Raw genomic sequence first — 288,358 nt, 5'->3', positions numbered from 1 at the left:
TTTGATGCACAGATGTCTTTTAATGGGTGTACATGGATATGGTAATCACCCTGTCCCACACATTAACTCACACAATATCGTATTCTTTTTTGGTTTGTGTGTGCGCATTTTATCGCAGATGGGTTGTGTGCTGTAACTTTTTCTATTATTTTCAGAATGTACTACCAGATGGCTATACATATGAACAAAGGATTGAGTTAAAGTGGAAAGAAAATGAGTTCAATTTTTATGTCAAAGAGCTCAATAGCCAAGCCAGTATAGAAAGCTGGCTTACAAGATTCAAAAGCAATTTTCGTTGGAGGACTCGTTGCAAAAGACCCGCAACTAAGAAACTGATATTTCGTGTAAGTATTATTACCCATCAAACCAGAACACTAAGTGTGTTGTATATTTTACGCCTTACATAAAACCTTATTTTGTACTATGTCAATGATTTTTTATCCTTGGCTATTATGAGAGGTTTTTTCTTTCAAAAGCGCACCCCAAATACATTGAGGTTAAATCATTGCATTGGATAAATATACAAAATAGTAAGCTGTGCGATACACTCCTTATTATACAATGCGGAACAGGTTTTGCAATTATTGTCCTGTGTCTCAATTGCGAAAATGCTTTTCTTCCCAAAAGAAAGCTCCCAAGGTTCACCTAAAAGTGTATGGCAAAGCAATAGAGTTTTGGACACATGGGTATCTGTTCTGAGCTATTTTGGTTGCATGTTTTAGCTAAGAGCTGTCTGCCAACATCACACTGGGTACAAACGAAGAGCAGGAGCTAAAAGAACATACAAAAATGTAAAAGACACCAATTGCCCTGCCCATTGAACTTAAAACCCCTGGAATGGCAAGAGGTCATTCGCGAGTACGGAAATCCGGTCGACGCCATTATCAGTTAATGTTCAAGTTAATTTCATTGTGTTCAATGTGAGAAAGAAATCTAATTTTAGATTTAACAGCTATAGAAGGTCACGAATACACCGCTCAATCAAAGGAACAGACTACTGAGATTGCTACTAATAATTTATGTACGAGAGATAAGGGTGTAGGTGCACAGTGCTATTGCTATTCCATGAACTGCAAAAACCGCAAAAATGGACTTTTAAAGGAAAAGGCATGACATTTCACAAGTGAGTCACTTCTACTACTAGTTCTATTACTATTGCTCAAGTCTACGACTACTAATAGTTGTGCTATTACTAGTTAGTACTGCCACTAGTTAGTTCTACTACACTAGTCACTGGGTGAGTGAGAGTCGATCAGTGTCACTACTGAGTGTACGAGTTTGACTGTATTTTGTCGGTGACTAGATAAATTTATAAGCTAGTGAGTGAAATGTTCTTCCTTCAGAACGAAGGTTTTTTATTATTTAAATTTTGAATTTTTTTTATATTAATATTTTGGAACTACAGCCCATTAGGTTATTTCTAAATATTTATATTTGAAGGAAGTGTTTGTCGTGCTTATAATATTATTTATTGTTGTACCTGGATCTAGCTAGCAGTAAGGAGATAAGAGTAATAATACTATTGTTATTACTACTGTTGCTAACTAACTACTACAGTTTCATTTTAATTTTTAGATTTCCAAACAAAGCAACTGAGAACACTCGTTATTTACAATGGTATCGCAACCGCAGAAGAGTGAATAAGCCTGATCCTTGAGCACTTATCTGCAACGAACATTTCAATGGTCTATGTTTTGACAGCAGGTTAAAACGTTCGACTGAAGCCATTTAAAGGTAATATTTTTCAATGTTGAATGATACTTTTCAATGATTGAATTTAAAACCATATTGTCAAGCACAGTGCTGCAAGGTTGCTCAACTTAAAGTAGCTACATATATCTAAAAAAAATTTAGAAACCTCAAACAGCACCCAAAACAGTGACAGCTGCCACAGCAAGTGCCTATGAATATGTCTGCGGCTTAGCAGTTGTGCGATCTGTTCTCTGTGATTCTTCATCTTCGTTTCTGGGATTTAATGTCCAACGCATAAATTATGCTGTCCTTTTTATCAAATGTTAACTGTGTAAATGTTTTTTTCATTTCCTAGTTGTTGTAATAAAACTACATAACACTCCTGCAAATCATAAATTCCAAATTGATAGCAATAACTTTCAATTTAGAACACAAAACATCTTTTTGGAACAAAAAAATCGATTTAAATAAAAAGATCAAATAAAACAATAGAAATCGATTTTTTTGATTTAAAAAAAATCATAGATTTTTAACAACCCTGCCTACAACACAACAGGGTAAGACATGGTGAATCTTTTCATATCAAATAACGGTAATGTGAATTTTAGTTGCAAGTCAACCATTAAGCTTTATGCCTAAGATGGGTGTGAATGACTTCCAGTGAAAATTGCTACATTTTCATTTTACATAGCGATATGGTAGCATTTTGAGCTGTTTTATTTTCATTTATTTTATTAGTTGTATTGTTGTTTATTGAGGGTACTATGTTTATGTGAATAAGACATTCATTTTTGTTGATTTTATGTAATTGTTATAATTGATGCTTTCGTTTAGGGGGTTGGAATAATAATCCTACTGTTACTCAGTTTAAGGCTACCTTCGCAAACTTATCATCAAATGTGGTGCAGAATCAGATGCTAGTAAGACAGGTAATGTTACTGCTCAAAACGAGATTCTCATCATACAGGCTACTCCAGAAGTTGATCAGTTTGTGGAACTCAATGATTTCAGATGTCAAATTTCTGTTATAGGTAACAGTATAGTCTATATAGCTGGCTACATTGTGCAAAAGCTAACTAAAGTGCTGTCGTGACATTGGCCGTCAGTTGCTGGTTACGACTAAGTCAAATATCCAGTACCGACATCTCTATACTCTACTCAAGCTACAAAACAATGGAGGATTGGTGCGTCCATCAGACGATGTCATCAGGATCCTGCTAGTTGCAGATCAATACTTTCGTATTCATACAAAGCCAGATCCACTCCATTGTGTGGTGTATTTTATCAGTAGTGTAAGGTCTATTGATGTGTTATGCTTTGGGAAACACCTTACGGATATGGCAGATGGCATATCCAACCACTGCGTCATTGATAAAAAACCTTATTGAGTCGTTTTATGATCTCCGACAGCATCATTATGCTAAAATCCTACACTCAAACTGCAAGGCGCATCTTTGTGGCATACAATACTAAAGTAGTACTTTTTAAAGGCCAGTAACAATATAATCACTGTAATATTCATCTGCAGCTGTTGTTGTGCTGTTATTCCTAATCTAATTTAGTTCTAAGAAACTGATGCGCCTTGGCTCAATATCCACTTCTATACAAATCTCCTTTTACACAGTTTCTGTAACGTGTATGTATAAGTTTAATCATCTGATTACACTAATTCCTGCATTTCCTTGTTTGCATTATTTTGATTATTCTCTATTACAACGGTTTTTAATTTCCGTTTAGTTGTTGCAGTAGTTCATTCCATCTTTTACAGATACTGTATTATACATATCATACATTCATAAGCTATTATCACTTAAATCTTGAAAACAGTTTCTGTTTTGGCAGCATACCTATGTGTTGTTTTTATCGAAATACTTCATGTGCTAAGTTTTTCCATATGCATTTATGCATATGTAATATAAATTTTAATATAATGGAACAGTTGTTATTTGCCTGAATATATCATTTGCTGGGTTTATGCATTTGTAATACAACAGTTTGTATGAGTAACATGGTCCACGAAAATCTATTATACATCTACTTATCATTTGATATATCCTACTCCATATGTTATAAATAGGTTTTCTTCTGTCAGGGCACTCTAAACGTTGTGTTGGAGTAGCTTTCATTAACACCCAGCTGGAAAATAACTATTCAACATGTATATTTCTGTCATTTTTCACCGTTTGTTTACAAACGGAAATAGCATTCGATTAGCTTTCCAATATGGCGCACACGTTACGTATTATTATCAACGTAAAAGTCACGTGATTGCCATTCCAGGGGTTTTAAGTTCAATGGCCCTGCCTATATTAATATCAATTTAAGGAAGAGTGAATTCTTGTGAGTGTTCTAAAAGATTGGTACTTAAACAGATGGAGTTACTGGCATCAGCAGCTCCCTACGTTTGAAGTCTGAGTACTTGAACTATGCCGCCATTAATGTCATAGTGTCAGATACACACCAAGTTCAATCTCATTTTAACGCATAGAGAATTTATTTTTATTAAAATGAAATCAATTTAACCTGAATTCTCAGGGACAATGAAACGGTGGCAGATGTGAAACTCAAACCTGGGCACAACCATCAGACAGCCTCAGCTGCAGCTTACTCCAAGAACGCTGTGTCCAATGAGACAAGGGTGACACTGGAAAGACTTTTCCAATATGGACATTGTCCAATGTCGGCACTGGAACATCTAAAATTGGAGGCAAAAGAAAATATCATCAAGCTGGCTGACAGATCCATAATACTCTCACGAAAATATTGTACCAGGTATATTGTTTGATATATATATATATATATATATATCAATGTCAGAAAATCTCAAGTGCCCTGTTTCTCCAAATATGATGTTCAGTTTTCCACAATCATCCACTATCCAAACAATGTTTTGAGATACACTGCTTGTCAGTTAAAGTCAGTTATTAATATGCACTTTTAAATTTCTATGTCAACTGACTTCAAACAATTATCTTTAGAAAGATTATGCAGGAGTGGCGATGATTGTGTTTCTTATTAATATTATAACTTTCACGAATGTCGCTTCCTTCTTGGGACCAGCCAATGACCTGAACCCACTAGCTCACACTAATTGGTGTTTCTCGCTTACATACGTGAATTAAGTAGACTTAAAAAACTCTTGTTCTTGCTCCATCTATAACATCTGACTAACTTATCAATTAACTATCGGTATTAAATTGTTACTATGACAATCGACATAACTTGGTATACACTGACTGAAAAGTCATAAGTTCAATCAGATGATGAGGTGTAAGTTAACTGTGACATGTTTCAAGTTGAACACCGCCTGTAATACCCCTAACCCAACTCCCAACATGTGCCCATATTTTGGAGAGTCACACCTCTTGGGCCATGATTTTAACCACTCGAATTTTAACCTCCATAAGACAATAGAGGGGAGAATTTCATAGCTTTCTGCTCCAAGTATTTCATAAGTTCACACAAATTACACACAATGAGTAAAATTTCTTATTCTTAGGTTTGATTACCATGAGCTTGACAAAATAATTTTTGGAGTTACCAGTCATTTTAGCCAGCATTGTAATATTGCTCGAAATTAGAGTGTGCAATGCCATAATATAAACAATAATACCGAGGCATTTACATCCTTGATAATACCAATAAATAGTACAAACAAAGCTAGCTACATGTGCTGTGCATACTGTACTTCATTGTTTTGAACAGAGCCGTATTAGCTTCATGTGAAACTACCGTATACGACACTGGTTTCTATGACGTCATATTACGTGGGACAATTTTAGATGTTCCAGTGCCGACATTGGACAATGTCCATCTTGGAAAAGTCTTTCCAATGTCACCCTTGTTCCATTGGACACAGCATTCCTGGAGGCTTCTGTTTCATTGTTGTATATTTTATTTTGTCAATAAAGAGTTCATCATCACCATGATTTGAGAACCAACCAAAACCTACCGTGGATAGCGCATGCCAATCTAGCGATGGGCTTAGCTGTACTACTAAAAACCTGGCCTTTGATATCGGGATATCGGACAATCGCGCTTTTGTGCCTTCTGCCACGAGAGTTTTTTGACACCACTTTTGCCACTCGCGAGCATTACCCGTACAGTGCATTTCGGGAAGGTTTTGTCTGCGGCCGTTTGCGAAGTTTGAACAGCGCTCTTACGCACTGCGCAGAAAACTGTCCATGATAGTGGTTGTACGCTTTCGTACCGTTTCTGGCTGTGAGAACGCAACTCTGTTTTCACTGCATCTGTTAATCGACAACGATTTTACAATCACAGAACTATCTTTATTTAGCAGCTTTTTTTAGACTAAAAATTCAAGATTTTTTATAGTAAAATCCAATTTTATGATCAAACTTACCATACAGTTTCTATATGCTTGATTGTTCGAATTTAGCTTTTGGCGGACAAAAAAGCTTTCTTTGACCCATCCTTATCCGCTTCCGACTACGCAAGCTCAGTTTTGTTAGTCAACTTGCACGCAGAAAGAAGGCAACTCCCGTGGGGAGGAAGGGTGGGTCTGTAGTAACTGTATGGTAAGTATGATCATAAAATTGGATTTTACTACTAGAAATTCCACTGTCATACAGCCCACGACCAAAATGATATTGAAAAAAAGAAAGGGTACTGATGGTTGAGAAATGCAATATTAGCAGTCAAATAGGATAACTGCAATGGTAGCTGTAATGTACTGGGTGTGGGTGTTATTATATACAACAAATAGCCCTAATGAAAGGAAAAGATTATATGTTTATATCTCTTCTCCTGCAAAAAGAGAAATGCAATATTGGCCAATATTAGAAGTAAAATGCACTGATATTATTAGAATAACCAATATTATTAATATAGTAATAATATAAAACCAATGCACAATTTTGTTTACATTTCAAAACGTCATAGCTAGCAATATCACGAAGTTGTGATATTTATATAGATTTTTAGAAAATCTGTACTACCTAGTCATTGTTCTGTAGTCATCCAAACTTATAATTAATTATTGTAATAATCTCATAAGAACCGTTAAAAATATCATCGTCATTTCCTTTACTTATACTGCGTTGGACATCAGTTAGAATACGAAAGTATGTACTGTCATACTTCAACTTACGAGCTTAATGCGTTCAGAGACTGAGCTCGTATGTCAATTTACTCGCATGTTGGTGCAATTTATTTATATATAGAACAATTAAATATATATTAATTGGTTTTCATACTCTGAAACATGCAAATAAAACACTCAAAACAAGATATTGTAACCGAAAGAACATGTTGGTTATTGTCCTAACCTACCACAAATTTTTAAAAAGCAACAAATAAAAATAATGCAAGAAAATGTGATTAATTAAATTGTAAAATTAAATACATACAATAGCAGCTAACGCTAGCATTTGCCAGAGAGGGAGATATCCTAGGGAGTTATAGAGAGTTATCCTTCATTAAAACAGTTGACTTTGATAAATTTGGATTTTATCAAAGTCTTTAAAGACAAACTTAGAAGCAAACCTAAAAGCAAACTTTCATTTTTAACTTAACGTAATTAAAATTTCTACGGCGTTCATAGTTTCAAGTTTCTCGCTAGTTAGCTATTTTATTTCACATACTTCCATACAGTTACTATATGCTTAATTGTTCGAATTTAGCTTTTGGCGGACAAAAAAGCTTTCCTTGACCCATCCTTATCTGCTTCCGACTACGCAAGCTCAGTTTTTGTTCGTCAACTGAAGTTGGAGCACGCACTGTTACACAGAATTCTCTCTCTTCAGTTTCCAGCTTTAAATATGGCAGGTACGTATCATGTTTGTCCCTCCTTGAGAGGGACAGCATACCCCTTGCCTTCCTGTCAAGGGGTAGTCGATGGACGAGTTCTTTTATACTCCGAAATCGACATTCTCTTACCTTGACTTGACTCGGTTGATTTGCACCCGACCTAACCTTCGCCCTGTCCTTTCGGAAGGGGATACCCAGGTCGGAATCTCCTTGTCTCACCCTCTTTAGCTCGGAGCACACGTGTAAGCCTCCTCATGAGCTATCGGTGGGATATCTGTTATATCAGAAATACCTAACTGAAAGGTCTCTGTTTATAATGGGTTGTCAGGGCTCTCCTTGATCAAGTTTCCGTACCGTTGTGTCTTGAAACTTGAGAAGGGGGTTCGTTACTTTGTTGTTAACGAATATGTCAGATACCCCTTGCCTTCCTGTCAAGGGGTAGTCGATGGACGAGTTCTTTTATACTCCAAAATCGACATTCTCTTACCTTGACTTGACTCGGTTGATTTGCATCCGACCTAACCTTCGCCCTGTCCTTTCGGAAGGGGATACCCAGGTCGGAATCTCCTTGTCTCACCCTCTTTAGCTCGGAGCACACGCGTAAGCCTCCTTATGAGCTATCGGTGGGATATCTGTTATATCAGAAATACCTAACTGAAAGGTCTCTGTTTATAATGGGTTGTCAAGGCTCTCCTTGATCAAGTTTCCGTACCGTTGTGTCTTGAAACTTGAGAAGGGGGTTCGTTACTTTGTTGTTAACGAATATGTCAGGTCCTTCTCTTTGACAGACAATCAAGAAGCAGAAGACCAGCCTCAACCAGTGACCGTTGATGATGAAAATGAGACAGGGGAAGATGGCAAAGACATGTCCTTGAGGGAGCTGAAAAGGAACATCTTTGAAGTACTCCCGGATTCCATACTACCCCCTCCAGATCACAAAGTAAAGAGGTATGGTAGCTTCTATGTATATCTAGTTGATATTGGTTATATTCCATGTTGATGTCATGATAGATATAGTGGTTACATTGTCTTATAGATGTACATGATATATATCTAGTGAATAGATATTTATGAGTACATAATGACATTTTCTGTTCTCGTAGCAAGACTATCGCCGAACAGATGCTATCTCAAGACAGACCACAAGATGATGACGATACAGACTATAGTCTGCCCTTGTCTCAGGTCATGACTTCAGCCATAGAAGAGGTCTAACACCAGAAACAAGCCTTCACATCAAAATATCCCAGAATAAGAGGGTTCCATGTATCAAACTACCAAGTACAGGGGGACACTCTCAAATCGTCTTACAGCCGCACTGACGAGGACGCTGCTCTTCTGGGTAAGGCATCTAACAAAGCCCTCATTCCATGCAAATATATCGAGGAGATGGAGACCCTTACAAGGCAGTTGATGCTTGTTGCTAGCCATTCAGATTGGGTCCTTGGCAGCTCTGTTGCGCTTTTGCAACAGGGTGATACAGGTGCAGTCATCAGATCGATTGAGAGCTTATGTCTTGCACAATCCCATACTGCTGCTTTGCTTGCACGCTTACTTGCTAATTTGGTGCATGTCAGGCGAGATCAGTTGATCTCTACCTCTGCTCTTTCCTCTGCCACCAAGTCTTCTTTGCTAAAGCTTGCCATGCCGCTTAATTCACCACTATTTGAAGGGAAGTTGGCTGATTTGACCTCACAGGATGCATCGACAGCATCCAACAGAGCGTTGATATCAATAGTCAAGCAGCAAAAATGGTCACTACAACCAGCTCAACCAAAATCAGAGAAAGAAGGTGACACTGGTAAAAAGTATACTTTTCAAAGTAAAGGAAAGGCCCCACAGAAAGGCAAATCCTTTAAGATTCCCAAGAAGACCGTCGAAAAAAGTAGGCGGCTGTCTCACCAGTTACTGGCAGGTATGGAACAATCTGCCCAGTGCCTCTACTTGGCTAACAGATCTGTTAAAACACGATTTACGTTTAAACACAAAAGCCCCTTTAAATTATCCAGTACCACAAACACTCTCAGAAGACTTGGTATCGGAGCTAATGGTTTTAGAGTCCAAAGGTGCCGTAGAACCTGTCACAGGGGACCACGAGGGTTTCTACAGCCGAATATTCTCAGTACCGAAGATAAACGGGCAGTTGAGAATAATTATAGACTTATCCAGATTGAACAAGTGGCTCACTGCCCCCAAATTCAAGATGGACAACATACAAACTCCTCACCTACGGCAACGGGGTGTGACGCTGTTAACATACCTAGACGACTGGCTGATCTACAGCAAGTCAAGGGAGGTCTTACAGTCCCAGGTTTTGACCGCTACCAACCTGCTACAGGACCTGGGATTCCATATCAAATACGAGAAGAGCATGCTAAATCCCACACAAGTATGCACATTCCTAGGCTTCAATCTAGACCCCACAGACGCCTCTGCCTCAGGATGGGGAGATATAGTCTGCGAGGAAACAGCTCAAGGAAGGGGGGAGTCGAGAAAAGAAAATTCCACATAAACGTTCTCGAACTCCCGGCACTCTACAAGTGCCTTCAAACTTTTCAGAAGAGTTTGCTCGGAAAAGTGGTCTTGTGCCAGATAGACAACACAACAGTCGTAGCCTATGTAAAGAAACAAGGAGGGACCAGATCGCCACAGCTATGTACCCTAATCTGGGAAATCCTGCACTGGTGCGACGAGAGGAAGATCACACTGAAGGCATGCCATCTGCCTGGCAAACGGAATGTTATCGCAGACATGTTGAGTCGGGTGACTTCACCAACAGCGTGGTCTCTACACCCTCAGGTGGTCAAGATGATTTTCAAACAATGGGGCACTCCAATGGTGGATCTGTTTGCATCCAAGTTGAACAACAAGCTACCGATATACTTCAGCTCTATGAAGGACCTTCAGGCAGCAGGAGTGGATGGACTGAGTCAACCATGGGACAGACTGTGGGGTTACGCGTATCCTCCCATAAACTTGCTTCCCCTGGTGCTGAGGAAAATTCTCCATTCCCAAGATTGTCAGATCATAATTATAGCTCCAAACTGGCCCAGACAGAGTTGGTTCACAGGACTGTTAAGCCTACTGGCATCCAGACTGCTGGAACTTCCTACAATGGCGAAGCTCCTGAAACAGAACGGAGTATACCATCAGGGGACAGACAGACTGCAACTTCACGCCTGGATGCTGTCCAGCAGACAAGATGCAAGGAAGGCATTTCTCGAAAAGCAGCCTTTTATGCCACAAGATGCGTCAGGGAGTCTTCATCAGCCGTCTATGATGGGAAATGGAAAGTGTACTCTGATTGGTGTATTAGAGAGGAGAGAAATTGCTCGAGCCCACTATATATGATGTAACTGACTTCCTTATCTATCTCTTAGAGGAGAGAAAGCTGTCAGTGATTACAATTAAAGGCTACAAGGCTGCACTGGTCAATACTTTAGGTAGATCTTTCCCGACAGGGACCGAGGACATAATCAGGGAGATGCTGAAAGGCTTTGCCGCTTGCTCTCATAAAACCATCAGAAGGCAACTACCAAAGTGGGATCTCACGGTCATCCTCCACCACCTCTCTAAGTCAAACACAGATTTGAGGTAATTCTAGTTGTCTTACACTCACTAATCCTGCTCGCTTGCTGCTTTCTATCAGCATGTTACAACGCTTGTTGTACACACTACACACTGATACTGCTTGCTTGTTGCTTTCTATCAGCTTGTTACAGCTCTTGTATTAACTTGGTGCTTACACAACAAGTTATAACTTGTATTATTTTTCAGGTCGCTATCCCTGAAATGCGTGTTTCTTTTAGCCCTGAGCACTGGGAGGAGGAGATCAGAGATCCATGCCCTCACTAGAGAGTCCATCAACATCTCTGAAGATACCATCCAACTTGGAGTTAATCGCGGCTTTATGGCCATGACACAGAAGGCAAGCGATCCGGAACTGAAAATCCTCGTTAGAGCTAACCCAGGAAATCCAAACCTGTGTCCTTATCTGACATTACTAGAATATCTGACAGTTACTAATGATTTATGTGACAATAATGGTAATCTGTTTCTGTCTTACATCAGACCTCATAAACCCATCACTCAAGATTCTGTTTCAAGATGGATTTGTTGTGCTATTAGAGACTCTTATAAAGTTTTAGATATGTCTTCTCTACCAGAAACCAATGCCCATGAGGTTAGGGCTATAGCGGCCTCTATGTTCATTTCAGATGATAATAATGTTGATGACATTTTAGCCACTGGCCTATGGTCAAGCAAGTGGTCTTTTCTGGGACACTATAAAAGAGATATACCGTGGGACCTGTCCCAATTTAAGTCACTGGTGGTCGTTAATAAAGTGTTGAAGCTCTAATCTACACCCTTATCACTTTATACCCAAGACCCCTACCATGATGATTGGGTCCTTTGGTACATACTATCAGACACTCCACGAGTAGATAAATTCCTTGGGTGAGGAGTTTTCCCCTCCTATCACACCTTATGAAGAAAAGGGTTCGGGGTGATATCTTTTAGTATCCCCTCCTTTGACCCTTACATTTTAATCCGCTTAGTGAATTCCATACAAGACAACTCCTGCCCAGCCACCTGTGTCTGTGGGATTCTATTAAGCATATAGTAACTGTATGGAAGTATGTGAAATAAAATTCAAGATTTTTTATAGTAAAATCCAATTTTATGATCATACTTACCATACACCTACTATAGACCCACCCTTCCTCCCCACGGGAGTTGCCTTCTCTCTGCGTGCAAGTTGACTCACAAAACTGAGCTTGCGTAGTCGGAAGCGGATAAGGATAGGTCAAGGAAAGCTTTTTTGTCCGCCAAAAGCTAAATTCGAACAATTAAGCATATAGTAACTGTATGGTAAGTACATAGATATATATACCTAGATTGGCCAATAATAGCTAGCCCCATTGGTGGCCTTGTCAGACTTAAATGCCATGACGCAACGTAATCATATTGTACCTTACGCTTGACTGACCGCAAGATTCATCATTAGTTTACAATGGCTGAAGCTGAGAAGGGTGTGTCAGCTGCTACTAAAGTGAGTTTTTTACTACTTTTAATATCAAAGATAGGCTTGGAACTCCTAAATATCAGCTGTAAGGCTTTATAGTAAAAACTAGAACAGTTTTCATACCATTAGTGGACATATTTTCCCCATATTTGACACTTTGAAAAAATTATTGAAGACAATCAAATCATAGACATAGATATATATACCTAGATTGGCCAATAATAGCTAGCCCCATTGGTGGCCTTGTCAGACTTAAATGCCGTGATGCAACGTAATCATATTGTACCTTACGCTTGACTGACCGCAAGATTCATCATTAGTTTACAATGGCTGAAGCTGAGAAGGGTGTGTCAGCTGCTACTAAAGTGAGTTTTTTACTACTTTTAATATCAAAGATAGGCTTGGAACTCCTAAATATCAGCTGTAAGGCTTTATAGTAAAAACTAGAACAGTTTTCATACCATTAGTGGACATATTTTCCCATAGATATAGTAAACCCTAGATATGCGAATAATCAAAACAAGTGAGGCCTATAATTAGCATGACGCAACGTCATGGTGATGTGCAAAGCGCATCAGCTGATCTATTAACTCCTATTGACTTAGCACTAAAAACTGCTCAATTTTTCCTTAGTTTGTGCATCTGAGACTGCATATTTTATTGAAAATATGTAAAACTTATATGCGGTAATACTTCAACTTATGAGTGCCCTAACGTACAAGAAACTTGAGGTACGAGCCAGCTTTTAAGCAAGTTTTAGCACTAAAATACGAGCCATGTTTGAGATATGAGCACATGAAACAGTTGCCAAGTATGTCGGAGGTGTCTTATGAGAACAGCATCACTCTGTATTTTTCAACTGCTCAGATTATACTTTGCTACCATGTTTTTGTGCGCGATTTTCAGTGCAGAATTATGTGAATTAAAAGTACCGTGCGTAGACCGAAAGTTTGCCAGTAAAAGGATAGATAATGCAAAGAAAAAGCGAATGATAACAATTGATATTAAATGGAAAATTATTGAAAAATATGCAAAAGATGTATGCGTGATTGAGCTTGCTCAACAATATGACAGAAATACATCCACAATTATCAAACACAAGGATTATAGTCAAGGCATTTAGTCTGCAAAAGGACTAACCATAGTTTCTAAACGATGCAGCGATCTTCACGACCACTGTTGGAGAGACTGCTCAGGTTTTGGATAAAAGACAAACAATTGGCCGGTGACTGCGTAACTGAAACGATGCTACGTAAAATGGCCGGTGCTATCTATCAAGACTATAAAAAATAGACATTCGGACAAGTTGGCTAGTGGTCATGCATTAACCCTTGGTGACAACACCTGTGTTCATCCTGATCGCAACACGTTGAAAGGGCGACAAAGGCAAACGTCCTTAGATAGGTTTCTCTTAAAACGGCCGGCTGGTCGTGAGAGCGAAACAAAAGAAAAATTAGCTAACCAGCGAGAAACTTAAAACTATGAACGCTGAAGAAACTTTAATTACGTTAAGTTAAAGATTAAAGTTTGCTTTTAGGTTTGCTTTTAAGTTTGTCTTTTAAGACTTGGATAAAATCTAAATTTATCAAAGTCAACTGTTGTAATGAAGGATAACTTATCTCTCCCTCTCTGGCAAATGCTAGCGTTAGCCGCTATTGTATGTATTTAATTTTACATTTTAATTAATCACATTTCCTTGCATTGTTTTTATTTGTTGCTTTTTGAAAGCATGTGGTAAGTTAGAACAATAACCAACATGTTCTTTCTGTTACAATATATTGTTTTGAGTGTTTTATTTGCATTTTCAGAGTATGAAAACCTATCAATATATATTTAATTGTTCTATATATAAATAAATTGCACCAACATGCGAGTAAATTGACATACGAGCTCAGTCTCATAACGCATTAAGCTCGTAAGTCGAAGTATGACTGTAATGACTTTGGATGAGAAAGGCAACAACCTTACACACATGGTAATGAATAATACCAATGATTTAGAAGCTTCTATAAAATTGATAATACAAAGAGTGACCAAATAGAAATTAAACTAATAACAAACTAATGAATCAAATGAGGTTTAGAAGCAGTTAAGCTGGACCACTGTATTAAACACCCATTAGACATGACTGAAAATAACTAGACGAGATAGTTTTTGTCTAAGGTTGGTTGAACTAGATTCCTGCTTTGAAGCGGCATAGTGTTTTCTGATTTTAGTATAGCGATTTACTATAGTTTTGAGTAGACTGTTGGCATGCACTGTACATGTGAAACCTTGATGGAGGTTAGGCTATGTAATAAGACATATATGCTACTGTCTGTGATGTTACTTGTTTAAAAGCTCTCTGTGTGATACCATAGCTCTCCATGTGTGAACGTAGGCACTTTTCTGCAGTGATTCATGTTCGGCCTATCAATCTGGTCACCAATCCTCCTCTGTTTTTAACTGAGATTAGGGTTATGTCATCACTATTTCTACTTCCCACTACTTCGACATCGGTCAAGAACTTGATACGCTCATCACATTTGAGTTAGAAAAAAATCCTCATCACCGAACTCCTCATCTTCACCTTCCTCAGCTTTTGTCTCTTCTTTCTTTTTCTTTCTAGCCAGAGAATGTAGCAGGAGTTGGCCAGTTTTTTCAGCCCTGCTCACATCCAGATCAATACAGTTAACATTGGGACTTGGTGTGATATCTGCTTTTATGAACAGTGCTCGAAGTGCAGATCTAAAGCACTGCACATCCGGGTTATTGTTATAGCCACCCTTAGATTGTATTGTGGAAAACAGGATCTCAATGTGATCCTGGTTGATCTTAAAGGTTAGGAAGTAGTTGATGTAAGGGTAGTTGCTGAAAAGATATTGAGCAATGTCATGTACAGATTTGGCTGCTGACTCAAAACCAATGACGAAATGATGATGATTTTCTTATTATTTTCCACTAGCAGCTTTCAGCTTGGTGTCTTTAATCTGCATAGATAGCTTATGATATTGTTGAGAATTTCTTGTTTTGAGTTGAAGTTCTGTTTTGTTATGGGCAATTCAGGATATACCTGGGGTGTTGTGGTCTCTTCTGATGACATTTCACTAAGAATTTGGTCTTATTGTTATGTTTATGACTTAAAAACTAGCATGCCAGGCGTGCTTCCACTACTAAACATTGCTCAATTGAAGGCTTTGATGCTGTGATGCACATCACTACGACGTAACGTCGTGAAAACAACAGCCAATTATAGGCCTCACTTTTGCTCCATTGTATTGATAGCTATTCGCCAATCTAGGGTTTACTATATCTATGTATTTTCCCCATATTTGACACTTTGAAAAAATTATTGAAGACAATCAAATCAGCAGACATCATTGTTTGTCAAGTTACTATCAACTTCAACTTGTTTGATTCATTAACTGATTGACTCTCTCTTGGAAGGTTTCCTTAACTTTGCCCAAGGAGCTGCTTGTGTAATACTGCTATTTTGTGATGCTTGAGTCATTAATTTGGATACCATCTTGCTATAAATCACTAAGTCAGAATGGAATTCATATTCATTGCTATTTTGGCAGCGATCTCACCATTATTCATCAAGCTCACAGTCATCTGAGAGGACTAGTAAGAATTGCTGCGTTGCTTTTGGATGTTCCAATTATCCAAGAAAATGCCCAGAGAAAAGCTTCCACAGGTAGGACAATATAACAAACATTCACCCTGCTAATCGTTGGGAGAATTCATGAACATACTACATGAGCATGGCTTGGAGCATGGTTATCTTTGGCTATAATCAGGCTTAAAAGTTTCCATTATTTGACAAGGTTAATGCTACACTTCTCAAAGGCAAAAAGTCAATAATCCAATGAGCAAAAAACACCACTAATTGTATGTATCTTTTATTACTTGTTAAGTTTTGCTACTGCTGCTGATCGCAAGGATGCCTAGATTAAAGCAGTGATACGAGAACAGTGGACCCCAAGTAAATCTTCTGTACTTTGTTCAGACCACTTCACTAGTGAAAGCTACCAAGTATCACCTGGTATTGGGAAAAAAGCTAGATTGAAGGCCAATACCATACCAACATTAGAGTTTGTCTTTTAAGACATTGATAAAATTCAAATTTATCAAAGACAACTGTTGTAATGAAGGATAACTTATATCTCCCTCTCTCGCAAATGCTAGCATTAGCTGCTATTGTATGTATTTAATTTTACATTTTAAATAATCACATTTTCTTGTATTATTTTTTGATTGTTGCTTTTTGAAAGCATGTGGTAAATTATGACAATAACCAACATCTTCTTTCTGTTACAATATCTTGTTTTGAGTGTTTTATTTGCATTTTTAGAGTATGGAAACCAAGCAATATATATTTAATTGTTCGATATATAAATAAATTGCACCAACATGCAAGTATATTAACATACAAGCTCAGTCTCGGAACGCATTAAGCTCGTAAGTTGAAGTATGACTGTATAAGTTTTTAGCTTTTAAGAGCTTGTAATCACCTTCTCATATATTTCACACCTACAACACAACAGAGTAAGGCATGGTGAATCTTATAATACCAAATAACTGTAATGTGAATTTTGTTGCAAGTCAACCTTTAACTTGCTTATGCATATTGTACAAATAACTTGGTATTGTCCTTTCGTGACTGGCTTCTTAGTGGTGGCAATTAGTGCTAGCCTGGCAAAGTTTTTCATCAATCCAGCGCTACTAAGCAACACTCTTGTCGCTTTCTCGCTGTGGTTGCAAACCTCAATCACCACAGGCGAAGACAAAGTCAAACCACCCTGATTCTTAACTGTAATTAGGGAATTCGTTGCTTGGTTTACATCAACGTTGGTAACATCCACGATGCTAGTGATACAATCATTACACTTCAGCTTTGGTGACCTAGCCAGCTGTAAAATCATCATTCTGTCTCATTTTTGACTTCAGACATACTTGCATACTCATCATATTTAGTCATGTTTAGTTCAGCATATTAGTCTATTTACCTAGCCAAGGTCTGGCTCTTTGAGTGGGTGGGCTATTTCCCCTCCCCTCTCCATTCTCCTTCTCTCTTTTCCCCTTCTAACTTATTCTTTGGAGAAGGGGAAAAGAGAGAATGGGGATAAGAGAGGGTTGCAAATAAAGCCATGATGGCTCATGATTTGTGTGCAACAATTCATAGCTTTTATAGTTTTAATCTATGGTGGTTATCAGATATTATCACAGAATTGCTTTAGTTTACTGGATTATGTATACAAGAAGGTTTTTATGTGAAAATAAATGTAATTTTGTTACCTTCTTCCCATTAGATTCATTGTAAACAGCAGTGCAGTCAAGCGTGAGGTACAATACAGTGACGTTGCGTCGTGCTATTTTGGTCTGACAGGCTTTTTCCCTATTGGCCAATCTAGGTATATATATCTATGGGTAAGTATGATCATAAAATTGGATTTTACTATAAAAAATCTTGAATTTTTTCCTGTGTTTCGCTTTCACGACTAGCCGGCCGTTTTACGATAAGCCTATCTAAGGACGTTTGCCTTTGTCGCCCATTCAACATGTTGCAATTAGGACGAACACATCTGTCGTCACAAACGGTTAATGTACGACCACTAGCCAACTTGTCCGAATGTTTATAGTTTTGATAAATAGTACTGGCCTTTTCACATAGCTTCGTTTAGTTACGCTGTCACCGGCCAATTGTTGATCTTTTATCCAATGCCTGAGCAGTCTCTCCATCAGCGGTCGAGAAGATCGCTGAGCCGTTTAGAAACTATAGTTAGTCCTTTTGCGAACTAAATAAATGCCCTGAATATAATCCTTCTGTTTGATAATTGTGGATGTATTTCTGTCATATTGCTGAGCTAGCTCAATCACGCATACACATTTCGCATATTTTTTCAATAATTGTCCGTTTGATAATTGTTATCATTTGCTTTTTCATTGCATTTCATCTTTCATTTTACTGGCAAACTTTCGGTCTACGCACAGTACTTTTAATTCATATAATTCTGCACTGAAAATCGCGCACAAAAAACATGGTACAAAAGTATAACCTGAGCAGTTGAAAACTACAGAGTGATGATGTTCTCATAAAACACCTCCGGCATACTTGGCAACTGACTCACGTGCTCGTATCTCAAACATGGCTCGTATGTTAGTGCTAAAACTTGCTTAAAAGCTGGCTCGTATCTCAAGTTTCTCGTACGTTGGAGCACTCGTAAGTTGAAGTATTACTGTACTCAAATGTGTCAGCAAATGAAATTGAAAATGAAAAAATTGAAATCGGCAAGAATGAAACGATTTCTGTACTCCTATGTTAATCGCCGAAACCTTCGTTAATTCGACAATGCTATAGACTGGTGAAAAGTGCACGTTTCTTTTCGTGAAATGCGCAATACTTTATCGTTCTATTCTCTGTCCCTCGGCGTTTCATTTTCCGGTCTTAACTTTTATTAAACCAAGCTTTTCAAGCGTTTTGTGACGATTTTCGTCCTTATAAATCTGTCTATTTATGTGTAATCCGATCAGATGGGTTAATTTTAGGAATTTGCGGTAACCTTTCAAAGGCTTGGTAACATCTTTAAATAAGTTTATATGCGTTTTGTATCATTATTATACTTAAACGACTTTACTGAAAAATAGTTAAATTTGTTGATAGGATTTCGTTGCAAGGGTTTGGTGACGGCCGTTAACGGATAATTTTTCGAGAGTTGTGTGCACATATGCATTTATCATAAATCTCCCAATCAATTGCTTCACTCTTGTTTGGTCGTGGGATAAAAAAGCTTGAATTTTATTTCACATACTTCCATACAGTTACTATATGCTTAATAGAATCCCACAGACACAGGTGGCTGGGCAGGAGTTGTTTTGTACAGAATTCACTTAGCGGATTAAATGCAAGGGTCAATGGAGGGGATAATAAAGGATATCACCCCAAACCCTTTTCTCCATAAGGTGTGATAGGAGGGGAAAACTCCTCATCCAAGGAAGCTATCTACTCGTGGAGTGTCTGATAGTATGCACCAAAGGACCCAATCATCATGGTAGGGGTCTTGGGTTTAAAGTGATAAAGGTGTAGATTAGAACTTCAACACTTTATTAATGACCACCAGTGACTTAAATTGGGACAGGTCCCACGGTATATCTCTTTTATAGTGTCCCAAAAAGGACCGCTTGCTTGACCATAGGCCAGTGGCTTAAATGTCATCAACATTATTATCATTTGAAATGAACATATAGGCCGCTATAGCCCTAACCTCATGGATATTGGTTTCTGGTGGAGAAGCCATATCTAAAACTTTATAAGAGTCTCTAATAGCACAACAAATCCATCTTGACACAGAATCTTGAGTGATGGGTTTATGAAGACTGATGTAAGACAGAAACAGATTACCATTATTGTTACATAAATCATTAGTAACTGTCAGATATTCTAGTAATGTCAGATAAGGACACAGGTCTGAATTTCCTGGGCTAGTTTTCACAAGGATTTTTAGTTCCAGGTTGCTTGTCTTCTGTGTCTTGGCCATAAAGCCGCGATTAACTCCGAGTTGGATGGTATCTTCAGAGATATTGATAGACTCTTTAGTGAGGGCGTGGATCTCTGATCTCCTCCTCCCAGTGCTCAGGGCTAAAAGAAACACACATTTCAGAGATAGCGACCTGAAAAATAATACAACAAGTTATAACTTGTTGTGTCAGCACCAAGTTAGTACAAGAGTTGTAACAAGCTGATAGAAAGCAACAAACAAGCAGGATTAGTGCGTAGTGTGTACAACAAGCGTTATAACATGCTGATAGAAAGAAACAAGCAAGCAGGATTAGTGAGTAAGGCAACTATAATTACCTCAAATCTATGCTTGGCTTAGAGAGGTGGTGGAGGATGACCGTAAGATCCCACTTTGGTAGTTTTCTTCTGATGGTCTTATGAGAGCAAGCGGCTAAGCCTTTCAGCATCTCCCTGATTATGTCCTCGGTCCCTGTCGGGAAAGATATACCTAGAGTATTGACCGGTGCCGCTTTGTAGCCTTTAATTGTACTCACTGACAGTTTTCTCTTCTCTAGCAGATAGATAAGGAAATCAGTTACGTCATTGATAGTGGGCACGAGCAAATTTCTTTCTTCTCTAATACACCAATCAGAGTACACCTTCCATTTTTCATCATAGACTGCTGATGGGGACTCCCTGACACATCTTGTGACATAAAAGGCTGCTTTTCAAGAAATGTCTTCCTTGCATCTTGTTTGCTGGACAGTATCCTGGCGTGAAGTTGCAGTCTGTCTGTACCCTGATGGTATACTCCGTTTTGTTTCAGGAGCTTTGCCATTGTAGGAAGTTCCAGCAGTCTGGCTGCCAGTAGGCTTAACAGTCCTGTGAACCAACTCCGTCTGGGCCAGTTTGGAGCTATAATTATGATCTGACAATCTTGGGAATGGAGAATTTTCCTCAATACCAGGGAAGCAAGTTTATGGGAGGATATGCGTAACCCCACAGTTTGTCCCATGGTTGACTCAGTCCGTCCACTCCTGCTGCCTGATGGTCCGTCATAGAGCTGAAGTATATCGGTAGCTTGTTGTTCAACTTGGTCGCAAACAGATTCACCATTGGAGTGCCCCAATGTTTGAAAATCATCTTGACCACCTGAGGGTGTCGCGACCACTCTGTTGGTGAAGTCACCCAACTCAACATGTCTGCGATGACATTCCGTTTGCCGGGCAGATGGCATGTCTTCAGTGTAATCTTCTTCTCGTCGCGCCAGTGCATGATTTCCCAGATTAAGGTGCATAGCTGCGGCGATCTGGTTCCTCCTCCTTGTTTCTTTACATAGGCTACGACTGTTGTGTTGTCTATCTGGCACAAGACCACTTTTCCGAGCAAACTTTTCTGAAAAGTTTGAAGGCACTTGTAGAGTGCCAAGAGTTTGAGAACATTTATGTTGAGTTTTCTTTCCTCGACTCCCCATCTTTCTTGAGCTGGTTCCTCGCCGACTATACCTCCCCATTCTGAAGCAGAGGCGTCTGATTGTATCAAGCTATCCTCTTAAGGTGGATTCATTTGAGTGCCTAGCTGAAGGTTTTCTGTGGTCCACCAGGCTAGGTGCTCTTTCATGTAGTTGGTTATAGGCACAGAATCTTGTAGGTGGTCTTTGGACATTCTCCAGTGACTCAGTAGGTGGAACTGTAGTGGCCTCATTTGAAGCCTTGCTCTCCATGATGTCGTAGCACAGAAGTTCATCAGGCCAAGCAGCGCTTAGAAACTTTGAGCAGTTATTTCCCCCTTCTTTGCTATCGCCCAACACATGGTAGTCAGTCTTAGGATATTCTCCTGAGTTGGGTGAGCTAATCCTCTTTTGGTGTCTAGATTGAAGCCTAGGAATATGCATACTTGTGTGAGATTTAGCATGCTTTTCTTGTAATTGATATGGAATCCTAGGTCTTGTAGCAAGTTGGTAGCGGCCAAAACCTGGGATTGTAAGACCTCCCTTGACTTGCTGTAGATCAACCAGTCGTCTAGGTATGTCACCAGGTCATAGGTTATGTTATTGTCGTAGGTGAGTCGCTACTTTTGAGATGACCTTCATGAAGGTGTGAGGGCTTATATATAACCCGAATGGTAGAACTTTGAACTGCATTGGTCGTTTGTTCATCATAAACCGTAAAAACTTCTTATTGTTTGTGTGAATGGGTATATGGAAAAAGGCATCAGTGAGGTCCAGCTTTACTATCCACATCGATTTGTCTAGAGCAGCTAGTACTGTTTGTATGTGGTCCATTTTGAATTTGGGTGCAGTGAGCCACTTTTTCAGTCTGGATAAGTCTATAATTATTCTCAACTGCCCGTTTGTCTTTGATACTGAGAATATTTGGCTGTAGAAACCTTGATCCAGGAGAGCCCCAACAACCCATTATAAACAGAGACCTTTCAGTTAGGTATTTCTGATATAACAGATATCCTACCGATAGCTCATAAGGAGGCTTAAGCACATGCTCCAAGCTAAAGAAGGTGAAACAAGGAGATTCCAACCTAGGTATTCCCCTTCCTAAAGGACAGAGCAAAGGCTAGGTCGGGTGCAAATCAACTGAGTCAAGTCAAGGTAAGAGAATGTCAATTTCGGAGTATAAAAGAACTCATCCATCGACTACTCCTTGACAGGAAGGCAAGGGGTATGCTGTCCCTCTTGAGGAGGGGCAAGCATGATGCGTACCTGCCATTTTCAGAGCTGGAAACTAAAGAGAGAGAATTCTCTGAAACAGTGCGTGCTCTAACTTCAGTTGACAAACAAAAACTGAGCTTGCGTAGTCGGAAGCGGATAAGGATGGATCAAAGAAAGCTTTTTTTATTCGCCAAAAGCTAAATTTGAACAATTAAACATATAGTAACTGTATGGAAGTATGTGAAATAAAAAGGGACTTTTAATTAAAGAAAAAGAGATCATAGTAGCAAACAATGAATGTAAAACTTTCCTGACAAGTCTGAAATTTGTATCTGGTAATATGTATAAAACGAGCAACTTATATCGATGGCCACCTTTGTTGCACCATGTGCATTCTAGCAACAACTAGCCTAAGTACTTATTGATAAATATCTGTTCCAAAAATTCAAATGTTTATGCTAAATAATTATCTATGCTAAATTCTGACCATTTCAATATTTCAAAATGTTGAAAATTAAAAAAATAAATTGTTCAGAATTTAGCCTACACAATAATTTAAAAACATAATTTTACAACTGTTTTATTTAAATATTTGAAATATGGACAAAAAAGGGATACATTTAATATATAATTTATGGCTATGGACTAAATGCACAGTGGGTAACCATGTTGTAAATTAGAGTTTCAGCATTCTCATAAAAGAGGTATATAAGCAAAAAACGTAAGCTTATGATTATATAAAATTTGCTGGTATTATTATATTGTTGAATAGCTCGGATAACTGTCTGCTTCAGTTGATTGAGCATATATACATGTAGGTGTCGGCAGGCCCGTATTCCCTAGGACGGCTGAGCCGCCCCAACTTTTTGGGAATTTTTCACGGCTAAGTACAGTCAAACTCGGATAACTCTCTCTCGGATAAAATGTAATATTTCATCTCAAACACAAGGTTAACTCGGACGGATTTGTTTGGTCAGTTCCAACGCAATGATAAATTGTTTCAGATAACTGGACCTCAACATCATTTATTCGAAAAGTTATTTGCCCGACAGCCATGGACACGGTTTTTATCATGTAGAATATTACTTCATTCTAAGCCATAGAGACAAACATCAACTTTCAGTTGTTCTTAGGCGTCATTATTATCATCATCAGCAGCAAAATATTCTTGTTAACAACTTTTATAAAGGTTTGCAAAAGATCAAGTTTTACCAAACACCCGCTTCGCCATGTTCTATCGAAAGCGTAAAAGCCTCCGAATGAACTTAAAATAAAATCCGCAAAATTGATCTATGTTAAAACGCTCAAAAGAAAAAATGTTTTTTTTTAGCGTTTTAACTGCGGTCAAGTTTTGCCTGTTTTAATTTAAAACATCTCATCAGTCACATTCCCTAAAACAAAACAGTTCTCAAAAAATAGAAAAATCTTGATACTTTCCGATAAATTTTTTTTAAACTTTACATGAGAGGCCCAGCTGAGGCCCTACATGAGATAAACCTGTTGGGGGCTTACACCGCCCCCCTCCACACCCCTAGGTGTTCATAACTAGTCGCCTAACATTAGCCGCCCCAACTTGCAACCAGTGAATACAGGCCTGAGTTTCGGTGGCTGGTCTCGAAACCGAGCCTCATGGAGAATTTGTTGGATCTTTAATAACGCGGTCAAGGCTGATTGTTTGTTAGGAATTTGTCGAAGCTGCTCAGCAATCATCTTGCCAGCATAATCAAACTAGTCTAATTTGGCTTGCCTATTTTCCTGCACTTTAATCATGTTGTCTGTGATCGTTTTTAGAGCTTTATCTCTAATTTTGTCAGGCTCTGACCTCTTGCGCTTGAGTGACCGGGATGCCTGGACTGAAGTTTCAGGTTTGGGTGCACTTTCATCATTTAATTCCTCGAGGGTGGGAGATGTGGCAATTGTTACAACTAATACCGATGAATAGTTAGAGCTGACCTCTCCATGTCAGTTTGACTGGCTGAGTCGGTGAGTGCTAAAAAAAGATGACAAATAGGAGTTATTTGTAGATTTGTCAAACAGTAGCATGGGTATTGTTAAATGTACCATGTACAATTTGTAAAATTCTGTAAATGAACTACGTACCTTCACTAGGCATCTCAATACTGGAATCAGTCTGATTGACATGCACCGTCGCGGAAAGGAACATTAAGCTAGTGTAATATGGCCAAGATGGTCGATACGCATCTTTAGCCCTTGCACCTGACCTCTGGGAACTGAGCACTTTTTTGTATTCCTTCAGTCGGTATGTGAGCAGGCCTTGGTATTTGGCTTTGACAATTTGAACTAAAATAAGACAAAAACATAAAATAAAGAATTTACAAATTAAATCTTTGTGTAGGTAAAAGTGGGTGATCTGTAAGAAACTATCAAAATTGATGAAAGTAGTTTGCAGTTTGGTGAGGGCTCAAATAAAAGCGACTATTAATAATTTTTTGTAATAAATAAATTATTAACATTAACAATGTTTAATTACTAAATGTTTACTACTATTGCTAGATCAGCTGTTTGCACTACAACATTACGCTGCTCACTAGTGCTAGTCCTACTAACCTGTACTGTTTAGCGACTTGGCTAGATCCACATACTGTCCTTGAGCCCGTAAAAAATGGTCCTGATGCATATGGTTCCACATATAAAATCGTCGTTGCAACTTTGCAATTAGCTGCTCAGTAGTCATGGATTTTAATTCTACTTTTAACTGATCTTTAGATGAAACGGAATACACAGCCATTTTTTATGCTTACATTTTTCGTGCAATTGCGAATTTTTTGCAACATTGCGAGATGTGAATGGTCAATCTCTTGTTGCACTCCGAGAAAGACGGCCGTCAAAATCGGACAAACATAGTATGCAGCATTTCATCGATCTTGTGTCGGTAATAGAGACAAGGCTGTTTTTACAGCCGATTTGTTTTTTTACAGCGGGCCAAATTTATCAGAGCTGAAACAACTCCAACAAATCGGCCTGGCGTAAGCGCACCTTTAGAGGTATTTTTGCCTATGAGAACACAACTCTGTTTTTTGGCTGAATCTGTTAATCAACATCGCCCAGGTACAGCCACATGTGTTGACTATCTCATTGGTTTAGGAATCACGAAATGAGCAAAAAACATTAAATGATTCAACCACAGGTTTCCTTTAGCAGAATATCGCCGAAGCTGAAGCCGGGCCGTAGTCTACACACACAAAAAAACAACAAAGGTTTACGAAGTTATGAGCAAAAACAAAAGTGTTCACCCAAATATCTCACCAATTCGATGAGCCGCACACACAAAAATTAAACCAATCGACAGAGCCACCCATCATGTCAAAATATTCCAAGTTTCAAATCATGTCTTGCACAACTCACCGTATGGTGTCACAAAACTTATCCCAAAGTCCCTATTAATTTGAGACTGTCCAGTTGCTGTTTTAGAAATAGTCGCCGCTAGCCTAGCCTAACATCCTAATTTAACATCTCAGTAACTATCGGGGCATTGCTGAGTGCTCCCGAACTTTTTGATTCTCTCTTTTAGCAGTGCCGCGATAGTTAATGAGATGTTGAATCAGGATGTTATGTTAGGCTAGTGGCGACCATTTTTAAAACAGCAATCGGACAGTCTTAACTTAATAGGGACTTTAGGATAAGTTTTGAAAAACCATAAGGTGAGTTGTGCAAGACATGACTCGAAACTTGGAATATTTTGACATGATGGGTGGCTCTGTCGATTGGTTTAGTTTTTGTGTGTGCTGCTCATTGGATTGGTGAGATATTTAGGTAAATACTTTTGTTTTTGCTCATAACTACTTGGACCTTTGTTGTTTTTTTGTGTGTGTAGACTACGGACCGGCCTTAGCTTTGGCAATATCCCGCTAAAGGACACCTGTGGATTCAACTGAAGTTCACAGAATTGTCCAAGCTGTGCATTCACGCAGAAACGCTTTTAATTGGTTCAAAAACTACTAACGAGTGCGATTTCAGTGGCGTTTTCAATTGGTATAGTCTGAAACACACGATAAAAATACAAGCTTAGTTCAGCACAAACATACATGTACAATTCAACAGTTTAGATTGCGCTATCATTAGTTTTTTATTGTCTATAGATACCATGACTAGGAGTCGTTTCTTTTTCAATGATAACAACTTTTAGCAGCAAAAGTTTTGTTGTAGAAAATGAGGAAGTGAGAGAGGGAGAAAGAAAAAAGGGAGAGAGAGGGGGAGAGAATTGCCAGATTTAGCGCAATCAAGCCCGTTGCATCATAGTTACTATAGCGAGTTGCATTAGTGTTTTTCTTGCGTAGGGCATTATGTGTCTCGGACTGCATAAATTGTGAATACTGTTAGAATTGTGCTCGCTAATAATTGGTTCAGCCGATTAAAAACATTTCATCAACGATTGCAGAGTGCATGCAGCTCTAACAATTCTGTGAATTTTTGTTAAATAACTTTGTGTTCTTCGTTCCATTTGTGATTTGGGTCAAAAGCAACAAAGAAATTGGCATGAGTGGCCATGCCTGGTTTATGTACTGTATCTCTACTAAAGGTTGACATGCAACAAAATTCTAGTTAAAGTTATTTGGTATCAAAAGGTTCACCATGACTTACTCTATTGTGTTGTATGTTCAAAATATAAGGAAATTTTAACACAAGCTCTCAAAAGCTAAAAAACTAATAGTTAAAAAAACAGCCGTATTTTGGAATCCTTTTTTTTAATGATGTATTCAACTGGACATGGTTATTGTTTTACACGTGATGTTATCACGTGAAATGGAAGGCCAATAAAAGCCTCAATATAACACTTTTGGTAGCACTAATTTTATGATAAACACTTCGGTTTCTAGCGAAAAGCCCTTATCAAACATAAATGCTTGCTACATGTCAGTTTCATTTCAACTTGGTCTAATCACCTAGTCATAATCTGATCATATGACCCATACTTTCGCCAAATGGCGCGAACAAAATCTGTAGCATTTTTTGACTGTCACAAGTGACCAACAGGTGCCTTTTAGTTATCAGAAGATGATATGCACCTCCTCGAGCTAAGGTTAAAAAATTAAACTAATTTTTAGGCTATGATTTCAGATATCAGTACTCAAAGAGACAGAATTACAATGATAATGAAATAGACACATGAGGACAATAGACATGGTTTTATTGAATGCATGAAGTTTATTTGTGGAACTATTTCGACGAATGAGGTTGCATGAAAGTGTAAACAGAAGCCATCGTGTTCGACTATGTCCCGTTTGGGCCATTCTACCAAACGATTCCAATCTAGGGTTTTTTGTGATGGCTGTGATTAGCTGTTCGTTTTTCAGCTTTTAAGAGCTAGTAATCTCAATTCCACATATTTTGCACCTACAACACAGCAGAGTAAGACATGGTGACCTTTTGATACCAAATAACTGTAATGTGAATTTTGCTGCAAGTCAAACCTTTAACAACCGTCTACAGCGACACAAATTGCTTGGAAAATGATACCATTGTGAGGGTGTTTCGCCACCATAGACGTAATAAGAAAGATAGACCAATATAGACCGGCTTGATTTTGAACATGACTATTTTGGTATGAATGTAATTGTCAGTAAGCCCATTGGTATATTAACGTCATTGATTTTGGTTAGATAACATTGTATAGACGTATTGCCAAAAGCAGTTAGCATAATGAAGAACCGTCTAAACCACCGGAAATAGACACAATATTACAATGAGCACGACATCAGAGAATCATCAAAACGATGGGCAACAAATACCCATTTACAAGCGAATTAAAAACCTCCTGTAGAAGTAACCAATAAAGAAAAAACATCAATTGGCCTGCCAGAAAACCATCAAATGAAATTAGAGCGCTAGCAGACACAGCCATAACAAGTGGAGTTTGTCATCATTTCCAATCATTTTTTCCCATGATTTACTAAAGAAAAATCCAGTCAATTTCTAACTTTCTGCAACATAAAGAGCAGAACCTGCGTGCCAAAAACTCCTTTTGACAAGCTAACAGAGACATATATAAAAGAGACCAGTTTTAATGACAGCCTCTTTCTTTCTGCTTGCTGAGGCTCTCTCCTTTGCCTTTGAAGCCTTTCTTTCCTCTGCATGTGGAGCCTTTATCTTTGTTTCCTCAGCTTTTGGAGCCTCCCTCTTTTTCCCTCTTCCTGATGATGCTCTTTCTTCTGCTTTTAGAGCCTCTGCTTTTCCTCAGACGATGGAGGCTCCTACATCATCAGCTGAGCCTCTTCTACTTCACTATATCCACTGCCGAGCCTCTATATCAATTGACTGTCATGATTCTCTATTGACTGTTGAGACTCTCAGACGTACAGAACTGAGCAAAGAATATGGAGGACCGTTCTAGTAAGGGTGTAACTTTTATTGGCTATTTTAACCTTTCATCATTAGTATTATTGTTTAGAATTTTGTTAGCTGTGTATTTTAATTGCTTAACTTTTGAATAAAGAAGTATTTTTTCTGGTAAGTATCATTAATGCTTGCAATCGTGTAACACCTTTGCTAGAACCTGAAAAAGTAATAATCAATTCGGTTCCCACATGCTAAGCAAAAGTGCACAAGCGAAACATATTTTAGTCAAAATAAAATAAAACTACGAAGTAAATTCTACACTGATCTATGTGTGGATTCGAATGAGCTATGATAACATAAATTGTACTAAACACACGTTACATATAAACTGGTTTTCAGTGGAGCCTGTAAATCAGAATTTGTCTTAAGTCTTTCTAAGCGACTCCACAAACTGCTTAGATCTGACTAAATTCAATTCAAATATAATTAAACTTCTGGTAACAAATGTCAGATATTTTCTTGTAGATAGGGGTTCTTGCCATTATGAAGCCGGGCTCAATATGCAAACACTCTATCCTAATACCTGAATTCATTTTAGATTTTCTCTCACGAGTCGCGTCTCAAAGAATGGCTATTTTGTGTCTAAGAAAACTACGATCTCTGTGCAACACAGAAGCTGATCAGAACATTTTCAATCTGACCAGTATTGTGATAGCGTGTTATTCCAACAGTGCTATCCTAAGGGGGCTTATTTAGTAGCCCAATGTTGTATTGATTTGCTGCTGTAGTGATACGAGACGAGGTTCAATTTCACAAAGTCTATTTGCTATCAAGTCACACACAGGTGAAGCAAGTAGAAAAACTGACAATCCAACAAAGGATGGCATTTTATATAATAGTGCAAAGCTAAACTATTTTGACATGAGACAAACACAAGATACAAAAAGAAACAGAATAGTATTACAACACTAACTTTGTTTCAGACACACAGAGACAGAGGCAACAAGCAAGCAAAGATAAATGTCCTTTGTATAAATAGGTTTCGCTATTAGAGCTGACATGTTATGATGTCAAACCTCACATTGGCATCAAATGTATATCTAGTGTACATCAATGTCTGGCTTTGAATTCCAAGATGATACAGTTTCACCGACTAATGTTGTTTGTATATATAGATAAAATAAAGTTCGTTAGAATCAATGTAAGCTGGAGCAATTGTCATTTAGTTTTGACGTGGGAACGGAAGGATGCTGGTATGCTGAGGCAATAGCTTTAGGTAGAGAAGGTTAGAGCCATGATTGTCGTCGAGATATACTTACCTCACAGTATACTGCATCAGTCAGGCTAAAATTTGGTGCAATACCAAGTTTTTTTTGCTTCTCTATCATGTATGAAGATATGGCCATTGATATTGTTGGCACTACTGATTTATGTAGTAATTTTTATTGTAATTCTATTTGTGGACACTTGGAGTATTCTTGTAGTTTTGTGAGACTCGATAACAGAGAAATCCTTTTTGTAGTTAGAACATATTTGGCATCATATGATAAGGTATTTATAAACTTGTGATCAAGAGTCAACAGCTACACTGACATATGCAGTTAGGCACTGACATATGCGTTTTCAGCCACAAGCGATGTGCATCCCGTAGTCAATAACACACTTGAATTCTGAAACAACATTATGATGCATTTCAACCAAATTTATATATAAATGACAAATAGAGTTAACAATCATTATGATCGATGTATATTAAAGCTTCAATCTTGCAGATTAGCCCTGAGAGAGCTACGAGGCTGATATATTGGGATACCACCTCAGTAGAAATGACTTGGTGATCATTTGATGTAAAGATACACTTTATCTCACATAGATTCAATTATATTATCCCAATAAAAAGTCAATTTAATATCATTCTACCACATCTTTACTAAATGAATAAATAGAACAAAAATTTGATTATTCTTACTTTATAATCGTTACTCATATTAATGTCATTTGATTAGTATAATATGAGAGTCATGTTATAATCTTCCAGCACTGTGATGAGCTATCAATGGTTAATCTTAAACAGGCGCACGGAGTTGCCTTCCCATGTAGGTACGGCCAGTTCATCTCTTCCTCTAATACTTAATTGCCCTGAATTGTCTGGTAGATTATCATTACTAATCTCCTTCAGTCTCTCACCTGTAAACAGATACTCAGCTGATAAGAATATAATGTAAACATAACACCTTAGAGTTATAGAAAGTTATACATGTAAGAGACCTAATCATGGTCTACCATGATGAATGCTAGTATGTAGACATTGTATGCAATCTGTATACTCTGTAAGAAGCCAACCTTGAGGAGAGATGATGTAGGTGACTTTTCTTTCATAAGTAGAAACATAAATAAACCCATCAACATCTGAAGTGACTGCACGGGCTGCCTCCAGTTCTCCACAAGTCCAGATGGTAATCAGCTGGTCCTTCTCTATTTTACATTTAATCAGAGCATCATGAACCATGCTCAATACTAGTAGCTGTCCATCTGGTAAAAAGTGCACATCAGATGGTGACACAGTAGGAGACAGAAGCGTTGTACGCCTGGTGGAAAAATTGAAGAGTAGTAACTTCTCTTTAACTGGTTCAAAGGCAGCGATGTAGTCTTTACCAACAGCAATTACTGAAGCAGAATTATCTAAATAGTCAAAAGAAAACAACTTCTCTCTCTGGTTCATATCAGACAGACACTGGTAAACTGTTCTTTCTTTTCTACTCCAGCACAAGATATAAGTGTTGTTATTACAGACCTCAACGGATGTAGCTCTCAAAGAAATTGATGACTTGATAATCTCTGCAGAATCTCCATTCAGAACTCTGATCCCATCATAGCATCCTAAATAAAGTTCATTGCTTCCCTTATAAGCAGCTGAGTAACACCTGCTACTAGTGTTGTGTTCAGACATAAAAGTTAGTGTTGTGGGGGTTGCAACTAATTTTGATTCCTGGAATGGTTGCTTACCTGTAAAAATCAACAATAGTATGTAATGCAACACAGTTATAAATAAAAGCTCGCAAGTTTAATTCATTACACAAAGATATATAAATAAGGATGTGTAGATAGGTATACATAGGTACATATATGATTACATGTGTGTGTATACATGTGTGTATATATGTGTGCCTATAAGGTAAAACCTCAAATTGAACCCACCTCTATTTGACCGCTACTACGAGAGAAGGGTTGAAAAATATAGCGCCACCCTCTAGTTGAATGGCACCTCCATTTGACCGCTACTTTGACGATATTTGATCTTTATGAACCTATAATATCAAGGAATCAGTAGAAAAGTGTCCGCAAATTGTACTAACAATAAATCACTTATATCAATAACAATTAATTCTATCGTTGTCCAACTCCTGAGCTTTTTCGTTTTTTTTCTTCATGAAAACTTTGAAAGCAACGTCATAGAAATAATTACTAACAGTCTCAGGTTAATAGCAAACTTGTCTTGATACTTCAAAATACATGTAGTTATATACAAAAACGATTTGCATTTACAATTGTAGATGAACAACCAGTTTTAGGCTAAAGGTAGCGTTTTGCAAGCAAAACTTTTACACCTTGCATGTGTGCAAGTGATCAGTAGATCAGTGTATACAAACTGGTAACGGGGCATCTTAGGTTGGAACAACGGGCATACAACGCATGGGCAACAGACATACAAAGCACTTGCAACGCACAAACATTGTGGATACAACGCGCATACACTATCATCACAACGCACATACAATGGTCAATAGAAAATAAATAGAATGCTTTGTGTACTGTTTTAGACCTGTTTTATTAACAGACTATAAATATAAATAGAATATTGAATAATAATGTAATATTATTACTACTATTATCATTAATATTACACAATAATAATATTAACAATATTAATGTGTTAATATTGTCACGTTGTGGCACATGCGTTGGTAATTACTTGTGTTGATATTGTATCCACAATGTTTGTGCGTTGCAAGTGCCTTGTATGTTCATTGCGCATGCATTGTATGCGCGTTGTACCGACCTAAGATGCACCGTTACCCACAAAATTGTATTAATAATGAATATTATTGTTACATCAATAATAACCAATTTTCTCGTTTTCCAACTCCAAAAACTTTCACTTTTTTTTAAACTTTGAAAACAACACCATAGAAATAACCAATAACGGTCTCAGGCTAATAGTAGTTGCTTGTTTAAGACAGCCATCATACTCCAAAGAACATGTACTTAGGGTATATTAAAAATCGTTTAAATTTACGTTCGTAGATGAACTTTGAAAGCAACACCATGGAAATAATCAACATCTGTTTCAGGCTAATAGTAGTTCCTCGTTTAATACAGTTTTTCTACTTTGAAGTAGCCTAAATATATGAGAACCACTTTAAATTTACGATGGTAGATGAACTTTCAAAGCAATGCCATAGAAATAATTACTAACTGTCTCGGGCTAATAGTAGCTCTTTGTTTAATGTGGTCTTACTACTTTGATGAATGTGGAAAATCTTTTGCACATTACAATAGAATTTGTGCTACTACGTATGGCAGATAGTGTAGTAAATCGTCCAATGAATCCATCAATCTCGCATAGCCTAGTTGGTAAGATATATTTGTCTGGCAAATAGAAGATTTCGAGATCAAAGCTTCTGCGATACATATGCTCATTCCAATATTTGAATAGCTATAGCTGAACAACCCAAAGTACGCACAAACTTTGAGATTTATATAAATAGATAGATAGATGGATGGATAGATGGATGGATAAATAGATAGATAGATAGATAGATAGATAGGCAGATAGATAGATAGATAGATAGGCAGATAGATAGATCGATAGATAAATAGATAGATAGATAGATAGATAGATAGACATAGGTGTATAAATATATATAAATACACTGCAAGTCATCCAAAAATACAGAAGCACGAAACAGACCTGTAATGACGCAGAAAGAGAGAAACTTCAACCTGTAAAATATAAGTAGCTTTAACCTATTCTAACACCCTAGTATATTTTACTTATATATATACACATGCCACAGCCAGGACTGTTTCAGCTCAGAGCAGGCAAGGGAGACACATCCCATTACCAATGAGAGTTGACTTTCTATCATAAAATGACTAGGTTGTTTCACAGACTTTAAGAAAGTCAATGTGCTGGCACCAAAATGCTCTAATCGCAAAAGTGATGAGCTATGCACGAAGGCTAAAAGTGCCGCATATATATATATATATATATATATATATATATACTAGCTGTGCTACCCGGCATTGCCCGGGTAATAAAAAAGTTTTTGGATAGAAAATTGATTTGTATTTAACATATAACAACATTTTCCATTCTAACTTTCAAACTACATATCATGAAAGAAGTGTTTTGTGTAGTTGAAATAAATTAAGAGAGAAAATAAAAACAACTGTAAAGGTTTTCAAATTTTGTCAAACAACTGTAACTTTCAAACTTCATATCATGAGAAAAAGGTTTTGTGCAGAACAACTAAATTAAAAATAAATGAAACAACTGTATAGGTTTCCAAACAACTGTAAGTTTAAAATTTCATAACTTGAAAAAAGTGTTTTGTTGAAATAAATTAGAAGGAAAAATAAAAATGTAAAGGTGATTAAATGTAAATGTGAACTTATTAGAGAGTAATGGATAAATATAGTCTATTTCGATACAATTATAATCAAAAATTATTTGGTATACAATTATATGATTTCAGTTCGTTTCTGTGTTGGCATGCGCAAATTGGTATGCCAATTTTCGCATGCCAGTGTTGGCATGCGAAAATATCGTAGGCTATAGACGTACATAGAGTGATATAGAAACCCATAGTCATTATCTAATGCATTCACCTCCTGGTAAAAATCGTCATCATCATTAAAAATAGTACCAAAACAATATGTTAACCTTAGTAACTATAGGTACCTACGATGACTTTAGTGAATTTTGTAGTTATGATCTGCAAGATAATATAACATTACAATGTACTACGTGGGGAGTTTTTACCTTCGAGACAGACGTGTTACATAAACGCTGAATCTAAATTAAATGGATTTAGTTTACAAAACACATACTTGTAGGAAGCTTTAGTATGTATTTTAGTAAACTTCAAAATCATTGTTGATATCGTGGAGCGGAACAAATTTGCCCTAACGAAAAAAATACGAAGAAGCACCCTGTTGCATATACTTAGGTCTCAAAACATTTCTTAACAGGGGGACCGTAAAGCGTGGGCGCATTGCTAAAATAATAGCTATAGCTGGACAATCACAATGACAGATGAATACACGAATACACACACAAACTTTGAGAAATATATATATTATTTATACATCATATAGTGTAAATATAATATTATAATATAATAATGTATTATTTTATATAATATATTATTATATATTATATATTATTTTATATGATATATAAAATAAAATTTTTGATGGCTCGCTCGAACAGTAACCTTTTTGTACACATACTTCTATGTACCTACTCATTGTTTTTACTAATTCAACATATTCATGATTTATATTTTGTTTTCTCAGTTCCTATTAATTGTATCATTGTCAAATCATTTTTTATTGTACTCAGTATAGACAAACAGACTTTATGTAGTTATTACTTGCTAATTAATTCACATTTAAACACATTTACAGTTGCTTTTTATTTTTTCTCTCAAGCTATTTTGAACTGCACAAAACACTTTTTCCTGATACGACATTTATAAGTCACAATGATAAATGTTGTGTATGTTAAAGAAAAATTGATTTGTTTTTGTGCAAAAATTGTTTTATTACCCAGGCAATGCATGGCATTTAGTTTTAAGCTTTTCAGCTTTTTAAACATTGGTTTAAGACCATGATTCTACCCGGAAGTAGCTACTGTAAAACTCTAATTGAATGTCATGGCGTTCTATTTTTCAACCCTTTTTCTTTAGAGGCGGTCAATTTGGATGTGGCGTTAAAATAGAGGCTGGCATTATATTTTTGAATAGTTTGTCAGAATTTTGAAAAGATAAATTTAGCCCTTTTTCGGGCGAAGTAAATGTCGCCTATATTTTGACTTCTTTTTCCGGTGAAGCGATGTTAAACCTTTTGGATGCAATAAATCTGCTAACTTATCTCTAACTTGTCAAAGTTTTTAACAAAAACTTGCATTGAAAAGCCAAGAAATATCTCTACCAGTTGTGAGCTAGTTGCTTGCAATTAATCTGCAATGATATTATAGCCTTTTCCTTGCTTTCCAATTTATTAGTGCTTTCAATTTTTTTTGCTTCATTCTAAATTTGGAAGCAAATTTCTTTTTATATCTATATTTAACAATGTTCAATAAAAGCTCATTGCACTCATTGAGATGTTTGCTACAGTTTGCAGCCAAAACTAGCTTTTTATGTGCAACAAAAGAGGAGTTACGAGCATCAATCCATCGTAACCCGTGTTAAGATTATCGCAATGATGCTATCAAATAATATGCTATATATCAGCAAATTTAAAAGTTATATAATGATAATCGATCAAACGCTGCAAATATATATATATATATATATATATATGTAAATATTCATGAACAAGTGACATAAACGAACCATATGTATGTTACATGCAGAAACAAGAATTAAAATTTTTAAAACAAAAATATTTGCATCGTTTGCTCGGATAGCCGTATTCTGATTGCTGCTTCTGATGGAACAAACATCTTCTCATTGTTCAGTACCTTCCACAATGTTTCTGACATTAACTCTTCTTCTGCACTGCTGAACTAGTCAATATTAGCGTCCAAACAAATCTTTGGCAGAGCAAAACTTTTACGCGTTGCATTTAGCACAAACGCAACGCATAAAAGATTTGCTCGCTAAACGTAACCTTTGTACCATCATAAATGTAAGTCGTTTTTTATATACATGCACTCAAATTATCAGAACCGCATTAAACAAAGAACTACTATTATCCTGAGGCAGTTATTAATTATTTCTATGGTGTTGCTTTAAAAGTTTTAACGACAATAAAACGAAAAGCTTTAGAATTGGACGAGAGAATTAATCGTTACTGATGTAGACGATTAATTAATAATACGAGTTTGTGGACACTTCTCTACTGATCTGTTGATATTATGGGCTCGTAAAAATAAAATAATGTCAAAGTGGTAGTCAAATGGAGGTGGCGTTCAGTTAGAGAGTGGCGCTCTATTTTTCAACCCTCTCTCAGGGTGGCGGTTAATTGGAGGTGGCATTCAAATAGAGGTGGCATTCAATTAGAGGTTTTATGGTAAATGTACTCACTCGTGTGTATAAGGGCTGGAGTCCTTGTAAGTGGACAGTCAATCTTTACATCTGTGTTATTCACAAGCTCATCTGTCATCCGCTGCCTCTGCTCCACCTTCTCAGTCTCATGACTCTCTCTCAACCACTTCCTTACTTCTGTACATGACTCCTCTAGTTTATCTTTTTTAGCCATTAACTCTGTGTTGTATGACTCTACTTGATCTGTCAGTCCTCTCTGGTACTCGTAGATCTGCTCCTTTAGTTTCTCACTTTCCTCTCTGATCACTTCAATCTGAAACCAAATCATAATCTAGAAGATTCTGAACTTTGTTGCACTTGCGAAACCTTTTTTTGGAAGACGTTTATCACAGCCAATTGAGTTGGAATGGTTTTAAATATGAATATCACACAAACCACTAGCAGAGATGGGCACTCGAGTTTATATGCTCGAGCAAGCTTTAAAAATGCTATTGCACCAAATTTTAGTTGATTTTAACAGAAAGTATCGGTATTATTCTATCATTTGAGGTGTTGTTTGTTGTTTTGGGCAATCTCACTGTCAAGATATTTGAAGATTAAAATTGACAAAAATTGATCGCGATAAAAATGCTCAGAAAAAAAATGTGCCCAGACTTGCCCAATATGATGTATATAGTGAGACAGCACATCTCTATTTCCCGTATTCATATCAGCTATTGCGATAAAAGTCTAGTCCTACACAGCTCTACTGGTATATATTTTATTTTGTATTTGCTTATGATTGCTAGAATAAAATTTTTAATCTAGCTACAGATACATTATTATAAATGTCTCAAACACCTCAAGATAAGGATAATAAAAAATTTTTCATATTAGTTTCCTCAAAATGCTGTTTACACATCTGAGAACTGACTATAATGCTGCCAGTCTATCGCAATTAGGTCGTCGAGTTAACTTGTTTCATCACGGCTTTTGTATCAGCGAAGTTCGCAGTTGCTACCCACACCAGAAACTAGTTACTAGATAAAATAAGCAAGTCGCATCTTTCAAAAGAATATGTTCGAGTATATGGCAAAACCAACTGCATCCCTAAAAAAGTCATATATAGTCAGCATTATCTATTCATTATTAGTATCAATTTCTAGAAAGAAATTTACTGGTCACATTTGATTAGCTGATTCAAGTACAAAACAAACGGTTTTACGAGTTGACCAAAATTGTGAACGCAAAACAACGTCAATATCTTTGAAATCAGTTAAAGAGTTAATGGCTTTTTAAAACCACTGTGAATTTAAAATTTCATAGCTTTTAGCGACGTATATCTTTTATTAAAGTACAGTGGAACCTCGGTTCTCAAACATAATCTGTTACAAAGGTTGTTCGAGATCCTAAACAATTTTTCCTATTAGAATGAATGTAAGTAAATTTTAATCCATTCCAAGGCAAGAAAACAAGTTCGGTAAAGTATTTTACATTTCACACCATAAACTGTATTGTATACTGCATACTATAAATAAAAACGGGTGGATATAGATCGTGTTTAATTTTAATAAAAAGTTTTCTATTTAAGATGATGGAAAAAGTATACAAAAGTAGACATTTCGTATGTTTTGCTCTTAAAACATCATAAACATTAAAGGTTAAGATACAATGACAAAAATTGCAGAAATTGATAATGAAACAGCAAAAAAATGCAACAGATCAGTTACATCAAAAATCGTAGAAAAAAGAAAATATAAACAGCAATGGCTTGTTTACTTCACATCTTTGAAGGAGAATCCTCCTCCAAAACAATTTAGGGTAACTCGACTGGAGGGGTTATATCCCTAGCAAATATTTTTGTTAAAGGAGATGTCATCCCAGGTGGTTCCTCCCGTTTTGTAAAGAATTTATGAAGCGTAAATTGCTTCTCCGTTTGTTAACGAATGTTTCCATGCTGTTTCCGGAGCTGTTGCAATTTCAATGCGCATGCTCCGGTTTGCTCTGAATTTATGTTCGAGATCCGAGACGAACATATCTCAAAATCTTTGGTTGAAAACCGAGTTGGTTGAGAACTGAAGCATCCAAGAGCCGAGGTTCCACTGTATATAATCAGTAAACAAATCGCCAAATTTTAAGTTCAAGATAAACTATTGTCAATATTGTGGGGCCGAATAAATTAGCCCTAAAGACAAAAAACAAAGAAGCATCACATTGCATGTACTTAGATCCCAAAATATATCTAAACAGTGGCATCGTAACTCGTGGACGCAAGGCTAAAATAATTAGCACGCGCATGATGTATGCGGCATATGAAAACGTTTTTGGTCACTATGCCGTTCTAACTCAGTGGCAGAGCGCCCGGAGAAGAAACTTTTTGATGCGTTCATCGAATTTGTCATGAGTTCAAAACCATCAGGATGCTAAAATTCATTATCAAGATTTTAATACCTATAGCTGGAGGGACACACATACACATACTTTGAGAAATATATATATAGACTAGCTGTGCCTCCCGGCGATGCCCGAGTATTAAAAATCAGCTTATAAACAATGAGAAGTGATGAGAGTTGCCTACCACTTGCTCACCTACCACTATTAGCCTGGCACACTGCCAATGGAAAATTCCAGTAAGCTAGTTAACAAGCGCTAGGCTTATAATGACGCTAAGCCATGACGTTGTGTAAGCATTGTCCAGCTATGCTATTCTAATAATAGCTATAGCCGGAGGGACATACATACATATCCACATACATTGAGAAATATATATATAGAAGGTCATGATTATATTTATTGTTTTGTGTTTATGAATACTTGTCTTAACTCTTTTGCTATGACAAGCTTTTATAACGACTCGCCTTAGTATCTATGCAAAACATTAATCACGGATCACGAAGTTAACAGATTCACCCAAAACCTTGCCACCATAAATTTAGGTTATTGGGTTATTATTTTTCCAAAAACGAACCAGTTAGTTTTTTTCCTCTAATATCACAAAATCAAATCGAGGTTTCCAATTTTGTTATTTCCGTTAAAGAATAGCTGAAAAGAAAAATTTCAAGCAGCAACCTAAACGTATTTCTGTGAAATTCTTCAACAATGGACCTAAGATATTTCTTAGGTTTACTTTTGCAGCTGGTTTCTCTAAACTACATAAATACGAAACATTCCTGTTGTGAAATACATTGAATTTTGCGCATGATTTTAGTTGATTCTAAAAAACTTTAAATTAAAGTTCTATGACAGAAACTCTTGCTTTTACAGCAAAAATGCCGAGTGTATGTCAGCAACTAATTGTCAGCATGACTTAATTCCATCCGAACAAGCAATGCAATCTGTAGTGAAAGAGTTGATATTTGCTATACAAACAGTCAACGGGCTGAGCTAATGCGTAGTGTTAGGTTACTGATTGCGGTTTCTTGTTATTTGGATATATTGCTACAAATTGATTTTTGGTAAGAATTGATAAAAATTGATTTTGTCTATTTGGGTAAATTGAATTGAACAGATTCATTGAAGTTAAAATAGCTAAAGAATTGAGAATTGAATTGTGGCGTTTTTGCATCTAAACACCGAATGAAATCTATTTTTACATGATTTATGCTGCAAAAAATTGGAAATGTCATTGTTAATTTTTCGATGAGAATTGAATTGAGTCATTTTAAAGCCTTAAAAACACCTCTACAAATAAGACTGTTTGGTCACCTTTGTTCAATTACAATTTGATTTCTAATTACTCTACAAGTTTGTTATAAACATTAGTGTTGTTATATCTGGAACCAAATATTTCCAGTTAGACATAAAGGAAACAACAAGATAATTCAAGTCGCACCGCCATCGCAACTCTCATAGCAGATTTATTGGAAAAATATTCCCATGCTTAAAAGATTCACAGGCTCCAGAGATGAGATAATCACCATTACAAGTCAACTCCTAGGCCTTAACCCACCCATTCTACAATTACAACATTGAATGCTTGGCCTGCCCGAATGTTAGATAATCACCAAAGGCTTGTAATTAAATCCTAGATAAAAACCATGAATTAACTCCAAAAAGAATGCAATTTAAGATCTATGCCTAACTGAATTCCCTATTGACAAGACCTAACAGCACCCAGACGATAACAACTTGTCTCATGCGATCAAGCGAGATCCTCATTTGATACTGCCCTACATCAGACAATTATTTACAATTAGAGATTACATAATTATGATGAAATCTCTGCTGACGAAAGATGCCAGAAATTAACCAAGAACCCCCTAAAACCACAAGACTCACAGTCAAAGTCCTCAGACATATAGTTTCACTCTAGACACTAAGGCCAACACTTATTCAGTATAAAAGGAGGAATATTCACTCACACTTTTTACTCTTTTAATACAGCTTCATCCTAGCAGGGAGACGTGTCAACAGAATAAGCTGAAGAATTGATTAACAAGGAGAACAAGAGGGTGACTATATTTCAAGTCTCAGACGCTCACCTTTCTCTATGTTTATAATTTATAGTCTAAAGGTATAACTACTATTTCTGTTTCTTGTTCTGAAAATTAACATAAAGTCTTGGAAAAACCCCATAATATTCTTTACCTTTAGGAATTATCCTTTGGAATTGTGGTAGGCATTGCTCGCTGCTAGAAAGGTCAAACTTGAAGGTTGACTTGCAACAAAATTCATATCACAGTTATTTGGTATCAAAAAATTCGCCATGTCTTACTCTGCTGTGTTGTAGATGCAAAATATGTGGAAATGTGATTACAAGCTCTTAAAAACTCAAAAACAAACAATTAATCACAGCCATCACGAAAACGTCGTAGGTTGGAATCCTTCTCCAAAACGGCTCAAAAGGAAAATAGTTGAACATGATGGCTTCTGTTTACACTTTCATGCAACCTCATTCGTCAAAATGTTTCCACAAATATACTTCACGCATTCAATAAAATCATGTTCATTGTCCTTACGGGTCTATTTCATCATCATTGTAATGCTGCCACTTTCAGCATTGGTATCTCAAAACCTACCGTAAAAATTTGTTTAATTTCTTAACCTTAGCTCGAAGGAGTCCATATCATCCTCTGATAAACATGGTGAGCCTGCTGGTCACCTGTGATAATCGAAAAATGCTGCAGAAATTGTTCGCGCTATTTGGCAGAAAGTATGGGTCACATGTTGAGATTACAACGAGATGATTAGACCAAACTGAAGCGAAACTGTAAAGTAGCGAGCATCTATCTTTAATAAAGGCTTTCCGGTGAAACCCTAAGTGTTTGTCATAAACTAATGCTGCGAGACGCTTTATATTGAGCCTTTTATTGGCCTTTCATTTCACGGGATAACATCACGTGTCAAAACAATAACCACGTCAAGTTGAGGACATCGTCGAATTAAAGGGATTCCAAACTACGGCGTTTTCGTGATGGCTGCGATTAACTATTCGTTTTTTAGCTTTTAAGATTTTGTAATCACATTTCCACATATTTTGCACCTACAACACAGCAGAGTAAAATATGATGAACCTTTTGATACCAAATAGCTGTAATGTGAATTTTGTTGCAAGTCAACCTTTAAAGGTTTACTTGCAACAAAATTCACATTACGATTATTTGGTATCAAAAGATTCACCGTATCTTACTCTGCCGTGTGGTAGGTGCAAAATATGTGGAAATGTGATTACAAGCTCTTAAAAGCCCAAAAACAAACAGGTAATCGCAGCCATCACGAAAACGCCGTAGATTGGAATCCCTTTTCAGAACGGCTCAAATGGGACGTAGCTGAACAAGATGGCTTCTGTTTACACGTTCATGCAACCTCATTCGTCGAAATATTTTCACAAATATACTTCGCGCATTCAATAAAACCATGTCTATTGTGCTTACGCGTGTATTTCATCATCATTGTAATGCTGGCACTTTGAGCACTGATATCTTATAACTTACCGTGAAAAATCGTTTAATTTTTTAACCTTAGCTCAAAGGAGTACATATCATTGTCTGATAAACATGACGAGCCTGTTGGTCACCTGTGATAATCAAAAAATGCTGCAGAAATTAATCACGAAGTATGGGTCTCATGATCAGATTACGACTAGACGATTAGACCAAGCCGAAACAAAACTGTAAAGTAGCGACCATCTATATTTGATACGGGGTCTTTGGTAAAACCCGAAGTGTTTGTCATAAACTAGTGCTACGAGAAGTTTTATATTGAGCCTTTTATTGGCCTTTCAACTCACGTGATAAAATCACGTGTCAAAACAATAACCAAATCGTTTGAGTAGGTCAGAGAAATAAATTTATTCCAACCTACGACGTTTTCGTGATGGCGGCAATTAACTGTTTGTTTTTTAGCTTTTAAGAGCTTGTAATCACATTTCCACATATTTTGCACCTACAACGCAGCAGAGTAAGACATGGTGAATCGTTTGATACCGAATAACTGTAATGTGAATTTTGTTGCAAGTCAACCTTTAAGGTCTTAGTTACATCAATCAATAAGATAGATTGATTATAACAATCATTGATCAAAATTAAACCTTATCTAGGCGCTAATAGCATAAGCCACTTGAAGCGAGATTTCCTTAGACTTAGTGAGATCTCCGTAGATTTAAGCTTTCTCTACTACATACTCTCACTGATGATAGTTCACTTTGGTGCTAAAGATGATTTCTGTAACATTAGTTGAAGATGCATCATATCAAACTACCTGCTCATCACAGACTTTTTCTATCATCTGTATTCTTTTAGCACACTCAACCTCCTCCTCATCTAGAACTTTCCATATCTGTTTGCCAGTCTTACAAATCTCTGTTAACTTTTCACCAGCAGACTGGAGTAGGTTGTTGAAATGAGCAGTTATCTCCTCTTTTAAAGTGTACAGAGAACTGAATGTGTGATCAGTCACAGTATCTGGAAACAGAAGATTAAAGGTAAAACATTTTATAACCCAAGTTGACAGTTAATCAACTAACAAGAGTATGTCATATTAAACCATTAGATAAGTAGAGCATTGTATTTGAAGCTGCAAAAAGGGAAACAAGATTAACCTCTTAGTGATTGATACCTTAAAAATAACTGTAAGATTGTGGTTTCTTCAGACATGAAAAAATAAAAATTTCAATTCATGCCTACTGTTATGTTTAAGTCTACATATTGCTTCTAGATCAGTGCTGACTAAGTGATGCTCTATTTGATACTCTGATGAGTCAGGGAGTCTAATATGTCTGACCTGATTGTCTACCTAATTACCCAGAGTCTGTGTAGAGAACTCTTACTCTCTCATTTTTTGTATCTCATTACTAGTGATTATAAAAGTACAGAGCAGGTTTGACCATAGAACAGCAGCTGTAACACTATCAATACTGCTTTCCTATAAACTAGCGAACGAACTTGTAAGTAGTATGTTTTAGAGACTTGATTTGTTTTCCAATTTCCAATGCATCTGCCTTAACACAAACATTGTTTCAAGAATAACCACACTTGTTGTGTTGGAAAAATAAAGTTATATCTGAAAAACACCAAAAATGAAAGGAAAGCTCTCCTTTACCCAGCTAACCTAATATAACTAGCATCGGTATCTTGTTTGCAAGGAAGCCTTTTTAGAGCTACCTTTTCACAACTTCTTGCTATGAAAATCACTGTCTGTACAGTCAGTAATAATAAGCTGTGTTTCTATTCAATGTTCTATCTTGTTTTAGCAGTTTTAAAATAACAAATATAAGCACTCAAGGAAACTATCTTTACGCTGTCTCTGGTTTCTATATGAACGTAAGATTATTACCAGGTCATTCATTTAATATAGTTTAAAATACCACAATTTGCCAGTAAAAACAAATATATCTAAAATGCAGACAAAATATTAATTAAAGAAATTGTGCAAAAAATAAATTTATGTCTCGTATAATAATAATATATTTGTTTTGAGATATGGCAGCTAGTGAGTTGAAAAAAAGCATTCAGCAATAGTTACAAGCAAATGATAAACGATGCTTACTTTGACATCTCCCCTCATTTCTCTCACATCTAATACAGGCTGTGTGGTTGCATTTATCACAGACTTCTAACACATCTCCACCATGTTGCTTACATAAAACCTTTTTGTATGTCCCAGGATGCAACTGATATGTAGAGATTGATATGGTTTGATGCTGACTGCCAAAAAAGGAGCTATGAGCCTAAAAGTAATAAAATCATTATTGAAAAGGCTGATGTGTCTGACAAGAGTCGTTATTCAAATCAAACAATTGTTGCATTGTTGTTAAATAATTTGTGAAATGTTAGGTGTTTGTGTGCTACTACATGACTTGAAACACCAACAGCTACTTCTACTGTGACAGCTGCAACATATATGTAGACTAGATATTACCTAGCATGTGCAAGCCAATAGGGACTTGTCTATAAAACACTTAGATTCCAACAAGCAAATCTCTTCAAGCCACATTTTATACCGTTTGCATCTTTTTTAAATCAGCAAATTCACCTGCTCATGGGTGTCACACATCTTCCGGGCACATTCAATACAGTAACAAACAGCAACTTGTCCAGAACAGTTGTGACAGTCACAGACCAGTGATGCAGGTGATTTATCATCTTGAGTAGTCAGTTGTGCTGAGGGTAACTCATCAAATGTATTCATATTATACTCAGTTCTGAATCAGAATATGAAGATACAAGTTTTCTCAACTGGACTATCTCACCATACAGACAACATAAATATTAGTCACTTTCATCAGAGAGGTGCTAGGTATCAGTGATGGCTTTAGTCTTCCCTTATTTAAATTTACTAGTATTTGATGTATTTTTATGACAATGATCTTTCGGTTTTAAAATATATTATCCCTTCTGCCCTTCTCTTTTTAACGTTTTGTATGGTATGCAATGCATGGATGAGTTCAAATCTTGGGATTATATGCAACATCAAGGCTTTTAATAGAGCTTTTTTGTAACCAGGACTATGTAGTGAAGAGATCGCTGGGATAGTTAACATGATATAAAACACTATAGAAAGATAAGTCTATACACATATACTAGCAGAATCCCCGGCATTGCACGGGTATTCAAAATCAGATTATAAATAGTGAAAGGTAATGTAGTTGCCTGCCACCATTTGCCATTAGCCTGGCACATTGCAAATGGCTAATTTCAGTAAGCTAATAATGCTGAACTTACTAATAAGAGCCATGAGAGCAAGCATAAAATACGCCGTAACACAGAGCGTTATGCGTATTTTCACACACATAGCGACATATATTGCCCAATGAATCCATCAATCTCGCGCAGCTCAATGGTTTAGCATATGTTCTGGGGAATGGGAAGTTCCGAGACCAAATCTTCTGCAATATTGATTATTTCACACACAAACTTTGAGATTTCTATATAAATAAACCTCAGTGTTTGTTGTCCGGGTGTGCATTTATAGCGATCAAGTTTTAGGAACATAAAATCCTCTTGGCACCGGAAGTGAACTCTGAACCTCCAGCTCTCCAAAGAAGTGTATTACTCACTTTATGTTCAATTGGCAATGCTAAGTAAAAATTGGGCACATATTTATTCAGTGATTGCAATATGCTAGCAGCATAGCGTCGTAACGTCGTGACCCGCCGTGACGTCACGATGCGCCGTAACATCATGACGCGCCGCAACGTCATGACGCGCCGTAACAACATGACGCGTCATGACGAGCCGTAACGTCATGATGCGCCATAACGTCATGACGCGCCGTAATGTCATGACGCGCCGTAACGTCATGATGCGGCATAAGGCATGACGTGCCATAACGTCATGACACGCCGTAAAGTCATGATGCGTCGTAGCGTTATGAATCGATGTAACGTCATGACGCGCCGTGATGTCATGACTCGTTGTAATGCCAACAATCTGGCTTCACAGCCGTTATTATAAGTTACAATCTAAGTGACTCAAATTCATTGGGTAATTACTTTATTACCTGAGCAACTTGATTACGTGCAATGAACATTCATCTAGTTATATATAACAAACCAAAGTACAATAGTGATTGTACTTGTTAAAAACATAATGTTATTTAACACACGAACTTAAGAGGAGATTCAGTCATGCATATGATCAAAGAGGAGTTGTTATAAAATAAGTTGTTTATCCTACTCCATGTATGATTTTCATTTTACATTATATTTTACTTTGTTAGGACTTCAATGCTTCCAATCAATGGAAGCTACTTTAGGTCAGAAGACAACTATTCGCTTTGGTTTTCATCATGTGTTAGGAAATTTGTATCCTAAGAGAGATTTGCCTCATTTTTAATAAATTTAACAGCTTCAGACAACAAAAATAAATCAACTTGAAATAATTGGCTAATATAGCAATGATAAAAAATATGTTAACAGGTATCATGGTTTATGGTAACGGCTGTTAAAGGAGCTGCGGCTAGCTGATCAAATGCTTAGTAATTTTTGACATTATAATAAATTGAAATATTCTTTTAAACCAGTTAAAATAATATTTATATAAATTAGATAACAACCACTCATTTCTGTTCAATTTTTTATCATAAAACCAAAATAATATCTACAAAATGAGCAGTAATAAAGTAGAGTTAAATGAATCACGTTACACTTAGTTACACCAAGTTTTAGTTGATTCTGTCAGAAAGTATAGGTATTATTCTATCAGTTGCTATTGCTTTTGATGTTTGCGGTGGCCTGACTGCTAATCTGTTTCAAGATTAAAATCTACAAAACTTTATTGTTGTTAAAACACTCAAAAAAAAATCAGCTCAGACTTGCCCAAAAAGATGTATATAGTGAGACAGCCTGTCTCTATTTTTTGTATTCACATCGACTATTGTGATATCAGTCCAGTCCTACACGGCTCTATTGGCATATATTTTATTTTGTATTTGCTCAAGATTGCTAGAATAAAATTTTAAATCTAGATACAGATACATTATTATAAATGTCTCAAACGCCTCAAATAAGGTAATTAAAAATTTGTCATATTAGTTTCCTCTAAACGCTTACTAAACATCTGAGTACTGATTAAGATTCTGCCAGTCTACGGTAATTAGGTCATCAAGTTAACTTATTTCTATTGCTACCCACACCAGAAACTAGTTACTAGATAAAATAAGCATGCCACATTTTTTTAAAGAATATGTTCAAATATATGGGGGAACCAACTGCATCCCTAAAAAGTCATGTTTAGCCAACATTATCTAGTCATTAGTATCAATTTGTAAAAAGAAGTTTACCGGTCACATTTGATTAGTTGATTCAAGTTTTTGAGTTGACCAAAACCATGAGCGCAAAACGACATCAATTTCTTTGAAATCGACTAACCCAGCGATTCTGGCAAGGGGTTAATAAAACCATTCTTGCACGTGGTTGGTGGCGTGGACTCACTTGTTTTCACTTAGTAGTGTGGAGCATAAAATTTTTTGAGTAGCTCTTAATATTTAGTTCATTGGAATTGAGTCGAGCTATACAAAGGTACCTGTCAATACAGTTCTGATTACACTTCATAAACCCATCTATCAGACAACATTTTGGCACAGGTGACAACGGGGCTATGATGGATTCAATATGGTCTGCAAATCATGTTTTGCATTATCTTCAACATTATTATTTTATTATATCATTTTTACAAGCCAAAGAATTTTCATCTCAGCAAAAAGTTTTCATTAAAAACATCCATTCAAGTCTTGGCCATTCACGTAGTGTCAGCTCATTTAATAGGACAAATTACTCTACTGCAGTAAACTCAAACTCTGTATGTATCGTATCTGGATATTCCTCTTCAATTTTAGTCCTAAGATATGTAGCTCTAACTATGTTGTATACGCAGGTTGGTAGTGATCACAACTCTGCTTTTATAAGTCCTGGGTACGTCCAAGACATCAATGATCTGCAGGTGCATGATCTCCTCTGTCTTCACACACCATGCTGTACATCTCATCTTCCTGCAACCTTTCATATGGTTTCAGATACTCTGCATCTGGATATTTTGGTACAAACAAACTATTAAACTTTTATTATTTTTAGAAAACTTATTGAATGTCACTTGGAAGTGATATGACATCTAATAAAATTATCAGCAATAAAAATACAATTAGCAACAAAACCTATCATGGTAGTGGTGGTAGTTAAAAAAAGGTCACTCTCAATGAACTTGGTTTTATAAGGTCTGTAATCTCCTGCACTTCTGCAACACATTTGAGACCAGTCTGACAAACAGAATGCCACATATCACGGTTTGTCATGTCTCTCTTTCCCGTGTATGACAGTTTCCACACTGACACCACTGTTTCACCGGTGGTACCACATAAACATCCTGTAATCAATAAAACGAATGTAATAAATATATGCCATTCAGTGATATGTTGTTCTAACATGTATCTACTGAAAACTTTCTATTTGGGAGTTAGATTAAGAGTGTGAAATTACAAAATTAACAAGTGTTTAACAAAATCATAAGTTCGCCAAGCCAACAACTCGAAGCTTTGTTTCTTGGAGTTAATGATCAGCATTGATCAATCCATTTCCCTCACTTTCTACAAGTGAGAAATGAAAATAATTTTAATCATACATCTAATTTACTAGCTAACTCTGCCAAAGAAGATTTGAAGCAGATATTATAACGAGGTGAAACGATAAAAAAGTTATGAAACGATGATTGTTGATAGCAGATAGTTATTATTTTATCAAAATGTAAATGTATTCATGAGTAGTAAAATTATTATCTTTAGTTTAGTATATATATATATATATATATATATATATAAAAGACTCAAAGTTAAAGGTAGATTTACCTCCATTTTCCTATCTTCCTCTGCACCATAACGCTGCTGACGCCTATCAGCTCTGTTCTGTTGTTTGTCAATAAAACGTGTTGATGCCGTGTGCGCGATCTAGTAATTCAGTAAATTCTCTAACGACGAGAACTCTCGAGATCAGAGACAACGCGTTTTACTTGCGATAACATTTATTATGACCTATATAAAAGATTCATGCTAATGATTGGCTAAAGAAGAGGTCGTATATTTATTGCTCACGGAGTCTTTTAATATACGTTCACTATATATGTCACGAATAAAGCACCCGCTTGAATTTGAGCACTTCAAAAAATGGTCTCATTCAAACATTTATATCTCTAGACAGGGCTAGTCTACAAAGACAAAAATAACATCAAATTGTAGCTGATGTTTTAGCCTTATATTGGTCCTAATTTCAGTTCAATGACTCCAATGCTGCAATCACATCTTTAAGAATATGAGAGAATATTTTACTTACAGACATGATCTACATATAATATTGCTATGTTCTGAATTGTCTTCTTCCAAACATGTTTTACAAAAGACATGGTGACACGGGAGTTCTTTAGGGTCAGTCATAGAATTGAACTGTTGGTAACAATATCCACATCTGTAGTCCTCAGTTAATTGAAAGTCAGCCATTTTGTTGATGATTTGTACCTAACAAAGTACTCACATGTTAATGTTATACTAGCAGCATAACAATTAGACAGGGTGCGCCATTTGCCCTACATTATTGCACAACTAGCATAATTGCATACTGAAAATATAGCAACTAGGATCCCCTATTGTATGAAAATATTAGCCAAAACAGATTCCAGAAAGAAGCAGTGTATAAAACACTGAAGGTATATGTAACACTGCAATGAACCTGATACCTGGTACATCAAAGGACCAGCAGGAAAAGCGATCATCTTACACCCATCCCAAAGGGGATTAGAAACCTTCAGTGGAGGTAACCCATTAAAAGAAAGGAGTCAAGTGGCTTGCTAAAAAACCACCAAAAAAAATTATACTTCTACCAGACATGATCAAAATAACTGAAGTTAGTCATCGTTTTCCATGCCTTACTTAAGACAAGTCTACTTAATTACTAACCCTCTGCAACATAAAGAACAGAGCCTGAGTGCCTAAACACCTTCTCACAGGCTAACAGAGACATCTATAATGTGGGATATCATGTAAATATTTGAGGCTTTCTAGTGATTAGCCGGGAATGCAGAGGCTGGCTTTTATGGAATGGCTCAGCCTCTTTCCCGAGGGCCTGCTTAGGCGCTTTTCCCACTGCCCGCTGAAAAGCCTTTCTTTTTTGTCTGTAGAGTTTCTTTTTGCCTACTACTTGCTGAAGCTTTTTACCTGTAAACTGTTATTGTCATGACTCTTGTTCACCTGTCGAGACTCGAAGCCACACGGGACTGAGCAAACGAGTATGGACGACCGTTCGAGTAACATTGTAACATTCATTAGCTATTATATATTATAGCTATTACAATATTATTGTTTAAAATTTTGGTAGCAGTGTATTTCAATTGTTTGATTTATAAAATAACGAAGTAACTTTTACTGGTAAATATCAGTATTGCTTACAATAGCTTAACACTTTCATTCGTACCTTAACCAGTTATAATCAAATTAGTCAAAAGCGAAACTGATTGGACTTTCCAAACAGTCAAGCTCGAAATCCTAATTTTCCTCGAACGCCTACTAATGGCTTTCGTATATTATATTAACAAATACTAATTCAAGCCGATCAACTACATACATTTTTAAGTGGTCGTCCAAGATACGCAAACATTCAATAAGAAACATGCCGATGTGGCGTCCTTATTCCATAGACGTATTAAAAACTCTTAGCTCTATTAAGTAAACGCACTGCGCGGAAAACTGTCCACGACGATGTTTGTAAGCTTGTAAGCTTGTACTGCAAGTTGTAAGCTTTCGTAGCGTTTCTGGCTATGAGAACGCAACTCTGTTCTTACTGCATCTGTTAATCAACAACGAGTTGAAAATCACAGAGCTATCTCTACATAGCAGTTTTTTTGAGACTCGAATGAAAAGGAGAACGGATAATTGATTGTCGAACAATAATTTTGTAGCAGAGTGTAACCACCTAAAAAGTTTGGTTGCAATTATAGTTTTTTTAATAGAATGGTTAACTTTTCCTAACCATTCTTCAGGTAACAATTTTTATTTGTTTGTAGCTTTCTATGCCCACTTAAACAGGCTCACAACAAGGTACATGTTCAGGTCATAGTAGCAAAGAATGAAAGAAAATTTTTTTGACAAGTTTAAAATTTGTATCTGGTAATATGGATAGCATGAGCAGCTTGTACTAATGGCCATTTATGTGTATTCTAGATATGCCCAACTACTTATTGATAGTGTCACATGAAAAAAATAATAAATAATAATATGTAATAAATAAAATAATATAATATATTCAAATTATATAAATATATTTTTGTTGTTGATATAATGTATTTCTAAATTACTCGTAGTGTGGTGCAAAGCTACAGCTTTGTCACTGGAGAAAATTTAATAATTTTTATAAGTATTTATATAATGATTTAAAGTAAATGAAAGTTTCAAAATTTAATAAAATATAGCTTATAAATGCAATCGTGTTTTTGTGTGGTTCTATATAATGTTGTGGAAGGTAGCACTCCTGACTGATTTTCTCACGTAACAAATAATTTTTTCGAACTGGCAAAGTGGCTCTTCCTGCCAGGCAAAGAAATGTTCTCTATATCAATCAACTGTCAAATCAATTCTGCGAATTTGTGTATGATCTGTTACTGTATTTGCAATTCTGACACAAGTTGTTTTTTCCTGAATATTTTATACTTATCTGCCAGCTCAGTAGTTGTCTTGCCTCGCTTGGCACCAATGTATGTTCCTCTGTAGAATGAGTGTTAGCCACTGTTATTTTATCAGTATATAGCCTCTCTCGGGCGTCAATTTCAAATGCTGGTTGCAAACTCAAATATCGTTGTCATATCAATATTAGATTGGCCTATCTCAGGCTTCGATATAAAGTATATTTATCAATAACAAGCCTCACTTGGGCATAAAACGAATGAAGAAAATCGTTCAAATAGTTCATAATATAATAAATATATATCTCGTCATAATGAGCGAAAAAAAGAGTGTCCTCAGAAACGTACAAGTATTATCGTAGTATTCAGCAAAATGGCTTTATCTCCTCGAGGTAAAACAGTAGTAAAAGGGGTATACAATTTTACCCACTTGGCCTCCCTGGCCCGCTTTCTCTGGCCTGTCCTCTCTCTGGCCTGTCCTCTCTCTGGCCTGTCCTCTCTCTGGCCTATCTTCTCTCTCTAATCACTTTCAGAGGCTCCTTATATACAAGCTGTCTGAGAATAACAACTTTTAATTGGCTTCTAGTCAGCATTTTGCAAACTTTGTGCAATTGCTGATTAGGCATATCGCAACAGATCAGCTGTGGTAGAGCGTCTGAGCTCATCTTTCTGGGAAGCCCATGATGTTTGAAAAACTTAGCCAATTTTCTGAGTGTGGAATTTATAAATGTTTTTCTATCTCTTTTGTTTTTAGCTTTAAAAATCTAGAAAAATTCTGGAGTATGTATTTTGCTCCATTCTTTTCATTACTATAAATGTCATATTTTTAAAAAATTTATTTTAGTTGTGAAAATTATTAAAGTTTATTTTTTAGGGGCTCTGCTTGCTGGTAGAAGCCAGCTCCTTGGGAAATACCATGATTAAATGGAATCCCATGGAGACATAGTTGAAAGGACTGTTTTTCACGAGTTTGATGGTTTCTGAGGACTGCTTTGACATTGCCAGTGTATAATACAACAAAACGTAAAATATAACCCAAAACGTAAAATTTAAAACTAACAAAAAGTAAAAAAGCACAAAATACAAAGATTAAAGTGTAAGCTCAAGCCATGCAGTTATTGTTTATGTAAGATACTCAATTATTTGTTGTAGCTCGGGGATGTACGCATGGAGGCTCTCTTCTACTCTGTACAGGCTCTATATAGGATTTGATGGCTGCTCAGCTCTCACGTCTCTCTTTCCGATGTTTATGCAATATTTTGATGTGCTGTGTTGAATCTCAATAAGTATATAAATAAATGTATATATTACGGTGAGATACATTGATTTGCGGTTTTCCTGTCTAGTTAGCATCTGACATCCTTTGGGGTGGACTGTGTGTTGTGTTAAGATGAATAGGTCATAAAATTTCCTTTCTGCGTGTATTGTTGTTATCATAGATCATAGTAGTTTCTGGTTTCCCTGGCAAAATAGGTTCTCCTGTTTTCTTCCAGAACTGATATCTGACAATAGCCATCTGTTCAAAAAATTCAAATTTCTATATTAAGTGATTGTTTCTGCCAAACATTACTGCCAGCTTTTACTGTAACTTTTATCCAACCTCTCAGAAAATCTATGAAAGTGTAATCTCTACTGACATAAGTTACATGCTTTAAACGTTGTATGGACTTTTACGTTTGCCTTTTGTCGAGAGGTTGATGGCAAAGTATAGTGAGCGTGATCTGTGTGTTGATTTTCATTTGAGAGTTCTAGTAGCTTGGAGACAAGCACAGCTGAGCAAGAAGCTCACATTATTTAGAGGAACATATATACAGTACTTATTGGAGAAGAGTCCAGCAGATATTATTTCTGAGAATGCTCAAAGCAATTAAATAACTTTACTATATTTTCTTTTGTGTTTGAAGTTTATTCCAAAAACCAACTTGTTTGTTTGTTTTCTGAGCTCTCTATTATGATTGTTGATTTTTGCAATCTGTATAAGGCACTGCACCTAATACCGATTTCAGATAAAATTAAAAACATTCAAATCCTATGGTTTGGACACGTAAGACGAGGACCACCAGATCACCCCATTGCGGTAGCTTATAATTATACAGTAGAAGGTACAAGACCAACCGGGAGACCAAGGAAAAGATGGTTCCGATATGTTAATGAATACCTCATAGAGAAGGGAACAAACCTAGATGAAGTGGACAACCGGAGGCTGTTTGAAGATAAAGCAAAATGGTCCAAACTGACAATCTTTCCTGGCTGACAAGCAACCGCCTAACTAAAGTTTAGAGAGGAGGTGAGAAAAAGATTTTTATTTAAAAATTATAATAAAAATACATGTAATAATATTTTTGTGTACATGAATTTATCTTCATATGTATGCTCTAGATACTATTTGCTCGGTTTGAAACATGACCATTTATGTGCATTATAGCATATACTGTAATAACCTAGCTAATAACATCTATTGCATTATTCAAATGCAACAGATGGTACATACAACAGATGTTGTTTCTCACCTTCCTAGCCAACTTGCTCTCTTTGTGAGCTTTGAAAAAAAGCATATGTGTATTACTTTGGTTGTTATTTGATTTCTGTAGTTTTCTGATAAGCTCTCAAGTCATGTGTGCAAATGCCCAACAAGTTTTACATTGAAGCTTTTTGAATGTCAAAATAGATGACACCTAAAATATATTTGTATGTGGTGAAATGACATCGTGTTGCATGGAAATACTGCGAAAACAAGATACCAACAGGGAATGCAGCCAGACCACAGGATAAGCATATAATGCTTACAAGCAGCAAGACGCCTAAAAGATGTCAAAAGATCCAATAATTGAAAACGTCAAAAGAAAATTAGAAACTTCTGAATTGGAAGAAATCAGTCATGGAAACTGCATCAGCACCGCCTGTGGAAACCCCCAAAGGGAAGTCGAAACAATTAAACCTACCAACCACCATCATCCGAAAACCACCAGAGGAACATTAGAGACAAATCAAATGAGTGCACACATATAGATCTGCTAACCCTGTCAAACATGACCTAGATACCAGGAGTAAGTCACGAGCTCCACCCTACACGCCGACATCACGTGCACCAGCTGAAGACTTACGCAAACAATAGTTCTTCATATGCCTGACAGAAAGCACTGAACATTAACACTCAACCTACACCCACAGGCTAACCATCCCACATGCCAGACATCTATAAAAGAGAACAGCTCCAATGACTCAGCATCTCTCTCCCCATCTCTATCTCCGACTTTAGCTTGAGCTCTGGCTCTCTCTCTTCCCGAGGGCCTCCTTGGACGCTTTCCCATCTGTTTGCTGAGGAGCCTCTATCTTTCTTCTCTACCAATGGAGCCTTCTTCTCCTCCACCAGTTGAGCCTCCTCTACGCCACTATCACAACTGCCGACACTCTCTACCTATGACCTCTCACGACTCTCATTTGACTGTCGAAACTAACAGCTGTAAAGGACTGATCAACAAGCATAAACGACCGTTCGAGTAAGGATGTAACTTTCATTAGCTATTCTAATTGTTTTTTCATTCACATTATTGTTATAGAATTTTGTTAGTTGTGTATTTTAATTGTTTGACTTATAGAATAAAGAAGTAACTTGTACTGGTAAATATCAGCATTACTTACAATAGCTTAACACCTTCACTAATCTTGAACCAGTAATAATTAAATTAGTTCCCACATGCTAAGCAAAAGTACACAAACTAAACATAGTCAAAATAGAATAATATGACGAGCAAATTCAACACTGATGTTGTGTGTGGATGGGGATTAGTTATGCATAACATAATTTATCCATAACAACACATAACAATCTATACAGCACTAGTGAAAGTATTAGGATATTCTGATTGTATATACAAAATGGCAGTCATCCTTGCAATAACAATGTAATAATTTTCTAGGTTCTATTTTTTAGGGTAAAAAATACAGCTTTCAATAGAAATTCTCTTCTTTTGAAGAAAAACATACGTACTGAAAAACAACTTTTAATCAGGAGTTGTCTTTTTTTTAGAAAAAAACAACTTGAAAAACTATACATTCAACTACAAAGTTGTATGCACTTTTAATTTTTGGAGTTTTACTTGTGTAGTGGAAAGGTTCAATATTCATTAACGACAGAAATAGTCAAGATTTTTTGGAGTAGTTATTCGAATAGTAATTCGGAGTCAGACCTGCCAACCCAAGAGTGGGGCAATGCGTGAGATTTGGTTTTGGGGCAACTGATATATTAATGATAGTACGTATACATAAAGTTGTGGAAATTGGGGCAAAAATCTCACGCAATTTCATTTTTTTTTGGTGGCTGCGTGAGTCTCACGCCCAATGCGTGAGAGTTGGCAGGTATGTTTGGAGTAGTAATTTCAACTAATTTGCCATGAAGTTCTTATTATCAACGATGGTTCATATGAGTCATTAGCCAATACCTAGAGCCATGAATATCCGGGCGCGCGTTAATGCAGTTACGGTAGGTATCGCTTTAGGATATTATTGCGCTTTACGTCTATCGATTAACTCTATGGTAGCACTTATTCGTAGCCCAATAAAAGCTTATTGCTAAGCGTTATGGTACACACCGTAAAAAGTATGGAAGTTACCTTTATGGAAAAACGCTTTTGAGGCATAAACCGAAATTGTTTATTAGCAGGTAAAATAACAACATTATTTTTGTGCAGACATCAAACTATTAGTAGTATTTCGTCTAAACTATAACAACCGAAGCCTCTTCTTTTGAAGCCGTTTCCCAAAACTTCTTTACGGATAGATGTAAAAACGACTTCTTTTTGTTACAAGCAGTTGAAAACTTTTTCTAGTTTATTTTGACCATTATTACTCTGGTTATTTCATGGTCATTCTTTATCGTGCATTTCGTTAGTAGCTAGCTTTATCTACCATAGAACAGCGAGACGTTGAGCAGTAAATTGTACCCTATATGAGAAGAGAAATATTGAAACTATTTAAATACGAGAAGGATAAATATTGAAACTAATAACAGATGCAAGTTCTTTGTAGGCTAAAATGCTGAAAGTTTGCGAAAGTAATACTCTCAAATTTTTAGGTGTAACGAAAACATGCTACATGCACTTAAAAAGGCAGGTTTTAATGTTTTCTCTGCACGTTTTCACTCCAAACATATTTCAAGATATATTGGGATGATGCGTTGGGCAAGCAACATAATTTACCTATCTGGAATCATTAGATATAGTCATAAATTTGTTGGTGATTGATTGTAGCGCAAAAATGCATAACTTTGTTCAGCTACCAGTGCTTGTACATATATAATACTTTATTGGCAATAATTTCATGGTAGGCCTATATATTAAGCAGCTTTGTTGCTAGCTAAAAACTGGTTTTCAGTTGGTAGTTCATTGTATTAAGCTTAGATTCATCTGATCCAATACTAGCATTAAAAAGTAGTTAAGCTTTTTAGAATTATACATGTAGCGTTTATGTAGCAAAATATCCTTCCATGTACGATGTAAGTTTTTGTTTTCGATTTTGACCAACTATCACACATGATTTATTCAAGCTCTATGCAAACATTGCTGATCATAGAACTAGTCTGCGTTGTTTTGGCCTTAACAAAAGAATGCGGCGGTCAATGGAGAAAGGTGCTCTTGTGTCATAAAGGTATCTAGGCGAAGTGATAATTGCAGAATAATTTGTTCACTCGGAAGTATTCGCTTTGCTTGAGTTGTAAGTGTCTGATTTTTACAAGTAGATATTTCTGTATAGAAATGTTTGCATTTATCTGCTTTTTGTGTTATTAGTAGATTACATGTATTCAATCATTCAGCTCAGCTACTCTTGAGATCTTGCCCTATTATAGTTTAATCGATGGTGCTACAAACCATGATGAAATAACAGTTGTTCCATCTAGAAGCTTGCGATTGCAAACCAAGTTATTAATATCATTACTAATTTTGCATTTAGGTAACTTGAATGTTCAAGGATGCCAGACTCCTACTTGGCTCGCCCTGGAGGGCAGATAAATCCTCAACGCGCTTTGTCAGGTGATTTTCAAGTTTGCATTTATAGAGTGAATTCGTAATCAGTGCTTTTGCGGGTTACGCTGTTTTGTAGGATATAGAAAATCTCGTCACTTCTCTCTTTTATGGACTCAAATCAGGAGTTATGACCATCTTTATATCACTTGTCCTCAGAGCTGGAATATTTTATTCTTTAATGTTTGTTGTGTTATTTTTGAGCAAATAAGATGGCTGATGTTAACCTCCATAAAAGTGTTGAATTAGACGAAGAAAAGTTGAACTGTTATGTGTGAAGAGTGTAGACTGACTTGACTCGCTAGAAACTCTTTAGGTAGTGAAGTTAATATTGTTACTCGCTATCACATTTCTCTTACGCATGCATGCTGAAGGTTTTCCTAAGCATAATATGAATGAATATAACAAGAAAATCGCAACCTATGTGATGTGATGTCTCAACATTACAATTTTTTTATCGTCTGTTTTTTTATCAATCGGTGATAAACATGGGTGTTTTGGTACGGTTTTCCTTTAAATGTTTTCTATCTGCAAGCTTGGCTTGGTCATATTGTAATATTGTATTCTTATTTATCAATGTAGGGGTGCGGCACCTCACAGAGGAACTGATAAAAAACACAGTCAAAGACACCCCACTCAACTCTATTACAATCTTAAAACTTAACTTTTCAGAGCTTTCTGGTAAAAGAATAAAGGTGAGTTTCATCAAATTTTAGATCTCTTCTTCCAAATGAGTCGTTGGTCTGGTCGAATTTGGAATATCATGTAGCTGATGACATATTGGTTTGAAATGTGTCTTTTTATTTGTTTTCCTTTTTTAGTATATTTTGTTGTATTACACTGTTGTTATGAAACATTAAGCAAGCTATTGAGAAACGCGTGAAACCATAAATTATGTATAATATAATTTATAATGTAATATAATACCTAATAATAAATAATTACCTTAGCACAACATATCTTGTGAGCAACAGTATGATGAAATGTATTTTCACGAAATACCTTAAATCTATAGCGAGTGAGAAAGTTCGATGTTTTCCCCTCTGCAAATGCTTGCTGTATTCATATTCTGTGTTGCTCAATAGTTGGAGTTGTAAACTCAATCCCCATACTTGCTTCTCTCAAACAAGCTCTTTTCGTCTACCGTCATACCTTTACATACAACTGCTCCAACATGCGAGAACGTCGAGATTTCGACCTGACTTTCGAGCAAGTTTATTCCTTGAGATTCGAGTAATCTTTGACATACGAACCAGTTGTCAATGGCCGTTATATGGCCAAGTATATCAAGAGGCCGCTTTTAAGAACAGTGTCGCTCGGTCGTTCTCCTTGAATGGTTTTGAAAAAAAATTCTCAAAAGGTTGGCTAAAAGTTATAGTGAACGTGAGGCAAACGCAGCTAAGAAACAGATACTAAAAAAGCAAGATGACAAAATTAAAGTAACTTTAGTGAAGTATTAAAACTTTCTTCAAGCGTGTGTTTAGTAAGCTAAATTCATTCAAGTTAAATTCAAAGTTTTTATTACATAAGGTCACAAAAGTTCAGTGTACTGAACGTGTTGCTCTCAGATGGCCGTTATGTGCAACGTCGGTCTCGAAGGTAAAAACTTCATGAAGTAGTGTACATAGTGATGTTACATTTTATTGCAGATTATAACAACTAAATAGGTATTTGTTACTTTTTAGCGCATGTACTGAATTACAACAATTAAAAACATGTTTTTTCACTATAGATCTAGGTTGTGGCGTTATATCCTGCTGGGTGTTTTTTTCATAGTATGCTAACGTATTAATTTGTACTTACATGTTTTATAAAAGGAAATTGTGCCTTGAGACACTAGTAAATTGACGAGCTCACTCCTAGGAAGCATTAAACCATAACTGCCACGAACAACTTTTATCATATTTACTAGGTAAATCAGACATGCTGATTCCGATTTTGTAATCAAAATAAAGATTAGGCCACTAACTTTCAGAGTAATGAAGAACTTTTTATAGCGTTTTAATATCGGTCTCGAAAACAACACGATCGGCATAACAAGCTCCGCCCATAAATACTTGACGTAACCTAGCTTTTTAGGAACAGAAGTTTTTGTAGGGATGTTTAGACCGATTTAGAATAATAGAGATGGGTGTTTTAAAATCCATTAATATCTAAATTCAGCCTTAAAAATAATATCAGTCTTTTCTGAAAGGTAGATAAGCTATTTAGCATTGCATATTTAAAAAGCGCAATAACAACGCTAGCTCGTGATAAAACCGCGCTTTTTGAGCTCATTTTTCTCGGCGTCCAGCCCATTTAAACGTCATGTAACATGCTGCGAGCAATTTTAAATACTTTATATCCCTTTCATAAAAAACTGAAACTATTTTACAGGCTGGATTTAGATAATAATGAGTTTTAAGACACCCATCTCTATTATTCTAAATCGGACTAAACATTCCCAACTTCCATTTCTGAAAAAGCTAGGTTTCGTCACATATTTATGGGCGGAGCTTGTAATGCCGATTGTGTTGTTTTTGAAACGGATATTGAAACGCTTTAAAAAAGCCTAAATGACTTTGAAGGTTAGTGGACTAATCTTTATTTTGAGTACAAAATCGGAATCAGCGTGTCTGATTTACCTAGAAAATATGATAAAAGTTGTTCGTGACAGTTATGGTTTAAGCTCGTATGTCGAGGTGTGACTGTACAGTTGAACATTGACTTACGAACATGTTTGTCTTCCACCTAAAATCTTAGCAAATATGTATATGTTTTGCATTGTGCTTTTGTTCCTTCACCCTTCCTTCCTTTTGTTGCTTACACTAGCAGGCTAGCAGTCAGTTTGTCACTATATACTCCCTCACTTCCTTCCACAGGTTATAGAGAACCTTGAAAAACTCCATAGACTGCACACTCTCAATCTAGCAAACAACATCATAGAGAGGCTGGAGCGACTCGACGCTCTCACCAGACTTAAGGACCTCGATGTCTCACATAATCGCATCGTTAAGATAGAAGGTACCTTAACACGCAATACTCTTACTTTGTTATGAACTGCGGCTCATGCAGCCCTCTCCTATTTGATGCGACTATATGCAGAATGCATATCGTGTATGCCTCAACGCGTACACTTGTATTCCTTCATGGTACGAGGTTTAGTGGACCTAAGGCTACACAGTAACAGATCCTAAACTTGTGAAATGATCATATCTCAACTGAAGGAACCAAATTTTATAAAGAGCGGCTGCATGGATCAGAACCATTACAAAAAGATATTGAGTCCAGTGACTCAATTCAAGTTACAATCCGAGTCGTAATTCAATTGGTTGTGTGTGCTAAAACAAATACCGTAATTGTTAATAATATGCTGTTCAATCTTACGCGAGCTTTGGCTATGACCAGACGAACCGAATTGAACACAGCTGTAGGTTTCACTCGCAAGCTTTGATACTTTGGTTACTTCAGCTGCTTCATTTTCATCAAAGCTATCGACATGGAAGGCTTTGATTCGGTGTCCAGAGCTCATGACACGCGTACAAATGTCGCTTGTACAATATGGTCAAAGAGTGTAAACTTTTTTTCGCTTTGAAAGTTTTGATAGTCTTGGAGTTTTGTTCACAAACCCTTGCTGTGTGCTATTAGTTTAATCTGCATCCTAGATTAACAGTCCAGCAATTCGTTTACTCCGATTGAAGTTCTGTGATAGACCAGTAGCTTGATGGTCTTTTGAAACCCTGTTTGTAAGAAACAATTGTTAACATTATGTTATGCAGCTGTTATACAGCAGAGTCTTATACTTAGAAACACCAATTTTCATAGCATTTGTTTTCTTGTAAATTTATGACATTTATAAGCATGCTTGGTGGCCACTTGAAAACACTTCAACTAATCATGGCTTATTTCCAAAATCATTATTTCGATGGAACCTTTAAGATGAAATTGAGAATTTGTAATTTACAAATTTTTTGTTTATTATTAAGAGGATTGCCTTTTTATGAGCGGTAAGCCATACTTGTGTACAAAATATTACTGGATATTATGCGTGCTCAGTCAACTTATGCAATAAAAGGTAGAAAAAATTGAGTACTTAATCTTGGCTAAACAATTTTTTGTGAAAGCTTTGTCATTTTTCATGCAGCTCCTATTTTTCGCACTATTCGCTATAATAGTTGTGATAAGTGAATTACATAGAGATACTTTTATAGACACTGTTGTGTAGACTGCATTGTATAGACACTGTTGTGTAGACTGTATTGTATAGACACTGTTGTGTAGACTGTATTATATAGACACTTGTATAGACTGTATTGTATAGACACTGTTGTGTAGACTGTATTGTATAGACACTGTTGTATAGACTGTATTGTATAGACACTGTTGTATAGACTGTATTGTATAGACACTGTTGTGTAGACTCTATTGTAAAGACACTGTTGTGTAAACTGTATTGTATAGACACTGTTGTGTAGACTGTATTGTATAGACACTGTTGTGTAGACTGTATTGTATAGACACTGTTGTGTAAACTGTATTGTATAGACACTGTTGTGTAGAATGTATTGTATAGACACTGTTGTGTAGACTCTATTGTAAAGACACTGTTGTGTAAACTGTATTGTATAGACACTGTTGTGTAGACTGTATTGTATAGACACTGTTGTGTAGACTGTATTATATAGACACTTGTATAGACTGTATTGTATAGACACTGTTGTGTAGACTGTATTGTATAGACACTGTTGTATAGACTGTATTGTATAGACACTGTTGTATAGACTGTATTGTATAGACATTGTTGTGTTGACTGTATTGTATAGACACCATTGTGTAGACTGTATTGTCCCGTTTGTTTCCTCACAGGTCTGGAGAAACTTGTAAACTTGGTCTCACTCAATCTTGAAGGAAATCAGATAGATGCTATACCTAGTTGGTTCTCCAAACGACTAAAAGCTCTGCGCAACCTTAGACTAGCTTCAAACAATATTATGTCTGTGAGTCCATTCATTTGCTTGTATTTTGGCAGTTGTCTCCTTAGTCAGGACGTTGCATTTAATGTTTTGAAGACCAGACTAGTTCCATCGAAAGACTTTAGGTATTCTATAATTATCAACTATCCGTACAGATAATCGAAATCGTTGTTGCTATAAAAAGCATAGAAAACATTTTGCTGACCAATTGTGTGCCGTAGCGTTAACTATTATGGTCAACGTCAATATGGCGTTAGCTATTATGGTCAACGTCAATGTGGCGTTAGCTGTAGGTAGACAACTGTCAGTGTCAATATCCTTGTGAATAGTAAAAGAATGTTTCTTTATGTAGCTTCTAAATTATGCTACATTTCATTTAGCTTGTTGGATTGTTTGAAGCATGACCAAGGGTGTATTGTTCACCCACCCTCTTTTATCGTGTTTGCTTTTCTATGCAAGGAAGTTTTCTTCTCTATACGATAAGGGGTTTTTTTTCTATCCGGCAAGAGAGTTTTTTCCTCTATACGACAAGAGAGTTTTCTTCTCCATACGACAAGGGAGTTTTCGTCTCTACACGACAAGAGAGTTTTCTTCTCCGTATAAAAAGGGAGTTTTTGTCTCTACACTACATGGGAGTTTTGTACTTGATGTACTGTTACAGTTGCAAGAGATACGGAAGCTTAGAGGTCTCCCCAACCTGACATTTCTCACCATAGCTCATAATCCCTGCTGCGAGCTGCCCCACTATAGACTCTACATTATATTCCACCTGCGCACACTCGATGTGCTTGATGGCAAACGAATAACTGCCGAGGAGCGTGCTGAAGCAGCGCGGCGGTTTGACCAAGGTTAGTGCATAATAGTTCTGTTGGTTTGACCAAGGTTAGTGTATAGATCTGTTGGTTTGACCAAGGTTACTGTATAGTTCTGTTGGTTTGACCAAGGTTAGTGTATACTAGTTCTGTTGGTTTGACCAAGGTTAGTGTATAGTTCTGTTGGTTTTACCAAGGTTAGTGTATAGTTCTGCTGGTTTGACCAAGGTTAGTGTATAGTTCTGTTGGTTTGAGCAAAGTTAGTGCAGAGTTCTGTTTCAAACTCAGTGCAGCCCACATTCCTCAAACGTGGACCATCTTGTTAAGTTGAGTGAATAATATACATCAACGTATAAATAGTCAAACTGTTTAACTGTTACAACAGATCAAGCCCTTAGAATAGGCATGATGAAATGAACAAGGATTCCACCAGTTTATTTTCATTTCTGGTAAAGTATGTTATATTAGCAGTGTTGAACTCTCTTTACTAACACCTGTTTTCATGGTGGATTTGCTTTTCTAGCATTTTCTATTGTATGTACATGTAGGTGACTGATCAAGTGGCAGCTCTGGCTTTTTAGTCAATGCAATAGTAATTACAATATTATATCACTATTATGATGAATATTATATCACTATTATGATCGATATTATATCACTATTATGATCGATATTATATCACTATTATGATCGATATTATATCACTATTATGATCGATATCATATCACTATTATGATCGATATTATATCACTATTAGGATCGATATTATATCACTATTAGGATCGATATTATATCACTATTATGATCGATATCATATCACTATTATGATCGATATTATATCACTATTATGATCGATATTATATCACTATTATGATCGATATTATATCACTATTATGATCGATATTATATCACTATTATGATCGATATTATATCACTATTATGATCGATATTGTATCACTATTATGATCGATATTATATCACTATTATGATCGATATTATATCACTATTAGGATCGATATTATATCACTATTATGATCGATATCATATCACTATTATGATCGATATTATATCACTATTATGATCGATATTATATCACTATTATGATCGATATTGTATCACTATTATGATCGATATTATATCACTATTATGATCGATATTATATCACTATTATGATCGATATTATATCACTATTATGATCGATATTATATCACTATTATGATCGATATTATATCACTATTATGATCGATATTATATCACTATTATGATCGATATTATATCACTATTATGATCGATATTATATCACTATTATGATCGATATTATATCACTATTATGATCGATATTATATCACTATTATGATCGATATTATATCACTATTATGATCGATATTATATCACTATTATGATCGATATTATATCACTATTATGATCGATATTATATCACTATTATGATCGATATTATATCACTATTATGATCGATATTATATCACTATTATGATCGATATTATATCACTATTATGATCGATATTATATCACTATTATGATCGATATTATATCACTATTATGATCGATATTATATCACTATTATGATCGATATTATATCACTATTATGATCGATATTATATCACTATTATGATCGATATTATATCACTATTATGATCGATATTATATCACTATTATGATCGATATTATATCACTATTATGATCGATATTATATCACTATTATGATCGATATTATATCACTATTATGATCGATATTATATCACTATTATGATCGATATTATATCACTATTATGATCGATATTATATCACTATTATGATCGATATTATATCACTATTATGATCGATATTATATCACTATTATGATCGATATTATATCACTATTATGATCGATATTATATCACTATTATGATCGATATTATATCACTATTATGATCGATATTATATCACTATTATGATCGATATTATATCACTATTATGATCGATATTATATCACTATTATGATCGATATTATATCACTATTATGATCGATATTATATCACTATTATGATCGATATTATATCACTATTATGATCGATATTATATCACTATTATGATCGATATTATATCACTATTATGATCGATATTATATCACTATTATGATCGATATTATATCACTATTATGATCGATATTATATCACTATTATGATCGATATTATATCACTATTATGATCGATATTATATCACTATTATGATCGATATTATATCACTATTATGATCGATATTATATCACTATTATGATCGATATCATATCACTATATGATCGATATTATATCACTATTATGATCGATATTATATCACTATTATGATCGATATTATATCACTATTATGATCGATATTATTATCACTATTGCAGTAAGTAAAATGTCAGAAAAGTTCACTAATGGCTGAACTTTTTGTCTTTATTACACTTCTACTGAATGCCCGGCGTTACCCAGGTAATAAAAAAAATCTTTGCCAGAAAATTTATTTGTATTTAACATATAACAACAGCTACCATTCTAATTTTCAAATTTCATATCGTGGGAAAAGTGTTTTGTGCAGTTCAAATAAATTGAGAGAAAAAATAAAACAACTGTAAAGGTTTTAAAACTTATGAAACAACTGTAACTTTGAAATTTCGTATCATGAAAAAGTGTTTTGTTGGAATAAATTGAAAGAAAAAATAAAACTGTCGAGGTGTTCAAATTTAAACGAGAAATAATTAGCAAGTAATGGCTAAATAAACTCTGTTCTGCTATGATTACAATGAAAAATTATAATACAATTATATGATTTCAATTCATTTCAGTGTTGGCATGGTAAGACAAAAATATTGTATAGAGAGGTATAGAAACCCATAGTAATTATAAAATGCAAACACTCCCTGGTAAAAATCATCAAAATTTGATATACGTACTGTACATATTCAGAATTAGTAACAAAATAGTATGTTAACCTTAGTAACTACAGTTACCTACAGTAACTTTAGTGTATTCAGTGGTTATGATCTGCAATAAAATCTAACATTACAACATTATAACATTACATAGGAAGTTTTTACCATCAAAACAGGCGTACAACGTTGACGTTGAGTGGTGAATTTATCTTAAATGAATTTAGCTTACTAAACACGTACTTGAAGCTAAGTTTTACTATGTATTTCACTTTGGTATCTGCTAAAATTTTATCACTTATCTGTAGTTGGTTTCGTTTTCACTATCCTCAAGCTGATAACGCTGAACTGAGATAGCGAGCAACTTATATTTCTTTCAGGCGTTGATGGAGGGTTTCGGCCAATAGCATATTGATGTTTTTGTTATTTCGTCGTAATCAGTACACCAACCGCCGAATTTTCATTTCGAGGAAAATATTTGTTGACATCGGATAGCGGAAAACAAATCTGCCCTAGCATGGCTAAGATGAAAAAGCATCGTGCTTCATAAAGTAAAGCGAAAAAAATAATATAACAAGGGCATTGCAACCTGCAGGCGCACTGTATTAATTAATAATTTAACATGTGCAATCGCGAAAAGGGTATACAGTGTATAGTAAAAGCCATTGGAATGGTAAGAACTACATGTATATAGCTTTGTGGTTAGAAGCTTGTTTCATCATGTGTGGCTGCAATCTTCCTAAGTTCAAATCCAGTTTAGAACGTATTTGTTATTGCTAGAATTTCATCACTATAGCGAGACAGATGAATGACAAACTTTGATATTAATATATATATATATAGACTAAAATATTATTTCAAAACCGTACATGCGAAGTTTGATATTTTTAGCTGCCCTAAAAATATCAAACGGCTCTGATTTTTCAACTTTTATATACATACAGTACTAGCGAAATGCCCGGCATTGCACGAGTATTAAAAAACCGCTTATAAACAGTTGCAGGTAATGTAGTTGCCTGCCATTAGCCTGGCACATTGCCAATGGCTAACTTGAGTAAGCTTACTAATAAAAGCCGTGAGAGCAAGCATAAAATAATGTTGCACCATAACAGAGAGCGGTAACGTATTTTCACCTGCATAGCGATATATATCGCCCAATAAAGCCATCAATCTCGCGTAGCTTAATTGGTAAAGTATTTGCCTGGCGAATAGGAGATTCCGAGAGCAAATCTTTTTTGATACAGACTTTTCCTTCCAATATTTTAATGGCGATAGCTGGACAAACAGAAGTACACACACAAACTTGGAAATTTATATATATGCATGTATATAGATGTGCATGTGTATAACATTGCGTGCTCAAGCGCAGAATATTTGAACTATGTTTTGCATTGTATATTGCATAGGAAAGCTGGTACTGGAGCACTGCTTGTATAGTGATCTTATCATAGATGGTTGTGTCTGATTGTATATGGTATATGTTGAATCATTGCTCAGGAACAAGTCTTAGCTGGTCTGTCTCTTTGATAGCGTATTAATATTGTGGATTATAAACTATCATAATGGCTAGTAATTCACAGAGTTATTGAAATTTAATTGTAATCGTTTTGGAGATGGCAATTGAGAGGTCATGTACAGCGAATAATAATAGCTTTTATTAGAAACAAATCTACTCCTTGCGCTTATTAGTTTTCTTGTATTACGCTGTTTTATGAAGCTACTAATGAGGAGTGCAGCATATGACTTGCTTCCCTAACACTAGTAGTCATCTCCACCATAATCTCAACAGGAACGTTGTCACTTTTATTGCATATTCAACAAGAATGCTCTGGCTAGTGTACAGTAGTTTGAAGCAGTGCTGTGTACCATTCTAACTACCGTTTTAGAGGAAATAGAAGCACTACATTTGGAAGTAAACGAGATGCAGCAGAAGTTTGAGCACCTCCAGGATAATCATAACAGGTCCTTGCAAGAGCTTGAGCGATCCCAACGCAGTGACAGTCAGCTGGTTAAGGCGTCGCGTAGGAATCATTCGTTTCCTCACTCCTCAATACTCGTTTTGCTTAATTCATGATTTGATATTTGATTTCGGTAGTTTTATTATGTTCCATAGCCAGGATATGAATCTATCGGATCAATGCTTGCTCTATGCTTTTTATCTTCTCATATTTTGACTGATAGACCAGCTATCTGAGGATCTATAGTGCTGCTAGCAATTATTATGAGACCACCCAATAATTCAGGCCTCTGCTCATCTTGGCACCTTCGCCGGAGCGAAGGTGGAGCGAATGTTAATCCATTTAATTACCACATATTGAACATCATTGGATGTAGAAATTTCTCCTTATTTTAGCAAAATATAGCAAAAGTTTTTCTGTCACACTTTATAGCAGAGGTGATGAAATTAGTCTTATCATGTTGTACATGTATATGTATTAATGGTAATCCAGCTACTTTACACACATCAATGTCCCTTCCTGGGCCACCCATTATTTCAAGAGTTGTTAAAATTATGCTCCAATAGTATCACAATATTGATTAGTCAAGAATTCAATTGACAAGTAATTAGGCTATCTTTTTTAATTTTGTGAAGGCAGTTGTCATACTCATTTTTATGGAAAAAATTAATTGCCAATTGTTGCTTATTGAAACCTCACTCCATATTAATGCTTGTAAAATTCTGCATGTTATTGTATATATGGTTTGTGGTGGTTTCTAGCAAAATTGAGGCAGTAAATCATCACTACCAGCAAATGTCTCTTTAACTGTGGGTGGTCTCATAATTTCTGACAGGGCTATAGAGTCTCTGCCATGGATATAAGACTATTCAGTAGGAGTTGTGTTTCCTCACTATGTTTTTGAGTGACAATGTTTACTGTGGATACTAATATTCACCCTGTTTGTACCGTTAGTGCTGCTCGGATTCACTTCACTATAGCTGCTTATGACACTGATACTCCAATGGCATACGGCTGCTCTTGAGTGTAAAAACAAGCGCTTGCTATGGTAGAGTTTCTATGTGGGTTCTCATACTCGTAGGAGAGAGCGAGCGGAGGATACAAAATCTTGAACTCGAGCTGAGTGCCAAAAAGGATATTATCGACAGAAAGCAAGCGGAGCTTAGCAGAGCCAATCAGAAACACTATGAACTCGAGCAGGAGTTGGCCTTTTATAAGATTGATACTAAGTTTACCAGCCTTCACAAGAAACCTGACACTCCGTCGGGGGCTGTAAGTCCTAATCCACCCCTATATGTCAATAGTATTGCTTTAGCATTGCATTGTGGGTAGCTCACCGTTATAATTTGGTTCACTTATTTTTTAGGTAAATCCACAGTTATTCTGTGCTTCTTGGATGTGACGTCAAAAGTACCTTTTTCATTACACATTTACAAACTAAGAATTACTCAAATTTTTATAGATGCACTATTGACTACGACTTCTGCTTTACTTAAGTACTGCTGATGCACTACTTCTGCACTATTTTATGGCTACATATGCACTACTTGCCCTTACTACTGTACTACTTTACTGCTATATTGCACTATCTATGCACTACTTAACTGCAACAGATACACTGATTTATGGCTATCACTACATTGCTCCACCTTTATCTGTCTGCGGTACACTAGACGCTTCTATACCATAAAGCTTCTATAACATAAATTCCACTGAACGTAAAGAATTCACGTAAAGTTTTAGTTTTATACTACATGAAAACTTCCATTTAACGTAATGCGTCAAGTCGGTGCAAGTTCTCAAGTTCAATTTGAATAACGACAATCTTAGTTTGCGTTGCAAATGTCATTTTCTCTCTTACCACTATTGGGCGAGAAAACTATATATAGGGGTATCTCTATCATATATACATGTATATATATATATATATATATATATATATATATATATATATATATATATATATATATACACTAGTACCCTGGTGCACTAGTGTGCCGTCAGATTGTCGATGAAGCACAGAGAATAAGTAGCTGCACAATTATTGAGAAATACCCAAAGGTGGTCAATTGTTGGTGTTTGAGTGTTGGTCTAGCAAGCTGAATGTTGGAGTTGGGTTATGAGTTTGAATCTCATTGAAAGCAATCTTTTATCTTTGCTTTTACTGTAGTAACTACACATTTTTATTTTATTTAAGACATAAACAATATTTATTGTTTTCTATGTAGCATTGACTTTGCAATCTTGAAAAAAATAATCAAAAGCCGATTTAAAATGACATTGGAGTTGTGCGCTCCTCTCAACTTAATGGCAAATTACTGTAATCATGGACCCTACACCAAGTGAACTGAAAGTGATAAGAAACGAGGGAAAAGTTGTCAATACAAACCAATAATACTACAGTTATTGTACAGCCATTAAATTATAAGGTTAAGTTTTGATTTTTTTTATTTGAAGGGCCAAATGTTGAGCTTGGGAAGATTGTTGAACGGATTAGGCAATTTGCATTTATTTTACACTTCGTATAACGTAAAGTCTTTATAACCTAAATGTTCGTGGAGCGGATTATTCACGTTGTAGGAGCATCTACTGTAATTGCTTTGTTGGGTAATCTGGAATTTATTACAGTAATGCATGTTTAAAAAAATATGCATAACAATCAACCTGGAGCACTTTCATACCTTTGAGTGACAGGGAAGATCTGGATCACACCTACATGTAGTATAAAGAGTTTCATTTATTTACTGTTTGGTTGGCTGGAAATATTGGTTGCATCGAGGTCTTCCTCATCTTACCTTTATATTTTATGCGAGGACTGTTGTAATGATATCACAGCAGTAATGATACTCCCCTCATGTGAACACTCAAACCCCAGTAGCGTGCCAAACAAATAACATTCTTATCTTTGGAAGGATGATGGGGAGGATTTGATGGAAAGTCCGTATATCGGTAAATCGCAGCACGCGAAGGATAGACCTGAATGGCCACCTCATATGAGACATCCGGCCAATGCGAGAGTCCACAGACGGAGGCCTAGTGATACTTCTCCCGACTCGCTTCTTGATGCTGAGGTTAGCTTGTGGTTTTTCTATTGCGGAAAGCTAAAGCGTGTATTGTAGGGTATTACGTTGTCTTGATAAAAGGAAACCAGCCAGTTATTATGACTTGTAACAAGAGACCATAAACAGATACACAGAGGCCAACAGTATCTCTCTGTGTAGCAGAACTCTGACAGTTTTACTGGAAGAGTGAAGCGTGATATATGTTTGATTGAACGCACAAACTGAAGATTAATATTCACTGTATTTTTATGCTTTCAATGGGTTTGGAGTTGCCCACTGCAGACGAATTCACACCCTGTTGAATCAACGATTTGCACTATAGATCTTTCCCAGACTTGCGATGTATTCCTCAAAACATGTTAAAATAGATTCACTTTCAGGTCAAGGTCACTTCTCAGTTCATTCCTAGTAAACAAGTTGCACTAAAAAGTATATACTTCGTCATTCTTGTACGAGCAGCCCATCCTTGGAATGTAAATGTTAATGAAAAGATCAAAATTCAAACAAAAACAGTAGTGGGTAGCAGTAGAATGTTTTCATAGCAGAAACCTGCATAGTTGTAGGCTGAAATTTTTTTATTGTCACTGGAGAGAGCTTAGCCGAGTATTATCGATTAGAATCTACTAGTAGTGGTCATACTCTCACAGCAAAGGTCTTCGCACAAATTTAACTGCAGCGTGGAAAGATCTATTGCTTTGAATGGGTTCAGATTTTACAGTTTTTATGAATCGGAATGGAAGCAACTCTGAATCTGTTTAAAGCACGAAAACGCAGTGATTATTTAAACTATGCAAGTAGAAACCCTTCTGCAGGTAATAAACTCTAAAGACATTTGGCAAGCTTTTGACCCCCATTTCTGTTCAGTGTCACTTATAACAGCGATTTTCAAAAAGCCTGTTGATTTTGGTAGAGCAATAAACAGGACATGCAGTGGTCAAGGTTGGGTTGATATAATTCACTCAGTGTCAATCCCAAATTGGGCTGTTATCTCCAGTATAGTTGCTGGAGACTGCATTCCTCCAAGCTAAGAAAAATTGGTTTCATTTCTTTTAAATAGGGAGTTTGTTATACTGAAATAGAACTTGTTCTCGAGTTTATGTAGGTCATTGGAATAAGTCATCCTACGCTGACAGTCTATAGCATATATTGCCTAAGAGGATGCATTGGTATTTGTTTATCATGTCTTCATATAAAATTGCCATATCTTTGTATATGATCATCATATCTTGGTATATGATCATCATAGTTCGGTATATGATCATCATATCTCGGTATATGATCATCATATCTCGGTATATGATCATCATATCTTGGTATATGATCATCATAGCTCGGTATATGATCATCATATCTCGGTATATGATCATCATAGCTCGGTATATGATCATCATAGCTCGGTATATGATCATCATATCTCGGTATATGATCATCATAACTTGGTATATGATCATCATAACTTGGTATATGATCATCATAACTTGGTATATGATCATCATAGTTCGGTATATGATCATCATATCTCGGTATATGATCATCATATCTCGGTATATGATCATCATATCTCGGTATATGATCATCATAACTTGGTATATGATCATCATAACTTGGTATATGATCATCATAACTTGGTATATGATCATCATAGCTTGGTATATAATCATTATAACTTGGTATATGATCATCATATCGTGGTATATGATCATCGTAGCTTGGTATATGATCATCATAGCTTGGTATATGATCATCATATCTTGGTGTATGGTGATCATATCTTGGTGTATGGTGATCATATTTTGGTGTATGGTGATCATATTTTGGTGTATGGTGATCATATATTTGTGTATAATTACCTCTCCAACTGTATATTTACTAAATCTACAGCTAAACACTAAAAGGTTTTAAAATAATCTGTAATGCATTTTATACAGTCTTGATGCTAATGTCTTGTGGACATGTAAATATTTTAGCTATTTGGAGTATCAATACTGGTCACATATTTGGATAGTCTGTTCATCTGAACAGTAAACAGATATAAATTGTTACGAACATGCAGTATTAGCAATTGTATATGCGGTAAACAATTCAAGATTAACCCACCATTTAGCGGAGAGTGACACGCTTACATCATTAGACATTGGGTAGCCTTCATTGTCTGAGGAGATAACCCTTGTATATTTACACATGTCCACCTCGGAAGCTCTGAACTTGAAAATAGATCAGTGTCGAATAGTAAAAAGCATTATAAATTTAGACATTATACTGTGACTTGTAATGTATTATTATTATTATTTACTTCTTAACCTGCTAATATGAACTCTCAGGTTCATTTACCTTTAAGCTGTTGTCTGTAGTGTCAGGCAAATATATCATATAATGCTTCTCTTCCAACCTCTAGCTTGACCATCGGCTTAAAGAGGTTGAGGAGGCTGACAGAAAGCTGGCCTTGCTGAATGACCAACTTCGTCACACAGAGGAAAGGGTAGCGACTGCTGCCGAGCACCTGGTGCAGTTGTCAGAAATTGCCAACCGGTCTGCTGAGCCGTTGCCCGAGGATGAGAGGGCAGATTTAGAAGGAAAACTGGAGATAGTGCAGCAGACGGTGAGATTGTTTTATCTTTTATCATTTCTACATCAGCTACTATAGTCTCTCTAGCACATGCTTTTAAGAAAGCTATTTCACTCAGGTCCATTCTTATAGCAAAATATTTCTGTTAACCGATGATACAAAATATCCTTTTGAATGTATGTAGTCGCTAACATGAACTGAAGGTTTGTTGCAAAATTTATTACTATTTCATTTTGCAGATTAAAATTAAAAAAACATGTACTTTGTAAACTAAAAAGTTTTTATCTATTTAGCTCATGAGATTTTTGTTGGTTTTTTTGCAATTGTGAGGAGATTAGCTAATCTTGATTTCCATATGGGTGGGCTGATGTTGGCAGTGCGTATGAAACATAAGAACTACTTTTTATGTCATTGTAATTAGCTTTTCTTCAAGGTGCTAATGAGTCAGCTTTCCAGAATATTCTTGAAAATACAGAGTTTTGTCAAAGTCTAAGCATACTTCATGACAAACAACAGTGTTTTAATTCATAATATTTCATATGGATATGATGAGTGCACTAATGCAAGTTAAGTGTGAAAATATTTCACAAAAATACAGGAGTGCTTCGACTCTTGCATTGTGATGAACCCAAATGGCATAAATTAAAGGTGATTAACCAAGAATCAAATAACAAACTACCATCCCTTGATGAAGGTGTTCAGCAGTAATTGATGGAGGTGTTCAGCATCACTCAATGAAGGTGTTCAGCATCACTTGATGGATAGGTCTAGCATCACTTGATGCCGTTGATGGAGATGTTCAGCATCCTTTGATGAAGGTGTTCAGCATCACTTGATGAAGGTGTTCAGCATTAATTGATGAAGGTGTTCAGCATCACTTGATGGAGGTGTTCAGCATCACTTGATGAAGGTTTTCAGCATTAATTGATCAAGGTTTTCACCATCATTTATGTTTATCTCATTTCTTGTTTCCTACTGCATGACAGCATCACTCAATTTTGGGTCTAAGTTCAGTCTTTCAATATTTAACGGTTAACAGGCTGTTATGAACTGTAACTCACTCTCTGTTATGTTGACAATGGTTTAAAGAGGATGTGGCTTACCTTCTCTCAAAGCGCAGGCTGTAAAAGCTTATTGGCCATGAGTACATGCTTGCAGGTCATGGCAGTTCCAACATTTCTTTTTATTACCATGACCTTTGTGCTATCTTATCTGTTAGGTTGTGTTGGATTATAGCGTATTTGTTGTTCAAGTGGCTTATCTAAATCATATACGGTATATGATTTAGATAAGTCATCTGAACAAAAAATACGCTATATGTATAACGTATGTAATCTGTATATATAACATATATAATGTATATATATCAATAATATATATAACATATATAAATTATTTCTTGATATATTTACTTGGTGGCCAGTAGTGACCAAAGCATAAAGTATGTGAACACTCTGTATCTGTGATTGCCAATGCTTTAGTCTAATGAAAGCGTCATTCGTTACCTGTACCACTCCCCGCTTCACTAACCTTCTGACTATGTGGTTTGCCAGATTGACGAGCTTGAAAGCAACAGGGAGCAGCTCCTTGACAATCTCGACAAGAATGCTGCCGATGTGTCAGAGGCTGAGCAGCAGCTTGACGACCTTGACCGAAGTCTCGATTCTTCTGACCTTGAGGACTCAGAAAAAGTTAGTTGGAAAGTTTGCTTTGTACACCTTTCTCCTTCTTTCCTGCTAGTAGTGTAAGATCTTATGAGATGATATAAATGTTGTGTCTTGTGTACTAGCTATGCGATAACTTTGTATTGTACTTGTCATTAGAAAGTAGGAGTTGTGTGTCCTTACATCGTTTGGTACTTATGCGTATGCAGGAAGACGTAGAGGCTCTCCGCATCAAACTGGTATGTAGAAATGTCATGTCTGCCTTTATTTATACCCATAATCAAGCTTCACTTTATATAATCTGCTCTCTGCTCATCTCGTCTCTCAGCTAAACTATAGCTTTTCGTCATACGCCTGGTAACTGATGACAACAACACAACAACTGAATGTATGTTTTGTACTTTCATTCGAGTTAGGAAGGCAGTTCATTTGCAGCTTTTGGCAATGATTGGTGGAAAATTAATCTTTACAGCTACTTTTTCTTTGTTTCAGCTGTTCAAGGCTTAAATTTTCATTTGCAGCAACACACGCCAGGCTATAACACTGGTTTTACTTAGCCGTTCAAAATATCTCTATCATACGAATTGAAGAGATTGCAGTGCAGGAGAACTAGTCACATGACTAAGTAGAACCCGTTAGGCTGTACAAATCAACTACATTCATCATATCTCGTGCATTTAGTAGGTTTCGTCAATGCAATCTTTTTTAGTCATGTTTTATTTACATAAAGCATGTTTGACAGTAATCGGCACACAAGTATCTGTGTAACTTAATTTTAATTTGTAGTAATTTCTTCCTTTGATAATTTTAAACCAGCATGCTTGCTCATGAACTTGCTCATGAACGTAGCTCAGGGCAATGACAAATGTCAAGTGGTAATGTAATTGGTGGTTTAATTGCATAGCTCGTTGGTTAGCTAGAAATTGCTAGAAATTGCGGCTATTGGCAATGTTTTATTAATATGGTGCTATTTATGTAAGCTGGTTCTATGGAACCTAGTCTAAGAGAAACTAATGTTAGCAGGAATGAGTTCAGTGCCTGTTGGCTACGGAAGATTCCTCATTGGTTGATTGCCTTGTCAAGGACATTTGCTGTTTGAAATATTTTTATCCTCTCCATTTCTAGCCATGTTTCTATTTGTACAGTGCTTTGCAGAATTATGAGACCGCTCTTAATGCTTTCTAAAAACATAAAATTTATATTTTTATCACTGTTACAGCTTAAAATTTCCATTTAGTTTATGTAATATGCATATCAACAGACTCAGAATTCTGTGCTGAAGAGAATGGTATAAGGTGCAACTATGCACATTGTATACCAACCATATTGGTTGACGCAAATATTTTTGGCTAATCAACTTCTCACACTTTGTATTTTTCAAATGACATGTTGTTACCCATATCAACATTAACTTAAATGGTCGGTAAATTAATATTTTATTGTAATATCATAAACAATTGAATAAAATATGATAAAAAATTAATTACTATTTTAAATTTAATTAATCACACTCAGCTTTGATTAGATTTGTCTTACTTTAACACTTCAACTAATCATGGCTTATTTCCAAAATCATTATTTCGATGGAACCTTTAAGATGAAATTGAGAATTTGTACTATTATGTTTCTACCACTAATCTGTTAATTAGATTTAGTTAAATGTTTTAACAAAAAGTTATTAGATACCATTGTATAGAGCATAAAATTCTGCATTCATTGATATCTACATTGTTTTGACAATAGGGCAAGTTGGAGATTGGAAGCTCCTATAAAACTCTGCGAACAACTCAAAATCGGAGGTGTCTCATAATTTTGCTCAGCACTGTAGTATTATATCACTTATTATTTAATAATATGGTTTATTTTATAAGTATTTAAAGCTCATCAATTATATCAGTATTTTTATCATATATTTCAGTACTTTAGAGTCTTGGCTTTCGAATGAGCCTATATTCAATACACAAAAAATAATAGAACTATGAAAAACAGGGTGTCAAAAATATGTCCTGCAATAAAAAAAACACTTGGTTGTGGTTCCCTCAATGTGATGTCATAATTAGCATTTAGCCTTAGGTCGTCGATCCCTTTCGCCGCCATTGAGGCTGCGCTTTTCTGTGACAATCGGTGCTCTTAAACCCAGAGAGCGCTAATAATAAACTAGGATTCTAGATAATCAACAATGCCCGGGGATCGTGCTAACGCCTGACCAATACAAACACATGTTCTGGGTTAATAGAGTTCGAGTGATCGTTAGAGTTTGCTTTTTTCATCCTTTCGTTCATTTTAAACGTTTATAGTAATTATTATCACATTGTTTTATATGATGACATTGTTTGTCCAATACAGAAATGCAGTAGTAGTAGTATTATTATCTGAAGATTTCGTATCGCGTTCCAAGTTGCTTTCTAAATATGATTATGCTTCAATCAAGATACTGTTGTTGATAAAGGTAAAGAAATCACATCGAATAAATTCTGACCTGCAGTGGGGTGGCCCTAGCACTATATGTAAATTGCACTTTTGCAAGATCACGCAATGCCTGAAATTAATTAGCCTCAGTCGTGCCCCGCAACGTCACAATAAAAAGAAAGAGCTAGTGCATAATATCATTGAGAAAATATAGTATGGAGCTTGGAATCTGAGCTACTTATAGAAATAATATGTACATGAAGAGCTAATGACACTAATTCCTTTGTCATCATTGGTTCTCTGGAGTTGTCCTACCTTCGCATGCCGCGAGTGTCATCATCGTAGTTGATAAATAAGCGGTAAGACCACACAACACGTAATATGAAAATTATGACGTCATAATTTGCGAGCCTATACCATTGAAGATTTCTGTGGTAGAGCTCTTGGGAAATCCTATAAACACCAACCAATGTCTGTCTCACCATGTCAAACAATGGCTCATTTGAAAGCCAAGATATTGAAGAACCTGAATAAGCTGAAACAGTACTGATATAATTGATGAGCTCTAAGACTTAATCTCATTTCGGTCAAGCATGCTTAAATGTTTTAAAAAGAAAACATGCAAGATTTCTAGTTTCACTTCATGTTTGAAAATAGTCCCAATCATTAGTTTGTACTAAATACACTCATATGAGTGGTTGCATATGTAGCACTAGTATGTGTGAAGGGCAGTTTCCACATACCATCATGCATAAAGCCAACCGATAAAGGAAATTTAGTTTCGATATAAATCACAAAATGCCGAAGTTGACGTTTCATAAATTCTCAATTATCTCAAACCAAAGAAATGGCCATTTAGTGTACTCCTTGTTCACTTGTCCAAGTCTGGCATTTAGTGTACTCCTTGTACAAGTCTGGCATCCGTATTTTAACACTAGATTCTCCAATTTGAAATGTAAACACAAAGTACCTTGAGAATGCCAATTAATTCACAGGGAGTTTCAAGTCTCTGGAATAGAGTGACGCAATACTTTCTACAGCTTTGCTTGCTTCATCTTTTTGTTTATTAAGGCATATTTACTAGTAGTATACCTTCATTTAATTCATCTGTTAGCTCGAGTGCATCGGCTAATTTTGTAAGTCTGTAACAGGAAGCTTTACTCGTGGAGAAAGATGACAAAGAAGCTTTCTTGGCAAAGGCTAAGGACATGCGCGATGATCTTGAGCAAGCGCTCGAGGATCTTGAGCTAGTGCTTGAGCAGAAGAAATCTGAGGCTAGAGAGATCAATGAGCAGCTCTTTAGGCCTGGAGGTAAGCTTCTTGTTCTGTCAAGGCTCCTGAGAGTCAGTTCGCACTATAGTTACAGAACGTTTTGAGTAGTCTTTATAATGTATGAATTAATGAAATTCAAGGTCCTTTTCAGTGACCTGAAAATGTGTAGTAATACACCTTCAAGTTTGGTTGCTTCAAGCCTGTTGTTGTAGTCAAACCTTAGATTATTACAATTATACAGTCACTATAGCTATGCTGTAGACATTTTATTTAAGAAATGACTCATCACAGTCTACTATAGTACAGTAGACGCTTTCACAACATAAATACTCCGTTCCTGGAACATTCCGGAAACATTTGTGTTATAAAGATTTTACGTTATGCGATCAGTAAAATACATGTAAATAGCCTAATCCGTTCCAAGATATTTCTAAACTCACATCTTTAGCCCCGCAAGTAGGAAAAGATTGGACTTATTTTTTTACATTATTTTCAAACATTAAAAAATGAATCATGATTTAGCCTACATAATCATAAACATAATTTTACAGCTGTTTGGGTTACATTTATAAAATTGGGACAAATAAGAATGAAATTAGTAGAATGAATTAGTTGCGCTAACCGGCGTTGCTCGGGTATTAAAAATCAGCTTATAAACGATGAGGGGTAATGAGAGTTACCTGCCACTTGCTATTAGCCTGCCACATTGCCAATGGATAATTTGATTAAGCTTACTAATAAGAGCTACCACTTCCCAGGACGTTACACCATCACTTTGCGTTGTGACCAAGAGCAGTAGCCTATTTGCTCCCATATAGCAACATATATTGCCTAGCGAATATATCAAGCTTGTGTGGTTTAGTTAGGAAGGTGTCGGATTGGTGAGATCCAAGATTTTTGGAGGTACCGAGATCAAATCTTCTGCTTTGTGGATTCTTTATTCCAATATTTTATTAGCTATAGATTTTATTAGCTACAAATGGCTTGTGTCAAATTGAATGCTTCTAATGTAAAGTTTAAAAATTTATCAGAAAGTATAGACTTTTCTATCACTTGAGATTGGTTTGTTGTTTTAGGTGATGTGACTGCCAGGACGTTTTCCGATTAAAATTTGCAAAACTTGCTCGTTGTTGAAATGCTCAGAAGAAAAGACATCTTTTTCTTTAGAGCGTTTTAAGCAAGATCGATTTTACCCATTTTTCTTTAAGTTTATCCGAAGGTTACCTCGCTTTTCTTTGCCTTTAAATGACCATCGCTAAGTGGATGTTTGGTAAAATTTGATTTTTTGCAAACCTTTAGAAGAGTCATTAACGAAAATATTTTGCCGATGATGGGAATAACGCCACCTATGAACTACAAAAAGTTGATGTTTATTTCTATGGCTTGGAATAAAGTGATATTCTAAAGCGATAACAACCATCTCGGTAGCCGTTGGGCAAAAAACTGTTCAAGTTAACGGAGTTGATGTCGAGTGATTTAAAGCTATTTATCATTGCGTGGGAACGGACCAAACAAGTTCGTTTGAGTTAACCATGTGTTCGAGCTAAGCGAGGGCGAGTTATCCGAGTTTGACTGTTTATAGATTTATGGTTATTGACTAAATTCACAATGAGTAACAATGTTGGAAATGAGAATTTTAGTTTACCAATGATGAGGTTCAGTCTTTCACATACAACTGTACTTATGGTGTTTACGCTAACATACCTTCAAGATAACAAAGTAGTTTGAGGGTTGTTTTAGGCAGCTTTGCATAAGTTGTTGTTTTGTTAAATATGTATATCCCAATTTATTATCAGTAAATGTTCATAGGCGTTTCATTGCCCAATAAACTTGGACATTTTCTAGCTTTTGGAACCCGTTAATGGTTTTTCAGCCATTACTAGCAAAAATTGAAATTTGATTTGAAACTCGAGGTAAGTTACAGACAAACTTATGAAAGTTTACAGGAGTTTTTTGTGCGTTCAATCTTGGCAGGTTCATCATATTGCAGTCAAGGCTCACCTGAGTAAGGAGTTGGGCCCAATGTGTCAAATTGTATAATATTGTTAGTCTTACATTTGCATCCTCCAAATGTTTAACCATCTTATTAACTGGTTGATATATTTCTTAATACAATAAGGACACGAGACAGTCATTGACCTCTTATAACGCGACAGGAAGTTTAATCCATGCCTATTGCATTCCTTTAAGAGAATGAGTGAGTAACATGGTATAATGTTGTATTGTGTGGCAGCTGACACCTCGCAGCCTGAGATTGGTAATGTTGCTGAAGAAGTGAAGAACATTCTTACCTCTTTGAGACAAGGACAGAACTCTGCCGGAGACACGCAGGCACTGAGGGCACGTCTTAGTGAGCTGGAAAAGTTTGCCAGTGACAAGGATAAAGTTTGTGAACAATTGGAAAGATCTTTGCAGGTGGGCGATAGCCAGAGCTTGATTGGTGTGTTTGATTACAGTGTAGGAGTCTGGGTTTGATCGTGTCGGAGTAGACAGGCTTGCAAGTAAAATTATTGGTGGCTAGCGGTAGTTTTATAGCCAGTAGAGTGCTGCTGGCTATTTGTTCGGTTTGTTGATGGGATTTCATGCCGAGGTGTGGTCTGATCCTATTTTAAAGCCAATTCATTTGTCCATCACCCTCGGGGAGTTTTTATTTATTTATCTAGATAAAAAGAATTTTATTCATTTGAATTATATATATTTTATATTTCTCTGAATCACTATTCGTCATTAGTCATTACCAAAGTTGCTTATATCGTCACACAGCAGAGCTTGTGTTTGATCTTAACTCTTTCGCTTTCAAATTAATTTTTAGTGGGACATAAATATTCCAAATAATATTATAATAATATCCATAATATTTGACAAGGGTGCATATAAATTGTCACAACTTTTGAACCGCAAGATCTATAAAGAATATTTTGATACCAAATTAATGAGCATAAAACTTTACACCTGCTGATGCCATAAAAAGGCTACAAATGTGTTACAGAGTGAGCTCGGGCACTTTTCAGCCCTTTTCGCTACTATTGTGAGCGTGTTTTGAGTTATCAATATTATTATAGCTTACAGCAGTATTATTACTTTTAAAAATACAATAATCACTCACTGCAGTAGTACTATTGTTCACTAAATAATTGTCAGAAATAATCTTCTATTAGTGAAACCCTTATTGTTGTAAGGTGTCTGACATGGCTGATCATTGCGCAGAAAAAATCGCAATTAAAAATAAGATTTTTACAAAGCATAAGCAACCTCAGGGTAGGCTGTAAACATATGTCTATTGGTTCAACGCCTGCAGATGATTGTAACTTAAGATTTTAGATTAGATGTTTCTTTCACTCGAGTACAGACACGATAGGCTGTAAACATATGTCTATTGGTTCAACGTCTGCAGATGATTGTAACTTAAGATTTTAGATTAGATGTTTCTTTCACTCGAGTACAGACACAATAGGCTGTAAACATATGTCTATTGGTTCAACGCCTGCAGATGATTGTAACTTAAGATTTTAGATTAGATGTTTCTTTCACTCGGGTACAGACACGATAGGCTGTAAACATATGTCTATTGGTTCAACGCCTGCAGATGATTGTAACTTAAGATTTTAGATTAGATGTTTCTTTCACTCGAGTACAGACATGATAGGCTGTAAACATGTCTATTGGTTCAACGCCTGCAGATGATTGTAACTTAAGATTTTAGATTAGATGTTTCTTTCACTCGAGTACAGACACGATAGGTTGATTAATTAACTTCTCACTTATCAGCAAGGTTTCGTATAAGCTACTGAAGCCATACCGCACAGCACTTGGACACACGCAAATGCTGTGTCGAGCTGCGCTGCTCAATGTTACGTGGTACGCAAAGAGTTAAGATTTTTACATCCAAGTCATATTACGTAGATTCCCAAGTACGTTCATTGTTATTCCATAAGTATTTTGCTTACTAAAATCGTACAACCAAAAATATTTTCTCACTCAGCCACGTAGTTTTCCTTCTGTCACACTTGCTGTTGAATCACTGCAATCTGACAGTAAGTTATCAAACCAAAGATTCTTCCACAGTCCTCACTCCTTTTTGTAGGCTGAGAAGGAAGCGAATGCCCGGATTACAGAAGAGCTGGAGCATTCGATGCATCGGCCTGACAGTCCCACAAAGGTCGGTTAGAGGTCACCAATGGTGTTATTCGGTGAAAGGATTGATTGTTGATATCTGATAGGAGTATTTGATATTTATGCCTCTTACTTAGTGATGATTGGTGGGCTGATCCTCAAAGAATTAATTGGACCATGAAATCTGAACTAGAATAATAAAGATCACTTTGTTGTTTTAAAAACGCTCTCAAATAATATTACGCCAATTCAGAATGATTGGTATTTTTAAAATAAGGTTATTCAAAATGAATACGAAATCTATACCGTTTATATTGCAAATGTCATAGTGTAAGTTGATTTACATAAATGGCAAGGACAAATAGATTACCCTCGTCCTTGAACCCCCGTGTTTTTCCCTGATTTTTCTCAGTGTTTTCATTGATTGCTAGGAGGCTAGTGCTAGCATTCTGTAGTACTTCACATATTACCTCCAGTCCGCTTCAGCCTTAACTCTGCATACAGATTATGTGATGACAATGAAGAGAATAATTGCCATTAGATTAGCCATTTATCCTTAACTTATTGTTTGATCTGCCAGTTTATTTGACATGTAGTGGATTTACCAAGTTTACTGTATATACCCATTGGTTAAATCTCTCACTGTACCAGTGTCTTCTGCTTGGATCAGCGGATATACTACGAACAGGAGTGTCCAATGTAAATCTCATTTCAATTATACTGCACAGAATGAAATTTAATTGATGTTTACACTTTGAACATCAATTATATTACATTCTGTGTAATATAATTGATGTTTAAAGTGTAACAACTCATCTCTACGTGTAACTTGAAAAACTCATCTTTCCCATTCTAACTTTCAAACTAAATATCATGAAAGAAGTGTTTTGTGTGGAACATAAAAACAACTGTAAAGGTTTTAAAACTTTGTCAAACAACTTTTAAACTATTAGCCTGGCACATTGCTAATGGAAAATTCCAGTAAGCTAGTTAATTAGCGCTAGGCTTCTAAAGACGGTACGTCGAGACATTGCGTCAGCATTTTTGTCCAGCTGCAGTTATTTTAATAATAGCTATAGCCAGAATGCAGACAGACATACGACATACACACGGACATACTTTGAGAAATATATAGATAGATAGATTAACTGGCTCTATGTTTGTATGTTACATGAAACTGTATGAGAAACGTCCTGATAGTCTCCGTTACGCGTTTAGCTGTACTGTAATTCCACTCATCATTTCTTCCATATCTTCTCATGGGAGTTGTTACACCATCTTATCACCGGTTGTGTTGTACTTGTGATTTGGAGTTATCTCATTTGTTCAGGCGCAGCTGGAGGAAGATGTACGGAGGCTAGAGGAGCTCAAGGATAGACTCGAAGGAGAATTAGAGGAGCAACAGCGGGGCCACTCTCAAGATCCTGACTTAAAGCGACAGCTCAGCAAGCTCAAGGTCACTTCTTGCATATGTCTGGCTAGTTGAAAGTCTTAAGCTCGTATTTCTTAGGTTACTCGGTAGGGTAGCAGTGGTAGAAGATCTATTGTATCTCATAGAAGCCAAAACAAATTAAAGCTCTTGTTTTGGCCACGTGAACTGGTTTAGCATAGGCATTATTTGCTGTTTTATAATGCAGCTGGCCGCTTTAAAATATTTTACTGATTAGCTAAACATGGTGAGCTAAATTATTCTACCATAATTAAATATTTAAATTTTTCAGTTAACACGAACAAGTTTCTGATATAAGCCTTTATTTATCTTAGTGATAGCTTTGCTAAATTTTTTCATAGTCTGGTGAAAACTTTCGCGTTTAGATAGACACTTGACTTTATAACTTTGGGACATTTATTTTTTGAACAAATTATAACAGAAAATATCATGATATTATAAGTGTGTTGAACTGGATATTGTATCCTGCATTAAAAAAGGCATTCTAATGTTACATCATTCGAAGGTAGATAATTATAACAATTACTATTATCTTTTGATTTGCTAGCTATTGCATTGTTATACTTTATCGAGGTGGTTACACTTCAAATATTCTTTTTTTTCTCAGAAAATTCACTCTGGTGCACATAGCCACCGCTGTAGCTAGTCTTATCAGTAAACAGTTTTTATGTTACACGTTATCTTCCAAATTATTGAAATAAATCAATAAAAATGGGACAATAGCACAAACATTTATTCATATTGTCATCTAAATAGATTGTGGCTTGTTACAACCTTTAAACACTATTGCCTGCTTCTAGGCGTATGTTAGAGATAATCGGGGAAATTGCGTTTTCCATCGATTATTATTTTATAGACTATAATAGGATTGGAGCAAATCTAAATTGGCTCCATACAGTTCGTACATGGACTACAGTCAGTATTATTTCTACCTGTCGTGCAAAAGCTGTCAAGTTCAAATGATTGATGATAACCTCTTTATTGTTTAGAAACAAGGCTAAAATGACCGGTGTTGTCATGGTAACTGACCTCTGTAGCTCGTCGTCATGCTGTATATGAAGTATACAAACATTGCAGAGGGAAAATGAGCGGTTGAGGCATGATGGAGAGATGAATCGCTCCCTCAGAGACGCTGAAACAATGGCCAAGTTGGATGCTATGATTGAGAAGGCGCAATCGGGTCAGCCGGTCGGTGGAAACATGGCCGACCCCCTTGAGAGGCGACTCGCTGCACTCCAGAAAATGGGAGAACAAGACAGGAAACAGGTGGAGAAAGAGGCCAAGAAGCTAAAAGAAGATAACTCCAAACTGCAGCAGAAAATCATTAACTTGAGCTCGGCGCTGGCGGAGGAAACCAGATCAAAGGTAAATGCAGTTTGATGAGTAGAAAGGGTTGAACCTGGAGGTGCCGCAATCTCTGATGTCATAATGGTGGTACAGGCACCAGGAAGTCTAGGGTTTGGCTGCAGGTTTTCACTAAACACAAAGAGTGCAAACAAAACGATCTTGTTACTGTGTTCTGTTGGGTGATCAGGTGCTTTGCAATCATCTTGTAAGGTGTTTACTTTGTTACTTAATTTCATCACTCTAAATTATATCTATATTTTGTGCGTTTTTGTTTGTTGAAAGGCAGTTAACATGCTTAACTAGTATCTCTTCTGACTGTGTTTAACTCTCCATGAGTTGGTGTACTGCTGACTGCTTCTTCCTCTGCTCCTTCTATATTATTGCCTTATTCGGGACCCTTTACTTTTGGTTTAGTGCATTAATCTATAATTCTACTAGAGGCATGCTTTCTTGCATATCAATCAGATGTAGTACATAGCTAATAGTAGTTACTTTATCAAACAAGGCTTACCTAACTCTGTTAGTTATTTGATCCACTAGTTACGAGTTTATGAGTCTGCTCATTTTTTAAGCTTGGTTGATTGCGAGCAGACTTAATACACAATGATAGCACGCTATTAACTGCTAAACTTTTTTGTAAATGTACATGGGGAGACAACTCTATTTTTCATGGTTTCACACTCTGTACGATGAGCTTTCCAAATGTTCATATTTACTTTGAAGGACAACGCTTCATCAGGATCAGAGTCGGCTGCCCTTATTGACATGCTCAAGAGAGAGCTGGATGAGATCAGAGCTAATATGTCTGGAGAGGAAAACCTGAAGAGGCAGCTAGCCGAAGCCACCGATAGACTGAAAAAAGCACAGGCAGAGTTGGAGAGGTCCAAGCAGGCTTCCCGTGCGACAGACCAACCTAGGCTAAGTCCCAGTAAATTCAACAGGTGAGATACTCAAATTATGCAGTTGATTTCAGATTAAGTCATGATCCATCCAGTCTATTTTATCTAAGGTTGTGCAAGTTTAGTGGATTTTATAAAAGTTGTCTGCTCATGATTCAAGTTATCTAAATGAACTTGAAAACATCTATAATTGCTTATTCGTGTCATCACTATGATGATTTTTACCATGCTCGAAGAACTTAAATAATTATATGAACAATACACATGAATCTTTTTAATATGGTTTTATGGAGATTGTCTTACAACTTTGGTATAACAAATAATAAATGTTTTGTGTTATTTGCATTGCGAATTTTTTTCTCTTGCCCTTTTATCAGTTTCTATTGCGTATTCCCTTTCTATTTCCTCACCTGTTTTGCTAAATACTGAATAATCATTGTTGCTAGTCTACCAGCTGATCGGTGAAAAACACAAGTAACCAACTTCGGTGTTAGTACTTTGAAAATCACCTCTGAATCAAATATTTTCCATGTTAAATCCATGGCACCTAGCCAAGATAACGAGTAGCATGGAGACTTGGATCTGATTAAATATCTTGCAAACTGTAGCCATACAATCATACAATATCATATACATGCTTTGGTAATAAGAAAGTTGAAGTACATTATCTCAAGTTTTAGCCATGGCCAACCCAACAATCTCCTTTTCCTAGCTAAGATTCAGTGTTTGTGTAATAACTTGTTTTGTATATTTACACTACTGAGTGTTTGGTTAGGAGATACTAGGGTTCTCATCTATGATGATGAATTCTTACAGAGGGAATGAGACAACACAAGGTTGCCGCAATGTTGCTTTTGTATCTAATTGTAGCTTGATTGATTAAAGGTTCATACTACGATGTTGATATATTATTCACTACTGTAATATGTCTTGTCTACTAGGTACTCTGTGCCTCCTCAGTTTGACCTTGATGCCGGCCTTGATGACTCGTATGATGACAGTGAGTCAACTAGGGACACTGTCCGACGCATGCCTTCTTCCAGACACCCTGTCAGCAGTCGATATGACGAGCCAGAACGTCCTTCTCCTGTTCATGGTTCAGTCAGCCAAAACAGTGGCAGAGTGTATGTATCATAACATGTCCTTCCTTCCACATAGTATTTTCTCACAAGCTATTAGAGTCTGTGTTTGTGTCTGCGTGTCTGCTATCTTGGAAGTAAGTTGATGTTCACAAAGTGTTCACACTGTATGTCCTCATGGTTCATGAGGACATACAACCCATTGTATGTCCTCATGGTTCACGAGGACATACAACCCATTGTATGTCCTCATGGTTCACGAGGACATACAACCCATTGTATGTCCTCATGAACCATCTCTCTATACGTTAACACAACTACAGTCATCAGTTTGTAGTTGTGTTCATCTATAGAAATACTGTATCTCTATATCAGTTGGTACATGTTATCTACCTAATCCAATAGCATCAAAATATATCACGTGTTGCTTGGCTACCTTGCTTGGCTTAGCAATACTTGATGGATCTATTAATAGTGACGGTCTATACAATACATTTAGTCTCACAGTTTGTGCTAATCATTCCACCATTCGTTTAAAAGACAACTATGCCGGTCTTAAGAATACTTTTTATCTGGTGCCGACTTTGACCTTGGTTATGGTGTTCATAATGTACGAAAATTATCATGCATTTTTGTGTGACTAGTAAGCTCAAGTAGTGATTATAAATGTTGTTAGTGGAAGCACTAAAAGTTACTCAATTTTTTGTTTATTGCTTGTCGTTTGAAGGCTTTAAAAACTATGGTAACTGTGATAGAAATCAAGATTACTTTTTATAGAAGCTTAGTTTAGAAGGTTCTAGAAGTGGGTGACTCTCATTTAAGTATTCTCTTCTCTGCCACCTCTATTCCTATTATATCAAATTCTAAGTTTCATGATGGTGAATGGGAGGGGCTGTACGATGGTGAATGGTAGGGGATGTACGATGGTGAATGGGAGGGTGTGTACGATGGTGAATGGTAAGGGGTGTACGATGGTGAATGGGAGGGGGTGTACGATGGTGAATGGGAGGGGCTGTACGATGGTGAATGGTAGGGGATGTACGATGGTGAATGGGAGGTAGTGTACGATGGTGAATGGTAAGGGGTGTACGATGGTGAATGGGAGGGGATGTATGATGGTGAATGGGAGGGGCTGTACGATGGTGAATGGTAGGGGATGTACGATGGTGAATGGGAGGGGTGTACGATGATAAATGGTATGGGGTGTACAATGGTGAATGGGAGGGGGTGTACGTTGGTGAATGAGAGGGTGTGTACGATGGTGAATGGTAAGGAGTGTACGATGGTGAATGGGAGGGGGTGTACGATGGTGAATGGGAGGGGCTGTACGATGGTGAATGGGAGGGTGTGTAGGATGGTGAATGGTAAGGGGTGTACGATGGTGAATGAGAGGGGGTGTACGATGGTGAATGGGAGGGGCTGTACGATGGTGAATGGTAGGGGATGTATGATGGTGAATGGGAGGGTGTGTACGATGGTGAATGGTAGGGAGTGTAGGATGGTGAATGGTAAGGGGTGTACGATGGTGATTGGGAGGGGATGTACAATGGTGAATGGGAAGGGGTGTATGATGATGACTGGGAGGGGATGTACGTGTTGATATTACATTCTCGCACACATATTGTTTTATCGTGTATTAACATCATGTGTTAACATCAAGCCTTATCTTTGCATTTCATTGTCAGCTTCGTTAAGCGTCTGTAAAAGGAAAGATCAGTGCTGCCAGCAAATTGTCAAAAGGTTTTTCCAATTTGTTTATTTTATTAGCTTTAAAGTAATTACTGTTTGATTGTGAAAGATGCCTAGATATATGTTACAGGTCATATCATTTTCAATACAAATGAGGTCAGATCAGAAAATTGTTTTAGCTCTATGTAATAGAGAAATTTCTCAGCTTTTCAAAACTGTTTTCGGAATTAAAATCGAAGCAGTTTAACTTGCTTTTATCGAAGTTAGTGTTGGTCAAAGGGTCAACACAAAAGCTGAGAAATTAATCTTCAAAGATGATGGATTTGATTTCAAACAGTATTATTTGTTGATGTTTAGGAAGGTCATAGCAATCACACGCTACAAACGTTACATTTTCATGAATGTTGGGAATGACTTGGCTTTACAAAAGTGTAAGGCATATTGACAATTTTAACTTTAGCCTTTGTGCACTATGTGAAATGCTACGATCTGTCACACATGTACTTGTGATATCAAGCTAACAAAGAAAGACTCGTGTATGCGTAGAAAGATTTTTATGGCAATTCATTAGACAGTTTAGACTCCTTCCCAAGTTCTTTATATGGATATAAAAACATGGGCAAAACTTGATATGATTATAAGAGTAACAGTTCACGATTTATTGTTTGCGTCAATTATTTGTTTAGACATAAAATATGCAAGGCTGAAACCGGCCATTTCTTATTAAGCATTTGCTAAAGCAGCTTCATTTTTGTACATGATATCATATTTGGCTGATTTCCTCTCACGATTATCATGGAGAGATCCTTTTAGAAACATCCCTGCAGCAAACTAAACATCAGATGAAGTGCTCAAGTCAATAGAATGCTTTGAATGTTGAATGTGTAATAATGTTGCATGAAACATGACTGTGTCATATTATTAACCAATAAGTCTCAGCCCTCTTGTCTGGACGTGAAAAAGTTGGCATTGTTAATGCAATTACTAGATTGTCAAGGTATGTGACTAAACCTACCACAACATGTTTAGGTCCAAGCCTTGGGCTTTTATGCAAAGATTTCGTTGGGTTACCTGTCTGTGGCTTGGCTCCTTATAAACCTTCACATATTAGTGAAGCATCACATTAAAAATCTTTTGCCACAGTTCTGCAAGTATAGGCCTTTGTTTGTAGTTCTAGAGCGGATGAGAATCCTAGGGCGGCAGGTCCACCAAAACAGAATACGGGTCGCGTGCCACCCCACCCCGATGATGTAATGTCTATAGCATCCGAGGCTCCGGTGCCTTACGGTCATCCCAGTCATCCTGCTACTGACCGGTCAAGCTCTTATGCTGCCGGTATGTATGCTGCTGCAAGTAGGAAGTCATCTCATTGCTATGTTTCCATTGTGTGGATTTGGAATTGTGCAGACGTTTAGTTACCGCTGTAAGTGTTTCAGTGGAGGTTCACCTGTTGTGGATTAATGATAAGAAATTCTGTACTCATAGCGGCGCACTCCTGTCTCGCTTGATAGCGCTCTTTCAAAATAGGAATGACTGAAGTGTGGAAAATGTTAGAAATGTAATAGCTTGCGCGGCATTTTTTGCGCATCCCAAGTAAATCAGACACGCTGATTCCGATTTTATACTCAAAATAAAGATTGGTCCATTAACTCTCAAAGTCATGAAGGCTTTTTTTAAAGCGTTGCAATATCCGTCTCGGAAACAACACAATCGGCACAACAAGCTCCGCCCATAAATATGTGACGTACGCTAGCTTTTTAGGAACGAAAGTTAGGGATGTTTCGTCCGATTTAGAATGATAGAGATGGGTGTCGTAAAACCCATTTTCTAAATTCTGCCTGTAAAATAGTTTAGCAGTCTTTTCTGAAAAGTAGATAAGCTATTTAACACTGCATATTTAAAAATTAGCTCAAAAAAGCGCAATGACAACGCTAGTGTTTGGTAAAATTGTACTTTTTGAGCTCATTGTTCTCGGTGTTCAGCCTGTTAAACATCCTGTAACAAGCTAGGAGCAATTTTAAATAGCTTATCTACTTTTCATAAAAGACAGAAGATTTGAAGGCTGAATTTAGATAATAATCGGTTTTAAGACACCCAGTTCTATCATTCTAAATCAGACTAAACATTCCTAACTTTTGTTGCTAAAAAGCTAGCGTACGTCGCATATTTATGGGTGGAGCTGGTTGTGCCGATTGTGTTGTTTTCGAGACGGATATTGACACGCTTTAAAAAAAGCCTTCATGACTTTGAAAGTTAGTGGAGCAATCTTAATTTTGAAATCGGAATCAGCGTGTCTGATTTACCTAGCAAATACCATAAAAGTTTGTACGTTGCAGTTATGGCTTCAACTTCATTCTGCATGTGTAACTAAGTGATAGTACCTGTCAGTAGTTGCCGAAGTGAGGTCGCCTCACCTTTGACCTATTTCATAGCTTGCTCATGTGAAGTCCAACACATTTTGATGGCTTTTGTTTGTATGCGTAAAAACTCTCTTAAAAGGTGGCAAAAGTGGGAGAGGAGACAGAAAGCGAGGAGCCGCTAAAGGTTTGGGGACTGTGCCTGAAACATATGAGTCAGAGATAGAGAATCCTAGGCTACAGGCCCCCAAGCCGAATTCCCAAGCCCGTAGGTTGCAGGAGGAGCTGGCTAGGGCTGATGATGAAATCTCGAGGCTGCGACAGGTAAGACAGTGTATGAATTTACTACTGATATGTTGGAAAGAGCACAATGTACTCAAACATTGACTTGTGGCCAACTCTGCATAGAGATGTTTTGCCGTCAAAGATAAAAGTTGAGCAAATATTTGTCATGATATATTTATATATTAAATGTGCTACCCGGTGTTGCCCGGGTGAAAACACATTCTTTAGACAGGAAATTGATTTGCATTTAACATATAACAACATTTGCCATTCTAACTTTCAAACTACATATCATGAAAGAAGTGTTTTGTGTAGTTGACATGAATTGAAAAAAAAATAAAAACAACTGTAAAGCTTTTCAAACTTTGTCAAACAACTGTAACTAAGGGTTTTGTGCTGGACAACTAAATTAAAAATAAATAAAACAACTGTAAAGGTTTTCAAGCCACTGTAAATTTAAAGTTTTATAACTTTCAGTAACGTATATCTTTTAATAATGTGCAGTGGAACCTCGGTTCTCGAACATAATTCGTTCCAGAAGGTTGTTCGATATCCGAAACAATTTTGCCCATTGGAATGAATGTAAGTAAATTTTAATCCATTTCAAGGCGAGAAAACAACTTCGGTAAAGTATTTTACATTTCACACCATAAACTGTACTGTTTACTATAAATAAAAATGGGTAGATATAGATTGTGTTTACTTTTAATAAATTGTTTTCTATTTGTGATGATGGAAAAAGAAAACAAAAGTAAACATTTCGTATGCTTTGCTCTTAAAACATAAATATTAAAGGTTAAGATATTGTGACAAAAATTGCAGAAATTGATAATGAAACGGCAAAAAAATGCAACGGATCAATTACGTCAAACATTGTAGGAAAAAGAAAATATAAACAGCAATGGCACGTTCATTTCACATCTTTGAAGGGGAATCCTCCTTCAAAACAATTTAGGGTAACTCGACTGGAGGGTTATTTCTTTCGCAAATCTCTTTGTTGAAGGAGGCGTCATCCCAGATGGTTCCTCTCTTTTTGTGCAGAGTTTATGAAGCGTAAATTGCTTCTCCGTTTGTTAACGAATGTTTCCGGAGCTGTTCCAATTTCAATGCGCATGCGGTGGTTTGCGTTATGTTCGAAATCTGAGACGAACAAATCTTAAAATTTTTGGTTGAAATCCGAGTTGGTTGAGAACTGAAGCGTCCAAGAGCCGAGGTTCCACTGTATATAATCAGTAAACAAATCGCCAAATTTTAAGTTCAAGATAAATTATTGTCGATATCGTGGGGCCGAATAAATTAGCTCTAAAGACAAAAAACGAAGAAGCATATAATTGGGTCCCAAAATATTTCTGAACAGAGGCATCGTAACTCGTAGATGCAAGGCTAAAATAATTAGCACACGCATGACGTATGCGGCGTATGAAAACGTTTTTGGTCGCTATGCCGTTCTAGGTCAGTGGTAGCGCGTCCAGATAAGTGACTTGTCGATGTATTTGTGGTAATTGTCGCGAGTTCAAATCCATCAGAATGCCAAATTTCATCATCAATATTTTAATAGCTATAGCTGGAGGGACACACATATGTACACACACATACTTTGAGAAATATATAGGCTCTATAGATGAAATCAATCCTAATGCGCGACTTATCAAGGTTTTCCAAAGCTTTTCAATGTACACTGTTCTCCTTCACATAGTTTTTAGGGTGTTTATATAATATTGAACATCGCATCATTCCTTAATTTTATAGTTTAAAATCATGGATCCAAGGAGTGATTTGACAATAAAATACCATTGTATTTATTATTACAACATTTATTTAGTTTTTTACATACAATTTAAGTTTTGTATGCTATACATGTGCATGATGAGCTGAAGTATTTATCATTAAGTTTTTGTAACTCGGGGAATAAATTAACGAGATACTTAAAAAATCTTATTTCCCACATATGATGATCTCGATATATCAAAGTAATATTGGTAAAAATAAATTCGGTACGTCAGGTTAGACTATAGTAGAATGCGAAATCTTGAAGTGATGATAAGAAAACTTTCAGTATGGAATGCTTTATGAGCCCTTTAAAAATTTAGTATATTTAATATCATGTATAGGTGAAGATAAATAGATATAGATAGCTACAGACATGGATGTTGACATGCATATAGATACAGACATGGATGTAGACATGTGAGTGTATACCGTAAGTCCTCATGCTCAAGCCGCGTGGCTTGTCGTTGGGCGCGGCTTCTGGTTCAAGGTCATAGACCACGGCTAAAGGCCAAACTTTTAAAACCTACGTGGGGCTCAGTGCTTTTGCTCAACATTTACAACATTTACCATTATAACTTTTAAATAAAGGTGTTTATTTATTTCTGTGTGCTTTGTTTATTTCTGTGTAATTAATTCATCACAGATCCATACTGATCGAAATAGTCTTGTTGGTCTTGTGAGTTTAGGCTTTTTTTCTTCACGTATGAGCATACACTTTTCTTCTGGTGTGGTTCTTTGTAACGCTAGCTGCAGTGTTAAATGTGAAGCCATGAAAGATGTCAAATAAGCATGTCTAATAATCATGTGCCACATTTACTCCATAGATTAGCCAATTGGACAGTGTAGTGTATTACATAAGTGCCTGTCTGCAGAGCTGTAGGTTCTGAGTTCAAAAACAGTGTGCGGTGAATTTTTCATCCCTAAAACTTTATTGCTATAAATGGACACACAAGCAGACAAATATTGAGATATATATATATATACAGTGAAACATGGATAACTCTAACTTCACGGGACCGAGTGAAAGTGTTCGATTTATCAGAGCATCCAAGTTATTAGAGCACTGTCACGAGTGTGTGTGTTTATTAGTAGATATGTGTACATTACATACACAAACTATATATAAATCAAAAGCATAGATAGCTTGTTGCAAGTTAAAGGGCCTCTCATGTAAAGTTTTAAAAAATTGTATCAGAAAGTAAAGATATTTTTCTATCACTTGAGATTTGTTTGTTGTTTTAGGTGATGTGCCTGCCAGGACATTCTCAGGTTAAATTTGGCAAAACTTAATCGCGGTTGAAACGCTCAGAAAAAAGACATCTTTTTCTCCTGAGCATTTTAACCAAGATCAATTTTGTCGCTTTTATTTTAAGTTTATCTGAAGGTTACCTCGCCTTTACTTATTTACGAAGGGACATCACAAAACGGATGTTTGGCAAAATTTGATTTTTCGCAAACGTTTAGAAAAGTCATTAACGAAAATATTTGGCTGTTGATGGTAATAACGATGCCCAATAACTACTAAAGGCTGATTTTTATTGCTATGGCTTGGAATAAAGTGATATTCTAAAGTGATAACAATAGTCTCAGCAGCCGGTGAGCAAGAAACTGTTCGAGTTGATGATGTTAAGTTCGAGCTATCTAAAGCAATTAACCATGCGTTCGAGCTATCCGAGGGTGAGTTATCCGAGTTTGACTGCTTATATAGTGTCGGTCATTCAATTTTTTCAGGCTCTGGCCAAGCGAGATGATGCTTTGGATGAAACTCTTCAGCGAACAGATGCAGCGGAGGGAGTGATAGAACAGCAGCGAGATGAGGCTGACAGGCTGCGGCAGGAACTTGAGAGATATAAACAGGAAGTGAACAGACTCGCTGCTCTGCTAGCGAATCAGCCAAAGCTTGGGTATAAAAACGTTGCTTGTTGATTCTTTGTTATATTGCAGGTCTGTGGGGCCTGAAGATAGTACTAACAATGCTGTTTATAGGATGTTATGTAGTTAAACGGTATTATGGGTATTTTTGACATACTCAAGTGTAGATTATAAATTATGTACTAATTTTTTTCCATTTGAAGCGGTATGGATCGTACATCCTTAACCAATGCTCAGCCAACCGCGCCAAATGGGGGCTATCCTAACCCACCCATTAACCCTGCTCACTCTCAGCCCTATACACAAGATTATGGGCAGTTGTCATCCAGTTTTATACAAGGTCCGTCGTTCAAGCCAGGCCAGCCAACCACAAGTCCTGGAGTACCGGGAGTACTAGGAGCACCAGGCGTGCCTAACGCATCAGTGCCAGGGCAGATGTTTACCTCTACTCCACACAGAGGCTATCCAGCCTCTTCAAACGTTCAGCATAACGGTAAGAATGTGTAAGCTCTGCGTTTCTTACACCTTTTTTCTTCATTTCTGTACTCTGTAATGTCTTGGTAAGGATGCTCTCTCAATAAACTGTCTCTCAATGGTTATAAGATGTTTCGTTATAGACTAATAGGACCTGTCCACAGTGCCAACCATTCCATTACTTTGGCACTGGAACAATTTCTAGCTGACTGGTTTACTTTTTAATAACAAAAAATCTCTTTCTGCCATTGCTCGCTCTGTTATTCCGCTATGGCATGCTGGGCTGCCAGCTGTATCAGTGTAGGGAAAAAGCTAGATTATCAATTAAACATGTTGCTTTATTATTGTTACTCTATATTTTGTTCTCAAACTGAGTCAATATAATTGATGTTCACTTTTCTCTTATTTATCTCTGAAATGGAACTATTCTGTCATGTGGACATCTAAAACTTTCACTGTTTTGAATGTTTCCATTATATCGCTAGGTAGAAATGTAGCCTTTGATTTTCTACTAGTGCCATAATTATTATACTGATTGGTTGGTGTGATTATGAACAGATGGAGTAGTACAAGTATAATATAATTCAGTGACTGACAACAGAATAGACCTACCATTGTCGACTGCATTATAAATGGTCTTGAGGCTAAGACCTGCCATATGTCACAGTTGTAGAGCCTATGCTACAGCACACACTTCCTGTCAGTCAACTAGGTCAACCTACCAGTGCTGTCATGGTCCAGAATGCATCTAACCCCGTCCAAACGCAGACGGTGATAGGAGCTCCTGTCTACCAAGGAGGTATGGCTTAATTTCTTCTTTTTAATGGTGCCGTTATGTTCATAGCCCGTGATTATATTTTACCCATTCCCTCCAATGTGTAAACGGTACAGAAGACCCTTGTATCTTTTCAATTCCGCGTTACCTGCATTTGAAAGCTTGGAATCCAATAATTATTTGTGCATGAATAAGGAGATTTGAGCTATGTATCTATAGTCCATATCCATGGTATGTAAAGGGTCAGGTACACAGGCTATATGAACCTTCTACTGGTAATACGTGTACAGACGGTTCCCAACCTACGAACGAGTTACGTTCTGAATGATTGTTCGTAAGGTGAATTTGTTCGTAAGTTGCTTCAGTGCTATATTTTGTATTATAATTTATGTTTAAGGCCTATATAAGTATATTAAAGGTTTATATAAGTATGTTTAAGGCCTTTATAAGTAACCTGTATTGGTTTGTACTGAAAAAAATATTTAATAAAATGGAGATAATACTTTGGTGGACGCCGGGCCATGACACTGCATTTCTTATTCATTGTATATCTTGTCCTTTTTATTATATTGTTGTTTTAATCGTTATGCTATCACTTGTCGTTGTTGTCTTATTTTTTTGTATGTGTTGTCCGTTTATTATATCGTTGTTTCACTCGTTATGCTATTGTTATAGCTGATATACCGTCATAACACTATCACTTATCGTCACTTACATTGTTGTCATACCAACGCGCTAGCGGTCCTATTTATTCACCTTGTTAGCCGATGTTCTTACCGTTTGCCATTAGCCGGAACGGTTGATATTATTGTATATAAAGGAGTGCGCTCATTTAGTTGAGCAGAGCAGATAGCCGTACGCTCCTCGGCTAATGAAATTTCCTTCACTAATTAAAAGCTGAATGAAACTACACGCACTCTCTTCTCTTTATTTTTTTGTCTAGATCATGCCAAGTAAAGGCCGGCAAATCTCTTTACAATACGTACAGCAAAAATAAAAAAGTTCTTTGCGCACTGGAGATACGTTCACGCACCTATGCACTGCAACGAACTGGGCAGAGAAAGGTGGATGCTGGGTGGTGCTTCTGAGTAGTGCTTGCGCGCAGACCTGTTCGTATGTACCGTTGTTCGTAACTCGAATGTTCGTAAGTAGGGAACCGTCTGTAATACAGTACCAGTTGTGCGTGTGTCGGACCGACAGTGACAAAGCTGTCTATTGGAAAGGGCAAACAGAACACCCTTCCAAAACCAAGAACATTTGTAAAAACACTGGGCTATACCAGTGCTGCACCGAGGCAGTACCTAGAGGGTGGTGATGAGCAAACCCATCTATTGGCCAGCCACTGTAACAGGATGTAAATGCTAGCATGTCTCGACCTATTCTTGTTCAATGGGTACTATTTACTTCCTGTCGACAGTGTAAATTTGGTTCAGCGAAAGCCAGAGATCACTTAAACATTTGCATGCAGCTACATGTATATGGAATTAATAGCTTAATGTAACAACAGGTTCAAAGGTTGCTTACGCCATATTTCAACGTCTTGTATTTCAGGGTACTCTGTTCAAGAACAACAAATTATTTTTACAGTATATTTACATGCATCCTACCTTCACCCTTACCATTAGCTTTGTCCAAAGTATCTGCTATGTTCTCATTAGCCACTCTAATCTCTACTGGTGTCACCGGCGCACCCGCGAATCCTGCCACAGTCGCCTTGGTTGGTGCAGCACCCACTACAGCTGTCACAGTTGTTTCACCTTCCAAGACACTTCTGCTCAACACCTCTGCCACAGCTACAACCCCTGTTCGCAGTATTCTCAAAACATCTGAACGTAATGGGCTTGTCTGCACCGTCCCTGAACATCACAAATTGGTTAGAAATGCATTCAATTTCAAAGTAAAATGTTTTACATATACTATCATGTGTTTTGTCATGTTTTAAGATCTCATAAGAGTGTGACATTATTTTAGTAACTCTTTGCTCATTGAGTATGTATAGGGATCCTTTTGGCTTATGTTTGAAATAGAGAAGTTGAATTAGCTGCACTGCAGGAAGTTTTAATGCTGTTCACTAAAAATTAAGTTTGTTATTGCTAGCTCTCTCTGTACCCCGAGTTGTGTTATAAAACAGCTTTGTAAATATTTAGCAGCTCTAACTAGTAAATATTGCATAGATTTGCATGGTAACCTCAAGATATGTATGTGTTGTCTGTGGCTTGTTGTTAGTGTTTTATATGGATGTGAAATATCAGATTCAAACAGCTGAGCCATGAACGCAATCAGTAATTATCTGCCTTTTACACTAATATTGGTAGAGGTTGTATATGATACATTCATACTCACTTTATATGGGCATCATCTCTCCGAGTGATTCATGTAATTGTTTCTCCTTACTGTCATAGATGTACTTTGCATTAGATCCTTCTTTATTGCTGAGGTTATGTGAAGTAACCAATAAAGACTTTATACAATAATGGGTAACCTATGTAAGGCGTTTATAGTGTCAACTTCTAGTTTTGGTTCACATGGTGCCTGTATTAGTCAACTATCCATCCAAGATATTCCATCTTTAACATTGTGAACATTCTATTGGTGGAATATTCTATCATTTCTCTTTGCTAGCATTCGCATGGTTAAGGTTTTTTATTCTGACCTCCATCGATATCTGGTAATTCTTGTAATTGACTTACCTGTAACTAATCATGGATACACAAACATTCGTGCCAAACGACCCCATTTATAAGTTGTGGTCAAACACCGTTTTTGATAGTTGTTCTGTATCGCTTCTGCTTTACTGTCATACCTCGACATAGAGAAGTACCAAAACATACGAGAAATTTGAGATTTGAGAAAAATATCGAACAAGCTTTTGTTTTGCGTTACAAGACAAATTTGAGATATGAGCATACAAGGCAGTTCTCGATGAGGCCGATAGGTAGCCAAGTGTGCGAGAGGCCGCTTTTGAGAATAGCATCGCTTGGTCTTTCTTGCCACATCACTTTAAAGAAAACAATTTAAAACAGCCAGCTAAAAGTGACAGTAAAAGTGAGTCAAAAGTCAAAAAGCGCCTAACCGGAAGAAGATTATAATGAAACCGAAGACCAATTTAGAATTAAGTTTCCTGTATGATTAAAACTTATTTTTCAATGTGTGTTTGATAAGCTAAATTCATTTCAGTTCACTTTAAACTATGTTACTTATCTGCACAAAAGTGTAGCGAACCAAACGTGTTGCCGTCAAGTCTCTCTCACACCATTGTTAGCCACATTGAGCTCCATGCAGTACCATACATAAAAAGTTACATTTTATTGTAGACCATAACCACTAGATAGGTATGTGTTACTTTTTTCATAAGTAATGAATTAAAACGGAAACCTATTTTTCCATCGTAATATATATCTTTTAAATAGTTTTTTCTTTCAGAGGATCGGAACAGATTGAGTTGTATTTAGTTACTTTATATAGAAAATACTGTTTTGAAATTCGAGGAAAATTGACAGTTGAGTCCAGTCTCGGAATGCATTAAGCTCACATGTCATGGTATGTCTTTACTCTTTAATGCGATTGATGAATAGAGAAGCATTTGCTTCTGCGCTGTCGGCATAAGTGCCAACTATGATGCATATGATGCTGGGGTCATACGAGTCACATGGTTTATCCAGGAGGCAGGGGTAGGACAGGCCTACATGCAGAGCTGTTTTTGTCTTAAAATTGGATAATTTTATAAGTTGTAGATGGGAGACACCACTTGTCCCCATTGGATAAACTGACTGCCATACGCATGCTTCTACTCATTGTGATGAGGAACCCAACCTAAAGATTTATACAAATCACTATTTTTTATTGGCAATGTCATCAAAAGGTTGTATCAAAATGGCAAAGTAAAAAGTTCCAAATTTACAAGTAATGAAGCTTCATGATGCGTTTATAATAATAATTATAATGCGTTTCATAACGATGATCAGTTTTGTTTACACCACTTTGTCCCAGTAACTAGTAACCGAGTTCACTACCTTAGGTAGAAATTATCAATTAACCCAAAATCCTCATATAAAATAGTAAATATACATATTAAGCAGTCACCCTTTTGATTGTCCACAGGAAGATGAGCACTCCAGGCTAAGAGACAAGTACAGAGTCCTGAAATCTACATTGAAAAAGAATTCTTCTGAGTGGAGAGAAGAGAAGAAGTTGAGTGGAAATATAAAAGCAGCCACTGACCTCAAGCATGCTCTCAAGGTAAGTTTTGGCTACAGTGTTCTGTCATTCGGTAGGACGGCTCGTCATTCTTCGGTGTTCTATCATTTGGTAGGATGGCTCGTCATGCGTCGGTGTTCTGTCATTTGGTAGAACGGCTCATCATGCTTCGGTGTTCTGTCATTTGGTAGGACGGCTCGTCATGCTTCGGTGTTCTGTCATTTGGTAGGACGGCTTGTCATGCTTCGGTGTGTTGTCATTCGGTAGGACGACTTGTCATGCTTCGGTGTGCTGTCATTCGGTAGGACGACTTGTCATGCTTCGGTGTGCTGTCATTCGGTAGGACGACTCGTCATGCTTCGGTGTTCTGTCATTTGGTAGGACGGCTCGTCATGCTTCGGTGTGCTGTCATTCGGTAGGACGACTCGTCATGCTTCGGTGTTCTGTCATTTGGTAGGACGACTCATCATGCTTCGGTGTGCTGTCATTCGGTAGGACGACTTGTCATGCTTCGGTGTGTTGTCATTCGGTAGGACGACTCGTCATGCTTCGGTGTTCTGTCATTTGGTAGGACGGCTCGTCATGCTTCGGTGTGCTGTCATTCGGTAGGACGACTCGTCATGCTTCGGTGTTCTGTCATTTGGTAGGACGGCTTGTCATGCTTCGGTGTGCTGTCATTCGGTAGGACGGCTCGTCATGCTTCGGTGTGCTGTCATTCGGTAGGACGACTCGTCATGCTTCGGTGTTCTGTCATTTGGTAGGACGGCTTGTCATGCTTCGGTGTGCTGTCATTCGGTAGGACGACTCGTCATGCTTCGGTGTTCTGTCATTTGGTAGGACAGCTTGTCATGCTTCGGTGTGCTGTCATTCGGTAGGACGGCTCGTCATGCTTCGGTGTGCTGTCATTCGGTAGGACGACTCGTCATGCTTCGGTGTTCTGTCATTTGGTAGGACGACTCATCATGCTTCGGTGTGCTGTCATTCGGTAGGACGACTTGTCATGCTTCGGTGTGCTGTCATTCGGTAGGACGACTCGTCATGCTTCGGTGTTCTGTCATTTGGTAGGACGGCTCGTCATGCTTCGGTGTGCTGTCATTCGGTAGGACGGCTCGTCATGCTTCGGTGTTCTGTCATTTGGTAGGACGACTCGTCATGCTTCGGTGTGCTGTCATTCGGTAGGACGACTTGTCATGCTTCGGTGTTCTGTCATTCGGTAGGACGGCTCGTCATGCTTCGGTGTGCTGTCATTCGGTAGGACGACTCGTCATGCTTCGGTGTTCTGTCATTTGGTAGGACGGCTCGTCATGCTTCGGTGTGCTGTCATTCGGTAGGACGACTCGTCATGCTTCGGTGTTCTGTCATTTGGTAGGACGGCTTGTCATGCTTCGGTGTGCTGTCATTCGGTAGGACGGCTCGTCATGCTTCGGTGTGCTGTCATTTGGTAGGACGGCTCGTCATGCTTCGGTGTTCTGTCATTCGGTAGGATGGCTCATCATGCTTCGGTGTTCTGTCATTCGGTAGGACGACTCGTCATGCTTCGGTGTTCTGTCATTTGGTAGGACGGCTCATCCTGCTTTTATGTTCTGTCATTTAGTAGGACGACTTGTCATGCTTCGATGTTCTGTCATTTGGTAGGACGGCTCGTCATGCCTCGGTGTTCTGTCATTCGGTAGGACGGCTTGTGATGCTTCGGTGTTCTGTCATTCGGTAGGACAGCTTGTCATATCTCTACTCTGTCAGAATAGGAATACGATTGATGAATATTTAGTTTATTGTCAGTGGCACTGTCATGATTTAATAAACGGGTTCTGCGCGAGGGGTTAAAGGTTAGTATGTAAGAACATTCCTTGTTTGTCAAACAATCCTCATTTGTTCAGACTGTTACAGACTGAGTCATGTCTGGTCATTGAAAATTGAATGCTTTACATTACACAGCCTGTATTGTTTCACACACGTGCTATTAGGCTACAATGTGGTACAATATGCATATACAGTAAACACCAGAGAGTAAAATATGGTTATACCCACATTATGGTATAATATTTATAGCAGCAATAATAACAAATAAAAATTACAGTACAATACTCAAGTGCATGCATTGCTTGGGTCATCTGCCTTGAGAGCCATTATCGGTCAATGTTGTCAATCTTCGGACAGGCACGACTGCATCGGATAATTGTCCAGACCCAAATGTTGTCCAGACAATTGTATGTCCGCGGAAGTGAAGTTTAAGAAGCAGGGGTTTGACTGTAATGCTAATATTATAAATATAAGATTTGAAATTTTCATTTAATGAATCATCATCTTCTTTTTATTATTGATAGCAATGAATTTTAATATAAGTGCTAACCCTTCTGAATGGTTTAGAGCTTTACAAAATTGCTTTTTTTAACCTTGACATTTAGAGGATTTATAGTGCAGATGGCTGACAGTTGAATATCTATATGTATAAGTCTCAGTCCGTGTGTCGTATGCCCTTGTATATTCAGCTATAGTGATTAAACACTTGCAACGAAAAGTCTGCATTGTACTGGATTAAAACTTGAAACCACCAGTTCACAAAGCAACAATTTAACTCCATAAGCCATACAGGATACAATGGGTTCATCAGGCAGATAGTCATTACATAGATTAAAATTCGCATATTTGCTCTGTATTACACGCCATGTCGCTAGAGCTGGCTCTTATGGTTTTTATTAATAAGTTTAGTAATATACATGTATTTATTATCGTTCTCAATTAGCCAATGGCAACTACATTACATGCCACTGTTTATAAGCTGTTGTTTATTACCTGTGCAGTGTCGGACATTTATCTAGTACTTCCACTTCCATAAGAAGGCATTTGTACACGTTTGTATTTTTAGCCAAAAAGTCATATTTGTGGTCAAAAAACATCTTCTGTAGATTTTTTCTATTTTTGGACAACATAAGGATTCTTAAAATATGCAGTTTTCCTTTGTAAGTACCTTCACAGTACGTAGTAACCTTTGGGTTTCATGAAAATAAACTCTTGTTTGCTAAGCTTCCGTACAAAAAAGACTAATAGCATTCGTATTCATTTGAGAAACTATTGACTTTAAGGAGAGACAGGGAGAGTTGGAGAGTCTTGACTTGGCTATCAACATGCAGAGAGAACAACTCCACACACTGAAAAACAGTTGGAGGAACCAGAAGGAGAGGGCCGGCCACCGCATGGAGGAAGCTGAGGATGAGGAAAGACAATCTGAGTTAGAGCATTACATGCATGTGAGCTTGTTTAAATATGCTAGTCTAGTGCTTTCCGTAAAGTTCTGTCTTTAAAAAGGCCCGTATTTAATGCAACGACTTGGTGTATCTCCTGTATTATGTGTATTAAGTTGACACGCAAGCATAGATTGGTGAGAACTCAGTCCCTAGTCTCAGCTCTTATTTCCTATAGACTGAGCTAGAATGTCTGGAGGAGACGTTGTCCAAGCGTCGCGCAGAGCTGCGAGAAGCGGATAAGAGGCTAGTAGACTGCAGGAATAGTCTATCAATGGTTAAGGGGGAGGCAGAAGAGATGGTCTCGCAGTACGAGAATGTCAAGGACGGCCTAGAAAATGTTCAGACTGAACTCCAAGTTCTTGGTATGTTAGTCTAACCTGACTGACTCTTCTATATACCAGATGTGTGGAGGTATAACTAGGTGTAAAGATATGGATGTTGTCTTCATTCATCTACACCCAGTCTTGTGCAGCCATTTTATCAGGGAAATGTTATGTTGGCGAAGAACGATGTTGGGAGGTGAACCTGTTTAAGGCTGACTTGCTTGAGGATTTATATAAAGATTTTTGAACTGTGATATTCTTATAGTTTCTGTTTTGAATTGTGTTTTTTGTAACTGTTAAGGAGTTCAAACAGCTCTTTCAACTAGTACTTTGTATGTCACTTTATCGCTATAGAGACCAGGCAGATACATGTTTATTACTACGTAAAGTGATTCAACTATTTGTAGGAATTCTTATTCTTACTGGCCGAGTCATTGAAGTTAGGTCTTAATTCAATGTTAGTGAGTCACAGCCCCATAAAAACCTACAGCGAGGTTGAGAAATATGCTACATAATGTTTCACCAAACTTAGAACCTATGAGTGCCTTGAAAACACTATAAGAATTCACCCACTTTTTTTGTTATAAAAGTGTTTGTTGTTTGTGATGTTGAGCGTGATCATATCCGTGACTAGGAGTTGGTCTGTATATGTCTGTCTGCGTTGTGGCAGAGAACCACAAAGTGGAGAGGCAGGATGAGGTGGCACTTCTCATGGTTGAGACCAAGAAACTGGCAGCTGAAAAGGAAGAGCTTGAGACGCGGATGCGTCAAATTGACGAGGTGACAAAGGAGAGAGATGAACACTTCAATTCTTTAGTTCAGCGCATACAACAGTCCGATCAGGTTGGGCAGGGATGAGTAACCTTTTCTTTTGGGCTCGTCTAGTTGTTTTGTAAGCCTTTGAACTCAGGCTAGGCTCTGCTATAAACATATAAACTTGTACGAGGCTGTGCTGGAAATATTTCGCTTCAAGTCTGATTTTCAGGATGTACAGAAATCTTTGGCTAGACCGCTGAAACAGAGAAATACTGGCCTTTAGTCGTGGTAGTTTAGGTATAAGCATGCTATTACTTGCTATATTCACTGTACTGCCACTATCTTCGCTAAGTCAATCATGCGATTGTAACCGTTTGAACGCCCTAGTCATTTTCTATGGCAGCACTCACAATAGGCAGTCCTGTTTGGTCACAGGTTCTCACGGAGCTGCAGACTTCCATCAAGCAGCAGACGATCGATGCCGAGCAGAATCTGCATGAGATAAAAATGGAGGCAGAGCGTCACCTGGCATCTGTAAGGCAGAGTGAGAGTGATCTGAGCGAGCATTATGGGGACATCAGAGATATCAAGTCTGTGGTGGGTTGATGGTTGATTAGCCTTAGCTACGTGACAGCTCTGTTAAATATAATTATCTTTATCAGCAACCCTCTTTTGGCAGTTAATGTGACTGTCTATTCTGTAAACCTGAAGTGAATATATGTATTAGGAGTATGTAGTGACCGTTGAAACGAGTTTAGTTAATGAGACAGTTATAGTCAAATAGTTGGGCGAGAAGTCATTATCTCTGCTTTTTTAGCCACCCTATCAAAAATGGACTATGTAAAATCATTCATTACTCACACACTTTACTTTGACCTGTATATGAACTAGATGATCTATATATGAGCTAGATGACCTATATATGAGCTAGATGGAATGTAGTTATGCACCTAACTTTCACCTCGATAAGATACGGTTACCTTATCGATGTATGACCCGTTTAGTCTGTCTATTCAGCTGTCGGAAAGGGAGCAGCAACTGAGCTCCGTCAATACTAACCTTGGTAATGCCAGGCAAGAGTTGTCTTTGCTCCAAGGTCAATCCGAAGGGCAGAAGACAACTCTTGCCGGTATTGAAGCTGAAGTTAAGGCTGCTACTGAGCAGCTAAAGGTAATTAGCATTAGTTTTTAACAATGAGTTTGGATAACCAGGGTGTTTAAAACACAGGCTTTACAACACGTTTGACTGGAAAGGCTCGTACTGTCCTAGTTAGGTTTTTATGGTAAGAATTTTCTGGAAGGTTATCAGGTGAGACTTATTTAGAGTGAACTGGGTTCTTTGTTTGAAAGGACTTGAAGAGTGCAAAAGTGTTGAGTGACGCTATGCTTCTGCTTCCTCTCATCGCTGTCTACTGAGCCAGTCAGTCCACTACTAGTTAGTCATACAGTCCAATACTAGTTAGTCCTACAGTATACTACTAGTTAGTCATACAGTCCACTACTAGTTAGTCATACAGTGTACTACTGGTTAGTCATACAGTGCACTACTAGTTAGTCATACAGTGCACTACTAGTTAGTCATATGGTGCACTAATCGGTGTATCTCTTTTCACTGTCAAAATACTAAAATGGTCTTAAACTCTGCAAGTAATTACATATATATTAATAAAATAGTTGTTTGTGTAAAATTATGTAAAAAAAATCTAAACTTTATTTATTTACCGTCCTATAAACAATAAAAAACTCCATAAAAGTAGATTGTGATTGTAGCTAACAGACATGTGAACGGAGTTGTAGGTGTGGCAAGGCATAGGTGCATGATGGATGTAGTAATACATATATATGGCACAACTTGCACGCGCTTGAACTAACTGAAGTTTGAAAACTAACTTAGTTTGTACGTTTTTTGATATTTCTATTTTGTTTTACAACATATTTTCTATTTCTATCAGCTTCGTTATAAAGCATGAAATTTGAAAGTCTCAAAAACTTAGAATGTAGTATGTAGAAATATGCTTCTAGTATAGCGCTATGTTTTTGCCGAATCTTTTGGCTTGACAGTTAGAGGTTGTCCAGAGGCTAGAGGTTTGACTACAACTCTAGTCCATAGAACATAGTTAATGAATATGGTTGGTAGCTTTACTTGTAACACAGAGGTTGTATTTTCAGGCAGCTTCTGTATAGCACTGGTGCGCTTATCTCTCTGTGTTGCTTAGCTTATAGTCCAACACGCATTGGCATTGTCTCATCTCATCTTTTATGAAATCTTCTTTCTTTGGACAATGGCTGGAGCGCTCTAGTATTCAACTGAGAGGCATTGCAAAATGCTAGTACCTGCAACCACTACAAAGCACATATGCAGCGGAAAATTTGAGCCATGTCTATGGTCCTTTTCATTTATGCATTAATGTCTATTGCATTTTCTTGTATATCTCAGTGTACTTTTAAAGAACTCAATTTTTCAAGCGATCCAATGTTGAACTACCTTGAAGTGACTCCTTTTTGAGTTAATCAAATTGTTTTCCGGTGCTTTTTTGGGTTTCATTAAAAGCCGTACCTTGTCAACACAGCTGCAGGCGCTAATATCAAAATCTGTAAACAAGAAACTAATTTTCTGTTATTTACCTTGAATCTGTCATTGTGTCAATACTCTCAAGTTTGCCAAAGAACTACCACGATGTTGCTTTTGAGCGCTTTGGCCTTTAAAGTGGGCAGAACTTTACAGGCAACATTGTTTTCTCTACCTCTTCTATGCCTCTGCTACATGTAGGATCGGCGCACGGAATTGAGCTCTCTTAGCTCCATTGAAAGAGAAATGAAAGAGAGGCTTGAAGGTCGAAAAGATCTCCTTGATAAGGTCAAGGACAAAATTGACGATGAGAAGGAGACTTTACAAATGCTGACAATTGCAGTTGAGCAGAAAGAGTAAGTTGTATGCAGCTACATATAGACTCTGTTACCTTGCCTAGTTCGACCATTACCTCACGCCGTTTCTCGCTGCCTGTAGTAAGATGACTCCCAATTTTTAAGCTTTGGTATTTACAGTACATTGTGACGACTGTCTAGTATGCATGCCTGTAATGTACAGTAAATTGTGTAGAATACAATACGTTCATTCCTGTGTTAGAAATCATTTAATTTCTATTCATATGTTGTCTTTCAAAAGAAGTTGCAAGTTTCGTGATTGCTGATTGTCTGAAAATCTAATAAATCTAACTTGTGTTTAGCCTATTGAAGTTATTTGAACAGAAAACTCGAGTTGAAGTCTGGCCATTACTTTCTGGTTGAGGTAACCTCATGAAGGTATGGTAACATAACGGCTAGCAGTTACCGTGGCAACCCACTAGCTAGCTATGCTATTGGCTCACCTTCATTATCGTAACCTATCAGTTAGCCATGGGCTTGTGGTTCACCAGTTACCACATTAATCTAATGACTAGCCGAGCTATTAATCTAATGACTAGCCCTGATATTGGCTAGGAATATTTTAAGAAAAGTGAACTACTGCAGGGATCAGCTGTCAGTGCTCAAGAAATCGCTGACTGCTGCTCGAGGAGAGTCGGCAGAACTTCTTCGGGAGATATCGGAAAGGCGTTGTTTGCTAGAGTCATTGACGGCGGAGACGAATGTGGTAGAGAGGGAACTAGGAGAGCTGAGGGCCAAACACTCAGAGGGAAGACAACTTTTAGATAAGCTGGAGGTAGACTAGAACTGTTCTTTGAATTGTTATTATTTTTATGCTGAAGATGGAGCCCATAGCATAATTGTTAGCTTGTCACTCTGTTAATCAGTGTGTCTGTTAACATGCTGACAATTTGAAGGTTTTGAAACAAGCAAGGAATATTTCAGAGCAACAAGGTCGTGGCTGGTATCATGTATGGGTCAGTCAATTTCCGGTCAGAGATATCTAAACAATAACAACGTTTTATAATTAGGAAATTATAATTTTCTGTCTTATGTTACATTTATATGAGAGTTGTCTAAAATTTGGGTTTGTTATCGCTAGTTTTCACCGTACCCAGAGTTATGTGATTTACATGTGTAGCATGTAGCATCTTCAGCAGCTTTAACTAGTAAATATTGCATAGATTTGCATGGTAATCTCAAGATATGTATGAGTTGTCTGCGGGCTGTTGTTAGTGTTTTATATGGATGTGAAGTATCAGATTCAAACTGCTGAGTCATGAAAGCAAGCAGTAATTATCTAATTTTCACACAAATCTTTGTAGAGGTTGTATATGTATTTGATATATTCATACTCATTTTATGTGGGCATAATCTCTCCGAGTGATTCGTGTAATTGTTTCTCCTTTCTGTCATAGATGTACTTTTCATAGATCTTTCCTTATTCATTGTGGTAGATGTTCTCTAGAACGCTTTGTTGATGCAAAATAGAGCTCAAAATACCAATTGCCTTCTGTCATGTCTTTGGTAGTTTTATGCAAAGATTGCATGCTTTATATCAAGAAGGCCATCTTTTTATTCCTGTAGTCATCTGATCAGCTATGGTTTAAGCTCAGCACTGAAACTATGTGGCTATTCAATTACAATGTTTGTTTACTCTGGATTAAGCTTACTAGCTGTTTACTCTGGATTAAGCTTACTAGCTGTTTACTCTGGATTAAGCTTACTAGCTGTTTACTCTGGATTAAGCTTACTAGCTGTTTACTCTGGATTAAGCTTACTAGCTGTTTACTCTGGATTAAGCTTACTAGCTGTTTACTCTGGATTAAGCTTACTAGCTGTTTACTCTGGATTAAGCTTACTAGCTGTTTACTCTGGATTAAGCTTACTAGCTGTTTGCTCTGGATTAAGCTTACTAGCTGTTTACTCTGGATTAAGCTTACTAGCTGTTTACTCTGGATTAAGCTCACTAGCTGTTTTTAACACTTTTATTGCTAAAATAGATTTTACAAACCCGGAAATTTTAGCCTTCAAATCGGAATGACATATATCTGTGTGTTTATGTTATGCTCTCCGTTTTATATTTACACTAGACCCCATGTGCCACCTTTACTTCCGCTCTTCTTGGCTATGCTTCCCCTCTCTTTCCGATCTTTAGTTTGAGACAAACGCTGCCAGCTCAGTTCTTGAGAAACTGCAACATGAAAAGGACTCAGTCAATCGCGCTGTAAGGCAGAAAACTTCTGACATGGAGCAGCAAACTCAGAAACTTGAAAGCAACAAGGTCTTCATTTTTATAAGATTTTATGTTCCTGTCTATCCGTGTCTTATTCCTAGATGTTTCCATGTTTGCTAGATAGTGATTCAATTGTTCCTTCTTTTCTCGCTTCTCACCTTGTTGACAGTATTTGTTAATCCAATTTATATTAGTACTTCGCTGGCTCATGTCACATGCCAATTTACCTGGTGCGTAGGCTACATTGGCAGAGATGACCAACACGCAGCAGCAGGTGGCGGCGCAGGTGAGGGAGAAGAGTGCAGAATTTGAGCAACTGCAGGGAAAGATGCGACAACTCCAGGCTGAGGTGGATGACATCAAGTTTGACAGGGCCAACTCGGAGTCTCAGCTCGACACTGTCATGCAATCTCTCAAAGGTAAACAGGCGTTGATTTAGTATCTACTCTGTATAAACTTGTTTCATACGGTCGCGCTTGTTTTAAGAGTCAACACTTCTCACCTTCCAAAAACATCTGTAGTGTATATCTACTATAAACATAGTCATATAATATATTCATGACGATATTAAAAGTTAACAATGCGTTAGTTCCTAGCAGTTATTAAGCGTCCCAAAGGTTTCTATATTAAGTCCGAGTCCTTTTTTTAGATAATCATGCTACTAAAAAAGAGGTATTCTTCATCTAACAAAACAAACTGTTCTTTGATTTCTTACATCTCAATTTAAAAAGCGCTTCATTGGAAAATATCTTAAAAGAAGCTCAAAGGCTCCTGATTAACGCACATGTCAATATCCCTTTTTCTAATGCTTCGCTGGTGCCTCAAAGCTAATTGATGATTACAATTACATGTTATATTATAAACAGTAAAAACTGAACCAGTAAGCATTTGTTGACGCATGATTCTGTTACAATAATGGCAAAGTACAATTGTCTCTGTACAGTCAAATGGGTTCATACTCTTCATCCATCAGCACCATAAGTTGTCAAGCAGCATTATTCAGTAAAACAGACACACACAGTTTTTTGCTTGATGTTAAACATAAGCACTAGAAAGACTTCAAAGGCGTCAACAAAAGCATCCTAGCTGAACTTAGTAAATAAATTTGGTACTTAAATAATAACGACAGACAGACAACATGAATTGACTAAATTGATAATTAAGTCATGTATAGCATATTCCAACATTACTAAAAGACAACCAGTGTAACTACGTACATTAAAATACATTATAATAGCCAGGCTAGGAGGATGTTATTTCAACAACTGAAATGATGTTTTCTACCTGTAAACACACATACCAAGTTACTGGTGTTATGAAATTTCAGAAGCCACCAGTGGTCATGGCAATAACCCAAAATCAGCAAACTATTATCGGTGAATTGCTGTTACTTGATGAGAGTGCCCAGTCTAGTGGTCTGTCACAATATTCTCACTCATGTTTTGATGCTATAATTAGATCATACTCGAATGGTTCTCTCAGTATCGAGTTCTCTACTTAACCTACTCAAAACCATTTACTTATGTATATATTGATTATGCTAGTAAACTGCTGATATTATGTTGTCCAGTCAAACCCATTTGCTTACTTAAACTTGTTGCTACTTTGCTCGAAATAATCGCTAATGACCGTAATGTTGTTATGGGCGGAGTCACCGGTATGTTGTTATGGGCGGAGTCATCGGTGTGTTGTTATGGGCGGAGTCACCGGTATGTTGTTATGGGCGGAGTCATCGGTATGTTGTTATGGGCGGAGTCATCGGTGTGTTGTTATGGGCGGAGTCGCCGGTATGTTGTTATGGGTGGAGTTACCGGTCTTGTTATGGACAGAGTTACCTGTATGTTGTTATAGGTGGAGTTACCGCGATGTGTTTATGGGCGGAGTTACCTGTATGTTGTTATAGGTGGAGTTACCAGTATGTTGTTATGGGCGGAGTTACCGCTTTGTTGTTATGGGCGGAGTCACCGGTATGTTGTTATGGGTGAAGTCATCGGTGTGTTGTTATGGGCGGAGTCACCGGTATGTTGTTATGGGCGGAGTCATCGGTATGTTGTTATGGGCGTAGTCATCGGTGTGTTGTTGTGGGCGGAGTCACCGGTATGTTGTTATAGGCAGAGTCATCGGTATGTTGTTATGGGCGGAGTCGTCGGTATGTTGTTATGGGTGGAGTTACTGGTCTTGTTATGGACAGAGTTACCTGTATGTTGTTATAGGTGGAGTTACCGCTATGTGTTTATGGGCGGAGTTACCTGTATGTTGTTAAAGGTGGAGTTACCAGTATGTTGTTATGGGTGGAGTTACCGCTTTGTTGTTATGGGCGGAGTCACCGGTATGTTGTTATGGGTGGAGTCATCGGTGTGTTGTTATGGGCGGAGTCACCGGTATGTTGTTATGGGCGGAGTCATCGGTATGTTGTTATGAGCGTAGTCATCGGTGTGTTGTTATGGGCGGAGTCACCGGTATGTTGTTATAGGCAGAGTCATCGGTATTTTGTTATGGGCGGAGTCGTCGGTATGTTGTTATGGGTGGAGTTACCGGTCTTGTTATGGACAGAGTTACCTGTATGTTGTTATAGGTGGAGTTACCGCTATGTGTTTATGGGCGTAGTTACCTGTATGTTGTTATAGGTGGAGTTACCAGTATGTTGTTATGGGCGGAGTTACCGCTATGTTGTTATGGGCGGAGTTGCTTTTTGTAGAGCAAAAAGTCTTGGCAGCCAAACTAAAGAAGGTTCTTAAAGAAATGGATAGTAAGAAAAGGAGTCTGAGTGCGGTGAGTGTCGAGTCTCGGGGCAACTTAATATACTGTTAATTACCTGGTATTAGCTTGGAATAGAAGATTCCATGGACTCGCATCATGTTTTATATATTATTTAGATACTAATATGTATATTGTGTAATACTTATGCCTGGAATATTTTTAACCTGTAGGAGGTAGAGAATGCTGAACAGAAAAGTCGTGACATGGAACAACAACTACATCAGCTCAAATATGAGTATCAGCAGGTTAATAGTGGGTAGGTATCCTCTTCAGGGGTAAGGATGCAGGTTAGCAGGTTAATATTAGGTAGATGTTACCTTCAGTGATATGGTTGCACTTGAACAGGTTAACAAGGTATGTGTCACCTTCAGTGATATGGTTGCACTTGAATAGGTTAACAGTTCAAATGTAACCGTATCACTGAAGCTGCCTATTCGTGCAGGTGGTAGTGCGTCTGCTGCTAAGCTGAATATTGCGAGTTTGAATCGAGATGGCATGATGCAATCTTTTTTCCGACCTCCATTCGTGGGATTTTTGACAGACGGACAGACAAGCGTGGCTGTTATGATAGAAACTACTACTGAAGCCTGGCGTTGCACGGGCAATGAAAACAGCTTATAAACAGTGGCAGATAATGTAGTTGCCTTTGGCTAACTCGACTAATTAGCCAATGGTGAAATTAGTAAGTTGGCTAATTCGAGTAACTTAAGTTAGTAACTTAAGCTTGCTTATATTACTAAACTTAAGACGTTACGCATCATCTGATGTCGGTATGCATATTTTAACTGATGTAATAAGTATGCATATAATTATTCTTATGTATCACAAGTAGCCCGTGGGGCTTAGTGGGTTAGCTCTCCTGTCTCCAGAACAGGACGTGCCAAGTTCAAATCTCATGCAAAGCAGAGTTTTCGTTCCTGATACTTTATCACAATAACTAGACACTGACATACGGGTGACAGACAGACAAACACTGAGATTTATACATTTATAATACTATTGCCTTGTATTTTCGGTAACTGCCTTAGTTTTTTGCTGAAAATATAGTCGTTATTGTGTTGTCATACATAAAAAATGTAAATACAGAAACTATGCAGATGGCTGTCCTATTTCCTTTAGTTTGTGTAACTTACCTATGATTTTTTTGACAAGATACATTCTATGGACGCCAGGTTGAAGATGAGGTCTGACAACCTTCTTAGCAATGCTTTTAAGTTTATTTGAAGTTATACAAGGAACGAGTAGTCTCAGGCTTGTCTTGCTCTTCAAAAGCTGTTGTTATCTCATGTTATTTGCATCATGATACGAACTTTCTGTTTGGTCACTGTGTCATGTGACATACTTGATGACCTCATTATTAACTGTGTCATCTGTCCTACTTTATAGACTGCTAGAGGCAAAAGCAGAGCTGAATGAGCAGCAAATTGCAACAGACGAGTTGCGTCAGCATGCCTGCAGATTGAGTGAAGAGAGAGCAGAACGGCAACGTTCGCTCAAGGAACTGACTACACAATACGAGCGTGAAAGTCAGCAGCTCACTGATGTAGGTCACCAGTCATTGCTCAAAGCAGCCAGTTCTAATTGTGTGATTGGTTCTCCTCGTTACGTTTACCTGTGATCGGTTTGTTGATGACTGCTTACCCTCTCACTGCATGCATTACTTTATGGATGTTCTCAGGGCTCTGGTTACTAATCTGTGTTTACTTATGGTGCTCTATTGTTTTACTCTATGTAACTAATACTTCTATTCCTGCTCTAATTGGGTATCATATGGTCTTGCTTTAGCTTCATTCTTGCTCTGTTTATCCTTGGTATCGTATTTGATGATTTTGATTTCCATTGCAGATGACAGAGCGGGCGGAAAGAGAGCTGTCTCATATGAGGGATCAGCAGCAAGTTTGTCAAACTCGTGTCGCCGAGCTGACAAGGGAGTTGTCTCGTCTCATGTCAGAGATAAATAAAAGCAGAAAAGAGCATGGTGATGTGACAGAACTCAAGGCTAAGCTGCAACAGACAGGTTTTACGCTATTCCTTATTATTGATGATATTGAACAACCTTGTGGTTTCATCATAGATGTTTGTATGACGTTTCTTACTTATATGTAGATTAGTTTGTCATAGTTCTGACTTGGTAACCTCATTCTCTAGAGACTGAGTTGGAAGGGGAGAGAACTACAAATGCTGATCTGATGAAAAGACTGACAGAGTTCGCTCAGCGTCTTCAGACGAGAAATGACTCACTGACTAAAGTAAAGAAACAGTCAGAGTCTCACATTGATTCACTAGCCGGGGAACTGGCTCAAGCTAAAAAGGTTAGCTCTCTGTTCATAGAGTTGTCTCTAGAAATATACACATGCCATGGGCTGCTACTGCAAATAGATTCTTACGATTAACTCTGTAACTACTGCTACATGGACAGATCCTCAAGTAAGGTCAGAAGTTGTCTGATGATGTTATGTCACTTTATCATGTTGCGGTTTATGGCTGGCCAGTTAATATAGCCTTAGGTGCTAGTTTTTTGTGTGCAGTTTCCTATTGTGTTTGCGCTGCGTTGCAACAGGAAGCACCTCTCATTGGCTGATTGCTCAAATGAACTTGGGAGATCTTTAGTACAGTTGAAATTTCAAATGCAGACTTTACAGTCATGTTAGTCATTGATGAGACTGCCAGTCTAGCAAATAGCACTACTGTCTAGTGTGTGTATAAAGGAATGTATCATGTTTGTGCTCACCTTGTTGTCTACGAAGATGTGGGTATGAGTGGTGCTGTTATGATTGACCAGCTCAGCGAATGGCCAGCCTTATTGAATAAAATACTACTCGAAATGTTAGACTGTTGATATAATCCATAAATAACCCGGAGGTTAGTATATATTTTATTTACATGTAGTTAGTTAGCCAGCCAAACTTTTTGCACTGGATGACACAAGTCGCTTTAATCTGTAGGAGTGTCGGACGCTGAGAGAGAAGAGGGAGACAGACATTGAGGACCTTGAATGGATAGCCCAGCAGCATGCGCAGCGAGCTGATAGGCTAAATGTCGAGCTGGAGGCAGCACGACAGCAAGTTGAGACTTTGAAAAGGATTAATTCGGCTCTAGAGTCCAATGTTAACAAGGATGAGCAGTTCACAGAAACTATTGACCTTCTCAAGCAAGATATACAACAGGTGGGTGGAGCCTAATTATACTCCATATGTGGGTGTGGCTTCTCATATGAGATCTACAGCAGGTGGGTGGAGCCTAATTATAGTAGTATATATATGGGTGTGGCTTCTCAAGCGAGATATACAGCAGGTGGGTGGAACCTAATTATACTTCATATGTGGGTGTGGCTTCTTAATCGAGATATACAGCAGGTGGTATATATAGTCAATATATATATTATAGTCAGTATGTGGGTGTGACTCTTGTGTGCACAGTATATGAGCGTTACTTGTGAAGATTCTTCCCTTGCTTCTGGCAATTGTGTTCTTTTTCTAAGCTCATATGGTGTGCCTCGTAAGATGTCTCTTTATTGTCTCTCAGATTCTATATGTACAGGATGATTGCAGCCTCATATTCAGGAAATCTTTGATTCGGGGCTTCTGATACAAAGTTTTTTTTAATTTGATCGATATAGCAATAACCTTATTTGTAATCTGATATGAAATTAGCCGCAAAGGCATTAGCTGGTACTAACAGTAGTTCAGTTGTATTTCTTATCTGAAGGTACTTTTTTTCCTGCTTTAGAGATCGTTATTCTTTGATAGCGAGCATAAAGTCACTGGTGTTCATATATGGTATGGTTAGCTGGTTTAGAATATAAGTTAAAGTATCTCTGCTGGTATCACATAGCATGAGGATACAAGGGCTACCAGGAAATAGTCACCAGCGAATTCATCATTCAGCTATACTTTGTTGTCATCTGCTTTATTCACTATGGGATAGCTTCCTGTTGAACAAAACACTTAATGGACAGGCATTTTCTTCTGTATACACCAGTCTTTTTAATTCGCAATAATTATCGGTCAGTTTTTTGTTTTCTTTTTAATTGGATAGGAGGTGACACTGGGTATGGCGGAACTAGAGAAATCAAGAGCAGAAGCTGTTTCAGAGTTGGATGAGTTGAGAGCTCAAAAAGCATTCATTGCTAATGAGGTGATTTCCTTGAAGGAAAACCTTAGCAAGGTATGAATGAGATGTCAGCTAGCGACTGCTCACTGAGATGCCATAGCTAATATCAGGAGAGATGACCATACCACGCCTTTAATAATCTAACTTGATTCACGTCTCACCTTGTGCCCCGAATACAGTCATATTGGTTATCTAGTCTATTGGCTTATTCATCTTTGTAAACTAGTTTTAACATAAAAATGAACTTGTTAATATGGTGGGCAACAGCGTAATTTTTGGTAATAAAAACACTTTTGTAAGTAGAACATTTGTGCGTTATATGAGGTTTTTACTTGTCATGCCATAAAAAACGACATTTTTAAGTTTATCAAAAGAGTCATACAAAGAGGCTGGCACAAGTGGCTGGAGTTCTTTTAGTCTTTCAAGTAACTGGCGGATGTAGGCAGTTCTATTCATTTGAGCAATACTTAGTCGAACATAACAGATTGAGTTCTCATCAGTTTGTACACAGCTCAGTAAACCTTCATGAGCTGATTTGAAATCGTATGCTTGTATGTAAATATTTTAATGAGATCATTACTTTGCTGTGGAAAAGGTGCTTGGAATCTTTCTTGAAGTAGCAGCATCCTTCAATTACTATAACTGGACGTACTTTTAAATGTCCAGGTGCAGGCAAGGCAGCTGCACAGTGCAAGACCAGCTCGCTCTCCTTCTCCTCGCAAATCTTCCCTCAATGTTAGACGAAAACTAGATGCGGAACAAGAAGTGGTTAGGTGAGACTGAGTATGACATGATGTCACTGGAAGTGTGTGCGTTGTGCTGTGTGGTGGTGCCGTTGTGTGGTGTCCTTGGGCAATGTCGCTGTGTAGTGTAGTTGTGCAGTATAGTTGTACAGTGTAGTCGTGCAGTGCGGTAGCCTTACATAAGCAGTCTTACAAACACATGAGAAGGTAATAGACTCAGACACCTTGTTTTATGCCGACATTCTAATAATTTGAAATCTATAAAGTTGGCGAAGCATAATCTGGCATAAACTCAGTTTTTATTCGCAGTTTTTAACCACAGTATTATCCAGCTCAGCCAAGAACAAACTGGTCTTTTATAGAAGTCGTAGATTCCTAGTCAGATTGCGTCAGTTTATAAGAAAATCATTCGAGTTAGTTCCTGAGCTGTTTAGTTTCTATCTATAAATAGGCAGGAAAGTAGCGCTCATTTGCTGTATTGACAATATTTCAGAAATCTATTCATTTTATTGTTGTTCTCGTAATCTGTCTGAAAATAATAACACCTGTGAGAACGCTGCAGGTTGTGTTCTCACAGGTCTGTCAGAATGTAACCAATCGGTGAGTTTCGTTATAAAAGTTTCCCAGAAGAACTTGGATGCTTAGGACAGACAGACGATTTGTTTGATTGTAGTCAGGAGTGCGTTAGGGCAAGCGTGTTGAGTGGTGTTCATGTGAATACTAAACCATCTTTCATGTACATTTGTTGATTTTACATAAGTGGAAAAGTAGCATTTCAAGGATTCATTCCAGTGTATGACAATCTCAAAAGGTTTAAGCTGCTCTACATGTTAAATCAGGAGAGAATAATTGCCATATTTTTAGTTGAGTTGTCCTCTCTTTCATCATACATCAGTGCCCAGTATCTTTTCCTTGTCTTATTTGATGCGTTTTTATTAGAATATCTGTAATTCACAATTGCGTCTGTTTGATATCTCTAAGTATCGATTATGGCACACCACCGGTCACTTTTTAGGTAATTCATACTTGGCGTATATGTGATATATCTTCTAAATATAAATTTCAAAGTTTGTGTGCGTTTCGGTTTTTCCATCTATAGCTATTAAAATTTAGGAATGAAGTATTCGTCTCATGCTGGATTTGGTCTCGGAATTTTCTATTCGCCAGGCAAATATCTTACCGATTAAGCCACGCGAAATTGATGGATTCATTGGACGATGTATGTCGCTATGTGGGTGAAAATACGCATACTGCGCTACGTTTCGCGTCATTAAAGCTTGCTCTCACAGCTCTTATTACTGAGTGTACTAATTGGTTTACTAACTAGCTTACTCAAATTAGCCATTGGCAATGTGCCAGGCTAATGGCAAAGAACAGGCAACTACATTACCTGTCACTGTTTATAAGCTGATTTTTAACACCAGTGCAACGTCAGACATTGCGCTAGTATCTCTATAAAGTTGCATTAACTGTCAAGATTACTTCTTATGCTAATATTACATCTCAGTCTTACAGCTAGTCTTCTGCTACACAACAACCTTTACAGACTGTTATGTTACTGTACATGTAGTATCATCACCTCATACCTATTCACACACTATTTTACAGTCAACTTTACACTATTGCATAGCATACTATATATGTCATCCACATGAGCCCAGCTCTACAAGTACTAACGCAAACACGCTGTTGATGTAGGAGGAAGATGCATGATCAAATGCAGAGGCACCTCGATGCAATGGAAGGAATGAAGACACATAGCATGGGTATCCTGACAGACCTGCAGGATAGAGTCTCAAGTTTACAGGGAGTTCTCTCGGAGTCAACTTCATCTATTCATAATACTCCATCACCCCACCGGCCCGTAAGAGACTCTCGCCACATGCCTTAGTCCTAGGGCTATGTTAAAAGGTGTAAACCTACCCGCTATGTTAGCCTGAGTCAAACAAGCTTCTGAGGACCATTACACGCATTATTGGCTCTATAGGCTGCTTAGCAAATGAAAAATCAGGGATTTTTCTCTATGCAATATATCTGTTCCATTTAAACATGTCGTTTCCTGTGAGTTTTTACAGCATTCAAAGGTGAAGCTGACGTCTATAAGGAATTTCATCAGTAGATTAACCTACAGAGATAGCTTTAAGATAAAAATTTCAAGTATGTTCTGGTATTCACAAGCTGGATCATTTTATTTGCTTATTTATTCAGAATTTTGGAGGATTAGAAGTTACCTGCTCATTGTGAAATTTTGTGATACTCATACTAGATGTTTTGACTAGTGTAGTGTGAGTGCTTTTATTGAATCTGGTTGTTGAGTGATAATTTATGATGCGCTCTATTTATTTAATATATTTTTACTTGTTTTAGAATATATTACATTGTTGATTCTTGTGAATAAATTATTCATTTGATCTGTCGACTGTATGTATCGCACCGAGTAGATAATGTTTAATCCAAGAAGGCATGAGCAGGAAAAATATACTCTATTCATTTTAAGATGTACATGTCAAAAACGCTAATGTATATGTGTATCAACACTGAAAAATTTGGACGGATGATTGATAGAATGATAACATGTGAAACGGGTAAATAAATATACATCATCCAACAGCATTGCCATAAAATATATCTAAAAGTTGTGTCTGCTCACAAAAATCTGCATATAAAACTGGTTACTTCTTCTTGCCCTTAGATGTTGGCCTTGATCCAGACTTGCTGCTCTTTCTCTTAGGCTCAGTTTTGTCAGTGATACTCGTTGTAGAACTTTCCTCACCTGCTAGCCCACCCGCATTTGCCTCCTCACTAAAAATTGGACAGGTTTCACAGAATAGGACAGTAAACATGATATAACCGTGGCATAGGTTAATCAAATATTCGGGTGGAAGAAAGATAAAGAGTGATATCAGAGTGCTTCATCATCAGTACGCCTAATCTAAAGGATAGGTAGGAAAGAAAGCAAATGGCAAACTACGATGTCAACGAAGAAAGAGAATGAAGGAAAACAGAATTACTATAAAATAGAAAAGGAACAGACAATTCCCATAAAAGAAACAAAGTAGGCAGTTTTTATTTGAGAGCATCATTTAATTAAATTAAAACAAGCGTTAGCCCCACATAGCACTTATTTGTGAGGCTCTGCAGAAGAACTTGGTCTATTATTCAACTGCTTGTTAGTTATTATAAGCCAATATAGAGGTCTATGATGGATTGTATAGAAATGGGGAAACGCTCGATGAAACCAGCCTTATTATGGCTCATATTTATTACAGATGTAATTAGTAAGAGTGCTGTCGACAAGGTGTAGAATGTATGGACCTGGTGTTCTTGCTAAATTTGTAATAGTGACTACAATAAAAAACCTCATAAACAGCGTAAGCACTAGGGCTATTTCATCCAGCTAGTAGAGGATAAGTTGGGGCCATTTCACCAAGTCTGAACTTCTGACAAACAAAACTTAAAGTTTTTGTGGGAAGAAAGTTATCTTTCTCAACTGAAAAGAGATAAAAATATAACATAGCACGCATACTTATATACGTGTGAGCAAACTTGGCTACTCTATAACATATATATGCTAATATGTAGCTAGTTCTACTCTGTAAACTCATGAATCAAAATATAATCCTCTCTAGAGAGAATGAATGACAAAAGCGGTTTTAAGAAACATTGTTGGTGGGCTTGTGAGACAGCCCTAGCGAATTAAAGTGGATAGAAACACAGTCTATAATAACCGAGTTGAATTACCTCACTGGTGCTAGCCTGCAAAGACAAGAGGAATTACCATTTAGCGAATAAGTTACTCTACTACAGGTGGATTTAGTGCAACACATTCTTTAAAAATGGTGTTTTGTGCGCTCCATTTGATTTGCGTAGTTTTGTAAAGCATGGGAGAAAAATGTGAATGTACGCAAAGATTTTTTTCAATTTTACGGAGGTATATAAAGTCACTAACTTAAGGGATAGAAATATTGAAAAAAAGAAATCAAGTTTCTAGAGACGAACTGGAGACTAGAACAACTAAATTTGCTCCAGTCTCCAACCCCAGACTCTAACAAACAGACAAATTAAATGGGTTATGATACACAATAGAAGCGTGTCATCAAGTGAATAAAACCTCCAACCCGTGAGTTTAAAATGAAATTAACTGAAATTGTTCAAGCTTTTATTTAGAGTCAAAATGAAATGACATCCGATGCTCTTTGTGTTAAGTTTTGAGCAATTTAAAAATCAGTCGTAAATCACCGGCAGGAATACCTTACTTCTTCCTTAATCTCACCATGACAAAGACTGACCAACTGAGTATAAATTACACTCAACTGCGGTAAATCATTTAAGAAGACCTCATTGTAAGTTGTAAGAAAGATTTTTAGCCGGATTAGTGAATACTATGCTAGCATTACCTAGGCACTCTATCAGTCTCCATCATTGATCTAAGCTTTCTTGTTACATATATGCAAAAATTGTTTTCTTGATGTGAAACTCGCTGTCATATGCTATTTGAAGTATTGGCCTGTATAGAACACTTCCATCTAGTACTTAAATCAGCTACTACCCAGAGGTCTGACTAAAGTAAGAGAGATGTGGTTGAACCATAGAGTTACGCATTATAATTAGCACTCTTATGGCACATGATTCTATGGCAATATTCTTCAAAGAGTCATAAAAGTGTCTACTACATATGTAGTTTAACAGCATAGATTTAAACGATTTTCAATCATAACAAAATTGGCAAGTTGATTTTAAAACCAATTCAAGCAAAATCATCAGAAGTTTTACAAATGAGTTGAACTCTGATTCTGTTACTAGAATCACTCACTACTCTAAAGGTTTCATATATGTAGTTTTTTCAATTAGAGATTCAAAACTTGTCAAATTCCTGTGGAAGTTCAGAAAGGTATCCTACGTTTTTTAGAACAAACTGGAAATATGGAAAAGATTTGAGCCGTAGACGCCACTATGACATAAACAATCAATTCTGAAAACATTTACGTTATAAGGATTTTATGTTATATGAACAGTAAAATACATGCAAGTTGCCTAATCCATCCCAAGATCATCGCAAACTCACTCATTTAGTCCTTCAAAAATTAAAAAATAAACTTAATCTTTTTAATTTAATAATCGTACAGCAGATGTAGTATTGTTGATTCATGTCAACAAGTTTTCTCTTCTTATAACTTTCACTCGGTTTATGGTTCATGATTATGGTAAGTTTACTTTTGTTATTTAAATATAATTTGAGAACTTGCACCGACTTGACGCTCCACATCACATGGAATTTTTTGCCCAATGGGAAGTAAAAACTTTACAAATAACTTCGTTCCATTAAGTAGAATTTACGTAAAATGTTTATGATATAGGAGCATCTACTGTACATGTCTGTTTACGATATAGGAGCATCTACTGTACATGTCTGTTTGTGATATAGGAGTATCTACTGTCTGTTTATGGTATTGGAGCATCTACTGTACATGTCTGTTTATGATATAGGAGCATCTACTGTACATGTCTGTTTGTGATATAGGAGTATCTACTGTCTGTTTATGATATTGGAGCATCTACTGTACATGTCTGTTTATGATATAGGAGCATCTACTGTACATGTCTGTTTACGATATAGGAGCATCTACTGTACATGTCTGTTTGTGATATAGGAGTATCTACTGTCTGTTTATGATATTGGAGCATCTACTGTACATGTCTGTTTATGATATAGGAGCATCTACTGTACATGTCTGTTTGTGATATAGGAGTATCTACTGTCTGTTTATAATATTGGAGCATCTACTGTACATGTCTGTTTATGATATAGGAGCATCTACTGTACATTTCTGTTTGTGATATAGGAGTATCTACTGTCTGTTTATGATATTGGAGCATCTACTGTACATGTCTGTTTATGATATAGGAGCATCTAAGGTACATGTCTGTTTACGATATAAGATCATCTACTGTACATGCCTGTTTATGATATTGGAGCATCTACTGTACATGCCTGTTTATGATATCGGAGCATCTACTGTACATGTCTGTTTATGATATAGGAGCATCTACTGTACATGTCTGTTTATGATATAGGAGCATCTACTGTACATGTCTGTTTACGATATAAGAGCATCTACTGTACATGCCTGTTTATGATATTGGAGCATCTACTGTACATGTCTGTTTATGATATAGGAGCATCTACTGTACATGTTTGTTTATGATATTGGAGCATCTACTGTACATGCCTGTTTATGATATAGGAGCATCTACTGTACATGCCTGTTTATGATATTGGAGCATCTACTGTACATGTGTGTTTGAATATCTTTAGTACTACTACCTAAAGATTTCAAATTGAATTATAATAAACTATGGCAGAAGGTTACAAGCAACGTAAACAAGTTGCATACTTAGGCAACACAGGAGGGTTAGGTGTCTTGCTCGCTGGGCTTTGACCCTGGCTCCGCTGCTCCTCCATCTGCCTCTCCAAAGCTCTCAGCCTCTGAAGTGCTTCATCGAGTTCAGCTGACTTCCGAGCTTCACTCTCCTCGGCCTTTTGCGCTCTCTGCTCTGTTTCTCTAAATAAGGTACATATGGATGGTACAAATGTGGATGATTTACATTAAAGAGCTTTTCACAGACAGACAACTACTAATTGCACAAGTGTGATAAAAATATGCGGTTCAACATGAACTGATTACTGCATCCAAGTGATTCAAAAGTTAGGATTTACAGGCTAAAGAACTTTTTCACAGATCAGGCATTTTTGTAATTGTTTGTAAACAAACTGCTACATAACTGGCTTTCTAGCTAAAATTAGAAAGTCAGATATAACCTTTTAGCAATGCTTACAGCTGATGGATAAATCTGCCAACTTTGTTATTAACTAAATATTATAAAACTAAATATTATAATTATAATAACAATTATAATTATATAATACAATTATTTAGTTCTATTATATAATTTACAATAAATAAAATTTATACAATTTGTTATGTATTAAAATAAATTATTTGAATAAATTATATAATTTACAATAAATACAATTTATACAATTAAAATAATAATTATAACTATAATAACTAAATATTATGTGCTTTATACAAGTTTTCAGTTATATTGTGTATATAACAGTTTTATCTAGAACATGTCTGGCAGTCTATTCCTGTACAACCAAACAAGAAAGTTGAAACTCAACACAAAAGATAGCAAATATATACACTTTATAGAAACTTGGGAACCCAAAGCTTTGTTGATATTTGGCAAATTGTCAGAACCTCAACTATAAAAAGGTTATTTTTTGTATTTGTCACCATCTTATTGCCAACAGTAAAACATATAAACTTGTAGTAATTTAAAGAGAGTAAAATAGATTCAACCAATCAATAGCCATGAACCTCTAGGTTGGCACCTAATCAATTTGAGTTCAAATTCTTCATTAGTTTATATTTAATAACAGAAAATTCCTTGGTTAGCCAACAACCTCGTCATTCTATTACGCATACAAAACATTCTAGTATGACATTTTGTACAAGCTACATAAACATGCATATGTACATGTATGTATACACATACATGTATGTATATGTATGTACATGTATGTGTATACATACATATACTTGCATATATATGTATACACATACATGTGCATAAACCAATAACTGATGCTATGAATCATGCCACAATCGTCTTTATTTATTTGTATTTCACAGTTTCTTGCATCAATGTATACATTTTTATTTAATTCCTTGCTATTGGTCCTTCACATTATGATCAGCCAAAGAAATGGGTCAGAACTAAACAATTTACAAATAAAGTGACTTGATACTCCAGTAACTATTGATATACGCAAAAATTGAACTCACAGCAGCTGAACTTGTAGCTTTTGTACTGTCTTGAGAGCATCGTACGCTTTTTGAGAATCGACCGCCATCGGCTTTCCACTACTTGGTCGAGGTGGCGGCTACAAGAACAATAACAAGTGCCTGAGGGTCTGAGGGGATAAATAATGTTCAAGTTAGAGCTGTTTTCAATCACACTTTTATTTGTCTACAATCAATGTTTCCATTGTGTAGATGGTACAGATTTGGAAAAGTGCACATGTCGTTATACGATGGGATATCTTATCCAGCAATACTTCTTCTTTCCATGATTATCCTGACGCTACGCGCATATTAAGTTATTCTATCGGAGATAGCATTGTAAATGTCTCTCCACACTCTCTCGAGTGTTGGGCATTGTTTAAAAGTACAGACATACAAATGCGTACAGAACCCCAACGTATGAGAACATCGAGTTATGAGCAAAATTTTGAGCAAGTTACTGCTTTGAGATATGAGAAACTTTTGAGATACGAGCCTGCAAGACGGTTCTCGATGGCCATCAAATGGCCAAGTATTCGAGAGGCTGCTTTTGAGAACAGCATCGATTGGTCTTTCTCGTCACGTCAGTTTAAAAAAGGTTTCGATAAAGTCGGCTAAAAGTTATAGTGAAGCCATGCAAAAGCATCAAGCCAGAAACAGATAATAAAAAATTAAGATGGTGAGCAAATTAAAGTTAAGTTTAGTAAAAAATTAAACTTGACTTCAAGAGTGTTTAATGAGCTAAATTCATTTATGGCAAACTCAAAGTTTATGTTACGCGGTGTCACAAAAAGTCTATTGAAGTAAATGCATTGTTGTCAAGTTTCTCTCACATCGCTGTTAGCCATTACGTTTGTCTCGGAGGTAAGAACTCCATACAGTGCTGCTCATAGTAATGTTACATTTTATTCCTGATCATAACCACTAAATACACATTTATTACTTTGTGAGCATTGGTAGGGAATTACAACAATCAAAAACACTATTTTTCCATCGTAATATCCTGTTTGTAGGCGCTTTTCCCCATACTACGGAAACAGATTAATTTGTATTTAGATATATAACGTAGCAAATATTGCTTTGAGATACGAGAAAATAGGTGTTCAAGCACAGTCCCAAAATGCATTAAGCTCAATAGCCAATGTATTACTGTATAATTATTACTTGAAAGTTCTCTTCTGAGTTGCTTAAAGCAAAATAGGAAAGACTGAAGCGTGGAAGATGCTTAAAATAGAGCGTGTGAGGTGATGTCTTGCGCATCATTCGCGATTGCCGTTTCTATCTTTACAAGCATAAAACATTCAAAGAAATTTGCGAGTGACACAACTCGATTGATTCGCCATTTCTATTTTCGATGACTTGCGAATGACACAAACTTGCTGACTAACCGCCCCAAGGAATCATGGGAATTATGTACCCAGTAAAAGTTTGGTGTTTGTAAATAGACTCATTGATGGGCAAACTTTTTACTGTTAGTTGCCGGATACACTGTTATTGCCAAAGCTAAAAGGTTCATCTATGTTCCACAATTAAAAAGATTTAATTATAAAACCAAACTGTAGAATTTCACTATGAAACACCTGTTGTAAAGAAATTATTACAATATGAGTTATCCTACCATGTTTATGTTTTCATCAAGAGTAGACAACTCTTACATTTAATAAGTACATTATGTTCATGTCTTAGGATTAACATGCGTTTTTGGTTGAATACAAAATTAAAGAAAAACAATTTTATATCGCTCTCGTAATAATCCAAGCCATCCTCTCCTTCTGTGTAATACAACAACAGCTGCGACAATAGAATAAGAATTCCCCTACCTCATCAGGACTCGGCTCTGGAAGCAAAGCGGGTCTTGTGTTGTCGTCCCTTCCAATCACCTCTATTTGACTCAAGTTCTCTTCCTCTTTCAACACCGAAACAGGACGCACGCCTCCGCGTGACGGCGGCCGAGAACCAGTTGGTGAAGCAGCTGAAGAGTCAGGCCCGGAACCGGGCATAGGGGTTTGACCAGCGGAGGCAGTTCTGGCACTTTCCTGTAGTCAACCAGAAAACGTGGCTCACAGTGGCACTGTACCTTTGTGACAGCAACGTATACATCAAGGTAACTTTAAGGTTTACTGATTTGCTTTCAAGAATTTACATTTGGATGTCAAAAATTTACATTGAGTCTCATTATAATTCCATGTTGTTAAAGCTCATAAGCTGGTTGAGGATGTTCTACCCAATCACCATCAAGATTCTAAAAAATTCGCTGTTTTCTTCCATATAACGTGCTGCCTACCCCAGGTTAGTTGGTGTAATTTTGTGCTAACTGTTGTATGATCTAGCTAGCTTGAGAGCCTGGTCGTATACTGTGCAGGGGCTCAACTGATAAATAGTTCTCACAAGTTGCTTTGTGTGTGCTACAATTCTTATCAACAAACAAGTCAAATATATATAAATCTACACATGAATAAATCTATACACGTATAAATTGATATATAAATATAGAAATTTATATATAAATCTATAAATCTATATATAAATATTTATACACATATTTTTTATATATAGTTACATGTACGCATGGTAAGTATACTTGTATAGTATAATGTATACTTATACACCCATATACATCATCACATATCATTAGCCTTCACACATTGTAATGTAAGAAGGCACTTGAAGCCACTAAATTTTATTGCTATTAACAGTTCAAGTAGCTGCGAGGTTTATTGCAAAAACTTAGTGCGACCATTGAGCAACGTTTTTCATTACCGAGGCAGCATTCATTGGTTGAATAGAGAACAGGGTAAAAAAGATTCAACTAACTGGTTTAGGCTGGGAAGGAGGAATTGGGGACATAGTTGCTGCTAAAGGTGATGCCTTTTCTTTCTCGCCATCCTCAATAGTAGCCTCTCTACTCGGGTGGTCTATGACTAGAGTTTCTGGCTCTTCTGCTGGGACAATCTGCAATAAGATGTGAAGCTTAGTTAAATAATTTAAATAAAGTGAACGGATGAACTGAAACTGAGCAATCAACCAATTAGAACGTCTCTGTTAAAATCGGCCATATTGACATCAATGAAGGAATAGAGGTGAAATGCATCCAACACTGAGATAGTCATAAATTATGTTGACTCTTATACCCTCCTACCCTCGCAGTCCAGTGTGAGAGATCATCAGATGAGCTGCTAAAGCACAGGAAATAACTATACACACAATTATTACAAAATGCTGGAAGGCAGTTGATTGGTGCAGTTAGTAAAGTGTCAGTCTACCAAGCTGAATGTCATGAGTGTGAATCCTGTACAATGCAATCTTTTTTTTCAACATTCAACTGATGGCTTCGAACAGACGGACAAACACGTCTCTCATTATAGTAAAGATTATTAATCCATTCTTTGTTGGAAAAAGGTAATAAGCACTTTCCAGTGTTAATATTCTGTCAGGGAAAAATAGATGGAAGTGATTACAGTTTCTTTGCTATTCTGATGAGCTGCAGAAAGTGAAAAAGCTATGTTTAATTCACATTGCTTGGGTACTGCCAATGAAATAAAGAAGATTACCCGATTTTGAACATAACTTCAAAAAAGGGACACACTACCATTCTATACACTAACTAATATATATATACAAATCTCAGTGTTTGTCTGTTGGTCATTTATTATCCGTGTGCCCAGTTACAGCGGTGGAGTTATAGGAGCAAAATGTCTGGTTCGCACTGGATTTCAACTTGGAGCCTCCAGGTCTCCATACATGCGCGCTATCCCACTAAGCCTTATAGCTTACATACCATGGTGCACTTGTACACATAGTTATTACATCTGCCAATCATTAATGGCGATTGGTTAAAATATCTATGCTTCACGCTTGAACTAATTTACTAGAAGAAAAGTTTTACTAGAAAGAAACCTTCCAGACTTCCCTAAAATGCTGTAAATGTTACGTATATATAGCGTCAACTTCATTAAATTTACAGACTACACAAAAATATACAAGTACTTTTATTTAAAAGCTAGACAAAATAAATGTTAATTTTTTCGTGCGGAAAGCTATTTTATTACCCGGTATATGCTGGGCATTCCCCTAGTATTTACTATAATAAAGGCCGTGTCTGTCCGTCCGTGTGTCTGAAGCCATACATAAAGGTGGGGAAAAAAGATTCTTTCAACAGAAGTCGAACTCACAACTTTTAGGCCGGTAGACCAGTACTCCATCCCATGCGCAAATCAATTGCCTTCCAACACTTTGGAATAATTTCTTGGTCCACCTGATGATCTCACACGGCACTCAAGACTATCAGCTACTAGCATAAAATAAATTCTAGTAGCACTTTCAAGAGGAATAAGGCTCAATTCTAGGAGCACCTCGGCAAACGCGTCATAAGTGTCCATCAACTGGACACTTATCTTGTGAACTCAACGTAACACAGAAAGTAATATCAATTTTGGTAGCAGTTGAACGTGTTTACTATACCGTTATGTGAAACTGCAACTTTCCAGGAGTTGACTACAAGCCATAAACTAAAGCATGCAACTTGCTAATGTTAACATTTGACAGGCAACATTACAAAGGTTGTCCATCTACGTAGTATTTCCAATGGACAATAATAAGATTCCGTTATTTACACTCGAGTATGTTCCTCAATGCTCATCTAAAAACTGAAAACATGATGAAACTTACATTCATGGTTACAATTTTATCTGAATCTATACAAAGCAGCTTAGAAAGTCGGCAGTAGAAAATCAGCGGTCAATCAGGATTTCTCTATGCTGAAGTGGTTGCTGTGGCAAAGAACACTTGGGCCATTGAATATTTAGTTACAGAGCTCCCTCTGGTAAGAAATTGCAGACTGAACTTTTATTAATGTAAAGTAAACTAAATTAATGTTTGGTTAACGCAAAGTAAACAGTATTATTTTTTGATAATGCAAATAAAATGTATTATTTTTTGTTACTGCAATGTAAACTGTATTATTCTTGGCGAATTCGAAGTATACTACGTGTATATTATTATCGTTAATGACCTTTTGACCTGTAAAATCCGCAATAGCTCTCGTAAATTTGTCTAGAAACTTACCTTGGATGAAGCCACGGCATCTTTTTCAGGTTCTGCTGTATCAGGGAGATTGCTAGCTTCCTCATCCCCTGCTGTACTTGTAGGTGCTTCAGCTACATAATATTACAGCACCATACAAATACAAGCATAAACACTGGTGTATGATGTATAAGCTATAAGACTGGTTACAATCACGGGATAGGAGTGGTCACAGAGAACGTTCTAGAAGGAATTCTCAAATCCTGTTATAGCACACACCTACCTCTTACTCTCGCACCTGTAATAAGTACATGGTTTAGTCATTGTAAGTTATTTCTTTAAAAAAAATAAACAAATCAACGAAACCAAGAGGAAACCTTGAAAATACGCTAGTACTTCTAGCCATTACTAGTCTGTGTCTTTTAAAACATTCTAGATAATCTTACAGGATATGACAACAGCAATGAAGCAAGTGCTGTAATTTGGTAGTAGCGAGCCAAAGAAAAATTAATAACAGTTTTTTTGTCCTAATTTTTTCCCCTGATTCCTTATCTAACAAAATCGAGCTTGAACTAGCCTTAGGTCTCACAAAGACTCACACACGTACCCTACAGCTCAAATTTGGTAAACCAAAACAGAACCAGCAAGGCTCTGCAAATATCTAACTTGTGTTTACATTGTCCATGTGTTTGTTAAATCCTATCTTGCTGGCTAAAGGTAAAATGTACTGAAGTGAGTTATGATATCACGGTGAGTAACGACTAGAAATATTAAATACGAGAAGGAACACAGGCTAGAACAGTGAGCAACTGAAATTTGCGCGTAATAACCACAGCAATGAAAAGTACATAGAAGCTGATAAGGCACAGTCTATAAAAGTAAATGCAACATAAGGAGGTGGGGTAAACCAAACTAGCAATACGCATATTCACCGTGTTTTCTGCTCTCCATGTAGTCTAATACATGGGACGTAGCTACAATCACAGAGGATATATCAGACCTCGTAAGGTAATGTAATACATTCTTTATGAACTTTACTTTGCTATTTCAAAATTTTCGTGAACAAATATGTTTTAGCTAAAAAGTTTACTATGTTTCCAGTTCTTGAAATCTGCGTCTTCAAAAATCTGTTTGAGGATTCTGTTGTGAATACAAATATGTTGATGAGAAGATAACTTGACAAACAATCTAAGTGAGTTCCTATTTAGAATTTAACAGCAGCAACAATGTTAGCCAGAGCACCACTGACAAGCAATTTCCTTTATAAAAACAACAAAATACTGTTCAGAAATGGGTGAATTTAAGGCTTATAAAATCTCTGTAAGTTGAAACAATGAGGGAGTTGTCACCTTTTATAAATGAAAGCACAACTCCAAAACTGATCATAATTCGATGATTCAATTTATGGACTAATTATTAGCAAAAAATTGTGTTTTATAGCGCTTACCATTTATATATGCTTCTCTTCAAGGTTTTTACATAGTCCGTGTATGGAATCATATAAATACTAATAGATGTCCTAATACTAAACGCTAATAGGCTGCGGCACTTATTTAAATTAAAATAATTTAATTAGATTTAAAGTATTTAGGGAGAGATAATGTATGGCAAAATACTGTCATAGAAATAAAATGTAACTTATTAAAAAGTCTGGCAATCACTATGAAACTTGAATATTGCCAGCAATGCCTAGTTTGGAAGACCAGGCATGCAGAAATAGTTCTCTTGTGCTAAACTATTTAAAAAACAGAGCTAGCAGTAACTAAACATTTTACCAGGTTATACTAATGAGTCTTTGGTTTCCATTTCAGTGTTGATTAATTTTCCAAACTATTTTAACTGGTGTTTAAATGAGTCTGATAAGCAAGAAATGAAGTAATGTATATAGCTATATATATAGCTAAATATATACAGTATATATTTATATTCAGCTATATATGTGTATATATATTTGCAACAAAGCAGAGCAGTGAACATGAAATAGGAAAGCAGCGAGTGTACCAGTTTGAACAGGATGGTTAGAATGCCATGTTTGTGCTGACGCCGTAGATATTCTAGAAAGCCTGGCATCACTGTGAAATGGGTATCTATATTTCGAAAAAACTGCAAAATTACAAATAGCAGTACTTAGCATTTAAGTAACGGAATATAGATATCATAATGGAACTATAAAAAGCTTATTCCGTCTAATTGAAGACACTAAAAGCAGCAAATTTTTATTGTAGAGCCAGTATGCGCAGAGGCATGGATTATTTCTAATTATTGCATGAATTCTGTGCAAGACTATAATGAGGGAGTAGATGAAAAGTTCAATTATGAAAAAGAGTTGTTGAAAAAGTTCAATTATAAAAAAGATTGATTGAAAAAGTTGAATTATGAAAGGGATTGATTGAGGAGGTTGAACTATGAAAATGGAGTAGTTGAGAAAGCTCACAGGTCTTCCAATGGCAATAATCGCCATGACTCTTTAATGATATTACTATAATCAACTTCATGATGCAGGAAGAGAAACAGATGTGGTTCGAGCAATGCATGTGCATGTATGTGAAACCATTTCCTTTTCAAAACATATTATGGTGAGTGGAATCCATACACCATTTCAATCATGCACCCATTCCGGTTTTCTCAAAAATGATTCATTTAAACTCATAGCTTTACCTGCCTAATACTTTAATACACACAGCTTAGGCCACACAGATAGTCTAACCCTTAGACCACCCACATAGCTCAACTAGCCCACAGGTCACCCACGTAGCTAAACTAATCCAATGTGTTTTTAAAATTAGCAACCTTAACTGCGTTTATATTGAATTAGCATTAAATGTTGTGATTTGCCGACATACATGTAGTATGTAAGCGCATTTGGCTTTGTACTCAAATAACAAAACGGTTTTCCGATGTCCATTGTAGCGCTCACCTGGTTTTCTGGTAAGCGCTACTAGGTTTCTGGCCTACCTGGTATCATTACTACCAAAATCTTTGGTAGTAGTGAAAGCTACGACCAAAACCTAAATAATATTGAAAACTATAGAGCTACTATAATAAATTTAACACAGGCTACACACATAGCTCAACTAACAAAGGCCAGTACACAGCTAGAGACCAATTCAACTATAGCTGAGACCAATGGCCTACCAGTTCTTGCTTTTGAGAATTGTGACATATCAAACTTTATGTCAAGAGGCTTGTAATCTTTGGACTCATTGGTCAGCTCTGTGATGAGAATCAGTACAGCGTAAATCCAATGATACGCTTCGTACTACAAATAGAGTTATCGTCTCATTCCATTTATCATGAGTCAACGAGCAACTGTATTAAATAGTGAGCATTTCTCCGAAACAATTAAAACAGATACCAAAATATTTATAATTGATATAAAATGTAGATTCACCTTAAGTCCCTGTAAGTCATTGAGCTCTTTCTCTGCCAGATCATCGCCACTAGCAATACGATCTTGCGTCCTCAATCTCACGATGTCTTCACATGACCTACCATACAGGTTTAATGAAGCTATGCAATGTATATGTGTTAACCAACTTCAGTTAAATACGCTACTGATCAGGCTGTAGCTGAGTTCAGGCAATTGTACGTCAACTAGGGTGGACATCTTTCTCCTCCTTTATCTACATCTAGTTTTACAAAAAGGTAGCATCTACTACATAAATAATATAAAAAATCCTACTTTGCCTCTGCCTCAAATCTTAGTGCTTTGCTGATGAGTCATTCTTTAATATCAAGTTATCGCTCATTTTTTATGCAAGTTCGACATAAACAAAATTGTATTGCAGCAAAATAATGTTGGTTGCATTGAGTTAGTCTTGGTCCCGTTAAAGTCCTTTTGAAAATGTTGGCCGTGGTAGCAAGTGACACCATAGCTTGTTGATGAACAGTTCAGCTAGCAAGTGACACCGTAGCTTGTTGATGAACAGTTCAGCTAGCAAGTGACACCGTAGCTTGTTGATGAACAGTTCAGCTAGCAAGTGACACCATAGCTTGTTGATAAACTGTTCAGCTAGCAAGTGACACCGTAGCTTGTTGATGAACTGTTCAGCTAGCAAGTGACACCGTAGCTTGTTGATAAACTGTTCAGCTAGCAAGTGACACCGTAGCTTGTTGATGAACTGTTCAGCTAGCAAGTGACACCATAGCTTGTTGATGAACAGTTCAGCTAGCAAGTGACACCATAGCTTGTTGATAAACTGTTCAGCTAGCAAGTGACACCGTAGCTTGTTGATGAACTGTTCAGCTAGCAAGTGACACCATAGCTTGTTGATGAACTGTTCAGCTAGCAAGTGACACCGTAGCTTGTTGATGAACTGTTCAGCTAGCAAGTGACACCATAGCTTGTTGATGAACTGTTCAGCTAGCAAGTGACACCATAGCTTGTTGATGAACTGTTCAGCTAGCAAGTGACACCGTAGCTTGTTGATGAACTGTTCAGCTAGCAAGTGACACCGTAGCTTGTTGATGAACTGTTCAGCTAGCAAGTGACACCATAGCTTGTTGATAAACAGTTCAAATAATTTCATGTTTCAGAAATCAGTTGTTTTGGATAAAAATTAATTCGCGCTTTTTAAGCTTAGACAGGTATAATAACTCCAATTCAGTGGCACGCTATAATGTAAAATCAAAGTAGATTTGGGTAGAATTATTGGAATCGTCATCCTGATATTAACCACCCTGAATATTTTATTACGAGAGTTTTTCTCACAATATTTGTTGGATTAAATTTCCTTGTTAGACTTAACGTCCTAGTATTAATTAAAATGACCACCTTATCTGTGAACTTGTTCACTACTAATGAGCTATGATTATTGTTGCTTGAGGATTTAAATTTACACTTTAGGAGTTTTCCTCTCTTTGTAAGCACACACTGTCCTATTCACTGCCATTAATTAATTGAGTGCTGCTAAGAACAGCTTTTTATCCAATCAAAACTGACAATGCTTTTAATGTAAGAACATTTGGCTCACTTGTGAATAAGAAGAGAGAACGTGTCAAGTTGCTGAAAAAGAACCTCGGCTTGTTCTACCAAGTCTATGATTGGAGGAGAGTTAACCAGTGACTGCTCTATCGACTGCATAGAAGTTCCGGGTCGGTCTGGAGCAAGCCTCAGAAGAACATGCACCATCCATTTAACCATTTGGGTGTGCAGCTGTACTACCTATAAAATATGACAGCCCTGTCTGTCTAGTCCCAGTAGCTACTCTTCAAATGCATGCGAGTTATCTTATAGCGAAGAGGAACAGGAAACTGTTAGTGAAAGGAAAGATATAAAGCTGACCCTTAACTAACGGTATGCTATGACACATGCGAGAAGTGTCAAACATGTATGTACTACTTGTTAAATACACCAAATCATACATTGCCACTGCAAGGTATAGCAAACATGTTGATCACATTTGCAACGTGTCAAACATGTAGATATCACCGACAAAATATGTCAAAACTCACATAGAGCCGCTAAATATGCATGTATGTCATGTCTTATTTGCTTGAAATTTTAAATCCCTCCATTCTTTACAACACATACACCGACTTACGACAAACTGAGTTAATCCTGACGTAGAGTAGATAGTTAGAAGTTGTAAATCAGAAGTCGATTACTGAGTTCTGGATACTGAAGTGGTTGCTGTTGCAGAATACATTTAGACTCTAGAGTCTATTGATCCAGGGCTGCGCATGGTAAAGATAGAAACCATTTAAATGAGCAATCTTTATTTTTATTTTTGCTCATTGCTACTGCAAACTTTACTTAATTTTCTAATCCAAAGGTTTTTGTTTTATATTCAAACTCAAGTTACACAATTCAGTAGCTTTTCAGACAAAACTAGACTGCATAGTTGATTTTTGACAAGGAGATCAGTTTGGCATTCATTTCGCACCAATAATGGCCCGTTGGAGAGACAAATCTCAACCTGTTATTCAAAAAGCCAGCGGCTCTAGTACTACCGCGAATCATCATTTGATCCCACTTACCAACCACAAGAAAAGCCAGAGTTGAGGGTTGAACTGTGTTGGAGTGAACCAACAAACTTTAACGAAGCTTGAACATTCCGATGTTTACCTTAGGCAAATAAAAAATTTGAAAGTTAACCTAAGATATTTCAGACATCTCTGAAAATCTCAGACATCACTAAGAATCTCAGACATCTCTGAGAATCTCAGACATCTCTGAGAATCCCAGATTAATGTTTCAATGTGGACCAATACTTTACCTGTTCCACATATTTCGAATCTTCACTATCGATTGAGTTGTTTGTAGTAACACTCCACATGTGCGCTTTTCTCATCATCTCGTGAACATCAATTCTGCAAGCATCAAAAGAAAATATGAACTTTATTGAATGCTTCCATCCAGTATAAACTAATTAAAAAACAGCTTCAAATCAACTGATCCAAAGCAGCTTGGTTTGAACTCAATTTTTGTTAAATCAATTGTAATTTCAATAAACAAGTTAAGCCTGCTTTTAACAAACTTGACCTACTCAGTTAACTATGAAACTCTTAACAACCTTCAAATTATGATATGTTACTTAGTATAAAAAAAGCATACGGCTCTTGAATATTTCCTTTCTCTTTTTCATCTTCTGTAGTGACAGACCCAACGCTGTTCATACAATTGTCGAGTGTAATTGTCCAGTCATCAAGCTGCTCCATGAATGACATCCACTCTCTAAGAACATTCATAATGGGGTTAAAACTCAAGGATGATCATATTTTCAGTGACTTTATAAGCCAATGGCAGCAAAAGGATTATTAGAGAGAGAATAAGAAGAGAGCAAGGTATCAGCAGCAGACATTATATTGCAAAGCTCAGAGAGTAAACTAGTTAAAACTGTTATTCGTGTAACAGGTCTGTGCATCTACATATGCAATGCAGATGAATTTTCATCTAGCAGAAGTGCAACTAGGAGGCTGATCCTTTAACCTATCATCAAGACTGTTTTATAGCTGACCTACATTTTATACATTGAGAAGTTGAACCCTGAGGATGTTAGTAAGATATATCAGATAGAATGGGCAATAAGAGTTTAATTAAAGATAAAGACATATTTGTAATAGTAGCGTGAGTGTGAATGATTTAGTAAACTACTTGAAAAGGAAGTAATTATTTAAGTCATTTAAACTAATAAGAAAGCATAAGTGACTATTTATCAATGACCCCAAAAATCCCATCTGCAATGAATTCAGGCTGAAAAACTAACATCGGAAGTACATATATAAAAAAAGTAATTTCAAGAAGAAGTTTGTCTGAAAAAGCAAGTTATTCTCATCTCATATCTCTTTATCCTAAGCTAACAATGAGCGCAAAAAACTTCAATGAAAGCTAAGCCAAGCTTAGTGACCTTAGTTGAGCCTCCAAACCGCCTGCACTATGGCGACGTTCGAGATGGAACCCCTGGTGCTTTGATGGTACGTTGGGAGTTAAGTTTAATGGTTTGTCAATTTTTATTTGTCCTTCCTTTTGCCACCAAGTAGATATGTCCTTACCCGTAAGGACCCTCTGTTTACCTTCTTTAGTGTCCTTGAATTGAGTAGGCTTAGGACCTGGTGCAGAGGAAGTGCAGAATGATAAAGACGGATGTATGAGTACACTCCAGCTTAAAGATAGAAGATAGAATGAGAGAAAGAGGTGAGTGCAAAGAGTTACCAGTGAAGGAGAGAGGCTTAGGAGCGTTGCGGTCAGTTTGAACACGCGTGTCAGCAAATCTCACCCTTCTTTCATCTTCAATAGTAGAGTTTGCTGAGGATAATGAGAAGACGCTGGAAGAGTAGTGATGATGCATGACAGATAATATACTAGACTGAGATCTTATTAGTCAACAGTATATGTTAAAAATATAGACTTGGATGCGTTGAAATTCCTACTGTGTAAAAAGTATCTGTTATTGACCAAGGGTATGTGACTACACAAACCGGAAACTTGGATTTATATTCTATACCTCAATAGACAACAAAGTAGTTACTTGGTTGAGCAGAGAAAGATTCACCGAAGAGTCCAATTATAACATTTGTAGCGTTTCACAAGCATGTCTGTCATACAATTATAGCCTACATACAATTAATACTGATGAAGATCTCAGGGCACATTTTGCGATTATTTTTCATAAAAACACTGTTAATAAAGCCTTTACAATCCGCTACTTCTATATTACAGACCAATCTACATGTAATCATTACAGCCGCCTCCATAATTCCACAATTGTGAGCATGCAAGTCGATGCCTTACAGATACAGTTACACATATAGGTTATCTGAAAGCCCCTTTACTTTTTAGCTTTTTAATCAGGTTTGCACGCTTACAAAAGCGCTTTGAAGAAGAATTTTGTCAAATGTGGATAAATAAAAGATTGCTAATGGTCGCACTTGAAACATGAATTCAGAATACCACAATAACAACAAAAGTGAGTTTCAAGGCCAATTCAACATTTGACTAATAAAAGTTAAGAAAATCACGTGCATCTATCTGGCGTAACTGTGATTACAGCATGTTAATAAACTCATGAATATAATATATCATTTATATAATTCTATGTATGGTTGTTTTTAGAGTCTGGTCATCCACTCAACCTTCTATCTCACAACTAGCTAAACAATAGGACAGAATCGTATTGCAATAGTTTGCAGAGATACTCATTTCTCTCATCTCATATTATGTCATTAACTTTCTTTTTAAACATATTTCAAATCCATTTTATTATCAGAAATTCCTTGTAACAAAAACTATATTGAATGGGTTTGTTTAGATTTACATGTATTTGCCAGCTAAGCCCTCATTTCTCCAAACATTTTTCAGGATTTGGCATGGTAAAAGCTTAAACTGAAGGCATTAGTTTAGCTGAAGCACAGCTTTCGACAAGCATGACCTTGCAACAAAATAGCTAAAATCATAAGATAGTGCTAGAAACTAAAAACATTTAAAGCAGTAAGGTACGGCTACACGTAACGATTTTTTCGTTGATTCTGACCAGTTATTCGGCCAAATTTTACAGAATTGTCAGAGTTGTGCATGCACACCGAAATCGTCGACGAAATGGTTTTAAGTGGCTAAACAACTTATTAGCGAGCACAATTCTAGCAACATTCGCAATTTATATAGTCTGAGGCACATAACGCGACACGCAAGAAAAATACTAACGCAATTTGCCATAGTAAATACGGTGCAATCGACTTGATTGCTCTAAATATCGTAACTTTTTCTACGACATAGATTCTGCTGCTAAATAAAAATTGTTATTATTAAAAAATGAAACGAGTCGTAGCTATAGTGTCTGAACGATAAATAACCAACAATAGCGCAATCTAAGCAGTTGCATCGTATGTACTATGTTAAATTGCACTGATACTTTTATTGTGTGTCGTAATACGTTTCTTGGACTATAACAATTGTGAAAGCTGCTAAAATCGTGCTGGCTAATACTTTGTTTAGCCAATTAAAAGCATTTCGGTGTGCATGCACAGCTCTGACAATTCTGTGAATTTCGACCGAATAATTCGGTGTTTTTTGTTCATTTCGTGATTTCGGTCAGAACCAACAAAAGAATTGTTACGTGTGGCCGTACCTTTACTCTGCCGCTTTAATGAAGTGCGTTGGAAGGACAGTTTAGCGGATTAAAGCATAACTACCGACAAACCATTTCGTGGAGTCTTTGGATTTCCAGGTCGTATCAGAACACAGGTCCGATGTGTCTACTCCAAAACTACAGACACTGGAGATATCCAGAAAAAACATTTATTGTTCAATTTTGAATATCGAGTTTTTCAATAAAATTTATAGAAAATCTGCCTTCTCAGTTTTGCACAAAAATGCTTGGTATTATGTTGCAACATCTTCAATTGTAGTAAAATATTCAACCTAAAATATGCAATAAGTTATATAATCAGATTTTATAAGTTTTAATGTTGTTTTACTTATCATTGGTTAAGTTTAACATGTTAACCCTTTCGCAGGTGAGTTTTTGAGCCTATTTCAGCTCGTCTTGGGTGAATTAATTTTTCAAAAATATGAAAATTTTGAAACTTTATTGAAATGGTATTTTTTTGCTACACTATGGTTGTATGCTAGGTTTGTAACATATAACAAGGCATTGTACAAACAGTTTTACACCCTTTTCTGCCTATTTGAGCTATTTAAACTACCCTTACACATGTAAATTTTTAAGAAATTTGAAAAATTTGATTGTTGTTGCGATAATGTTATATTGTTGAATAATACATATTCTGTATTTATGTTACAAATAAAGCATTTTACAAGTAGAACCACACTTTGTAATGCATATTAGCACCTGTTTAGACTTAGTCCATAGCACATATCCATAGTCCATACAGTCTATTTGTGGTCTATAGTCCATATTGTCTAATTGTGATAAGTGACAACAGAAGCATCGTCATCACTAGACTCATCACTTATATCAAAATCCATTAGATTGACATCAGAAAAAATTTGAGTCATTGTCTGAGTCATCAACTATAGAATCTGCCAAAACAAACTGGGCCTTTCGAGTTGATCTAGCAGGTCGTTGGGAAGATGAAGCCATGATTATAAAATGTTTTTTGTGTTCTCAAAAGATCAATGCTTGGATCTCACTAAGTAAAAAAGCACAAAGAAAGGGCATCGACAACGATCGTAAAGCATAAAAATCATTTCGAGGGGAAAAAGGCTTAGTATCTTACGGAGTAAAAAAAACATATCGATATTGATAACGATCGCCCAAAACGAGTTGAAATGAAAAGATACATGTCTAAAATGTAGTTATTCAAGTTCTCACATGTGTTCTTTTACTTTAAAAGTATTTAATTTGATAGAAAAACGAACACAGACCAATAGCAAGTTCTTTTGTTCACATAAAAGCATAAAATTCGATTTGGGGGAAAAGGCTTAGTATCTTACTGAGTAAAAAAACTTGAAGGACGTTTAATAACGATCGCCCCAAAACAAGTTGAAATGAGAAGATACATGTCTAAATTGTAGTTATTCAAGTCGTCACATGTGTTCTTTTACTTTATAAAGTATTTAATTGAATAGAAAAATGAACACAGACTAGTAGTAAGTCTTAATACGTAGAGCGTACGATATCGACATTATGTCACACTACCCACTAGGATCGATATCGCAAAACGACATTAATGTCGCACCACCTGTAAAAGGGTTAAGTAGATATCTATAACTAATTAAGTTAATATGTTAAGTAGATATCTATAACTAATTAAGTTAATATGTTAAGTAGATATCTATAACTAATTAAGTTAATATGTTAAGTAGATATCTATAACTAATTAAGTTAATATGTTAAGTAGATATCTATAACTAATTAAGTTAATATGTTAAATAAATATCTGTAAAAAAGTTTTAACACTAAAAACCTGTGGCAGCAATTGTTGTCCTCAAAAGGCTCCAGGTTTCGTTACAACAGCATTGCGTTTCTGACATAAAAATTGAAAAGAATTATTGCTTGGAGAAAACAATAAAATATATTAACCTTATTATTGATATTATCAGCTTTCGCGAGCCCTGAAGCGCCGTCAAACACTTGAGCTAAATTTTATTCTTAAATAAACAACTCGTGTGCATTGTGCATGCAACTTGCTGAACGAGAACAACTTGATCTCGTGTTCTTTGAAATTCAAATCATTTGAGGCTCATAATGATTCCTCTTTTCATGAAATAGAACACAAGCTATCATGAAATGGAACACATGCTAGCACTACAAGTGAGGTGATGTGAACCATGAAGTGATGTAAATTCATTTTCTTTTCAAAAAAGGGTAATATCTACTTCTACAAAAAAAGAGACGGAATTAGCTGAGTTTCATATAATAAGTAGATAATCAGCAGCTCTGAAAGCTATGGGTATACTACAAGACCTTAACTGATGCTATACTAGGAGAAATATGAGAGGCAAGCCTATTCTCTCTTCTAAAGATGCTAGAAGTCTAAAGATTGTAGAAGTCTACAGATGCTAGAAGTCTAAATATGCTAGAAGTTTAAATATGCTAGAAGTCTAAATATGCTAGAAGTCTAAATATGCTAGAAGTCCAAATATGCTAGAAGTCTAAATATGCTAGAAGTCTAAATATGCTAGAAGTCTAAATATGCTAGAAGTCTAAATATGCTAGAAATTTAAATATGCTAGAAGTCTAAATATGCTAGAAGTCTAAATATGCTAAAAGTCTACAGATGCTAGAAGTCTAAAGAAGCTACAAGTCTAAAGATTGTAGAAGTCTACAGATGCTAGAAGTCTAAAGATGATACAAGTCTAAAGATTGTAGAAGTCTACAGATGCTAGAAGTCTAAAGATGATACAAGTCTAAAGATTGTAGAAGTCTACAGATGCTAGAAGTCTAAAGGTGATACAAGTCTAAAGATTGTAGAAGTCTACAGATGCTAGAAGTCTAAAGATGATACAAGTCTAAAGATTGTAGAAGTCTACAGATGCTAGAGGGTTAAATATGCTCGCAGTCTTAAGATGACCATAAATTAAAAAGCAGAAAGAATATGAGTTTGGTTAGCAGAAGAAATGGTTATGAAGGAAACGAATTTGTTATTCACAGCTGAACATTAGAGTAGGAAAGAAGATTCTAGAAGTAATAACCTGACTGTTGTATCCAACATCTCATCCCTGTAACCGTGCAATGCAAAGACATAAAGAGTGCACAGGAAATACATAGCAACAAATACATATGCATGCTGTTGACATAGATAATATTTACAAAATAGAATATAACGGAGTAATATTTGAATGAACACGTCTATAATAGATATATACAGAGATGGAACAGGAAGAATATGATGCAGACAACACAGAGTATGTAATAAAAACTGACAGCGCGGCGTCAAAGACAGCCTTCATGTACTTTAATACCTCGCAATTATCATACGCAAAAGTTATGCCAACACAGAAAAACATAAGGAGTGCTTTGGCTACTAACATAAATGGAGGTTGGCTTACTATGGCTGTAAACAATCTCTACCGCTGTATGTTACTGCATAACAATGTTATTATCACAAAACCAGGCTGCACCAGACAAAATTGCAAGCGATCTTACTAATTAGTAGATATAAAGTTTTAGGAACGCATAATATTATAGTAAAGCATAAACCCACTTTCTCCTTGGCATATTCACATGTTACACATTGTAAACTAATAATATGCTACATGTCCGCCATCACTGATAAATGATGTCATTAGACATTTGGATACCATGAGTACGCTGACCAACTTCGCAATCTAAATTAGGCGAAACATGAATGAATTGAACTAATTTGCTACAGTATGATAAGTATATACGTACTTCCTTCTACGATACACCAAACATAGAAGTAGAAGGCGAGATTGCAAGAATGCAAGACAAACGGATAAACCGACAGATGCAACATATAGACACAAGTGGATCTACTGCATGCGATAAACAATAGTGCCATAACTGGCAAATACAAACGTCTAGAAACATTAAGAAGAGAAGATGTGGCAATACCTTTCCAGCTCATCCAGGGAGCCCGTGTCAAACTCCAAAACGCTAAATATTGAGCACAGATTATAGTAAACACTAAAGTACAGTAAACAAACTACATTGGCTGACCATATTGTGATCGACAAGCCTTTTTGGTAAAAAACTTTTTTTTAGAGAAAACTACATATTTTATAAAAGATGGCCTGTCACTGATGTAAACAAATCAATCAAATATTCAAACAAAAAAATATAATCTATGCAAGATTGCGCAATATCAAGTTATAAAAAAAGAAAAAAAACACTTCAAATTTATATTTACTATTTGTGAGCAAAGAAAAAGTATACACTGTTTTCAAAAAGAAAAACGTGCAAGCTCATTAAATTGATGCTCTTTAAATAAAATGGGTTCATTAAATATTTTTATTTCAAACAGCTGTGTGATAATCTTAACATAGAAAAATGAATAAAATTTGACAAATGGTATTTGTGAACAGAATAATGAAGTTAAAATGTATTTCATGACACTTTTAATAAGAAACTGAGTGTTAATTTACTATTTGCAGAATGCTGCCATAACAAAGATCAGCCAGAGTGTCACTATGATTACTATAAACTGTGGTATGAGCTGAGACAGCAAGAAGTGAAAAAGAAACTCTGAATTAAAATCACCTCAGCTCACGAATTTGTTGACAGACAGCATCAATTTTAAGCCAATTCTTTTTTGGCGTGTAAAACAATTCCTAACATAGGATGCCCAAAACTTCTCAAAACAGCTTTTTAAAAAAATAAACAGTTGGTAGAAAGTAAAAATAAAGTTCATAAATATTAAAACAATTGTCGTATGTCGAAAATTTCTTTGGGTCTAAAGCTTACTATTTACTTATATTATACAGATGCTAGAAGTCTAAAGATGCTACAAGTCTAAAGATTGTAGAAGTCTACAGAAGTCTATATCTCATATTATATATCTCATATTATATATCTCATATTATATAGCTCATATTATATATCTCATATTATATATCTCATATTATATATCTCATATTATATATCTCATATTATATATCTCATATTATATATCTCATATTCTATATCTCATATTATATATCTCATATTATATATCTCATATTATATATCTCATAATATATATCTCATATCATGTATCTCATATCATGTATCTCATATCATATATCTCATATTATATACCTCATATTATATATCTCATATTATATATCTCATATTATATATCTCATATTATATATCTCATATTATATATCTCATATTATATATCTCATATTATATATCTCATATTATATATCTCATATTCTATATCTCATATTATATATCTCATATTATATATCTCGTATTATATATCTCGTAATTATATATCTCATAATTATATATCTCATATCATATATCTCATAATTATGTGCAAAAATATGGAGCCGCCGCATAGTAGTACACACACTTGAACTTCAGGACTCAATAAGCCTAATATAATCAACTTAAATATAACAAACTTATATATCATGTTGATCTTCAAAATATACTTTTTTCAGTGACCCTGTTGTATAGCCCGCGAGTTAAAACTTTAATCCTAAATACATGATACTTTCACTCACTGAGACATCAAAAAAGTTAATTGGTGGTAATTATTTCTCTCAAGCCATTGAAGTTACCTCAAATGTTTGATATTTCTACTTCTCTAGTAATATAAATTCAGCCATTTTTGATAGTTTAAGCATCTATTCCTCAAAACAGCATTTAGCAAAAATATTTACATGTAACAGTGATTAGCAGCGTAACAAACAGAGTATTGCTTTCAAAGACTAGGGATTAAGAAAAACAGATAAAGGAGATTTTAAGCGTTAAAATTAGACTAAGTTTTTGTATTCTTATCCTTTTAAAGACAAATTACAACTGGTTATATGTATTTCTGAAATATTAAATTATAGTAGGGGGTTCCATACATTTGCTCATGATTGTATGTTAGAAAATATGTATGTGGAGATAATCGTGTGCATAAGTTTCACTGTTCCATTGGTGAGAGTTTAATCACCAACAGTGTGCTGTTAAAATAATACATTTGTTTCTACAGGAATAAAAATCTCTAAGCTTGGAAATTGTAGAACCTAACCGAAGTGTCGATATTATAGGCTCATACGTTACCCGTCAAAGGAAGGTACAAGAAGGTGTAAACCAGAAACCAGAACCAAGATGAAGAAAGGTCCACTGACCTTTGAGGCAGGTTTTGCCCAGTATGAATGATTCCAGTGAGCTTGTTCTCCCATACCTCTAAGTTTGTGTTCAGCTGAATTATGTACTTGGCTATACCATTTTCACCGGTAACCCTGTTGCTGTACTGTTGGCACATGTCCCTGAGAGTCTGCAAATATCAAATTAACAAAGCTTTAGGATATCGGCAGCTGACTGTATATGTTCATTCAGCTAGTTTGGGGCAAGAGAAATATCAAAGAACAAAGGCTATTCAAATACTCAAACGATCAGACTTGAGATAGTAAACTATTTAGAAAACCTACTCAAGAAAATTATGTTTGTTTGTCATCCAACCTATATGTTAGGTTAATAGGGGTTAATTAGGTTAATCTACTGTACAGTTATACCTTGAAGGTACCATCTACTGTACAGTTATACCTTGAAGGTACCATCTACTGTACAGTTATACCTTGAATGTACCATCTACTGTACAGATATGCCTTGAAGGTACCAGCTACTGTACAGTTATACCTTGAAGGTATCATCTACTGTACAGTTATACCTTGAAGGTACCATCTACTGTACAGTTATACCTTGAAGGTATCATCTACTGTACAGTTATACCTTGAAGGTATCATCTACTGTACAGTTATACCTTGAAGGTATCATCTACTGTACAGTTATACCTTGAAGGTACCATCTACTGTACAGTTATACCTTGAAGGCACCATCTACTGTACAGTTATACCTTGAAGGTATCATCTACTGTACAGTTATACCTTGAAGGTACCATCTACTGTACAGTTATACCTTGAAGGTACCATCTACTGTACAGTTATACCTTGAGGTACCATCTACTGTACAGTTATACCTTGAAGGTATCATCTATTGTACAGTTATACCTTGAAGATTATGTTATATTTTCTGGCAAAAACTGTTCATCAAATCATAATACCAAAATACCTTAGACAATCAGATCAACAACCTAACACTGTTTGGTATAAAACTATAAAATATTAAATGGTATTAAATATAGTGACATCAACATCGGAGATAAACCATAACACAGGGTTAGTTGTCATATTATATCTATCTGCTTATGAAACTCTGATCTTCTTGTAATCTCACTTTATACAGCACTGAAGAAACAATGTAGGTAGTTATTAAAATCCTTCATAAAAGATTGCTGTGTATAGAACTTGAACTTGTAACATTTAGCTTGGGATACCAAAACTTTACCAATTGCGCTAACCCAGATTTCGCGCAACAACCATTACTATAACAACTGTTACTATAACAAGAGTGATGTTCCGTGACGTTAAAACTCTTGTACCTGAGAGAAGAGTTATAAGAGAAGGCTGTCAGAGCTCCATGTGTTGTCTACAGTTCATTTAATGTTAAAAAGCAGACCCACTTCATTCAATGCTGGATTACGTTGGCAATCTTAGAACTTTCTTTGTCAATATAAATGCACCACGATATATCTGATCAGAAACTCAAGAATGCGCCTTCCCATGCGTTATGTACAATGCTGTCAGTGAACATGTTCATAGGTTGTTGTCATGGAAGCAGTCTAGGAGTTTGTGTTGAAAATAAAGGAAATCTTGAGCAATGCTACTGCTATTGTGTACTAAATCTGCATGTCTCTCCCTGAACTACATGAAGATGCTTGCTAAGACAGACGTGTCAGTGTAAGAATAGTAGTGTATAGTAGTAAACATTTTAAGTATTACAGAGTAAATCAAGTTATGTAGGTCATCAAACCTTATTAAGTTTGATCATCACTCTGTAGTCATTAGGGTACTCATCCTGGCGCCGATGTCTATTGAAGACTTCCACTCCGCACTCGGTCCACCCTGATATCTCATGCTCTATGGAGGTCAGGGCATCATTATTTGTGAGCAATACGCTGCCGCTAAACTTGTCCAACTCTGTTTGCAGCAGCTGTGGCCAAATAAGGAAAGATTACATGCATGAGGGCATCAATAATCAGACAGCCATAGAAAAACCAAAAAACCATTAATAATGCATATCAATCAATAAACCACTAATAGTACATATCACTCAATAAACCACTAATAGTATATATCACTCAATAAACCACTAATAGTACATATCACTCAATAAACCACTAATAGTACATATCACTCAATAAACCACTAATAGTGCATATAACTCAATAAACCACTAATAGTACATATCACTCAATAAACCACTAATAGTATATATCACTTAATAAACCACTAATAGTACATATCACTCAATAAACCACTAATAGTATATATCACTTAATAAACCACTAATAGTATATATCACTCAATAAACCACTAATAGTACATATCACTCAATAAACCAAGTCATTTATGATCAATATGTGCTGCCAATTTGATAAAAATTTCAGTTAGTGAGAATAATTTTATCTACAGAATACTAGAATGTCAACTCTAACTATCACCTCATCACAGGTTGTGAAATTTGAGCACATATTGTACTCTATATTCGATTTAATTTCATGCATACGACTTTCAAAGTTTCTCAAAACACTGCAGGCTTGTAAATAAACTGAAGAGTTTGGGAGGAAGTAAAATAAAAATGTAAAGAATAGAAAAATATATGAATTAAAATAGTCTAAGCTTATTCTTGTCTAAGTGAGAGTGAGCTCTCTCATCTATGTACAGTGTACATCAACACTCCTGCCTGTGACACTACATGTTACCAAGGCTACACTTCCTTTTTGATATACTGTGAAACCTCTAATTGAACACCATGGCATTCTATTTTTTAACCCTTCATCTGTAGTGATGGTCAATTGGAGGTGGCGTTCAATTAAAGGTTTCAAAGTTTTTATGGTAATGTAACAACAAAGACTTTCTTTTTCTTATTTATTTGGTGATTGAGCTTTTTACATTTAGTGTTTTACATTGTACTTTTACTCAAGTTTTGGACAGTTAATAAAAGTAGCATGTTTTGATATAATGATAATGATTCTGCTATAAAACACAAATCTTTGAACAGATTTCCTTTATATGTACAGGTTTGACTGTAATATAGAAACCTGGAAAGCGTTGAAAGATTTTGTAACATGAAGCAGCAGATGAATATAAAATATAATCAGTTAATGAAGCTAAATAAGGAGAAACTCTCAAATAAAAGCTTATGAAGTGTACAATGAATGACAAGATAGAGAGAAAATATACCACCACTAATTTTCTTGTATTTTCATGCATTTCAGGACCAGTACGCTGATAGCTTTAAGATAAATAATCAATACAGGGAGACAATATCCATACACAGAGAGCGTGTGCTTCCGTATTTAAGGTACTCGTACAGTACTGTACATATAGGAGCATCAGTAGAGGAGTGCATGGCATTATTTACCACATATATTTATATCTATGATTTGACTGTATCAGCAGCAGCAGACAAATACGATACTAACAGATAAACATTTATGTCTTCTTAACTGTCTATAATATACAGTCTTGTGTAAAGATATAGAACCAGCCTACAATAATTTAGTATTTCAGAAATACATATAACCAGTTGTAATTTGTTTTTATATTAGATTTTGTATTCCTCTCTTTTTAATGCTCAGTATTTCTTCTGTTTTTCTTAAGCCTAGTCTTTAAAAGCAATACTTTGGCTGTTATGTCACTAAGCAGTGTTAAATGTTAATATTTTTACTAAAAGCTTTTTTGAAAAATGAATGCTTAAACTTTTAAAAATGACTAAATTTATACTGCTTGAGAAGTAGAAACGTCAAACATTTGAGAAAACTTCAATGGCTTGAGAGAAAAAATTAATACCAATTAATTTTTGCTGATGTTTCGTTAATATAGAGCAGATCTCATAGAGTTAGAGTCGTAAAAAATTATAAGTATTTAAATTTTAATTTACAGACAAACCAAACCCATCACAGAAAAAAGAAAGATTTTAAGATTAAAATGATATATAACTATGATATATTTAAGTTGATTATATGGGGCTTATTTAGTCCTAAAGTTTAAGTGTATAAAAATGATAGGGTGGCTCTATACATTGGCACATAACTGTATTACAATATAGTATATTATGCAAATGTAGAGTATATCCTACGAGCTCCAGGTAAGCATAATAAAATTAGTCTTACAAAAAAGATTAGCTGTGAATAATCACCAAGAGCAAACAACTTACAACCAACTAGTCTCGAATGGTTACAAGTTTACTTACTGATGACCATTCTTTTATATCCGAGTGAATCTCCTTGGCTTTCTCTGCGCTCGGACTTTTTACAAAGGCACCTTCTTTGCTTCTAAAATCCAATAACAACACTCATAAAATACTAACTTCGAATTAACATAAACTCTTCTAAAACTAACATCTATTTCACTAAGGATCCCTGTCTATCTCACAAAGATAGACTAGGATCTTTCTTAGTAACTGTTTGTGACATGAACTAAATCTGGTAAATGCTGAAACAGAGCAGCGTAATTTTATCATTAACATTTAAATATAGTTACAGAATCTCTAAAGATCACAGAGAAAAATCTTGCTCGGTGCACTGTAAATGGTCAATACTAAAGGTTGTGGGCGGACTATTTTTACAGGAACACTAAATAGTTACAATAAAACCGAAGTAGTGTTCAATCATCAGATTCATGGTCGGACATGTTTTATGACCTCACTTCATAACTTAAAAGCACCTCTCGTTATCCAAACCAGCATCAATAAACTGTAACATAACATGTAGCAACACTGCTAGAAAACTTATAATTGACGTCAGCAGAAGCACAGGGACACACCAACCACCGCAGACAAGAGAAGAACTCTAGAATATTTATACGAACATATCAGATACTGCCTCGCGTTATAAAGCACATCAAACTGATGAACAACTGTTTAAGTTGACTGCTACTAAATTATCACAATTTTAAAAGCGATAATAATGTGAACAATGATTTAAGATGGTGACAGTTGAAATCATGCTGCCTATATATATACATCGGAATCTAATTGTTCCAGAGAATCCTCAAAGAATTGGTGATTTGTTCAACAGAAAACACTGATATTTGGAGAATGGTTGTTTTGAAGAAACTGGACTGGCTAATAAACAGTACTTTTATAGCATACTATCTCCATGCATCAGTTACTGCTATCGGTGTCTCTGCTGAGTCTCACCACAGGCAATGATAATAAACTGATAATAATGAAATATGACATAGAGACGGAATAACAGTAGGCTCATGGATTGCAGGGGCCATCCTATAACTCATAAACTGAACTTACTTGTGGCGGCTTACAAATCTGAACAGAAGAAATAAGAGTCAATGTGGTAACCGTACTAACACAAACCATGTGAGCTTCAACAAGAGTCATGCGCTTGTAACTATTTTAAAGGGAGAAGATAACTCCTTGTGTAATTCGCATGGCTTACGGTTGTAAATTCTATTATTAAGCTACCGTGCAATAAGACCAGCATGCTTAACGTAAAACATGAAAAACAGAAAATTTATAATATCGGATAAAAAAGCATGTTACATAGTAAATAAAAATACGCTGTAGTTATTTTATTAGAGTGGCAGCACTCTTAGTAAGTTAAATCAGCCATCAGAGCATCTCACAATACAAACTTGGGTAGAATGGATGAACACAATTGTGACCGAATATACAAAAAGTTTATTCTAATATTAAAAGAATTTAGTAGTGAAAGGAGTATTTAGAAAAATACTACATGTACTATTACATTATTAAAAATACAATATATACTAACATATTATATAGTATATATAATAATATATATATGGCTTATATATATATAGTTATATATATAGAATAATTATTATAGTATATAGAATATATACTAACATATTATATAATATATATAATAATATATATGGCTTATATATACATATATATACATGTATATATATAAAATAATTAGTATGGTTAGTATATAGAATATATACTAACATACTATATACTAGAATAAATAGAATAGTATTATGGTATAGTTATTAATAGTTATTCTATATGCACTGCCTTTACGGCATTGAACACATTTTTAGTCAGAAGATTTCCACTAGATATATTAGTATATATACAGTATGTGTATATATACACACATATATATACATATATATATATATATATATCGGTATGTACTATCAGAATTCCTGGACTTGCACTGGTATTAAAAAACAGCTTATAAACAGTGCCAGGTTATGTAGTTACCTGCCACTTGCCATTAGCCTGGCACATTGCCAATGGCTAATTTGAATAAGCTAGTATCCGTATTGCTAAACTTACTAATAAGAGAAATGAGAGCAAGCTTTAGTGATGTTGCGCCGTAACGCAGAGCGCTACGCCTAATTTCACCCAGATAATGACTCATATCACCCAATGAATCCATCAATCTCACGTAGCTCGATGGGTTAGCATATCGCCTGGGGAACAGGAGGTTCTGAGATCAAATCCTCTGCGACACGGATTATTCATTCCAAGATTATAATAGCTATAGCTGGACAGACTGAACCAAAGATATTGAGAAGTTTATATATGCTTCATATGTATATATATTTATATACAGTGGTAATGCATATATTCTATTTTAATTTTTTTATATGATCATCTCATACACTTACTTTTAAAGTGTAAAAGATAATACACCACATACATTTTAGTGTTGTCTAATTTAAAAGGATGCTTGTTTGAAGCTTTGTAATCATATATGCAATAAAACCACAAACAAGATGATTACAATGTGATTATTTATTAAAAACTTTATTGGTAATGTGTGGTTTTGGGGCTCTTTTAAAAAATATCGTAACCAGTACATAATGGAAGGTTATAGTAGTAAGTTAGGTACATAAAAGTAAAGTATAGTAGCAGGTTATTTACAAGTGGGCTTTGGAATATTATAACATGCGACACTCATGTACATGTGTGCTACAGAATATTATTACATGCGACATTCATGTACATGTGTGCTACAGAATATTATAACATGCGACATTCATGTACATGTGTGCTACAGAATATTGTTACATGCGACATTCATGTACATGTGTGCTACAGAATATTGTTACATGTGACACTCATGTACAAGTGTGCTACAGAATATTGTTACATGCGACATTCATGTACATGTGTGCTACAGAATATTGTTACATGTGACACTCATGTACAAGTGTGCTACAGAATATTGTTACATGTGACACTCATGTACATGTGTGCTACAGAATATTATTACATGCGACATTCATGTACATGTGTGCTACAGAATATTATTACATGCGACATTCATGTACATGTGTGCTACAGAATATTATTACATGCGACATTCATGTACATGTGTGCTACAGAATATTATTACATGCGACATTCATGTACATGTGTGCTACAGAATATTATTACATGTGACACTCATGTACATGTGTGCTACAGAATATTGTTACATGCGACATTCATGTACATGTGTGCTACAGAATATTGTTACATGTGACACTCATGTACATGTGTGCTACAGAATATTGTTACATGTGACACTCATGTACAAGTGTGCTACAGAATATTGTTACATGTGACACTCATGTACATGTGTGCTACAGAATATTGTTACATGCGACATTCATGTACATGTGTGCTACAGAATATTGTTACATGTGACACTCATGTACAAGTGTGCTACAGAATATTGTTACATGTGACACTCATGTACATGTGTGCTACAGAATATTATTACATGCGACATTCATGTACATGTGTGCTACAGAATATTATTACATGCGACATTCATGTACATGTGTGCTACAGAATATTATTACATGCGACATTCATGTGCATGTGTGCTACAGAATATTATTACATGCGACATTCATGTACATGTGTGCTACAGAATATTATTACATGTGACACTCATGTACATGTGTGCTACAGAATATTGTTACATGTGACACTCATGTACAAGTGTGCTACAGAATATTGTTACATGTGACACTCATGTACATGTGTGCTACAGAATATTATAACAAGCGACACTCATGTACATGTGTGCTACAGAAGATTACTACATGTGACATTCATGTACATATGTGCTACACAATATTATTACATGTGACACTCATGTACATGTGTGCTACAGAATATTATAACAAGCGACACTCATGTACATGTGTGCTACAGAATATTATAACAAGCGACACTCATGTACATGTGTGCTACAGAATATTATAACAAGCGACACTCATGTACATGTGTGCTACAGAATATTATAACAAGCGACACTCATGTACATGTGTGCTACATAATATTTTTACATGTGAAACTCACAGACAGTTCTTTTTGAAGTCGTCGATCCATCGAAGGATGTGACCTTTGACAGCCTTGATCACATCTCGGACCTCATCTTCTATCTCCTTCACTCCGATGTGGAAGGTCTCCATAAGGTCCCGCCACTTTTCCATGTGCTCCTGAAGCCGTGTGAGCATCTCAGTGTCCTTATCACTCAGCAAGACAGTAAAGTGGTGGGCAAGCTTAGACCAGGCTTTCTCAGCTATGTATGCTCTGCGGGCAGTGACCATGTTGCCCTCTTCGACCACCTAATATACACAGAAGAGTACACAGTTTAATGTTTTTAAACACTCTGAGAGCAAGAAAAATTCTAATAAATGTCACATTTTTCTTCACAGATGACATCATGCAACTCCATATGATAGCATTTAGTATCATAGTTTGCAGTATATCATTACTATATAACGGAAATCTGTAGAAAACAGCATCAGGACATTTCGTACCATAGTATAATATGCCATGCCATCAAATAAAACATAGTATCTTTTTATGTTATATCATAACTCACTATATGATATCAAACTATACCATAGCTCACCTCCAAATACTATACCATTTTATGCCGTAGCATAACCTATAGTAGCAAGCCATTCTTTACCATAGCATGTTTTTTGATACCATACCATTTTATACCAAACCATATTATTTCATACCATAACATATTCCAAGATACCATACCTTACCATAGTACATCCACACTGTTCATCCATTCTACAGCATACCTCACCATATCATACCATAATACCTTATGACACCATAACAAAATATATCATAGCCTACCTCTGAATAGGTATTATATCATTCTATACCATAGCATAATTATTTCACCATATCATACCATAGCACAACCTACATATGGTATATCATTCTGCATTTTCCGATTCCACACATTTGTGTATCATACCATACTTGACTACATCATTCCATATATAGTATCCTCATTATACCATATAATACGTAGCATATTATACCATTGTTACACATCACCTTCCTATAGTATTTTACCCCATAGCACCCATGACCATATCATACAGTAAAATACAATAATTATGACATAATGTCACCACATGCACACACCTATGACATGATGTCACCACACGCGCCACACCTATGACATGATGTCACCACATGCACGCACCTATGACATAATGTCACCACATGCACACACCTATGACATGCTGTCACCACATGCACACACTTATGACATGATGTTACCACATGCACACACAAAACTTTCAGAGCTTCAAGTTGGCAAATATCAATGTAAAAGACTTCATCTAATTCTGAAGAAATGCTAAAAGCGCATATGAAAGTTGTGTACTTTTGAATTGAAGTGAATATGAAATGCAATATTAATAGACAACAGACCTTTATAGACAGGCTGTAGGTGGCGGTAGACCAGAGCTCCTTCTCTGCAGTAAGAACTGTGACTAACTTCTCAAGTCTCTGTCTCTGCAGCTCATAGAGGTCATGGTACTCACCCAGCAGGCTCGCATTTTTCTGTGATTCAATCAGGGCTGACCTCAACTACAATAAGCCATTGTGACAGATGATGACAGGTTACTGAAGAGTATCATCTATGCTCAGAGATACAAACAAGTATTTCACTTTCTGTTTAATATATTCAAATACGTCCAGACTGTTTTTATCTGTAATCAAGGTGAATTCAGAGAAGGAAGTTGCCATTTGTATTTAGATAATATCAACTCCAGCGTAAAGACAGCATTTTAGGAGAAAAAATTAGAATATAATAAGGGTGAGGTAAACTGTGCAAAGAAGGCATTTGTATGTTACTATACAGAGAGCCAAGAGAATGCAACAAAAATTGAGGAAACAATATGCTGAAGTTCAGGAGTTTTGATTATAGACACACATTGGTTTTTGTGAAACTGAGGCTATGCCCATATAGTTCTCACAGGTTGCTTAGTCTATTGGAACTTACGTCTTCTTGCGCTCTTTTGGCTTGCTCGGTTACAATTTTGTCGTGTTCTTTGACCTCAGTTAGCTCACTGTAAGATAGTGTCAACAATAAAAATATCATTTTAGCATCGTTATTTTCAACAGTCTGCACTCAAAATAGCATGCCATATCTCATAAAATGGATGTTTTCTCAAGCGTATTGAGTAAGTACTTACAATTCACAGGGAACAAAGGCTATAGAATAGTTTATGATAATCTAATATACTGAGTAGCATTCTTTCAAAACTTAGCATTAAAAATAAATTAATCTTTACTATAATAAGAGTCATGTCTGTCTGTCCAAAGTCACATTTATAAGTTAGGAAAAAGCACACGAATAAAACTCAAATATTCCGCCTAGCAGCCAGGCAGGCTATCATCTGCGCAACTCGACTGTCCTGCTGAATCTTGGAATAATTGTGCACATAACTACTACACTTGAAAACTTCTCATGGCACATGAGACTGCCAGTGTACTAGTAAGCAATAGAGTTTGCAGTGTGAACTACACTATAAGTCATATGCTGCCATGTTGTTTAAAAGCTGCCAACAGATTTAGCATCTTGTCAAATCACTAAAATGTATCGACAATTCCCCAGTCTGTGAACTCCACCTAACTTCGTACCAGGATCAAAGCACACAAAAAGGTTTTTGCAAACATCACTAACAGAGTGCACTATGTTATAGTAGATGCACCAATGTGACAGCGAGCCAATGCAGACATGCTATAGAAATTAAGAAATGATTATAACACAAGTCAACATAATAATAACAGATTTCTTCTGTTTATAGCAGGTATCTCTACACCGCCAGTACTACATGTAGCATGCTATAAAAGACATCGCCTTGCATTAGCTTGTCAGCGTAAACATCATATACCAGCATGCTGTAGTCAAGTTTCAATCTTTAGAAACAGTTGTCTTAATGCCAAACCAATTTTTCTAATTTATAACAGGTGCAAGCTCATAGGAGACGTCAGTGTTTGACAAAAATACCAAAATGCCATAATCGGTCGCTGATGTTATGCCGAATGCTTAAATTTCAGGGCAAATGGAAAAATGATATGACAGATGCCAGCAAGTCATAAAAGATCCTAGCATTTTACTGTAGATATTGACATCTCATGATTGTTGGTAGGTGCTTAATGACAGAAACATGACAGATGACATCATGTCATAAGAGATGTCAGAGTAGATAAAAGCATGCTATGACCAAAGCTAACACGTTATAGCAGGTGCTTCAACATTAGAGCAAGTGACACAGGAGACACCAGCATATAATATGGCATTTCTCAATAGATCAGCAAATTAAATGTTGACATATAAATGAAATAAATAGACACTTGAGAGTCTTTTACCTAGTTAGTGCTAGGATTTGAGCCTTAAATCTGAACATCTCTTCTGTGAGTCGTCTGTCAAGAGCTCGCTGTGCCATCACTTCATCATGTAACCTAGCAACACATTTCAAAACATATGCGATACAGGTCTGACCCAGTCTTAAAAGGATAGAGCCAAGCAGATGTAAATAAATCTCCATGAAACGTAGGGTTATATAGTCACAGGTTTACAGAGCCATAAATACTTACCCTCTAATTTGTCGAGGAACTTTACTCAAAAGATCTGAGTATTTTTGTCGAATATCAGCTAGGAGTTCTCCCCTCTCTGTGCATTCTATGGTTGATTGTCGTATCAGTTCATGGAAGATGATATTGTATATCTTCTGCTCCTTCTTGATCAACTCTATCAGGTTATGCATCTGAGATACAAAATCATGTTATTATTATTATAATATAACAATAATATCATTATAATATAGCCTAATAACGTTATATGACATTATTATAATATAACAACAATATCATTAAAATATCACAATAGCTAATTCTTGGCAGGAGTCAATCTTCAACCAGATAGTAACAGACAAGCAGTAAGTCTATATTCACCACATCTGTTTTCTGTTAACTTATTATTATCATGGTAATCGTGTAATATAAACATGGCTTGATAATTCAAATATAAATGTACTTTGTCCCATAATCTTTAGATAACTTGAAGTCAAGAAGGCCAACAACATTTTTATTATTTATTTTGAAAATATGGAAATGCTAGAAATTATCTAGCAGTGGCAATGGCTAGTTCATTTTGCATCTCGACAATGCAATGATTTGAGTAAGTCCATAAGAAATCATCAATTTAAAACAACTGGATTATAATGGTATGTATATTGCATGACAATTGTGAAAATTATACAATTACGAAAAAATTTTCAAAAATGAAGAAAAAGACAAGGAGGTTGAAAGGAGTAAAAGTCCTGACAGCGAAGACTGGCGTAAACAAAATATAACTTAATAGAAAAACTAGACTCTACAGAAGAACAAATTCAAAATAAAAAGTACAATTTATCTACATCACTAGCCCACCTACATAGAACACATTATACCTATATCCCCATATTCAACTCAGAACCCAGCAGTCGTAGTAAGTTAGACTTATACAAACAGATGAAATCAAGATGAAAATAGTTCAATATTTTTCATGCAGTCCTGATAGAAATGCAGTAAAGTGTATTTTTGACTGACCATAAGTGAAGTTTTTCTCAAACTATCATGTTTTGAGAAGGTAGAGAAAATAGATAGCAGCAACAATAATGCTATATTAGCAACAGTTTTTAATAGACATCTATACACTTTTAATAGCTAAAAATAGCTCACGAAGTATCCACACAAAAATATTTACAGACAAAATACTCTCATAGAGCTACCAAGGCAACAATATGAACGGCAAGGGTTAATTACTGAGTTTTATTCACTTAGCTAAGCTCTAGGTATGCCATTTCTCTGAGTAGGAAGTGTTCAGCTAGCTGAATTGTACAAGTTTACAACTAGTTGGACTCGTCAGCTAAAAGGCTTATCTAAAACTATTCAAATAGCATCGGTCAGACCTACTCATATAACTCTTGTCATGTACATACTAACCTGAGTGGGACCAACTGACTCCAAAGCTTCATCATTGACTCCAGATTTTTCCATCATCTCTTCCATAACTTCTTTCAACCTTATCACTTCGTAGCGACTTGTAGGTTTCCTGCAATATACATACAGCGAATGTCAGTTACATAAGCAAACACTATGTGCATCTGTGGTACATACAGACACTGGCTATAAACATTTATGAGTGACAGATGACACTTGCTATGCTTGTCAGTGACCAATGTAGACACTTGCTATGCTTGTCAGTGACATAGCGCTTACCATAGAGTTATCTCCCCCCTGAAGTGATAACTGTGCCTTCAACAACACGAGCGTTTCCGGTGCCAACAAGGAGCGTTTAGGCCACGCCCCTTTTTTGTACTAGTCAATCGTAGTGATTGACAGAACAATAACATCAGCCATGAGAATGATCATGAATTTCCACGGTTAAGATAGTAATTATTGCTCATATTAAAGAAATGATGATTATAGTTTATTACTCTAACATATGCTTATTATTTAAAGCAATTCAATACCTACATGCCTTGCAAAGGCACTGAATAGATAGTGTTAAGTGAGTTAATGCAATCAGTTACTCCAATGATATACAGCCCCCACACATGGGGGGCTGTATATCATTGGTTACTCATAAATAAGATAGATAGTCATACTGGGGTTGTATTAGATTGGTGTGACGGGAAGCTAATCGACTGCCATCAACTGAAAGTATTGACATTGTATGGTGATAGAGTGATTCATTGACACCACAGTCCATAAACAGCCCTTGCATGTAATATTAGATTTCGATACATATCAATCAAATACATAGACTAGCTTAAAGCAAAGATGTCCACTAGTTAGTGGACATCTTTGCTTGATGTAAGCAAACAAAAAGTTTGAAAGTGGCAAATGTTGTTATATGTTAGATAAAAATAAATTATACTAAATTATAAGTATTTGAAAATAAAAGAGACGTTTTTATTACTTTATTTATTAAATGATTTTTTATTGTAATCATAGCTAAACAGATTATATTTAGCCATTACTTGCTAATTATTTCACATTTACATTTAAACACATTTGCAGTTTCATTTTTCTTCCTAATTCATTTCAACAAAAAACTTCTTTCATGATATGAAATTTAAAAGTTGTAGCTGTTTGAAAAAGCTTGAAAACCTTTACAGTTGTTTTCTTTTTCCTTTTAATTCATTCGAACTGCTTAAAAATATTTTCTTATGATATGAAGTTTAAAAGTTAAAATGGAAAATGTTATATAAACATAAATTTTCTGCCCCAAGACTTTTTTATTACTCGGGCAACTCAGGTTGTACAGCTAGCTCATAGTTGATGGCAATCGATTAGCTTCCCATCACACCAATGCAATACAACCCCAGTATGACTATCTATCTTATCTATAAGTAACTGATTGCATTAACTCACATACTTAACACTATCTATTCAGTGCCTTTGCAAGTCATGTAGGTATCAGGATTACGCGTATGTCACAATTTCCATTTACATAATTCATTTCCATACTACTTCCATTTCCATAACATTTCCATAATTCATTTCCATATTATTTCCATTTCCATAATTCCTTTCCATTTCCATAAAATTTCCATAATTTATTTCCATATTAATTCCATTTCCATAACATTTCCATAATTCATTTCCATATTATTTCCATTTCCATAATTCATTTCCATATTATTTCCATTTCCATAACATTTCCCTACTTCATTTCCATAGTACTTCCATAACATTTCCATAATTCATTTTCATATTATTTCCATTTCCATAACATTTCCCTACTTCATTTCCATATTATTTCCATTTCCATAGCATTTCCAAAATTTACTTTCATATTATTTCCATTTCCATACCATTTCCATATTTCTAAAATAAAATTTCCATATCCATTCCCCTAAAATTATGGAAATATTTATGTTTATGGAAATGGATATGGAAAAGTAAACATTTCCATAATATGTTTAGCGATCCCTTGTAGGTATTGAATTGCTTTAAATAATAAGCATATATTAGAGTAATAAACTATAATCATCATTTCTTTAATATGAGCATTAATTACTATTTTAACTGGAAATTCATGATCCTTGTTTAACCCTTCTCATGGCTGATGTTATTGATCTAGTTGGCATCTAGTTGTTATCTCCTTGTTGGCACCGAAAACGCTCGTGTAGTTATCACTCTAGGGGGAGATAACTCTATGGCGCTTACTATGTGTGTCTGTGGCATGCATATGCAGACATCAGTTATAAACATATATCAGAGACACATGTAGACACCTGCTATGCCTTTCAGTGACATATCTAAACATTTGCTATGTGTATTTATGAAATATATAGACACATGCTCTGTATATCAGTGAAACCAGCAAACACTTGCAGCGCAGGTCAGTCAGATATCGAGAAACGCTTAAGCTTAGCGGATAACGTAGATATGCACATGCATGTCAGGTAATCAAGAGTGTTGATGAAAATTGTCTGACAACCTATAAAGACAAGGGTATTCAGTCATAAGGGGAGAACGAGCGATAGCAATACATTTTTAATATGCTTTTGTATGAAAACCGAACTCCAATATTCTATTTTTACTGAGACCGAGAGAAGAACACTGCAAGTTTAACAACTCACATGGATGGGAAGACTGTAAGATGTGCCTCATGGTCCTCAGGCTGTGTTGTGTAATCACTAAAAACACACCATAAATGAAAACCTATGTTTTCTCTTCCACACAGTCTGTATACAATAGATTTGACATGTGAGCTCATTGTAAGGGATACCCACCATATATTACTGCAATAATTTTAACCAGCTTGACTATAATAACCCCGAAATAAATATACCTGATGCTCTGATGTCTGTGGTTGAGTTTTAACAATTATATCTAGCAATTTCACACGGCTGGTCCCACTCCCCTCCCCCTACCAGAAACATTCATATTGCAATAGGGCTGCACAGCTCGTCTATAATTACGCCAGTTTTACAACTAACATTGTTTTTCTTATGAATTGTATCTACTTCCCTACAGCCCATGCACATTGCATTTACCATCAACGCTATTTATATGTATAGCTGTTAGTGTCAAGGTTAACTTGACCGCAAACCTTTATGATCTATACCTGAGTCTCTGTATATAAGTGTGAGTCACATTTCTTTGATGTTTTTAATAGTATGTGCATCCATTACTGTCAGAGACCCCACATGTAGTGCTCAATCACTATGTTTCCATGATGCGCAGTGCTTCGGAGTTGCGCTATCTCCGAATCATGGAAACGGCGTCTTCGCACTGAAATCACTGCGCACTGATCAGTGCGAAGCCAGTGAAAATTCGCAGCAAGGAAACGGCGACTGCGCAGTGGCTGCGCATAGCTCTCATGTCGTGGAGACGAATTCTTCGAGGGCCATAAACTAGTACAAAGGTTGTCCTGCTAATCTTGGTTTTTTCTATTCTTCCGATCTTCTTTCACCTAAATTTAATTATGGTCTGCATTCACGAGGATGATGAGGTGATTACTTTCCTGGACTTTGTTATCGAAGCCAACATTTTTCGAAAAATAGGTGGCAAGTCCTAAATTAACGTTTAAATAATATATTACTTAAAAATACTTGTTAAAAATATATTACTTTGTAAAAAGTGTGTTAAGGTTTGTAAAACCTTGTGAATGTGTATTGTAAATAAAAGTATAATGACGACAGAATCATAAAAAGACCGTTTATAATGTTCGGTATCCATGATCGATTCTATTTCTCCATCAGGCGATTCGATTTATACAATTTCTCTTCTCTGGCTAATTTGCTGAAAACCACTGCGCAGCATGGAAACGTAAAATCCCCTCGACTTTGGAGGGGGCTGCTTCGCAGTACTGCGCACCATGGAAACATAGTGAATGATTGCTAGTGTCAATTTAACCTGACTACCCAATAGCAGAAATTAGCTGAAATCTTTGTGCTACATGCATGTGTCAGTCAGACCTTTTGACACTTTGTGGATACAATACTACATTGCATCATACATGTCATCGACACAATCATACAAATCTATGCTAAAAATAACTTTGGCTTGGAATAGCTTAACAGAGCTCTAGCGACTGCTTGATAAGGGAACACAATAATAGATGACAGCGGAGTAAACATGCAACAAAGAACAGCTGTCTGAGCAGAAACAGCAGGCATAACAGGAGCAAAACTTGTGACTAGCTGACTGAGTCAGTTTGTCTGCTGTACTCACTCTTCATGATAGCGCAACTTCTTGGCACCTTTCTGTACTAGTACATTGTAGTACTTGTTAACACTAAAGAGGAGATATCAGCAAGCCGCTAAGTTTATATTTCAACTTAATATTGTATTAGATACAAAGTTAGTAAGAAACCTTAAACAGGAAGGAGATTGGAATGAGGGAGAAATATAGAGACTATTAGACATTGTTGTACCGCTCTTGCAATACACTGTGTTTCCATGGTCAAAAAGAATTTGGAGTTGTTTCCACTCTGAATCATAGAAACGGTAAAATCCGAATGCATCCAACACCATTTAGCTTCACTAAATTTGTGTGAGGGCATTCACTGTGACACATCGCAAATCTTGAAAAGATCTATGTAGTTCAACTATGAATTGTTGAAACTGTAAGGTGCGAATTTGTTGGCAGTGGGCAACTCCGAACCTATTTGAAGCATAGAAATACAATGGTTATAGGCCTTTAAAAAGGGAGCTAAGTAAAAACTCCAAAAAATTATTTACAAGTTAGTGAGTTGGATCACTTTTTATTTGAGGTGAAATTCTAGTTCATCTGAACAGTGTGACAACTCCGAATACTACCAATAGTGTAAAGTGGTGATACTGCCCACTCTGGAATGACACTTTATAAAGCAAAAATATCTTGGATGAGCGAACAATCACCCAACAATTCTGCCTGAAATTATAAGATGAAAATAAAACAATGGCTTTGTTCAGAAAATTATAAAACCTCACTTCAAATATCAAAAAATGATTGAAAAGAATTCTTACTGCTTATATAACTTTTTATTGCCATTAGTAGTCATCAACAAAATGATGTTTTTTGTTACATACCAAAACAAAAAGATGACAGAAATCAGGAATTATTGAGTGAATTGAATGAAAGCGTTTTAAAAGTTGGTAATCTAATAGTACTGAGGATGAGTTGGGATAGTGCATTGAAGGTTGTAACAGAAAGTTCATAAACTAAAACATACGATGGTGGATGTAGTATGTTGGTGTCAGGGAATACAAAACGATGTTTATCACATGTGGTAGGTTAAATACAAATGTATATAAATACCAAGATAAGCCTATTACTCAATAATTTATATGTAGTTTTGGCAGAGTTTAGTATAGTAAGATTTTTAGTGGTCTAACAAGATCGTACCATGCTGACTCTGCAAGAGATAAATACCAAATAGCTGAGCATTTACCACGCTGCCAGCCCGGCTGCTGTCAAAGTAAACAATGATGTACAGGAACTCTACCTGTCATAATACTCTAGTCCAAGCACCCCTTTGTTCTTGACAATGTGATACTCATCAGGCACGAGAGAGTCTGCCAGTTCTAAAGGTTTCTTCATAGGTGCTGCATCCCGTGGCATAGATGCATCCTTTTTTATTATCGGAGTAGGTTTTACTTCTTCTGGAGCCGGTACGTCATAAAGAAACGAAATGTCTCTATAGAACAAAAAATAAATGCTTTTTAATGGAATTTTTTTAAATGTTTCTAAAGAACCAATAAAGATAATCATGGTGCGGTAAAGAGATGTTTCCTTAGGACAAATATAATGTAAGGCGTGTCTTTATGAATCAAATGCAGAAAGTTTCTGTGAAACTTGGTAAAAAATAAACTAATAATGCAATGGTAAGTATGTGACATATGCGTCTGTTTTTCTTTAGATAAGAAGGATTATTAAAGCTATCAATCCATTTTCCAAGCTACAATAGTACATAGTGTTTCTATTTGAAATCAAGTTGTTCAAAGATGAGTGAAAACAGTTCTAGGTTAAGTTTTATCAATTTAATTTAAAGGTGAACTTACACAATTGAAGTGATGCAAATGAAAATAATATCAATATAAAGCTAAGACAACAATCTTCAATTTGATGTAATATTTGTAGATGTAGACCTACCCAGTTCAGATATATAATAGTTTGAGTGAGATCATTGCTTTGAACGCTCAGATTATAGCCTAAGTGCAATTATGATGTCTATAGTTGCATTTTGGCAAAGAGACTGACAGAATAGAGACGTGTAATGCTGCAGCTTGATAGCAATAGCCGATATCAACAACAAGAGAGACAGGCAGCTGCGCAACTAATGATGTCATTTTGACATGTATTTTTCTTCTGAGCGTTTGAATCGCGATCAAGTTTTGCCGATTTTAATCTTAAAACACCCTGGCAGGCAGATCACCTCAAACATCAAAAACAATCACAAATAATGAAAAATACTGATACTTTCTGATAAAATCTACTAAAACTTGGCGCAAGTTCATTTTTAAATAAAAGCTTTCGTGTTAGTAGGATAGACTAAGAGATAGAAAAGGCATGAGTGTTAGTAGGATAGACTAAGGGATAGAAAAGGCATGAGTGTTAGTAGGATAGACTAAGAGATAGAAAAGGCATGAGTGTTAGTAGGATAGACTAAGGGATAGAAAAGGCATGAGTGTTAGTAGGATAGACTAAGAGATAGAAAAGGCATGAGTGTTAGTAGGATAGACTAAGGGATAGAAAAGGCATGAGTGTTAGTAGGATAGACTAAGAGATAGAAAAGGCATGAGTGTTAGTAGGATAGACTAAGGGATAGAAAAGGCATGAGTGTTAGTAGGATAGACTAAGGGATAGAAAAGGCATGAGTGTTAGTAGGATAGACTAAGGGATAGAAAAGGCATGAGTGTTAGTAGGATAGACTAAGAGATAGAAAAGGCATGAGTGTTAGTAGGATAGACTAAGGGATAGAAAAGGCATGAGTGTTAGTAGGATAGACTAAGAGATAGAAAAGGCATGAGTGTTAGTAGGATAGACTAAGGGATAGAAAAGGCATGTGTTAGTAGGATAGACTAAGAGATAGAAAAGGCATGAGTGTTAGTAGGATAGACTAAGAGATAGAAAAGGCATGAGTGTTAGTAGGATAGACTAAGAGATAGAAAAGGCATGAGTGTTAGTAGGATAGACTAAGGGATAGAAAAGGCATGAGTGTTAGTAGGATAGACTAAGAGATAGAAAAGGCATGAGTGTTAGTAGGATAGACTAAGGGATAGAAAAGGCATGAGTGTTAGTAGGATAGACTAAGAGATAGAAAAGGCATGAGTGTTAGTAGGATAGACTAAGGGATAGAAAAGGCATGAGTGTTAGTAGGATAGACTAAGAGATAGAAAAGGCATGAGTGTTAGTAGGATAGACTAAGGGATAGAAAAGGCATGAGTGTTAGTAGGATAGACTAAGAGATAGAAAAGGCATGAGTGTTAGTAGGATAGACTAAGGGATAGAAAAGGCATGTGTTAGTAGGATAGACTAAGAGATAGAAAAGGCATGAGTGTTAGTAGGATAGACTAAGAGATAGAAAAGGCATGAGTGTTAGTAGGATAGACTAAGGGATAGAAAAGGCATGAGTGTTAGTAGGATAGACTAAGAGATAGAAAAGGCATGAGTGTTAGTAGGATAGACTAAGGGATAGAAAAGGCATGAGTGTTAGTAGGATAGACTAAGGGATAGAAAAGGCATGAGTGTTAGTAGGATAGACTAAGAGATAGAAAAGGCATGAGTGTTAGTAGGATAGACTAAGGGATAGAAAAGGCATGAGTGTTAGTAGGATAGACTAAGAGATAGAAAAGGCATGAGTGTTAGTAGGATAGACTAAGGGATAGAAAAGGCATGAGTGTTAGTAGGATAGACTAAGAGATAGAAAAGGCATGAGTGTTAGTAGGATAGACTAAGGGATAGAAAAGGCATGTGTTAGTAGGATAGACTAAGAGATAGAAAAGGCATGAGTGTTAGTAGGATAGACTAAGAGATAGAAAAGGCATGAGTGTTAGTAGGATAGACTAAGAGATAGAAAAGGCATGAGTGTTAGTAGGATAGAGTAAGAGATAGAAAAGGCATGAGTGTTATAGAACCCTAGCTACTATAAAGCTGTAGAAAATACCAGAACTATCCGGAAGTGAATAGCTTCTAGTTCACTCAACTAACTATAAATGTTATAGTTATTTGACTATGTTATAAATGAATGTGTTGCTTTTATTTAAACCAATAACTTTGGGCTATTAGCTGTAGAAATACTAATCTACTTAGGATGGTCTTGATGCAGCATTTGCAGTCAAGACTGGAAAAATCTGTGCGTGTTGCGCTGTTTTTTCTCTTTTTCCTTTAAGTTGCAGTGACGTTTTTTATTAATGTGAGCCACACCCTGCTCACTGCCAACTAGGCTCTGCACTTGGGGTGGCCAGGCTAATGTACACATAGCGCTGTCATTGATAATTTGTACGGTCATTTTTTCTCGATTATCTCGCCTGAAGAAAACATAAAGTTCAATGTAAAGAATTTGTTGTTTTCATTTTAGCCAATAATAACGAGTAAGGTACCGAAGTATGGTACTGCGTTCCGCAATACGTAGCGAAGCAGAAAAACGGATGTTTGTATGGAAAATGATAATATTACCTTCCAGCGCCACAGAAACAGACAGCCTGATCAGTCAAGTGCTTCAGCTTGTCTCTACGACTTTTGTGATTCCAGACATTTGCAGGTGGTTTTCTGCTGGCAGCCTTAACGAGATACAGAGACAGTTATCAAGTTCACGTACTCTCACACTCATGCTTTTGCTTGAATCTATCTGCAAACTCCTGAGCCTTACATTTTACGATAAGGACCTTGACCGAGTATAGAAACAAGGAAATTAGTTAACTTCAGTTTTAGTAATGGAAAAATGTAAAGGTAACAGAAACCAAAGGCCATTTTTGATCAAAGGCTACTTGCAAACTTAACTAGTTATTAGTATGCGTTATAATAGATAAAATTTTTATCTGTTTACTAAGTGCTTTTTTTTGCAAATTAAAGTAGTGGCTTCGTGACTGAGTGTACAAATGATCAACAGGTAGTCAAAAAATAGAAAATTGAGAATTGTCTTTGGCACTGTAACAATGAAAAAAAGAGCGAACAAGTCTTTATATATATTGAACAGCACAATTTCATTGTAATTTTTTTACCTTATGTGACTGCTATGTCAGAACCGATACAAGTTGTGTAATGAACATAGTTTCAACTTGTTACCGCAGGGTGTCATTAGGCAAAAACATATCTATGTGATTAAAGGACTTGACCTACACATTTTTACATTTTAAAAGTACTAGATATGTTGAAGCATACAGACTAGTAGCTGAAATTATCTCTTGTTTTAGTAATTATTCGATGTGTGATACTAAACACTAAACAGTCAAACTTTTCTTAGATTTAATATACATCATGAGTAACCTTCCAATCCTAAAAGTTTCGCAATAAGGTAGACAGTTATGGGAAATCCCTTCAGCTGAATGTACAGTGTCTATCTCTGACATCACTGTGACAGGTGTTACATCACTTTGACAAGTGTTACATCACTGTGACAGGTGTTACATCACTGTGACAGATGTTACACCAATGTGACTGGTGTTACATTGCTGTGCCATGTGTTACATCGCTGTGACAGATGTTACATCACTGTGACAGGTGTTACAACAATGTAACAGACGTTACATCACTGTGAAAGGTGTTACATCACTGTGACAGGTGTTACACCAATGTGACTGGTGTTACATCGCTGTGCCACGTGTTACATCGCTGTGACAGGTGTTACATCACTGTGACAAGTGTTACAACAATGTAACAGATGTTACATCACTGTGACAGGTGTTACAACAATGTAACAAATGTTACATCACTGTGACAGGTGTTACAACAATGTAACAGATGTTACATCACTGTGACAGGTGTTACAACAATGTAACAAATGTTACATCACTGTGACAGGTGTTACAACATTGTAACAGATGTTACATCGCTGTGACAGGTGTTACTTCACTGTGACAGGTGTTACAACAATGTAACAGATGTTACATCACTGTGACAGGTGTTACAACAATGTAACAGATGTTACATCACTGTGACAGGTGTTACAACAATGTAACAGATGTTACATCACTGTGACAGGTGTTACTACATTGTAACAGATGTTACATTGCTGTGACAGGTGTTACATCACTGTGACAGGTGTTACATCACTGTGACAGGTGTTACAACAATGTAACAGATGTTACATCACTGTGACAGGTGTTACAACAATGTAACAGATGTTACATCACTGTGACAGGTGTTACAACAATGTAACAGATGTTACATCACTGTGACAGGTGTTACAACAATGTAACAGATGTTACATCACTGTGACAGGTGTTACTACATTGTAACAGATGTTACATTGCTGTGACAGGTGTTACATCACTGTGACAGGTGTTACATCACTGTGACAGGTGTTACAACAATGTAACAGATGTTACATCACTGTGACAGGTGTTACAACATTGTAACAGATGTTACATCGCTGTGACAGGTGTTACAACAATGTAACAGATGTTACATCGCTGTGACAGGTGTTACATCGTCAGTTATTCATGTCTATGAACAGCAACAAATACTAAAAGCGGAATAAAGCTAGATACGAGCATAAAAATAAAGAAAAATGATAACAAATTGTTTCAAGAATGCAGCTAAACCTTTTTCTAGATCTATACATTCTATTCTATATATTTTTTACTCCAGTCTGCATGCTATGGGGAAGGAAACATATTGTCTTACAGTGCTGATCGCCAAGGCCTTTTCCCGTGTTGGAATGAGAGTTTTAGAGACAAGCTCAGAGGGTTGAGTCAAGGCCATCATGACCTCATCAGGCAGGAAGTCGTTGTGCGTATGAGCCACTTCCATCGCTGTCTTCGACTTCCGTATATCAGGTAAGGCTGTGAGATATAAAAGTGGGAACATTTGTTTATCTCCAGCACATTTATGAGTTTCATAAGTGTCTACTAGCAAAGTTGATAATCATACCAGCATATTTGCTTAGAACTAATCATGGTGAGGAGAGACTAATGAACAGAGATAATGTGAAACAAATGAACAAAGGCAAAGTGAAACTAATGAACAATGACGAAGTGAAGCTTATGAATGGAGGTAAAGTGAAACTAATGAATCAAGGTACGTATATGAAGCTAATGAACAAAGGTAAAGTGAAAGTGATGAGTGAAGGTAACGTGAAACTAATGAATGAAGGTAAAGTGAAACTAATAAACCAAGGAAAAACTAAACTAACACACGAAAATAAAGTAAAACTAATGAACAAACATAACGTGAAACTAGTGATTGAAGGTAAAATGAAACTAGTGAATCAAGTTAAAGTGAAACTAACGAATGATGGTAAAGTGAAACTAATAAACCAAGAAAAAAATAAACGAATACACAAAAGCAATGTGAAACTAATGCACAAACAAAATGTGAAACTAGTGATCGAGGGTAAAATGAAACTACCGAATCAAGTTAAAGTGAAACTAACAAATGAAAGTATAATAAGAAAAAAGATTTGGGCTGCACTGATCCCCCTCCATTTTTTAACGAAAGCAGACAATAAAAATGGCAACCAGAATAAACACCCAGACTTTGAAAAAGTGGTCAACACCCATAAATGAACATTGTAAATAGTGACTATTTATGTCAATTGCACTTTTATGCTATATCCAGAACATGACCCTATACGCTAGTAAAGCTGTGAAGCAGAATTTTCCGTGACGTTAACAGAAACAGATAAACTGGAAAACTTCTTTTGGAGTTCAGTTGGATTGTAAACTGGGATGAGGGAGAATGGAGATTTGAATCAGGTTAAACAAAAATTCAATTGCTTATTTCTGTAAACATCAACATACGGTACGATAGAACAAATGTTTCTAGTCATTTATTTATAAGTTTTTTTGTAGAAACTTTGTAGGCCTTCAATTCTTACTTGACTTGAAGCGCATGCGAAAGTAAATTTTGATTAGAATCAAACCAAATATATATATATGTAAAATATAATGTGTTACGCGAGTGCGGTATGCAAAAATTTAGAATTGAATTAATGTGGTATGAGCAATTTGCCAGCAATAGAATAATTCCAATAATATCATCACTATGAACAAATCCCAGTTTGTCACTGAGTGTCGGTTAGTTTGCGTACACGCTTTGCGTTTTCACATTTTTGACCAATTTTATCTAAACTTCATAACTCTATCTGGTCTCTGAGCCTCTTGAACACCCCCTGCAGACTGTATGATGTAAGCAAGGCTTACTGCTAGTTCTTTCAAGCGATACACACCGACACTACTACTCATAGCATTGGGACGTAACAACTCAAAACGTATTCACTATGTAAACATATCTTATAATAACTTTATGAATTCAGTTTTATTGCTCAGTTTTAATGAACTAGAAATTAAACCAAGATAACAGGCAACCAATAAAAAACAAACGCTTATCTATAGGAGATGAATTTAATCTTAACATAATGAGTGAGTGAGGGTTCATTCAAGAGAGGTTGGCACTTGTCGAGTTGACAGCACTAGCAGTTTTGTCACTCACAATCACCATCACAAATCACATTCACTACAGTAGATGTCATTCACTTCAGTAGATGTTATTCACTACAGTAGATGTCATTCACTACAGTAGATGTCATTCACTATAGCAGATGTCATTCACTACAGTAGATGTCATTCACTATGGTAGATGTTATTCCCTACAGTAGATGTTATTCACTATAGTAGATGTTATTCACTATAGTAGATGTCATTCACTAGAGTAGATGTTATTCACTACAGTAGATGTCATTCACTACAGTAGATGTCATTCACTAAAGTAGGTGTCTTCACTACAGTAGATGCTATTCACTATAGTAGATGTTATTCACTACAGTAGATGTCTTCACTACAGTAGATGTTATTCACTATAGTAGATGCCATTCACTATAGTAGATGTTATTCACTACAGTAGATGTTATTCACTATAGTAGATGTTATTCACTATAGTAGATGTCATTCACTATAGTAGATGTCATTCACTAGAGTAGATGTTATTCACTATAGTAGATGTTATTCACTATAGTAGATGTCATTCACTAGAGTGAAGGTCATTCACTACAGTTAATGTTATTCACTACAGTAAATACCATGCACTACAGTAAATGTCACTTACTACAGTAGACATTAGTTTCACTGTTTGCTGATTGCTCTTCTATGGACAACAGATAGTCATTAAACTGAAGAACTGCTCATGTTCAGCACACATCCAACAGTTCAACTCCACACCTAGTTTTAATTATCAGTAAGCTGTCACAGCTGCAGGACATACTGAAACTACCTATAGTCATTCTTCATATATTGATGTAAACTCGTGTTGGGAGTTCGATTTAAAAATCCTTTTTTAAACTGTGTTAAACAAATTCAGCATCCTTACTTTAATGATGTCAGAAACAAATGCTGACTCAACACTTGTATAAACAAATTCAGCATCCCTACTCCAATGATGTCAGAAACAAATGCTGACTCAACACTTGTATAAACAAATTCAGCATCCCTACTCCAATGATGTCAGAAACAAATGCTGACTCAACACTTGTATAAACAAATTCAGCATCCCTACTCCAATGATGTCAGAAACAAATGCTGACTCAACACTTGTATAAACAAATTCAGCATCCCTACTCCAATGATGTCAGAAACAAATGCTGACTCAACACTTGTATAAACAAATTCAGCATCCCTACTCCAATGATGTCAGAAACAAATGCTGACTCAACACTTGTATAAACAAATTCAGCATCCCTACTCCAATGATGTCAGAAACAAATGCTGACTCAACACTTGTATAAACAAATTCAGCATCCCTACTCCAATGATGTCAGAAACAAATGCTGACTCAACACTTGTATAAACAAATTCAGCATCCCTACTCCAATGATGTCAGAAACAAATGCTGACTCAACACTTGTATAAACAAATTCAGCATCCCTACTCCAATGATGTCAGAAACAAATGCTGACTCAACACTTGTATAAACAAATTCAGCATCCCTACTCCAATGATGTCAGAAACAAATGCTGACTCAACACTTGTATAAACAAATTCAGCATCCCTACTCCAATGATGTCAGAAACAAATGCTGACTCAACACTTGTACAAACAAATTCAGCATCCCTACTCCAATGTCAGAAACAAATGCTGACTCAACACTTGTATAAACAAATTCAGCATCCCTACTCCAATGATGTCAGAAACAAATGCTGACTCAACACTTGTATAAACAAATTGGGTAAACTTACGCGACCCCGATGATGTCAAAAATAAATGCTGATCCAACACTTGTATAGACAAATTTGGTGCACTTACGTTTTCTCTCCGAAGCTTTGTTTCTGTCAAGAGTTTTATCCAGCTGTACCAAAACATCCCCTGGAGGTTTTTTTGCAAGCTTCTCACCAGTCGCATGAGATGCTGGACTAGTGGTTGTAGCCATTTCGTAATCCTCCCTAAATATAAGAAGCAAGGTCACTACCTTTATATTAACAAGAGATTAACAGCTGTATATAACTTCCATCTGTAACTTGAGGTAACTATCGTAAAAAATAGCTAAACATTGTCTATCACTCGTCTCAAAACGATATCATTAATTTACTAATGATAATACCGTAAAACCTCTAATTGAATGCCACCTCTATTTGAACCCTACCTCTATTTGACAGCCACTATGAGAGATGGGTTGAAAAATACTTGAAAGCCATTTCCATTTGGACGCCACTTTGACAATCTTTGATCTTTATGAACCCATAATATCAAAGGATCAGTAAAAAACTGTCCGTAAAATTGTATTAATAATGAATCGTTTACATCAGTAACATTCAATTCCTTCGTTGTCACGCTAAAGCTTTTTAGCTTGTTTTTTAATAAAAATTTGAAAACAACACCATAGAAATAGTTAATAGCTGTGTCAAACTAATAATAATTCTTAGTTAAACGGGGTCTTGATACTTCGAAGTATGTGTATATAAAACGGTTTAAATTTGCAATGATGCAAGGTTACGTTTAGCGAGCAAAACCTTTATGCATTGCATTTGTGCTAAATGCAACAAGTAAAAGTTTCGTTCTGCCAAAAATAGATTTGAACGCTAATATCGACTAGTTATGCATTGCAGAAAAAGAATTGATGTCAAAAGACATTTAGAAGGTATTGGACAACCAGTGGATGTTCGTTCCATAGAAAGCAACAATCAGAACGCAGCTATCCAAGCAAATGATGCAAATATTTTTGTTTTAAAAACGGTATTTTTTGTTTCTGCATGCAATATAAGCATGGTTCGTTTATGTCATTTTTTCATAAATATAGATTAGTAGCATTTGATAGATTAGCATTATTTAGCTTATAAATTTGTAGATTTATAGCATATTATTTAATAGCATCCTTGCAGTTATCCTAACACGGCTTACAATGGATCAATGCTCATAACTCCTCTTCTATTGCACGTAAAAAGCTAGTTTTGGCTGCAAAGTGTAGCAAACATATTAACGAGTGCAATAAGTTTTTATGCAACATTGGTAAATAAAAATACAAAATAAAAATATGTCTTCAAATTTAGAATGAAATAAAAATTGAAATCTCTAATTAATTGCATAGCAGGACATAGGCTGCAATACCATCGTAGGTTAATTGCAAGCAATAGATATCAATTCATAGAAATATTTCTCAGTATCTCAATGCATATTTATTAAGAGATCATTGACGATTTGGAGGTAATTTAGCAGATTTATTGCATCCAAAAGGTTTAATATCGCAACACCAGAAAAAGAGGGCAAAATATAGGTGACATTCGTTACGCCCTTAAAAGGGCTATGTTGATCTTTTCGAAATTCTAAGAAACTGTTTGAAAAATACAACGCCAGCCTCTATTTGAACGCCTCTTTCAATTGATCGCCACTATAAACAAGGGCTGAAAAATAGAGTACCATGGCGTTGAATTAGAGGTTTTACAGTATACATTTTTGCATCATACAATCTTTAAATATGTTTAACAGAAAAAACAAGCAACATTTTTATTATCTATTTTGAAAGCATTTAATCGGTAAAAATCATCTAGTAGTTGCAACTGCTAAAGTTAACTTTGAATCTTGCAAAAACAATGCAACTATCTGTGTAAATCCATAAGAATTCATCAATTTCCAACAACCAAATTATAACAGTTTTGCATCACAATGTAAAAAATGATCAAACAGAAGAAAAAAATTTAGAACGAAGGAAAAAGACAAAGATTAAAAGGAGTAAACAGTCTTAATAGCAAAAGTCAGTGAAAACAAAAAATTGTTTGCCAAAAAAATCTGACACTACAGATAAAAAACTCGAAATGAGACCTACCATAACAGTTAAGCAGAACAAAATCATTTAAAACGTTCCTCAAACTTTTAGATGAATTGAAGTTCTCTAACGATCCAATGCTATTATGCATGTTTTTCAGCTCTGTGGTGATTTAGATGTTTCACTCAAGATTATGTCACAAAAAGTCATGCTACAGTTATCATATTGGACCTTTTAAAACTTGTTAAGTAAAAAATGATACTGAGAGGAAACACACAAATAAATTCACTTAATAATTATGATAAAATATTAATGATAGCGTTGCATAGAGATATTAGCAAAACCAGATATCAAAAGGGAGTAGCGCCTAAATTACAAGAAATATATGTACAATCAACCAAACTTATGGTACATTGAAGAAAACAATAATTAGAAAAGTATTGACATGCAGATGAAAAACTTTTAAGTAAAAATATTTCATCAGAAAAGGTGCAGAAAAATGCCAAAGAAGCTTAGAGGCAATGACACATACACAGTTCTGCTAACCTCTGTCAGACATGACCAAAATAACAGGAGTTAGTCATCGTTTTCAATCAGTACATTCCCGTGACATAATCAACACAAGTTTACTTAAATAAAACTCTCCACAACCTTTAACCGAACTTGAGTACCTAAACATTGTCTTACAGACTAACAGAGACATCTATAAGAGAACAGCTCCAATGACTCTGCCTCTTTCTAATTCATCTGCTGAGAAATTTTCAACTGCTTAGGCTCTTTCTAAATTAACTGTTAGGCCTAGCTATTTATAAATTGCCATTACTCTCATTTGACTGTCAAAACTTGTAGCCATACAAGAATGAGCGAAATACATGGTCAACCATTATATTTAACGGTTCGTGCAAGGGTGTTGCCTTCCTTGGCTATTTTCAATCTCTTGTTATTAGTATTATTGTTTTAAAATTTTGTTAGTGATGTATTTTAATTGTTGAATTTACAAAAATAAAGAAGTATATTTTACTAGAATATACCGGTAATGCTTGCAATGGCTAACATACGGTTTATAGTCCGAACCTCGACTGGTTTGAAACTCGACGAGTTTGTATATCGACAACAGTTGGTCCAATCTCGACAGCAGTTTTACTATTTTACCATCTACTATTTTCATAGTAAATGAGCGATTTATATGTAAAAGATTTATTTGCGCAAAAATATATTGTTATCCATTTGATGCAGCACTCCCCAGCTTATGTAGGCCTAACAATATTTTGCCCAACCTATATATAGAACGAATGCTAAAACAAGTAACAATCATAAATATGGTTGACTGTTATGCTAGCAAAATGTTTTATTTGAAGACTAAACTTCAAAGAATAGCTTTGGTTTTTATTTTTTGAAGTGAGGATAGAACTGCAAAAAGACATTTATTATTTGTTGAAGATTAAATTATTGTAAAACTGCATCAGCCTTTGTCGATGTTCGGACCAACCTCTGTCGAGATTGGGACTTGTCTAGGTTCGGACTTGTCGATGTTGGGACTGTTTCCCCTAACATACCCACTAATGTCCGAACTAGTAATAAACGAATTCGTTCACACAACTCAAGCAAAAGCGCACAAACTAAACATAATAAAAAGAAAATAAAATGAAAAAGCAAAGTCAGCATCGATGTCTGTGTGAATGTGTAATAAATATGAATAATATAATTTCTCACAACAGCATGTAAAACTCGAACGCATATATTGGAAGCGAATGAACAATCAACATTCAATAAACATATTGGGCAACCAAAATACATGTGTAACAGGAAAACCTGTAGACTTATTTAGTTCACGCATTCAATCAAAGTTACTTCAAAGCAATGTGTATTTTTAGTCAAAGTTATAATCTATTACTATAGAACAGTCATAGGCTAATATGTGAATAACCTGATATTACAGTGTCCTTTATGGTTAACGAACAACATGTTTTAGATAACCTGCACCTAGCACATACGAGTATATTCTAATAAATTACTGCTAATTAAGAGTAGATGTATAATGGCGGTTTGTAGGAAATAAAGTGTATAATTATAGAGCGGTTGTCTAATCGGCAGCCATTTTGTCTTGTTGCTCGGTAACACCCGGATATTCGGAATTGTAAAATATGCGTCATTTTGTTACGGCTACACTGTACCCCACTACACTTAAGAAGACAGTATTTTGATTAACCTGTTTTGTTATGAAAAGTTAAACCACATTGTTAGTAAAATATACATTAGAGTTGTTTGTATGGAAACTAGAATGCATGCTGTAAAACAATAAAGGCCAATAAACATTTAGATATTATTCAAAAGTAAATAAATTTTTATATAATAAGAACTGCGAACTTAGTTTATTATTCGAAATCGCGAGTCCCGTTGTTTACTTATGCGGAGGTCGAGCATAGTTATTTTTGTTCTGCATAATTAGTGGGATTCTGGTAGCTCCCCGTAAGTGAGAGGCTTGAGCTATAATCATAGTCTTCGTTGCCGCTTTTCGTAATATCGAAAATATTTTTTTAATAAAGCGCAAGTGATGCATCAAAATTAATCATTTATCGTAAACAGTGGGGCATAGCTGTGCTAAAAAAATTACTGTTTGTGATTTGTTAACGATTTATCAATGTTGTTGACAACAAACATGTTACATATATGACATGGAAGGTGAAGAAAGAGCTCAAATTCAAAGCATTCCTACTTCGACATCCATTGTGCATGTAAAACAGAAGTCAAGTTGGGACTGTGGTATTGCCTGTCTCCAGATGGTTCTACAGTAGGTATATCTAGCATGCCTACTGTTGAGCAACGAAAAAAGCTTTACCTGTTTGCTGGGTGTAGTGACGTTTATATATATCCTATATTGTGTGTAAATGTTGTTGCATGCTTCGCAAGAAAAACAAATTACTTAATAGAAAAGCGAAAAAGAGCTATCTCAATAAAAAATTATACAAGCCACTTTTAAATGGCAATTCTAAAGCATTCTACAGTTACCATCGCCAATGCAATAGTAACAGTTCAAATGTTATTCCTACCTTGAAGTATAATAGTCACACTATATCCACACCGAAAGCTAAAGCTGACTCTTTCAATACTTTTTTTGAATCAGTTTTTACAGTTGATGATGGAACCCCCATGTCATAGCTTCAATACTAAAAAGATCTCTGATAAAACATTAATTGACATTGATAGCTTAGGAGTCCTACAGTTGCTCAATAACTTGGACACCACCAAGTCCTGTGGACCTGACAATGTGACAGGCATCATGCTAAAAGCATTTGCTTCGGTGGTGTATAATAGCCTTTCTTCAATCTTTGCATACTCTCTGGCAATAGCAAAACTACCTTCGATTTGGAAACTTGGTAGAGTCCAACCTATACACAAAAAGGGAAACAAACAAATACCAAACAATTATAGACCTATTTCCCTCACTAGCATAGTGTGCAAGCTTTTAGAACACACAGTTTCCTCATATTTGCATAAGATTTTTAAGGAGAGTAGCATTTTTGTAGATAGTCAACATGGTTTTCGACCTCATAGGTCTTGCGAGACTCAATTAGCTCATACTGTTGGACACCTTTCACACCTATATGATCAAAAACAAACAACTGATGTTATAATATTAGACTTTTCTAAAGCATTTGACACCGTTAATCATCGAAAACTGATCTTTAAACTATCACATATTCGTATTAACAATGTCTTGCATTCCTGGATATCTGACTTTCTTAGCGATCGACATCAATTTGTTGAAATCGAGGGTCAGAGGTCTAACACAAAACTAGTCAGTTCAGGTGTGCCACAGGGCTCAGTTTTGGGCCCTTTGCTTTTTCTGGTATATATCAAGGATTTACCATCTTGTCTTCAATCACAGTGTCGTCTTTTTGCCGATGATGCAATACTGTACAACACGAGTGACAAATTAACGCTTTTAAAACAAGACCTTTCTGCATTAGAGGCTTGGCTTCTAAGTAGCAAATGAAATTTAATGTTGACAAGTGCACATTCTTACAAATTGGTAAAAACAGTAATAGCCACCCTGGATATACTTTCTGTGAACAAAGTCTAAATAAAGTGTCTTCTTTTCCTTATCTCGGATTACAACTACAAGCAGATCTAAAATGGAATGAACACATAGACAAAATAACAACTAAGTCTACACAGAAGTTGGCAATGATCAGAAGGGTGCTAAAATCTGCAGATACCCCTACAAAAAAGATTGCCTATTTTTCTTTAGTAAGGCCAACACTAGAACATGCCTCACAAATCTATGATCCCTATCAAAATAAACATGTCAAACAGCTTGAAAAGTTGCAAAATAAAGCACTACGATTTATTTTTAACATTAAAGGCCAGATAAGTTTTACAGAATTACGAGAAGATACAAGTGTTGAGTCCTTACAGGAGAGAAGAAGAGAGGGTAGGCATAAACTGTTTGTAAGATGTGCTGCCGAGGGCATAGAACCACCATTCAAATGCGAAAACATAGGATACAATACCCGCCAAAAATCAAACACTTATACTCCATATATAGGAACTAATGTATTCTATCAGTCCTTTTGGCCCCGTACACTAAGAGAGTTAAGATCCTGATAAGATGATGTAAAAATATATATATAAATAGATAAACACAATATAATTTTTTTAAAAACTCTTATTTTGAAACCACTTATTAGTGTAAACACACCGTGTTCCCACGCCCTTTACGCACCTGCTGTGCGGTCTAAGTGGGAAATATAATAATAATAATAATGCTTGTTGAATTACGCTCTTGTAAATAAAGGAGTTTTAGTCTCGACATATCAGTTGTTGTTCAGTTTGACCATTTTAATACAATTACTGTATCGTAACTAGTGATTGTACTTTTGACTTTGCTCAATTTCATTCTCTAACTATGTTTCTACACATAATTTTACTTTACTGTTCTTTATATGTTTATTGTTTTTTGTCTCTTGGTCAATTTGCTTTGAATGGCATTGACCAGTCATTAACAAGTTTATATATACTGTAAGACCTCTAATTGAACGTTATGGCGCTCTATTTTCAACCCTCCCTTTAATGGTCAATTGGAGGTGGCATTCAAATAAAGGCTGGTGTTGTATTGTTCAAATGGCTTGTCAGAATTTTGGGAAGATAAATTTAACCCTTTTCGGGTGAAGCAAATGTTGCCTATAGTTTTCCCTCTTTTTCCAGTGGAGCGATGTTAAACCTTCAGGATGCAATAAATCTGCTAACTCACCTCTAACTTGTCAAAAATCTTTAAATAAAATATGCATTGGGAAGCAGAGAAATATCTCTACTAGTTGTTATCTATTGCTTGCAATTATTCTGCGATGATATTATAGCCTGTGCCTTGCTTTGCAATTTGTTACAGCTTTCAATTTTTTATTTCATTCTGAACTGAAGGTATTTTATATCTAAATGTATACTAGTCAAATTCCCAGCGTTGCACAGGTATTAAAAAACAGCTTATAAACAGTAGTAAGTAATGTAGTTGCTTGCTGTTAGCCTAGCACATTGCCAAAAACTAATTTTAAATACTCTACTATTCGTATTGCTAACCTTACTAATTTTAACCATAAGAGAATGCTGTCTATCTTAACCAACAACGGCTCATATTGCCTCAGAATTTAATGCTATTTGCGTAGCTTATTTGGTAAAATCTTTGCCTGGTGAAAGGGAGGTTCCAGGATCAAATCCAGCATGAGGCGGATATTTCATTTCATCGTATTAATAGTTATGGCTGGACATGCCGTAGTACGGACAGACACAAACTTTGAGATTCACATGTATAGATTTAATAATCGTGAATAAAAGCTCATTCTACTCATTGATATGTTTGCTACAGTTTGCAGCCAGAATTAGCTTTTTATGTGCAATAGAAGAGGAGTTATGAGCATCGAACTAGTGTAAGCCGTGTTAAGATAACCGCAAGGATGCTATTAAATAATATGCTATAAATCTGCAAATTTGTAAGTTATACAATGATAATCGGTCAAATACTACAAATGTATATATATATATATATATATATATATTCATAAACAGATGAAATAAGTCAACCATACTTATATTACATGCAGAAACAAAAATTAAGGTTTTTGAAACAAGAATGTTTGCTCGGATTGTTGCGTTCTAATTGCTGTTTTCATTAGAACGAGCTTTTTCTGGTCGTCCAATACTTTCCACAATGTCTTTTGACCTCGATTCTTCTGCACTGCTGAACTAGTCAATATTAGCGTTCAAATATTTTTTGGCAGAGCAATACTCCTACACGTTGCATTTAGCTCAAATGCAATGCGTAAAAGTTTTGCTTGTTAAACCCAACCTTGACTCAAAAACTAGTTGCTCATCTACCATTGTAAATGTAAACCATACATGCACTTCAAAGTATCAAAACCGTGTTAAGCAAGGAATTACTATTAGCCTGAGACAGTTATTTATTATTTCTGTTTTCAAAGTTTCAGCGAAAAAGAAAACGAAAAGCTTTGGTGTGATGTAAGCGATTCATTATTCATACAATTGTGTGCACACTTTTCTACTGATCGATTGATATTATGGCTTGTAAAAGATCAAATAATGTCAAAGTGGCATCCAATTAAAAAGTGGTGCTTGATTTTTCAACCCTTTTCTCAAGGTGGTGATCAAATAGAGGTGGCGTTCAATTGGAGGTTGTGTTCAATTGGAGGTTATGTTCAATTAGAGGTTTCACGGTATATATTTATCTATTCTAGGTAATATATCACCTTCTAGAAGCACTGTATTGATATATTTATTATATGAAAAAATGTCATTGTTTCTGTATTGGTAAATGCTGTTTCTGTTGTCTAGACTCTTAGGAAAGGATGTGTCTTGCTTGGATCAGCTTGTGAAGGAGATGGATGCAGATCAGAGGTTAGTAAGCAAACATGTAATAAGGCTAGTCCACATTTGCAGGCATTTTATTTTACTCAATGTCGAATACTGAATGATCATATCGCCTGCAGTTCTTTATACAAGAGGTCATTGGAACAACACTTTTGTCTCGGCTGTTTCAATTATTGCTCAATGCCGATTGCTGCTAGATTTTTGACAATCAAGTGTTGTAAGCTTCGCCAGATGTTCACAAAATTTGTTGAAAGTTTGCTTTTACACAAAGACATGATGTTGTTAGTATTTTAGGTAGTACTGAGAATGTTTTGCTTTATCTTTGGTAGCATTTGGACTGTGGATCTGGCCTACCTCCTATCAAAATTCTCTGTACCCTCAACACTCTATAGTACTCACTTAGGAGTGCAGGAAGATTACACGTCTATTGTGAGTTGTCCTTTTCTTTAACTGGTATTGTAATATCACTTACTAACTACATATAGATTATAGTGTAGTATTTTAATATCACTTACTAACTACATATAGACTATAGTGTAGTATTATAATATCACTTACTAACTATAATTATATAGACTATACTTCAGTATTATAAAATCACTTACTAACTACATATAGACTATAGTGTAGTATTATAATATCGCTTACTAATTACATATAGACTATAGTGTAGTATAATAATATAACTTACCAACTATATATAGACTATAGTGTAGTATTATAATATCACTTACTAACTACATATAGAGTATAGTGTGGTATTATAATATCACTTACTAACTATTATAGACTGTAGTCTAGTATTATAACGTCACTTACTAACTACATATAGACGATAGTGTAGTATTATAATATCACTTACTCACTATAATTATATAGACTATACTTCAGTATTATAAAATCACTTACTAACTACATATAGACTATAGTGTCGTATTATAATATCGCTTACTAATTACATATAGACTATAGTGTAGTATAATAATATCACATACTAACTATATATAGACTATAGTGTAGTATTATAATATCACTTACTAACTATATATAGACTATAGTATAGTATTATAATATCACATACTAACTATATATAGTTCTTCTTTTGTCTCATCTGTTTCCTTGTTCGAATACTTTAATATTCAGTTGCGCCTTTAGCCCTTCTACAAAAGACGGTTCAATCAGGATAAAGTGAGAGTGGAGAGGTTGATGGGAGAGTGCAAGTCACATGGATATGAGTGTATACAAAGGTATTTTACAGAATACCTGGTTATCTCCTTTGGCTCGCCGACACAGTCATTAGATGTTAACTGATGGAATTTTTAAATCACATCAATTTATAACAACATAATCATAATTTTTTTGTTTTTGCAATGATCTTGATATTAAAAAACAAAAATCAGTTTTGGAGATAACATCTGAGAAGCAAGATCTAAGTTGTGATATGCGGCAGTCGTTTCCTCAACAAAAAGCTGCCTTACAATGTCAAAATTACAATGTCAACATTGATGATTGGCCGATGTATGAACACGAGACAAAAGATCTGTAAACCATCATTTTTATAAAATTTGAATGTTTTTTGATCAATTTACACCTTTGCTCACTATGGTCACACCTCTTATTAAAAGCTGTCTCCTGGTTTTCAGGCAAATCGATTCTGCATTTATATTTTTGTTTGAAATGTCATTAGGCTTACTGCGCTACAAATGATGCCATTTAAATCATTTTTAGTAGTTTGGATAAGATTGATGGATGTTGTGTTCTATTCATGATACTGTCTGTTTAATATATAATTTATACCACATTTCATAGAAAGGTGTTTGAGAGATTATGTTACAAAAACTTTGTATAGCCACTGTGCTTATTATTGAGAGGTACAAACTTTGTCTCCCTGTTTTCCTACCTCTCATACGTAAGATTGCGGGGCATACCTTAACTATTCCAATATTCTATGAACATGTAATCCGTCACTACACTGTCACTGTTCTTAGCATAGCATTTTGCTGAAGAGAGACAGCTGATTACGTCAGCCATGTTGCCTATCGATATATCACTCAAGAATCAACCCTTTTTCAGCAGTGTTGCTTGTAGTTGGCCGTTAGCAAGGGTTGCATCATTTATATCAGTTGACTTTAAAATTGCAGCCAGTTGGTGTAAATCTGTTCTGAAATTTTTTTGTGTTGCAGGAAGCTTACAATTGATGAACTGTCAGATAAGTTGGTTGGTGGAAAGTGCGTCATCATATCTCTGGTTGACTGGAATCTGATGCACTGTACGGACTGTAGTCAGTCACCTTCACAGGTATATCTACAAGCTAGCTACATACTTATCAGGTTACATTAGTCTTTAGACATCAAGGAATGGAACGAGTAAAAATATGTCTTTGAACAAAGTGTCATAGATTTATAGAACCCTTGAAATGCTTCCAAAGATTATACTAGGAGTCTTCTTTGCCTCATTGCTTTGAAGCAATAAATATATCTTTGAATATTCCGAGCACATTTGGCTGTCTGCTAAGAGTGTCCTTGTCGGCAGGGTATTAAGGCAGATAACCTAATCTCTAACATACGGATCTGACTAGGAAATGTAGTTGCTTCGTATCAACAGCTCTGTACTAAGCTATATCATGTTGTCAAGCTCTATATTCAGATTCACCATTTTGTGACTTGTATTTTAGATGTGTGCGAAAATGTGCTCTCATCTTGGCAGATGTGTGCTGGGTACATATCAAGGTAAATTTTCTCTCTGATCTACACATTTGTAGGCCTATAATGTCTGCATGCTTACACTCTGTTTATTGTCTCCTGACTCTGTCTTCCGCTGAACTTGTGTTAGTTTATTGTCTCAACTTCCTACTAACCAGTATCTGTACTATGTCACATTCTACTTGCTTTTTCATCCTTTGTCAAATTTTCAACGTATTCATTCTTATCTACAGTGATGGGCAAAATTAAACTTGTTAGTTTGAACTGGAAATAAGTTTTGTATTCTTTTAAAGTGCATACTACTATATTACCTAATATTATATATGTAATACATACAGCTATACAGGACCCATTTGTTGAAAAACTAAAATTCTCATTTACAGTTTGCAACATCGTTACTCATTGTACATTTAGTCAATATCCAAAATTTATATAATTATCCTAATTTTGTCCTAATTTACTAATCATAAATTATATATTAAATTATTCTTCATTTTGTCCCAATTTAAACTATATAAACCAAACAGCTGTAAAATCATATTTTTGAATAATTATGTCAACTAAATTCTGAAGATTTTATTTTTGAAGATGACCATCTGTACAATTATCAGCACATACATTTTCATTTGCTTATTTCTGGTCATGTACATGTATATTATATTTGTGCAATTATCAGCACATATATTTTCATTTGCTTATTTCTGGTCATGTACATGTATATTATATTTGTACAATTATCAGCACATACATTTTCATTTACTTATGTCTGGTCATGTACATGTATATTATATCTGTACAATTATCAGCACATACATTCTCATTTACTTATTTCTGGTCATGTACATGTATATTATATCTGTACAATTATCAGCAGATACATTTTCATTTACTTATTTCAGGTCATGTACATGTATATTATATCTGTACAATTATCAGCACATACATTTATATTTACTTATTTCAGGTCATGTACATGTATATTATATCTGTACAATTATCAGCACATACATTTATATTTACTTATTTCAGGTCATGTACGTGTATATTATCTGTACAATTATCAGCACATACATTTTCATTTACTTATTTCAGGTCATGTACATGTATATTACTTGAAATATCACTTTCACTCTTTGTAACGCTGTATTCTCTCGATATCTGAGGATTTTATCTGTATTTCTGTTCCTCACCACATCTAGTCAGTTTTCATTGGTACCTATATGGTCATACTAATAGACATCACTGTTGATCTCCTTGCTCACTCTTCCATTTAGCTTTTTTTTCAATTACTCACACTCTGTTTGGAGCAGTCCTTTAACAGCCAAACTCACTGTATGATATCCAACAACTTGCCTTCTTACGTAACTCACTATAACCGTGTTGAAATTACATTTCTTGTTCTTTGGGCTGCAATAGTTACAGATGTTAAACAAATAATATAACCTATGAATACATTATGTTAATAATATAATAAAAGGAATACATTATGTTAATAATATATTAAAAGAAATACATTATGTTAATAATATAATAAAAGGAATACATTATGTTTAGTGTTACAGTTGTATTCCTGTTCTGTTGGAAGACTTGTTTTGGCTGAGCTTTGCCATATTTTTTGTATTGTGAGTATTTGTTTTTTTGTTAGGATTTCAAAAGCCAAATCTTTCTGTTTGTCTTTCATAATCAGTTGAAAGGAGCTGTGCACAAGTTTCCTGAATATAGGCAAGATTGAGGGATGTGCATGGATCCTCATACAGAGCAATCACGGTGCATTGACTCTCTTTTGTAGGTCACTTTATTTTGCTCACCGACATAAGTACAGAAAACGACAGAGTAACTTTTCATAATCCTGGAATTTCTAAAGGTTCGTGTGGTTTATCCTTTTTCTAGGAGGCTAAAATTTTTGTTTATTGCGTAGAATAGGGATATTAACACTAGCAGCGCTATTGACCTGCGCTATTGACCTGCGCTTGAAATTCTAATCACTTATTGTGTAGCATCTCTTTTACATTGACGTTTATTACAGACGCGTAGAAATACAATACGATCAACCGTTGGGAACACATAACATTTTTACAATTAAATACCTTACGCTATTATTTATACCAGTACAGTGGCACCTTAATGTGCGGTGAGGGATCCTCAAGTGTAATAGCTATACACACAATTATTCTGCAGTACTAATGATTGGCGGTTGATTGGTGCAGTTGCTAGAGTGTCGGTGTGCCAAGTAAAGCCGAATGTCACGAGATCGAATTCTATATGGTGCATTATTTCTCTCAACACCCGACCATGATTTCGGATAAACTAACTGACACGGCTTTTATTACAGTAAAAGTTTAAAAGTATTAGCTTTTTGTGAAATAGGTAGACTTATAGAGTGTAGCATTCTTAACGTGAGTTCCTTTCAACATAGAGAAATGCAATAGGTATGCATGCAAGGCTAAAATATTACAAACTAACTACTCCGTACCAACAAATAAAAGGGTTTATGGCAGATTAGTGCTGCACGATATCTTTGCAAGTACATTTGATTATTTGGTCTCTAAATACAGTGAAACTCGAATAAATCGCCCTCGGATATATCGAACCCATGGTTAACTCGAATGAATTTGCTTGGTCCGTTCCCACACAATGATAAATGGCTTTAGATAACTCGACCGAAACTCTGTTAACTCGAACAGTTTTTTCCAAACGGCTACCGAGACGGTTGTTACTATCGCTTTAGAATATCACTTTATTCCAAGCCATAGAGATAAACATCGACTTTTAGTAGTTCTTAGGCCTCGTTATTACCAACATCGGCAAATATTTTCATTAACGACTTTTCTAAAGGTTTGCAAAAATCAAATTTTACCAAACATCCGCTTAGCGATAAGCCCTCTGAAAGCAAGAAAAGCGAGGTATAATTTGGATAACTTTAAAGTAATATCGGCAAAATTGATAATGGGTTTTTAATCATAAAGCAGTTTTGTATTAACTGACTTACTGCAAAATTGATCTTGGTTAAAACGCTCGGTAGAAAAATACGTATGTATTTTTTCTGAGCGTTTTAACCGCGATCAGGTTTTGCCAATTTTAATCTGAGAACGTCCTGGCAGTCACATCACCTAAAGCAACAAACAAATCTCAAGTGATAGAAAAATATCTATACTTTCTGATTAAAAATATTTAAAACTTCACACGAGAGACCCTTTAACTTGCAACAAGCAATCTATGCTTTTGATTTATATATAGTTTGTATATGTACATGTATCTACTGATAAATACGTGCACTTATGACTCTCCTGATAACTTGAACGCTCTAATAACTCGAACACTTTTGCTCGGTCCCTTGAAGTTTGAGTTATCCGTGTTTCACTGTATATCGAAAAATATCGAACATTGGAGTTGTCTTCTATCAATATATAGTGTTAGGCATTAACATAAACGATATAAAAGGATATTGAGCAATATCGGTTAAAAACAGGAATTGTCCCCTCTTTGCAATAAGGAAAGTGGACAACCCGGTTTTGCAAAATAAACTCTGCCGATATTTTGATAAAATATCCGCTTCGATATTCATATCGATTTGAAAACTGACAAAATTTAAAATCATCCCCTAAAATCTATCGTCACATCGAATAATATCGGTTTATCGTGCAGCACTATGGCAGATCAACGCATCTGTACCCTTGTTTCAGCTACATGTTGTAACATGAGTAGTGGATATTTGTGTGAAGTTTCATTTTTTTTTAAAGTTAACTTGCAACAAAATTCACATTACCATCATTTGATATGAAAAGATTCACCATGTCTTACTATGTTGTGTTATGGGTGCAAAATATGTGGAAAGGTGATTACAAGCTCTTAAAAGCTCAAAAACGAACAAAAAATCGCAGCCACACGAGACCGCCGTAGTTTGGATTTTCTTTCCAAAATGGCTCAAATGTGATGTAGTTGTGAGAGATGGTTTCTGTTTACACTTTCTTGCAACCTTATTCGTCGAAATATTTTCACAAATATACTTCACGCATTCAATCAAACTATGTCTATCGTTCTTACGCGTCTGTTTTATCATCATTGTAATGCTGTCACTTTTAGCACTGATATCTTATAACTTACCGTAAAAATTTGTTTAACTTTTTAACCTGAGCTCGAAGGAGTACATGTCATTGTCTGATAATCATGACGAGCCTGCTGGTCACCTGTGATAATCGAAAAGTGCTGCAAAAATTATTTGCGAAGTATTGGGTCACATGATCAGAGAATGACTGGACGATTGAATAATGCCGAAACCAAACTGTAAAGTAGCGAGCATCTATATTTGATACGGGGTCTTCAGTAAAACCCGAAGTGTTTGTCATAAACTAGTACTACGATCAGTTTTATATTGAGCTTTGTATTTGCCTTTCAATTCATGTGAGAACATACATGACAAGACGATAACCAAATTTCGTGGTTACGTCATCGAAATAAAGAGACTCCAATCTACGGCCGCTTTTCGTTTTTGAGCTTTTAAGAGCTTGTAATCACATTTCCACATATTTTGCACTTACAACACAGCAGAGTAAGACATGGTGAATCGTTTGATACCAAATAACTGTAATGTGAATTTCGTTGCCAGTCAACCTTTAATTTTCTGTAGCACATGCTATAATCATCTGACAATAGCTTGCTAGCCTCTTATCTCTGCGACCTCCATGAATAGATGTGAGGAAACATATGGAACTGGCTATTTCAATTATTTTCATGCTTATCCTAAGATTTGGTTATATTGAAAGACTGGAGGTTTATTGGTTAAACAGAGATGTCTCTCTTAAACTGGTTTATGAAGATCATAGTTTGACTAGTCGCATCATTTTAGGGCCTTGCTTCTGCTCGTTGAAGATGTTTGATACGGCCCGGACAGCCGTCGGCACTGATGAGGATCTGCTGGTCATTGAGCGTGACACCTAAAGTCGTTTTTCTAGTCGAGGTATGAACTATCATCAGTATAGAAGAGTTGTTGGTATTTGGTGGGGGTGCTAGGTTGTCAAATGTATAACCCTTTGTGCCACTCAGTGAGAGATCAAGCCTGCCATACTAAAAGGAAACTACATTTGCTCTTTTTGTATAAATAAGTTGCTTTAGGTGGTATTTTAGGATTAGCTTCGGCCACTGACATTGTGTAGCTTTCAACAATGTGGAGTTGTCTACTTATTGTATTTTTAACCATTTTTTGAGCATGTCTCTGGGTGAGCATCTTTTTACGGGCCAGTCATGATTTGTGTAAAATATTTATTATATGTTTGTCAAAAAAAAGTGTTTAAAAATGCATATTTTTAGAATTTTTATGCGAATCTATCTTTCGGCCGATGGGACTCCTTAATTCATAATAGTAAACATCTTATTGAGTAATTAGAGCTCACTTCTTTACAACAGCTTTTTTGCCCGGTGAGTAGGAGTTGGGTAGGTGGTGGGTAGGAGGTACGTAGGTGGTGGGTAGGTGGTGGGTAGGAGGTTTATATACTATATGAGCCTTAAAAATAATGCTAGGCTTGGGGAGTTTTAAAGCGCGAAACTGGATACAATGATTCAATAACTTGTTCCTCAGATTTGGTATACATCATAGATTTGTACAGAGTACTTGTGAGTTTTTTAAGATACGTGTTTTTTTTCTATTTAGTAGTCATCAACAAAATGATGTTTTATATTACATGCTAAAATAAAAAGATGACAGAAATCAGGAATTATTGAGTTGAACAAAAGTGTTTTAAAAGTTGCTAATCTAATAGTATTGTGGAGAGTCGGGATAGTGCATTGAAGGTTGTAACATAAAGTTTATTAACTGAAACACTGAAACTGTAATGGAATAGAAAACACTGTTTGTCATGTCTGGAAGGATAAATACAAATATTCTAGACATAGTTCACACAGGATTTTGAAACCTGTAATAAAAATGCAGAAACAAGCAAGTGTGGGATAATGCAATATAGGCCTAATATGTTCAAGGATTTTGTGATGTGATTGATGGATGTGTGATGAGCTGGAATACGTGATCGGTAGTACACAAGTCTTAGTATGTAGATTTCTGTACATATAACAGAATTTCTGTACATATACAGGAGTTCTGTACATGCACAGACTTGTACAAATATGTACAGAATATGTGACACTTATATTGGTTTACTTGTAGCTGGCTTACTTTGGGCTACACTTAGCATGAGTCTCAAACTCCTTTGGGTGACCGGACACATCTAGCCTCAGTTCTATACATAATCCACAGGCTGGGTTTGGGAAGCCTGAGCGCTCTAAGGACTTGAGAGGCTTAATACAAATAACTTTGCACCCATCTAAGCCTGTTGGAGTCCTTCCAACATCATTGATCAGTCTATTCTTACTTACTATTAGGGTAATATGCTGGTACTTAGGCTATTCATTCTCAGTTAGTTTTATGATTATTCACTGGTGCTATATGGTAGGAATAAATATTATCTGTTGAATCTGTTGTTTTACATGTAAATACTTCTACGGGTATCATATTCTCATTGATAAACATGCTGTTGCAGATATATATTACGGCTTTACTGTTGTATTTCCGTACCACCGATGTAATGCCTTGTTTACGAATTCAGTTTCTTTAATCTTTGTTTTACATGTTGATTCCTAATATATTAAAGTTGTATTTGTCTCAGGCAAGTTGGGGTTATCTTTGGCACATACTTGAGGATTGAAACTTTTACCATTTTATATGTATTAAAGGTTTTTTGAAGATACGGAAATAAATATTTATATGTTGTTGTTTAAGAGCATCATTTAATATATTTATTAAATAGCTACAAACAATTGTGTCTACTCACACAATCACCTTAATAAAGTTCTAAAGTTGATTTAAAGATCAGACAGAAGTTATAGCCAACAGTTGTTAAGGAGTAACATCTACTGATTTTAATTCAACAACCAATGCAGGTCAGTTTGTTATGAGCTAAATGGATTTTGTAATATTTGCTGTTGCAGATTAATGACAAACCTTTGTGTTATCTGTGTTTTATATCACAGGTTTCTTTATTAAAAGTTCATCTGCCACAAGATTTCAATTTGAAAATGAAGTAGCTGATACCTGCTTTAAAACAACTTTGTTTGGGATCTTACATAATTCAACTAAAAGAATTTAGGTGAATAAAGTTCACTCATTCACCTAAATTAACAGAGAAATAATAGAAACATAGTAACCTATAAAACCTATTACACCCATTAGTCCCGCTCTTTCATCTAAAGCCATATTATGTTGGCAAACTTTTAGTCTAACTTTCTATGCAGTGATAGCTCGCTTCTACAGAGCCTTCCTCTGAAGATTGCTTCTGGGAGTCTCATGAAGTAAGGACAGATACAAGATGGTTACAGGTAACACTGCTATCTTATTATATTAAAGACTAGGTGAATACTCGGCGTTGCACAGGTAATAGAAAATTTTTTGCACAAAAAACTTAATTTTATTCAGCATACACAACATTTACCATTCTAACTTTTAAATGAAGGTGTTTATTTCTGTGTGTCTCCAGCCGATACATAATTCAAAAATTCAAAAACTTGAGGCATAGCTAAAATAGATTGTTGAAAAACATGTCTCACTTATGCTACACACTTGCTCAGGGTATAAAACAGCTTATAAACAGTGGCAGGTAATGTAGTTGCCATTGAACAAGTGTCTTTACACAATAAATTTAAGTAACTCGAGCTAGTAACTCGAGCTAATATTTTAATCTTTACTATAGCAAGAGCTGTGTCTATCTGTGTTAGGACATTACAATGGACAATCAATACATTACATTGTGAATGAAATTGACTATGTCATTATAGTATTATACATAGCTGGTTATTTATATGGAATAATTACATATTACTTTTACTTGCTTACTGTATAATTCAAGGATAATACTTTTGCTATAACAGCTCGCTATACATATATACTTGGGATGTTTTTGACCCATTCATTGTAAACTCAGTACTGGAATAAAGAACATTACAGTGAGAACACAACAATCTGAAGCCAGCTAAGAGCGTTAGAAAAAAGATTGCCCTTCCCAGAAATCGAACCGGTACCTTTGATGCGCGAATGTGAAGCCAAGCGCACTATCGGTAAACCACCTTTCAGAATAATTGAGCATGCAATCATTAGACATCATGATTTAACTAATCGCTATCAACTGGACATAGGAACTACAGACAAACACTTGATTTATATATATAGACGCGAAAGTATTAGCTTTAGTTGTTAAAATAGGTAGACTTATAGAGTGTAACATTTTTAGTGTGAGTTCCTCTCAACATAGAGACATTTAATAGGTATGCATGCAAGACTAAAATATAACAAACTACTCCGTATCATAAAATAGAGGGTTTATGGCAGATCAACGCATCTGCACCCTTGTTTCAGTTTCATGTTTTAACATGAGTATCGAGTCTCTGTGGAAAATTTAATCTTTTTTTCAGCTCTCACTAACGCTGATAGAAAAAGGATAAACAATGGCAACATTTAGAAATTATAGGATTATGAAAAGTTATCCTGTCCTTTTCCGGGCTTATGTAGGTGAGCAAAATAATATGACCAACAACGGTAGTCAATTGACTTGTACGACAATCTATGCACAGACATTCCTTAATCTTGCCTAATACATAGGAGACTTGTTTACAATTCCTTTCAACTGATTATGAAGAGACTGTAGCAAAGCGAGCACGAAGATTTGGCTTCTGAAATGCTAATAAGTTTCTCAGGAGATGCTCTAGTGTTTAACACACCAGCATCATCAAACAGCATCATCAAACGGCATCATCAAACGGCATCATCAAACAACATCATCAAATGGTATCATCAAACAGGTAAACTTACCTTTGTAATGATGCAGATGTGTTAGCTTCATGCACCAGTTAATAACAGTGCAGTTTCTACGCTACTATTGCAGTACACCATCTGAAATCCCATAAGACTGGTGCAACCACGATTTTTATAATTTGAGCTTCGAGAGAATGGCTGTCTAGGTAGGTGGTGTATGATACCACTGATACTGTAGTCTGGGATAGAAGCTATTTCATTGTAGCAGAGTTCCATCAAATGCTATCACTATCAGGGTCTCCAGCTTTACCATTTTTTTCAACAGTCTCTTTATCTAAAGCTTTGGGCTAGTCAGTGTTTTCCTGTTGTTGTTGTTGTTGTTGTTGTTGTTGTTGTTGTTGTTGTTGTTGTTGGCCACTCGGTGGGCAAGCAGTATACAATTACACATTTGGTCAAGTTTTGCTGAAAAATTATGGCTAAAAGATACCATAAAAAGATTGTAAATATTGCAGAATTCATCGCATCAGCATTGTTTTTTAAAAAGCAAATTGCAAAGCAGCAGAGGGTAAGAGCTGTAGACATGTGGGAACGACTCTTGAAAAGATTGCACCACTCTGATGGTGGAGCTTATACATGTACATCTTTAAAATTATACAACAGGACTTTTTGTAGTAAAGATGCTTTTTGTGAAGATTAGGTGCCTGCATGTTTACTTATTCTCTCAAAATATTATAAAGACTTCCAGCGCTGACTTTGGCAGCACCTTATCATAAAATTAGTTTGTTACATCTCTGAAGGTTCGATACTCAGGGTAGCTACAAGCTATTCATATCTCTATTGTTGAGTTAGAAATCAAGTATTTAAAGGTTGGACATACTTTTCGCTGTCACCAGCAACCATCTCCAGAAGCTGGTCTAGAACACCCGACTGAAGCCAATATATTATGTAGTGCTTATATACTGGTGCAGGCAGAGATATTTATGAGACAACAGCACAAGAAGGATTGACAGTCGTGTTGACGAAAGTGGAAACTGTACAAACTGCAAAAGAACAGTGTGCTTCAGCGTATTCTGGTCTTTACTAAAATATATTGGCGCTGGCTATATATGTATATGTTAATTTATTTCCAATAATTTTATTCCAAACAGAAATACTTTCCAAATTATGTCATACAAGAATCAAAGAGCAATAGTTAGTCAATAAAATCTACCATAAAACCTGATATTGAATGCCACCTTTATTTGAACATCACCTCTATTTGCGCGTCAATATGGAAGAAGGGTTAAAAATTATCCACCCTTTAATTAAACACCACTTCTAATTCAACACCACTTCTGTTTGACCAATACTATTTGATATTCCTAATCTTCTCGAATCCATATCAGCAAGTGATCAGTAAAAAAGTGTCTACAAAACTGTACTAATAATGACTCGATTACATCAATAACCATCAATCCTTTTGTTGGTTATGTTCGTATTGAAGTTTATTTTCTAACTCCAAGTTTTCAGGTTTTTTCGTTAGAAACTTTGATTGCAACACCATAAAAATAATTACTAGCTGAATCAGGCTGATGGTAGTTCCTTTTTAACGCAGTCTTGGTACTTCAAAGGATGTGAGAAAAGTTTTCCCATTTACGATGGAAAATGTGCTACTACATATTTTGAGGCTAACATTTTGAGGCTATTATGATTATACATTAATCATAATAGCCTCAAAATGATTTCTCTGTATTCGCACTAGAAGTTTTTATTCAAAATGGCATCGTGTAAAAATTTTTGCTTTGCTAAAAATTGTTTGGACACTAATATTGACTAGAACAGCTGTGCAGAAGAGTAGTTGAGGTCCGAAGACACCGTGGAAAGTATTGAGCAGCCAGAAGGATATGGAGTGATTTCAAATGAAAACAATAATCAGAACGGAGCTTGAGCAATTGATGCTAGCATTTTAAATTAAAAATTCTAATATTTGTTTTAAAATGTTAATCTTTGTCGCTGCTTGTACTATCATTATGGTTTGTTTATGACACTTGCTTTTTAATATATGTTTTTAGCCTTTAATAAATTATTATTATTATTATAAAAGTTATAAATTTGCATGTTCTGGGCATATTATTTGATCGCATTATTGTGAAAATTTGATATCAGATTGCAATAGATCGATGTTCATAACTCCTGTTCTATTGCACCTAAAAAAACAGTTTTGGCTGCGAACTTTAACAAACATATCGGTGAATGCATTGAGTTTTATGCAACCTTGTTAATTATAGTTAGGAAAATAAAAATATACCTTCAAATTTAAAATAAAATAAAAATTTGAAAGCTTTAACAAATGGCCACGCAAGCTATATGATCACCGTTGGTTAATTGCAAGCAATAGATATCAACCGGTAGAAGAGACATGTAGAAGTTTCCTCGTGCATATTTATTTTAAAAGTTTACGACGCGTTAGAGGTAAGTTAGCAAATTTTTTTGTCTCTAAAAGAATTAATATCACACTGCCTGAAAGAAAATGCAAAATATAGGCTACATTCGATTTGCCCGTGAAAGGATTGAATCGATCTTTTCAACATCCTGACGAGGTGTTTGAAAAATACAACTTACTTTTTATTTGAACGTCACCTCTAATGAAGCGCCACTCTAAGGTAATGGTTGAAGACTAGAGCGCAATGGTGTTTGAATAAAATTTTTATGATATATTATTGTTTATATATTTATAGGCTAACCTATAATTTGCACTATGAATTTTACATAGAATATATTTGAATAAATAATTCCAAAAGAATTGCTCACTTCCCTGAATTCCCAGACTAAACAGTTGTAGCTAATTTTAAGGTTTTGAATTCTCCTGAGACAAACCAAAACATATTGATTAAAATTTCTGCAATGATGTGACTTGTTTGACAATATAGCTATATAATTACTATGTAATTACTCGATTAGCCAATCAGCAATGAGATCTCTTTGTAGTGATTACCCAATTAAAACTCAGTTACATCGGCTATACTTTTAACCATAAAAAATTGCTGCAAAATATTTTAACACTGTTCACTAAATGTTCAAGCACTGGAGAGATGCCATACTTTTGGTAAGAAATAATTATTATATGTACAAACCTTCCAATTGCATTCACAAAAACATAAAAATTGGCTAAGTGTGTTCAACTCCTATTGTATGACCTGTGCTGTATATCAATGCTCTCTTACTTTTAATAATTAATCTGCTTTTAATACAGGAACTAATTTTTGTATTTATACTGCTATCATTATTTTCATTTGTATTTACAGGATATGGTTTTAAAATGACATTTATGCGATGTTTTTACGATGTTTTGTGTAAAAAGCAATTGAAGCAATAGTTGTACCAAATCACTTGTACTCAACTAACAAGCAGCCTGTAAAGCAAACAGCTATTATTTTCTGTAATAAAGCTCGGTATTTTGGTAAAACATGTCAATTTACTCAGTTAAGCCAAGAGTATCTACTCAGCAAATGAAAAGAATTAAGGTAGCAGGTTGTACAATATCTGACTTGACAATCAATTTTGTCAGTCTGAAAGTCTTTGAATTTCTAACGATTTCCTGATAAGAGCACCACCTGCTGTCTTCCATGTGCTTTTGTGAAAAGTTAAGCTGTGAATCTTTCAGTGCTAGTTAGCCTTGGTTTCTGCTTGCAGTCTTTTAAGCTGCATGCACATATGACTGGTATACATTAGGAAGGACTGTAATTTAGACCTGAAGCTAATCTGGTGTAAAAGCAAAAATATTAGTGTTTTTTTTCAAATCAGTTGAATTTTAATTTCTAGATTAGAGCTTTACATATAACCAGCTTTTCTGCAGGCTGCAGTGAGTAACAGCAGGTGACTAATTGTGTTGCAATCAAACAATGTGACTGCATACTAGTGAACTTAGTTGGTCCAATATTTTGTGCAGTTTTTCAAGTTTCTTTTATTCTTTCTGTGTCATCAACTCGTCATTAATGATTACAACTCAAGCAAATAGTGAGTGATTTTTTAGCTTTAATTGACAATTCTAAGGTAACCACCTAGTTAAAAGGTCATGTTGGCATCATAAAACCAGCAGTAACAGTTTGAGAAGGCGAATATATCTGCAGACCTATATGCATATGCAGGCTGCCTATTGTTATTAAAGTTAAGATAAATTGTCTGTAATATAGTGCTACCATAACATGGGACAAAAAACAGAAAATTATGTGATCACAAAAGGCAATATTTTGGCAATATTTACTATAATAAGAGCCATGTCTGTCTGTTTGATGCCACAGATCCTTAGAAAAAAAAAGATTGTTTTCAACGGAATTTGAACTCACAACTTTTACCTTAGTGGACCAATACTCTATTACTTCCACCAATTGACCATCTTGCGACACTTATGAATAAGTGTGATGTTACTTATTACACCTGATGATCTTTCACAGTGCACCAGACTGCTAGGGCACTAGTTGAGGGCAATAAGTGAATGCCCATATAAGGCAAGGTGTCAGATACGGAGCTGTTTAGACAACATCATTACTAACTGTTATGCAGGTTCTTTACATTGTATTTGGCTCTAAGCCATGCTCGGGAACCAAATAACAACTTCTTAGCTGAAGAATACCTCTCACAGACGATACAGACCATCTATGGAAATGGATACAATCGTAATATCAAACCTCCCACAGGTAATCTTGCTGTTACAAGCTTTAATTGCAGTACGTGTAGTTCTACCTTCTCTAGCCACAACTGGGTATTTTAGTAAGACCCATAATTTGCTAATAACTTATTCAATAACTCGAGTTAAATTTATAGTCAGCGTGTAATTTGATAGCTGACAGCGCTGATTATATTCAATCTGGCAATCCATGTCTAAATCGACCAGCGTCTAAATGTCCTTAATAACTGTTACTAAATATTTGCTGCCTGAAGGGCTCAGATCACATCTCTAGTCTGCCTGACCATCCATTTAAATCCCAATTCTCCTGAAAAACCACTACCACTTAAAGGTTGACTTGCAACAAATTCACATTACCGTTATTTGATATAAAAAGATTTACCATGTCTTACTCTGTTGTGTTGTAGGTACAAAATATGTGGAAAGGTGATTACAAGCTCTTAAAAGCTCAAAAACGAACAGAAAATCGCTGCCACACGAGATCGCCGTAGTTTGGATTCCCTTTCCAAAACGGCTCAAATGTGATGTAGTTGTGAGAGATGGTTTCTGTTTACACTTTCTTGCAACCTTATTCGTCAAAATATTTTCACAAATATACTTCACACATTCAATAAAACTATGTCTATTGTTCTTACGTGTCTGTTTTATCGTCATCGTAATGCTGTCACTTTTTAGCACTGATATCTTATAACTTACCGTAAAAATTCGTTTAATTTTTTAGCCTTAGCTTGAAGGGGTACATATCATTATCTGATAATCATGACGAGCCTGTTGGTCACCTGTGATAATCGAAAAGTGCTGCGGAAGTTATTTGCGAAGTATTGGGTCACATGATCAGATTACGACTTGACGATTGAATAATGCCGAAAGAAAACTGTAAAGTAGCGAGCATCTTTATTTGATACGGGGTTTTCGGTAAAACCCGAAGTGTTTGTCATAAACTAGTACTACGATAAGTTTTATATTGAGCTTTTCATTGGCCTTTCAATTCACGTGAGAACATACGTGACAAGACGATAACCAAATTTCGTGGTTACGTCATCGAAATAAAGAGATTCCAATCTTCGGCGGCTTTTCGTTTTTGAGCTTTTAAAAGCTTGTAATCCCATTTCCACATATTTTGCACCTACAACACAACAGAGTAAGACATGGCGAATCTTTTGATATCAAATAACTGTAATGTGAATTTTGTTGCAAGTCAACCTTTAATGAAGAAAAAGCAAAAGAGCTTTTACTTCCAACTCGCATAACTTTACTATTTTTCTTGTTTTTTTTTATTTATTACTTTTTGTTTCTTGATCTAACTTACTTTGAATGGCTAGAAGTTAGAAGTTAGAAGTGTGTATCTACCTATATAATAGGTACTGGACAGAAATGATATTTTATTCTATAGAGAAAGCAAAACGTTTTGTTACATAGATATAATACGACACCTCATCTACATTTCAAATTAATGGTGTTAGGATAGGGTAAGCTAGTATTCGGTCATAAAGCCAGAGCTTTGCAATAAAGTATTTACATATGCTAAACAAAATCAATGTTTAGCTGTTTATCATTTGCATTCCAAAATATGTAATACATATCTTGCTTATACTAACATTGTCGCTGTACGAACATTTAAATCAGAATAAAGGCAGGCCATCAAAGTTGGACTGCACTTGAGGCTGTGAATGAATTATCACTGACATGCTTTTTACCACATCACTCTATGTCTTACATTCTATAGAGTTCACGGCGTACTTGATTATGCAAATGGATGGAATCATTAAAGCAGGAAGTAGCAATCCACAATCATTAATCGCATATCCTATTTCACTCCAGCCGCTATTCATCGTCTGTATATGTTCGTAATGCTCCTAGTTTTGAGTGCTAATACAGAACTCAAACTGTTCGCGACAAGATAAAAACATATTTTTACATTTTTACAGCGTGGTTGGTTGAAAAATGGTTTGAGACAATAACACGTTTTCTATTTTATAAGAACTTATCGTAATTTCGCAACAGAGAACTCAAGGTGTAAAAAAGGCTGTTTTAGAGTTGAGATCGTTAATCTTTGCTATAATAAGAGTTGTGTCCGTCTTTCCAAATCCATAGTTGGAGGTTGGAAAAAGATTGAGCCGTAAAAGATTTGAACTCGTGACTCTTACCATTCACAGCCAGTGCATCCCCTTCCCCTGGCACACTACCACCTGCACTAATCAATACAATCAATAGAAATATTGTACACATACTTATTCTCTGCGCTTTACTGACACTCCTGACAATCTCTCATGGCACACTACACTACCAAATTCATAGTCAAATATATCTAAATATCGATAAAAAAATATCTGAAGATTCAAGGGTTCATAGTGGCGGAAACTTAGGACTCAATCAGTTCATTTATTGACATAATCTGTCGATTGTATTTCCTAACAAAGATTTGATGTTTACCCAATGTAGCTAACAATCCTGAACAAAAAAGGGTAAAAAATATACAACGATTAAAAAGGTTTTAGAGTAAAACTCAACCTGAATGTTACAAAGAGAAAACAAAATTTTTAAAAATTTAAATCCAGAAACCTAAAAAAAGTTAAAAATCTGCGATTGTGATCAAAATTTCCTCTATTTTTCCATAGTGTTATAGTGTTTGCAACTTCACAACAAAAGCAAGCATTTCTGCTGCCGGCTGGGTTGATGAGAGGCTAGTCACAACCATACCTCTTATGTATGACCTAGAGACCTCGCACATGTCATGGGCTTTTATGAACACTTTGCACTAATAAGTAAAGAGGCTTTATCATCACTAGCCAATAGTTTGAATGGTCTTGATTACCAACATCGAGATCCTATGATTTAAGCTACGAAGTCACCTTAAATCAGCATGGTGTGATTGTCATGGGACAGTTACTGAATGCAGACTCAATAGAGGCTATCGGTTAAAATTGCTGAATTATTTATGTGTACTTTGTATGCTGCCGTGTAAGTATACAACACCATCGAATGTTTAATTAAAACTGTCTATTTAACTGTATGGACCGGTGTGTGATTATATGGAGTTGATATTCCCTTGAGCTTATCACCAGATAAACTAATACTGTAGCATATTTCCAGAACATCTTAAATAAAATGCAACACAAACCTGCTTAATTGAGCTCTCTACACTGGCTTGATTATCTACTATATTAGTAGTATATTAATTACTATATTAATTGTACCACCCACTATACTAGTTTTACCGCCCACTGTACTAGTTGTACTGCTGATTATACTAGCACTACTACTGATTATACTAGCACTACTACTGATTATACTAGCACTACTACTGATTATACTAACAATACTACTGATTATACTAGCAATACTACTGATTATACTAACAATACTACTGATTATACTAACACTACTTTAATGTATTCATTTATACGGTAATTATCATTAGAAGTGCACAGGGAGCTTCTTGACTGTTTGCTGTGCTAGACTAGACTAATTTATTTCACTGAAAGATTTTGTCACAAACAAGTCAGCAATGAATCAGACGACACACAATAAGAGAAACAATATTATAGATTGCCACACTGAAAGCATAACAAGGAAACATTTCTGCACTAGCTTGTCAAAACTGTTGATTCACATAATGTGTTGCATCAGCTGACATACAGGTGTGATGATCATGAATAATCAAAGAATACAAACATTGGTACATTACAACTACTACTGAATATACTAACACTACTAATCATTATACTAGCACTACTACGGATTATACTAGCACTAATACTGATTATACTAACACTACTACTGATTATACTAACAATACTAATGATTATACTAGCACTTCTACTGATTATACTAGTACTACTACTGATTATACTAGCACTACTACCGATTATACTAACAATACTACTGATTATACTAACAATAATAATGATTTTACTAATAGTACTGCCTTTTATTCTCTCAACAAGTGCTAAACCATCTGCTAAACCAATTGAAATTTTGCATGCTTTAAATTATTAATCTAGTGTAAATACTAACATTCAAAACAGTGCGAATAATAGCTTGCAAATTTATCTATATTGCTAGTTATGGGTTTTTTATACTTGCTTGTGTATAAGATAATTTATTTAGTGCAGTTTTCTATTCAAACTAGTATATTATAAAGCCCATAGTGATTATAGCGACACACCCCGCAGTTAGATGTAATTGTTGGAATGCTCATGCTATACCTGCAGGTTGTTTTGTAGAGAATGATAGCGCGGTAGATGTGAAGGTAGAAATCTATGTTACAAGCATTAGCTCTCTCAGTGAGGTATCAATGGTAAGTTTTTTTTTGTAGTTACATAAAAAAGTTCAACCAATGAATATATTTATATACGTTTGTAAATTTTATATTTTGTAATTACTTACACCATTTGCTGTTTTTTTAACCCAGAAAAGTGCTTTCAAAGGAAAGCCATAAAGTTTAGGTGTTGCTAGAATGCTTGTCAGTTTTATTGGTTTGATGCAGCTGAGCAGGCTCGCTCTATGAATGAGTTTATGCCTTATTTTATTTTACTCACAACAGGATCTAAGGTTTTATGTAAAACTATATCTTACTTCTACTAAACTTGAATTGCAGTATTGATAACTTATAAAATGGGACCGCAGAGTTCTCACCCATAGCTCTCATCTTTCAACAACAATATACATACTTCTGGAGAACTTGTGGTTATGCCTGTGTTATGATCATGGTTGTGGCCTGGCCTGTGGTTAATGCATCTTTCACAAAACACATTCCATAGAGATAACCTTGTCTCACTTAGGTGAACATAAATTAAAAAATTCTAGCATCTTGTTTTGTTTGAGCTGATCAGCATCACATTTTCGCATTCCTCAAACCTTCTACCGGTTTTATAAATAAAAGTTGATACTATTTGACCAATCCTTTTTAGGATTTCAAGGTAAACATGTATTTGAGGCAAAGATGGCGAGACCCACGCCTTGCAAGCCCTAACATCTCGACTGAAGGTGTTCTGATGAACAGCCAGATAAAAGAAACATGGCTTCCTGACCTATACCTGGTCAATGACAAAGAGTCATACACAACAGACGTTACCATGCTCAATTCATTTCTTCGAGTAAACAACCTCGGTGACATCCTTTATAGCCTCAGAGTTACTGCCATTGTTGACTGCAACATGGACCTCAGACACTACCCTTTTGATGTCCAAACTTGTGCCGTGAAATTCAGCAGTTGTAAGTGTATTACTCTTTTTTAATCTACATAGTTATGCCGCTTGTTTAGACGATGCCGCCAATTTTCTGTTTATTTTTGTTTAACAAACCAATAATCAACAACAATAGTATGCTGTAGCATGTATTAAATATTATTTGTTGCGCTAAAAACCTGTTGAACCCAACTGTTTTTAGGATTTCAGCTAGATAAATAGATGTACTCAGTAGAAAGCTCATCTAAGTACCGTGTCAGGCCAAACAACCCAAATAGGAATATCTAACAAATCTAATTTACATGTCTATGTGTTAAATTAGTTAAACATGCAAGTTTAACCCTAATTTAAGTTTACAAGTTTAACTAATAAGCATTTAATATAAAGAGGAAGACTAAAAGGGAGCAGTTAGTAATTAAGTTAGCCTCAGCTCTAAAAGTTAACACATGTCTTCCTATTTCCTCACTTGTATAGCAGTGTTTAGATCTGTTGGAATGTGAGACTGAGAGGTCTTGTGCAGTGATAGACACTAATGGGATGTATCAGACCTTTCGTATATGTTAGTTAGCTAAAACCGAGCCTATTTAGATTCTGGTTGTCAAGCTGCAAAGTTCCAGCAAGTCTAACAATTGGAACTTTGCACAATGTGTAGCTGGGAAATGGTCTGACAGCCAAATTTGATGGAAGAATCATGCGTTAAGGTTGTGTACGGTAAGTTCTGTGATTACAGTCTGCAGTCACAGAACTGCACACTGCAGTTTGAATTGGTTAGAAGCAACGAGCTCACCCATGAGGTCTTAGAATATTCCTGTTGATTGGGCAGTAAGGAATTGTTTACTCTTGTCACTAAAGAAACTGTTTGTGTTGACAACTCCTATTAACTAGTTAAAGGCTCGCGCCACACGGAGCTAACGTGACACTGGCTATATTTTTAACAAGCTCAGGAAAGCACTTGACCAAAGGAACCAAGACTATATTCTCTGTTGGCTGGCCGTGGGTGCTGGATTCTGAATGTACTGACATTCAGTAAGTCTGTTGGCAGCGCTTATGTGCTAAAGCCTATAGAGACTTTGAATACAGTTCAAATGAAATACATATGTAGTTATATTGTTATATACGTATAATAGATTAAAGTTTACAGTAAGTATCACATTAAACACTGAAATGCACAATAAACTTTCACTTTAGCTTAATTTTCACTAATTTTCATTTCACTCACGCGATATGAAGCATTTACGAAACACGAAGAATGCTGTACTGAGAGGGAAAGCGAGCATCGTAGTTCTCTCATGCGTTGTGGGAGAGAGTTCAGTGAATAGCATATCAGCATCTTTGTTATTTTGACGCATTCAGCACATTGACTGCCAAATTTGAACTTTGAGAGAAGTTTTGGATGATATTGTATGATAAAAAAAAGTCTTATGGTGGGGGTGACAAAACATCGTGTTCCACATCGTAAGGTTAAAAAACCGTATCAAAGGAACATTGCAACTTGGGGTGCACTGTACAGTGGTTCTTAAACTGGGTTTAATCAAACTTAGGTGAGTCAGTCTCAAGGGTTTGGTGGAGGTCTCTCAAAGGCAACAGCGAAAGTCACACTGATTTGCAAGGTCGTCTATATGAACAGACTAGCGAAATTCTTGGCATTGCACTGGTATTAAAAATCATCTTATAAACAATGAGAAGTGATGTAGTTGCCTGTCGCGTGCTATTAGCCTGGCACATTGTCAATGGCTAATTTGAGTAGGCTTGCTAATAAGAGCTAACTACTTGCTCTCACGATTGGGCATGCATAAAATTATGCTACCATTCTCCATGACGTTACGCCATCCCGAGCTGTAGCGTTTTTGCATCCATATAATGACATATATCGCTTATTGAATCCATCAAGCTCGTGTGGCTTAAACAGTAAGGGATTGGACTGGTAAATGGGAGGATCCTAGATCAAATCTTCTGCTATATGTATTCTTTATTCTAAGATTTAATAGCAATAGCTGGACCAACACACAGACACACAAACTGTGAGAAATATATACAGTATATAGATATGCAATTTATTGTGAGTCCATGCATTGTATTGGTTTTGTTTTTGAACACAGTGATGTTAATGTACAGTTCATTTTATGTACCAGTGAAACATACACTTACATGTATGTCTTGAATGTGAAATAAATTATATTTTAATTTTTAATTTATTATATTAGTTCATTTTATTAAATCAATTTAATTTTCAAGGGTTTGATGAAAGCGCAAATGAAACTGGTAGAGTTTAGTTCAACAAACAAGGTTTAAAACCACTGCTCTAATAGCTTCCATAAAAATGGCCTTAACAAATAAATTGAATGAAAAGCTGGTCAGAGACATTCCATCTCATGGTGCCATCTCAGCACTTAGTGATAGATGTTTGTCCTTTGATGTCCCTGATACACCTTTAACTCGGGGTGCTGGTGAAGAGGTCCCTATATATTGTATCAGTTAGTGACCCGGCACTCACTAGGATCTTTGGATGATGCTTACATCTCTTGTAGCCCTAGCAAATGTTATAAAACTAACCTGCAGGAGATTTTGCTGCGACTTTGCTGTTACATTTCTTGCTCCGTAGATGGCCACACTACCTCTGAGCTGATTGTTAGCTGGGCAGATGATGATCCAGTCAAAGTAGATAAGGGTATAGAGATGCCGGAGCATGTGATTGAAGGTTTGGAAGTGATAAACTGTACTGCCGAGTACAGTATAGGTATGTGTCGGTTAAGTATTGAACAATCAGGCTTCTTCTTGGACCTAAGGCTAATCACAAAGAGATGTATAGGTATGTGTAGGTAAGGTATTGTACAATCAGGCTTATTCTTGTACTTAAGGCTAATCATAAAGAGATGTACAGTTATGTGTGGGTAAGGAATTGTACAATTAGCCTTGTTCTTGTACCCAAGGCTAATCATAAAGTGTTGCATAGGTGTGTGAAGGTGTGTGTCTATTGTATTGTTAGAAGGATATAAAATGAAATTGTTCTAGTTCATCATACATATTGTTATCATAATATATAACAATATGTATGGTGTGTTTTAATGGGATATAGTGTAAGCTATATAATATATTGTAATATAGTAAATGTTAGGCAATATAACTTGATATAATAAAATATAATGCAATTGTTTCTGTGCTTTTGTTGCTGGTCTTCGTGACTCTGCATATTTTTCAGACTATTTTCAATCCACAAATTGATGCTAAAATCTCTTGAAATATGTTGAGTTATTTCACTAGAATGTGTCTCAAACCTCTAAGCGTCATCATATTTTATTCAGGTTGGTTTAGCTGCATTTCAGCTGAATTTAAATTTCGGCGAAATGTTACCTTTTATGTGATTGGCCTGTTCATACCCTCCCTTCTCATCGTCTTCCTGAGTTGGCTGGCTTTCTGGATAGACAAAGCAAGTGTTCCTGGCAGAGTTTCACTCTCTATGATAACTATTCTTACCATGCAGAGCCAGGTAATTACTAGATTCCTAATCGTATTGTATAAAAAATCTCTAAGTACACAAAGATGTACACTCGAATATCGCAAAAGGGTAAATCTGTCATGTTATCGGAAAACCTTAAAAGATTTTCACAAATGTTAGATTTGAAACATGAAGTCTAAAGAATAAAAAGTAAACAACAAAAAGTTAAAATTTAAATAAAGCTTTAAAATAAAAAGTTAGAATTAAAAGTAAGTTAAATTTAAGGGATAAGTCAAAATTTAAACAAATTGTTAAGACTAACTTTTGTGAGAATTAGTTTTAATAGGCAATGATAAACAAATGCTCATTTTTGTTTAGAATTGTTTATTACATAAATAATTCGCTGTGATGAGAGCCCTACAACTAGACGCATCTCTTTACTTATAAATCTATAGAGTTGGTTTAGAGAGTCTGATTTTAGATGGGTTCAGTTCTATCACGCTTACCTAGCGTTAGCTACATAAAGATCATTGATGTCTGGATGGCTGGATGTGTAATTACTGTGTTCGGTGGATTTATGGAGTATGCTCTGGTCAACCACCTTGCCTGCTTAGAAAAGGAACAAAAGAAAAGACTTTTTCTCCAGAAAGAAACAGTTCAGGCAAGTTGAAAGGGATGTTTTTAATTCGATAATAATTTACCGGCAATCTTCAAACAACTCGCTACTTTTTAGGGCTAAAAAATATCAAAATCTTTATCATAATTTTTACCAAAATCTTTATTATAATCTTTACTATAATCTTTACTATAATCTTTCCTATAATCTTTCCTATAATCTTTATTATAATCTTTACTATAATCTTTACTATAATCTTTCCTATAATCTTTACTATAATCTTTACTATAATCTTTACTATAATCTTTACTATAATCTTTATTATAATCTTTACTATAATTTTTACTATAATCTTTACTATAATCTCGACTATAATCTTTACTATAATCTTTACTATAATCTTTACTATAATATTTACTATAATCTTTACTATAATCTTTACTATAATATTTACTATAATCTTTCCTATAATTGTTACTACAATCTTCACTATAATCTTTACTATAATTTTTCCTATAATCTTTACTATAATCATTACTATAATCTTTACCACAATCTTAATTATAATCTTTACTATAATCTTTACTATAATGTTAACTATAATCTTTACTATAATCTTTACTATAACCTTTACTATAGTCTTTACTACAATCTTTCCTAAAGTTTTTATTATATTCTTTATTATAATATTTACTATAATCTTTATTATATCATTTAAAACCAACGCAATTCATTCTACTTTTTCTGCATTACAGATGGACAGATTAGTTTGTGATCGACCGATACTTTCTGATGCAAAGGAGAAAAGTACACAAACCTTTGGGAATGTAGCTGACAAACCTGCTGAATTTGAGATCGGTCTTGAGGACAATAACTGTAGGTTTGCCTAAATCTATCTGTCCTCCTTGACTTGATCTTTTAATTAGAAATAGTTTTGCAAGACTTTCCAGTTCTTGCGTCACATGAAATGTTTGAGATTTAGCCTTGGTATGTTAGTCTAAGTTTTACATATGTCGAGGAAATCTACAGCATGTTAACTTTATTGCCAGTAGTACTGTAGCTGGTCTGATCCATGAAACAATGTACTAAAAAACCTCTACTTGAATGCCACTATAGAAGGGTTGAAAACCAAGCAGCACCCTTCGATTCAACGCCACCTTTGTGTGAACGTCTCCCCTAACCAAGCGTCACTATAGGTCGGAGAAGGGTTGAAAAATAGAGCAACATGGCGTTCAAGTAGAGGTTTATAGATCTTCGAGTATTAATTCATCTTTACCGCAAACTCGTCTTTTGCCTTGTTAATCATGCCTCAATTTTTCATATACCCTATTTCAAACTATACAACCAAGTTCTCAAGGGTGGCACAGCATGTTTCGAGTTCATCTAAACCAAAGTACACATATTGTGTTATATGTGTAACTAGTAATTATTTCTATTGTAGTATGGATATTATTGGATAGGTCATAGGTTAGATATTGTGTTATAACTAGTAAGTAACTATTACCACTGTAGTATGGATAGATCAAGAGATAAATATTGTGTTATATAACTAGTAATTATTACTGCTGTAGTATGATAGGTCAAAGGTTAGATCTGTTAGTTTATCTACTAGTTTATTTAGTATCATACATTATTAGTTAGTTTGCTATAGTCTGAGGTGTGTTATGTTGCAGGTAAGAAGAGGAACGGCTCAGATAAGATAGATTACTACTCACGGATATTGTTTCCACTATCATTTTTAATATTCAATATTGTTGTTATTGCATACTATCAGTTGAATCAAGGCGCTAATATAATCTAGTTGATGTTGGATACTCATATTTCAATTTTACTATAGTTTTATATTTATGATAATAAAGTGCTCGCATGTAGCGTAACAACAACAAGAAAGTGACTGCTGCATTTTTAGCTAATGAGTTAAATACATATCCAACATAAAACAGACTGACCTTGCAGTAGTTCAGATGTCGAGCAATTTTAATTCTCGATTATATATAATTATATAGCATATGTATAACATAATGCATATATATATATATATATATATATATATATTATATATATTATATATACATATAATATATATATATTATATATATTATATATATATATATATTGTATATATTATATATATTATATATATTATATATATATATATTATATATATTATATATATATATATTATATATATTATATATATTATATATATTATATATATTATATATATTATATATATATATATATTATATATATTATATATATTATATATATTATATATATATATTATATATATATTTTATATATATATATTATATATATATTATATATATATATAATATATATATATATTATATATATATATTATATATATTATATATATATATTATATATATATATTATATATATATATATATTATATATATATATTACATATATATATATTATATATATATATTATATATATATATAATATATAATATAATATATATATAATATATATATATTAGAAATTCCACTGTCATACAGCCCACGACCAAAGTGATAATGGTAAAAAGAAAGGGTACTGTTGGTTGTTGAAAAAGTAGTTCTCAGCAGGAATTGACAGAGTGTAGTGTAAATGAGACTTGTTTGAAATAGAAATGTTCTAGAAATAGCTTGAAAAGCTTGGTTGAATACAATAATAAATCACACCTACTCACACAAAAATCACACCTAATCTACTACTATCTCAAACTGTTTTACAGCGATAAAAAAGTATTAATTTAAGCTGTAGGCCTAACCTACTGTAATGTATGTATTTTACCAACAACGATAAGGAAATATGTTTATTATAACTCTGAAATGCAAAAGTAGAAGTAAAATGGCAAGCTACTGTGTACTATACACAGTTTGAAAGTTGGTTGCGTTGAATGTAGAATGGTTTTGATAGCGATCTTTAATAGAAAGCAAGTATGAGCATTCACGCGTCTGAAAGTTCTCTGCAAACTGCAGCAACTAAAATAAAAAATGTTCTCATCATAAAGGGGCGTTGTAGTTTGGCCCTAGCTTGTACATAAGTTGTAAATATTTTCGGCTAACATTTTAAATAACGAAACCTTCGGTGATTGGACAAAAAACATAGGCTGATAAACTGTGTACCACAATTTCGTACCTGTAATTCGGTCTATGCCTCAAACGGTCTACGTTCATTACAGAAACCTTCGAGTAAATTCGATTACACGTAAACAATGCCATAGACTGGTGAAATGAGCACGGGTTTCTCGTGAAATGCGCACTGCTAAATAGTTCTACTATCTGTCGAATGGCTTTATTGGCGTATCGTAGGCCGGTCTTAACTTTTATTAAACCAAGCTTTTCAAGCGTTTTGTGGCAATTTTCGTCCAAATTAATCTGTCTATTTGTGTATAATCCGATCAGATGGGTAAGTTTTAAGATAATGCCGACAGTTTACAAAGACTTGGTAACATATTTAAATAGGTTTAAATGTGTTTTGTATCGTTATTATGCTTTAACGACTCTACAAAACGATCGTTAAATTTGTTGATGAGATTTCAAAACAAGGGTTCGTCTCATTGTTGATGAATAATTTTTCTAAGTTGTGTGCACATGCATTTATCATAAAAACTCCCAAACTTCGCATCCGCTCATTTGGTCGTGGGATAACATATATAACTATATGTTTTATATAACATCGAGAATTAAAATTGCTCAACATTGCTAATTGTATTATAATATAATTAGTATAATAACAAAATTACATTGTTATTATATATGTCGTTTCAAAGAAATCAAGTTAAGAAAGAGAGCTCTACACTCTGCAAGTCAAGTATTTTAAAATTAGACAATTTTTGACTCAAATTTTCTCGAGGTAGATAATGCCGAACCGACGTTTTATCTGACTCAAGAAAGTTTTAGTTAAAAATCGTCTAACTTTATATATATTACTTTATTTTCAATAATTTTATCTCAAACAGATTTTTGAAATAAAAATTTTTTTGTTTTGTTCAACAAACAAAAGAAAAAATGGGCAACAATTGGTCAAAAAATCAAATGAATGGTTGGGTATATAGTGTTTAAAATACCTTTCTCTCCTAGGAAAATGAATATTATGAATATAGGTGGAAGATTGTTAAAGCAGCTCGCAAGTATTTTTTCACCATAATTGTTAGAGGTCATATGCAATTTGTTCATATCACAACCTCTAACAATAACTTTGAAAATATAATTGATAGCGGTATGAAAGTTAATTTAAAACATTTAATATGCTGTTGGAAACATGTGTGCGCTGATGATATCATCATACTGCATGCTTTCACACAAATTCTGCTCTTAGATTTTAAGGAATGCCATGTCCTGCGCACATTGACAATGCTATAAAACTCATGAATTTTCTACATATTTTATTTATGTTGTGGAACAACCGATGTCATCTAGAATTCAATCTCTTTCAGGATCACTTGATAGACATATGGCACTGCTAAATGCAATCCAACAGATTAAACACATACATAGATAAGATTCTAGATCCAATAGCCCATTGTTTTCCCTTGACCTTTCCCTTGCTGAATTAGTTATAAGCAGAGACTCTATCTTCAGGATAAACATGTGCTGTAGCCTGTAGCTACTTTCTGTCTTGAATTCCTTTAACAAATGACCCACAAACTTTACCAGCTTAACTTGACAAGGAATATTTCACAAGCCCCTATAGTTAATAAATGCAGTGATTTGATAACAATTCACAAATTCACCAAGAAAACTGTTTGTTTTTTACTAGCTGTGAAGCAGAAGATTGAATATTGATTTATTCTTCATTCTATCCATCATTAAGAAAAGAGAATACAACTCCTTCTGATGTATGTTAATCACCTAAAGATATCAAAGTAATGAAAGGTCACATGATGAATCACTAGCATTGCTCAGCACGTGCCCGAACCAATTATAATCCAGACACACTTGTCATCATATATACATGTGTATACAGTCATGCGCTACAAGGCTTAAGGAAAATACAATGTAGGTGAGTGCTGCATATAGATTGTGAACCAGACATACATATAGATATCACCAATGCTCATTCATGCCTTTATGCATGGGTTCTAAATGTAAATATTTATAGAAATGCAAGACAGCAATGACAAGAACCAAAGAGAAATAAATAACGAAGCAACTATTAACCTATATATGAAGTAATGTATATTTACAGCAGTATGAATAGTGGATATTAATATCAGTCACTATGAATAATACTGTGTATCAACTCTACTTCCTTCAGATTCCCTAATCTATGAGAACCAATGATATTGCGATGCTTCTCTCTGTCCGCAAGTTCTGGGACCCACCAAGAAGGTAAAAGTTTCGTCTCATCTCTTAGTGTTATACCAAGCTTCCTTGCCACCATTCCTGTCAACAAAAAGCTCCAATTTTAGAATAGAACAGCTTGTTATATACTTGCTTCCATCAGACCTCAGATGGAATGTCCATCAAAGCCTCATGTTGGTCTATAAACTCTCTCCGCACTGTGATGCAGATGCTGCCAGCAACTGTCAGCTGAGTTATCTTACTGCTGTCTATACAGTACAGCCAGTAAACACGGAATAGAAGGGACCACAAAATGTACTACTGACTGTCTTAGTATGTATGAAACTATAATTGACACAAATTGTTCTAATGAGAGTTATTCAATGACAGATTTGTAGCATAAGGTAGGTTAATTTTTAACATTTGATATTCATGCTAGCTAAAATGTGTATTTAAATGAACCAAAGTAGTTCTTCTATTCTGGCATTTAGTAACCAAAACAAAGTCTGAGCAGATACTGATACAAACATTCTAGCGAGTCTGCGCCACTTAGGCAAGAGAAAATCTATGCAACTGTAAGCCTTAAGGTGTTTTATTAGTGATACAGCGAATGCAATAGGTGTACTAAAGGGGTTGTCAATCATCTGTTTTAGCTGTCGTAGTGTGAGTTAGTTAAATCTACACCTGATGCTGTTTGGTGAGTTGAACATGCAGTAATAACAATATTATAAATATTGATTTATTCAAAACACAAAATTAAGATATGACCGAAAAATTGTATAATGCATTACGACTCAAATATTATAGCTGTCCCGCAACCAAGCTTGTTACCAGCCTTATGTTATACAAACACCTAGCCAGGGCTGCCACCAGACACATGTTAAACAAATACCTTACACCCGTTATAAAAACACCAGTGCAATTTTTCATGAACACCTACATGTGTGTCTAACAATTAACATTAACTTGTTTTACATAAACTGCTCCCTTGTTTATTAACATTACTACCAAGTTTGTTAAGGCACATATTAATCACACATCAAACCAATGCCTGTTAATAGTTGCAGGGGCTTCATACTCTAACCTAGAAGGTGAAGGTGAATTTGCACTATTAAAGTGATGCAAGTGAAAATAATTTCAATATAAACCTAAGATATCAAGCTTCAATTTTATATAATTTTTGTAGATGTAGACCTACCCAGTTCAGAGATACTATAGTTTGAATGAGAACCTTACGTGGAACGCTCATATTATAGCCTAAGTGCAATTATGATGTCTATAGTTGCATTTTGGCAAAGAGACTGACAGAATAGAGACGTGTAATGCTGCAGCTTGAATGTGATAGCCGATATCAATAACAAGAGAGACAGGCAGCTGCGCAACTAATGATGTCATTTTGACACGTATTTCCCTTCTGAGAGTTTGCAATTAGGTTTTGTCAATTTTAGTCTTGAAACATGCTGGCAATCAGATCACCTCAAACATTAAAAGCAAACTAATTTGATAGATAAATACTGATACTTTTTGATCAAATCTACTGAAATATTGTGTAAGTACACCTGACTTGAACACTACTTGACTTGAACACTACTTGACTTGAACACTACTTGACTTGAAAACTACTTGACTTGAACACTACTTGACTTGAACACTACTTGACTTGAACACTACTTGACTTGAACACTACTTGACTTGAACACTACTTGACTTGAACACTACTTGACTTGAACACTACTTGACTTGAACACTACTTGACTTGAAAACTACTTGACTTGAACACTACTTGACTTGAACACTACTTGACTTGAACACTACTTGACTTGAACACTACTTGACTTGAACACTACTTGACTTGAACACTACTTGACTTGAACACTACTTGACTTGAACGCTACTTGACTTGAACACCACTTGACTTGAACACTACTTGACTTGAACACTACCTGACTTGAACACTACTTGACTTGAAAACTACTTGACTTGAACACTACTTGACTTGAACACTACTTGACTTGAACACTACTTGACTTGAAAACTACTTGACTTGAACACTACTTGACTTGAACACTACTTGACTTGAACGCTACTTGACTTGAACGCTACTTGACTTGAACGCTACTTGACTTGAACGCCACTTGACTTGAACACTACTTGACTTGAACACTACCTGACTTGAACACTACTTGACTTGAAAACTACTTGACTTGAACACTACTTGACTTGAACACTACTTGACTTGAACACTACTTGACTTGAACACTACTTGACTTGAAAACTACTTGACTTGAACACTACTTGACTTGAACACTACTTGACTTGAACACTACTTGACTTGAAAACTACTTGACTTGAACACTACTTGACTTGAACACTACTTGACTTGAACACTACTTGACTTGAAAACTACTTGACTTGAACACTACTTGACTTGAAAACTACTTGACTTGAACACTACTTGACTTGAACACTACTTGACTTGAACACTACTTGACTTGAAAACTACTTGACTTGAAAACTACTTGACTTGAACACTACTTGACTTGAACACTACTTGACTTGAACACTACTTGACTTGAACACTACTTGACTTGAACACTACTTGACTTGAACGCTACTTGACTTGAACACCACTTGACTTGAACACTACTTGACTTGAACACTACTTGACTTGAACACTACTTGACTTGAAAACTACTTGACTTGAACACTACTTGACTTGAACACTACTTGACTTGAACACTACTTGACTTGAAAACTACTTGACTTGAACACTACTTGACTTGAACACCACTTGACTTGAACACTACTTGACTTGAACACTACCTGACTTGAACACTACTTGACTTGAACACTACTTGACTTGAAAACTACTTGACTTGAACACTACTTGACTTGAACACTACTTGACTTGAAAACTACTTGACTTGAACACTACTTGACTTGAACACTACTTGACTTGAACACTACTTGACTTGAACACTACTTGACTTGAACACTACTTGACTTGAACACTACTTGACTTGAACACCACTTGACTTGAACACTACTTGACTTGAACACTACCTGACTTGAACACTACTTGACTTGAAAACTACTTGACTTGAACACTACTTGACTTGAACACTACTTGACTTGAAAACTACTTGACTGGAATACTATTTGACTTGAACACTACTTGACTTGAACACTACTTGACTTGAAAACTACTTGACTTGAACACTACTTGACTTGAAAACTACTTGACTGGAATACTATTTGACTTGAACACTACTTGACTTGAACACTACTTGACTTGAAAACTACTTGACTGGAATAGTACTATTTGACTTGAACACTACTTGACTTGAACACTACTTGACTTGAATACTACTTGACTTGAACACTACTTGACTTGAACACTACTTGACTTGAACACTACTTGACTACTACTTGACTTGAACACATCTTGATTTGAACACTACTTGACTTGAACCTACTTGACTTGAGCACTACTTGACTTGAGCACTACTTGACTTGAACACTACTTGACTTGAACACTAGTTGACTTGAACACTATTTGACTTGAACACCACTTGACTTGAGCACTACTTGACTTGAACACTACTTGACTTGAAAACTACTTGACTGGAATAGTACTATTTGACTTGAACACTACTTGACTTGAACACTACTTGACTTGAATACTACTTGACTTGAACACTACTTGACTTGAACACTACTTGACTTGAACACTACTTGACTACTACTTGACTTGAACACATCTTGATTTGAACACTACTTGACTTGAACCTACTTGACTTGAGCACTACTTGACTTGAGCACTACTTGACTTGAACACTACTTGACTTGAACACTAGTTGACTTGAACACTATTTGACTTGAACACCACTTGACTTGAGCACTACTTGACTTGAACACTACTTGACTTGAACACTAGTTGACTTGAACACTATTTGACTTGAACACCACTTGACTTGAGCACTACTTGACTTGAACACTACTTGACTTGAACAGGTATCACAGATAAGATGTTAATGAAATTGAGAGAAAAAGCAGAAATATTAATCCCTCTTCTAACTACGTATTGGTTGTGTTAGTAAGTCTTGAACACACTCATCCTTGATAAGATGAAGGATGGGGGCTTTTCAATTTGTTACCCCATTCTATTAGATATAATCTGAAAAATCTGGAAAGCGATTGGGCGTATGCTTTGAGCAACCGCTGAGGTCGAGGTGCACCCATAAACTAAGAGATATTCTCTGCACGACGTTTTGGTAAATGGTAGATACCGTAACCACTGCTAGAGGTAAAAGAAAACAGAGCAATCAATTAAATACATATTTACCATTTATTGAATGTACCTTTTCCAGCGAGCTACCAATCAGCGCAGCTTATAATTTTAGAGCATTGATGAAGATTTCAAGTCGCATTTTTAATGCTGTGCCATAGAGGCATGCACAATCTCTATATAATTAAAACTTCTATAATTTGTCTACAATAGAGAGGTATATGGCTCAAATTTCAGTGTCGTGAATTCATCACCTATTTGCAAGCAATCCAAAAGCAAAGCGCGTGAAGATGTACTTTCACTAAATCAAGTCACCAAATTACCGATTTCGATGAAGGAACCGTGTGTAAAGTACAGTCAAACCCTGTTTTTTGAGTTAATACAGTGCACCCACGAGTTATGATGACCCTGTCATACGATTTTTTCATCCTACGATGCAGAACACGATGATTTCTTTGCCATCTCTATACGAAATATTTTTCGCTATACGATATCAACAAAAAATTAACCAAAAATTCAAATTTGGTCGTTGGTGTGATAAATACGTCAGAATAAGAAATACATATTGCTGATACGCTACTCGCCGAAATTCTTCACACAACGCATGAGAGAAATACGATGCTTGAGCCCTCTCAGTTGGCGTTATCCGTTATAAATTATTGTGAAGCCGAAACCGGTAGGTGATAAAATTTTAGCTGATGGAAAAGTTGAAACTCAGTAAAATAGTTAAAAATACATACTAAAACTTAGCTTTAAGTATGTGTTTAATAAGCTAAACTCATTTAAGTTATATCAAAAGTTTATGTTATACGTCTGTCTCGAAAGGAAAAACGCCTGTGGTACTTACTACACATAGTACATTGTAATGTTACATTTTATTGTAGATCACAACCACTAAACACACCAAGTTACTGTAAGTAACTATAGTTAATAAGGTTAACATATTATTTTGTTACAAATTTTTAATATGTACGTATATGAAATTTTGATGATTTTTACCAGGGGGTGTTTGCAGTAGATAATTAGCCTACTACTGGTTTCTATACCCCTTAATACAACATTTTCGTCTGACGATGCCAACACTAGAATGAATTAAAATCTTATGGCGAGGGTTCGCTGTACAGACTGGGCGATGTCCGGCCATTAAAAATTGAGCATTGCTAGTTACTATACATTAAACAGTCCATATTGTCTCACACACATGATATTAGGTTACAATGTGGCATAATGTGCATACACAGCAAACATGATGAAGTAAAATATGATTATACTACAATAGAGTACAGTATAATATTGTAATAGTAATAATAACAAACGAATACTACAGTACAACATTCTGGCGGAGAACTGATGTGCGAAAATCGCTCGCGTCGTCTGCCGCAAGACTCGCCTATCAGTCAAAGTTGTCATTTTTTTGACAGACACAGCCGCATTGGATAATCATTCAAACCTCGAACATTGCTCAGGGAAATAAAATCCGAAGAAGCATGGTTCGACTGTATGTAAAAGCCAAGAATAGATAAGCTGACGATGCAGCGATCCCATCCACCACATCCTACTTATTTTGCTCTAAATATGACATAACAACTATTTGATATGTTCTATGGCAGTTGTAGGGGGTAAACTAAAAGACATACCATAGAAGACATCGTCAAAGTCGACGGACTTTGTAAATTTTGCAATGATTAGCATTGGCTCTATAATCTCGACAGACATGAGTGTTGCCCCGGCAGCGATGAATGGAGGCAGCAACCGAAATGGATAGAATTCATAGCTCATATAGTGCTTGTCATATTTGCTACGGAAAGGTCGAGAACTTGACCAGACTCTTCCAGCTAATAAATCTTTAGGATAATTGGCATCTCTCAGGTACTGTAGTAGCCTATAATAAAAAGGGGTGATGATAACTCCAAGTACTGTGGTAGCCTATAATGAAAAGGAGTGATGATAGCTCCAAGTACTGTATTAGCTGATAATAAAAAGGAGCGATGATAACTCCAAGTGCTGTAGTAGCCTATAATAAAAAGGAGTAAAGATAGATACAGTAGACGCCACTTTAAAGGTTGACTTGCAACAAAATTCACCTTACAGTTATTTGGTATCAAAAGATTCACCATTTCTTACTCTGTTGTCTTGTAAGTGCCAAATATGTGGAAATGTGATTACAAGCTCTTAAAAGCTCAAAAACGAAAAGCCGCCGTAGATTGGAATCTCTTTATTTCGATGACGTAACCACGAAATTTGGTTATCGTCTTGTCACGTATGTTCTCACGTGAATTGAAAGTCCAATAAAAAGCTCAATATAAAACTTATCGTAGTAGTAGTTTATGACAAACGCTTCGGGTTTTACCGAAGACCCCGTATCAAATATAGATGCTCGCTACTTTACAGTTTTGTTTCGGCATTATTCAACCGTCAAGTCGTAATCTGATCATGTGACCCAATGCTTCGCAAATAATTTTTGCAGCACTTTTCGATTATCACAGGGGACCAACAGGCTCATCATGATTATCAGATAATGATATGTACTCCTTCGAGCTAAGGTTAAAAAGTTTAACGATTTTTTACAGTAAGTTATAAGATATCAGTGCTAAAAGTGACAGCATTACAATGACGATAAAACAGACGCGTAAGAACAATAGACATAGTTTTATTGAATGTGTGAAGTATATTTGTGAAAATATTTCGATGAATAAGGTTGCAAGAAAGTGTAAACAGAAACCATCTCTCACAACTACATCACATTTGAGCCGTTTTGGAAAAGGAATCCAAACTACGGCAGTCTCGTGTGGCTGCGATTTTCTGTTCGTTTTTGAGCTTTTAAGAGCTTGTGATCACCTTTCCACATATTTTGCACCTACAACACAACAGAGTAAGACATGGCGAATCTTTTCATATCAAATAACGGTAATGTGAATTTTGTTGCAAGTCAACAATTAACATAAATTCCACATAATACAGAATTTATGTGAAATTTTTGCTTTGTACTGCATAAAAAAGTTTTGTAGGCAGATAGCTGATTTGTGATTGGCTGAGCTAAGTTTTTACAATATCAACACCTTTGATATGCTTTTTAACACATAACAAGACCTGGTGAAACTAAAATGCTGTCAAACTCATTCTAAAGCAGGTTTAGTTAAGAAATCCTGCCTGTGACAGCATTCACTGTAACTGACACTGAGGGTCTACAAGTTTCTGTAGCTGAACTCAAAATATTGATTTGCGATGCTGGTACAAAAACATTGTTTCTATTCTATTTCTATGCTTGTATTAACTGTTATTAGTTATTAATTAATATGTCATTTTCCTTCTTGAGCGAGGCATCAGAGACTAAAAACATTATTACTAATAACTATTATATTATATTTACATTATCATGTTTTTGTCTAATCCTTTTATGCATTTTAAAGATGTGGTTGCATCAAATTTGAGTTGATCTCAAAAGAAAGCATTTTTTTCTATATCAGTTGATATGCTGTTTGTTGTGTTACGCGATCGCATTGCCAAAATATTTGAAGATTAAAACCGAAAAAATCTGATCGCCGTAAAAACGCTCAGGCCACAAAAATGTGCCCAGACTTGCCCAAAATGATGTCACGCGTTATACAACCTGTCTCTATCTCTCGTATTCACATCGGCTATTTGCGATAAAAGTCCAGTTCTACGCGGCTCTATCGGTATATATCTTATTTTGTATTTGCTCATGTTGGCTAGAATAAAGTTTTAAATCCAGCTACAGATGCATTATTATCAATGTTTCAAAGGCATTAAATAACGAAAATTGAAAATTTGTTCAACTCACTTTCTCCAAATGTTGTGTAAACATTTGGGTACCGACTACCAATTCTACCGGTCTACGGTAATTCTGTCAATCTAACTACATGTATGTTGAATAAGGTCTTTGTATCAGCACAGTTCCGCCGCTACCCATACTAACGATATACAGCCTCCCATAAGTCCCGCCCACCTTATGTCCGTCGCTTATCCTTGGGGAGGGGCTGAATATCATTGCCTACACCGACTACAGTACTAGTTTCTAACTACCGTAAGTAAATCGGGTCTTTGGAAAGAATACCTATACTTAGGGATAGAGTTTTAATGATGAAAAGTCTGTTGCAAACTGAATTTGAACTCACATTCTCCAGTTCTGCGGACATCCATATACCATATCCAATTCACTACAATAATCTGCAAATCATGTTTGCATTATCTTCAACATTATTATTTTATTATATAATTTTTACCAGCAAAAATATTTTCATCTCGGCATAAAGCTTTTATTAAAAATAATCATCAAGTCGTGGCCACTCACATAGTTTTAGCTGATACAATAAGACAAATTCAACTACTGCAACAAACTCAAACAAAACATCATGGTTTATGCAGCACACATTCAAGTCTCTCTTTCCCCTTTATGGCAGTTTCCACACTGACAAAGCTGCTTCGGCTGGTGGGACGACATAAACATTCTGTAATCAGTAAAACAAATGCAATAAATATATGTCATTCATAGATACATGTATGTCATTCTAAAGCGTATCCAATGAAAGCTTTCAAATTGGGAGTTAAATAGATTGCGAGTGTAATTTTAAAAACGAATAAACGTTTAACAAAGGCACAAGTACGCCAAGCCAACGATTCGGAGCTTTGGTTCTGGAAATTAAAGATTTGCATTGATCAATCGATTTTCTTCACTTTCTACAAGTGAAAAGTGAACATCTAATGTCAAATCATAAATCTAATTTACTAAATAAAGCTGCCACAGAAAGTTTGAAGCGAATGTAGCTAGGTGAACCGATAAAAAAATGTAAAACGATGATTAGTGATAGCAAAAGTTATAATTTTATTAATTAGTACATGTATTAATGAGTACTAAAATATTACCTTTAGTATATTCATCAATCTAAGACATTGTATAGCTAGATGCTAAAGATTGAAAAGAAGCCGTCAAGAACTCACTGTACATACGTATCTCGCACGCGCAGGAAATTACATTTTAGCCTCAAACAGGGAAATATAATCTGAATGTAAACTCAACCGGAAACTCTATAGGAGACTCAAAGTAAAAGATAAATTTACCTCCATTCTCCGATCTTCCTCCGTAAAACTTTAACTACCTGATGCCAAGAAAACTCGGAGTCACCTTCGCAGTAACTTTACAGCAATTTTACAATTACATGTATGTTGTTCGCCAATAAAACGTGTCGATCGAGTAATTAATTAAAGTAACGATGCTAATTAATTTAGTAAATACCGATGTCCGTGCGATTTAATAATAAAGTAAAATCCCTAAATTTGAGATCACAGACAACACATTTTACGAGTGATAACATTTATTACGGCCTATATAAAAATTTCGCCCTGATGATTGGCTAAGGAAGCGACCTCATATTTACCGCTCGTGGTTTCTGTTCAAATATATTGCTTGTGACGTCACGAAAGATGCACCCGCTGGAACGTGAGCTTTTTAAAAAAGGGCCTCATTCAAACGCATATATCTCTGGACAGGGTTGGTCTACAAAGACAAAAATGGCATCAAATTGTAGCAGATGTTTTAGCTTTTTATGGATCTTAATTTCATTAAATGGAATTTTTTGATGCAACCACATCTTTAAGAGCCATATTATTATATACTATATACTATCCACAAAACTGCTTAACTGTGTCATGTGATAAACTCTTTTGGTCTCATATTTACACTAGCTTCCACCTTCACTTTTAGCCAGCCTTTTCAAATCTTTTTGGATCCGATGAGAAGAACTGAGCGGTGCTGTTCTTGAAAGCAGCCTCTCGCATACTCGGCCATCTAGCAGCCGCATCAAAACCCGTCTCGTTTGCTCGTACTCAAATTTCTCTAGTACCTCAAGGCAAAAATTGTTTGAAATTCTCTTCATTTCTCAATTTTCACGTTGTCGAGGTATGACTATATTATAAGTCCTCCACAAAACTGTCCGAACGGAGGCGTGTGGTAAACTCTTTCGGAAAGCAAACTATAACGCTATCATTTGGGTATCGTGTTTGTTTGCTGCTTCTCTTGTGTTTAGCTAATGTCAGCTCTTCGTGTCGGATGAACTAGGTAAATTATGCTCCCACCAATGTCTATTTAATAAAACCCTGGCAGTCCGATGTGCGGAAGGAGATCGTCAGGTGTAATAGCTATAGATATAATTATTTCACAATACTACTAGGTGGTGGTGCGAATGGTTGTGCTGCTGTGCTGAAAGTGACGAGACTGAATCCAGTGTACTGTAATTTCTTTTTCAAACCTTCAGCCATGACTTCGGACAGACAGACACGCCGTTTATAATAGTAAACATTCTGCTTCAAGACGTAATTTATTATGAAGAGCTTGCTACTTTTATAAAAATCCTCCACATGATGGTTTTACCTTTTTATCAAATGTTCAAAAATACAAATACTTTGCTTGGTAAATTTAATCAGGACGAGTAAAGACATGGGCATACGTAGCGACTGCTCTAGAATGGATTTGGTTAACACCCATCCACAACTATAAGAGATGTACAAACTAATTTATGTACATATGCAGCTAGCAGAGCATCGGTTTATTCGTCAAGGGTCGATACGCAGGAGGCATATAAAGTGTAAAACTGACTGAGCGCACACCTTTTTCATGCTAACAGCATTAGGAAATTGTAAACTTTCTCCCACTGTGGTTTATGGAACCAGCAAAGTCATTAGCTATAAACATACAAGTACATCATCCACCTAGTGCATGAAAACAGCATTTTATCAGAGCTTCTATCTTTTAAATAGCTAGCAACTGCAATTTAGTTTTTGCTTATTTGCACTAATTACTGCTAAAATTTCTTTTATCTCTTCAGCACAATGGTAAAAATACCTTTACAGCAACGAATAAGGTCAATATAGAGGTCAACTGTTGACTTTACGGAATTCCTGAGAAATGGTTTTTGCACCAGACAAAGCGCTGCCACACGCTCGCACCTGTTCACGTTGAGGCTATAGTCTCCATCTATGATGAGAGTGTATCGTGACGCGTTGCAACGATAAGCCATGTACTTCAAGCCAACTGTGAACTTGAGGGTGTTGTTAAGGTAGCTGTCTACAAAACCTCCTTGCAACAAGTCCCCATGTTCAGCCACTTCAGCCTCAAGTGCTGTCTGGCAGCTTTTCTCTTTACACTCCCCTGTCACAAATTCACACTATTATTATTCTTATCAAAGCTTTCCAATTACTAATATTTCAGTGACTGATTACAACTTTCAATTGTTATCTGTATATATTTATAATACAACCTGGCTACATTGAAAAGGACCAGACAGTTCATTTTAATGAAGTTCACTATTTTGCAAGTACTGTTACTTTATCCATCAGCAGCTGGTGTTCAATCAAAAAGCCTGATTAGCATCAAACGAATTCGGTGCATTGCAATTCATTCAATTCAATGCATTGCAATTCATTCATTTCAATTCATTTGATTCAATTTGTTCAATTCAGTTCACTGCAATTCATTCAAGTTCATTTCAATTCATTCGATTAAATTTGTTCAATTCAGTTCATTCAATGAATTGAGCAAATTGCAATGCAAATATGTTGAATCTTCAACATTATCTTTGCTGCCATTGGAACTGAAGCGGCAATTCTGAATTTATTCTTCAATCTACAGTCATACTTCGACTTACGAGCTTAATGCGTTCCGAGACTGAGCTCGTATGTCAATTTACTCGCATGTTGGTGCAATTTATTTATATATAGAACAATTAAATATATATTAATTGGTTTCTATACTCTAAAAAATGCAAATAAAACACTCAAAACAAGATATTGTAACAGAAAAGACATGTTGGTTATTGACCTAACTTACCACATGCTTTCAAAAAGCAACAAATAAAAAACAATGCAAGGAAATGTGATTAATTAAAAAGGTAAAATTAAATACATACAGTAGCAGCTAACGCTAGCATTTGCCAGGGAGGGAGATATACATTGTAAGTGTTATTCTGCATTAAAACAGTTGAATTTGATAAATTTGGATTTTATCCAAGTCTTAAAAAACAAACTTAAAAGCAAACCTAAAAGCAAACTTTCATTTTTCGTAATTAAAATTTCTTCGGCGTTCATAATTGGAAGTTTCTCGCTGGTTAGCTTTTTTCCTTTGTTTTCGCTTTCACGACTAGCCGGCCGTTTTAAGATAAACCTATCTAAGGACGTTTGCCTTTGTCGCTCTTTCAACGTGTTGCGATTAGAACGAACACTGGTGTCGTCACAAAGAGTTAATGAACGACCACTAGCCAACTTGTCCGAAAGTCTATTTTTATAGATAGCACCGGCCTTTTCACATAGGCCTTTTCGCCTTTATTGAAACATCGTTTCAGTTACGCTGTCACCAGCCAATTGTTTATCTTTTATGTTTTCCAATGCCTGAGCAGTCTCTCCATCAGCGGTCGTAAAGATCGCTGCGTCGTTTAGAAACGCATTATGGTTAGTCCTTTTGCAAACTAAATGCCCTGAAAATAACCCTTCGGTTTGATAATTGTAGATGTATTTCTGTCATATTGCTGAGCTAGATCAATCACGCATACACATTTCGCATATTTTACAATAATTTTCCGTTTAATATCAATTGTTATCATTTGCTTTTTCTTTCCATTATCTTTCATTTTACTGGCAAACTTTCGGTCTACGCGCCGTACTTTTAATTCACATAGTTCTGCACTGAAAATTGCGCACAGAAAACACGGTACAAAAGTATAACCTGAGTAGTTGAAAAATACAGAGTGATGCTGTTCTCATAAAACACCTCCGGCATACTTTGCAACTGACTCACGTGCTCGTATCTCAAACATTGCTCGTATGCTAGTGCTAAAACTTGCTTAAAAGCTGGCTCGTATCTCAAGTTTCTCGTACGTTAGAGCACTCGTAAGTTGAAGTATTACTGTATTTTATATTTTCATATCCATCACATTTGTTTAAAATGGGAAACTAAAATCCTCCAATATATAGCCAAAAGAGCCTTTGTAGTACTCATTTCTCGCTAAAGATTTTCACACACACACACACACACACACACACACAGCAAAGATTTCATTAGCTAATGCGACCATGCTGAGCCACAACTGTCCATGCATTTGCCAAACCAGAGCCTTGCCGGAGTTGTCTTTCTATTAAAAGATCGATATATGAAAAGTATTAACTCAGTACTAACCGATCAGAAAACTGTACTGTAGACCATTTGATAGCAAATCTGTTACCCAGGTTCTTCGCAGCAAGTCTCGGTTGAACTTGTCCTCCACTCTTGTCTTAACCAACACAGTTAGTAGAGGTTGACCTGCAATTATGACAAGCTCATATTATTCGTGATGCAAAATTGGAAATAGAATGTGACAAAATAAAGACAAAACTAAATAAACTGCTAACAAGAAATGTGAGGATAATTCGTAGCAGAGGTGGTCGTAGTGATATGTATAGTTGTCACCTGAAGACTGTAACTACTTGAAACGAATTGGTAGTGAATGACTAACAGCTAAGTACTCTCTATAATTTATGTTATACTGTAATTCACTCTACACATAGCGTATCGAGTGCTTCTTCTTTATTGTCTTTTTTTACGAAACTTGTGTTTCTAACGATAATAAATATAAATTATATGTTAAATTGTATTATATATAATATACGTATATGTATATTGTATATATATAAATATTTCAAGTGGCTGTAAGCTTCTTTCATCTGGGTGTTCGAGGAAGATGATTTTGTAACGAGATCAACAGCAGCTCAAAAATTATTTACCAGATTCTTTGAAAAAGCAAGTACGCCATGCTATGTAGGTATATGACATGCAATATTTCAAAGGAAAAACCAATTAAATGCTTGTCAATTCTAGCTAATGTTTGATCAATTGAAAGCAACCTTTTAAAGCTGCCTTACGAGAGGATCGCCAGAAGTCTACATGTTTTGCAAAAAAAAGCAAAAAAATACATTTAATCCGAAATAATTGGTTTGTAGAGTAATTTTAAACTGGTCAGCAGCCTTGAACCCAAGAAATATTAGCAAAGGTCAAAGAGAAATGAGTTTTACCATTATTCCTGTATAAACTTAGACTACAGAGTAAGAAAACTTGATAGTTTTGTAAATTTATTACTGCTGATTGTTTCTATCTGATTTTCAGACAGGGTTCATAGACATCAGTTCGTTTATGTAATTTAGTTATGATGGCAATGCTAACCCCTTAACAACAGTGATAAACTTGTGTACTCAACCAGCTTCAACCAATAAGCACAGCTGTTGAGAATAAGTCAACAAACATAGGCAAACTATATTCTGGACAAATAATTTCAAGTACATACATGTATCTGCATAATGTTCCCTTACAGAGAATTCCAGAGCATTTGTGAAACATGCAATTCTTGGGTAGGAACCAGTTTTTACACAAAATGTTATTAAATTTCATACCTGCTTGTAGGAAATTGACTTCATTGGCTAAAACTTACCATAATAGAAGGGAGTAGAAGACCACAAAATAAGAGCTTTTACGGCATCATTTTCTATACAGTAGCGAGACATGGACTGTCACCAAGACTACAGTGGAACCTCGGTTCTCGAACGCTTCGGTTTTCGACCAACTCGGTTTTCGACCAAAAAATTTGAGATTTGTTAATCTCGGATCTTGACCATAAATTCAGTTATCGACCAAACCGGATCATGCGCATTTGAATTAAACGTTCGGAACAGCTCCGGAAACAGCATGTTTATACGTTTAACAGCGTTGTTATGAGCCACTTTCGGAAGGTTCTTAAAAACGGCAGAAGTTTAGCGTCATTAATTCTTTACAAAAAGGAGCCATCTGGAGGACGTCGCCTCTACCAAAGAGATTGTCTAGGGACACAACTCCTCCAGTCGAGTTACCCTAAATTGTTTTGGAGGAGGATTCTTCTTCAAAGATGTGAAGTAAACGTGCCATTGCTGTTTCTATTTTCTTTTTCACACGATTTTTTATGTAACTGATCTGTTGCATTTTTTTGCTGTTTCATTATCAATTTCTGCGATTTTTGGTATTGTATCGTAACCTTTAATGTTTTCGATGCTTTAAGAGCAAAGCATATGAAATGTTTACTTTTTGTTTTCTTTTTTCATCCCCATAGATAGAAAATCTTTTATTTAAGTTGAACACGATCTATATCTGCCCATTTTTATTTATAGTATACAGTATACAGTACAGTTTATGGTCTAAAAAAAACTTTACCGAAGTTATTAAATCGATTTGGAACGGATTACAACTTACATACATTAATTCTAATGGGAAAACTTGCTTTGTATCTCAAACAACTCGGTTTTCGACCAACCTTCTGGAACGGATTGTGTTCGACAACAGAGGTTCCACTGTACATCAAAATATATGGACAGCTTTCACAGACAAAGACTAAGATTGATGTTCGGTAGCCAAGAAAAACCAGTTTTGCTAATTTGTACAGTACGACCAAACAAAGATCATGGAGCAAAAAAAATCACCGAGATAAAACTATGCGCCTACCTAGGGAAGCACTGGTACAGCGAGTAATGAGCAAGTAATGAGCGAGCACAAGCGCCCTTTAAAAATGTTACGGAGAGCCCTTCAGATCACGTGGAAACAAACATCAAGCAAGATATTAAAAAAAGCTACAACTGTCACACAGAGTAAAGGATAATGGAGATAGTAGAAACAGTGGAGATAGCTGATATGCATTGTAAGTCCTGACTGAACAACAGCAGTTTGAACAAACAGTCGATGATGATAACACAAACTCTATGTAAGTGAACGAAATCATTATTGAAACTGGTCAAATATATTTATTCCACTGGCACCTGTTGAAAATATGCCATAATAGCTAGTTATAAAATAAATCTACTGACGAGTTTAGTCTAGTATGACTAAGTCATTGCCAATTTCATCATACCAGCGCTTATTTTGAAAAAACATAAGTGAAATTTTCTTAGTACCATTAGAAATAACACGCCAGTCATATATTTGCTATCACAGTAGAGCTGAGAATCTCTTATTTCTAATGAGTTAATCTATTTAGTAACAAGTAACATATGTTTGTTATTATTACAAAAAATACCTTAATTAATTGCAAAGTCACATTGAATAAATATTGCTATTGCGGTATTTTTCTAACTCAATAAAAATAAAGTTATCAATTTGACGCTTGTTCATCTGATGGTTAACTTTTCTATTCCGAGCAGTTTAGTAGCATTTTAATGATTTTCACCATCAAACAGTAAAAATCATTGAAATATTGTGTAATTTTGTGAGCTGAGTTGCGATATCCAAAATCACATAAAATCAGATGGAAAAGTCCGATAATTTGTTTCTAAAAACATCGCCTTCGCCAGGAAAGACATTGAGGAATCTGATAGAGATGTCCAAGAAATAGGCCCTAAATATTTTCAGCCCCTTAGATCTTCTACATGTATATGCAGTAGGTATTGTGGAAAGGTCCATGACCAGCATGTTTTAGCCATTGAGATCAAAAGTACTAACAGCTTTTACGCAACCATAAAATTCAGGATTCACTATTATAATTATAAGCAATACAAACTATCCATGATTGACAGATCTTTTCAACCATTAACAAGCCTAATTTAATTTTGTTACAGTCAATGCTCTGCATAAGATGTTAGGTAAAGCCTGGTTCCCATATACATCGCAAAGCACCGGCAACAGCACCGCAGGCTATCAGCGGTAAAATGTGAACCTACACGTCGGGTACCGCCGGTAGTTGCCGGTGGTCAACGCAAGAGTTTAGCGCTGTTCAAATTTCGCGAAGAGCCGCAGGCAAAACCTTCCCAAAATGCACTGTACAGGTGAAGGTCATCATTGTCGAAATGGCACGGCAAGCGAACATTTTTATGCGGTTATTAGCAATGCAGCTTTATGTGAACAGAAGTCGCCAAGCCAGAGTCGCAAGCGCTTTGCTGCGCAAGATTACCGCCGGGGTCTCGCAATCGATATGGGAACTAAATGGGCCATAAATAACACCCGCGCTGCTTCTTGTGTATTTGTCGACCGAAACTTTTATTTTGTCATGACATCAAAAAAAACCATGTCTAGATTAATGTCGTTATATTTCTGTCTTTTACATTTTTATTTTCATTCATGTTTGGTAATTTTTGCCATGCTGCACTAATTTTAAAGCAAAAATATTATCTATTTATAAACAATAAAAACAATTAAACTGCAAAGCTCAAACAAAAACAGGCTGATCATTGCTTTCTAAAGCATGATAGTAGGAAGGCTAAAAATAACTATCAACTACGATGGTGTGCGAAATAAATCGGAACTTTATTTCAAGTCCTATACATGTACATGACTTGAAATAGATCGGACCTTTACTTCAAGTCCTATACATGTACATGACTGGAAATAGACTGGACCTTTATTTCAAGCCCTATTATATAGATGTATATGATTTGAAATAAATCAGACCTTTATTTCAAGTCCTATACATGTAAATAACTTGAAATAAATCGGACCTTTATTTCAAGTCCTATACATGTACATGACTTGAAATAGATCGGACCTTTATTTCAAGTCCTATACATGTACATGACTGGAAATAAATCGGACCTTTATTTCAAGTCCTATACATGTACATGACCTGAAATAGATCGGACCTTTATTTCAAGTCCTATACATGTACATGACTTGAAATAAGTAAATATAAATGTACTAGCTGAATGCTTGGCGCAGCTCGAGTAATAAAAAAGTTTTTGCACAAAAAATTCTTTTTTAATCAACAAACAATATTTACCATTCTAACTTTTAAATGAAGGTGTTTGTTTATTTCTGAGTGCGCTAAAAGTTTAATTAAGTCTATGCTTAATATGCTTAATATTTATAGCTATTCCAAGTCTCGGCAAATATTGTTCTTCTCGTTGCTCAAGCATGCTCGCTGAAGCGTGAATATTTTAACCAATCACCATTAAAGATTGGCAGGTGTAATAAGTATATCTACAATTATTCCATATTTGGCAAGGTGGCATAGCGGTTAGTGCGTCTATCTGAAATATTGGGGTTTCCGAGTTCAATTCCAGTACAAAGCGGTTTTTTTCGTTTCTATAACTTTATAGCTATAACTGGACATGCAGACAACAGACCAGCAAACACCCAAGTTTATATACTGCATATATATACTGTATATATATATATACTGTATATATATATATATACTGTATATATATATATACTGTATATATATATATACTGTATATATATATATATATATATATATAAATTTAGCTGTTTATAATCACACCAAATTTATATATATGCACATATATATAAATTTGGTGAGATTTTATTTGTACAATTTGTTATTTTCAATCATTAAAACATAAAATATTGAGAATTCAGTTGACATAATCATTCAAAAACGTGATTTTACAGCTGTTTAGTTTACATGTTTGAAATCAGGACAAAATGAGGATTAATTTTTTATATATCTTATGGGCATTGACTAAATTCACAATGATTAAGGATGCTGCAAATGAGAATTTATTCACAGCTTATTTAACATTCAGCTATATGTATTATGTAATACTAGGTATTATAGTATAATTCAACTTCAAAGGATAGAAAACATCATGAAAGTGTCACTCGTGTTTTAACATAATGGCTGACAATGAATGAATGAGAGTTTAACGGTTTGCCAGTTACAGATGTTTAGATGAGCCACCAACAGAACGTAATATTGAAAAACAAACAATTCTTAAATGTTAAAGAGCTCTTAATACCACCAATTTTTGGGTATTGAAAGTCGACATGCCTTACAGCGGTGATCGTAATTATGGGACAACTTTAAACAAACACATTTTTTGTTGTTAATTCATATATTGTTCTGTCGGTATTATGTGAATTATGACAATATGCACATCAATGGAAAGCTCAGAATGTACAGGAAAAGAATATTATGTAAAACTAACTGATACTTGCTTTATCAGTTGGATTTTGGTACATTATGGCATTTTCGGCATAAAGCGGTACAAAAATCCAAAACAAATAATGTTTAAATTTGTGGAAAACGCAATTTAATTTGACATAATTTTAGAACATAGCTCTATAAAAGTTCATTGGTGGTGTTTTTAAGTTTCTTTAGAGTATTTCTAGCATCCTAGTATTTGGTATGACACTATAAGCCTAAACTGACCTGATAGGATATAATGGGTGTCCATTAAACAGATTTTATTACTAGAGTGCGCCTTTGGTGGTAGACAGAATGTCTAGAAAATTTGTTTTTCAAATATGTACAATATGTATGGTCTGAGATTATAGGGAAAGGAAGTTTATGCCATAAATGAAAACAACTATTATGAAATTACCAGGCGGTCCCATTATTATGATCATGATGATTATGATGTAGCTCGTGTTAAGCAATGCCATTATTTGTATTTTATTTTTCAAAAACCCTGAACATGTTTTTTTCATCATGGTTCCTGACCTATGAGCTAAAGATCACACTACTGAGTTCTTCTGCAGTTTGTCCATTTTGCTGCAACAGAAAAGATTATGTAGCACGCCGAGCAAAGCCCAGGATGATGTGACATATTAACCTGTCACCATAAATGTAGTAGCTCATTAAGCTGGTGCCCCAAGAGTTTCATGTACCAATACTATATCTTCAACTATTGAAAGATGTGCTTCAGTACTGCTGAAATAACGAGAGAAGCACTTACTCATGTGAATTGAAACTTGGCAAATAATTCTAGACAAAATAAACACGCAGGATCCTCATCATATGTGCCCATTTATTTGACTATGTTTATAATCACTATCGCTCTCACTTATTATTGTCCTACAACCATTCGCAAACTATGCCTCATTCCATATTACCAGAAATCTTTACTCCCAGCATTATCACTATTAACATTATTCTCTAGTTTCGCCAGTTGTCGGACGACCACTTGTAAAATTTCTTGCATCTATTTATATGTATTACTTGGTCTCTTGCAAAGCTGTTTGTGGTGGAGTCTGAAAATTGAAAATTATATATGAAAGCAATGAGTTTAAACAACAGATCAAGGTAAAAAAAAACAGGCAGTGTGGCTTGCTGTATATATATATATATTTTTTTTAGATCTTTGCCAGAAATCTTTTGGCAATTCTTAGCTCGTAAGTTAGATTTGAAAGCATATCTTATGGTCAGTTCATTACCTCTTAGACTGAGTTCTGTGGGCAGCGTAACTCTAATTTCTTGTTTTCACTTACGATAATCTGGTAAGCTGCAAATTAGATGGTGATTATTTTAATTCTTCGTTATATTCAAGATAAAAACACTGAAAATACTATCATAAAAGTATCATAAAAGTTGATGTTTATCCCACGACCAAACACAAGCGAAGCGATTGTTTGGGAGCTTTATGATAAATGCATATGTGCACACAACTCCCGAAAATTATTCATCAACACCGTCGCAAACCCTTGTACCAACATCTCATCAACAAATCTAACCATTTTTCAATGGAGTCGCTTAAGTATAATAATGATACAAAACACATATAAACCTATTTAAATATGTTACCAAGTCTTTGAAATTTGTAGACAATATCCTAAACCTTACCCATCTGATCGGATTATACATAAATAGACAGATTAATTTAGCCTAAAGTCGTCATTAAATTTTTGACAAGCGTTTTTTAATCAGAATTAAGACCGGCCAACGAAACGCCGATAAGGCCGTGCGAGAGAGAGTAGAACTATCAAGTTGTCCGCATTTTACAAGAAAAGCGTGCACATTTTACCAGTCTATGCATTGTCCAATTGCCGAAGGTTTTTGTAATTAACGTAGAAGTACTGAAAAGTAATCGTTTCTTTTTTGCTGATTCTACTGGACTCTGACATTTTGGACACTTATAATGAGTACTTTGGTATTCCAACTGATGTCCAAAGCCGTGAAAGTAAAGGAAATGACGATGATATTTTTCTAACGATTCTTATAAGATTATTACAATATTTAATTGTAACAATAATTATTCGATTTTATAAGATTATTATGAGATTTAGTTATAAGAATAATCATTCGAATTTACAAGATCGAAGTATATAGTGACCGATGGTGTGCAATATTTTACTGTTATTATTTTTCTAAAGATTTTGTTGATGATACTGCAGCTGTGCCCAATATCGCGGTACTGCCAAGCCGTTTTTAATATCTGCAAAATTAGGTAATAGGCCTACATTTTCTTATAGATATACATCTATTTCTATGACAACCAGCTAAAATCTGTTTAGATTTTTAAATTCAACATAATTTTTTAGATATAAATAGAGAAATCTAGATAAATATCACAACTTCTTGATATCGGTTGCTATGACCAATGATATACAGCACCCCAGCCTGTGTATATTACACAGCAGCTTGCCATTTTACTTCTAATTTTGAATTTTTCCTATTGCAGAGGAGAGATATAAACATATAATCTTTTCCTTCCATTATTGTTGTTTGTTGTACATAATAACACCCAGGACATTACAGCTACCATTGCAGTTCTCCTATTGCACTGCAGTGCCATTTGACTGCTAATATTGCATTTCTCAACCATCAGTACCCTTTCTTTTTCCATTATCACTTTGGTCGTGGGCTGTATGACAGGGGGATTTCTAATTATATTCAACTAGTTATCAATGCAGAATCACATAAAACAATATCAAAGGTCACTTATAATAATGTCGAAGGTCACTTATAATGTCAAATGTCACCTATAATAAGTTGAAAGTTCACCCGTAACATGTCAAAGGTTCCATATAACAGTAAAAGCCACATATGTTAAAGGTCACTTATAATAATGCCCAAGGTCAAAGGTTACCTGTAGTGCTCTCAAATATCACACCTGCAGAGATCAGATGTAATGCTCTCATTCTGCCCCGACTGAACCCACTGCAAGTAACGAAGATAATAATGATTATGGTCTTACCCCCGCAACGTGCCTTGTTTGGATATAGTATAATAGTCGTGTTATCCTTTGTTATTGGTTTCAGAGCCAACCTTCCTGCTTTATAATCACGTACAACGTTATGAGCTTCAATCTCCAGTGGCCATTTGTACTGTGACATCGGTGTCGCCCAAATTTCGTTACCGACAGCCGCTGGACAGACAAATAGGAGATTCTTACAAGCCTTATACAATGCTTCTCTTTGAGCAAAACCAAATGATATTCGTGATTATGCAGTAATAATGAAAACCAAGCAAATAATAATAATAGCTTTATGTCTGTCACCAAAATCAATATGGCAATAATTAAACTGTTAATTAGACAGAAAGGAAAGAAGAGTGGTGAGAGACAAGACAACAACTTCAATGTTCTTTCATGCTACATGTGTTTACTTACAATACTTAGAGCTTTGAGAAGTTACAAGAAATGATGTTAGCAGAAAATTTAATTAGATTCACAACAAATCTTACAACGGATGAAATAATCAGCTTTATTATTTTGCAAAGTCAGCAGGAAGAATCTATTTAACTCGGAGTGTTAACAATCCTAGCGTGAGTTGTCTGATTATCACTGCTGAAAGCAAGGTAGCATACATTCGACACAACAGTAACTTACCAAGGATGCTGGAAACTAAAAAACAGAAATCAAAAACATTACACTGAAATAATAAGCAATAGACGACAACATAGTACTTACGAATTCCGTTATTAAATGTTAACTTTTCTCGCGCTTCACCTTGTCGAATCCATCAATTAACTTTTGAACTGTTGCTGGATATAAAATAAGTACTAGGATATGCCACTTTACAGCTACTACTTAAAAATATATAAATTAACCATCCAACACAAGTTGTCAATAGAAATATATGACTCACATCCAACACAAGTTGTCAATAGAAATATATGACTCACATCCAACACAAGTTGTCAATAGAAATATATGACTCACATCCAACACAAGTTGTCAAAAGTGACATACTGTACATGTATATATATTACATCGAGTTTGTACCTCATGGTTTAGAAAGACTTTAAATACAACTTTATAATTCTACAGCTGGACGGTTAGGCAGTTGTTTGCTGAAGCAAAAAACTGCCTAACTGTCCAGATCATAATAGACTGAACAGGATAATTGGTAGTTCAAGACAGCAAAACTTTGACCAAGGTCAGAGACTCGAATGCATTGACAGTATTGGTCGTCAAAAATAAGACGACCCCGAAGAAAATAGCACCATCAAATATCGCAAAATGAGTGAAAGTAACTACAGCCATAAACAGCCAGTCAGCTCATGCAGAAATCAACTCCAAAACTTACATTTTGGCATTTATTACATAACAGGCTTGAAGATCTTAACACAGATTCATATTAAAATGTGCCGCGAATAGAATTTTAGTGGCAAATACTTACTTGAGGTAACTTCGCTGTCATGATTTGCTGCTATGATTGAGAACAGATAAAACAATAAGAGAGAATAGAGGAATTATTCCTGTAAATACCTGTTTTACTTCTGTTCAACACTGCATATGAAGCACTGAAAGCCAGCAACACTACTACGCATGCAATCAATGGATGTTTCCGGCTCCATCGCACAGTCCAGCGAGTTAATACAGCAGACATGCTGTAACAATTAGTATGATAACCAGCAATCTACTCATGCAATAAGCTGTAAAAGGAAGAGACTTAACATTACCTTGTTTCATTTTTCCTGCATACTTGTAAGTATGCAAAGATAAATACAAAAGGTGCACTCAAGTAGTAACTGGGTACATCACACTACAGTGGAACCTCGATTCTCGAGCATAATCCGTTCCAGAAGGGTGTTCAAAAACCGAGTTGTTCGAGATCAGAAACAATTATTCCCATTAGAATTAACATATGCAAATTTTAATCCATTCCATAGCGAGAAAACAACTTTGGTAAAGTATTTTTTAACATTTTACACCATAAACTGTACTGTATACTGCATACTATAAATAAAAACGGGTAGATATAGATCATGTTTAATTTTAATATAAGATTTTCTATCTATGATGATGAAAAAAGAAAACAAAAAGTAAACAATTGGTACGTTTTGCTCTTAAAACAGCGAAAACATTAAAGGTTAACACGCAATACCAAAAATTGTAGAAATTGATAATGAAACAGCAACAAATGCAACAGATCAGTTACATCACAAATCGTGTGATAAAAAAAATATAAACAGCAATGGCACGTTTATTTCACATCTTTGAAAGAGAATCCTCCTCCAAAACAATTTAAGGTAGCGCGACTGAAGGAGTTGTCTCCCTAGCAAATCTCTTCAGTAGAAGGACATCGTCCCAGATGGTTCCTTCCTTTTGTAAAGAATTTATGAAGCATAATCTTGCTTCATAAATAACCTTTGTTAACGAATGTTTTCATGCTGCTTCCAGAACTGTTCTGAAAGTTTAATTCCAATGCGCATGCTCCGATTTGGTCAAAAACCGAATTTATGTTCGAGATCTAAAACGAACAAATCTCAAATTTTTTGGTCAAAAACTGAATTGGTCGAGAACCAAAGCATTCGACAACCGAGGTTCCGCTGTACTAGATTGCATTAGATGTAGTGTGTTGAAGTCTTGGATGGTCTAAACGCTGTTAGTAGCACCAACACTTTTGTAATTGGGGTAATAAGTGTTACACCAAGTAGCCTTAACAACTCTGATGAGAGCGTGTGTCAGCTAGTGGGTTAGTTTTAGTGCAGTTGAGCTGATAGGTAGCAAGCAAAGCTAACCATGCATTTTCCCATCTGTCACAAGCAGACTGCTATGATTTCCTTAAAAAGCTAGAGTAACATAGGCACTGCACTTCCAATAAACAATCGAACTAATCACCACAAATTTCAAAAGCTATTTAATACAAAATATTGATATTGAAGCTCCGCAAGCTAATCATTATTACCAATCTAGTTATGTTGCTAACTACCTTCATCTTCAACTAAATAAAAATGATAACGTACGCGATTGTTTAACAAATTTACTGCGCAATTTTTTTGTAGAAAATAGACCAAAAGTTAGTTTCACTGTTCATTAGAATTGACACAACACATACAATAATCATGGCGGTCGAAATACAGGGCTGTATGACGGCCTCATCAAAAAGAGATTTTCAACAACTGCAAGGAAGTTTGCGTAAATTTGACTAATTTATCAATAGCTGCATTCATGCAGTGTTTGTAGAGGAGAGTGAGTTGAGCTTCGGGGCAAGCTGAGCATTACCATTTTCTACTTACCATGTGCTTCATTGCTTACATTTGCAACATGACTTTATGACCATGAACATTACATCCAGGTATTTACAAGCTCAAGGTAAAATACAGAAAGGCAATTTTTGTAGAAAGGTTTTCTTGCAATTCTCATGTACACCATGCTCACGCAGATGGTCAAATTGAGCCAGTCTGTGACCACTACATTGTTACATCTTGTTTAAAGGTTGACTTGCAACAAAATTCACAATACAGTTATTTGGTATCAAAAGGTTTACTATGTCTTACCCTGCTGTGTTTTAAGTGTAAAATATGTGGAAATCTGATTACAAGCTCTTAAAAGCTCAAAAACGAACAGTTAATCGCAGCCGTCACAAAAATGCAGTAGTTTGAAATCCCATTATTTCGATGACGTACTCATTGTGGTTATTGTTTTGACATGTGATGTTATCAAATAAAACTAAAGGCCAATAAAAGGCTCAATATAAAACATCTCGTAGCACTAGTTTATGACAAACGCCTTGGGTTCTACCTAGCCTGTCTTGACAAACTGTTGTTTTTGCGGAGTTGTTCCCCCGTCGAATGGGCGAGCAACAACAGCTTGTCACAAGGCGTACTGCACCTGATGCATCAGCTGCACTTATAGGGAGTTGTTCTCTTCCGTCTACGCGGCTTGGCTGCAATGTTATGTCGGTCGATCCATTGGTAATCATAACGGAGTTCACGCAAAAATTTATGTAGAAAAAACAAGATTACAACGTTTAACCAAAGACCAGTCTCTATAATAAACTTTAGTAGAACTTAAGAATGAAATATATTAAAAATAAAATCCATAAGAACAAATAAAACTGACTGATACAAAAATAGAATGAAAACTGACTGAAAGCCCACATAATGACATGTTTAGTCGCTGTTGTTGCTTAAGTTCTCAAATTCTACTAAAGTTTACTGCAGAGACGGGTCACTAGTTAAACGTTCTTATCTTAATTTTTTTACATAAATTTTTGTGCGAAATCCGTTATGATTACCAATGGAGCGACCGACATAACATCGCAACCAAGCCGCGTAGACGGAAAATAACAACTCCCTATAAGTGCAGCTGATGCATCAGGTGCAGTACGTCTTGTGACAAGGTGTTGTTGCTCGCCCACTCAATGGGGGACAACTCCGCAAAAACAACAGTTTCTCAAGACAGGCTAGGTTCTACCGAAAAGCCAGTATCAAATATAAATGCTCGCTACTGTACTGTTTCATTTCAGCCTGGTCTAATTATTTAGTCGTAACCTGATCATGTGACCCATACTTTCTGCCAAATAACGTGAACAATTTCTGCACCATTTTTCGACTATCACATGTGACCAACAGGCTCATCATGTTTATCAGAGGATGATATGCACTCCTTCGAGCTAAGATTAAAAAATTAAACGAGTTTTTATGGTAGGTTTTGAGATATCAGTGCTCAAAATGACAGCACAACAATGATGATGAAATAGATGCATAAGGACAATAGACTTGGCTTTATTGAATGCGCGAGGTTGATTTGCGAAAATATTTCGACGAATGAGTTTGCATGAAAGTGTAAACAGAAGCCATCGTGTTCAACTACGGGCCATTTGAGCCGTATTGGAAAGGGATTCCAATCTTCGGCGTTTTCGTGATGGCTGCAATTAACTGTTCGTTTTTGGGCTTTTTAAGAGTTTGTAATCACATTTCCACATATTTTGCACCTAAAACACAGCAGAGTAAAACAAGGTGAATCTTTTGATACTAAATAATTGCAATGTCAATTTTGTCGCAAGTAAACTTTTAATAGATTGAAGATCTGCTTGTGATGATTCTGATATCTTGAACTTCTTGACAGCTTCCTCCAAAGTGAGGCCTTCTACTACTTCAAAGAGTTTCTTTCTAAGTGAGTTGTCTGCTATTCCAAGCAGGAGTGCTTGCATTATAAATTCTTCATACATGTCTCCTAGACTGCACTCTCTGGCTATCTTGTGTTATGTAGTTACATGTTTATCTATAGACTGAAAATCTTGTTGTGTAGAAAGAAGCTGGTGACGTTTGATTATTGTTTGACATTTTGTTGTAAGTCTGATCGAAGTTCTCTGTCACGTCATAATTTTCTTTTGATTTCCCCGTTTCAAATCTAAATAATTTGAAAATATCCTCTTCTCAAGGACCGATGCATCATAGAAGAATAGCTACTTTGAACTTATCATCTTTGTCTGCCTTCTCTGATGCTATAAGATAGTAGTTTAATTTTTCTGTGAAATGGTTCCATCGGGATGACAAGTCATTACCATTTTGCAGCGGTCTAGAAACTATAAAGTTGCCAGCTTCATCCACCCTTGTTCTGTTTGAGATTGAGGTAGTAGTTAAGTATTATCTTCATCAGCTGATTGAAAGTAGCTGCAGTTATTGATAATCTTCTTTTCTCACTCGAGGCACCATGTTTGTGTTAGGTTCACGGAGTATGGAAGTTGATAGACTTAATAATTAGTGAGACTGTCAGTTTATTCCTTAACTTCTGTCATGCATATTAAGCCAGAGAGTTGAAAGTGATTGTGCTTACTACTCAAATATAACGATTATCTGCGAGTGGTTGCTTAAAATAATAATTCACAAGAAATCAGATGTGAACCCACATATGATTTGTATAAAAATGAATGATGGGAGGATAACACAAGTCCTGAACAATTTGCCTGCTCAATTTGATCCGGTTTCCTCTAATATGGGATGAAAAATATTTCGACAATAGTTACAAGTGAAAACCCAGTTATTACCTTTTTAGATTGTAAAATAGATTTTGAAGAACGTAGTTACACTATCTCATTTTTTCAAAGGTAACATAGATACAGGGCCATTCTGAAAAAAAGATTCAGCTGCATAGCTTCTCAAAAGCTGGTTCCTTTCTATTAGAACAAATAAATAAGAAAGTGTGTTTTGGCAGGTAAAGGAACACATTGAATACTCAAAAAGGCTCACAACTTGTAGACTATAACTGTGAAATTCTTGATCTTAGTCTCATCATCATCCATCCTTCCCTGCAAACAACCATTATTATGTTTGCCTTTTCATAGTTGTAATCCTTGTGTTTCTTGTTTACATTTAATTGGTTCTTGCTAACACACTGCTTAGTGTGTTTTTGTTTTCCTGTTGTAGATAGCCTAGGTGATGGGCATTGATATCACATAAATTTACTGGCTAATACAAACTGTTGTTCCTTCACTACAATGTCTGCACTCCAACAATTGCCACTACAATCATACAAGAAACATAACATTACAATAACCAATTTAAGTCTAGCTTTTGCAACCCTTTTACATGGTTACACATACATGTTGCTGTGAATACATTTTATAAATAAAGTTACGCTCAAAAATAGCGTATCCATAAATCTAGGGCCTCTTGATAGTTTAAATTTTGTATAGCACTAGCGTACGAACCGTTGCTTATGACTGCATTTCCCAATTTTGTTAGCGTGAACAATGATATAAAAACCCCCACGTTGCGAATTTATGAAGGGTTTATATAATTGGTGTGAACGACAATCTCAAAAGCACCAGAGATGTTTATGATAAAGTGGTTTAAAAAATGTCGGCTACTCCTTGAAATGTGCAGGATATCCTATGCGCACTTCTCGTTTACATTTTTCCCGACACTGTTTGCAAGTTTATATTTAAAGTGATGTAGATTTAAATTAGTTATTCGCAGTTACACTTCTACTCTCCGCTAATTTTGCCCTGTAAGCAACTTGTCTGTTGTTCATTTCCAATACCGGTAATGGTGATTTATTGCTAGTCGGTAAAATTTAGTTCTTATCCAAAAAGCCCTGAAGGAGCCACGGTATACGGCGTATACGGTAGAAAACTTTTCGGTTCCATTTTAGGATTGTAACAGGAATTTCTATACCGTATATACCGAATACTGCGACCGCAAAACTTCTTGGATAGTAACTAGATTTTACTTAGCTGGTCGATTTGTTATAAAGAAAAGTCACCAGTTTGAAACGCGGTGAGAATTGCCGTAGACGTGAATTCTGTATGTATTTTCGTTTGGAAACGCGCTACTATTCCATTGCGAGATGTTTGCATTGGCTTGGTTACCAGTCTATTTCAGAAAGAAAAATAAACTAACTTTTAAACAAATTTAAGTTGTGCGGCTGATCTTTGTATACGCCCGTTTTGTAAATATTATTTTTTTTATTAAAAAATATTGATAAAAGCTAACGTTGACCTCTACCTTGATCTCGCTTCGAGAGCAGCTGTTTTTACTGAGTGCATTTATAGCTCGATGATATTCAATCCAATAAGGAAGCGCGAGTTTACATAACGCTGGATGAAGTTTTGTATAACATCCATTTACCTACAGTTAGTATTGTCTGCTTTGATATGGATGTTTGATAAGGACTTGCTTTGCTCAGTTTCACACCGAACCTTTTAATTATTTTGTCTATTTGTTGTCGTCGATTTTATCGAAAAGGCAAATAATTTCAACCTGTATAGAAATGTTTATTATTATTCTGCGTTGATCGTGTTTTTAATTTTGGCTTGTTTAGTAGTGAAAGTATATTTAATAAAGGTATATGAATGTGTGATGAAATCTAAGTAAATTCATGTGGGAAAACCTATTTTGAGAGTTGAGCTTCGCAGAAAGTCAAGTTTTTGAAACTTATTTTTGTGTCTACCGTGCAGCGCAGCATACGATTTGCCTAACTTGTAACGTTGAAAGGTTTTCAATGTCTTCAGTATTTAGACAGATGGAACAATTATTTGTATACTTTAGCGGCCTGATATTGTTGTAAGGTCACGGTTAATTGTATTTTAAAACAACTGCGGTTGCTTAAAAATAATAGGAATTTCGTAAAAACTAATTGTTATTTCACAATTTAGTAAGACTAGTCAGCAAAATCGGGAGGGAGAGGGAGGGAGAGTTAGTTGTGTGCTAGTGGTGTTGCAGTAAAAATATATTCCTGTAATATTTAGCTCCTTATGCTGGTTATATGGTTGCAAAAATATTTAAAATTGTTTTCAAGCTGCAGGTTTCCAATGGTTATAAGAAGAGCTGACCGGAATCTGACATAAGTATATAGTCATGTGTGGGTTTAAAATGGCGTTGAAATTTTTCAGATAAAAAAATTTTGTTAGTGGCATTACATGTTTTTATCTAAGCTGCTCCCAAAACTTAGCAGTGCTTCTAAAACAGGGGAGGCAGAAAATATGATAAGTTAAAAAGAAGCCGGGTTGAAAATTATTTAGATATAACCATCATAATAAAGCTCATAGAGCATTGTGCGACCAGGACAGATAACAGGGTTAGTAAGTCACTGTACAATAAGAGCATTCTGAAGAAGCATATCTCAATTATATTGCAGTCATAAGCCTTATATAATCAGCTGTTCTTGACTTGAAGTAGCTATTGTCTTCGGATCTGACCAATCAAGCATGTTACATGTATTTAAATAACAGGTATTTGTTCCTCACAGTTTAGCTACAATTTACCCCAGGATGCCATGACTAGTATCTTCTCCGCAACCAGTTGTTTTTGGCTTACTTTTCAAGATACAGGAAGTCAATTGGCTTAGCTTGATATTTTGCATTTCTATGGTATGTAAAATATCATGTAGGGCGAAAGGCGAAAAGGGTGTAGGGCAGGTAAAATTCAGTGATATTGAAAGTACATTTCAAGGGTTTGCGCAATGGTTTTTATCAGTAAAATATTACCTTATGAGAGTCAACAATTCTAAAATTAAATTTGTCTCCTGTGAAAGCTGTATGTTGCTGACACAAACTAAGGACCCTATTCCAAATAGCCTTATGTCACGTCACCTTATAGAGAATGTTCCTAACATAATTTTATCGGTGAACTATTTAGCTTATTATTTTAGAAGCTTTAACCATTCAATCCACAATTTTTTGAGTAGTTATAAAGTTTTTAATCTATTTAGCTACTTCACACCTGGGTTGGTTAATATCTTATGATCAGTATAGCGATGAAATATGATTCAGTGTGACTTCATGTTATCAGTATATTATTCTCGTACATTGTATAGGACTCATTTGAAGAAGATGCAAGTTACAATATACTTTATTTTCATTACTTTTACTATACTAATTACTACAGTTACCTTTATTTTTCATATGAAGAGCGCTTTCATGTAGTTTCATCAACAGTTGGTTGACAGTCCTCTAGGCAGAAATACATTTATAACCTCTGAACTAAGTGTTTTAGCTGAAATTGTGCAACATTTTCATAAAACTAACAGTACATAATAGTTAATAGTACATAATGGTTAAATCCTATGATTCTAAGTCACTTGTCAATTCAATGAGTCACTCAAAATGTTGATGAGAAGCATGTCTATATTTTAAGTAAGTTTCAAAAATATGTTGTCATATGTGACCACATATTATATTATATGTTATATATTATATGTTGTCATATGTGACCACATATAACAAACTTCAAATGTCTTTAGATTGTTGGCAGATGTAGTTATGGGAGTTGGAGTCAGTTGAAGTCGTGGTCTATTCAGTTCAGAGTTTAGTCAGTCGATCCAAAATGTTTTAGGCTACAGCTAATATCGAATGTTAAATATTGTTTTGCGAAACTGGACAATAATAGTTCAGTTGTGCTTATAAATTATGGCACCAACAGCCTTTATCTCTACATAAACAGTCTCCTGCGCATGAGTAAGCTCATTTGTTCATGAGTATTTGTTTGTAAGTGTTGGCAGGACCCATAGATTACAACTAGGCTTAGAGTCATCTTGTAGTGAATTAATAAAAAGGTTTCAGTTGTCGGTCTTTTTCATTGGGTATTTTAATATAATAATATAATTATAATAATGTAATATAATAATATGATATATCATTATGTAATATAATTATTTGAAAATTGAACTTGATGAAATTGAAGTCTAATTTTTCAAATTTTAGATGAAGTAATTTGATCAAGTAAATGCAGTGAATTTAAGGAGTCAAGTTTGTAGTAAAATCATATTATTATAATCTAGTGTACGTACAACTTCAAAAAAGAAAGTTGCTTTATATAGTTTAAATTGTTTCATTTTTAATAATTATTTAATTTAAGTTGGCATTAAATAGATGAGATTTTACATTAGAAATGTTTTTATGGCAATAAGCTTAAGCACTGAGTGTATATCAGAGTGGTCTCCTGTCTACGGTTAGCAGTCAGAGTGGTCACCTGTCTATGGTTAGCAGTCAGAGTGGTCTCCTGTCTATGGTTAGCAGTCAGAGTGGTCACCTGTCTATGGTTAGCAGTCAGAGTGGTCACCTGTCTATGGTTAGCAGTCAGAGTGGTCACCTGTCTACGGTTAGCAGTCAGAGTGGTCACCTGTCTATGGTTAGCAGTCAGAGTGGTCTCCTGTCTATGGTTAGCAGTCAGAGTGGTCACCTGTCTATGGTTAGCAGTCAGAGTGGTCACCTGTCTACGGTTAGCAGTCAGAGTGGTCACCTGTCTACAGTTAGCAGTCAAAGTGGTCACCTGTCTATGGTTAGCAGTCAGAGTGGTCACCTGTCTATGGTTAGCAGTCAGAGTGGTCACCTGTCTACGGTTAGCAGTCAGAGTGGTCAGCTATCTACGGTTAGCAGTCAGAGTGGTCACCTGTCTACGGTTAGCAGTTAAATTGGTTTATATGGCTATCATTGATTGAACTCAACATCGTTAAAAAGTCCTAGAAGTAATTAATACCTGCGATTTTTTGTGCAGCCTATTAGATGTCATTGTTTAGAAATGTGAAAATTTTGTTTCATATACGGAAAGGCCAATAGGCTCATTTGTATCAAAACATTTGTAGATCTGAGAAGAGAAAAGTTTGCTTCGGGTGACTTACCAGCGCCTTACCTGTTACAGTTGACGGGCTACACATGTCAACATGTCCGTCTCTGTCAGCATGAATCGGAACTCGGGTAGAAGTCGTATGCTCAAGGTCGTTTTGTTAGGCGACGGCAAAGTGGGAAAGTCATCACTCATGAATCGATACGTCTGCAACAAGTTTGACAGTCAGTCGTTCCATACGATAGGAGTAGAATTTTTAAACAAGGAGATTTTTGTAGATGATCAAACATATACAATTCAGGTGAGTGTTTCAATGGTTTGATACTGATACGCTTAGCGGTGTGCTTGCGCAATAGCATTTCTTACTGTTCTTTTAAGGAAATATCACTTTTCAAATTGTTATACAAATCATCTAGCATGAATGATAAAGCATTAGAGGCAAGGACATCGAGGATTCCGCTAGGACTGATTTTACCAACAGAGGCCCCTGCAACAGCCAATCAGATTGCAGCTTGAATAGTAGTAAGTTTATTAGCTTTCATTGGGTAGCATATGACACTCACATTTGTTTGCGAGTGTCGTATTCATACCAAACGAAAGCTAATAAATGAATATGATAATAATTTTTGCTGGGAAATTACAGCAATTACAGAAATTACGAGCAAATTTTCAAATAGTAAATTATCTATAAAATTTTAAAACATCAAAAAATCAGTTGAGTGTGAAAGGCTTCTCGTCCAATTGTCGATTCACCAACCACTGCATTGGAGTGCGTGGGTCAAAATGGAGATTTCTATTTGGCTCTCAGCTGAATGGGCGTATTTCTTGCCTTCTGTTTGGATGATGTCATCTGGTTCATTATGAATCACCATTGAGTTAACCAGTCGCTGGAAATGAAATCAATATTGGCCTCTGATAATATCAAATGAGAGTCGTGGTTGCAATCTTTTATTCTCAGGTTAATTTGACTGCTTTTCCCAATTGAAACCTGTGATGTCACTTCCCTTCAGCTGTCATACCTCCCTAGCGTATTGCTTATGTGGCAGCTCTTCAGGTTTCTTAAACTGAAAACTTTGTTGATGTGACTTTTATAATTAATTATCCATTTAAAGAGTGTGCCGCAAATGTTGGTGTGTTATCCATCTTGCTTACACCGATGTTGGTGTGTTATCCATCTTGCTTACACCGATGTTGGTGTGTTATCCATCTTACTTACACCGATGTTGGTGTGTTATCCATCTTGCTTACACCGATGTTGGTGTGCTATCCATCTTGCTCACACCAATAGTTTTTAACTTTGAATTTCCGTTAGCAGAAACCATATTGCTTTGCGAGGACAAGCCATTAATAAGTCAACTGTTTTGGTGCCTTACTTCCTCGTGTCGCTATATTTACTGTTGTCAGGCTAGCCAATTATTGGCCATCCCTGCGGCCTGTAACTACAGTATTGTTCACGTATGATCACTTCCTCCTCCAAGCTGCTAAAGGTGTACAAAAATTTTTATTGATGACAGTGACAACTTTAAACAAGATAGCTGTGAAACTTAGCAAGAAGAAGTTGCTGGTCGAAATAATGGAATCACACGACGACTCGCATAGCAATTCGTTTCAGTTTTTAAATCTGATTTTAGCAATTGGCTTTTATGTTGATGTAACCTTTTGCAATGAGGTGGCTCATATGAAGAGACCTGAGGTTGTTGTTATCATTCTTAGACTCATAACAAGCAGCATGGTAAATCAGTAGGCAGTTCTATACTTGCTATAGGCCTAATAATACTGGAATTTCATGGCGTTGTTATTTATTAGTCTAACCTGTGTTTAGTGCCCTCAAATCCAGCTTGCCAGGGAAATCAGCAAATCACTCACAGTTTCCATACATAATCGTAATTAACTGTCACAACCGAGTCTATGATTCTGTTCATGTCGATAGCGATTATTCATCACTCTCTTATTGTCACCTGTTGGACAGACAAAGTTATGTAGAGCTGAAATCATTCATCAATTGAACGCCCACTCCTCATGTTCTTTATACTTGAAGGAAATTAGCTTTGTCATTCGTTCTGAGAGAATGTCACATGTCAGAATATACTTGTCATAACTTCCTGCATAGCTTATGGGTGTGGTTGGCTAGTATAACACAGCTAGTTAATGTTCAGTGACCATGTAACACTGTCATGCTTGTGTCATATCCTCTCACGCCGGTTTCCTGTATAACATCCATAATACCTTACGAATAAAAATACTTGCTGGAACTAGGATATGATTAGTTGTTGTCAACTTTTCTCTTATGCTAACAATCAGGTAGGTACCGACAAATTAAAAAAAAAATTTGGTTAGTGACTCAAAATTTGTTGGTAACTGTAGAAACCTTTTAAACACACCTATGTGCGTGAGACTTTTAATAAAGAAACCAATGACAAACATTTTACAGGAAGACACCTGCCTCTTAATTATCTAACAGCTACAAGCACTAAATAAGGTGGCCCAATGTGACCTGTTGTCTTCGTGTCAATGAGTGCGTCGTCGTGTTACTGAGTGCGTCGGTGGTGAATTCCACGTTTTTTACCGTTGGCCTGCTGCCTGTCCTGACGTTGATCGCGGAGAGATTGACCAATCCGAGGACCCCTTTTGGTGCTCTAGTTTATATTTCTTTAAATTCAAATAAGTCAGCCGATTTCAGAGACAGTTAATTGGAAGCTTTAGTACTGGAAACAGTTAATTTAGAAGCCTTAGTACTGGAAACAGTGTTTACTACAGAACAATGTTATTAAACGAAGGTTGTTAAAAGGAGACAAAGGTCAGTGAATTTAATGTATGTATTTTTGATGTAATACCTTTTATTTGCTGTAAAGATACATGTTTCAACAAAGTTAATTTTGGCATTTGGAAGACTTTTAATGGAAAGGTTAGGCAGCCACCAGCATTAGTCCCATGACTTTTATATTATATACTGTGTGTTATTTTACGCTATTGTGTTGTACAGTTTATGTTTTATCATTTAATTAGTATTATGTAACATTTTCGCCTAGTTTATGTGAAGTTGTTTTACAGACTTCACGGTAGTCTAAATAAAACAAAGACTAGCAGTGAAACTTATTCCTTCTTCAAGCAACCCCAAGTAATTATAAGCGGGACGTAAAAGTCTCCACAGTAACCTTTGAGCTAATTCATTCAGGAAAATCGATCCTAACAGAGTCAGCAGTGTCATTGTCTCATGTAGAGCAAACCTGGCTTTACCTAACAGTTAACCATTTGCTTCATGACTTTTTGTAACAAGCAATTAACAGAAAGAAATAATGTATTTGCACCCAGAATGTCCATCATCAGTGTAGCGCGCTTCCAACACAAGTTGAGCATCATAGAATCAGACAAAAACTGACAAGCTATTTGATAGTGTACACCCTACTTCACACCTAATAGATAATTATAAACGAAAGTGGTAGGAAGAAGGAAGGTTCAATATACAAGCAGCTTAAGATTTCCTTGAGGATAAGCAATCTTCGAATTAAAAAAATCCATAGATTAAGTGTTCAGAGAAGTAGTTATGTAAGTTCGGAAAACCACCGTGAACGGCAGCTGAGTGGAGAAAACATTATTAACTCATTTTCAACATCATTTAGAATGAATAAGAAGACAATTCCTAAATCCATCGCTGATATGGTCAATGGCTTGTTCACCAAAATGCTACCTAACCTTATTGGAATAAGTACTTGTGTTACAAGTTGTAGCTATGGTTTTACCTAGTTGTACATTCATTACAAATGAGGTTTACTGAGGCATGTAATGAGCAGAGGCTAAAATTACAAGTAAATACACAATACAAAAATTATGTTCCAGTAATTACCAAAAGCTGCAGTCTTTCAAAACTGTTTTTCAGCATGCTATGAACAATCATCTGTTTACTCATTCTTGTAGTTAGATAGAAATAGCCATGTATCCTGTGAAACTTGTGCTCATAGATAAGGTCAAGGTAACTTTAGTATGGTTAGTTGCCTTACTGATGAGCATTGATGAAAAATTGAATTTCCATAGTCAATCATCTCTACATGTCAGTATATGTGACATGCAGTCAAATCTCAACTTACATCACCTCTACATGTCAGTATAAGTGACATACAGTCAAATCTCAATTTACAATCACCTCTACATGTCAGTATAAGTGACATACAGTCAAATCTAAATTTACAATCACCTCTACATGTCAGTATAAGTCATCATAACATGTGGCGCGGCAACTGCATGGCAAAATGTATAAGAATAAGTGCAGCGGAAGTGCGTTTGTCTCACATTTATACTTTTGCTAATCATCGGCATGGATGTCGTAATTCATACATGTAAGTGTGTTTTGCTGACAAATTACCTATTTATGTCCCAGCTTGGAGTTTGCATCATGGAGCGTTTGTGTCTGTAAAACTGGTTTGTTCATTCTTCTGGCATCAAATTGATTGATAAAAAGCGATATATCATGGTTATATGGTTACAAATACATGAAGATTTCATTTTGAAATGTTATCAGACAACCTTTTCAATGGTTTGTTGTAGCATCCCAACATTTCTATAAATCTTTTGAAATCTCACTTTTTGTCATGATAGTCAAGTAGTACCATGTTTCACTATCAATATTTTTTTGCAATTCTCACGGTATACAGGTTTACAAACACCTTGTAAATGTATTTACATATCACAAAGCTGAAAGCACTTTAATGTAGCAGTGCTCTCGAAACTTATGATCTATAAAAGAACTTTATGCTTTTGTTATAATGTTATAGTCGTGCGTGTAGTTATAGTCATATATAGGAAGGGCTGATCTATAGATAAGGAACATGTATTCAAAGAGGCCTATTCTTTATCTGGTAGTTTCTGCCTTATTAGTACCCTGGCAGTCTAGGGCGCTGTAAGAGGTGTCGGGTGTAATAACTATGCGTAAAATTATTCCAAAATGCTTGAAGGTGTCTGATCGATGTAAGAGTTCACACTTTGTTTAGCAAGCTGAATGTCCCCGGTGTGAATCCTGCAGGATGCAATCTTTTTTCCAAACTTCAACCGTGTCTTCAGACGAATAGACAGAGGTCTTATTATAGTAAAGCATGTCTTCAGATGAGATATGATTCCAATGCATGAGACAACAGAGTAGCTTAATACTGTTAGCTGAACATCTGGTTGCTGTCACTGTTCACGCCATGTGGAAAAAACTCGGTTTTGGTTCATGATGGCCAACGAATGCGTACCAAAACATGTGAACCAATTTGCTCATCTGATGTAAAAATAAAAATAGATGCAAACCATTGCCCTTTAGGTTTTAAGGCAGTTTTATGGATGCCTCTCTGCAATTTCACTTTCATAATGACAGCATTTTTGGTGACTGATGGAAATATTATATATTGCGAAAAAGGCAGTATTTGATATCATTTCATTTTAGATTTGGGATACAGCAGGGCAAGAGAGGTTCAAGAGTTTGCGGACCCCTTTCTACAGAGGTAGTGACTGCTGTCTCCTCACATTTAGCGTAGATGATGAACAATCCTTTAGGAACTTGAACGCCTGGAAGGAGGAGTTCCTCTATTACTCTGATGTACCGGACAGCGCTTGCTTCCCTTTTATTGTTATTGGAAACAAGGTTAGTAGCCCCACCTTTCACAGTCATTGAAAGCATGTCGAGTGGTATCTCAATTGAGACCATGAATAATCGTTATCGAATCATGTTTATTGCTTTCTCCAATGCCATCACATTTATTTATCTTGCAGATTGACCTTGTCAACCGAACAGTAACGAGGGAGAAAGCTGCATCCTGGTGCGAGGAAAATGATATGCCATATTTTGAAACCTCTGCCAAAGACAATATGAACGTTGAAACAGCCTTCGTAGCAGCTGTGAAACGGTTTAAGGAATTGGAAGGCAAGATGGACACGAGACACAAACCTACTAGCGAGACTATTAATCTAAGGACTAAGAAATCTGATGATGGAGGGTGTTGCTAGCCGCTCCATCATCTCTTCCTAGTACTATTTATTCTCTTTGCATCCATGTGTCTTGGACAGTGTCTGACAGGTGTTGTTAGTGCCCATTTTAGCGTATAGAACTTTGTGGCATAAGGTATAGCTAGAAATACTATCAGTGGCAGGTGTCAACAAGTGGTGCCGGATTTTAGTAAGCTTGAGTCTTATCATGTGCATAGTTATTTTATCTCTTCAATGACAGAGCGTAAATAGTCTGGTGACCGCATTAGATAACATTTACTACACGACTCATAGTCACAAGGTTCAATCTGTATTCAGGAATGTATTTACTCTTCAGGAAGGTACTTACTCTTCAGGAATGTACTTACTCTTCAGGAATGCACTTAGTCATTTTCTTCCAATCATATTTTAACACAAGCTTGGCAAAGCCATTTCAATGCAAACAATTCACATTGTTGTACAGTTTTGATTCCCGGTAAGATTTGTACTAGAAAATTGGACCTATTAATTTTACTTGAATATATATACATGTAATTAAATTCACAAAGATTTCATTCTGTATGGCAATATGTTGTAGTCAGGTAATTGTCTTTATTTGATAAATTATTTATATAGCAATAATTTAAACCAATCCAAAACATGGCAGAAAATATGTTAGGAAACTATAGCTTGTAAACTTGGCTAACTTCCAAGCTGGATTGGTATCTGGTATATGACATCAATGTTGCTGAAGATACTTGGGGTAAGCTACATATTAATAATTGTCATTAAACAGTGTTATGCTTGTCAACATTGTATGTAGTAGTGTTCAATATTGCGGTATCAATAATATATATATAAGTATCGATTACTATGATAAATGTCGATAGTCTTATGTACATTGAGGGACTGTATCAACTATACAGAGCATTTTAGAGCAAGGATATGCGTGTATTGTACAGATAATCTGGTTGGTTCAATTTCATCTGATCCATGGTTTTCTTTGTTTATCGTCAGAGAAGATAAGTTTCATATGTGGTTGTTTGGAGATTGTCTTTCCTTGTTTCCTAGTCGGTATCAAGGTTAGTGGGTAGATAGCCATTTAGCAGTTGTGTTGGCGGAGACAGCACTATGAGAACTCAAATCCATCTCCCTTTAGCTGCAATTGAAGTCTCTGATAACCTTCAGCTATCGATATAGCTGAAAGCTATTTCAATAGCTATATATCAATATATAGCTATATCAATAGCTTGTTGATATATAGCTTATATCAATAAGCTATATATAAGCTCAAGCCGTGTGAATCACATTCCACATGATTCACACAGCTTGTCTCAGGTTTAATTAACGCTGAAGTATAACCATATGGTTGTGAAAGTGTAGACTGGGGGATTTGAAAGATTTCTACATTGTTCAAAGAATGACACAAATGTTCACAGTGTCAGTAAACTCAAATACAAATAGCTTACCATAAATAGTTAATAATAATGTTTCATAATAGAAAAAGTGATGCTGTAAAATCATAACATAACCTTTAATCATTACAAAAAAACTTGTTAGCAAATATTATTGGGAGTTGCCTACACTTTTATAACCTTTACTCACTGGTTTGAGGAATTCTATAGCCCACATTATGCTCCAGAGCCAGCCAATTAGCAAGAGCGGTGTGGTAACCATCTGAAGAAATGCTGCTAATAAGTTGACACCAAAATTTCGCAGTTTTTTCTTCTGTGTCTTATCTTTAGCACACAGACTGAATGGTGCGCTGATTAGTGTACCTATAACAATTATATAACATACTATATATACAGTAGATGCTCCTACAACATAAATAATTTATTCCAGGAACGTTTATGGTATAGGGATTTTAATTTTACAAACAGTAAATTACATATAAATTGCCTAATCCATTCCAAGGTCTTTCCAAACTTACCTCTTTTGCCCTTCAAAATAGGAAACAACTGAGGACACTTTTTTAATTTAATGACAGTACATTAACTGTGGTACTATTAGTTTGTATCCACAACTATTTTTTTTTTCCATGTCACATTGACTTGGTTTAGGTTTCATGATTACAGTAATTTAATGTGAAGGGGAGCCCACACCATCAATGTCAATTTAAATCAACTTTTCCTAGAAGGCAAGCTCTATGCTGCAAAGAAAAAGAAGAAAAAATTGTATGTCTAAAATAAAGTGTAGTACAAAAATATAGCTTTACTATAATAAATGTAGTGTCTTTATGTCGGTTCAAGGACAGGGTTAGAGGTGGTTAAGATAAAATATAGCTTTTAACGGGACTTGTGACCTTCAGTTTGGTAGGCCACCACTCAACAGTTACAGTTAGAGGTGGTGAAGATAACTCCAACAATTACACTAATCAATGAAAACCAGTATTTCTGAACAATCGTAGAGGCACATATTATTGGTGTTTTAACGGCACAGCTGACGATCTCTGAAAACACACTAGAATGCCCTGGTGTCTATCTATATATCTAAATCTCAGTGTTTGTTTGTCTTTTCGTGTTCATCCCTGTGTCCAGGGATTCAAATCTACCGATGAAAAATCCTTATTGCACTGGATCGGAACTCGCGACAATTGAAGTCGCAAGTTTACAAACAAGCTAACAGCAAGGCTAAGCTATTCTTATCAGTCTCACCTATTTTATTTACGATATCCTAAATCGCAATGACAGGCTACAAGCAAAATGGGACTGTGCTTTTTATTGTCAATTAATAATAATTACCTTTTGGGTTTGTATTTCTTTTTAAAGTTTTTTAATAAGCTATTTCAAAATTCGTTACCTGTTTTTTAATTCGTAATTCTCAAATGTGACATTCCAATTTCAAATGTCCTGTTACCAGCTTCTATTTTCGGTTATGGCTATCGCTAAAATGAAAATTGAACTTTTACGTGTGAACTATTATATTATCTCAAGTAAGAATTGCGCCTACATTTTCTCTTTGTTTGGTCAAAGAAAGTATCAGACAAAAACAGTCTGATATCTCATTTTCAAAACATTCAGTATCGAGAGGTACTAGTATCGTCGTATTCAAAGTTTTGATAGCTTCTGTTACAACAGTAACCTTTTTTATACTCACACTTCTCTGTACGCCTACTCCGTGTTATTATTAAATATTAATTCAACGTATTCATCTATTTTAGTTTGTTTTCTCAGTTTATAATAATTGTATCAATATTAAATCATTTTTCATAGTAAACATTTTAGCAAAACAGGCTATCTAGCCATTGCTTGCTATGTATTTCACATTTAAACGCTTTCACAGTTGTTTTACTGTTCTTTTAATTCATTTCAAATGCGCAAAAACATTTTTCTCACGATATGAAGTTTAGAACATAAAGTGCTAAATGTTGTATATGTTAGATAAAAATAAATTCTCTGTCCAAAGACTTTTTTATTACCTCCGCAACGCCGGGCATTCTGCTAGTATATATATAATAGCTACCCCAAATACACCTACACATCGTTTTCCCTCTTAAGTGTGACAAAAGAAAAAAGTATACTCAAGACTAACTACAGGACTCTCATTATTTATATCGACCTTGAGAACTTGCATCGACTTGACGCCTTTTGTTTGATATATTGCTATAATGAGCAAAGCTTAGGTCATACTAACTTTGCGCTATATATTTAATAAATAAATTTTATGCTTTGTTTAGCTATTTACTAAATAGTCATAGCTAATGGTTATATAAACTAGGTTTGAAAGGCAACAGTTCCTTACATACTATGAGAGTGAATAAACTAAATTTGTTATAGTTTGTGTTATTATTCATACAGGAAAATAACAATGTTATGGAGAATTTTGACATAGTTTGATGCAAAAATTATATAATTTTTTTGCGTTCAGTGAAATTTACGTAAAATGATGTTTATTTTACTCTATAAGGGAATCTACTGTACATCGTACTAACATTACCTTGTTCTACTTGCATGTAAAGTAAAGATGATTTCTATCATAGTAAGTGATATTTTTTATATTTTACCATTTCGTTGTACTATGTATATTTATTGAATTTTTCTTCAAGACTCTATTTTAAGATGACCAGTTAAGCCAACTACAATTTGCTCGACATACCAAGGCCGGGCACTACACAGTTAAAAAAGCATAAGAGGACTGCTACACAGCACGGCAGCTTTTCCGGTATTGCGGATCCAAAGAATCCTTTCTTTTCCTTCACCATCACTTCATACCTTCCAGTGGCAACACCGGGTTGCATTCTGTAAAGAGTAGGAAATATTCGGGTAAAGAATAATTGTCGCATCGAAATTTGTACTCGTTTCTGACATGTACTGTGTGTGATCATTAGTCATTATAGAGTGCCTAGTTAATAGTCTAGTGTAGGAGTCTGAACACCAGTCTGTGTACCAGTCTGAACACATACACTTTATATCATTGTTTCTGCAAAAAAATGCGGATAGCTTAATTTTTTGCACAGTTTAGTAATAATAAAGTTTAAATATGCCTACTGAGCTTATTTAGTCTACGCTGTAAAATCAACAGCCAAGTGTATTGCCACAGAACCATTTAAATGGTTCTACATTTGTTTTGAAATTAAGTTTGACTTAAAATCTCATAAAAATATATTTTTAACAATATTTGTAGGTCTTGATTATCTATGCTGGATGCCCTAAGATACCCTAATACCCTAGATCAAACCATATTTCAGTATGGTATGTTACTGGTTGGAGGCGTGTGTCTTTTATAAATCGATTAAATATTGTGTTCTATGATAACCTTTAAGAACTTTATGCTTCAACTAGAAGGATGCCCGGTGTTGCACGGATAATAAAAAACAGCTTATAAACGGTAGCAGGTAATGTGGTTGCTATTGGCTAGTTGAGTAAGCTAGGATACCTATGGTTACAGTTACTAATAAGTGCCGTAAGAGCAAACTTTAGTGACATTGCGCGTAGCACAGTGTTGTTATGCGTATTTTAACAGACATAATGAGTATTTGTCCAATGCATACATTGTATCCTGTGTAGCTTAATGCATTGGCTTGTTGCCTTGTGAATGGGAAATCCTAAGATCCTGGGAAATCCTAAGATCCTGGGAAATCCTAAGATCAAATATTTTACAATGTGAATTTTTCATTGCTAGGTTTTTGCTTGAAAGAACATGTTATATTTTAACACCTACGTTCAAACATTCTAGAAAAAATTTACTTTAATACAATTTTGACAGGCTTTGGATAAATCTCGCAATAAAAAAATCAGTCCGAGGCAATTTATTCCTTACTTGTTGTCCGAAGTTGTGATGAATTGGAGTGAATCACAGATACATGTATGTATCTGTGATTCACTAATGTTAGCAAAAACTTTTATTAGGCTTGTTCTTGTTCTGCGGTCGATCATTACCACTACATGATGATGCAACACTCTTTGTAGTAGTATGCACATTTCAGCTTTACTTCACGAGAAAATATATTAAATAAAATACTAGCTAGGGTAGCGTTTACATTAGTAGTGGACATTTTAATTTTGTACTTATTTTAAGCATTCAACTCCGAATCATAGGAGCGGTAAACTCCAAACGCATTCAACGATATTTAGTTTCACTAAATTAGTGCGAAGGCATTCTTGTGAGAGTACTTCGACTTCATAAAAACGCTCACTGCTGATGGATCCAAACCAATATAACTCAGCTAAGCTCTCCTCAGTAGAGGTAAAAAAAATTCAGCACACTCCTGCCTGGAACCACGCAGGTTTCAGCTATGAAAGCGTTCTTCTGCCACTCACTGTTTCTGCTCTATTTTGTGTTGCGCATATAAATATGGCCGAATAATCAATTTTTAGTGTAACTAGTTGACTGCATGAATTGAAAAGAGACCATGACTGGAAAGGAAGTATATTCTAACAAGTTTTGTTTTGAGGGATACATCGCCAATCTTAAAAAAGTTTATAGTTAAATTCTAATTTGAAGATTTTAATCGTTAAAATTGTAAACTGCGAATTTGTCGGCAGTAAGCAACTCCAAATCTATACAAAAAGTGGAAACACTGTGATGAAGATACCGAGTGCTTTACTTCATCAACAACATAAGCTGGAATGTTTAATTTTAGCCTTAGAATATAGTTTTAAAGTGTAAACTGAGGCCGCTGATTACAATAGATGTATCAGACGATATTGTTAAACTTGCTGAATACAAACTTTCATTTTCTGTAACTTTATGCAAGATTCTACACCAAAATTAATATAGTTGCACTAACATGCATGTAACATGTACCAATGTAGAACTTGCATTCAAGAGTTCTAATTTGGAGTTGTTCTTCCATTCTATTCTTAGGCCTAAATATCTGAATGCCTAAAGGTTATTTTATTTCAGATTCATAGTAACAACAAAGTTTAAAGTATTGAAGCAAGTCATTGGTCAATTTATCTGATGCAATCCAAATCTTCTAATTCAATATTTTATTTATTCATTTTGAGGTCCTTTCTGATTTTTTGCGCAAAAGCAGGAAATTGTGGCAATAACTTCAGTTGGTGTCGCTGTCTTCAACAAATTATTAATACAGTCATACCTCAACATGCGAGTGTCTCAACATATGAGAAAATCAAGATAGGAGCAGAATTTTGAGCAAGTTTCTTCTTTGAGATACGAGCATACGAGACAGTTCTTGATGGCCACTATATGGCCAAGTATGCAAGAGGCTGCTTTTGAGAACAGCATCGCTTGGTCTTTATTTTTGAATTAGTTTGAATAAGTTTTCAAAGGCCAACTGAAATTTATAGTAAACACGAAGCAAAAAGCGCCAAACCGAAAAAAATAAGAAAAGATTAAGATGCCAAAACTAATGTAATTTTACTAAAAGATTAAAACTTAGCTTCAAGGGGTGTTTAGTAAGCTAAATTCATTTAAATTAAATTTAAAGTTTCTGTTATTATCTGTTAACATCACATAAGTTTAGTGTACAAACGCGATGCTGTCAAGTCTTTCTTAAACCGCCGTTTCTCAGAAGGTCTCAAAGGTAACCTAAATGTTATACTAAATCCAGGTTAAAGAGGTAAATATCGATTGATATTTAATAATATTGATGTGTAGAACATCCTTGGCTTTCCATTGATGTGCATATTACAATAATTCATGTGATAAATTCTTCAAAAACTATAAATTAATAAAGAATAAAGTGTTTATTGTAGTAGCTCTAATGTGAATGTATTCAATCTGTGTAGCCTCCAGTAGTGTACACAGTAATGTTGCATTTTGTTGCCAATTTTAACAATTAAATAGTTATTTGTTACTTTGTTAGCGTATGTACTAGATTGCAACAATTAAAAACAAGTCTTTCCACAGTAATATTCTGTTTTGTGGCTTTGTTTATAGTATAGTAACAGATTAATTTGTATTTAGTTATTTTATATAGAAAATAGTGCCTTGAGACACAAGGAAATTGACATTCGAGTCACAGTCCCTGAACTTGTTAGGCTCGTATGTCGAGGTATGACTGTATATAAATTCCAATCAGAGTAATAGAGAAATTCCTGCTTCCAGGCGAAGTTCCTAAAGAATATACAGTCGATCTGCACTAAATGAGAGAAGACCGCAGTTACTACTGTAGAAAGGGATTGCAGTAGCAGGGTAACACTTAGAATTCTAGAGTACTCCGAGCAAACAAGGTATGAAAGAAAGCTGTTACTTTGTAACAGAATCTTGTTTACATTATATTGCTGATCCTACTCTAAAGAGGTCCGAATGCTATTATTTTCTGAGTGAAGAGGTCGCACTTACAATGCAGGCAACATGGAATGCGACTAGTGTAGCACCGGAGACATTTCTGATATTGTGATCATACGTTTGATAGACCCAATCACCATCCCACTCCTATTACCTCATCCTTGTGTTCAACTCAACAAGCTATTGTCGCTCACTGCTCTATCTCTGGTTTACCACCGTATACCGTATTGCTACATGGTATCATAGATTAGCCATTTTTATACTGGAAGTTATCCTACCTTTCAATAAGAGGGTCATTGTTTGAGATCTTTTCAAATTCCTTTCTTGAGACATCAACTCCCACATCAAGTTGGTTTATGTCTGGTTTTTCTTCTGAAGCGGCCGGAGCACTATTGGATTGATCTGTTGAGACAAATTGTGATGGCATTTATTGTTGGCAGTAAAACTTCCTCAAGTTTCAAGCCAATGCATTAGTTTCAGGCATTAATGTATTCATTAATGCATTGCATTAGCGCAATACATAATTAGTTATTACATCATAATTAATTAAATCAATTCAATGAAACAATCCATTCAAACAATACATTAAACTAATGCAATAAACCATTTAATTAAATGGCGAAACTTTCTCAAGTTCTAAGCCAATGCATTAGTTCAATGCATTGATGCAATACATTGCATTGGTGTATTAATACATCAATGCAATGCATTGATGCAATGCATTCATTGATGCAATGCATTGCATGAATCAATGCATTGCATCAATGCAATGCATTGCATTGATGCAGTGCATTAAACTAATGTATCAAACTAATGCAATAAACCACTTATTTTAATCAATGCACTAACGAGTTCCAACCACTTAAGATTAAGGTTCAATCGAACCCCATAGAGTTTGATTGAAACCTAGAGGGGTTTGATCGTACCTTAGGAGGTACGATCAAACCCTAAGGTTCATTCAAGCTAAGATTAAGAGCCATTGCTGTAGACAATGCATTAAATACATTTTGCTGTTTGTATTAAGGCTATTTATATCAACTTTTCAAAATAGTAAAATTCATTCTTCAATGCAGTATTGGTGCACTGTTTGACTTATATAATGGAAACCTCAAAATACAAATGCAAAAAAGAGCTTTATTTGAAAGTATAAATTTAGTTTAATTGTCAGCCAGCCCAACTAACTATTCCATTATTGCTACAGTTGGCTCTGATACAGCCGACGCATGCTTTGTCGTACTTCACTTCAGCGGACTTTCACTTTTCCGGACAAATCCGTGATCTGGAATTTTGTTCAATGCAGCCACGCTCTCCAAAGAATGACAACTTTGACTGATAGACTTTGACAGAAAGATGACGTGGGTGCGTAAAATTTCCGCTAGGGTGTTTTATTGTTATTTCTGATTGTTATTATTACTGGTATTAATACTATGCTGGACCCTATTGCAGGTATAACCATATTTTCATCTCTCATATGTATACACTATATAGTATATACGCATACTATCTGTGCTACTCGGCGTTGCCTGGGTATTAAAAATCAGCTTATAAACAATGAGAGGTAATGAGAGTTGCCTGCCACTTGCTATTAGCTTGGCACAATGCAATTGGATAATTTGAGTAAGTTTACTAATAAGAGCTTCCGCTTCTCATGACTTTGCGTCGTGACAGAGAGCTGTAGTGTATTTGCTCCTCACATATACGGCCTAATGAATCCATCAAGCTCGTGTGTCTGAATTAGTAAGGCGCCGGATTGATGAACCGGAGGGTCCGACATCAAATCTTCCGCAATACAGATTCTTTATTCTAAGATTTTAATAGCTATAGCTAAAACTACACACATACATATACACACACAAACTTTGTGACATATAGATTATAGCACCATGTAGCCTAGTAGTGTGTTTGTGCGAGACAATATCGGTTGCTTAATGTACAGTATTGTGCACTACTCAATTTGCAATTATTCGACTTTTTCAACGTCGGTATTTTTGTCATGTCTGTGCATGGTTCAGTCTGTAATAGTCTGAACAAACGAGAGTTGTCTGCTCTTTGTATTAAAACAAAATCTAAATAAAAGGAATTTTCTGGTTGTTCAGTTTCTTGTCAAGACAGATCTACCTTCAAGCGCTACAGAAGTATATAATATATATATACAGAAGTATATAATATATATACAGAAATAGATAATATTTGTCAGCTTCAAGTTCAGAGTAATAGAGTTGACTTTGATTGGCATGATTGTAGTCAGTTTATTTCATGAGACGTCTATAATAGTGCAATAATGAGAAGGCTATAGCCTAAAGCAGGCATTTATTAGGGTTACTGCTTCTGTTAAAATTATATCCTGCTGCGGCTAATTTAGCCAATAAGAGTTCAGGTTTGCTGTCGATATGATAGAGTGGTTATAGTTGACCTCAAAATGATATTTTGTTTCATTGAGTATGAAGTTGTTACAAGCTCTATGCATATTAACATTCCAACATGTAATGTAGAACTTGAGCAGATATTTGAATCGATTCCAGAAGCGGTTTTCAGCAAATTTCTCAAATGGTCAGCTTTTGAAGTGAAAGTAAAGAAGTTAGCGGAGAAGAGAAAGCATGAAAAAAAATGGAAATTATAAAAAGTTAGTTTCAACTTCATCTAGTTTAAATAAGGTAAAGTCGTGTAGTGCATCTCCTACGTGTTCCCCCCCCCCCCCCCCTACCTACGCCTCAGTAAGCCTGCACTTCCCTGTGCATGTCTTTATGGCAACATAACAATAACAACTTATTTGATTGACTATCATTATATTTATTTAGTTTGTTTACATGTAACTTAGTTTTTGCAGTTTGATATATTAAATTTGTGGTAATATTACTTGTAACTAGTACCAGCAGCCCTGTGTGATGTGAGAGATCGTCAGGTGTGCCAGCGACTAACCATGTGCTCAATTATTTGGAACCACCGAAAAGTGATTGGTGCAGCTGTTAGTGTCTCGGAAGATTGAGGAGAATGTTGTGAGTTTGAACCCCATATAATGCGATATTTTCCAGCCTTTAAGTGTGGCTTGGCGTGGACAAACTAGCACCCTGGCAGGCGGATCGCCGTGAAAGATCATGTGTAATAACTATCTCCCCAATTATTCCCAAAGCAGCAACATGGTCTAGTAGCTCAGATGGTAGCCCGTGTGACTGATGAGCTGAATGTCCTGAGTTCAAATCCCATGTGATGCAATTTTTTTCCCCACATTTGCCCGTGACTTCAGACAAACAGACAGATATGGCTGTTACTATAGCAAAGATTACCATAACTATCCATAACATAGTAGCCTCATCAATATGCTAAATCACATAGTTATAAATAGTTGGCACAATGCTGTCTACTTGTTCAGCCAACTGCCAGGTCTTAATACACACACTATTCTTTTATAGAAATACTTGCTCTGACATGTGATGGTTTTAACAAAAGAAGAAATCTCAAAGCAAATCAAATACATGCATAGAGAGAAACTCATCCGTAACTATACAAGATTGCTAGTTACTAGTTGACTAGACACGGAGTGTGATCTTGGGAGATTTTTATATGGGTATAAGTATGGGCAAAATGTCTTGCGTGAGGCCCAGCTACGCACACCGACGAAATAGATTCTCTCTACATTGTATAGATATCGTTGTAGCTACACACATACGCTAGTAAATGGTGCACCGTGTTGGAAAATAGATTGTTAAATGAGACATATCCTCTGTCATGTGACATCTCTGCTTGGTTTTTAGTTCTGTTATTAAAGTATTGTTAAAATATTAGTACTATATTGCAAAATGGATTCTCAATTATTTGTGACAGCAACAGCGCTTATGCAGCTACTTGTATTTTTATATTTTGTCCAAAACAATTCTATACATTAACGATAAAACCAAACTAATAGTTTACTTTAATTAACAAATAATACAAAAATACCTGAAGTTCATGATATATCAACTTATATTAGGAACATATTTAATTATCAATTACCAAAACAAATGTTGGAAATTTTTCATAAACTATTCCAATTTATACAAGTAGCTTTGATATAATATGTGTTACAAAAGAGAATCGTTATATGTAAATGGTTGTTTGTATGAAGCTCCATTGTCATTGTCATATGAAAGACTATCATGGGTGCAACTACAATTGAATCGAGATCGTTATAATAAACTATTCCAGTGAATTACAGATACACTGTTTTTATCTCTACCGAAGTAGACCAACATCTTCATTTGGAAACGACGCACCGACAAAGTGTTTCCGACAGGCTACCAACATATTGGCTACGCAGAAGACGCACTCGTCAGCGTGCGTATTTAAAGCTGTTTACATTAGCTCTAGTAATTGGATAGTTTTTGCCCAGTTGCTCTAATTGGATATATTATCCATGGCTTTAGGCTCTATAATACCCAGATGGCCAATTTAGTGAATAGACCAATCAAAATGTTACGTTTAAGCATTAGAATAGCAATAAACTCCTGATGTGCGGATGATTATAAATGGTAGCAACAATATGCTGTATGGGCGGAGATTGTTCACAGACAAATACATATGATTATAAAAATAAAAATTTAGGAGGTGCATTTTTATGGTTTCAGAGGAGATGGTAAGGAAACCAATATTATGGAGACACAGTATAAACACTAGCGCTGACAGAGATGATAGAATATTTGAAATATCATGTGGGGTAACTAGCAGAGAGTACTCAGTATTGAGAGGAGCTTGCTAATTACTAGTAATTTAATCGCTACTAAATAACTTTCAATAAAATGCTGATTGAAGAACCATATTCTAAGACCAACTAAATACACTCGAAATGGAAAAAACAAGATAAAGATTTTCTACAGCAAAAATAGATTCCTCACTTGTTTGAGGAAAAACTTGTTTGGCTAAAACTTCATTTGTATATGCAAATCATATTTTTATCATGAGCTTTAATCTTTAGAACAACTTTTAGTCGAGATATTTCAACCAAAGTTTTCAAAAATCTCCCTTTTGCTTTCTTGACTCAGTAATGTGAAATTGACGTGACTGTAGCCATGGTTCCAGCTTACCGCATTTTATCACATCTTATCATTAGTGTAATATTTCTTATTTACCATAAAACCTCTAATTGAACGCCATGGCAATATATTTTTCAACCCTTCCTTTCTAGTAGCGGTCAATTGAAGGTGGCGTTCGAATATATGCTAGCGTTGTATTTTTCAAATGGCTCGTCAGAATTTTGGGAAGATAAATGTAGCCCTTTTACGGCAAAAGCGTATGTCGCCTATATTTTGCACTCTTTCGCCGGTGGAGCGATATTAAACCTTTTAGATGCAATAAATCTGCTAACTTACCTCTAACTTGTCAAAGATCTTTAAATAAATTATTCATTGGGAAGCCAAGAAACATCTCTACTAGTTCTAAGACCATAATCTATTGCTTGCAATTAACCTGTGATAATATTATAGCCAGTGCCTTGCTTTGCAATTTGATAGAGCTTTCAATTTTTTATTTCATTTTAAATTTAAAGGCATATTTTTATTTTATATCTATACTAGCTGTGCTACCCGGCGTTGCCCGAGTACTAAAAATCAGCTTATAAACAATGAGAGGTAATGAGAGTTGCCTACTACTTGCTATTAGCCTGGCATAATGCCAATGGATAATTTGAGTAAGCTTACTAATAAGAGCCATCATTTTGGCATTAAGCCATGGCTTTGCGTCGTGACTGAAAGCAGTAGCCTATTTGCCCCAACATCGCGACATATATTGCCTAGAGAATCCATCAAGGTCACGTGGTTTAGTTGGTAAGGCGTCCAACTGGCAAAGGCAAGGTTCCGAGATCAAATTTGCTGTTCTATGGATTCTTTAATCCAATACTTCAATAGCTATAGCTGGAACGACATATACACGTCTAATTTTGATAAATATATACTGTATATAGAATTAACAATGTTGAATAAAAGCTCATTGCACTCATTGATATGTTTGCTACAGTTTCCAGCCAAAACTAGCTTTTTATGTGCAATAGAAGAGGAGTTATGAGCGTCGATCAATTGTAAGATTAGGTTACCACAATGATGCTATCAAATAATATGCTATAAGTCTGCAGATTTACAAGTTATATAATTATAATCTATCAAATGCTACAAACATATATTCATGAACAAGTACTTACAAATCATTTGAATATTACATGCAGAAACAAAAATTAATGTTTTTAAATAAAAAATATTTGCATCATTTGCTCGGCTAGCTGCGTTCTGATTGTTGTTTTCAATGGAACGAGCTTCTTCTGGTTGTCCAATACCTTCCGCAATGTCTTCCGACTTCAACTCTTCTTCTGCACTGCTGAATTAGATGATATTAGCGTTTGCTCAATTTTTTGGCAGGGCAATACTTTTACGCATTGCATTTAGTACAAACGCAATGAGTAAAAGTTTTGCTCGCTAAACGTAATCTTGACCCTAAAAGTAGTCATTCATCTACGTACCATTGTAAATGTAAACCGTTTTTATATACTTGTACTTCAAAATATCAAGACCTCATTAAACAAGGAACTACTATTAGCCTGGGATAGTTATTAATTATTATTTTTATAGTATTGCTGTCACAATTTTAACGAAAAAATGAAAAACTTTGGAATTTGACAGCGAGAAAATTAATTGTTATTGATGTAAACGATTCATCATTAAAACGATTTCGTGGACACTTTTCTACTGACCAGTTAATATTATGGCTTCGTAAAGATCAAAGAATGTCAAAGTGGTGGTTAAATAGAGCTGGAGTTCAAATAAAGGTGGCATTCAATTAGAGTTACGGTATTTTCTATGTACGGTATATTTCTAATTGGAGTTAGCTTCTCTCTTTGATTCTCAGAATTCGCCTAAGACAATTTCATAAAACGCGAACTTCCCTAACTTTTAACCTCATCTTTAGTATTCAGCTGTTTTGGATTTTAACCATGAGATTATTATGCTACCAAATAAAACTTGGGCTAATTTTGTTTCTATCAGACTTTCATAAACTTACAAGATGTCGGAATACGACTGTAACTCAATCCTGACATTTGTTATGAAAGCCTTTAGCTAAAATTCAAAACATCTATTTACCTACCTACCTTGTAAATCATTCAATAGCACTCACCACTTACATTAAAAGTTATTTACAGTGCCTTCTCATATTGGTAACATTAGAAGCTTTCCTTTATTTGAGCAGGAAATACAATGACGTATCAACCTTTTCGATTTGTATATCTTGGCCTAGCCAAAAGCTATTAATTCCGTTTTCATTGTTTCGATGTAATGTCATTAATTGATTGAGTACTTCTGAGACGCAATTCAATTCGACTGCCCATAGAGAAATAAAGTGTATCGTCCACAAACTCCGTGTGTGTAAATTGGATTTACTGAAATGTCTACTATTCATAGCGTGATATATGATGCTGACCTTTCATATTATGGGCAGCTTAGTTATACCTACTTAGACAAGTAATCATGATCAGTCGATTCAAATCAAATGCTCGTCTAGATTCACTGAATCAAAGCATAATGAACAGTCTGAGTTAATCGGGGTTCCCAGAGAAATGAAGGGAATGTTGTCTCCTTTGGTTCATCGCCAAGAGTAATATTTGGCAGATTGCCACGAGATAAAAGAAGATTATTATTACAGTGCACCCTCAGGAGACGATTACCCTGATATATGATTTTTTCACCTTATGAAGTTGAACAATGGTGAGATTTCACCTCACCATACGAATTTTATTTCACCTTACGAATTCAAGAAAGTTTTTACCGGAGTTCAAATTTGGCAGTCAGTGTGCTTATTACGTACGTCGAAATAACAAAGACGCCGAAATGCGGTTCGCCGAAAACATTTTCACAACGTTTAGAAGAGATACGATGACCGACTTCTCTCAGGTCAGCAGTCCATAAGGAGAATTTTGTGAAAAGTTTGTAAGCAAGAGCAAATATTCATTTTTAACATTATACTCTCTTTTACTATATACTTTTATTCAGCATACATATATAACTACAAGTATCTATATTTAATTCGTTAGCTATGGAATCGGAGACCGATACAAACGTTACAAAACGAAGGAAAAATGATTTCTATGACAACAAAGTTGGAAGTCATAAGTAAATAGGAAAAAGGCGTTCGTATTGTTAATATTGCCAAGGAATATGGTTGCAATAAATTAACAATTGCGATTATTGTTATTAAAAACAAGAAATTTGTTAAAGCAAACACAAAGAGGAGCTTAGGACTGACGACTTGAAGGAGTTTGAGGCCATGCATGAGATCAACATTCAAGTGGAGCAACCATTTAGTACTAGTAGTAAGGATGTAGAGACAGAAAAACCTACACCGCCAGAAAAATTTCAAGTGTTTAATTTACTGGTGTGGACTGGTACATTAAAACAATACAGTACAATGTATGTATAATGTATATCGATAATTAATTTATCTTCTTTGGGTGGCGTGTTTTTCATGTTTTATTCATTTCACATTTTATTTTATGTTTTATTTCATTTTGATTCTATGTTTTATTTTCTTGTTCAACCATGTCTTTGCAGGTGGGCCTGTTTTCTACTACGTAAAACCAATCATTGTATATATGTAACTCATATATAACTAGCTACTCAAGATAAAGACGCATCCACATTACTTCCTAGAACTTGCTAAAGCCCTGCCTTCTAGGGTATAAATTAGTGCTGGGCAGGGGTAATAAAACTCATTGGACTCGCGGGTTTATCTTCTCTCGAGTCTCAGGTAATAGAGGTTTTAGTATTTCGATTTTGCGAGTTCGGGTTTTGGCTTGCGAGTTCGGGTTTTGGCTTACGAATTCAGGTTTTGGTACACGGATCCGTCAAGTAGAGTGGACAAAAACTCGGTCTTTTGCGCCCTACGTGCTAAACACTGTTTGATAACCCGCCTGTTAACCCTGGCCTTTTTGTCAATGCGCGTCAGTAACCCTGAGCAATCTGTCCAACTATCCGAAGTTTTTAAACTTTTATTATATATATCTGAACTTGCTCATAATACAATGATATTTGGTAAAACACCAGTAAAAAAGTCGGGCAACCCAGAGCAAATGCGTGCCAACAAATTCCCGTCAACTAAAAATGCCACAACATGCTGATGTCAAGTTTTACCAGTGAGTACTACTTTTACATCAGCGTAATCACATATTATAACAAACACAACACAATTTACGGAAATTGATAAAAATACTCTCTGAGCAATAGAACAAAATGTTAAACAATATTGTTGGTCTTGCAAAGCGCTGTTAAGATACGAATCTGATGAATTAGTTTCTACTAACAAAATGCAGACAATTTTGGTTGCTTAATACACCTTTATAAGCATTTCATCATGTTTCTGCAGAACAATAGAAAAAAAATTCCCTTTTTAATTATATATAGTTTCCTAGCTCCTAGCTGAAAAAGGAAAAAATATGGGTAATAAACTGCCGACTTTGGGTGATGAGTAAAAGTGCAAGCCGTCCATTATTTTAGAACATCACTGAATATGCTGTAGTTATCTAAGAATTATATCAGACCATTACATGTACCAATAATATCTGACAGGGTATGTTTACAGCAACCTGTGTTCATGTGTTACTGATGGGCAAAGCTGAAATATTTCCCTAATCCAGAGTAGCAAATGCTGGCTGGTAGAGGCATGCCCACAAGTTTATGCAAGGGAAAGAATACTAGAAAATCAAGAATAATTATATACTGAAATTGAAATTAATTTATAGACAGTCTGTCTGCCATTATACATGTAAGTAGTTTTAATAAATACAATACGTTTATTGGGCACCATTTTATTTTGTAATTGACAATAAGAACTAGCCAACTAAATATCAAAGTGCTATACCAAAGGTCACTAATTTACTGTCCTATAGTTATATGTATACACATTTTCAAAAACCATGTTAAATTTGACTAAAATTGTTGAAACTAAAATAAACTTAACTTTTATGGGATTTTTAGTCATAATGTGCAAATATCGCCGTTATACTAAATCCAAGCTAAAAAGGCAAATATCAATTAATATTTAATTATAGTCATGTGTAGAACATCCTTGGCTTTCCATTGATGCAAATATTACAATAATTCATGTAACAGATATTTTACAAAATATGAATTAATAATGAATAACGTGTTTATTGTAAGTAGCTCTACTGTGAATGTATTTAATCTGTATCTCTTTAGAGTTCCACATAGAGTCAAATAATTTGGTGAATTGTCTGACCTGCTTTTTCCGACAAAATATTAATAGTTCGGGTTTTACTGTTTTCCCGGATTCTGTGAAAAATAACGCTAGTGATGAGCTTTTTCAAACCAAGTGTATATTAAGACTACCGCCGGGTTTATTAGGGTTGAGCTACTTCAGGTATTGTAACATTCTCTAATGTTTCTGTTGTAACTAATGTAAACTTTCTTACATTGAAAATAATTAAAAGCTGTTCTATGTATCCTGTACAATAGGTAATCAATATATGTAGTAATCTCCTCCTGCATTCTCACATCCAACTCGTCACTTTATTGTCTCGGTTAAGATGAAAAAACTTAAAATTTTTATTTCTACGCTTCCTCTCAGTGTAACTAGGCAGCGGCAGTAGTTGTTTAATGTTGTCTGCACGGTTCGCCAGTTTCTGTCAGCACCTGATCAACAGTATAACGCATTTTATTTTCTAGTTCTGTGATTTCATTTTTTCTTTTGCCATGTTTAATTATTCTTTTAACCATGTTACTTTATTTGTACCATCGTACTTGTATTACCGTGTTACCGATGTCCTCTTCTCCTGTTGTTAAATTCAGTACAGCTCAACGTAAACGTCATCCACAGGTTTTAATTTTCACTGAGTTGTTAAAGCTGTTCACAGTAATCTATCTTTATTGGATAGAAAGCATGAAATTCTGCAACTATTTACAAATGGTTGCCACCATTTATAGGCATGAGTTGTTTTCTACACTCAATTGTTATTATCTTTTGAAGGTTTTTTCTATTTACTAAATTTTGTGTATGAAATTGTCTTATTTTTAAATAACCTTAACCAAAAAAAGTTTGTTAAAAAGGTCATGTTACATTACTAATATATATTAACTTGCTATGCTACCTGGCGTTGCCCGGGTATTAAAAATCAGCTTGTAAACAACGAGAGTTAATGAGAGTTGCCTGCCACTTGCTATTAGCCTGGCACAGTGCAAGTGGAAAATATGAGTAAGCTTACTAATAATAGCTACAGAGCTAAGTCATGACTTTATGTCATGACCGAAAGCGCTAGCCTATTTGCTTCCAAGCCGTCCGTATACCGACATATATCGACACGCTAATCAATCAAGCTTGGTGGCTTAGTAAGACTGGCGAACAGGAGGGACCGAGATCTAATCTTCTACGATATGGATTCATTATTCCAAGATTTCAATAGCAATAGCTATAACTATACATATACACAGACGACCAACTTTGAGAAATATATATATATAGTAATGTAACGTGATCAAGACTTATCAAAACACGAACCTCAACTCCTACAGTAATTCAAAAAACTGCAAATATTAAATATTTAAATTGCTAACAAGTGTAAATGGTCAATCAAATATATCTATGGCTTTTTGCAAATGTAGTATATTCCTTCAAAGAGATCTTATAACAATGGTCTTACAGAGGCCAACTTAATCACAAATATTCATTAAAGTGTACAAATTTCAACTGGAGTTGGCAACAAGTGTCATTGTAATTTTGAATCAAAAGGCAGTTGCAGTGAATAGGAAAATTTCTTTTAAAGGTTGACTTGCAACAAAATTCACATTACAGTTATTTGGTATAAAAAGGTTCATGTCTTGCTCTGCTGTGTTGTAGGTGCAAAATATGTGGAAATGTGATTACAAGCTCTTAAAAGCTCAAAACGAACAGTTAATTGCAGCCATCATAAAAAGGCCATAGGTTGGAATCCCTTTATTTTGATCACGTACTCAGCTTGACGTGGTTACTGTTATGACACGTGATATTATCACGTGAATTGAAAAGCCAATAAAAGGCTCAATATAGAACGCCTGCCTCATAGCACTAATTTATGACAAATACTTATCTTTATGTTTATGTTAACATCTCTACGTTAACATCTGTATGTTAACATAAAAATGTGATGTTAACCAGATTGACCAATCAAATTGAGCACAGCTATTCAGTTATTAGCTTTTTAACTTTAGCTGGTCCTTCCAGCCAGAAGCCATAGCTGGATTGTCATGTTGGCAAACAAGTACGCACTTGGTTTAATATCCGTAAACACCTTTTAGAAAATGCTTCGGTAACCTCTACAAGCGATCATCTACGAATGCAAGTAATACAAATATGATATAAGATGAAACTCAATGCGAACATGCGTAGTGTCTAAAAAACGTTACAGTTTAGAAAGTTGAAATGAAAAAATTAAAAATAAAACAAATAATATGAAAATAATAAATATATCTCATTTTACTTATTCTGTTGAAGTTCTGCCTGCTAACCAACTGTCTCAACTCTCAACCTTTCGCATCATCAAATCCCTAAGGTTTCTGAAGTAGTGACAACATAGACCTCTTTATTTATTTAGTTTCTTTAGTTTTCAGCGTATAAACAGGTTAGTTTAGTTAGTTTAGTTTGTACGGGTAGTTTTCCCACAATTCGTCATGATGCATTCATTTTATGTTGTGTGGAATTATCTGCAGCATCTGGTAAGTTTTGACCATAAGCGTTTGAGCGGAGGAACAAGTTAAATACAATATGGTATTTTTTTGGAATATGTGCTTCAGCTTACTATTGATTTAAACAAAGCCAGTCCTGAAAGAGATTAAGCTTTGTATGTGGAAGTTCAAGTGAAATACTTCTGACTAGAGGTGCGATTACACCAGGATGACTTGTCAGAGTTGTGTTTCCGCTGAGAGAGGTGGAGATGGAAAGGCTCCTAGTCTGTTTATAATCTAAAATACGTTTTGTCTAAGATTCAAACTCCAGTTTTGACTAAACAAAATGAGTCACCCATTTTAGCCAAGTAGATACAACATCGATATCAATTTCATTTGCTTGTATTTTTGGTATCCTTAACATTGTGAGATATGATTGGCCAATTTATGTTTTACTCAGTCAATGGCGACCATCAAAATCAGATAAACATAGTATGACATCACGGATCTCGTGTCAGTGACTGGGACAAAGCCATTTTTACAACCATTTTTCGTTTTACACCAGACTTTGTTGGCGGGAAGCAACTTCTTCAGTAAATCGACCTGGTGTAAACGCACTGTGACTGTTACGAAACGTGCTGGTTTGAGACGTGTATGAATGTGGCTGGTGTAGACAAATGACATTAGCTCTCTATCAAACAGCAGGAGTCACTCGAAATAGAATCGAGAGCAGATGAGCTTATTGGTTTTATGCTCTACAAGCAGTTGGAGGTTGACATTTTTGTCTGTTGCTAAAAATAGTGAAGCCTGTCATCAGCTGCCGCGCTTCTGGGAATAGAGACCATTTATACAATCAAGTGAAGTGGATAAACCATTGTTTGTTGAACAGTGTGCTGACAAGGGTTAACAGTGTGCTGACAAGGGTTAACAGTGTGCTGGCAAGAGTTAACAGTGTGCTGGCAAGGGTTAACAGTGTGCTGATAAGGGTTAACAGTATGCTGATAAGGGTTAACCAGCTGAGATAGGAAAGCTTGATGTTACTTTTTATTTAACATAGTTATTAACTACCAGCAGATAGCAGTACATTTTTATGTACTTCCGGCAAAATGTGGTTGTTCAGGAGTTTCTAGCCACAAGAGTTGACAAAAGATATGGTCTGGGCCACCTTCCAATGTTTTATGTTTTTTTCTCCTTCAATCTTTTTCCACTTAACCTCTACATCAGTACTCACATCCTCATATAAAACAACAACAACAGCAGCAGCAGCAGCAGCAGCGATAAAGTATATGAGTGTGGGAACCTTTCAGCAAATCATCAGCCTTATGCTTATCAGCTACTCCTGACCAGGTTGTTGCAATTACTCCCGCCTCCCCCTCACTCCCTCCCTTACCCCCCCCCTCACTCCCACCCCCACCCTCACTCCCCTCTCGCTCCCACCCTCACTCTCATACATTGTGTTTCCACGGCTAGGTTAATTTGCCAGTTTGCGTCATCAACAAGATGGAAGCGGTTTTTCATGCGGAAGTTTCACATTTGTGAAAGATGGAAGTGGCATTTGCGGAAGATGTGCAAGATGTGGCGGAAGCTATTCCATTTTAAACATTTTCCACACTTCAGTCATTCATGTTTTGTTTTGAGCTGTTCCGAATTGCAGTGCTATGACCTCTGATGTCGAATTCCTTGTCTGTTTTAATAAAGCGTCAGCGTTAATCAGTGTTAATCCAGCGTTAATCCAGCGTTAATCCGCAACATGCAAATGTCCATTGAAACAATTACCACACCGTAGATCAACGTGCACACAACTCCAAATTGGTATCATTTGCGCCATGGAAACGTAGTGATAATTAAAAGACCAGTCATTGTGGTCAAGTACTAAGTTTGCATAGCTTGCTATAACTTGGCTCAAAAAACTCTTGATTAGCCTTTGGTTTTAATATTTGGTCAATTTTGGTGTTTGCTATCAGCATAACCAAATATCTTTACATGGTTCAGTAAAGAAAGCCCAAACACCAAATCTTGAGTGAGCCACAAATTGCCTTGAGCGCGGCATGAAGTGGGTGACAGGAGTTGTCAATACAACTAGTAATGAAACTTTGCATCGAGAGTGCCGTAGATTGCCGGCCGGTACTTCTAGACTTCTACTTCTTCTTAGACTGATTTCTATACACAAATAAAAGGTCGGGCAGCATTGCTATTTTCACAGTCTGTTACCATTAACCATAACCCGTCAAATTAATTACAGTATATAATGTTGCGTGTATAGCCCAGCAGCAAAATGTGGGTCTGGGTGTTACTCAGGTATTACAAAAGATTTACTAGTAATAGAAGTAGGTCTGCACTGAGCTATTTAACATCCTGTTCCAATCTTTGGTCTCGTCTGCTACACGGATTATACTTGGCTCTTAAATTCATTAAGAATTGTTTCTGCCTTGTTTAACGGCGTATATAATGGCGGGTGCTGACTAAATTTGTTAATAAAATATTTTAGAATTTCAAATCAGATGAGTAAATTTTCAGGGAACGATTCAACCGTTTTTGTTGTTGTATGCAAATTTTATTACTCGAATTGAAAATTGTTAACGCTTCATCCAGTTTAACATTGAACTTTACAAGGTTGAAGAATACAAGGTTTGAGTAGTTATATGCTATAAAACTATAGATACGAGTAGTCTTGTGCTGAGTTGTTTAACTTATTCGTATTACATTGTATCGGTAGATACAATGTAATATATATAATATATATATATAATATATTGCAAATGCTTTAATCGTTTTTCATGATTATTCACTCAAGTTAGTTATAAGGCATTGTCAATAACTTGAAACATATAGTACATGCAGCTGAATATTGTAGTACATTAGAAAAAGGAGATCTTCAGCTAATCTTCCATTAATTATAACAAGCTGATTTATAAACTAAGAGGCAGCAGCTGTAGAGCAGCTCCGCCCATGGAGTGCACCATAAAAAACAACTTTAATATGGAGCTGTCCAACCTGGGTTACCCATTAGCTGTCACAATGGTAAAAGTTACTTATCTAAGTAGTATACATATATATAATAAAGACACCCCTATATGCTGTTTTCTCCCTCAAGTGCGGCAAGAGAGAAACTGATAGTTTCAAGGCATACTATGGGGCACCCATTATGGGGCTCCCACTATGGGGCCCCCACTATGGGGCCTTTGGTATTCAAATGAAATTTGAGAACTTTCACTGACTTGATCTAACAAAATCTAAAATCTAAAATCTAAAATCTAAACAAAATCTTTACATAAATCCTTCATTTTATAAAAGCATCTACATTATTTAAACATTAAAAATGCAACTTGGTAGCTGTGTGAAACAAAGGTTGTGCTACTGTACAAACTTGGATTGAACACAAATAGGCCAATTAAATGTAGATGAAAAGAAGTGTATTTTATCAACGTGTTTCGGTGGATAGTAAACAAAAAAGGGCTAATTTGCATGGTTTTTACTGCAACCTGTAAGACCAGCAAAGACCGGATTTTTCTGAAACTGAACTTGTGAACCATAAAGTGCCTCAGAATATTGATTTTTTAATTAACCAATAATCAACTAAAGCAGTAGTTGGCTACAATTAAATTGTTTATCATTCCCTACTTGAGTACAAAATCCTTTTGTTATTTTGATAAAGCCATCTCGATACATAATATATTATCTGATACATTATATTATTATATATTATTATATTATATTATTATTGTATATTATTATAGTAGCTGAATAATCAATACTTATTAACAAGATAAACAAGCATATTGCTTCAATTTTTAATTCACATAAAACCAAAACACTGTCTAAGTTTTTTGTGAATAAAACATTGAAGATATGCTCTTATATATCCAGTTAATTATGTGTTTCGGCATTGCTATTAGATAACAGCATAGAGTAGAAATTTAGTTATAAATGTTTCTAGGTGAATAACTACGGCTTGTTACCAGATTTGCGGAAGCATTTTATGTAAAATGTAAAACTATCTCATTTATAATATTCAGTAAAATCATAGAGCAAGCCCCTGTCCTTAAAAGTAAAATCATAGAGCAAGCCTCTGTCCTCAAAAGTAAAATCATAGAGCAAGCCCCTGTCCTCTCTATTTTTGCCTACCTGAATCTGCCATTAGCTCGAGATAATACCGCTTGGAGAACACAGATTTAAAGAGAGTATTAGTCGCAAAGTCACTTGTCGTCTGCTCATTCCTGTCTGTTCCTCGGCGCGTGCTGTTTCCTCTCCTCTATCTATCAGCTCTTCAACAGTAAAGTGGAATCGGGCACTGATCTTTGTTGTGATACGCCGCGGCAACTGAGCGCCAGTCAGTCAATATGTTTGCGGAAGAGATGAGAGGAGGCAGTTAGATGTGACCTAGGAATTAAGAGGTCACAAGCAATCAGCGGTAATAGAAGGAGGATAGATACGTATATAGAGCCTGGGATAATCCTGCAATAACGGTTTATGTATGAGAGTGAGAGCTACAATATGACAGCTGAATAAAGTGAGCTCCGTTCATTGTCAACAAACAGACATCTGACTATCAAGTGATCTGACAGTAAACATCATATTGCAGGGGAAGCAATAAAAAGGAAATTAAAGATGCTATTATTATATCGTTGTTGTTATTATCCAATCTAAATGTGAACTCCCACGCTCCAGCTATCTTAGCCTAAGTTCTGAGTGCATTATGATCAAATTCTCTTTAGCTCTCCCAATTACTACGTGAAATTAGGTTAGAATACTTGCGCATGTACCTTTGTTTGAGAAAATAACATACTTATATTATTTTCCAGTAGGCCTACGTACATAGAGAGTTATCGGATAAAGGAGGTTATAAGTGAATGTAATTTTTATTATATTATTATAATATGTTATGATATCTCACTACAGTTAGCGCCTTTTTATAACAAGTTAATAGAATTCATTCACCTATATGAAAAAAACAAATGTTAATATTAATTTTAAAAATATGCAAACAATGTTGTTCCAAGGCAAAACATTTTTACCGTTCAAACTGTGAATTTGTTGATACCTATTATTAGAATTCCGTTCAAAATACTTTTCTTTTTCATGGTTTTAAAATATTATTTGGATTAAACTTAGAAATCAATTATTTCAAGTCATAATTTTGTCATAATATAGGTATATTTGGGAACCAAATATACTTGCCTAAAATTCAAATGCCATTCTGTACTTATTATTATTATCATCATTGTTACTATTATTATTACTATTATTGTTACGCTTATGTTTAGAAATATGTAAAGGTGAAGAATGAAAAGTGGAATAATTTCTTTTGTGATATGACCGTAGTAGCCGTAGTTCCTCTGAATTCTGAGTTTATTTGTTAAATTATTCACATAAAGATATTTGGATGCTGGTATATAACTAGCCAGCGTATTCAGTGATGAGGGTCTGCCTGTCAGCGTGGCATCATGAACAAACAAACTGACAGCAGCTTCAACTTCTGCAAGCTAGATGAAAAGTATCTGATAGTTCCATGCTGCAATGCGAAGACAAGCTAAATGATGAGAAACTGTTGCTGTCCCACAGCACATTAGCTAAAGAACCATGCTGCCCTGACAGCGGCACTCTTGCTGTTGAGACCCTAGCAACAATTGAGTTTTTACGACTACTCTATCATCGGAGATCTAAGGCTGGTTCAGACTACCCTAGGACACTTATATGTCGCTAGTATTTAGTTTCGTGAGTAGCATACAGAGTAAAACTTCGCTGCAACTTAATTCCGCGGCTTGATGAGTGCGAAAATATAGTGATGTAAAAATAAATGCAGTGGAACAAACATAATTAGATTCCTCAGATCCAGTTCACTAATAAGAAAAAAATTTTCAATTTGGGACTAGTTTGTATTTGTGAACCGTGGGTAGAAATGTGTGGGCGAGATCAATAATGCAATTTGATGCTTGCTGCCATTTGTTTTTTGGACTATCAATGACATCTAGGTCTTTGCCGCCATGACTGATGTGGTGTTTATCTGATGTTTATAGCGCGCGCCGGTGGCCATGGCTCAGGGTTGTTATTGTTTTTGGTTGGTAATAATAATATTGGTAACAAATAATTATTATTCAATTTATGACTTTCCCTATCAGACTTTCATCCGTTACAAATTCAGTGACTAAACTAATATCATCATCTTCCTCATTTGTCTTTGCTTTTCCAAAAAAAACTTGTTATATTCATTTGCTTTACCATGCTGCTCAGTCGGTGTATTAGCTATAATGGGTTTAGCAGAAATTGCCCAATGAGCCAACCACACACGAAACTTACCCGTTTTTCTAATATGATGATTTTATTGTGGATATCAATGAACAAAGCTATTTAATTTTGCGTTTTCGCACGCTCGTTATGTTAGTTTAGTTTCACTCATGAAATTTTCGTGAGAGGATGACCCTGCAAAAATGCGAAAGTTAGATGACGCTAATACATAAGTGTCCTAGGGTATATCACAGTATGCCTGTGTTAATACCACAGTGCGCCAATGATCGTCTCTGATAACACTGTTCATGTTGTCACAGACTCATCCGCATTTGCGTAACATTTACCGTTTACCCATAACATTTACATAGGGAACTAGTTTGCGACAGCTACTGTTCTCATTACACAATGTGGTTGCTGAATGCTAGACCCGCAGCAACTGTCATAAAAAAAATATAGATCAATCAATTTGCAATAGCCAATCATCATCCCCGAAGTGGTGCACATTGCGCAGACTGTCACGAATACTCGGTGAAATATCGAAAACGTTTGACAGTTTTTTTATGCTGCTGCCATGTTTCAGACATATCCGCGCTGCCTCAACGATCATTTCGGCTTAAAACCCCGACATGTGGCGATACAGTGTTGGCAATAGCCAGTTTCATCTTCTCACTGATCATGTGTAGACTATGAAAGTGAACTGTGAAGTGGGTAACCAACTTCATGGATAACTACGTTTCACTCTGCTCAGTGTAATGCAACCAGCCCTTTCTCATTTCCGCAGGGGTCAGATGTGATTTCGCTTATTACAGATGCATTAGTTCCAAACCAGATTTTTATGCAATAGATGAACTAGCCGACAAAGTTCCAAGCGGTAAAGGATGATGTACGTAAACCTATAGTTAGTTGGCAAAAAATATTTTTTTTGGCCAGTTACAATAATTGAATAAAACCATAGGTTGGTACAGTGACAAATATCAATTAACTATAAACTATGAGTTGGTAGGAGAGACGATCTCCAATAGCATGGAGTCTCTTTTCAAATTGAAGTGCCAGCCAAATTGTTAGAAAAGTGACACAATTTATGCTAAACATTGTCATGCGCAGCGTGCTGTCACTGTGAAAAGTTCGTTCAACTTGACAGTTGCAAAAGCTACTAAACATTCAACAGTGTTACGACATTAGAGACAGCACAGAGAATCTCAGAAGTTAATCTAAACTAGCCCTTAGGCCTGTTGGTGGCGGACTTTTAAGTTTTGTCGATGATTGCAGGAAGCTCTGTTTTTCCTTGATGCGACGCACTGCTCTTTGCTGTATTACAGCGATCCAAATATCCAGACGGAGATATGAGACCGCAAGTTGTCCAGAGAATTTATTCTGGTCTGCACTTGGGTATGATTTTGTGTTGTACAGCTTGGCAGCATGAGATATAAACTTGCTGTATATGAATGTAGCCTATATGATATATATATATATATATATATATATATATAAACTTCATATATATATATAAACTTCATATATATATAAACTTCATATATATATATAAACTTCATATATATGAAGTTTATTAAAAACTACAGGTTGAAATCATTACTACTAATAGTTTCATGCAATCGCGTTGCAATCTTCAGGTAGAATCTACCTGAAGATTGCTACGCGATTGCATGAAACTATTAGTAGTGATGATTTTAACCTGTAGTTTTTAATAAACTTCTTACACAGCTCTAGTTGACTTAATTATTGAGCACTTTAATGTACAGTGTAAACTACATATACTATATATATATACATAGTATATGTAGTATATATATGTATATATATATACAACTTTGTATATATATAATACTGTATATGAATGTATGTATAAATATTTATTGGCATTAGTGGTCATAAAAAATGATGTTTTATATTACATGCCGAAACAAAAAGATGACAGAAATCAGGAATTAGTGAGTTGAACAAAAGTGTTTTAAAAGTTGATAATCTAATAGTATTGTGGAGGAGTCTGGACAGTGAAGGGTGTATTGACAGAAAGTTCATACACATAGGCACACGATTGTGGCTTCAGTATGTTGGTGTCACAGAATAGAAAACGATGTATGTCATATATGTGGAAGGGTAAATACAAGTATTCTGGGCATAGTTTACACGGGATTTTTAAACCAGTGACACAAATGCAAAACTGTAATGCTATGGTGAAATTTTATTAAAACCATAAAAATTTAAATATTATTAAAACAATCATTGAAATCATTAAACTAATTTTCAAAAATAACTTTAATGTTTACTTTTGTACTGATGGGCGGGCAGCTGAGTTTTTTTATAAGTTTTTGCCCTAAATATATGTCACAGTTTTTGACACGCTAAACGTGAGTATAGATTATCAAATTGAGACACAAGCCACTTATCATAAAATGCTCAATGAATGCATTTTTGTTAAAATGAAATTTTTGAAGTTGTAACAGTGATATTAATAAAAGTAAGCTGTATTAATTTGAAACCTGATTAGGAATAAAAGCTGCAGAGCAGGTGGGAGCAACTCCTGTGGTCATAGTGAGCCTAAAGAGAATTATTTTTGTAAAAAATTTTCGGAAGATGTGAGCCGAAGAAAAAAACAAAATGAAATTAGGTCAAGGTAAAAAAGTACTCGTAAGTCTGATTAGCCTCAGTTCCCTGGATGGCAGAAATACTTAGTAGGTGCTAGTACGTAAAGAAGTTGATATTAGAGTTGGGGCTTGTCCTCCAGAGGTTTGACATACATGAAACATAGAAATGCTTCTAAAATAGTTTTGGTCTACACCAGCCCGCACCTTTTCAGTGCTAAGATGGCATCGGCTAACTCACCTCTATTAGAAGAGAAGAAAATTTTGGACAAAAACAGAAAAATGTGACAGATTTTGGGCCACGCATTTCTGCACCATTAAATAAATGCTGCTCAACAGCGCTGGCTGACGAAAAGTTACAAATAAAACAAAGGTCTGAGCTTCTATCCATGCATTTCTCAAAAATATTAAAGGTTCTTTCAAAGTCTGAAACGGAGAAAAATGATAAATTTTTCTTATCAATGGACTTGGCAGCAAGAACTGGCAGCAAGACAGTCGATGTCATAAGTGGGAGTTAATAAGGCAAAGCACGAGAAAGTGGACAATAATAGTGTACTTATGGGGAATATCTGAAACTAATTTGAAGGATTAGAAAGAGCTGTTTTTCCTGTTGACCCTGTTAGTTGCTGTATATTTTGGAAGTAATATGTATTGAGTGAAATTTGTTGTGCAGTTTCATTCGGATACAATACTTATTAGCGTGTTTAAAAATAATATTCAGTATTGCTATGCTGAGTACTTTGTGGGTTTGCTTATGAATTAGGACTGAAATCGGAAAACGCGCCAAAAACAATGTGTAGAGATTTAACTTTGTATAGAGATAATGCAAAGTAGAAATAATCTGAATAAAGCTAATTTTAAAAATGAAGAAAATTTTTGATGTCAAAAAAATAACTTCCACACCAGAAATCTAAAATAACAACTCACAAATCATTGAATGTTGCATTGTTCAGCCAGTAATTTGCTTCTAGCATTAGGCCCTCAACAAAACTCGAAGTATAACAATTACACACTCAACTAACAAATCTAGTTGTTTTGATAGCGAAGGTAATTGCACCAGCGCTGGTAGAACATGGATGCCATACCAGAGAGCTCTTTAATATGGCTGTAGTTTGGCTTTTTTGGCTCGAACAATATTTCACGTTTGCTTTTGCTACAAAAAGCCCCAAGCTTTTTGTAGCAAAAGTCAAAGGTTGATATTTTTTATATCAACCTTTAAAAATATATCGACCTTGAAAAATATTAGCAAATATGTTTATATTTTGCTGGTATTTTTTTAAATACCCTTAAAATAGTTTGTAAATTCTTGCAATCCTCTGCTAAGATTATATAGTCTGCTCTCTACAGACTTCAATGTCGAGACAGGGCAGGAGAGTAGCTCTCTTCCTACTGCACATGTAAGGAGTGAATTCATGGGCTAATGCTTCAGGGCTTCGGCTCAGACAGGGGATCATGCTTTTGTAGCATGTGCTTCAAAGTCTCCCATTAGTGACAGCAGTAAAATAGATGCCTCTCACAGAACTTTATACTAAGACTTGTGTACTACCGATCACATATTCCAGCACACCACACTTCTACTAAATCACAGCACAAAATCCTTGAACATATTATATTGCCTTATCCCAAACTTGCTCAGTTCTGCATTTTTATTACAGGTTTCAACATCCTGTGTGAACTATGTCCAGAATATTTATATTTATCCTTCCGGACATATGACAGACATTTTTTCTATTCCGTTTCACTAACATACTACATCTACCATTGTATGTCTCAGTTTATGAACTTTCTGTTACTACCTTCAATTCACATCCAGACTCTCCGCAATACTATTAGATTAGCAACTTTTACTAAACACTTTTTTCAACTCTCTCAATAATTCCTGACTTCTGTCATATCATTTTTGTTTTGGTATGTAATGGAAAACATCATTTTGTTGATGAGCACTAATAGCAATAAAAATTTATACATAAATAAAAATACATATTTTACATGTATTATATTATTACAATGAAAACAAAGTAAAGTGCATAGAATGTAATAGTTTGATGCTGTTTCCTAAATAGGGGCACTTTCCAGGAGCAGCTAGGTGAAGCCACTTAGGAAGATGTTGATATCATCTTCCTTATAGGAATGCTTCAGATCTAGAGCTATAGATACCAGCTGCTAGCTAATGCATTCAATAAACCTAAGTACAGTTAGATGAGTAGGCCTGTTGCATTCATATTGTTTTGATAATAAGATGGTTAGTGCAAATATTTAAGTTAATGGTACACTACTCCAGTATCATTAAACTGCAGACCTGCGAGCTGGTATGAGCAAGACTATTCCTTTTTCTATGATGATATGAACAAAAGTTTAGCAGTCGCTATGAAAATAGCTCTTCGGTTCCGAAAAACATCTTTTGTGTGGTTTAAAGGGGTTTTAGTGAAAAATGTTTGTTTACCACTTGCTAAGCAGCATAACATGAATGTTTAGTGATAGAAGCTGAAATATGATTGGTTAAGCAAACAGAATTAAGTCTACTACTGGTATGCTAAAGACATAGAGATGATATCTTTAACCCTTTTTAGTAATTAGTGCGCCTGTTAAAATAGCAGAAGAAAACACAAAGAAGCAAATCTCTAAACTAATGCAGATGGAAATAACTCAACAAGTGTCTGAAATTCTTACCTGGTTCCAAAGCTGTGTCAATATTTTGGCGTGTTTGCAGACAGCCTGAGTAATATCACAAATGAGGCGCAGCACTCCAATTAGCTGCGAATAAGTTCACGGGCGTGCAGAGCTATGATGGTTGTCCTCAGAGCTTTAGCTCTCTTCTATTGATTCTGTTGAAGGCTTGTGTCATGCTTTTCCTTTACAGCCTCGAGGCAGGTGTGTATTTATTCTACGTAATCCATATGCCGGTATGTCACAATCAGCGAAGAGAAATAGAGTCTTGTTCTGTTCTGATGGTTTCGTGTATCATTAAACATCTGCGTCTCATCCCATGAGCTATTGAAGCATTTTTTTATCTTCCACAGTTGCTCATTATAAGCCTTTCACCTGCCGACTCCACCAGCTACTTCATGATGCATGAGCGCATTGTCAAACTTCCTACAAATACTAAAAAAATGTTCGTATAGGGTGTAAATGTGGCTTTACGGATAAACGTTTAGCACAGGTCTAGGCTTTGATGCTGGTAGGTACTGGTTTGTTCCGCGCAAACTTTTGACGACATCAGCTATTGGTCCACAACCAGGAGTTTTTATCACAGCATCTCAGCGAATAAGTCCGATGTTGGTGAACACAGCTTTTGCACTTTGACAAGCTAGCAGAAATTATTAAACTCAACAATTAAAGTTATTAAATAATTATAAATAAATAGAAAATTAAAATCTCTATTGCAACTCCTCCACAATACTATTAGATTACCGATATTTAAAACACTTTTGTTCAACTCACTCAATAATTCTTAATTTTGGTTTTGGCATGTAACAAACAATATCATTTTTGTAGCCGATTTATGAATGTCAATAAGAAGTTATACATAGCTATATAAGATTCTCATTATAACAATTTCTCTGCTTTTTGGTGTTTGCCTGAAATGCCTTTGTATGTACTAGCTATTTCTGTTAGTAGCGAGTAGTCCTGCATGCTGACAGCTTGTAAGAATGACACTAATTACAGCAATTCTATTCCTGGCAAATAAAATTGAAAGTTAAATTACAGCTTATACAAGGTGCAATTTGTTTGAAGCATTATTGATAAAACATCGTCACTCATGATTTAGTTGCTTGGGTAGCCATTTAGCATCAGTACGATGCCTTTGGCAAGTGCAGTCCTTGACCTGTGTCATGTTTACAGACAGTCTATATGGTTTTGACAAGAGTAGATAATTCTGGGGTTTATAGCCTGGAAGCTAGTACTTGGCCAGGGAACACTAAGAACTGGCTTCCCTTGGCCTTCCTTCTGCGTGTTACGTGTTGAACCTCTGCTAGGGCTTCATTTCAAATTCAAAATAGCCTGGGATTATGTAGTAATAAGATATGAACTAGCTTCGGCTCAGTGCCAGAGCACCCCTCTTTAAGTTTTTATTCATAGTTGGTGGTACTGTACTCAGCTATAAGGTTCCAGATTCATTTCATCTTGACAAACATGGAGAGTTTGCTGACAACACGCCTCACATGATCGGTCTGTGAATAGAAGATGAGAATTATAGGTATGTTTATGTCAGCTATAGAAAAGCTATGTTTATGTCAGCTATAGGTATGATATGTTTATGTCAGCTATAGGAAAGCTATGTTTATGTCAGCTATAGGTATGATATGTTTATGTCAGCTATAGGAAAGCTATGTTTATGTCAGCTATAGGTATGATATGTTTATGTCAGCTATAGGAAAGCTATGTT

At 35.7% G+C, this 288,358-nt stretch overlaps 7 protein-coding genes across 8 annotated transcripts; 4 read left to right on the top strand and 3 right to left on the bottom strand.

Annotated features, from left to right (window-relative positions):
• Positions 1 to 58,731: 58,731 nt before the first annotated feature.
• On the top strand, positions 58,732 to 122,200 carry LOC137399457 (centriolin-like). Its single transcript, XM_068085582.1, has 41 exons — positions 58,732 to 58,806; positions 59,380 to 59,492; positions 61,659 to 61,800; positions 63,643 to 63,773; positions 64,411 to 64,597; positions 69,359 to 69,493; positions 70,512 to 70,702; positions 72,343 to 72,501; positions 74,888 to 75,091; positions 76,612 to 76,749; positions 80,283 to 80,442; positions 82,637 to 82,818; positions 84,488 to 84,562; positions 85,847 to 85,972; positions 87,044 to 87,331; positions 88,037 to 88,254; positions 89,154 to 89,336; positions 92,158 to 92,315; positions 93,480 to 93,661; positions 97,124 to 97,296; positions 97,468 to 97,757; positions 98,406 to 98,537; positions 100,172 to 100,386; positions 102,615 to 102,752; positions 105,794 to 105,958; positions 106,131 to 106,317; positions 106,949 to 107,121; positions 107,470 to 107,631; positions 109,804 to 109,958; positions 110,544 to 110,733; positions 112,096 to 112,221; positions 112,412 to 112,592; positions 114,872 to 114,945; positions 115,104 to 115,189; positions 116,320 to 116,476; positions 116,779 to 116,950; positions 117,082 to 117,245; positions 117,879 to 118,100; positions 118,972 to 119,100; positions 119,713 to 119,819; positions 121,488 to 122,200. Exons 1-41 carry the CDS (start codon positions 58,746 to 58,748, stop codon positions 121,678 to 121,680), a joined length of 6,624 nt encoding a protein of 2,207 aa, XP_067941683.1. The 5' UTR covers positions 58,732 to 58,745; the 3' UTR covers positions 121,681 to 122,200.
• A 139-nt stretch (positions 122,201 to 122,339) lies between these two features.
• Positions 122,340 to 176,169, bottom strand: LOC137399792 (axonemal dynein light chain domain-containing protein 1-like). The gene is made up of 27 exons (XM_068086017.1): positions 176,046 to 176,169; positions 172,435 to 172,592; positions 170,266 to 170,369; positions 167,093 to 167,284; positions 164,241 to 164,297; positions 161,593 to 161,701; positions 160,204 to 160,373; positions 159,976 to 160,068; positions 158,603 to 158,669; positions 158,029 to 158,187; positions 156,640 to 156,908; positions 152,542 to 152,623; positions 150,097 to 150,276; positions 148,353 to 148,501; positions 139,218 to 139,337; positions 138,880 to 138,973; positions 137,635 to 137,825; positions 136,053 to 136,149; positions 135,797 to 135,920; positions 133,594 to 133,635; positions 132,704 to 132,795; positions 130,454 to 130,591; positions 129,460 to 129,675; positions 127,643 to 127,740; positions 126,185 to 126,352; positions 123,531 to 123,545; positions 122,340 to 122,591 (listed from the first exon to the last, which is right to left on the bottom strand). Exons 1-27 carry the CDS (start codon positions 176,167 to 176,169, stop codon positions 122,462 to 122,464), a joined length of 3,438 nt encoding a protein of 1,145 aa, XP_067942118.1. The 3' UTR covers positions 122,340 to 122,461.
• Positions 176,170 to 180,514: 4,345 nt separating this feature from the next.
• LOC137400059 (protein GUCD1-like) lies at positions 180,515 to 194,284 on the top strand. The gene is made up of 9 exons (XM_068086369.1): positions 180,515 to 180,790; positions 184,846 to 184,908; positions 185,211 to 185,310; positions 186,037 to 186,128; positions 187,065 to 187,179; positions 187,556 to 187,610; positions 189,373 to 189,447; positions 192,430 to 192,540; positions 193,741 to 194,284. Exons 1-8 carry the CDS (start codon positions 180,675 to 180,677, stop codon positions 192,519 to 192,521), a joined length of 708 nt encoding a protein of 235 aa, XP_067942470.1. The 5' UTR covers positions 180,515 to 180,674; the 3' UTR covers positions 192,522 to 192,540; positions 193,741 to 194,284.
• A 1,827-nt stretch (positions 194,285 to 196,111) lies between these two features.
• Positions 196,112 to 212,158, top strand: LOC137399941 (glycine receptor subunit alpha-2-like). Its single transcript, XM_068086206.1, has 9 exons — positions 196,112 to 196,583; positions 200,920 to 201,053; positions 205,270 to 205,343; positions 205,957 to 206,260; positions 208,835 to 208,969; positions 209,535 to 209,719; positions 210,150 to 210,329; positions 211,040 to 211,160; positions 211,958 to 212,158. Exons 3-9 carry the CDS (start codon positions 205,341 to 205,343, stop codon positions 212,083 to 212,085), a joined length of 1,056 nt encoding a protein of 351 aa, XP_067942307.1. The 5' UTR covers positions 196,112 to 196,583; positions 200,920 to 201,053; positions 205,270 to 205,340; the 3' UTR covers positions 212,086 to 212,158.
• A 2,949-nt stretch (positions 212,159 to 215,107) lies between these two features.
• Positions 215,108 to 244,527, bottom strand: LOC137399750 (beta-1,3-galactosyltransferase brn-like). 2 transcript variants are annotated; one of them, XR_010979172.1, is made up of 10 exons: positions 244,487 to 244,527; positions 244,026 to 244,084; positions 239,314 to 239,435; positions 238,432 to 238,446; positions 237,799 to 237,969; positions 229,055 to 229,177; positions 226,834 to 227,035; positions 221,508 to 221,752; positions 219,928 to 220,074; positions 215,573 to 215,684 (listed from the first exon to the last, which is right to left on the bottom strand). XR_010979172.1 is itself a non-coding variant. In XM_068085967.1 (9 exons), the coding sequence occupies exons 2-9, from the start codon at positions 244,076 to 244,078 to the stop codon at positions 215,512 to 215,514; spliced, it is 1,104 nt and encodes a 367-aa protein (XP_067942068.1). In that variant the 5' UTR covers positions 244,079 to 244,084; positions 244,487 to 244,519; the 3' UTR covers positions 215,108 to 215,511. The 2 variants fall into 2 exon arrangements, 1 of the variants encoding a protein (XP_067942068.1); XM_068085967.1 differs by lacking the exon at positions 219,928 to 220,074 and having other exon boundaries at positions 215,108 to 215,684; positions 244,487 to 244,519.
• A 761-nt stretch (positions 244,528 to 245,288) lies between these two features.
• Positions 245,289 to 255,337, top strand: LOC137401126 (ras-related protein Rab-9A-like). Its single transcript, XM_068087493.1, has 4 exons — positions 245,289 to 245,410; positions 248,860 to 249,141; positions 254,260 to 254,457; positions 254,586 to 255,337. Exons 2-4 carry the CDS (start codon positions 248,938 to 248,940, stop codon positions 254,817 to 254,819), a joined length of 636 nt encoding a protein of 211 aa, XP_067943594.1. The 5' UTR covers positions 245,289 to 245,410; positions 248,860 to 248,937; the 3' UTR covers positions 254,820 to 255,337.
• Positions 255,338 to 255,378: 41 nt separating this feature from the next.
• Positions 255,379 to 279,499, bottom strand: LOC137401127 (protein stum homolog). Its single transcript, XM_068087494.1, has 5 exons — positions 279,266 to 279,499; positions 262,754 to 262,877; positions 258,876 to 259,018; positions 256,383 to 256,555; positions 255,379 to 255,936 (listed from the first exon to the last, which is right to left on the bottom strand). The coding sequence occupies exons 1-5, from the start codon at positions 279,276 to 279,278 to the stop codon at positions 255,907 to 255,909; spliced, it is 483 nt and encodes a 160-aa protein (XP_067943595.1). The 5' UTR covers positions 279,279 to 279,499; the 3' UTR covers positions 255,379 to 255,906.
• Between the last annotated feature and the right edge of the window lie 8,859 nt (positions 279,500 to 288,358).

This window comes from Watersipora subatra, chromosome 7 (genome assembly GCF_963576615.1).
Source record: "Watersipora subatra chromosome 7, tzWatSuba1.1, whole genome shotgun sequence".
Lineage (NCBI taxonomy): Eukaryota > Metazoa > Bryozoa > Gymnolaemata > Cheilostomatida > Watersiporidae > Watersipora > Watersipora subatra.
Note: the sequence above shows the minus strand (reverse complement) of the source record. Positions and strands in the feature narration are given on the sequence as shown.

Excerpts from the sequence above, each read along its gene's own strand:
- LOC137400059 (XM_068086369.1), top strand. The coding sequence starts at position 180,675 with ATGGAAGGTGAAGAAAGAGCTCAAATTCAAAGCATTCCTACTTCGACA. Across the intron at positions 180,791-184,845 it reads TGTCTCCAGATGGTTCTACA|ACTCTTAGGAAAGGATGTGT; the intron begins GTAGGTATATCT and ends TCTGTTGTCTAG. Across the intron at positions 185,311-186,036 it reads AGGAAGATTACACGTCTATT|CCCTTCTACAAAAGACGGTT; the intron begins GTGAGTTGTCCT and ends TTGCGCCTTTAG.
- LOC137399792 (XM_068086017.1), bottom strand. The coding sequence starts at position 176,169 with ATGGCTACAACCACTAGTCCAGCATCTCATGCGACTGGTGAGAAGCTT. Across the intron at positions 161,702-164,240 it reads CTTACAGTCTTCCCATCCAT|GAAACCTACAAGTCGCTACG; the intron begins GTGAGTTGTTAA and ends TGTATATTGCAG. Across the intron at positions 129,676-130,453 it reads CTCCTTCCCAGCCTAAACCA|GAAAGTGCCAGAACTGCCTC; the intron begins GTTAGTTGAATC and ends GGTTGACTACAG.
- LOC137401127 (XM_068087494.1), bottom strand. Across the intron at positions 259,019-262,753 it reads AATGACCCTCTTATTGAAAG|AATGCAACCCGGTGTTGCCA; the intron begins GTAGGATAACTT and ends TACTCTTTACAG. Across the intron at positions 256,556-258,875 it reads CTGTGTAGTGCCCGGCCTTG|GTACACTAATCAGCGCACCA; the intron begins GTATGTCGAGCA and ends TAATTGTTATAG.
- LOC137399750 (XM_068085967.1), bottom strand. The coding sequence starts at position 244,078 with ATGGATGATGATGAGACTAAGATCAAGAATTTCACAGTTATAGTCTAC. Across the intron at positions 239,436-244,025 it reads ACAGTTATAGTCTACAAGTT|CATGTCTGCTGTATTAACTC; the intron begins GTGAGCCTTTTT and ends TAATTGTTACAG. Across the intron at positions 229,178-237,798 it reads AAACAAGGCACGTTGCGGGG|GTCAACCTCTACTAACTGTG; the intron begins GTAAGACCATAA and ends TCATAATTGCAG.
- LOC137399941 (XM_068086206.1), top strand. Across the intron at positions 206,261-208,834 it reads TGCCGTGAAATTCAGCAGTT|ATGGCCACACTACCTCTGAG; the intron begins GTAAGTGTATTA and ends CTTGCTCCGTAG. Across the intron at positions 209,720-210,149 it reads TTCTTACCATGCAGAGCCAG|ATGGGTTCAGTTCTATCACG; the intron begins GTAATTACTAGA and ends GTCTGATTTTAG.
- LOC137399457 (XM_068085582.1), top strand. The coding sequence starts at position 58,746 with ATGCCAGACTCCTACTTGGCTCGCCCTGGAGGGCAGATAAATCCTCAA. Across the intron at positions 58,807-59,379 it reads TCCTCAACGCGCTTTGTCAG|GGGTGCGGCACCTCACAGAG; the intron begins GTGATTTTCAAG and ends TTATCAATGTAG. Across the intron at positions 119,820-121,487 it reads GCGGAACAAGAAGTGGTTAG|GAGGAAGATGCATGATCAAA; the intron begins GTGAGACTGAGT and ends CTGTTGATGTAG.
- LOC137401126 (XM_068087493.1), top strand. The coding sequence starts at position 248,938 with ATGTCCGTCTCTGTCAGCATGAATCGGAACTCGGGTAGAAGTCGTATG. Across the intron at positions 249,142-254,259 it reads ATCAAACATATACAATTCAG|ATTTGGGATACAGCAGGGCA; the intron begins GTGAGTGTTTCA and ends ATTTCATTTTAG. Across the intron at positions 254,458-254,585 it reads TTATTGTTATTGGAAACAAG|ATTGACCTTGTCAACCGAAC; the intron begins GTTAGTAGCCCC and ends TTTATCTTGCAG.